Raw genomic sequence first — 288,358 nt, 5'->3', positions numbered from 1 at the left:
AAAAGCATTTTGGTGTAGGAGTGTGGAAGGTAGAAATCTTGCTACTAAAACTGTAACGAAAACTAAGCACGTAAATGTTTATATTACATCTGTTTGAAATTAAATAGTAACTTTCTTATGTGCAGTAGTTGGAGATGGTTCTATTTCAAATACCTAAACTCATATAGCTTTACTTCTGTCATTTGCATTATTAATTACTGAAGCAGTAATCAGTTTTAAAAGTATATGTAACTAAATAAATAACCCCAAACAGAAAAGAAAGTTGCCAGCAAAGGTACAGAAGTGAAAGAAAAATATCATATTCAAGAGTCATCATTTGAAAGGATGAAGTAGAGTGACCATGGTTAGAAGGAGAAGAAATTGAAGCAAATGAAATCCTTTATGTTAATACAAAATTCAAGCTCTAGTTTTTTGGCAAAATCAGTATTGGAAGTGACAGCCTTGTAGTGTACTCAATAATAAGGATTTTATTTTTAAGCAAGTCTTTGAGAAACCATATGTAATAGGAAACTATGAGAGACAGTATTAATTAGTAAAATATAAAGTCACAATCAGGTTCAAAATTATTATTAATCAGTGGATAACACTCTATGGAAATAGTAGCTACCACAAGTCTTGTAAGAAGACTCAATATAGATTCTGTCCAGATATATTCAAAATATGGCTTACAGCACAACACAATAATTTTAAAATGCTGAGGAACTGCTTAATAGAAAGAAGTAGACACTTTGAATGTACTGTATTGTATTCTGAGCAATCAGTTGTAAATTAAAATGATATAGTTTTAATATTATTTCCTTTAGAAAAAACACCAGAATACTATCCCTGTCTTGATCTAAAGTGTCATAAATATCTAAGCACATAGTATTTAAGAATATAAATGTATGTGCAATTCATTTATACTTGTAAGTAAATAATTAAATAGATAAGTCAAGTGACCAATTATATATTTCTTTAACTCAACAACAATTTGGCGAGCACTCTTGTCTATGTGAAGCTGAACTAAATTTTGTAGTGTAAACTAAGATGAATAAATGCATGATTCTAGTTTCAAGGATCCTACAGCACAAATTAAAATACATCCGATCAATATTTTCATAAAACAAACTAGAAAAGGAGAAAATACAGAAAATGAAGTGTTTAATAAATCATAACAGGGGAAATCTTAGCTAATGCTTCCTTATTGCCAGACTGGCTAGTTAAAATAAGGGTAAGCAGTAAAAGGTGATGGTCCTACAGATACCATAGAGCGGTCAGGTCTTCTGTCAGTGATTTGGATCTGCAACGCTGGGAAGAAGGCAACCATAGCTGAGATCCAAATACTGGTGGTGTGCTGCTTGCCAGCTCACACCCATCTTTTATTACTCATCTTCTGGATCACTATTATAGAGAAATAATAGGCACAGCCAAGATTAATCACCAGTTGTCTCTGACTCCAGAGCTGGGTTCTAAAATAATGTGGTGTTCTGCTTCTGCAATGTTCGAATGCTATGAGCATATACATGTTATGCAATGAAAGGAAGAAAAGTAGAAAATAAGTGAAGAAGTTCAGAATTGTAGTAAAAGAAACAGGACAGCGCTATGGTAAGAGAGCTAAAGGGATACTATTTTATTCATATAATGCAATACTATAATATAGTATAAAGTTTAAAGTTTACATTTTGTGGAATTTCTTTTTTTTTTAAGATTTTATTTATATATTTGACAGATGGAGATCACAGAGAGGCAGGCAGAGAGAGAGGAGGAAGCATGCTCCCCGCTGAGCAGAGAGCCCGATGCGGGGCTTGATCCCAGGATGCTGGGATCATGACCTGAGCCACCCAGGCGTCCCAGAATTTGTCTTTTTTTTAAAATCTAAGTATCAAAAAGTAAAAGGCTACCTTCAACAAATTTATGAAATTTAGAATAGCTTCCTTGGGGACATTTTTTTAAAGATTTTATTTATTTATTTGACAGAGAGACATAGTGAGAGAGGGAACACAAGGTAGGGGGAGTGGGAATGGGAGAAGCAGGCTTTCTGCTGAGCAGGAAGCCCAAGGCTGGGCTCGATCCCAGGACACTGGGATCATGACCTGAGCAGAAGGCAGATGCTTAATGACTGAGCCACCCAGGTGCCTCTTCCTTGGGGACATTTTGTCAAGCATTTCTGGCAATATTCTTGGGAAAACACTGACCTAACATTTTGTTTTGTTTTGTTTGGTTGTTTATTAGTTTTAGCTTTTTTTTTTTTTTCTTTTTTGAGAACATGAAACAGAGAACCTATTTTATTCTCCTTTTGATCTCATTTTAAATCTCTCCAGCATCCAAATGTATTAGTGATTTGATAACTGTTATTTTTTTCTAAATACAACATTGTGGTATCTTTTTGTATATATTTTTGAGCAACCCATGTTCATTTATATTCCTGCTTACATAAGTGGTTTTAGCAAGTCCATAGGTATAATTGGATAAGCACTATGTGGATCTCTCTAATTAGAATTTTCAGTAAGTTGAGCAGGAATAGCTTCTACTCTGATATGCATGTGTAATTTCCACTAAAGTGAGCAAGCATAACTAAGGACAACGTTTTCCCCTTTGAGCACTTTGAAGTCTATGTGCTCCAGATGCTATGGAGAGGCCTATGACTCTTTCCTTATTCAAACTGTTGATTTGTTATGGCAATATAATTCCTTCTGAAATCACTTTTGTTTGTTTAAATGAAGTTTTAGACCCCTCCAAAGTAATATAAGTTCTGGTTATAGAAGCGTTAACTTTTCAGTGATGGAAGAAATATTTGCTAAGTGAAATGGAAATATTTGTCAAGGCCATCATGCTTCTAGTTTGATGATTCTGGACAGGATGCTGATACTAGCTGGCAGAAAGATATGAACATCCCTGCAGATTAAAATGCAAATTTTATTGCTGAAAACAGCAATACACAGAAAAGCCATAGAGCCTTTCAGCTTTCTGACAGCAGCTTGCCGAATCAGTGCACTGAATCACTCAATATCTTTAAGTGTCTATCCTATTCTGGAATTCTCATAAACATCTGCTCGCACTGTACCCATGCCAAGTTCCAGTTTTAAGAATATACAGTCTTCAAGATTAAATAACTGTTGGGCTAAGCACTTCCTCTAGAGTAGATTGTGATTGAATATTCTCTTAATTAAAAAAAGAGGGTGGGGAGAAAGTATGAGGTGATAATAGAATATCATAAAGAGATTGAGGCCTCAGAGATATAATTCCAATTTCAAAAAATCACAATTTGAACTTGATTTTTACTGAAGTAAAAATGAGTATTATATTGCATACAAAAATTAAAATACTTTAGGGAAACCTGGGTGGCTTAGCCAATTAAACATCTGCCTTCAGCTCAGATCATCATCCCAGGGTCCTAGAATCAAGCCCTGCACTGGACTCCCTGCTTATGGGGTATCTATTTCTCCCTCTCCCCGAACCCTCCCCCCACTCACTCAATTTCTCTCTTTCAAATAAATCCATGAAATCTTAAAAAAAAATTAAAACACTTTAAAGCAGCAATGGGAAGGAGATACAAAGGGATTTTCAAGTGATTTGCTTCCCAAGTGATTTGTAGATACCAGTACTTCTACTAGGTTGAGTGAATACAAAAAAGATAGTGAAATAGTCTGACCTTCAAACACTTAGCCCCTAAACAACGATGTCCAGAAAAATGTGATAATATCTTGTTTAAATGGCACTTTCTATGCTCAAATTGGTTTTGTTGCAATTTCTCAATATAACAAAGAAATTCTTCTCTAAATGGAAGAAAATTTGATTTTGAGCTGGTCCTTGGTGATACACATTCAGAAAATGTTGAGTTGATAATCACAAAATGTAATGCTGTTAACACCTTATAATAATCAGTTGTTCTTTTGAATGGAGTTACTGATAACACCAAATTGGATCTTGGCTAATGTTGGAAATATAGTGATACATTTGAGGCTCCTTTTTCTCCTGTTCTTACTGACTTGATTTATTAGAGGATATACTATTAACCCATTAATATATAATTTTTGGGAGGTGGGATAAGACTTCTAGAAGTCTCTGATCTTGTTCTTTTCATTTTCCAAATTAAAGTTGGAGAAGAGGATTTTAATTTCAAATATATAAAATGCCTTATCATTGCCCCATGTACTTCAAGTAAAGTCACACTTATGTTTTTGCTTGAATTGTGCGCAGTACAGTCAAGGCTGAATCATATGTAGACATTACTATGCAGCATATTTTACATTCAAGTTTCTCCTATCAACCAATATAATTCTAGGTTGCTATAAGCCATCCACATATTAATTTGGTATGGCTGGGAAAAGTATAATTATGAATGTATACATGCAAAAATCCTTATGTATATTTTTAATTCAAATTAAATTATTAAGAAAGTTTTCATTTTATCATTTACTTTTTAAGTTTACATACCTCTGTTTTTCTTATTACTTTGAATAACCTGAATTGCTTTTGCCTTTTCTTTAATTCCATTTATGTGTACTTTAATTTTGTTCCTTCCTCTTCTACTATCTCTGACTTTGAGTAGGATTTTAAGAGTGTTACCTAGCATGAATAAGTTCATAAAGCACATTTCTGACATTTTCTTATAATGTTCTTTGTTGCTAATATTTTCCTATTATACCGTTACTGATTCTGAAAAGTGTAAAACATGCATTGTTTTTTTACAAACCTGTTCCTGGTTTACACATAGCGTAAATAATCTCATGTGGTAGAAAGCCCAAAGAGAGGCTAGAAAACCAAAGATACATTAGTGTGATTATTGTTTAATACTTAAGAATTTATATCTTCCTGTTATAGGTGGAAGGAGGTCCTACAAAAGAGAAGAAGGCGGAATGCTGACCTGCAGTCTGAGGAGAGAAAACGACATGAAAGAGTCATCACAAACTAGTGTTGACTTAATTTTTTCATTGTGTGAGGGAGTCCAAGTGTTAAAAATTAATGGGTGCCAGACTTAGGCATTAAAGACAATAGTAAAACAAACTATGCATGGTTGTATTAGGTGATTTCAGTACAGTCCGATTCCCTTAATAGTTTTTATAATTACAAAGAGTGACTTTGCCCACCGGTGGCCATGCATGTTAATGAGAGCTATCATGACCATCACCCAGAATTGATGGGAGAAAAATGGTCTCAGAAATGTAGTCTCTCCTTCTGTAGAGGCTTCTATAAAGAAAAACTTTCAGTCAGCAAGGACTAATAAAAAAAAAGTGATTTTGGAGTTTACATATATTTGATATTTAAAAGTGATAAAGTGAGAAAGAAGTGCCTTCTCTCAGCTAATGACCCATCCTTACAAAGCCAAACTTGTATATGCCTATAAATCTATGAGTTGAGGGAGATACACACATACATATTCCATAACACACATACTTAGATTCAGGTAGTCATAGTTTCATTTAATATTTTTCCTCCCCAAAATCTTACTGATGATTTTAAACTTTGATTGAATGTTCTCTTTCATCCAGCTGATCTGCTTAAAGAGAGACTGACGCCAAACCCAGCATCTCTCAAGAATTCATGGTTCCCTGGACATCAGAATAATCCTGGTCACATTCCAGCAACTGTAACTCTAACCACACAGTTGTTACAAGTCACTGATAGGGAATGATCAACACATGACTGGTATATTTTGAATGATAGTTCTTCCATTTTTGTCTTAAGGATCCAGACTGTTCATTTCCTCTGGCAAAACTTACCTCACAAAATTCTGTGACTTCAAAATTCTACTTGAACTCCATGTTACTATATTACTATATTTAAATTCGTTCTGTGTTTTAAAGTGAATTTGGTGAGTACAATTCCCATTATAACATTTTATCATAATATGTCACATATTTGATAAATTTGGAAGGCATTATAACACTTATTTAATTAAAGTAATCTATAATTGAATTGAAAAAACAAGATGAACATGGGTAGGAGAGATACATATTCATATATATATTTAAAGGGCAACATAGAAAAACAGTTTTTGTAGTAAGACAATGAGTGGGAATCAAGTAATGGTGTACATAATTATAAGTAATGATATCATATATTATATTTATAAACAAATATATCTATGTATAGTTTTTGAAAATTTTTGAATAGTTAACATTTACCATGCACTGTACTAAGGTCTTCATATCATTCTATCCTCACAAAAATCTGTAAATTATGTGGTAAGTCCTAGGAGACAAAAAGATACTGACGAGATCAGTTTGGCAGTTGGAAAACAGTGAATGCAATGGCTGAGAATCAGTATACCTTGGGAATGAGGTTTTCAGAGAATTTTGTGCACTCAGCTAAGATTGCTAATCTTGTATGTTGCTTAATGTATACCAAGCATTGCATGAAAGGCTGTACACATAAGAAATAATGCATTTTACACTTATATGAACCATATTGGATAGGTCCTTCTATTATCTCCTTTATAGTCAGTATTGACAATACTGAAGCACAGAGTTTGACTTGGCCAAGGTCACACAAAAAAGTAAGTGGCAAAGCAAATTTTCACATGCAGGAAATGGGGAGCCATGGTGTCTGATAAAGTTGTACAAGAGATGAAGGAAATAAAGATTAAAGTTTCGGAGTTTTTGAAGCTACTGAATGGGAAAAGTATTTCACTACCGTCAAAACAGGAAGTCAAGAGGAAATCCAATAGGTAGGACTTAACTGAAATAACATGCTATTTCTACATTTCCAAGACATGAAGGAACTAGGTTAAAATTCTCAAGGACACTATTATGAAAACTGAATCAAGACCTACTCCTTTTTCTTTCTTTCTTTCTCTTGTCTGTCTTTTTTGTTTTGTTTTGTTTTGCTTTGTTTTGTTTTGTTTGGTTAAACTTTACTTGACTCTCTACAAAGACAGAATCATCATAAGAATGCTAAAAATCCTCAGAGGAATAGTTCTAGATGATGTATTATTAGAAAATAACCTCTAATTTACATGTAAGTGTCAGACTTTGGTATGCTGCCAATTTATGTATTTTTGAGTTAGAGAGTGAAAACCTGGTCTCAGGAGAAGAAAAAAGAGGAAAATCTTGATAGTATATTTACACTAAAAACAATAGTGCCAATGACAGGTCAGTTATGTACTGTTTTTCAGTTGTTGAAAAGATTGCAAGCTAGAGTATTGGCAAAGAATCTGACCATATCCTGTGGAGTGGGGTCAGAGTTATCATCTATGGATACGGAACCTCTAAATTCACGTCAGGTTCTATTACTTACTAATTTGACACCAAGCTCATCTGTATTGTGTCTCAATATGTTCATTTTAAACATGTGAATAATTTTAGAGATCACCAGATTATTGATCAAATGAGAAAGTACATGTAAATGGACTTTGTAATTATGTAAATGTGTAGGGTTTGTATAATAAGCCCAGTTTTCATGGGTATCCTACGTAAGCGGCAGACAGACACTTTTATCCACAGAGGGACAATAGAACACTGAGTTTTCTTTATTGGATGAAGGAAACTGATCTCATTATGAAACAGTTCAATTTTCTGGGTTTTGAGTTGTGTGTTTTAGAATGTTGGCAACATTAGTCAAGTCAACAAGAAGGTTTGATTTTTGTTTTGAGAAAGTTACAAGGATCATCCCATATTTTATTTCATCTTATTTTATTTTTTAAGATTTTATTTATTTATTTGACGGACACAGATCACAAGTAGGCAGAGAAGCAGGCAGAGAGAGAGGAAGAAGCAGGCTCCCTGCTGCGCAGAGAGCCCAATGCGGGGCTCGATCCGGGATCCTGGAATCATGACCCGATCCTTAAGCAGTCCTTAAGCAGTGGCTTAACCCACTGAGCCACCCAGGTGCCCCTCATGTTTTATTTTAGATGAAAACATTTAGAAACAATGTATTTTCTACATTGCCTTAGCTTTAGTGTGTGTTGCAGGGGGACTGAAACCACATTCTGGACTTTGAGTTCTGTGTGTGCTTACTGAATTTGTAGGTTAATCAAAATAAATAGTAAATATTTCTGTAATTTCACTCTTTAAATCCAGTCCCCATTTCCTTAATGTTTAAATCCCTGTTACTTTTATTTTATTGCAGGACACTGACACTGAACGAGACTTCAAAATAGGCATTTGCCTATTTTAGTAATTTCTGTCTGATTTAAAATGTTTCATTATTTATCTGATCTTCCTGGTCATTCAGAACTCTCCAATTTGGAATTTTTACAGTTCAAAATTAACTATAAAAAAGGGTATTATAGTGTTAGAACTTCAGCCTTAAAAGCACAATGCCTAACCATGCTAGAATGCCATTGAAGAAATGTCCTTGACAACTACATTATCAAGCGACATCAATTGAGTTGGCAAAGGTTAAGACCGACAATTACCTCTGGTTGATGCTCAAATGGTCACTGGGCATCCTGGCATTTTATTCATCTTATTTCAATGGAATGAGAGTTTAAGTACACGAAGTAATTACCTGAAGGCTGAACAGATTGGACTGGACGTTGCATCCTCATCAGGATTCAGTAGCAGTGTAAAGGAATGAAAATGAGCATAAAGTGGAAAGGAAATAAAAGATTGGCATACAGAAAGAAAAATCTATGGGATTCCTTAATTGATATGAAGAAGAAACGGTGTTTGTTTGACTTTAAATTGTGCTTTTCTACCACTTTCTAGATTGGTATATGACTATAAACTTAATTGCTTTGAGGATTTCTAGCTATTGTTCATGCAACCTTAAAGAACCAAGTCTGGTCAGAAAAGAAACAGATGGAGGGGGCACTGCCATATACCCTTCTGTGAGCTTTGTCACTACATTGTCATTCAAAGCCTAAGTCCACAGTGGTAAAAAGCATCGCAAAAAAAAAAATGCACCACCCATCATAATTGAGCAATATACAATTGTGTCATAAAATCCAGCTGTTTATATAATAAAGATCATCAATTCTGTCAGGTGATTTTCCTTAAATTAAAAAGATCTCTGAAATAAATGCAGCTTATATTAAAAGAAAACAGATGTTTTATTTTATATTTACTCAGACTTGGATTGACACCTAATTATTTTACATGCGAGTCTGGGAATAAATATGTATTGCAGTTTGTTTCTCAGAATAATAATAAAAAATAAAGTTGACAAGTGAAACAAGTAATAAATTGACAACTACTTCTTATTGGAAATTCTTTGTAGTTGTCATGAATTTCAGTTATGAGATACTGTCACTAATTTAGGAACCTAGAAATAGTTTGTATAGATAACATTAAATGTAGCTGACTGTTGAGAGAGAACTTCATGATTGAGCTAGGCTGAATGTATTTTTAGTCTGAAATTGCTCTTTGAGCATACACATAGCAGTGAGAAAAATCCACTTGAAATGTGGCGAGTGTGTCATAAACACAAGATAAGCAGTGTGAAATAGAAAAAGTTATACTTCCTAAGGATACATGATACAATTGCATAACAAATAATAGAAACATATACAAATTCTTTGTAGGATTCTTGCTAATAGAATGAATGTATGGCTAAAAATGAAATAAATATTCATTAATACAATGCTAAATTATGGGACACCCCTAAGGTGAAGTAACATATAGTCCTAAAAAAGAAAAAAAAGAATGAAGGCAATTCATTTGCAGTTAACATTAAAAAAAAAAAAAAACTTTTTATAAAATATGCATATTTTAGAACAAGGTTTCTAAATAAATGTAAATAAATATAAGTTTTGGAAGAAAAAGACAGAAACAGCAATTACGTCTAGGAACTGATGAATATGAATAAGATATAGGGTTCTTCTAATATTTTCCTTACAATTTTCTATAAAGTTTGAAATGTTTAGCATGATAAAATATTGACTGTATTACAATAAAATAATTTTTCTAAAGATGACTGCTCCATTTCTCTTCACCCCTAATGGTGTTCTTCTTTCATAAACTCTGGCTTCATATATCTTCAGCCCTTCGAAAATACGAAGTGCTCTTTGAGGATTTATTCCAAGGTCTTCCTATGTTTTTTTTTTTTATTAATTTGGTAATAAACATTCTTTTGTTAGAAAATTTCTATATCTAATTTACCTAATTGAAAAACTGATTTCTGGGGAACACAGTGTTTCTGTTTTAAATCAATTAGAACATCGTAATGTTGGACATTCAATTTAAATCTCTCTTAGAAGATATGTATGATGACTTTTTAATGACTACCCTAAAAGCATTTTTAATGTCCTAAATTATTTAGTATTGTTTCAAATTTAATAACCATTTTTATTATCTATATTGTATAATGCTGCATATATAATAGTATAAATAAATCATTTACATCTGAGATTCAATATTTTACCCAGTGAAGATATAATTAAATGACCATCCTTACTACCTGAATGGATTTTCCCTTGTAGATTGATCTCTATCTGTCTAATTTGCTCCTGTGATTATGAGCCTTCAAATAATTAATGATGAAGCAAAACTATTTACTGAAAGCTTTGAAGTTTATATTACCTAGAAAGAAAAATATATCATTTTCAAACATGAAAACTAGCCTTGAAAAAGCACATCAAGCTAATGTTGTCTATCTCCAATAAAGATTGGGAAAACTAAGCAAACGGTCACATACTATATATTCTTTGACAACTTTATGTCAAAGTTTAGGAGATATTAACAATGTAGAATCAAAATACCTATGAACTAATTTGATAGAATTTTACCTGGCTCTTGAGATTTATAATGACACATTCTCCACAAATGGGGGAAGTTTGGGGATGATCAGTTTTGAGGCTAATATTCTTTGGTTTGCAATTCTTGGGATTCGAGGCTGTGGACTAGTGGAGACATTTATTAAATATAAATAAACAATAAGTAAGTAGGTAAATAAATAAGATCAAAGCCAAGGAAAGAAAGCAGGCTTGAGTTGCATCACAGCCCTTGGGGTATTGAACCACCCAGTGTCAAGCATGTAACGGAAAAAGAGTAGAGGAATAAGATACCAAGATTTGAAAAGGAGCCATAAAGGGGACTAAGAAAATAGGTGAGGCTGAGCAAAACAAAACCCAGTGAGAGTTTATCATGGAAAGTCGGAGAATTTTCTAAGATGGAGTGTACAGGCCAAATGCAGCAGTAAATTATGGATGCAGACTAAAAATGTGTGTGTGTTTTTTTTAAAGATTTTATTTATTTATTTGACACAGAGAGAGATCACAAGTAGGCAGAGAGGCAGGCAGAGAGAGAGGAGGAAGCAGGCTCCCTGCTGAGCAGAGAGCCCGATTCGGGCTCCATCCCAGGACCCTGAGATCATGACCTGAGCCGAAGGCAGAGGCTTTAACCCACTGAGCCACCCAGGCGCCCCTAAAAATGTTTGTTAATGACACTTTCCCATAGACCTGATTTCCTGTCAGTGTCCTCTTATGCAATATTTGCAAAGCTATTAGAATAGTGAGTTGCATGTAAGAAAAACCATGGGAGTGTTTGATAAAGTTTCAGAAACTGATTTAGTAAGAGTCAGATTTCAGTGGACTGAGAACCAAAAGCAAAGATAGCAAATGCACACTCTTCTTACAGAAGTATTTTATATTAAAAAAAAAAAAAAAGAAAAGAAAAAGGTATATGAGTGGGATAAGATTTACAGACACAGTAGAATGAATAGTTAATAAAGGTTGGTGAGAAGGTTGAGAGTTCATATGTGATGATCTTAATTTTATCAGTTAAATTGGAAAAAAAATGGTCACCTGTGGTGGGGTCATAGGACTTAAATTGAATGGCAAAGATACAGAAACATCATTTGGTGGGATTAGGGTTTCACAAAAGAAAAGTTAAAAAAAAAGAAGTCCCTATTGTCAATAAAAGACTTAAGATAGTTACTTCTATCCTCTGATTCTATCTTGAAACTTCTGCTACTTCCACATGAAGTCAGTAAAAGGAAGTTTTCCAGGCTCAGTTGTGGGTATGCACGGTCATGTTAGCCTCTTGTCTTCTAAAATGGCAGTGCCTCCATTTTTAGTAAACACTAAAATTCAGAGGAGGCCAAAATATTTTAAATCTTTTTTTTTTTTTTTAACCTCAAACTATTGCAAGTGAAGGGTTTATTTTCATGGTAGAAAAATAAGTTGAAGATCGAGTGCCTAAGATCAAAGTTACTGACAATGTAGGTTCAAGTCACAGGCCTCCAGGGACTCCTAACAGAATACATCTCTTGCTACTACTTCTGTGGACAGGTCATTTGGGATTAAACAAGTAACTGATGCTTTTGCAGGGTTTTTCTAGTTGCTGTTATTTAAATATTATATTGATAAGGGAATACAAGGGAAGGTTTTAAAACACCCATAAGTGATGATTAAAGTTACTTGGGGTAGAAATGAATTGTCCTTCACAAATCCACTTATATTAATTTTTTGATGCCCCCAGAATTAATTATCTACAACTCTTTATGAGGAACATAGGAAATAAAGGGAGAAACCCTTCCAAATCATGACTTATTGAAAGAAGTGGGCATAATATCATGTACAATTGAGATGAAAGTGCTTGAATAGGAATGTCCCCTACATCAGTACTTCCAGACTGGGTTAGAAATGACACAGAGTAACATAAATAAGACTATAAGATTGATTTAGAAATAGTGAGGGTTGCCTCGCACTTCATGAAAGGCTGCAATGAAATCCCCTGTGTGACTCCATGGCAGAAAACCTAAGTGTGCCTCATTTCCACATTGAATACTGGGGAAGTTTCTTAAAAACCCAACCTTCCTTCTGTAGATTATCTCATAGAAAAAAAGACATCAAGCCTCCGTAACCCTGAACAGGAAATGAGAAATCTTAGTAAAAACAGCTGCAGCTGCTTTTTCATGAGAAGAGGAGGTGATGATGTGGTAACAGATGCTCCACTTCTCCCTTAGTGACAAAGCATATTGGTGATTTCAAGTAGGGCTGGCATCTCAGAGAAAGCAATTAGGTTCTTCATGAGTGATGGTGGTAAAGACACCAAAGTAATTAGGACAGATTAAAGCAAAGAAAGATAAATATCTTGCCCAAATAGAGGTCGAAGCTACATGACCACAATTACTTTGGCAGGAAACAGAGCAGTGCATATGGTCATGAGCAGTGATGCCTTAATATCCTAAAAGTATAATTCATGTGAAATGGTTATTAAAAGACTTTGATTTAAGATATCTTATGTTGTCACATCAAAAAAGCATATTTGCTGGAAATATTTGGTGATGGTCTTTTTTTTTTTTAATGAAGAACTTCAGCTCTTCAAGATTTTATGCATTTATTTGACAGAGAGAGAGGGATCACAAGTAGGCAGAGAGGCAAGCAGAGGGAGAGGGAGAAGCGGGCTCCCTGCGATGCGGGGCTTGATCCCAGGACCCTGAGATCATGACCTGAGCTGAAGGCAGAGGCTTAACCCACTGAGCCACCCAGGTGCCCCGGTGATGGTCTTTTAAAAGAGGATACGGGTATATTTAAATACTATTATTTTGGGGAGGAACTTTTATATTTTATTATCTAAAGATACTCACAGCAGACTCAAGGAGATAATAATTATGAGTTTGAAATCTACTCTTTAATTTTATATAGGTATTATCTAGTTGGATTGCAAAAAGCTCTTTTATTTTTTTTAGACATACTTGCCAATTTCTACATTTTTGTTAGGCTGCTATCATGATGTAGTGGGCTAGCATCCTGAATATTATTTGCTGGCAAAATACAGGAGTACTGGAAATAATACATAAAATTATCTAGTTTAGGCATTGCAACCAGTAAATACCATAAGAGTGGCTTAGTTGTAGTCTTTTGTTGTTGTTGTTGTCTTAAAAACCAAAAGTAAAGAAGTAAAGTTCAGAGAGATTCTATGGTTCTTTTTTTCTTTTTTCCCTATAGTTCTAACATCAAAAAATTGAGGCTGTAAATGAGAACTATATGGACTAGTGTCAAAGGCACAGATAAATAAACCAAACTCTTTCAACAGAGATTACATTTTCAACTACTCTCTCTCATGGCCAGCTTTAGGTTGATAGGAATATCCTTATTTGTCAGAGAATACCAGACTCTTCTCTGACAGCTAGTCCCTCTCTCCACCAGCATTCACATGGATGACTCCTTAAGTTTTTATTTAAATTCCAGTTAACACAGTGTTATATTAGTTTCAGGTGTATAATATAGTGATTCAACACTTCCATAAAATGGATGACTCTCTTTTTGATTGAGTTGAAGAGCTGAAAACATACTTAGGTAATCCATGGAATTAGGAGTTTATGTTAAAACTACTTGGGAAAAATGGACCAATAAGAAACTGACAGTTTTCACTACTATTAACTCTTCTTGTTTCCCTCCTCTAACACACACACTTCAGATGTTTGGTCCCTTTGGGAGCCTAAGACAATTTTGCAAGGTTGAGAGGTACACCTACTTTAATCTGAGATCCAGGAAATGTTCATGCCCAAAGTCAATTCTGTGAAACTGTACTGAACTTACATACCTTTTAAAATTTCACTAAATCCTCTGATTCTCATTTCCATCTCTTGCCAACATCATGGCAATCCTCACAATAGAGGCTAAAGGCAAGATTTCTGATGCTATCTTTTGGAAAGCCTCCTTAATTTTTCTCTTGAAGATTCATTATTCACAGCAGTCAAAAATAGTTTAGGCATTATACACTAAATATTCCAAAACACATCTTTCTTCTTTTTTCCTTTTGCAGAGTATGGAATTGAAGCCAAGTAACTAAAATAAGAAAGAACAAAAGAGAACAGCAGTAATTGAAATGGCATGACCATTAAAAGGCATGTTGAGAATGACTATAACAAAGAATAGGGGTACATTTGAAAGATTTTTTCCACTACTATCTGATTCTGTTTAACTAAATTTTAAAAATTCCTCAACAAATGCAATCACTGGCATACTAATTGTTACAGTTTATACTTTTATCATGCTGCAGATGATGGAAAAACTAATTCTCAAATGCTTTAATTTTTAGCTGATAGTTACATTATACATGACATCAAAAAGTAATATAAAATAAACACACCTAAAGCTTAATGTTTAATTTTGCTTCATTTATTAGAGGTACAAAAGTCACTTTCACCAGAAAAATATGAAATTTTTGAAGTAATGTACTCAAACTTGCTCTTGTTTTTTATGTCAAGTTTTCATTTAAATTCCAGTTAGTTAACGAACAGTGTAATATGAGTTTCAGGAGTAGAATTTAGTGATTTGTCACTTACATATAACACCCAGTGCTCATCATGGCAAGTGCCCTCCTTAATCCCTATCACCTATTTACCCCATCCCCCTGCTCACCTCCCCTCTGGTAACCATCAGTTTGTTCTCTAAGGTTAAGAGTCTGTCTCTTGATTTGCCTCTCTTTTCCTCCCCTTCTATGTTCATATATTTTATTTCTTAAATTCCACATACGAGTGAAATCATATGGTATTTTTCTTTCTCTGATTGACTTATTTTACTCTCTAGCTCCACCCACATTGTTGCAAATGGCAAGATTTCATTCATTTTTATGGCTGAGTGAAATTCCATCCCACATATACAACATTTCTTTATCCATTCATCAGTCGAAGGACATTAAGGCTCTTTTCCATACTCTGCTATAAACTTAATCTAGAAATCAACTATAAATACAAAGTTTAGCATGTAACTAAAACAGAAATGTTTTGAGTTTAGAAAAATAAGGAGGAGCGCCTGGGCGGCTCAGTAGGTTAAGCCTCTGCCTTGGCTCAGGTCATGATCGCAGGGTCCAGGGATCAAGCCCTGCATTAGGCTCTCTGCTTAGCAGGGAGCCTGCTTCCCGCCCCCACCTCTGCCTGCCTCTCTGCCTACTTGTGATCTCTCTCTGTCATAAATTAAAAAAATCTTAAAAAAAAAAAAGAAAAATAAGGACACTGAGTGCAAATATGTCTGAAATTTCAAGAGGTATATATATTACTTAATGAGAAAGAGTAATGTAGAGGCTGACTGAAGGGGAAATAGTGATAACTTGAAACACAATAAATTGAAAGCCACTGTGACACCTTCAAGTACGTTGTTGTTGTTGTTGTTGTTGTTGTTGTTTTAGATTTTATTTATTTGACAGACAGAGATCACAAGTAGGCAGGCAGGCAGAGAGAGAGGAGGAAGCAGGCTCCCTGCTGAGCAGAGAGTCCGATGCGGGACTCAATCCCAGGACCCCGACCCCGGGATCATGACCTGAGCCGAAAGCAGAGGCTTTAACCCACTGAACCACCGTGGTTCCCTCAATTTTTTTTTTTTAACATCAGCAATTTCACTCGTGAAATTTTCCATTATGATTAAAATTCTTTAATCCTCAAATTTGGATTCCAGATATGATGACATATAAACATGGTTGTAGTTCCATTGTGAGATTAATGGAATAATCACATCACTCAAAACCATTGAGAAATGTTAAATATACACTTTAATACAAATGCATGGCATTATTTCATACAAATGCATGACATTATTTCATAAATGATATTAAATATAGTTATCTAAATAAATGATACTATATTTAGATCATGAGCAAGCATAGAGCAAATATTTTCTTTTTTTTAATTTTTTAATTTTTATTTTTTTTAAGATTTTATTTATTCATTTGACAGAGAGAGATCACAGTAGACAGAGAGGCAGGCAGAGAGAGGGAGAGAGGGAAGCAGGCTCCCCACCGAGCAGAGAGCCCGACGCAGGACTCGATTCCAGGACCCTGAGATCACAACCCGAGCCGAAGGCAGCGGCTTAACCCACTGAGCCACCCAGGCGCCCCAAGCAAATATTTTCTTGATAAGGATTACTATCAGCCATCCTAAGACATTTGAAACTTAGATAAAAATTTAGAAGACATAAAAATAGAATGAACACCAGTTATTAAACAAAAAGTATAATAATCAAATTGGTTCATTTTATATATATATATATATATATATATATATATATATATATCCCTTTTTTAACTTATTTATTTGAAAGAGAGAGAGAAAGCATGAGCAGGGGAGGGGCATAGAGAGGAGTAGATTCCCCACTGAGCAGGGAGCCTGATGTGATCCCAGGACCCTAAGATTGTGACCTAAGCCAAAGACAGATGCTTAACTGACTGAGCCACCCAAGCACCCCTTAGTTCATCATTTTAAGTTTGATATCGGTGAAAGCACATATGATGGGGAACCGTGGGTAGTTTGGAAGATATTATGAAAAGGATGAAAGCATTAGTTTTGATTTACATTTTGTTCCATATTTATTAGAAAAGAGTTATGAAATTAAGTTAGTATTTAGAAACATGTGTCTTATAGTGAAACAAAGGAAGTGTGAAAGCAAATGACAATCCCTATAATAAATGAGTCCTGAGAGGATTAGAGCCAAGACTAGCATGGCCTGGAATTTGAATAAAGATGAGGTGACATATATGAGAGAATCACTAAAAGAAGAAACAACTTACAAATGAAGAAAACACATCCACAATGCTACAGAATTTTGAAAACAAAAAGTAATTTTGGTCCTCTTAATAGCAAGAGTGTTTCCACGTCAAACCAAGTACTGACAAGCAATATGAAATCTAGCCTATCCCACCCCTTCATGAAAATATCTCTATAGATAAACACAGAGAACTCAAAATTGATGTCAGTTCTCTAATCTTAATTAATAGAAAGCCATGAACCATTTTCTATATGGATTTCCCACTGATTATGTAACTCACATAGGTGGATTACAAAGCATAATTTTGGACTAAAATACCCTTTATACTAAATTCCAAGTAGACTGATAACCCCTGAAAAGGTAGGAATTTTTCATATCAACTTTATTTTATACCTTTTATTTAAGGACACAGTGACTGCAATGAACAGACAATAATCTAAACAAATTGGAGGGCTATTGCCCTGCTCACATTTGCTGAGTTTGCCTGACTGAAATGAATAGTTTGTCCATCATTCCACTGCCATTAGCCTTCTTATTTTTACATTCATAGGATGCCATAACTAAAAATGTACAATCCAGGAGAATATAGAAGGTCAAGGGAAAATGTGAAAAGCATTGTAAATGCCTTAGTCATGGAAGCAAAAATATTGACACTTTTAGCAGAGTTGGGTATAAAAGGGATGCAGCAATACAGATTCATGCAATATAGATTCCAAAGTATAAAGCTTCATTTAAAGCATATATGATGATCAGAAAAATAGGAACTCTGACCTTGGTTCCTAAGGTCAGCAGAGAGATGTGTGCTAAACATCGCCAATTAAGCCAGGTTGCTTTACATCAAATTTTGTAACTTTAAACCCCATCATATGTAAAGCAAATATTTTGTGCTGTCCCTTTATTATCTCAAAATTATATCTACAGGAGATTTAACTTACCTAGATATATAATTTTTTAAATATACCTTAACTATAGTATAGAAAATAGAGAAAGTAAAAGTAATTATGTATAATAAAATGCATTTACTATGCAAACTTAAGGATTTTCTACCACAGCAATAGTCTATAAGCTAGAGAAAACATACTTCTAAAGACACAGAGACTTATTCATGATTTCAGTATTTAGCTTGAGAAAACTTAATTATCACTCCAAATAAAATCAATGGAATTATAACTAAATGTTTAATTATGATCTCTAAAAGGTAGTTCCAAAGACTAGGCACCTGACCAATATATACACTGACAATTACTGAAAAAAAATATTTTATCATGATCATGATTATTATAAAACAACTTATTATTTTAGTTATGCTTCATTATCACAAATTAATTAATGAAAAGTAACATAATTTGGTTATTCTTATATAATAATAAATAACTTATACTAGACCTGTGTCATTTTAAGCTGAACTTTGATATTTTTATTTGTTCATTTTATATAATGTATTCAACAAAGTTGTCTTTTTCACCTTATATATATATATAGTGATGCTTATTATATGCTTAAAAACACATTAATATGTCCATTTCTCTTTTTAAAGATTTTGCTTGAGAGACAGAGAGAGAGAGAGAGCAGGAACAGTGAGGAGGGGCAGAGGGAGAGAGAGAAACAGACTTCCTGCTAAGCAAGGAGCCCAATGTGGGACTCCATCCCGGAACCCTGAGTTTATGACCTGAGCAGAAGGTAGATGCTTAACCAACTGAGCCACCCAGGTGCTCCAATAAGTTCATTTCTGCAGAAAACTGTAGTAAGCCTCCTTTTTCAACAGAAGGTAAGTCTTATTGGTTGAGTGAAAATGCAGACTGCTTTATGTGATAAGTATTTTTTTGTATGTCAGATCTGTAGGTCTAAGTGCAAGTATGATGAATGTATTTATATGTGGAATCTAAAAAAAGAAAGAAAGAAAGAAAGAAAGAAAGAAAGAAAAGAAAAGAAAAGAAAAGAAAAGAAAAGAAAAGAAAAGAAAAAAAAGAAAAGAAAAAGAAAAAGAAAAACAAATTCATAGGAAAAGAGATCAGGTTTGTGCTTATCAGAAGCAGAGGGTCAAGGGAGAGGAACATGGAGGAAGATGGTCAAAAGGTATGAACTTCCAGTTGTCAATAAGTAATAGGGAAGTGATGTACAATATGCTATCTATAGCTAATGTAGCTGCTGTGTGATATATAGTTGTTAAGATAAATCCTATGAATTCTCGTCACACGGAGATTTTTTTTCCTTTCTTTTCTTTGTATACCTATAGAAAATGTGGCTATTAGCTGAAGATATTGTGGTATCCATTTCACAGTATATGTAAATCAAAACATCAAGCTATAAGCCTTCAACTTACATAGGAATATATACTAATTATTTCTCAACTGGGGAAACCGGGAGAAAATCTCTTCACCATTTTTTTTAATTGGCAGAAGTATATTAATTAATTTCCTAAGCTTTTCTGGGTTTCTCTAAATAAAAGAATAACAGTTTAAAATTAGCTATTATTTTAGAAATCTTGATAAAAGCCTTGGTAACATTTCTCAAAAATACAAAAGACTGGGTAAAAAACAAAATCTTTTAGAAGCTTATGGTTTACAATCTTCTTTCAAAAATTGGAGGTAAACATATTCAAAATGTCAGACTAAAGATCATTAAAAATTGTCAATGCTGCTAAGTCACTTTGAAATTTTTGGTTCATACTAAAGAGTTAAAAACATTGAGTGACATTGCCTTAAGAAGGCAAAGTTTCTCAAATAATCATTTATAAGAATGCAAAGTACAAAAAGAATTAATGCCAAATTTTGCTTTTATCACAACAGTAATAATCATCTGAGAAAACAGCTAAGATCATGTAATAAAAATTATTCACTTAGTTTAGTAGTTATAATAATCTACAATATATTTAATTATATACCAATAATACAGGGATTATAACTAATTTATAAAAAATAAAGTAAAAATACTATGGACTAACAAAAAGTTAAGTTTAAATTTATATACATATTTTTCTTTGAGAGTTGCATGACTATATATTTGAGATGTTGATTTACTAACAAGGAAACATACTTACTTAAAAATAATTTTTGCAGAGGTGCCTGGGTGGCTAAGTGGGTTAAGCCTCTGCCTTCGGCTCAGTTCATGATCTCAGGGTCCTGGGATTGAGCCCCACATCGGACTCTCTGCTCAGTGGGGAGCCTGCTTCCCCCCCTCTCTCTGCCTGCCTCTCTGCCTACTTGTGATCTCTCTCTCTCTCTGTCAAATAAATAAATAAATAAATAAAATCTTTAAAAAAAATAAAAATTTTAGCAGGCATAAAAACAAAAATGTTTGAAGACCATTTTACTGGAGGACAAAAATTTTGCTATATTCTCTCCCTCCCCCCAACAATTTCCCATAATATCATAATACCACTAGGACAGTATTATTGGTTGTAGAAATTCCTAATTCCTTTGGCAAAGCTTAGGGGCAAGATTCTGTGTTCTAATGGAAAGTGGAGATGCAAATGTTGAATATATATCTTTACATTGAAGGATGAACATAAGAAAGAGCAAATAAAAATGTACACTACAGAGCTAATAAAATGATAATATATCATAAGAAAAAAGCAACATTGCCTGAGAACTCGGAGGAAAACCATATTTCTAAACAGATTATTTTGAGATAAAAGATATAAAAGCCACATGCTTTGTATATTCAAAGATGCATGACTGAATGTGAATGACTTTAATGGAACAAGAAAAAAATTTCATAATGAGGAAAAAACTTAAGACAGGTGCATTTCCATTTTTATGCAAATACAGAAAATTAACAGAAACCTTACAGCTAAAGGAGAGCAGACTATCAGTAACAAACATCAGGAAACATGGGAAAAGTATGGTATGAAATAAGAATATCTACACTGTTACTTATTTGTATTTATATACTCAGTCATACATTTAATAAATATTTGAAAAGACATGAATTAAACACTAAAGACATACTGAGTAAAACAGAAAGAATTCCTAAGTCTAAAATCTGAAGCAAGAGGTATACTATAATCAATTAATGAGAGAGTAGTGTTAATATTACAACCGTCATTAGCTTTGGACAAGAGCATGTGGTGACCAGATGGAATAAAATATGGGATCTAACCAGATTTAGAAAGTTTTCCCAGGACTGATGATAGAGTTAAGAGCTGTAAGTTTAATGAAGCAAAAACAAAATAGGAAGGGGCACTAAACAGGAAAAATAACACTTGCAAAACCTCATTGTGGTAACTAGATGGCATGTGTATAGGAATAAAATAATTCAACATTAAAAATCTGGTATAAAATTACTAAAAATAAAACAACTGAAAAATCAGAATTATTACAAAGAAATATATATATAATATACATAACATCAATATACATATATTAAATATATTATAGTATATGCATAATATTCGGTATATATATTATATGTGTTATATGCATATACTTTATGTATTATTGTAAATTTTAATCTTTGTGTTTTTTGGACATGCCACATGTTACACTGCAACTATACATTTAACTTGAAACATGTAACTTGCCCCCCAAACACACAAATTTTTTGTTGTAAAACATAGTAATAGTAAATTGTGAAATACCCAGGCCTGGGTAGATCTCCTGGTTCTGAATTTTGTAATTATTTTAACTTGTTTTAAGGATTTTGCTTCTCTTACTATTTTATGTTAGTTTTGATTCATCTTCTTGCCCATTGAAATTTTTAGTGTTCCCAAGTCTCTATCATCTACAAATCCAATTAGAGTTCAGTGTGTTAGAAAAAAGAAAAAAAAAATACATATATCTACCAACCCATAAATAGATGAGACAACATTTCAAGTGTATCACTAGAGTTTTACTTCATTATACCCGTAAAGGTCAGTGCTATGAAAGCTTATCATATTTTTAAAAAGACAGTACTACATGAAAGCTGGATAATCAAAGAAGTGTTCAGAAGAAAGTAGTATTTGGGTTGCATTTCCAAATCTCACAAAAAAGAAAAAAAAAGAATGGATTTATTTCATGTTAAGCATGAAAATTATCTCGAAATATTTCCTGTTTAGTAAATGGTACTGAAGGTGACCATCTCTCTTCTCCTCTTTTTCAGCCATGAATAATTGAAGTTGAAAACAAATGAAACTGAGAATAACTCAGCTGAGGGGCATCTGCGTGGCTCAGTCAGTTAAAGGACTCTTGATTTCAGTTCCAGCCATGATTTTGGGGTTGTGAGTTCAAGCCCCTCCTTGCACTCAGCAGGGAGACTACTTGAGAGTCAATGTCTTCCTTGCCCTCTCTTTCTGCCTCTCCCTCCCCCACTGCTGATTCTCTCTCTCTCTCTTTCTCTTTCTCTAAAAATAAGTAAATAAATAAATATTTTTTAAAAAGGGAGAATAACTCAGTTGAAAGATAGTCAAAACATAGTCTCTGTGTCCATCTGATTCTGAAGGTAAAATTTGAGGTTTTCATTAAATAAAGTCTGATATAGCTTGGTCAACTTTACGTTTTACAGAAAACTTTTGCCTCAGTTACTAAGTAATGAAAAATAAAGGTAGAAGCTCAAATATACATGAAGGTGGAAGTGAAGGCATCTCTTCATTACTTCCTTATTTCTTGAGGGGGTGCTTTTGAAATTCAATGGTCTCAGCCACTAACATGGAGAGTGATGCATCCTGGGAGACATGAACCCAGAAAGAAGACCTGCTATCTTCTTTCCCATTTATGTCCAGTTGAAGGTAGGGTACATGTCAGTGTATCTAACTCAGGCTTAACATCTGAGGTTTACAATTTCCTACTGTTTCAGTTTCATAACCCATTTTGATAATGCTTACAAAGTAGTGTATATTATCCCCCCATTGGTGGGCTATATATTTTATTTTTTGCTGCACCACACACCTCTTTCCTGATTCAGTGTGGAAGGACTTGCTGTCGCTTCTGAAAAACTGGCATTGGGATCTTTCTCCTTCAAATGAGAACTTATAGGATGAGAAAGACTACAGAATTGATCTAGGGCCATAGGCCATAGCAGCTGGTGAAATCTGTTCTAGACCAAAATTCCAAACCAGTGATCTTTCTATACTTTCTTTTGTAGTTCATCCAATTCTAATACTTTATGTAATGCTAATGATTTCACTAGAATTGTTTGAAGTTTTTCAGAAAGTTTTTTTTTTTAAAGCAAGGTGATTGTGTTCTAATAGTACTAATGATTACTTCATAAACTTTTATCTACTATGAGATCTTTTTAAATGTGCATCTGATTTAACAAGTGTGAATAAATATTTATAAAATCTCAAAAAATCTGTTTTCAATTAAGAGAGCTAATAGGTTTGTATTAGTGTTATTATTAACTAATTAGATTCCAGTAAAAAAAAAAAAACATATTGACACAACTGGAGAAAATTTTAAACTGAAGTAATTTGATTTAAGTAATGTAGATTTACTCTGTTTATGTGATATAGCTTGGATTTAGTAAACCTATCATTCTGCTGTACATCAAAGAAAGTCATTTGAAAAGATAAAATTTTAACTTATTTTAAATCAGCTAGTTTAAATTATACATAAAAATAGTCATATGTGGGATGACTGGGTGTCTTAGTCCTTTAAGGGTCTGATTCTTGATTTGGGCTCTGATCATGATCTCAGGGGTCACAGGTTAGGGTCCCACAGTGGCTCTGGCTCTGGGTCGCATGGGAAGTCTGCTTGAAATTCTCTCCCTCTGCCCCTTCCTGGGGTTCTGTGTGTGTATGAGTGTGTGTACTCCCTCATTCTCTCTCTCAAATAAGTAAATCTTAAAAAAAAATAGTTACATGTACAAAGTTAATGTAGGAAGTGTGATGACTGTGTATATATTTACCTGCATTCATTTTATTACATACTGTCTCTTTAGTGCAATAGTACTTATAGGGAGCTCTGTTAACTCATAGAATACAAAAGAGGGAAGGAAAATTGCAATCTAATTAATGATTACTTATTTTCACAATGGGTCCTATTTATAACATTTATTCTCTTTTGTAGTATAGCACAAGTGTGGAAAGTACAAAAATTACTGAGTTGTTATTAATGACATTTTTCTATTCTTCTGAACATTGTTTAAGGTCGCTTTAGCTACCACCATCAGGATGTTAAATATGTATCTGGAGTGCCTTCTTTATGAAGAGGTGAAAAAGTGCTTTTTAGAATTTGCAAGGTTGGGGCGCCTGGGTGGCTCAGTGGGTTAAAGCCTCTGCCTTCGGCTCGGGTTGTGTTCCCAGGGTCCTGGGATCGAGCCCCACATCGAGCCCCGCATCAAGCCCTGCATCAGGCTCTCTGCTCAGCAGGGAGCCTGCTTCCTCCTCTCTCTCTCTCTCTCTCTCAGCCTGCCTCTCTGCCTACTTGTGATCTCTGTCTGTCAAATAAATAAATAAAATCTTTAAAAAACAAAAAGAATTTGCAAGTTTTTTTTTTAATATTCACTTATCCAACATATAATGCATCATTATCTTTTTATGTAGTATTTAATGATTCATTAGTTGCATATTAAAAAAAAATTGCAAGGTGTTTGCTGTGAGATTCCAGTGCAAGATTTACACTCAAGTTCCTGAGTCTATTATCATAAATGGGAACCAAGTAGGTCTCTGTAACTCTGAAAGTTACTGATCCCTTTTTGACAATATTAAAATCAGTGAATATCTTAAAATTAATCTTTCCACAAATGTTTACTAAGACCACCTAAAATGTTTCAAGCTCTATTCCAGAAATTAGGATATAGGGAGGGTCTTTTTAAACATTTGTTTGCAGAGAAGTTACATACCATTGAAGGAGACAGCTTATATAAGTAAGTACATAAATATGTACATGAGAAATTGGAACAGCTGTTCAAGTTGTATACATAAGGTAAATCAGGGTGTTATGATATAATGACAATGTAACTCCATTAGGTTAAGTAGTTAAAAGAATGCCTGTCTAGGGGCGCCTGGGTGCCTCAGTGGGTTAAAGCCTCTGCCTTCGGCTCAGGTCATGATCTCAGGGTCCTGGGATCGAGCCCCGCATTGGGCTCTCTGCTCAGCGGGGAGCCTGCTTCCTCCTCTCTCTCTCTGCCTGCCTCTCTGCCTACTTGTGACCTCTGCCTGTCAAATAAATAAATAAAATCTTAAAAAAAAAAAAAAAGAATGCCTGTCTGAGTAGGTAACACACATACCCCAAGTTAGAACTCTTCCTGGGAAGATCAAGTAGAATGATATTCTAAGCAATTGCTCTAAAATAAGAATGTACTCCATGCATTCAGGAAGCCACAAGAAAGACAATGTGATCAGAACATAGAAGCAAGAGAAAGGAATTACAGGGTAAGATCATCTTTCAGGCCTTGTGAAGAAGACAAATGATGTAGAGCTGTTTTAATTGAAGCAAGCCTAAACTTTATCTCACATGTTAATGGAAGATACTGTGAAGAGTTTTATGCATAGCTTGCAGGGGTGAAATGTGAGAGCAGAGGGAACACATTGAAGGTCAAATAATTAATCCAAGAAGAAGTTATGGTGGTTAGTGCAGTGATAGTACATAGCTAGCACAAAGTGGAGACATTAGGCATTAAGATAGATTTTTTTTTATACTAGGAAAACTAAAGAGTTACTGATGTACTTGTGTGAGGGAAGGTAACACTCAAAGACAATTTCTCAACTTTTGATTGAGCAACTGATTGGAACCAATGATATTTATCAACCTGGGCAAGACTGAAAGAGAATAAGATAGGAGTGTCAAGAACAGGAATGAAGACATTTTGACATGTTAAATTTGAGGTCACTGTAAGAAGTCTACATGAGCCTATTGAATAAGAAGTATGGGGTTCAGAGAATTCAGATATAAAATTAAGAATTACCAACAAACAGTCCATGTTTATGGGCCAGTGAAATGAAGAAACTGGGTGTTGGAGACAGTAGCAATTACTTCTTGAAAAAAAAAAAAAAAAAAAGAGGAGAGAGTCCAGAGTGTAAGTGAAGAGACTCACCTGGTTGATAGGTGCAGGGATTTTATCCATGGTAGTGAGATAAAAGGCAGAGAATGCATGTGCCATGTGCATTTGCTCTTGATGAAATCAGTCCATTCAGACTGGTTCTGTTTTCTCAATGAAGCATGAGCCAAGGCTATTAGATGAGAATGAAGAAAGAATAGAGAAAAGAAAATTAAGAAGGATATAGAAAATGAACAAGATATTTGGAGTGTTAAGACTTTTTTTTTAAATGTAAAGTACAGTCAGATTTCTGAGTTAAGTATAAAGTGACTATTTGAAATTTGTAGTCTTGAATTTAAGGTGAGAGAAATCAGTTCTGTTGTGTGCAGTCATGGAGAAGGCAGAAAATTGAGTTTAATTAGGTATCAGGTAAAACAGATGGAGAAGGGGAAAGGGAATTAAAAGTGTTTGCAAGGGTGTTATTATAATTATGGAGCATTGACTCTAAGTTGAACAGGAAATAAAAATGAAGACATAAGTTGAAGAAAAAGTAGTTCATAGAAAAAAATCAATTGGAGTTTTCAGTAAGGTCAAAATGTTGGTAAAAAAGAAAAAGAAACGGAATAAGGATGACACAAAACATGTTCAGAGAGTAGTTTTTCATTTTGTTTCATTTTTTTTCACTTATATCTGAATCCTAATTTAAGTAGTAAATGAAGAAAAACAAAAAGAAAGCAATACATTCATTTGAGGTAGTGTTGTCAGGACACAACTGAGTTTCTGCTATAAAGAGGCAGATGGACTTGTAGATATAATTTGAAAATTTGAGAAAATTTGCTGATTATATGTCTTATCAGTCAAGATATATCATAGGATGTTGTATAAGTGTAAGGAACTATGCCAGATTAATACATATGCATGATATCAAGTGGACCTGGAGACATGGGTTTCTAGTGGTATATAAAGTGTAGGAGGTATTTATGGTGTGTAGATTTTTAATCAGAAGGAAGGCAACAAATCATTTTGATATGGATAGTGTGGGGCCTCTGAGCAATTTTCATTTCAGTCTTGGGAGTGATATCCAAGGTGGTAAGTGTGACTGAGGGCCTGCTCAAAAGATGTCTTCTTTAGGTGACAAGTTCTACTGAGGTCTTTTTACACAACAACCTTGTTTTGTGGCACTCAGCACCCTTCCAGTAGGAGCTAAGAAATTTCCTCTTTTTTTTTTTTTTGTTTAAACTGTGAAGAGAGCTGAGATGCCCGTCAACAGATGAGTGGATAAAGAAGATGTGGTCCATATACACAGTGGAATATTACTCAGCCATCAGATGGGATGAATACCCAACTTTTGCATCAGCATGGATGGGACTGGAGGAGATTATCCTAAGTGAAATAAGTCAAGCAGAGAAAGTCAATTATTATATGGTTTCACTTATTTGTGGAACATAAGAAATAGCATGGAGGATATTAGGAGAAGGACGAGGAAAATGAAGGGGGTGGGGTTCGGAGCGAGAGATGAACCAAAAGAGACTACGGACTCTGGGAAACAAACTGAGGGTTTTAGAGGGTAGAGGCTTGGAAAGATAGGTGAGTCTGGTGACGGGTATTGAGGATTGCGTGGAGCACTGGGTGTTATATGAATCATGGAACACTACATCAAAAACTGGTGAAATACTGTGTGGTGACTAACATAACATAATAAAAGAATAAAAGAAAAAAAAATAAAGTGGAAGAGTACTGTAGTGGCTGGACTGGGAAGGGCTCACATGATACTTCTCCTCTGAACAACAATGCTGTGAAGAGAAATATATATATATATTTCTCTTCACATATATGTTCTTCATATATCTTCATATATATATGATTTAACACAGTTTGATATTTGTCTATGGGTATTTTCAGCTGTAGTTAGTTCTTAACTTTTAACAGAAGCTCTCAGATCTTTTTCACTGTGCAAAAGGATTAAGATGTAATGTGTATACATACTTACACATAAATAAATACATATATATTTATTATACATAAGTATATTTACATACCCAAATATGCACACTGACCCGACTCTATGCATTTTACTCATATACAAAAATAGATATTATAAAAACAAATTTAAATTATGTTATAGGTAGAAGTTCTAATAATTTCCTATCCACAAAGAGCATACCTGTGTAAGCGTTTGGGAACATGGCAACTCCATTTTGGAAACCACTCAAAATATACACAGTTTAAAAAACACACTATCAAAATTATGTTAAATTGATTCAAAATTATAGTTAAATATTTTAATATATAAATATATAAAGATAATTTCATTTTTGTGAAAAATCATAGGTAGTCTATAATTCAAAAAACTGGTAAGAATGAAACTATATAATCTTTTTTTCAAGAGATTAAGCTTATTTTCAGCTTTGTGAAACCTGATTTCTGGATTTGCTGGTTGGTAGAAGATATTTTTATTTCTTTGTTCTGACTGCTTTCAGAGTCAACATGTATACAATTTAGATGTATTCTAATGCTCTAAATTTATGTGTAAAAATAAATCTGAAATGTATGCTAGCATGGCATGCAGTTTGATTCTTCTGAGTCCTCACAAGCCCTCTTCCTCTTTATCCCCATTGTCCCTCCTTGATTTGAAACCCAATCATTTCATATTTGGTTTGCTTCAGTAACTTTCTTTTCTATCTTTTCACACTCTCTTTCACCTTTGACCCAATCTGTGACCCATTACAACATTTCTATTCTAAATTTAGTTCTTATACTTTGTAACTGTCATGATTGCTAAAGTGCTGCTGCTACTTATTACATTGGATTCTAATTTCTCAGCTAAACATTTATAGTATAAAACACTTTAAAAAAAATCACCCTGTTTTCTATTATCAACTGAAATTTATCCTCCTCTCAATACAAACATAAGAACTTTACTCCAAAAGTTTCAACTTCTTATTGTTCCTTACACAGTTTATTTTCTTACTCTGTTTTGTATTTTTTAATTGAAATTCAATTAATTAACATATAATCTATTATTTGTTTCAGGAGTACTGGTCTGTGACTCATCAGTCATATATAATACCCAGTGCTCATTACAACACATACCCAATGTCCATCACCCAGGTACTCCAACCCTTTCATCACCTTCCCCTCCAGAAACCTTCAGTTTGTTTCCTGTGATTAAGAGTCTCTTATGGTTTGACTCCCTCTTTGGGTTCATCTTGTTTCATTTTTTCCTCTCTTCCCCTATGATCCTGTGTGTTGTTTCTTAAATTCTACATATCACTGAGATCATATGATAATTATCTTTCTCTGATTGGCTTATTTCACTTAGCATAATACCCTCTAGTTCCATCCACATCACTGCAAATGGCGAGATTTCATTTTTTGATGGCTCCATAATATTTCATTATATTTTTACTACACGTTCTTTACCAATTCATCTGTTGATGGACATCTGGGCTCTTTCCATAGTTTGGCTATTGTGGACATTGTTGCTATAAACATTGGGGTGTAGGTGGCCCTTTGGATCACTTTATTTGTATCTTTGGGGTATATATATTGTATTGCGATTGCTGGGTCATAGGGTAACTCTATTTTCAATTGTTTGAGGAACATTCATAGTGTTTTCTAGAGTGGCTGCACCAGCTTACATTCCCACCAACTGTGTACGAGGGTTCCCATTCACATGCTTGCCAACACCTGTCATTTCCTAACTTGTTAATTTTAGTCATTCTGACCGGTGTGAGGTGGTATGTCACTGTAGTTTGGATTTGTATTTCCCTGATGCCAAGTAATGTTGAGCATTTTTCATGTGTCTGTTGACCATTTGTCTGTCTTCTTTGCAGAAATGTCTGTTCATGTCCTATGCCCATTTCTTGATTGTATTACTTGTTCTTTGGGTGTTGAGTTTGATAAGTTCTTTATAGATTTTGGATACTAGCCTTTTATTTGATATGTCATTTATAAACATCTTCTCTCATTTGGTTGGTTGTCTTTTGGTTTTGTCAACTGTTTCCTTTCTGTTCAAAAGCTTTTTATCTTAATGAAATCCCAATAGTTCATTTTTGCCTTTGTTTCTCTTGCCTTTGGAAATGTGTATAGCAAGTAGTTGGTGTGGCTGAGGTCAAAGAGGTTGCTGCCTGTGTTCTCCTCTAGGATTTTAATGGATTCCTGTCTCATATTTAGGTTTTTCATCCATTTTCCTTTTTTTAAAATTTTATTTATTTATTTGACAGAAATCACAAGTAGGCAGAGAGGCAGGCAGAAGGGGGTGGAGGAAGCAGGCTCCCTGCTGAGCAGAGAGCCAGATGCGGGGCTTGATCCCAAGACTCTGGGATCATTATCTAAGCCAAAGGCAGAGGCTTAACCCACTGAGCCACCCAGGCGCCCCTTTCATCCATTTTGAGTCTATTTTTGTGTGTGGTGTAAGGAAATGGTCCAGTTTCATTCTTCTGCATATAGGTATCCAATTTTCCAACACCAATTTGTGAAGAGGCTGTCTTTTTTCCACTAAATATTCTTTCCTGATTTGCGAAGATAAGTTAACCATAGAGTTGAGGGTCCATTTCTGGGCTCTTTATTGTGTTCCATTGTATGTGTCTGTTTTTGTGCCAGTATCATGATGTCTTGATTATAACAGCTTTGTTATAGAGCTTGAAGTCTGGAATTGTGATTCCACTTTTCTTTTCTTTTCCAGTATTGTTGTGGCTATATGGGGTCTTTTCTGGTTCCATACAAATTTTAAAATTATTTGTTCTGGTTCTGTGAAAGAAGTTGATGGTATTTTGATAAGGATTGAATTGAATGTGTAGATCATTCTAGGTCACATAGACATTTTAACAGTATTTGTTCTTCCAATCCATGAGCAAGGAATTTTTTTTTTCCATTTCTTTGTGTCTTCCTCAATTTCTTTCAACACTGTTCTGTACTTTTCTGAGTATAGATTTGTTCTGTGTTTTGTTTGATCTTGTTTATTTAGGCTCCTTCTTTTAAGATTCAGTCTGTATATTATGGATATATATATATATATATATATATATATATATATTCTCTTTTAAGAGGACAGTGTACTTGTTAGAGAAAAATTAGCTCAAGTGAAAGTAGAACCATGAGTATGCTCTAAGACACAAATATGGACTCTAAAACTGCACCCAGTGGAGGATGGATCCCGGAAAATGGGAGCACTTGTATTTGAATTAGAATATGCAGACTTAGAGGGTAGACATGGGTTTGGGCTAAGATGTTCAGCACAATAAAAATAAGAATTCCAACGTCCCTGGAAAATCCAAGAAAGAGACATATTTTTTAGCAAAGTTGTCACTATATAAGAAATGCATAAGAAGAAGTCTACATAGGGATATTAGATATTGGAAAATATATAGATATATCTAAGGAGATTGTATTAGTTTATTTTGTAGAAATGTATAATATAAATTTTTCCTCTGTATACACACTTTAGTGAAATTTACATTATCAATTTTTTTAGTTGCTCTTTTAGGAAGAATCAGAGAGGAGCTGATATTTATTCTTGGGTGATAGAAAGAAAAGTGGCATTCAAAGCTTCAGAAAATAGAAGATGAAAGGTTAGCTGGTATTTTAGACACAAAAGTCCTACAAAGTACCTCTAAGTGCCATCTCTTTAAAATATCTTTCCTTAATGTTTACATCTTACAATGTTCCCCTCTAAGTCTGGCTTTCCTGTATGAATTATTTTTTTAGCAAATATAGTGCTTGTTCAGGTGCCACCATATGTAATACCCAATTATTCTATTTTATAGACATAATTTTCACAAGAAATTTGAAGAATTTCTTGAGAAAATAATAATCTAAATATTATTTAGATCTTTAAAAATCTGGAATTTTGACATAATCAACTATTTATAATTGTTTTATCATTAGTATTAGGTCATTTACAATATGTACTTCTTTGTACATTAGATAGTATAAATATCAAATATTAAGATTATTTATTACTTTATGTTTATTCTAAGTAGAAATAGTAGGAGAGTGTTTAAGGTACAGTCAAGAAGTATTGCTAGAAAACTAGAATCTTGCATTATTTCTCTTCATTTTATATTTTATATTTTTTATTTTAAGCTTGTTCATAAGCCATCAGTAGCACTAAAAATCTCCAAATATGGCTCTCGAGAATAATTTGGTATGCACAAATGGATTAATGCTAACATAACTGTTTGAGGCATCCAATAGGGCTCAGAGGTTTGGTAGTCTTCCCCTATCCCCTAAGTCTCTTACGTCAGAAAATGTCATCACAATTAAACAAAGAAAAATTTCATGGTCCAAATACTTGCCACAAATAGTAATGCTTTGAGTACAACATTCTAATTAACTTTTTGTGTTTTGCTCAAATTGCTTGTCTTTGTTTAGTTCATCTTTCCTCCTCCATCTCTTCTAAAAGTGAAGTAGTGAGTTTTTTATTGATATTAAAAATGTGCTGCATTGGGATAGGGGGATGGTCTAAATGGATGATGTATATTAAGGACAGAGCTTGCTGTGATGGGCACTGGGTGTTACATGTAAGTGATGAATCACTGATTTCTACTCCTGAAACTAATATTACAATTTATGTTAATTAGAATTTAAATAAACACTTGAAACATTAATTTTTAATTACTTTTTTTTTTTTTTTTTTTTAATTTTCAGCGTAACAGTATTCATTGTTTTTTCACCACACCCAGTGCTCCATGCAATCTGTGCCCTCCCTAATACCCACCACCTGGTTCCCCCACCCTCCCACCCCGCCCCTTCAAAACCCTCAGGTTGTTTTTCAGAGTCCATAGTCTCTCATGGTTCACCTCCCCTTCCAATTTCCCTCAACTCTCTTCTCCTCTCCATCTACCCTTGTCCTCTATATTATTTGTTATGCTCCACCAATAAGTGAAACCATATGATACTTGATTTTCTCTGTTTGACTTATTTCACTCAGCATAATCTCTTCCAGTCCTGTCCATGTTGCTACAAAAGTTGGGTATTCGTCCTTTCTGATGGAGGCATAATACTCCATAGTGTATATGGACCACATCTTCCTTATCCATTCATCCGTTGAAGGGCATCTTGGTTCTTTCCACAGTTTGGCGACCGTGGCCATTGCTGCTATAAACATTGGGGTACAGATGGCCCTTCTTTTCACTACATCTGTATCTTTGGGGTAAATACCCAGCAGTGCAATTGCAGGGTCATAGGGAAGATCTATTTTTAATTTCCTGAGTAATCTCCACACTGTTCTCCAAAGTGGCTGCACCAGTTTGCATTCCCACCAACAGTGTAAGAGGGTTCCCCTTTCTCCACATCCTCTCCAACACACGTTGTTTCCTGTCTTGCTAATTTTGGCCATTCTAACTGGTGTAAGGTGGTATCTCAATGTGGTTTTGATTTGAATCTCCCTGATGGCTAGTGATGATGAACATTTTTTCATGTGTCTGGTAGCCATTTGTATGTCTTCATTGGAGAAGTGTCTGTTCATATCTTCTGCCCATTTTTTAATATGATTATCTGTTTTGTGTGTGTTGAGTTTGAGGAGTTCTTTATAGATCCTGGATATCAACCTTTTATCTGTACTGTCATTTGCAAATATCTTCTCCCATTCCGTGGGTTGCCTCTTTGTTTTGATGACTGTTTCTTTTGCTGTGCAGAAGCTTTTTATCTTGATGAAGTCCCAAAAGTTCATCTTTGCCTTTGTTTCCTTCGCCTTTGGAGACATATCTTGAAAGAAGTTGCTGTGGCTGATATCAAAGAGGTTACTCCCTATGTTCTCCTCGAGGATTCTGATGGATTCCTGTCTCACGTTGAGGTCTTTTATCCATTTCGAGTTTATCTTTGTGTACGGTGTAAGAGAATGGTCAAGTTTCATTCTTCTACATATAGCTGTCCAGTTTTCCCAGCACCATTTATTGAAGAGACTGTCTTTTTTCCACTGGATATTTTTTCCTGTTTTGTCAAAGATTATTTGACCATAGAGTTGAGGGTCCATATCTGGGCTCTCTACTCTGTTCCACTGGTCCATGTGTCTGTTTTTATGCCAGTACCATGCTGTCTTGGTGATCACAGCTTTGTAGTAAAGCTTGAAATCAGGTAACGTGATGCCACCAGTTTTATTTTTGTTTTTCAACATTTCCTTAGCAATTCGGGGTCTCTTCTGATTCCATACAAATTTTAGTATTATTTGCTCCAGCTCTTTGAAAAATACTGGTGGAATTTTGATTGGAATGGCATTAAAAGTATAGATTGCTCTGGGCAGTATAGACATTTTAACGATGTTTATTCTTCCCATCCAAGAGCATGGAATGGTCTTCCATCTTTTTGTGTCTTCTTCAATTTCTTTTAGGAGTGTTCTGTAGTTCCTCGAGTACAGATCTTTAACCTCTTTGGTTAGGTTTATTCCGAGGTATCTTATGGTTTTTGGTGCTATAGTAAATGGAATCGATTCTCTAATTTGTCTTTCTGTATTTTCATTGTTAGTGTATAAGAAAGCCACTGATTTCTGGACATTGACTTTGTATCCTGCTACATTACTGAATTGCTGTATGAGTTCTAGTAGTTTGGAGGTGGAGTCTTTCGGGTTTTCCATATAAAGAATCATGTCATCTGCGAAGAGAGAGAGTTTGACTTCTTCCTTGCCAATTTGGATACCTTTTATTTCTCTTTGTTGTCTGATTGCTGTTGCTAGGACTTCTAATACTATGTTGAACAAGAGTGGTGAGAGTGGGCATCCTTGTCGTGTTCCTGATCTCAATGGGAAGGCTGCAAGCTTTTTCCCATTGAGGATGATATTTGCTGTGGGTTTTTCATAGATAGATTTGATGAAGTTCAGGAATGTTCCCTCTATCCCTATACTTTGAAGCGTTTTAATCAGGAACGGATGCTGGATTTTGTCAAAAGCTTTTTCTGCATCAATGGAGAGGATCATGTGGTTCTTCTCTCTTCTCTTATTGATTTGTTCTATCACATTGATTGATTTGCGAATGTTGAACCATCCTTGTAACCCAGGGATGAATCCTACCTGGTCATGGTGGATAATCTTTTTAATGTGCTGTTGGATCCTGTTTGCTAGGATTTTGTTGAGAATCTTAGCATCCATATTCATCAGTGATATCGGTCTGAAATTCTCCTTTTTGGTGGGGTCTTTGCCTGGTTTGGGGATCAGGGTAATGCTGGCTTCATAAAAAGAGTCTGGAAGTTTTCCTTCTGCTTCAATTTTTTGAAACAGCTTCAGGAGAATAGGTGTTATTTCTTCTTTGAAAGTTTGATAGAATTCCCCAGGGAATCCGTCAGGTCCTGGGCTCTTGTTTTTTGGGAGGTTTTTGATCACTGCTTCAATCTCGTTACTAGATATCGGTCTATTCAGGTTGTCAATTTCTTCCTGGTTCAATTTTGGGAGTTTATAGTTTTCCAGGAATGCATCCATTTCATCTAGGTTGCTTAGCTTATTGGCATATAACTGTTGATAATAGCTTCTGATGATTGTTTCTACTTCCTTGGTGTTAGTTGTGATCTCTCCCTTTTCATTCATAATTTTATTAATTTGGGCTTTCTCTCTTTTCTTTTGGATTAGTGTGGCCAATGGTTTATCGATCTTATTGATTCTTTCAAAAAACCAGCTTCTAGTTTCGTTGATACGTTCTACTGTATCTCTGGTTTCTACCTCGTTGATCTCTGCTCTAATCTTGATTATTTCCCTTCTTACGTGTGGAGTTGGTTTGATTTGTTGTTGATTCTCCAGTTCTTTAAGGTGTAGAGACAGCTGGTGTATTCTGGATTTTTCAATATTTTTGAGGGAGGCTTGGATGGCTATGAATTTCCCCCTTAGGACCGCCTTTGCTGTATCCCATAGGTTTTGGAGTGAAGTGTCTTCGTTCTCATTGGTTTCCATAAATTGTTTAAGTTCTTCTTTGATCTCCTGGTTGATCCAAGCATTCTTAAGCAAGGTGGTCTTTAGCTTCCAGGTATTTGAGTTCCTTCTGAACTTTTCCTTGTGATTGAGCTCCAGTTTCAAAGCATTGTGATCTGAGAATATGCAGGGAATCATCTCAGTCTTTTGGTATCGGTTGAGCCCTGATTTGTGACCCAGTATGTGGTCTATTCTGGAGAAGGTTCCATGTGCACTTGAGAAGAATGAGTATTCTGTTGTTTTAGGGTGGAATGTTCTGTATATATCTATGAGGTCCATCTGGTCCAATGTATCATTCAATGCTCTTATTTCTTTATTGATTTTCTGCTTCGATGATCTGTCTATTTCTGAGAGAGGCGTGTTAAGATCTCCTACTATTAATGTATTCATATCAATATGACTCTTTATCTTGATTAATAGTTTTTTTATGTAATTGGCTGCTCCCATATTGGGGGCATAGATATTTACAATTGTTAGATCATCTTGGTGGATAGTCCCTTTAAGAATGATGTAGTGTCCTTCTGTATCCCTGACTACCGTCTTTAGTTTAAAATCTAATTTATCTGATATGAGAATCGCTACCCCGGCCTTCTTTTGAGGCCCATTGGCGTGAAAGATACTTCTCCATCCCTTCACTTTCAGTCTGGGTGTATCTTTAGGTTCAAAATGGGTCTCTTGTAGACAACATATGGATGGGTCCTGTCGTTTTATCCAATCTGCAACCCTGTGTCGTTTTATGGGTGCATTTAGGCCATTCACATTGAGAGAGATTATTGAGAGATACGTTTTTATTGACATTGTGTTATCTTTGAAGTCTTTCTTTCTGTCGATTGTCTCTATATTTCTGTTCAATGCTATTCTTAGGATTTTTCCTCTTTTATAGAACCCCCCTTAATATTTCCTGCAGTGACGGCTTGGTGGTTGCATAGTCTTTCAAGCCTTGCCGGTCTTGGAAACTCTTTATCTCTCCATCCATTTTGAATGTCAGTCTTGCTGGATAAAGTATTCTTGGCTGCATGTTCTTCTCATTTAGTGCCCTGAATATATCTTGCCAGCCCTTTCTGGCTTGCCAGGTCTCTGTGGACAGGTCTGACGTTATTCTGATGGGCTTTCCTCTGTATGTAAGGAGCTTCTTTGTCCTAGCGGCTTTCAAGAGATTGTATCTACAATTATGATTCCTCAATTTTACTATGAGGTGCCTGGATGTTTTTTTTGAATTTATAATCTTGGGGGGGGACCTTTCTACTTCTAGTACATGAACACTTGTTCCATTCGCAAGATTGGGAAAATTTTCATGAAAAACTTGTTCCACTATATCTTCTAGACTTCTTTCTTTCTCCTCCCCTTCAGGGATTCCAATAATTCTGACGTTGGAACGTTTCATGGCATCATTTATTTCCCTGATTCTGTTTTCGTGGCTTCTAAGCTGTTTGTTCCAGGCTTCCTCCTGATCCTTTCTCTCTATTTGTTTGTCCTCCAGATCACTAATTCTATCTTCTGTCTCAGTTACCCTAGCTTTTAGAGAATTTAGATTAGATTGGAACTCATTGAGAGCGTTGTGAACCTCATCCCTGGTGGCCTTCAGCTCTGCCCTAACATTATGAACCTCCTCTCTGGTCGCTTTCAATTCTGCCCTAATCAATTCTGTTTGGTCATCCATGGCTTTCTCCAACCTAGCTATTGCCTGGATAATTGTTAGCCTGAATTCTCTTTCTGACATATTGTCTATGTTGATAGCCGTTAGCTCTGTTGCAGAAGGCCCATCCTCTGTATTTTTCTTCTGTTGGGGATTCCTCCTCCTAGTCATTTTGGTGAGAGATGACTGGACAGATGTAGCTGGATGTATTGACCGTGGTGCAGTCAAGGTGCACCCTGGAACGCTTCTGAGCACTCAGGATTCCCCACCCAAATGAGAGAAAAAAGAAAAGAAAAAGAAAAAAGAGGGAGAGAGAGAGACAGGAAAAAAAGGGAAGATAAAAGTGAAGGTTCAGCCCAAATGGGCCCCAGGGTAAGGTTTATGACGTATATAAACAAAAACAGACTAACAAAAAGACTGATAAAAGTATATGACGAGAGAAAATATATATATATATATAAGCAAAAAAAAGGGAGGAGCCTCGTCAAGAAGAACCCCAAGTATAAGATTTATATACTATCCGGACAAACATAAATACACAGAGACACTGGCAGAAGAAAGAGATGGGAGCATGGTTATAGATTCTCGGTGTGGGCGAGGAAGGTTATTTTGATTCTTCCTGGATGTATCTTGATATCTTTGTTAAAGGACTCAACTTTCCTAAGAAAAAGGGGGATTAAAAATTGGTTCACCTATAGGGGTAGCATTGCTTGGAGAAAGGGGGTTACCTTGAAGTTTAACTCTATATGAATATTAGAAAATAAAAATAAAAAAGGAATAAACTGGACTAAACTAAATTAAAAAATTTTTTTTAAAAATTAAGAAAATAGAAAAGCAAAAGAAAAACACATGTGTATGTATCAAAAAATTCAGGTTAGAAGTTTATCATGGAATTTGATGTACTGGACATCTCACTGTGATGGTAAATAGGTTAAAAAATTATCTATATAAAAAAAGAAAAAAAATGAACCAGAATAGTGGGAAAGAATTAAAAATAAAAGTTGTATCTATGAAGTAGTGGTGGTTGTTCTCTTGTAGTCTTTTTTTTTTTTTTTCCTGATTTGTTTTCTGGGGGAGGGGGCTGCCACGTGGGTTTTCAGTCAATGATGTTCCCTGAGTTAAGTCCTCCCGACCCCCTCAAGGGGGTGGGCTCTGAGAAAAACGTTTTTTTTCAGGTTTTTGTTCTCTGGAGGTTTTTATGTTTGTTCACTTCTTTTCTCTCGCCTTGACAGCTTTTGATGGTTTTTGGAGGTTTAGAGGAAAGAAAACTGCACCCCAACCTCCCTCTCAGAGAGAAGCCTCAGTCTGCTCCCCTGCAGGTGCTGCAGCCGCTGGGCCGCTGGCAGAGCAGGTTCTGAGTCACGGTCCCTGGGGACGCAGGATCTCCTGCTTGTACGCAAAACCAAGGCAGCTGTGGCTGTCTGGGCAGCTCCAGACCGCCAGAGAGGTTCCAAGCAGCAATCGCACACTGAGATTTTCCCGCTGGCTGGGGCTGAGAGCTCAGTGCTTGCGCGCACCTCACCCAGGGGATGGTTTGGGGCGCGGTGCCTCCAGCTCTATCGGCTCTATCGCCGCGTGGGTCTATTGCCGCGTGGGTCCCAGAACACCAGGCTGGGCGTGCACCTCTCTCAGGGGAGGTTGAGGCACGCGCGCACCTCCAGTAAGGTGCGCGTTCTGCTGTCTGGTGTGGCTCCCAGCCCCTCACGGGAGCCGGACTCCACCCGTTCTCGGGCGCACTGGCGGCTCCGGGACAAAGACCAGGTTTCTCCGCCGCACTCTCCGGCTCAGCGCCAGGGGATGCTGCCCTGGGTCTGGGGACTTAAGCCCCTATCCCTATCCGCCCGATTCCCACAATTTCCCCGCTCGAGTCTTTGCTCTTTTCAGTGCTTTCAACAAGACTCCAAGTTAATGCTGGTCCCCAGATGCCGGGCACTCTCGTATTGGGGTATTATTTTCCAGTCGGTCGCCTCTGGTGGCTCCCTCCCCCTTTTGTTTATCTTCCGATATCAGTCCGACGTTCCCACTCCACTTTACCTGCCCACTGGCGTCTTCTGGCCCCCGTAGAGATCCAGACGTGTATAATTCTGATCTCAGGCTGATTTCATGGGTGATCGGAGTTCTTTGGTAGATAATCAGCTCACTTTAGGGTGCAGGTTGAAAAGGCGCCTCCTCCTACTTCCCCGCCATCTTGTCTCCGCCTAATTACTTTTTAATCATTCTATTTTATCTTTATTTTTTGAGAGAGAGAGAGAGAAAGAAAGGGAGGGGGGCAGAGGCAGACTGAGAGAAAATCTTAAGCAGGCTCCACTCAGTGCGGAGCTTGCTCTCAATACCCTAACATCATGACCTGAGTCAGATGTTTAACCGACTGAGCCACCCAGGCACCCCCAAAAATTTTTTGAAGAAAATGTGCTGCATTGGTAAACATGATTATTTCTAGGTTATTATAATTGCATTATAATATAATTGTATTAAGAATTAGAATTCTAGACCTTTCATTGTTACTAATATTAGTGATTTTTATTTTCCAGTACCTAATTGTATGAAAGAATAGGCTAAAATTATTTAATATAAAGGATAATCCATTAAATATTGTTAAATAGCATAAATTGTCATAACACCACAAATGAACCATTGACTAGAATGTGCAGTACCACACGATAGCTCACTGTTCACTAGTGGGTGTATGAAAGTCTGTAATCAACCTAAGCAATGGGCTTAAGGCACAATATACTGAAGTGAAATCATTGAAAGTAGAATTAAAATGCCAAGAAAAATATATATTGACTATAATAAGCACCATTAATTCTAATCAACTTAACCCAACATTTGCTGAATTCTCTCAAGAAATTAAGTGCTTTTGATATTTTACAGATAAACTTCAAACCCATTTTGTTACCAGATTTACTATAAAATTGGTTTTGTTGAACACTTGGATCATATTTGTTGTTGCAAATGTATGGCTTTGATAATCAAAATCTTAAAGATACTTGTTGATACAGTAGCATTATTCCAAACGTATTTCCTCAAATCATCAAAAAAAGTGAGAGAGAGTAAAAGTAGAATACTAGACACTGCCATTATTTTCTTGTTTTTGAATTCATTGAATTATGATAGAGGATTATAGAGGTAGCGGCCGGTGTCTAAGAAAGCCAGAAGGAAATTAAATGTCTGCTACCGAATCTATATCTACTAAATGGATGGTTATATTCCATTATTTGATTTTACTTTCTTCTTTTCCGCCAAGTTGCTACAGAATTACAGTTCCCGGGAATGATCTTAGATTGGATGAACGTTCTTCTTAAGAATATTGCTGATATAAACTGATAGTTGTTTTGTTTTTTTTTTTTTTTGCATTTAGAGACATCTTTTAAAATAAAACATTAATGATTTTATAATTAAACTAAATTATACAGTAATTATTTGAAAATCACAATTTGCTTTTGAAGAGAAATTGATCATATTCCTAAAGACTGGTGACATATCATGTATCTAATAATTGTCCAGTAAATTAATAATGAACAGTATATAGATACAGTGATCAATGAGCTCATTCATCAGTATATATTTACTAACTATAGAAATATTTGAATTATTTTCAAGTCTTCTTTGATAACTAATAAGATGGCATAATCAATACAAAACTCTTGAATTACTGAAACAGTTCCTTTCTGATGGCTTTTTTATGATTTTGATAAGAAGAGTTTTTCATCTCTTCTGACAAACTTCTTTGTAAATTGTATACATATGTGTGTGACTCTGTGCTTATGTCTTTCTATATATCCACCTATTTATCAAATCAGCAATAAATCTTTCAGAAAGCAAGTGAAAGTGAGTTGAATAAGATGTTTTCCTCACTTGTGTAACTGTCCCATCAATATAAAAAACAATGAGAAATTTTGTGAGTTTTTTAAGGAAGACAAACTTAAATATTTTGGAATGTTTACTACTTACCAATCCTGAAATAAATTGCAAAACTATGAAATTGCTCTACATCTCAATATAAAATAAAAGTCTTCCATGCACTGGCTGTACTATTTTTATAAACAGGCTGGAAGCAACCTCTAAATACCGAAAATTGATCTGGATGAATTAGCGTTGACAGCAGATAGTAGCGGTGCCACATATCATATACACTGTCCAACATTTTGCAACGGAAATGCTGCCTGAGGCAGTATATTAAAAACACTGCAGTGCAGCTTAATACTTGGAACTGTTAACAGTTGCCACAGTTGCTTACTTCCTCCTAATCAATGCTTTCAGTATTAGATGATTATGCTGGTTCCGGTACTGCATACTTTCTGGCCATATACTGTTATATTATACACTGAAAGCATTAACATTTGGAAATATTTATGTTGGCTGCATTCTAAGTTTGTGGTGAAAAATTACCTCAAGTTATTTTATTCTCATTGTTTTGTAAACTGGTTAAATATACAGTGGCTCACCTTTTCTTCAATAAACAGCTAGTCTGCTGTGTCCTTATTAGTTTAATCCTACACATCCAGACTCCTTAGCAAAAGGGGCCGCCCATGATCCTTTAATTTTGAGGTAATACACAAAGTATCTTCTATAAGAACTCTACGTTACAATTGTTCTTGCAAAGCATTCTCATTGGCATTTTTGAGTTTATGGCTTCAGTCTTCCTTTCCAAATATCTAGGGCTTCGTTTCTTTTATTATTCATTTTGAAAAACATTGTGGTCTTCTCCAAAGATTTGTACACAAGTCATATTAATCAACTATTTAAATGAAAAGTTTTTTTCTTAAAAATTTACAAAGTATGTAATACAGTTTTAGGTATTAAGGGAGACAATAAATAAAATTAAAATAACACACTAATCTGAATTTACAATACTGGCCCCACAAGGTTTAACACTACAATGTATTTTCTTGATGTTTCTAAATTCCTCTCCTGTCTGTACTTTGAATTATTTACATTAGAACATGTCTTCTTTCTCTACAAATTTTTTGTTCTTTCCTTGATGTCTCAAAATTTCAAACTAAGCTGAAGCATTCCTTATCTTTATTTACTCAGTGGCTAAATGCTAGTCTACCTTTAAGGCTTTTCAAATCCACTTTGTTGTTTAGTGTGACACTGTACAAATTCAAGCCTTCATTATCTCCCATAACTACACAATTGTAGATGTTTCCTAAGGTGTTCCCTTGCCCTTATCCTCTTCTTGGTATAATCAATTCTAAAAATAATCTAGAACGCATTTTGTGGAGTTCAAGTCACTACCCAGACCGCACACTAGCTGGCAACAAAAAGTGTTTTGATTAAATAGGCTTTAATTTCCAATTGAACATGATCAACCTGTGCCAATTTCTTCAATGACAGGCACATTATTGTGTATGTTAACACAACGACTGCCTGCCCACCCCCACTGCCTACACTGTTCTGTCCTAGACTAACTGCTTTGGTTCTTACTAGCTAGCTCATATTTTTCTGCCTTTTTTACCTCTTGCTCTTCTGGGACTCTATTACATGTATGCTAGACCATTTTATAGTATTCAATAGGTCAATGGGGCTATGTTTATTATTTTCACTTTGTTCTCTCTCTACTTCTGTTTGGATACCTTCTATTGTTGTGTTCTCATTTTCACTAATCTCTTCTGCTTTTAATCTGTTGTTGTGAATTATGGGAAAGGAAACAAATCTATATATTTTTATATATTAATAAAAGTTATTAATTAACTTTTCAATTCCAAGTTTTAAAAGTTCTATTTGTTGCTTTTTAAAAATGTCTTCCTTTTTATTCCCCATTATCTTTACTCTTTACTTCAAATTTTTATAATTTTTTTTTAAAGTCCTCATTTACTAACTCTGCCATCTCTGACTCCACACTGACCCACCCCTTCAATATTTATTGTGATGCTCTGACTCTTCCACTCTCCTCTGGTTCCATTGGCTGCCACAGAGCATGCTGGGAGATGTAGTTCCCAATAGTGTAAGAATTGAGACTCTCGATGTTTACTCTGCAACCAGAATTTGCATTCTAGAATACAGTTACTACTTTTTTCCTGAAAATTCTTTATTGAGTTCCTATAACCTTTAAGGAAAACTCCAAAGTGCTCATCACATTTCATGATCTATGGTTGCCTCTCCAACCTCCTCTGTACTATACCAAATGCTTGGTTTAAAAAAAAAAAATGTATTTTCTTACTCTTTTTCTGTTCAAACCCAAATCAAAAAAACTGAGACTCAAAATGAGCTTTTTGGGAAAATACAATGGACGAGATATATATCTTCAATGATTATTTTGCATCCAGAGCTTATTCTTTTTTTTTTTTTTTTTTAGGATTTTATTTATTTATTTGACAAAGATCACAAGTAGGCAGAGAGGCAGGCAGAGAGAGAGGGAGGCATGCCCCCTGCTGAGCAGAAAGCCCTATGCCGGGCATGATCCCAGCACCCCGGGATCATGACCTGAGCTGAAGGCAGAGGCTTTAACCCACTGAGCCACCCAGGCACTTCCAGAGCTTGTTCTTACGATGTTCTTAAAATTACTTTAATTATGACTTCACAGAGTGAGTTAGTCCTACAGAGAAAGCAGGTTTTTCAAAAATGATTCTTCATTTGAATCACAGAATTTTAACAGAATTCACTAGCACCTGCCCCAGATGTTCTGAGTCACAGTCTCTGCAAGAGGGGTTAGGTGTCTTTATTTTAATCACTCCATAAGTAATAATAAAACAGAGCCATGGTTGCAAATCACTGTTCTGAAAGGTTAAAGATTGCATTCCTGTATTTATATACTGTTTAATATAATGCTAAAACTTCAGTTGGCAGTCAAGAAGTCTTGGTTGAATTTATAAAAAATACAGCTTTTCTGCATTTTACATATATAATGTATATAGTTAAAATTTTCTTAAATTATATGTGTGTATAAATGTATTTGTTCTGAGTATCATTTTAAGAGAGGATCTGATTGGAGGTAGAACAATCAAGAATCCCTATGCATTTGTGATGCTTAAATTGGTGCCAATAAATTTATTTTTATCCATAATATACTCACACACAAAATAATTGCATATTCTGTTCTCTCAAATTCTTTCATTCTGTATAAGGGACTGATGTTTCATCAGTCCTGTATCTCTTTATAAACAATCACTTAGACTGATATATTTTTGCAAATATAAGGTATTGTAACAAAACTGTGGGAACTTTATACTATGTTTGGCTTTGTTAAATGCACCTTAGCTGATCTAATGTGACCAAGCTGTCACTAGATAATAAACCAATAATTCTAGAATAAAATAAACATTTTCATATTTAAAAGAAAAATACCACCACCATTATTCAAATCAAAAGGTAGATGTAAACCTCACTGTACTTTTGCAATCTCTCTTTATTTTAATCTAGTGATTAGTGATGTAGACATATAATCCTGTCTGATATTCATTTTTATTTTTATTTTGGCAGACTTGCAAACCCTTCAGCCAAAGATTTAACCACAAAGAAAATAGAACTTAAGAACGAGCCATCCGACATCAAAGTATTAAGCAAGCTGTGCTGTGTCTGCTTTGATAATAATGCATTTCCAGAAATTCAAAAGCTTCACCAATAATATATTTTAGAGATAAGCATGTGGTCTACACTGGGTTTGGGTGACCTTATTTTAGAAATGTGCCCTTACTTTACTTTCAAATAGGAAAACCCAGCTGTATTATTTTGCACTCTTTGCCCTAGCAGAAATAAATTTAATAATTTGAATGAGACTTTTCTTGTCTTTCAGTGTTGGTTGTCTTTATTTTTCAGACTAAATTATTTCCTTCTTATTCATTCACCTTTTCAATGATCACCTATTGAGTACCTATAATGTGTAACACTTTTAGAGGCTTTTGAGATACTTATAATGTGGATCATGATGATCTTTGCCCTCCAGGAGATTTAGGGTAGTAATAGAGAGCAACATCACAAAAATAACCACAGAAAGTTAATAGACAATAAAATCAGCACACATTTATTCTAGTCTCTTCAAAACTAACAATTGCATATTAAGCGTAGGTGAGTGATTTGAACCTGCTGGCTCTCAGCTTTCCCGGACCTTATGTGAAAATAAGTGAGATGAAATTTTACAGCTACAAGGCATGCTCTTAGTTGGCTTCATAATTGTGCTTCCAGATATGAATCACTTGATCACTATTTCCTCAGTCATAAAATAAGAGGAAAATGCAGACCTTTCCTACCCTAATTAGATACAGTCTTAAAGCATGTTGTGACCACAGTGAAATGATTCGCTGTGGAAGGGAAGACACCATGTAAGCCTTTACTCCAAGGACTGCATTTAAGAGATCTAGACATGCCTATTTTTACTTTGGTTAAAATATGAGGAGAGACACTAAATTTAATTCAGTAGCCATCACATAACATCTTTAGTTAGAAAATGATTCTTAAAATTAGTTTTTGCTCTATAATCTTGTCTATTATATTCATAAGTAAAGAAGACAAAAGACAGCTAATGAGAATTACCATGTATGAAGTCCTTGTTATGATAATTTAGGAATATATTTTGGATACACTAATAGATAACATACTCAGCTATCAACCAGCATTTAAAACACTGTATACCCAAGAAGTTCTCAACTTTTATGTTACACTTATGCCAATATTTAATCTAGAATTTCTAAACCTCTATCTTTTTTCAGTAGATACCTTCCTGGGAATCCTCAGCCCAAACAATTATAAAAACCTTAGACTAGTCATATGTATCCAAAGATTATGACTGGTTGGTAATTCTTGCTGATGGAGTGAAATATACAATATCGCCCTTGAGGATATTTTCTGCAATTACTGGCAAAGAAGTTTGCTCTCTGGAGCCATCCATAACTATGGGCCTTAGCATAAAGTTCCTTACATTTATTCAGGTTACAAGGGTTCTGTTAAGAGAGAGAAGTAGAATTTTATATGCCTATCTGATACTAATCTAGGGATGATTTAAGTAAAGAAGCCTGGTCTCCAAAATTTTAAAGATGCTCAGGGAAACTGATATTTCAATACATACATACCAGTGCAGATAAATGTGTATACACACACACACACACACACACACACACACACACTTATTGTCCCAAGTCAATTACATTGTTTGGGCTTTTTCATCTGGATACATTCTATGGTAGCTCATCAAAGCTACTCCCAGAAATGCCAATCTCCTCCTCCTGCTCCACATGCCTATTTCTCAGGAAATTCCTGAAAGGTAGGATATCAGACACATCCTAAGTTGTTCTCCAATGAGTTGTACTTGTGTACAATTCCCTCTCCTTGCATGCAGGGGGAATCTGATTTTGTTATAGCCTGAAAAATGTAAAAAAGGTGAAGGCATTTTTCAAATGTGCATTATAATACTTAGTTGATTTTAACTTGCTCAAAAGGGAGAATATTGGGGTGCCTGGGTGGCTCAGTGGGTTAAAGCCTCTGCCTTCGGCTCAGGTCGTGATCCCAGCATCCTGGGATCAAGCCCCACATCAGGCTCTCTGCTCAGCAGGAAGCCTGCTTCTCCCTCTCTCTCTCTGCCTGCCTCTCTGCCTACTTGTAATCTCTGTCTGTCAAAAAAAAAAAAAAAAAAAAAAAGGGAGAATATTCTGTGTGGGCCTCACTTCATCTGATTAAAGCCTGTAACAGAGGAATTGGTCTCTCCCTAGGTCAGACTGATTCCTCTGCTGGAGTTGAAGAAGCAAACAGCCTTGATTACAATAGCTAGGTAACAAGCCATATGATAGGACAGTGAAAGAGACTAGGACATAAGGGCATATGCTGGCTGAGAGCCAGAAAGAAAATGGGGACCTCAGTAAATTCTGCCAACAACCTGCAGGAGGAGGTTGGAAGAGGATCATTTTACAGCCAAGCCTCTGGTGAGCCCTCAACCTCAACTGACATCCAGATTGCAGCCCAGGGAGACTCTGAAACAGAAAACCCAGCCAAGGCATACTAACTCATGATGCACAGAAACTATGAGGCCATAAATGTGTACTGTGTTAAGGTGCTAAGTTTGTGGTAATTTGTTATATAGCAATAAAAAACAAATAGAGGTAGTATCTTATGCTCACAGAGCAGGAACAGGTTTATCCACAGTCCTCCACATGAGGCTGCTCAACAAAGGGCATTACCAACAGAATACTTAGGGCAAGTTCAGGACCGTTGTGGGGAAATGGAGCATTTCTGGGGGGGTCCTATGTTCTTTCTTCTTGCTTGTGTGGACACAGACCCTTTCTTGTGAACTCTCTGAGCATCTATTTGTGTCTGCACCTAGGTTTTTGTGATAAATGACCCTGTTCCCAAATCTTGTTCATATTTTATCACTGGCATTACATTTTCTCATTCTCACACTGAGCATGACTTTTCCAACCTTGGTTTTTACCATTTCTCCATGAAGACCTTATTCAGACTTACAGATGGGGGCAGAGACAGATGATCTCCATATCCTTACATTCCCTTAGTACTCTGTATTTATTTGGTGCTTCATCAAACAGAAAGTGGCAATTAACCAAAACCAAAACTGTTAAAACTAGTCAATGAATTTAATAAAGTTGCAGGATATATAATCAATATATAGAAGTCAGATGTGTTTCTAAACACTAACAATGATATACATGAAAAAGAAATAAAACAGTTCCATTCACAATAGTACTAAAACAATAAAACTTAGAAATACATTTAAACAAGGAATTGAAAAATCTCTAAAATTAAAACTAAAAGATAGTGATGAAAAAAGTTAAAGGAGGGTGCCTGGGTGGCTCAGTGGGTTAAAGCCTCTGCCTTTGGCTCAGTTCATGATCCCAGGATCTGGCATCGAGCCCCGCATCGCATCGAGCTCTCTGCTCAGCAGGGAGCCTGCTTCCCCCTCTCTCTCTGCCTGCCTCTCTGCCTACTTGTGATCTCTCTGTCAAATAAATAAATAAAATCTTTTAAAAAAAAAGTTAAAGGAAACACAAACTGGAAAGATAGCCTGTGTTCGTGGGTCAGAAGAATTAATGTTAACATGTCCATATTACCCAAAACCATCTATAAATTGAACTCAATCCCTATCAAAATTTTAATGGAATTTTTAATAGAAATAGAAAAAAAAATCCTAAAATTTGTATGGAATCACAAAAGACCACGGGTAGCCAAAGAAATCCTGAGAAAAGACAAAGCTGGAGGCTTTATACTTTCAGATTTCAAACTATACTACCTATGGAAAATAACCTGTGTCCATCAATCAATGAATGGATAAAGATGTAATATAAACAGATTAGATAGAGATACAGATATAGGCGTAGATAATAGAATAAGATTCAGCCATGAGGAGGAAGGAAATCTTACTATTTGTGACAACATAGGTGGACCTTAAAAGCATTATTCCAAGTGACATAAGTCGGACAGAGAAAGATATGTATTGCAAGATATCACTTAGTTTTGAAATCCCGAAGATCGAAGTTGTAAAAATGGAGGGTAGAGTGGAAGGTAGGGGAAATCATGAGGTCTTGGTCAAAAGGTACAAACTTTCGTTAGACTAAGTTCTGGGGATCTAATGCACAGTATTGTGATTACAGTTAAAAATACTGTATTACAAACTTAAAAGTTGCTAAGAAAATAGATCTTAAATATTCTCATCACAAAGAAGAAATGATAATTATGTGAGGGGATGGAGGTGTTAGCTAATGATACAAGGTAATCATATTGTAGTATATAAGTCTATCAAATTAACATGTCATACACTTAAACTTACAAAATATTATGTCAGTTGTGTCTCAATAAAACTAGGGAAAAAAAAAAGACTCTGCCCTTGGTCACACATAAGGAACTCATACGTATGCAGACAAAAAGGGTAGAGAGAATGATCACATTTATATTCTCCTCACTGGAAGCATCTGAACCAAGATTTGTCCCCAGACAAGTAGATAAAAAATCCTTGTTTTTTCTAGAATTATTAGAAGATGAATCGTTATCAAAAGAAGAAAATCTATTTTTATTTGTCATGTTCAGTGGAATATTTTCTATTTACGTAATTAATAACCAGGTACCTAAAAATTCATTTCCATTTACATATGGCATTATTATCATGTTAATACTTGTTTACAAATTATATCATTATAGTCATAATAACTATATTATTATATATTCATATTTTAATATTGAATCCAAGGGTAGATATCCCTCATTTTAGAAATATTAGTTGCTCTTGGAACATGACAGACTAATTGATTCATTAATTCGACATTTTGGTGGTACTATCTCTGAATTAAATGTAGGTCTATGCATATTTTATACATGTGTGATACTGATAACTTTGTCATAGTTAGGCAGATATCATCTGACAAATGCAGATATTACTCAGATTAATTCTCACATTATTTTCATATTATGTCTCTACTTACTTTGATGCAATCATTGTTTAAATATTAATAGATTCATTCAATTTTATCCCTGGAGGTGGGCTTACACGAATGCACCTTTTAACAGGGAAGGAAACAGAGGTATTCAGAAGTTCAATAACTTCAGTGTATTTACACAGCTAGGAAGTAGTTGAGTCAGGGTTCATTTTCTTGGCATAAACAATTATACTTCACACTACACCTGGACTTATATATGTCTTACAATCTATATGGCAGTTTTATTTAAAATAGCAATATATTTTCTGAATGTTACATAAAACTGCAAGTCATCTATTCATTTACTTTTCTCCTCTATGAGACTATTTAACATCAATCTATGATAAATCTATTTCCCACATATAGTAGATTGCTTATGATATGCATATACATTCATAATTATTTATTTTAATTTTTCTTTTCATTTCTCATGTTAAATGTAGAATAATCAAAATATTTCCACCAATCTAACCATTTTTGTTTTGGTTTTACTTTAGGGAAAGGAAGCACACTTGGTTACTTGTGATACATCTCATTATTATTTCAATTGTAAATGTGATGTCTTTTAACCCAGTACCTCAAATAATAAAGAAAATAATGAAATAACCCTGAATATATTTACATCTTGAAAATGCAATTCCTTTCATGTCAACTTTTAAGAAAAGGCATTTTATGTGATGTATGTTTATATGACAAATTTCTCAGGTTAGAAAAGTTAAAGATTAAAAAATAATTAATTGTGGTCAATACCAGTAAAGCTGTAAAAAATGGATGCATGTCCTTTTAAGTTTACCAAAGAACTTTCAATATCAGTGAACTATAATACTGTACCTAAAATTTGGTTTTAGGTTGCTTAAAATCAATGTTATTTTGTCGTATAAAATATTTATTGTAAGAGGGCAGTTTGACAATATATAAAAAATGCACAGATTGGATAATTTTAATTAAAAAGGGATCTCTTTTATTAATCTGTTATTTAATCCTCCATTTAAATTGCCACATTTTCCTTTTAGGTTGTGTTCTGATTTTAAACTTTTTGTCTTCTATCTCACCAGTTGATTTATTATAATCAATATGGTAGAGAAAGCTATTTAGATTGAAATTTTTATCACTTATATTTAAGTGATCTCCTTTTCAATAGCTTTATTTTTTATTTTTCTTTTCAAAATATAAGGCATATGTTGTAACAGAAATATGTGAGAATTTCATTCAATATTTTGCATAATGATTTAATCAGTCTCTCTAATACTTTTTAAAAAATCAGCAAAACTGGTAGTAAAATAACTATAATTTAATTTATAATTGAATGCACTAATCAAATCAGCACCTTCACATGGATTTTACATGGATACGGAGGTTGAATTTCTTGTTAATACTGAGGTATTGTTGATTTCTTCAATTTAATAGAATCATGTTTCTTCTATTATGCGCATTCTCACCACCACTTTGCAGTAAAGAAAATTCTCATCTAAACCTCAGCGGTTATCATAATTAAAGAAAAATGTGCAGTCAAGGGGCACCTGGGTGGCTCAGTGGGTTAAGCCTCTGCCTTCAGCTCAGGTCATGATCTCAGGGTCCTGGGATCAAGCCCCGCATTGGGCTCTCTGCTCAGCAGGGAGCCTGCTTCCCCCTCTCCCTCTGCCTGCCTCTCTGGCTACTTGTGATCTCTCTCTCTCTCTCTGTCAAATAAATAAATAAAATCTTAAAAAAAAAAAAGTTCAGTCAAAATTAGTAGTTGGTAGTTTCAATTTTAAGGATGAAATATTTGAAATAAAGTAACATAAAGCCATAATACTGCCTTGGCAACAGGGACAACTTCTATGTAACTTTAGAGTTACATCGAGATATGTGTTAATTATTCTTTGGAAAAGAAGAAACTATTTAAAAGTAGTGTTTTTAAGGTTACAGCACCTGCCTCTTCCCTTGTCCTAGAAGAAACAAAACCTCCTTGAAAACTGGAATTTCAGTTCTTCTCCTAATCGTGATTTTTAATTTCTTTGAAAATAAGTTTCTTCCTCGCAAAACAAATTCTGATCAGATACAACAAGCCAGTGCTTTTCAAATTTTAATGTGTATACAGATTACCAGGGAGTAATATTAAAATGCAAATTATGATTTCATATGCTTGGGTGGAGTCAGATGCTATATTTCTAGTAAGTACCCATGTGATGCTGCTATTGCTAATAATTTGGGTAGTAACCACATTAAAGGTTGCCCTGAATTACAAAATTCTGATGTTTAATTGCCATTTGATGACTTAGATTTACTCTATTTTGAGGCAACATTAAAACCTTCCATATATAAGATTCTTGTTTTTGTAAGACAGAATTAGACGTATTCTAAAGGATAGAAAATGAAGAGGGCAATTACCGGTTTCTAATAAGGGTAAAGAAAGAAGTTATTTCTGGCTTTTAAAATATTAGTTCAGATACAAATACATTGAAATTCGGTAATAACAATTTCATTTTATTTCACATAGTAGTATCATGTAAGAATGCGACATAAAATATGCATATACAAACATATACATTCAGTTATATATTGCAATGTACTAATTGCCTTAAAAATGTAATGTGGAAACCAGATTTATCATCCAATGATCCCTTTAGCTGTTCAATGAATCCATTAGTCCATCCTCTCCATCTTCATCCCTCACTCACTCTATTAGGTTCCTATTGCTACTGTAACAAAATTATGGGAAGTTAGAAATTTAAAATGCATGCCTTTGTGCTCTTACAGTTCTGATGGTTGAAAAACTAAAATGGGATCATCAGGGCAGAATTCCTTCTGGACACATAAGGGGAGAATCTAGTTCTTGTCTTTTCCATGTATTATAGGTTTCCTTTTTTTTTTTTTTTTTTTTTTTTTTGGCTTGTAGACCCTTCTTCACCTTCAAAGCCAGCAATGAGGAATTTTGAAATTTCTTTCTGACTTGTTCCCCTCTCTTCTGTCACTACATCACCTCCCTATTCCCTTTTAATAACAACTCTGTCGTTGCATTGGACCCACCACAGATTACTTTGAGATAATCTCCTCATCTGAAGGTCCTTAATTTAATCACATTTGTGAAGTCCTGTTGAACTTGAGGGTAATATATTCACTAGTTCTAAGGATTAGGACTATCTCTTGGGGCTGTTACTCACCCCACCAAGTTTGTTACATCTTCAGCATTTTGTAATTCATTCTAAAAACCTTCATCTGCAAAATTTTATCATGTCTCCCAATCTGTTGTCATCTCTAGTAATTACTGAAAGTTTACTCCATTTGGTCACTCATCTATTTATTAATTAATGCATTCAGAATGATGTATTAAGCACCTACTATATGGTGGGTCTATGTGCTAGGAATATAGTGATGAACAAAGCAGACATCACATTTCATTCAACAAATATTTCTCAAGAGCTTCCTTGTGCTAATCACTGCTCTAGTTGCTGGGAATAAAGAAATGATCAAAAGAATTCAGGCTTTTTCTTTTTCTTTTCTTTTTTTTTTATTTCAGTAGTGTGGTGTAAATGGTAAAGAGAAATAAAGAAACTAGGTATCAGAGAGTGATGCCTTCTATGCAAATAGTTAAAATATTATAGATGTGATAGATATTTGCCATATAACCATTTTTGAGTCAAAGGTAAGAAGTCTTCTTGGAGCTGGTGATATTTAAGCTACAAAACAGATGATGTTAATGACCCAGCCATGCAAATATCATGTTTCAAACAATGGAAAGGGCTTTTGAAAAACCTTCAGGGGAAAGAGTTTGGCCTTTTCCTCCTACACACCAAAGGACATAAAATGTAATGTCATTTTAAGTAAATATGGTAAGTGCAACCAGGAGGAGGTATCCAGTTCAGAAGGAGAACTAACCCCACCTGCTTGCCTGGGAGCTCTCCCACCTGGAGTCCCATTGCAGGGCTGCTCTTTTGGACCTCCTTCATTCCACTCAGTCTCCTCACTGTGCCACCTTCACAACCATCTGATTCTTCTCCATCCTGCACACAAGGTCTCCAAGCCTGCACATAAGGTCAGCATGATTTCCCCTCAAAAAATTATAACCCTTTCATGCACATACCTACTCCTCAGTGACAACCTGCTATGTCACCTGAGGCCATTTCTAGACTGTTATGCTCCCCTCTGACTCATGTAGTATGACCTTATCATCCCTCCTTCATCATTCTCAATATCCATCACTAATTTCTGGCTTCCTTTACTAACCTGGCATCTTAAGCTTGTTTTGCATGTTAAACTGCGCCCTTAATTCCTAACTCCCCATACTTCTGAATGTGATTTTATTGGAAACAGTGTCATATTATTTGCAGGTGAGTAAGGTGAAGATGTTACTTTGAACCCTAATCCAGTATGACCGTGTCCTTAGAAAAGTGATAAACCTGGATACAGAAGCATGCACACTGGGAGAATGCCAAGTGAAGAGACGGACCGGCATAGAAGGAAGACAATGTGAAGACACAAGGAGAATATCATCTGCAAGCCAAAAGATGCCAGAGGCTACCAGAAACTAGAAGGCCCGATAGAGATCCATTTCTGGATCTCTAGGGGGAGTGTGGCCCTGCTGACATCTTGATTGAAATTCTATCCTCCAAAACCATGAAATAATAAATTTCGACTGTTTTCAACCACTCATTTTAAGATCTTTGTTTAAAAAGCCCTAGGAAACTAATGTACAATAGTATGTGAGTCCAACACAGGGACCTACTATAGACCCTGGACATCGCCAAACATATAACTGTTGAATCATATGAAATCTTAAGTTTGAATTTTGAATTCTATGGCTACAACTTGCGAAGATTCCAGCATTTTGCTTGTCTACTTCTCTAAACCTTTGCTCTGACCAGACTTGACCGTTATACATTTGCCTATTGATTTCATTCCAATGTTTACTCCCTTCCCTCTACAGTCTTTCCCCTTTTGTTTTAACCATGTCCCTTCTAATAATTTCAACTTCTTTCTCTTATTCTCTTGCTCTCTTTGACAAACTCTAATTCTGAATTAACTTTAGTTCTTGCTTTGATCATTGCCTATCTCAGGGTAACTGGTAAACTCTTAAGTTCCTTTCCTTCCTGTTTCTTTTTTTTTTTTTTTTAATTTCCATTTATTTTTTTTTTAAATTTTTTATTTATTTTCAGCGTAACAGTATTCATTGTTTTTTCACCACACCCAGTGCTCCATGCAATCTGTGCCCTCCATAATACCCACCACCTGGTTCCCCCACCCTCCCACCCCGCCCCTTCAAAACCCTCAGGTTGTTTTTCAGAGTCCATAGTCTCTCATGGTTCACCTCCCCTTCCAATTTCCCTCAACTCCCTTCTCCTCTCCATCTACCCTTGTCCTCTATATTATTTGTTATGCTCCACCAATAAGTGAAACCATATGATACTTGACTTTCTCTGTTTGACTTATTTCACACAGCATAATCTCTTCCAGTCCTGTCCATGTTGCTACAAAAGTTGGGTATTCGTCCTTTCTGATGGAGGCATAATACTCCATAGTGTATATGGACCACATCTTCCTTATCCATTCATCCGTTGAAGGGCATCTTGGTTCTTTCCACAGTTTGGCGACCGTGGCTTTCCTTCCTGTTTCAGTACAATGGTTAAATGAGTGGATTTAGGATCCGTGCTAGTTGCTTGGATATTTCATGTGAGTTTTACCACAGTTTAATGATGTTTTTTGTACTTGTTTATTTGTCTAACATCTATCTATGCATTTATCTAAGTATCTATCCATGTATCTATGTGTCATGTATGTATGTATGTATGTATGTATGTATCTACATATGTATGTATCTGTCTATCATTTATCAATTTATCTACTTTTTTTCACAGCAGACTAGTTGTTTCTAGGGAATAGAATGTCAACAGTTAATAGCAAATTCTCTAAAACTACCAAGGGAAAACAAATAATGTGGATACAGCTTTCTGGGTAGACAGTTTTTTTGTTTGTTTATTTGTTTGTTTTTAATGGATAGCTGGAAATATATAATAGTAAATTATTATAAACCTACTATAGCAGAATTCTATGCCATTGGATAAATTAGGGGATTTTCATACATTTGGGGTCTTGTATTTTGGGGAAGAAAGCTCTAAGAAAGGTATATTTCATCTGTTTTGCTTTTATTCATTCTGACTTTGGGGGAAAAGAAATGCATTTATTTGAGAAGTTACCTCAAGAACATTAATTGGGTGACCTTACTAAGTGATAGATTTATCAAGGAATGTAAAAACAAGTCAGCATGAAGGTAAAAAATACTTACTTATCTTTTTCTTAGAACAGGCTGAGGTATAAACTTCCTTGCATTTTTATCTCTATAATAGACATTAACTGCAACATATATGCCAAGGAAGGGTCTTCAGTTTAAAAAAAAAATGTTTTACTGACATTCAGATGGATGATCAAATACTATTTTTGTTCCATTTCCTCATTATAGTTCCATTTTCTCTCAGCAAATAGTTATAACTAGATTTATCCAATGATACAGTAATTGCCAGAGTAAAAAGAACATCAGAAATACAATCTTTTGCTGTCAACTTCAAAAGGAATCTATGCCTATAATAATTAAAATTAAAAAGTGTCATTATTCAAGGAGTTCTTTTTTTTTTGATATTTTACTTCCTTAAATTGGAAGAGAGTAAAATAGAAAAAAAAAAAAAACAGTTGGTGTCATTTTCCTAACAGATAGTATAACGAAGTATAAAAATCAATTATTAAACCTAGTTAAATCAAACATCAGGCTAAGAACACTAGATTTTCCATTTTGTGTATATGCTAAATAGAGGTGATTAGTTTTAAATGACTAATTCTATGTACTTTAAGCCCTAAATGAAATATGAACCATATATTAAAAATAAAATTTCTCCATGAGAGATACAGATGATTTAAAAAGCAGCTACCAGAACATTATTCAAGTCCAGATGTTTTAAAAATAATTTTCATGAAGATGTTTACAAAATTTCATGAAGATTGTTATAGTATGTCATTGGAGAAATTAAGTGACTATTTCTCAGAAGTTCTGGATATATATCCTCTAATATTATTATTTGTTACTATACCAAATAGAATAAAATTATAGCATAATTATTGAGTTTAGGAGTCACTCTTTCACGTTTTGATATCTATAAAATGAAAACACTGTTACAATTGGGAATATACCATATTTTCATTAGATGCTTTTTATATTTCTTCTACATGTTTCAAAAAGTAATGATGCCTCTTAGAATCAATGGTATTTTTTAGTTTAATTAAATATGGCATGGATGAGAAAAGTAATTGTAAGAGAAAGAAAATGTCTTTTTCAGAGTGTTCAAAATTCTATCTTTGAGGGTTGCTGGAGGGGAAGGTGGTGGGAGGGATTGGGTGCCTGGATGATGGACATTGGGGAGGGTATGTGCTATGGTGAGTGCTGTGAATTGTGTAAGACTTATGATTCACAGACCTGTACCTCTGAGGCAAATGATACATTATATGTTAATAAAAAATTCTTTTTTTTAATAGTTTGATTCTTTTATCTTGGCATTTTTAAAAATATAATTTAAAATAATTGATTTATATGAAATTTGTGTGCTTCCTGTTCTCTAGAGAAGTTTACTTATATTGTAGACAGAAATCATCTCTCATGTATTTGTAAGCAGGAAAATAATTGAATTATGTAAATTGGCATATTGTGGATCATGTTATATAATATTTACACAATAACTTCATGAATCAGGGTGCCTGGGTGGCTCAGTGGGTTAAAGCCTCTGCCTTTGGCTCAGGTCATGATCCCAGGGTCCTGGAATCGAGCCCCAAGTCAGGCTCTCTGCTCAGCAGGGAGCCTGCTTCCCTTTCTCTCTCTCTGCTTGCCTCTCTGCCTACTTGTGATCTCTGTCTGTCAAATAAAGTTAAAAAAAAAAACCCAAAAAACCCAAAAAAACCTAAAAAAAAAACTGCATAAATTACTTACCTGAAAATAGCATCAGATTTATCAATACCAAATATAACAACTGGAATGGGTTTCTAGTACTATCTCAGGCAAGCTCCACGATTCTCCAAATAGTTGGCATAATTTTCATTTATGATAAAAATCATATTACTTAAGGAAGTGTATGACCCAATAAGTGGCATCTTAAACATATACATGAAATTATAAAAATTATTTAAGATAATAATATTTTATCAGTTTCTTTTTGTAGTATCCTGAATCGACTTGTATTTCAATCTATTTAATGCATAGAAAAAATATCTCATAGATGTCTTGAGAGAAGCTTGAGAAATTTACAGATGTAGAGGATATTTTGTTCTTGAAAACTAATTATGACTTTGAAAAGGTGACTTAGGGTGAGTCCACTCCTAAAACAGAAGCATATTTTATAGTACAAATGTCAGTGGAGATTTATCTAGAAAAATAACTACATAAACAACTATTTTACTTTATATGTAATGCATTTTAGGTTATAATAAAATATGTTAATTACTAAAATGAACAAGTGACAAATCAAGTGTTAAATTTTTTTAGAAGTTTCCTAACACCAGTAAGATATCTTTCTTCATTTCAAATTGGATTTTCATAGTCTGATCATAAAATATTTAATGTTACCCCAAATATTTGAAGTTATAATCGATTTTCCAAGGGCCTTTTTTATTCATTCTATTGATACTGAGTCTCTTTTGAAGGATTTATCATACCACCATTCCTATTGATCTTCTCTTTTTCATCTTTTTTTTTTTTCTTTTTCATCATTTTAATGACCAGGTCTTCAATTGTCAATGACTTTGCACGTGACTTGGGCATTTATCTAACATTACTTTCTTTAATTTTTGTAAAACTCAATTATATGACTCGGTGCACCTCTGACTCTTTAAACCCCTTTATTATGCTGTGCCTCAAGAGGCTGCTGGTTTAACTTGTTACAACCCTTTAGTGACAGAAATAATGCAATTTATAAATAACTATAGAAATATTTACTTTAAAACCAATAAATATATGGCTATTAATTTACTAGGGCTGCCATAACAAAATGCCACAGACTCTCTAGCTTAAACAACAGAAATCCGTATTCTCACATTTCTGGAGCCTGGAAATCTAAGATCAAGGTGTTAGAAGATTCTGGTTTCCTTTTTCATTGGCTTGTAAATGGTTGCCTTCTTGCTGCCTCCTCACATGGTCGTTCCTCTGTGTACACACATTTCTAGTGTCTCACCTTCTTTTTATAAGTACACCAGTTGTACTGGATTACAGAAATACTCTAATGGCTTTATTTTAACTTAATGAGCTCTTTAAAGATCTTGTCTATAAATATAGTTACATTCTGAGGTACTAGGGGTTAAAGCTTCTATATATGAATTTTTGATGGGACACAATTCACACCATAACAATATTAAATGCCAATGTTTTATTATTGTTATTATGTATTTTATTATTCATCTAACATATTCATTGTGTCTGTTTTATTGCTACTACTGGGCTAGCAGTGAAAATAATACAGAGAAAAATATAAACATAGCAATTTTTTTCATACTATACCAAAATTTAATGTATAAAACTCAAATTTCTGATAACATTTAAGATAAATAATTAAACTCAATTCCTTGAAGGATTCTTATTTTCTTCATGGCTTCTCTAAAATCATCCTTTTTTTTGCCTTCCAATCTCCTTTTCTTCTTTCATTCTTCTACTTACATTCTAAATAAGATAAGATCTAAGAATCAATGCTATTGTCTTTTCCATTCACTTACTCCTTACATGTCTTATGGCTATACATGACATCTTTGAGATATATGTCCTAAACAGGTCTATTAATTATACTCTTTTCTCCCAAATTGTTCCTTGTCTAATCTTCTCCATTTCACATGATGGCATTGATTTCTCAGACAAAAATCTTTACTATTTTTCAGAAAAAAATCTTTATAAAAATCTTTCTTATTCTCCCTTTTCCTTAACATCCACACAAAATTAATCATTAAGCCCTATCAGTACTAACTCCAAAATAGATTTAAAAATACTCTATATCACTTTTTTTTCATAATATTCCCTAGAGCTCAGGGATCAAGCTACAATTTCCATAAGTTAGATCACTCCAATTTCCTCATCTCCCTAATTCCATAGTGTCCATTACTTAATCAGTCTGCAAAGGGAAGCAGAATAATATTTTATGTTGTTATATAAAAGATGAGTAAGTTATCGACATCGCATTACAAAAGTGTTTATAGCTATAACTCTGTATTGTACACTCACATTTTGTCAAGAAGGTAGAGCTCATGTTAAGAAGGTAGAGTTTCATGTTAACATATAAAAAAGAAAAAAAGGGGGAAAATCACACCAACAGGGCAAAGAAAATTTTTGTATGATTATATCAAAAAATTCAGGAACAAAAAATGACAACATCAAACAAACTCTTATGATGAAAACACTCAGTAAACTAGGGATAGAAGGGAACTTCCTCAGCTTGATAAAGACTATCATTTGTAGTTGCACCAAAACAATAAAATCCTAGGAATGAATAAACCTAACTAAAGAAGTGAAAGACCTATATTCTGAAAACTATAAAACACTGATGAAAGAAATTGAAGACAACAAAAAGAAATGGAAAACATTGCATACTCATGTATTAGAAGAACAAATATTGTTAAAATGCCTATACTGTCCAAAGTAATCTACATATTTAATTCAATCCCTATGAAAATGCCAATAGCATTTTTCACAGGACTAGAACAAACAATCCTAAAATTTGTCTGGAAGCACAAAAGACCCCAAATAGCCAAAAAACAGCCTTAAATGAAAGTAACAAACCTGGAGGCATCACGATTCTAGACTTCAAGCTATATTACAAATCTGTGGTGATCAAGACAGTATGATACCGGCACAGAAAGAGACATATAGGTCAACAGAACAGAATAGAAAACCCAGAAATGAACCTACAACTATAAGGTCAATTAATCTGACAAAGGAGAAAAGAATATCCAAAGGGGGAAAGAGTCTCTTCTATAAATGGTGTTGTGAAAACTGGAAAGCAACATGCAGAAGAATGAAACTGGGGATGCCTGGGTGGTTCAATCATTGAATGCCTGCCTTTGGCTCAGGTCATGATCCTGAGTCCCAGGATCTAGCCCTGCATCCAGGTCCCTGCCCCAGGGAAAGCCTCCTTCTCTGTCTCCCACTCCCCCTGCTTGTGATCCCTCTCTCACTGTCTCTTCACTCTCTTTCTCTCTCTGTCAAATAAAGAAATAAATAAAATATTTTAAAAAAATAACGAAACCAGGGCATTTTCTTACACCATTCACAAAATTAAATTAAAAATGGATGAAAGACCTAAATGTGAGACAAGAAACCATCAAAATCCTAGAGAACACAGGCACTAATGTCTTTGACATTGGCAGTAGCAACTTCTTTCTAGATATGTCTTCTAAGGCAAGGCAAACAAAAGCACAAAAAAACTATTGGGATTTCATCAAGATAAAAAGCTTCTGCACAGCAAAAAGGAGAATCTTCTTACATTGTTGGTGGGAATGCAAACTGATGCCACTGTGGAAAACAGTATGGAGTTTCCTCAAAAATTTGAAAAATAGAACTACCTTACAATATAGAAATTTTACTACTACGTATTTATTCAAAGAATATAGAAATGCTAATTCAAATGGATACATGTGTCCCAATTTTTATAGCAACATTATCCACAATAGCTACATTACGGAAAGAGCCCGAGTATCCATCAACTGATGAAGGAACATTGCATACAGTGGAATACTATTCAGCCATAAAAAAGGATGAAACCTTGCCATTTGCAATGACATGGATGGTGCTAGAGAGTATAATTACGGTAAGTGAAATAAGTCAGTCAGAGAAAGACAAATACCAAATACCATATGATTTCACTCATATGTGGAACTTAAGAAACAAAGCAAATGAACAAAAGGGGAACAAAAAAAAAAAGAGAGAGAGAGAGAGTGAGAGAGACAGAGCAAGAAACAGGCTCTTAAGTATAGATAACATAATTTGAGGGTTACCAGAGGGGAAGTGGGTGGAGGGATGTGGGAATTAATTGATGGGGATTAAGAATGTGCTTGTGAGGGGCACTGGGTGGTATATAGAAATTTTGAATCACTGTATTGTATGCCTGAAACTAATATTATACTGTATGTTAACTAACTGGAATTTAATAAAAACTAAAGATAAAATACAAGGGACGCCTGGGTGGCTCAGTTGGTTAAGCAGCTGCCTTCGGCTCAGGTCATGATCCCAGCATCCTGGGATCGAGTCCCACATCGGGCCCCTTGCTCGGCAGGGAGCCTGCTTCTCCCTCTGCCTCCATCTGCCAGTGCTCTCTCTCTCTCTCTCTGACAAATAAATAAATAAAATCTAAAAAAAAAAAGATAAAATATAAAACAAAGTTTTTTTTTAAAAAAGAATATGTATTAAAAATCTATAGCTCACACCATATTTAAAAGTGAGAATCTAGATTCTCTCCACCTAAGATCAGAAGCAGGAAAGAGTGCCCCTGCTCCTTTCAATTCTCCTGTTCATCATCATACTGGACGTGTTAGTAAAATAAAGCAAGAAGAATATACAAATGCATACTGATTTATGAAATATAATATGTTTTTCTCTTTTAGCAGATGACCCAATTATTAGGGATCACCATTATTAATTAATTCATTAAGATTCAGGGCTCCTGGGTGACTCAGATGGTTAATTGCCTGCCTTCAGCTCAGGTCTTGATCCCGAGGTCCTAGGATCCAGCCCCTTTTCAGCATCCCTGCTTAGCAGGGATTCTGCTTCTCCCTCTCCTTCTGCCCCTCTCCCACACTTATGCTCTCTTGCCTCTCCCTCTTTCTCTTTCTCTCTCTCAAATAAATAAATAAATAAATTCTTAAAAAAATAATTAAGAATTAATATCAATGAAAATAATTTCTGGAACTAATAAGCCATTATAGCAAAGCTGAAAGATAAAAGGTTAATATAGAATAGTCAGTTTCTTTCCTATATACCAGGAATAAACAATTAGAACTAGAAAATGAAAACGTGATACCATTTACATTCACATAAACAACTTGAAACATAGATATAAATCTGACAAAACCATGTATAAGGTCTGTGTCAAGAAAACTATAAAACTCTGATGAAAGACTCAAACATTAAACAAATACAAAGATAATAATTAAAAATATTTATGTTTGTTAGTAAAAAAAAATATTCAAGATTGTCAGTTCTTCCCATTTGATATGCAGATTCAACACAATCTCAATCAAAATCCTAGGGGAGACTGAGTGGCTCAATCTGTTGAGCATCTGACTTCAGCTCAGGTCATGATCCTGGGGTCCTGGGATAGAGCCTCACATTGGCTCTCTGCTCAGCATCGAGTCTCCTTGTCCCTCTTCCCCTCCCCCATTCATGCACTCCCTCTCTCTCTCTTTTTATTTCCTCTCAAATATATAAATAAAGTCTTTAAAAAAATCCTAGAAATTTATTTTCTGGATACCAACAAACTGATTCTAATGTTTATATAAATGGCACAAAACCCAGAACAACTAGCACAATATTAAAGGAGAAGAACAAAGTCAGAGTACTGATACTACCTGACTTCAAGACTTGTTATAAAGTTGTAGTAATCTAGAGTGTAGTATTAGTGAAATAACAGACAAATTTATCCATGGACCAGAAGAGAGAACCAAGAAATTAACCCACAAAAATACACCCAACTGATATTTGACAATGGGGCAAAAATGCTTCAATGGGGGGGGGGGATAATCTTTTCAAGAAATGGTTCCGGAACAACTGAACATCCACATGCAAAACAATGAATCTAGATCTAGACTTTATACTCTTCACAAAAATTAACTCAAAATAGATCATAGACAGAAAAGTAAAACGTAAAGATATAAAACTCTTAGAACATAATATAGAAGAAAATCTAGGTAGACATTCTTGGGTTTGGCAGTGACAAATTAGGATACAACACCAAAAGCATAAACCATGAAACAAAAGAAGGATATATTGGATTTCATTAAATTTAAAATTTTCTGCCTTGCAAAAGTTTCTGTTAGAAGAATGAAAAGATAAGACACATAATTAGAGAAATATTTAAAAAAACACATGTGGCAAAGGATTTATATTTAAAATTTCCAAAACTGTTCAAACTCAGCAATAAGAAATCAAACAGCTTAGATAATAAACAAGCAAAAGATCCAAAAAGATATCTCACAAAACAGATATCCAGATGGCAAATAAGCATTTGAAAAGATATTTAACATCATACACTGTTAAGGAACTGTATATTAACAATTAGATACTGGGGCTTCTGTTAAGCATCTGACTCTTGGTTTTGGCTCAGGTCATGACCTCAGGGTCCTGAGATCGAGCCTTGTGTCAGACCCCATGCTCAGTCTGCTTGAGATTCTCTTTCCCTCTGCCCATCCCCTTGTTCTATAAACAAACAAAAAAACAAACTCTTAAAAATAATTAGATACTGTAGCACATCCATTATAATAGCTAAAGTTCATGGAAGCAACCAAGACATAATTCAGTAGGTGAACAAGTAAATACAGACAATGGCCATATTATTTAACACTGAGAAAGAAATGAGCTATTAAGTCACAAAAACATATGCAGAATCCTTGAATATATAATGTTAAGCAAAATAAGCCAATTTGAAAAAGCTATGTACTCTATAATTCCAACTGTATGATTTTCTGTAAAAGCAAAACTAATATGGCAGTGAAAGGACCAGTAGTTGACCAGGAGTTCCAGAGTGGAGTTTTAGGGCAATAAGTCCCTTCCATAAGATACTGTAATGGTGGATATGCATAACATTTTTACACATTTGTTTAAAAAAAAAAAAGGAATTTATGGGGCGCCTGGGTGGCTCAGTGGGTTAAGGCCGCTGCCTTCGGCTCAGGTCATGATCCCAGCGTCCTGGGATCGAGCCCTGCATCGGGCTCTCTGCTCAGCAGGGAGCCTGCTTCCTCCCTTCTCTCTCTCTGCCTGCCTCTCTGCCTACTTGTGATCTGTCTGTCAAATAAATAAATAAAATCTTAAAAAAAAAAAAAAAGGAATTTATAACACAAAGAGTTAAACAACACAAACTACATACTTCAATTGATAATGCATGAATATTGACTCATTATTTGTGAGAAGTACATCACATTAAAGAAGTACATTATTGGTGAGAAGTACATCACATTAAAGCAAGACATTAATAATAAAAGCAACATCATAGAGAAGGAGTGAGCATATATGGGAAGTCTCTGTATTTTCACTCCTTATTTTCTGCAAAGCTAAAAATTCTGTGAAATATAAAATGTATTAAATTAGATTTTTAAAATTTAAATGCCATTAATTAGCATACAATGTATTATTGATTTCAGGGTAGAGTTCTGTGATTCATCAGTTGCATGTAACACCCAGTGCTCATTATATCACACACCCTCCTTAATGCCCGTTACCCATTTGTCCCATGCCCTACCCCCCTTCTCTCTAACAAACCTCAGTTTGTTTCCAATGATTAAGAGTCTCTTATGGTTTGTTTCCCTCTCTGATTCTATCTTATTCTATTTTGTTCCTTCCATTCCCCAATGATTTTTTGTTTTGTTTCTTAAATTCTACATATGAGTGAAATCATATGATAATTGTCTTTCTCTGATTTATTTATTTCACTTAGCACAATTCCCTCTAATTCTATCCACATCATTGCAAATGGTAAGATTTCATTTTTTGATGTCTGAGTAATATTCCATTGTGTGTATATATACCACATCTTCTTTATTCATTCATCTCTTGATGAACATCTGAGCTCTTTATAGTTTGACTATTGTGGACATTGCCGCTATAAACATTGGAGGGCAAAAATCCTTTCAGATCACTACACTTGCATCTTTGGGGTAACTATCTAGTAGTGCAATCACTCCGTCATAAGGTAGCTCTATTTTTAACCTTTTGAGGAATCTCCATACTGTTTACCAGAGTGGTTGCACCAGCTTGCATTCCCACCAACAGTGTAAAAGGGATTAGATTCTTTTCAAAACATGGAAAAAAGGAATGTAATAAGAAGTTTATAAAATTAGAAATAAAACTGACATTTCATGAGAAAACTGCCAAGAATTCAATAAAGTAGTTTGAGTATCATGACACTTAAATAGAAAAAAAAAAAAAAAGGAAAGAAAGAAGGAAGCAACATGAATAAGCATACATCACACAAGAATGTGTTCTAGTACATAGAATGCGTTCATAAGTCATGTCTCCTTTTCTTCAAAATGTTTACTTTGAAATAAAATAAAATTAGAATTTTCAAAATTATCTTAGATTATTTTGATTCGTCATTCTTAAAAAATGTTCTTTTATGGTTTTCCCATTATGCAGCTGAGCATTCCTCTTTTTAATTAATTCCCTTCATTGTTTCAACTTTCTACATGACATTAAGAATTCCTTTTCTTGTTTTGTGTTTTTTTTAAGGGAGAGAGAAAGAGAGAAAGCATGCACACATGCTTACACACAAGTGATGGGGCGCAGAGAGAGAGGATCTTTAGCAAGCTCTACAACCAGTGCAGATCCTGATACGGGGCTTGATCTCATGACACGGAGGTCATGACCTGAGCCAAAATCAAGAGTCTGTGGCTTAATCGAGTGATCCATCCAGGCACCCCTTCTTGTTTTGGTTTTAGAGATTACTGAATTTGGATTTTTCTATTAGCTTTTATCCAGTATTGTCCCATATTGTTCCCTGCCCTCTGCCATAGCTCCAACCACCAATAAATGGAGTCTCTACATCCTTCTGAATTTTGATTGGCCTTGTTTGACAAATAAAGTGTAGTGAAGTGGTAGTATGCTTCTTCTTGTGCTAAGGCTTTGTATATTTCTACTCCCTCTGTTAAAATTCTAAAACCATGTGAACACACTTAGCCTGGCAGGCTGAAGGGTGAGACCATGTGGCTGTATGTAGCCCAAGCTTTCCAAAGTATCATTTGTGAATGACATTTTTTAATGAGCCAGCCACTGCCAATCCACCAGCTGCTTAAAGATGCATGAAGTGAGCCCAGCTGAGACTAGTGAGAATGGTCCAGTAAGAACCACGTAGATGTTTTGCTAACTTGCAAATTAATATGTGAGCTAAATAACTGCTTAAATTGCTTTAAGTCACTAAGTTTTAGAATAGTTTATTATACAACAAAGTTTAACTAAAACAAAAACTTTAAACACATGAATATACTAATGACAATCAAAACTTTTTTCCTCATGAACTTCTGAAATTTTTGTTACTCACTTATTATCCCTAATTGGATATTCCATTACCAAGTTAAACCTTATCAATACTGAAATCATTGTTCCTTTTCCAAATGCTTATTGTTTATATTATTTTCTTCAGCCATATTACTTAAAAATCATACAAACTTGAAAAAACATGGCAATTATGCCTCCTTATCCTTACTATATCACCAATTGGATAATGATTCACCCCAAATGCCTCATCCAAATGTCTTGCACTTTTTTTTCTATTTATAGTACAAGAGTGTTCACTCAGCAGATGTTTAGCTATAGCATGGATGATATAATCTCTTTTTAACTGCTTTTTTATTTGCAGGGTTTCTTACTTCAAACCTTCTAGATATATATTTCTATATTGCAATCATTATTATGTAAAATACTTCATAAAATTTATTTTTTCTTGATACTATTTAAGGAAAATTGTATTATAGCTGATATATAAAAACAAAATCCATTATTATCAGTTCCTAGACTACTTAGCTTTTATTTCTATATTAATTTCCCAATTCTCTCATCCTATAGTCTAACTACTCCAAAATATACTCATTTATTCCTTACTTCCTTGTCTTTGTAAATGATATTTCCTCTGCCTGGAATTCCCTAAATTCACTGACATCGTATGTTGACTGTCCCACTTTTTCTTCAAGTGATAGCTCATATATTGTCACCAAAACTGTAGATGGAACATATTAGATAGGAATAAAAAATATGCTAGCTTAAAGAGTAAACACAATCACTGAAGCAGTATCTTTCATTATTTTTTTAAAAGCTCCTTTCAATCACTCATCCACAAACATGTCCTGTACTTTTATGAGACTTTTGTTTTTTATGATTTTACAGTTAAAATACTATCAGCACTTTCCTTTCCTCTAAATTCTCCACTGCCTTCAAATAAGCTAATGTAATATTCAGTCTTTTTTGATACTTCATTATATTCAACTCAATTGTAAACCTTTATAGTGCTTTAAAAGACTATGAGTAAAATTTTCTTTCACCAAAAAGATCTGATATCATTGGAGATGCTAAATTTTCTATCTTCTCTGCCCAATTGTGTGGTTAATATATATGTCTTACACAGCTCTATGCTTTAAAGAATTCTCAGTGTATTTTTTTCTAGCTGTACTGACAAAAATTGAAGACTGAAGTGAATTTTTTTCAGTGTAGCCTTCCTTGAAAAGAGACCCTTTCTTTGGTAATATTTAACAGTTGTCATTCCATCACACTTTGCTATCAACCACTTATTCCACATTACTGTTAAGCTCCCTAAAATCAGCAGATGTATCATATCATACTGTCCTTGAGCTTCTAATTAACTGTCAGTTCTCAGTTCCATCTTCCTAAATTCTACATTTGGTGACAATGCTTAGAAAACACTCAATTTTACTGATGCTCCTTAGGGACTGTCTGAGATGTTGGAAATTAGTTGATGTCTTTTTTATTCTCAGTTTGTCATCTCTGTGAGACTACAGTCATCACTGCACTTATCCAAAAAATCATGTGGTGATAAATGGTATGCTGAAGATTTTAGGAATTATAGTTTATTTCTATAGTTGATAATAGTTTGTTAAAAATCATAAATAATTGCAAACAATTCCAGTATTATTAATGCCAGTAGCCACTCTGATCAAATCAATTTAGGTAATTATGTATTTGCCATTTTTAAAACCCTTGAATAAGAAGTTTTACTGAAGGATATTTATCTTTTGTACCTATCATTTTGAGACATTTCTTCTTACAAGAAAATTTGAAGATTGTACTTAGAATTGACATAATTTTGATCTATAATTTACATTTACTACTTTACATCTCTTAAAATATTTTTTTCTCTAACTTAAATTTTTTATCAAAACACTTGCAGTAGTTGAATTTAGCAAATACCCCAATAGTTTTTGTGCTAAGGATTTTTATACTTTCAGCATTTGATTTATTAAATAAAATGATATTCACTGTATAGATTTCCTGGCTCTGAAACCATAATCAAAACTCAGTTGTTTAGTGATAGCCCCTTATTATCTCTCATGTAATTTAAAATAGTATTTTCTTACTCTAATATTATGAAATGATATTTGACTCAAAATCACTGAATTTGACTTGCGCTTCTCTCCCAGGAGAGAAAGAGAGGAGTGGCTGTGTGTTCAGCAGCAGCCTCTCCCTCCAGTAGCAGCAAAGCAAGAAGTAGCCAGACACAAAGAGAGGGGCTGTTTGTGGGGTGGGGTGGGGGGTTCACTATGTGGGATGAGGATTCAAGGGACAGCTCCAGCTCCTCCTCACAGTCATCCTTCAACCAGCAAACCAAGGAAGAAAGGAACACCCCCAAGAAGAGAGTAAAGTCAGTGCACCTGGGTGGCTCAGTCGACTAAATTCTGCCTTCGGCTTAGGTCATGATCCCAGGGTCCTGGAATTGAGTCCCACTGGGGTCCCTGATTGATGGGAAGCCTGCTTCTCCCTCTGCCCTTCACCCTGCTTGTGCTCTTGCTCTTTCTTTCTCTCAAACAAATAAAATCTTTAAAAAAAAAAAAAAGAAGAGAGTAAAGTCAGAATGAATAAAAACTCCGAAACATCATCAGTGGGATTCCAAAGGAACTTACAGACATAACTTTAGACCCTTCACCTCACTGCAGTGCTTGTCCCAAAGATGATAACATATGAATGGAGATCCACCATTCCAGGGCCTCCAGGATCCATGTTTGAGGGTTTATTCTTCCTTAATACCACTTTTACACCAGAATACCTCTTCAAACCTCCAAAGTTACATTTGGACAAGACTCTATCATTGTAATATTAACAGTTAAGGAGTTATTTGCTTGGACATAATAAAAGATAATTGGAGTACAACACTAATAATTTCTAAAGTTCTCCTCTCTATCTGTTCACTTCTTGTAATTCTGATGACACTTTGTGGGGGAAGCCACTGAGTATAGGAAAATGGAACAGAACATGACAGGATGGCCAGAGAGTGGACCAAAAGATACACTACATAAACTGGGTTTTCACAATTCTTATATTATTTGTCTGTCACAGAGGATGTTGCTTGTGATTTTGAAGGGGGGGGAGGGGGTTATTTCTATAACAGATATTATTCAGTCTTAGGAAATTCCTAAGATTTTGTTGTAACTTAAGGTATCTTGCTACACTATACAAGATATACTGCTATAAGATAAATACAACTTTTAAAACTGCCATTAGTTCTGCAATATTAGCTGAAATGTAGTACAGAGAATAGGTATATGGGTTCAGTTGCTTATAGTCTGTATTTTTAAAATAGTTTAATTTTCTACAGGTTACACACATGGCCATTTATGTTGAGTCCTTCCAAGACCACACATTTTTTAGGTCAAAAATATTGGAATCTCTTTTCCCTTCCTGGGAGGGGACATTGATATTTAATAGTATTAAGAGACTGTCATCTCATATATAAAAAAATGGATACATAACTACAAGACATCATCTACAAAATGAGTAGTTATGTATTTTATTTTATATGCCAACCGGCTTTCTTGTGCCAAGATGAGAGTTTTGAATCATGACTTGTGAAAACCTTAAGCTGTTAACTGAAAGGTATGGAATAAGAGTTGCTTAGTGGATTGATTATATGCTGTGCATTACTGAAGTCTGCATTTGTTACTTTGCTGATGAATAAAAAGAATCTCTTAATTTGTTAAACTTTCATATATATTATCATTTAATCCTCAGACAATAATGTTTCTTAATCAGCTGTCCCATGGACATACTCTTTTCCTGCCTTGAGCATTTGTTTTTCTCAGCATCTTCAAACATCCAAAGACTGTCAGCCTAACTACTGCTTAAAAATATTTATGAGATTTAGAGCTAAATATCATTAAGTAATTTAGAGCTAAAATACTTTCTCCATACAAAATCAGTACTGGAGGCTCTTTTAATAATAATTACCAAGGTGTATTTAGCTTGATACCAATTTGTATATATCCCAGGCCTTCCTCCTTGGACTTTCAATTTCAGGAGGACAGTTTTCATATTCTCACTACAGGTAGTACAATGGTTTGCATAAACACTTCAAATGCTTGGCATAAATGATGAATACATATAATGTGGTGAATTACAAATAATGAAAGCATCATTGTAGTACCATTTTTATTGCAAAATTTCTGTTATATAAATGTGATTATAAATCATTTTTATCATTTACTATGTCATTCTTTTTCAATGAAATATTAAAAGAAATGTATCTTCTAAAGCTCTGTTTCAAATGAGCAGAAACAATTTAAAAGACAAAAATACATAAATCTATCTCATGTTTGAACAAGAGATCTAAAGAGGATATTGTAATTCTTAGGAGAGAAATGCTCTTATTTTCACATAGGTGGCTGTTAAACCTTATATAGTTGTGAGCACCTCCTTGCTAACTCATTGAAAGGCAGGTTGCTGGTCCAATAGCTCAATAATTCCAAACAAGTAAGTCTGAGAAAGACCGAGGGTCTTCCATTTATTTATTTTTATTTTTTTAAAGATTTTATTTATTTGACAGAGATCACAAGTAGGCAGAGAGGCAGACAGAGAGAGAGAGAGAGAGAGAGAGAGAGAGGGAAGCAGGCTCCCCGCTGAGCAGAGAGCCGGATGCGGGACTCGATCCCAGCACCCTGAGATCATGACCTGAGCCGAAGGCAGCGGCTTAACCCACTGAGCCACCCAGGCGCCCCGGGTCTTCCATTTTAAACCTTAAGTGATTTTTGTAAGTATGATCCACAATGCCTTTTACTAGCTTGTTTTATTTGCTGTTATTTATTTGGATGGAGAAAGAAGGGGTGTCTGCCTTTGACTCAGATAATGGTCTCAGGGTCCTGGGATGAAGCTCTGAATCTGGCTCCCTGCTCAGCAGGAAGCTTGCTTCTCCTCCCTCTCCCACTCTCCCTGCTGTGTTTCCTCTCTTGCTGCATCCCTTTCCGTCAAATAAATAAATAAAATCTTAAAAAAAAAAACATTTCTTTTTTTTTTTATGGTTTTATAACAAACGGATTCTGCAGAGGGGGTGGAGTGGAATGGGGTAACTGGGTGATGGGACTTATGGAGGGCACGTGATGTAATGTAACTGATGAATCACTAAACTGTACCTCTGAAACTAATAATAAATTATATGTTAATTAACTGAATTTAAATAACTAATTTTTTATTTAAAATAAAATTTTTAAAAAGCTGCAATAGTAAAAACAAGCTTGACAAAAAATAAAAATAAAAGCTTATTGCATGTATTTAAGCATATAAGGAATACTAGTAATCTGAACAGGTATATTTTTCCAAATATTTTTAATTAAAAGATTCTGAGAAATAGTGATTCTGATTAAAGCTGGCAGATAATGATGAAAAGGGAAGAAAGCCTACCTAATAATAGTTTGCAATGACAATCCAGGATACAGCAGCTGATGAAAATGAACATTTCACAACAAAATTCAGAAAAATGGGTGGTAATTGGATAAGATCTAGAGACCAAGTAGAAATTCATGAACAAAATATACAAAAGAATAAAGATTTCAACCAACCTGTTTTTCCCCACTCTATTTTCTTGGTACATTGTACCTGACTTGAAAGGAGAATTGCTTAACTCACTTCCAGAATAATACAAAGATTTCTGTGGTCATTGAATCTGACATTAAAATTGAGGAAATTGTTTGTTCTGTACCCTGTAACATATCATTTTAGGGATGTGTATGTGAGATGTGTAGGTCTGATAAAGCCTCTGCATTACAAATTCAAAAGACTGCAGCATAGTTTATGTCCAACAGACTATTTATCCACAGTCTAAGTACTTTAAAAAAGAAAGATATTGTCTGAAACTTTGATACCTAGTCAGAGAAATCACAAAATCAGCTTTGAACTGTTTCCAGGGATGACATACGAATATGCACTGAGAAGTAATGAGAAACTCTGTTGTTTATTTAGTGAGGAAACAAACTCACTTGATCCAATGCCTGGCAGTTTCTTTTCATTCTTCCTTTTGTCTTGTTTCTCTTTGTTTGATGCAGGTCAGGGAGCAAATGTTGTTAAATCCTATGCATTTGGTAAGCACATTTTTCTCTCATTATCACATCATTCTTTTCTTCAAAGGATATTTCATGTATGTGGCAGCTTTTGAACCTTAAAGATGAATATAAAGAAATATTCAAATAATGCTTTGAATTAACATCAAATACACATCAACATTTCAGAAGATAAACTGATCAGAATTTACTAAATGCCACAGAAAATTCATTCTGGATAAGGGAAAATAATTAGCCTTGGAAAAGTTACCATGTGTGATTAAAAGAATAAACAATTATAGGAGGTCTATTTAATGTGGTTTATTCCAATTAAAAACAGCTATCTCTTTTCAAATACCTGCACAGCCCTCAAGATCATTACCATTTTGTCTTTCTCTGAATTAGTTTGTATTTTTTACAGAAACTATATATTTATTTTTAATTTACTAATGGAAATACTCATATCAAAAGCATCTTCATATTTCTGCCATTGCTGCTTCAATTTGTTGGAAATTTTCTTCCCCAATTAAGCACAAAGATTAGTGTTGTGGGTTTAATGTTAATGAGGAAATAGAAAAGAAACATGAGATATACTTTCCTCCATAATTAAACATAATTTTGTCCTAAAACTGAAATTCAAGGAAAAGAATGTCATAAAAATATATTAAAATTATTTTAAGAATTATTAATTCAAGAAAGTATTCAAAGCCTCAAAACAATAATAGTTACATAGTTAGAATAGTCACACTAATACTCATTGTTAGTTCACGTCTTGAGGGTTTCCTAAAATATGTACTTTGGGGATTCAATTAAATGATGAGTTAATTCATACATATTTAAATAATAAGGTAATATCACTCGTGTGTGTGTGTGTGCATATGTGTGTTTTATTCACAAATTCTTATGCTATTCCTGATAGGTTACTTAGTGAATTAAAGAAAAAACATCCAATAATCCTAATCATTAAAGTAAACTTTTAGGTGCTTCAACATGTAGAAAGTTATTTTGGGTACACAAATGCATTTTTCTCATGTATTAGAGGGAATAAACTATTCTTTTGTTCAATAAGTTTCATTGGGCAACATTCGGTGCTAGGCATTGTCAATAGGAAGAAAATAAATTAGTAAATAAAACAGCATATTAGTAAACTCTGTCCTCATAGTGTTTATAGTCCAATGTAGTAAGACATACATTATTAAAATAAATACTAAAATATATAGCTTATTAAAAGTAAGGGATTCTAAGAATAAAAAGGCTAAGAAGGAAGACATTAAATGTTGGGGGCTAGTTGCAATTTAAAACAGTAATATAAAAATTAAAGTAATCTGGGAACACCTCACTGAGGAATTGACAACTAGAGATGTAATGGGTTGGAGGGTGGGAAGCAAGCAGATGGATATATGAAGAAGATCATTTTTTCCAGGTAAGTGAATCAGCATTGTGCTTGTAGTGAACTAAGAACAGTAAGAGGGCAAAAGGTGCTGGATGAAGTGAACAAGGGGGAAAGAGGAAATGATGCCCAAGGAGTAATAATGTGTGTTGCAGGCTTCTGGTTGTGAGAACCTTGTAGGAAAATTCAGGGTGTTGGATTTTAAGTCTGAGTGAGGTGGGAAGCCATTGTAAGGTTTTGTTTTGTTTTGTTTTGTAATAATTCTGACTTTTGTTTTGTTTTGTTCTGTAATAATTTTGACTTCTGGTGGATTTGGACTTGCTATTCTAGTATCAAAGAAACATACAGGCATGAGCATTGTTCCCTAATCATTTATAGTGAGTACCTACAAGTATGCTGAACAAACCAACTATGCAACCAACTGTGTTTAATGCTGCAGAATGTACAAAAAAGGTATAAAGTTTAGCTAATTTTATATTCACATTGGTCAGGGCTTCATCAAAAACTCTAAACATTACAGGGGCTCCTATATGGTCAGTTGGTTAAGGGTCTGACTTTTATTTTCCACTCAGGTCATGATCTCAGGGTCATGAGATAGAACCCCTGGTCAGATCCTTGCTCAGCACGGAATGTGCTTGGGATTCTCTTTCTCTTCCTCTCCATCCCCCTCTGCTCTTCTTCCTGTTTGTGCACTTTCTCTCTCTCTCAAAATAAATAAATAAACAAATAAATAAATAAATAAAATCTTACCAAAAAAATCTAAGCATTACTGAGAAAATATTTCTGAATTTATAGGAAGAAAAAAAAACTTCAGAAATCTGGCATAAAATATTTTTCTTTGTCTAAACTATAATGAAATTGATGTATAGACACGTGCATAAAGAGATATCACTTTTCCTATTGAACATATCTATAATTTTTTGTACCCCCCAAAATGCCACAGCAATGCGGACCCTCTTATTTGTTAGGTTCAGCGTAGCTTCCCTACTCTTTTATTTTTATTTACTTATTTTTTTAAAGATTTTATTTATTTATTTGACAGAGAGAGAGAGATCACAAGTAGGTGGAGAGGCAGGCAGAGAGAGAGAGGAGGATGTAGACTCCCCACTGAGCAGAGAGCCCGACGCGGGGCTCGATCCCAGAACCCTGGGATCATGACCTGAGCCAAGGGCAGAGGCTTTAACCCACTGAGCCACCCAGGTGCCCCTACTCTTATTTTTAAGTCATTATTGTGTTCATTTCGGCAGCACATATACTAAAATTGAAACGATATTTTTAAGTCATTACAAGTTCTAATTAAAAGGAAGCTCTGAATTGGAATTTGGGATATTATTTGGATCATCTTTCTGCTATATGAAGGAGAATGTATCTAGTATTTCTGAACTGGTTCTGCTCTAAATTTGCAGCAGTGATAGATGCTTTTGTTCTTCATATTTTTATGCCCCAATTATTATTTCAAGGGGTATGTAAGATTGAAGGAGATTTAAAAGTGAAGGAGTTGAATGTATTAGCTCAAAATATATGTTCATAGTGTTATCTCTCTCTAAGGCTTTTTATGACATAACAGTAGGATATTCTGAATCATCTAATATTGTAGAGAGTTGCATTTTTACTTTCTTTTTCCTCTGAAACATGTATTTTCCCCTACACTTAACAATATGTAAGGATTAAATTTCCTTTATTGCATAACAGAAATGTGTACTTCTCCATAAAGTAACAATATTTACAAAAGAATATAATAAATTGACATTTAGAAGATGATGAAACTCCTGAATGCCCAAGAACTGCCAGCAAATTTCAAGAAAACTGCTAATTGAAAAACACTTTTATGAACATGAAAATATTTGAATACTTTACTACGATGTAGTATCTGACACTAAACTGAAGCTCAGTTCACTTAAAAATATTTAGAAATCTCTAAAGAAACTCTATATCTGAGATTAATCAATCTGTTGTGGAATTTTAAAAACATGAAACATGTTATAAAGATATTTTATAAATCCCCAAACACCCTAAATGCATCATTTCCATATAAAATATATATGTATAGAGACACAGACATAAACAATTGTTTTATAATATAAACAGTGATTATTTAATCATATATGTGTTACCATATCATCCCTGACTCCTTAACCTCTATAAACTCACCTCTATAACCTCTATAAACTCTATAAACTCATCCATGTCCTCCATTTCAGATTGGTCAAAAGTATTAAGAAAATGGTAAATAATCACCCAGCATTGTCACTGAACCCTTTTGCAACCTCAAGTAAGTGACAGATATTCTATTCCTCAATTTCCTCAATAAAATGGAGAAAATGATGACAGGTATCTCACTAGGTTTTGGCAGCTTTTAATTATTAATACAGGTAAGACTTGGAAATGTAGCTGGCACACAGTAAGCTTTCATAATGGTTAACTATTATTATATTTACCTCTGTTGAATTGATATAATTAATTAAAAAAAAAAAAGGTAAGAGGGGTGATCTTTTGGCTGGGTAGAGGGCATGGCATTAGGAAATGGAGTCAGCCAATTCAGAAGATGCTGCACAATTGACAAAATCTGTGGGAGACACAAAACAAGCACAAATGCATAATAATGCAATGACAATCTTTATAAAATTTTGCTGAAAATATCTGCATTTAGACCTTCTGTAAGAAACTAAGAGTTAAGAATGAATAAAGCATCACTTGAGTCCCCCATCTATGGTTTAATCCTTTAGGTCTATTGACCAACTATCCAGTTGGTATTTTGGAAAAGGGAGTCATGTCTTTTACTCTGAAATTGTAATTGTTTAGATTCAGAGTTGATAAAGCTTATCTGTTTTTAATAGTTATACTATAATGCAAAAAGCATAAGAAAAGTGAGTTCAAGGAAGAAGATATGGTGCTGAATTAGACAAAGAATGCCACAGGAAAAGTTTAATGAAAATTTAATAGATGTTTTAGAAAAGAGAAGGCCACATTCTAATATTTGATTGTTATCCCATCTGTATGATGAAACTATTATAACCGAAATGCTTAACAATATTCATACAAATGGAAAAGCTAATGAGATAGATTTTTCTGTCAATGGCTTTATATTTTCAGACCTGTCAGGACTAAAAGATGTTGCAGCCACAGGCATATGCTATAAATAGTAAACTGATGTCTTTCATGGTTGAACAAATTCTGCAGAAAATAAACTTGAGAGTATAAAAAGATTTGTGTCCTCAAATGAAAGCCAGGAATGTCACTATTGTTATTCTTTGTTAAATATTTAATAAGTAGAAATAATTTTTTAAATGTATATGCAATTGTTGTAGGGTCTGTAAATAATGTTAAATAATGAGAGCCCCTTTTTCATTCATAGTTAAGTATGATTAGTTTGATTACTTGAATTTATCAAACTTTCATTGAGATCTTTCTAATTCTTTTCCTTATATTATTTTCCCCTAAAATCTAATTTATCCTACCTCCAACAATAAAATTGCAAGGTATATTACTGAGATATATTGCTTTAAAACAATAAGATTTTTCATGGTGCTACTTGAAATAAATTTCATTATTTAAGCACATATATTATCTGTATTTATTTAATTTGATCACTGAAAACTCACCTCCTAATTTCTTTAGAAAGGTAAGTTGGTTTCACATTAATTTTCAGTCAAACTCAGGTAATTATAATTTATGAGTAACTGTGGCCAATAATATTTTTTTTAATCAAAATTTCATTTTCCCTCATGTCTTCTCCCTCTGGTGAAGAGAATACTTCCCTAGCTCATCGATTTGGGGCTACTCCATGTGACTAGCTCTGGCTGACAGGATGAGATAGAAGCGACACTGTGCTGGTTCTATGACTAGACATTTTTTGAAAGTTTATGTTCATCTCTATGGGAGCTTCTTACTACTATCAAGAGAACATTCTCTAGAGTTGTTGTTCCTCCAACCTGGATACCAGGGCAGGACATGCAAAGGAAAATCCCTCTGACTCACTGCAGACCTGTATTTTGAAGTGGATCTTCTGTTTCTAGTCCACATACTTATAAAGTATAAACACTTATGCTTTATGCAAATAAGTGTTGAGGTGATGAAAACAGCACCATGCTGAAAATGGTTGACTGACACAGCAACTACTTACAGATGTAGGAGGAAATATAACTTGTTAGAGAGTATTCTGGAATAGCAATTGAAATACAAATATTCCAGGAAAATTAAAAAAAAAAAAAACTTACCTTACAAGGTATTTTGTTAAGTAACACCTTTATATAACACCTAGTGCTTCATCCATAATGTGCAAATTTTAGAATTTTATATCAGTACTTGTTACAACCATGTACTTAAGATAAATATTGAAAATACTCTGGAATCATTCCAAAGCATACTTCATATTTATAAAACCATTTGTTATTAACCTTATTAACAATGTATATTTTTAATTTGTACAATTTGTTAATAGAAAATTATTGAAATAATAAATCATTCTAGTGATGTGTAGGGAAAAAATTGGCTTTGCCCAAAATCAGTTAGGCATTTGCTCTTATTTTTGGGTAAGTAATCTCTATACCCTTGAAATGGCATTCCTTCTAAATTTGTGGTTATTCTGATTGTTACAATCATACATCATCTTTTATAAAATATTTTTAAAAACTTTTTAGTCAATTGAAAATTCAAAGAGCTATAAATCTTAATTTATGTTCTTATACTGAAATAATCATCTTTGGTTTATAACTGTGACTCCTTATTTTGTGTTTTCTATTTCTTTATTAACCTTTTTCATACTTCTTAAAAACCGTGTGTCATTTGATTTTCTTGTTTAAATGAATTTAAGAAGCATTATATATTCAAACTATGACTTGTTTTTCTTTTGTTAAAAAATACTCAGTCTAAGAGCGTCTTATGGTTTGTCTCCCTCCTGATCCCATCTTGTTTCATTTATGCCTTTCCTACCCTCCAAACCCCCCATGTTTCCTCTCAACTTCCTCGTATCAGGGAGATCATATGATATTTGTCTTTCTCTGACTGACTTATTTCGCTAAGCATAATACCCTCTAGTTCCATCCACATTGTTGTAAATGGCAAGATTTCATTTCTTTTGATGGCTGCATCATATTCCATTGTATAGATATACCATATCTTCTTTATCCATTCATCTGTTGATGGACATCTAGGTTCTTTCCATAGTTTGGCTATTCACAGACCTGTACCCCTGGGGCTAATACATTCTATGTTAATAAAAAAAAAATTCTCCATTACTTTTGCTCTTATTATTCCCTTTATTATTTTCTTTTAAAGGTAAACTCTGAAAAAAACATTTCTGGTATTTCAAAATAACTCTTTTAAGTTTTGATTTGAATTTTATTAAACATATATGTTGAAGTACATTCAAACCTTCCACTTCAAAGTGGTATATTTTACCATTTTTATGATCACAAATAACTGCATTTCTTTTGATGACTCAAATATGTTTCTTATTAATATTATTCCTATGTATTTTGTTGCTTTTCAGTAGACTTTCTGTAAATTTATTCAACATTGAACATTTATCTCTTGCTTATCATGTGGTAGGTACTCCACTAAATATTTGACATACTTTGTTAACCTTTATATAAAAACATTAATTCAAGTAAGATAAAGGTATACATGTTCTATCATGACAAAATATTACCACTTCCAATTTTTGAAATACTTTCATTGACTTGTAAAGTATTAGTTGAATGTTATTACTTTTTATGAATCTAGCTTTCTCTGAAGAAGCATATTTCTCAGAAACCTTCTAAAGCATGGCTCTTCTCCCGAATGTCCATCAATATTTGAATGGATAAAGAAAATGTGAGATATATCTAAAGATAGATAGATACATATAGATAGATAGATGATAGATAGATAGACAGATATAGATATATAGATATAATGTAATATTACTCAGCTTAAAAATAATGAAATCTTGTTATTTGCAACAACCCAGAAGAAGCTAGAGAGTATTATGCTAAGCAAAATAAGTCAGTCAGAGAAAGACAAATACCATATGATCTCACTCATATGTGGAATTTAAGAAACAAAACAAATGAGTAAAGAAAAATAAAAATATAGAGAGAGACAAACCAAGAAACAGGTTCTTAACTATAGAGAATACATTGATGTTTACTAGAAGGAAGGTCGGAGGGATGGGAGAAATAGGGGCTAGGAATTAGAATACAAAAAATAAACCATAAACTGTTGCGAGAAAAGCAAAACAAAAGATCAAGCTATCTGTACAAATTAAGACTATGATCTCATTTCTCTTCTATTAAGAAATAGAAATATTTAACCTATTAATTTTAACCTATTAATTTTAAATAGAAATAGAAATATTTAACCTATTAATTTTAACCTATTAATTTTAAATATTTAACCTATTAACCTAATATTTAACCTGTTAACATACCAGTTAACAGAAACTGTAGCCTTTATCCATGCAGATCTATATACTCTACAGTTCTTGTTGCTCGGCCCTTCGGTGTTATATATGATCAAATAGCTTTAGAAATGGTTTCTGTTTGACACAGAAGTTTCAATTCTCATTTCTGGGAATTTATAACAAACAAATAATTAGGTACAATATTGTAATTATAAGAATGTTTATTTACATATGGAAAATCCTAACTGCTCAAAAATAAAGATTTGGTTAAACAATAAAAAAATAATAAGGCGTGGCTCTTTTCTCTCATACTGGTCTATGACAGGGTCAGCTACGTGCCATCCTTGATTCTTATTGCTGGTTCCAGCCATTAACGCTTTTGCTTTAAATGATATCACTGACCACGGTATGTTTGTTTGTTTGTTTTTTGTTTTTTTATTGTATACATCCTTGGCATCCATTTCATTCCCCATAAATTCTTAGTATTTTTCACTGCTATATTTCTTGGTGGTTCAAAAACTACATAGACTTTTTCTCAACATGCCATCTACACAGTTTCTAAAACTTTTGTCCATGATCTTAACCCTGATTTTTTTTTTATTTGTTCTTAAGACTTTGTCCTTGGCAATAAAAATCTACTCTTTGTATCAGTCAGAAACCTGACAGGCATAAGGCCCATTAAATCTAACATAATCCATGGGAGATTTATTTATTAGATGGCTTTTTGAAAAGATATTGGAAGGGAATAGAAGAATCTTAATCATAATGCAATAACATGAGGTTAGTAGGAACAAAGTTATATTATTTCTATGCCCCTAGGGATTAACTTAAACTGAGAGGATATTATATAGAGAAGACTATCTAAAGAGGAGCAATAGTTTGGATTGAGGAACAGAGCCAGTCTAAAAGATCTCACAGAGAAACACTCTATAGAAGAGATAGCTTGACCTTTTTCTCCCCTCCACTGTGACTTTATGTTTGGGTTACCCATTGGCTAGAGCTAATCTGTCATTGTAGAGTGTGGTGAGTATGGCCCTTAGAGGTGAGTCTCCTGGGAAAGAGTTAAGCATGAGGAATAGAGAGTAGATCAGGAGAGGCAAAGAGAATAAATATGCCCCCAATTCCATTTCAATTTAAATAATTTTACTGTATATTTTTCTATCTCATTTTTATAAGATTCCAATTTGAATGTTTTAAGGCTAGCACCTAAAATCCAATGATTCTATAATCACCATATTTTTCTCAGTCTATGTATGTCTAAATTTACTTTGCCACCATAGAGTCCATTGTCATTTATAATATTCACAACCTTGCTTATTTCAACAATTGATTTGTCTCTCACTTTCTGTTTTGAACTAAACTGTAATCCAACCCTGGTTAAGTCTAAATCTCCATTTACTCTGTCTAGCTATATGTAGTAATAAGAAATCGCACAATTATAATGGCCAAATGTATCATTAGTGCTTCTTAGCAACTACTTTGGTTCCCTAGGGTGACTATAACAAACTACCACAGAATTGGTAGCTTAAAACAACAAAGATTAATTCTTTCACAGTTTTGGAGTCAGGTACCCCAAAATCAAGGTATTTTCATAGTTGATTTCTTCTGGGGGGCTCAGAAAGAGAATGTGTTCCCTACCTATTTCCTAACTTCTGGTAGTTGTTGGCAATTCTTAAATTCCTTGGCTCCATGGTAACATAAATCCAATCTCTGTCTCCATCATCATGTGATGTTTTTCTGTGTCTATCTATTTCTTTGTCCAGGTTTCACTCTTGTTCTTTATTTTCTTAAGATTTTATTTATTTATTTAAGAAAGAGAGCACACAAGTAGGGGGAGAGGCAGGCAAAGGGAAAGGGAAAAGCAGGCTCCCCACTATGCAGGGAACCCAATGTGGGGATCCATCCTAGGACCCTGGGATCACGCCCTGAACAGGAAGAAGATGCTTAACTGACTGAACCACCCTGATGCCCCAAGTTTCCCTCTTTCTTAAGGAGTATAGTATTATTGGATTTAAGACATCTCTAATCCAGTTTGACCTTATTTTAACTTGATTAAATATGTAGGGAAAAAGGTATTTCCAAATAAGTTCACATTCACAGGTTCTGCGGGATGTGGACTACTGCGGGACATTACTGAACCCAGTACAGCACCATACAATTGTTCCTAAGGTCAGTCGTTCTGTCACTCTTCTAAATTATTATTTCATTCTTTCTCTTCTTGTTTATTATTTTTTGCATAATGACCATGCTATATATTTAAATGGGAAAAATAAACATAGCAGAAATTCCTATGTGTTATCATTACCATGTCTATTGATAATTTGCCTCTTAGCCCTTATATTCTGCTTTCCCTGCACAGACTGCCTCAGTTTTCATTTATATTAAGTCTAACCACTTATTAGACATTTTTATATAAAGGTATTTGTAAACAAAGTTTTCCTTTCTTGAAAATGCTTTTATTTTACTGTCATTTTAAAGGATAATCTCATCTTTATATGAGTACGAATTGAGAATTATTTTCTTTCACCTCATTAAAGTGTATGCACTTATATTCTGAAAAGTCTTGACAAGGACAAAAAACTTTGTGAAGTATATATTGCCAGTGAGTAAGTGAATTGCTACAACTTTGCAAATCTATTTGACATCAACTATTAGAATTGAAGATTTGCATTCTCAAGATATGTAGATAGGCAACAAAAGAAGCATAAAATAACTTTTTAAAAAAATATTTACTTATTTATTTTAGAGGTAGTGTGTGTGGAATTGTGTAAGCAGAAGGGGCAGAGGGAGAAAGAGAATCTCAAGCAGACCCCCCACTCAGTGCAGAGTCCTCTGTGGGGCTCAATCCCATGACCCTGAGATTATCACCTGAACTGAAGCCAAGAGCTATTCGCTTAACCAACCGAACCACCCACCCATATAGTAACTTCTAATTTTACATAGAGTCATTATCCATGATCAAAATATGGAAACAATCCAAGTGGCCTTGAACAGTAAATGGATATGTTTTTGTATTATTTCCCCCAAATATCTATCTCCTCTGAGGAGAAAGCACATACATTCCACATCTGACCTCAGGCATGGACATGTGAATTTTTGCAAACGGAAGGGGAAAGAAACGGATATGTGCCACCAAAGTTTCATGAGACATGTGGTTCTTCTATATTTTTCCCTCTTCTATGAGGATAAAATATCTGAGATAGGGCCTGTTCTTTCAGCCTGAAATATAGAGGCCACAGAAAACAGGATTAAAGTAAAGAAATACAAAATTGTAACGCTGGGAAATTGTTACATTAAGTATCTCTCTTATTCCCAGGAAGAATCAGGTAACACCAGGTATTAGATATCCTTTAACACCACATATTAGAAGACTCAAATAAGAAAAAAAATGATATTTTGATAAAGACTATAACAACTTTGTTACTTAGAATCTAGTTACTAGAATTCTAGTTACTAGAATTTTACTCCGGTCACAGTGCAACAGATAACCCTAAACATCAGCCATAATGACTAACAGAGATCAGTGCTTCTAACAAAAGGCTACTATTTCTGAATGCTATAAATATTTGTGGTTTGTGTAACTGCCAACATTAAAGTCAAACATTGCTTTGGATTGAGGAGACATTTGAATGGCAGTAGTGTGTAAGTAAGAGCAAAAACAAATTAATCCACTTGCGAAGCTCTGCCTCTCAGATATTGAAATGCAAAGAAGTAATATTTTCTGTCAGTGGCAAACATCCATTTCCTATCTTTTCCTCATGTCTTATTTGTTGTTCTGAAGCAACTAAAAATTAGCATAATATTGAAAAGTTTTACACAGAGCCTAGGGAACCTTTGCAATATTATGATTAATAGTGTTTTTACATTTATAATTATGTAGTTCTAAATGTAATATACATTACTTTTTTTCTACATACTTACAGATTACATTGAATTAATTGTCACATGTATTTTTGAAAATTTGTTGAAGTTATTTTCTACTTAACCTTTTTCATATCATCTTTCTATCACCTATTTATCTATCTATCATCTGTCTCTCAACTATTGTCTACCTACTTATGATGTATTATTTATCTATGTAACAATACACTTGTCTGGTTATAGTAGTGGTGGTCTATGAGTGAGAGGGGAAAATTTTGGGATCAATATATTCCTGAGGATGACATACTAGTATTTGCCACTAATGTCCATGTTAATCAATTTGTTCAAAAATTTATTTGGCAATTACGGAGTGAATACCAATTATATTCCAGCCACTTCCTTAGGACCCTGAGAAAAATGCTGCAAGCAAGAATCACATAGTACATGTTTGTGGGGGCAGGACAGAAGACATTAACACAAAACCTACTACATAAATTTAGTTGTAATATGTATAAGGAAGGGAAAATCTAATTAATTTTCTTTGGTAGAATCTGGGAAGGTCTCATTGAATGAGAGACACATAAGCTGAGGCAAGAAGGATATTAAGGAGTTAGCAAAGTAATGTAGCAGGAAAAGAGTTCAAAGCAGAAGGACTGGCATTTGCAAAAGACATGAAACCTAGAGGAGGTTATAGGAAGTAAGGGAAAATGCATACCAATAACAGAGGTTTGTCTATATTTATTTCATGTGGCTATAATATTAATACATTTTAGATGTCATTGTCATACTAGCTTTGCAAAATGAACTGGATTCATCTACATCATTTTCTGCATGCAAGTGTCTCAGAGAAATTTAGGTAGCAAGGAGATCATGTGTTATTAATATTTGGAAAGATATTTATAAAACTATTTAGGTTTTTGGCTAATTCTATTATATTATTCTTTTTTTTTTCAAAGTTACATATCCATTTATACTATCTACTGATTTTTGAATGTCATTTTGTGAATTTTGTTTTTTTCTCAACAGAAAAGACATATTTCATTAAAATTTTAAAACAGCATATTTTTCAGATATATACTATCCCGTATTCTATGTTACATGTATTTTCTTTTTAATTTCTTTTTTCTATTTATTTGATTAGATTTCTGAAAGACATTTCATTAACTGTATCTCTCAGCAGTGGTGTAACCAGGTCAAACAATTACAATACTCCAAAAAACTTGTCAAACTCTAGATTCTAAAGGATGTTTCTGTTAGTTTATGGATTTAATTAATACCAACAGCTGTAGCATGTATTCTTATTTTTCTCACTGTTTCGTGTAGATCTATGCAAACATCATACCTTCCTTTGCCCTGTTTTATTTCACTTTTTATAGAGGAAACTCTAGGATACAGTACCTCTCAATCATGTAGGTATTAAGCCAGAAGGAGGGGCACAAATGTCCCTACTGTTTTTGATGCAGCTGATAACATGCTTGCCTAGCAAGTAAGATCCTCTTAACTGTTTTCTGGATTTCCCACAAAGAGTATCAGTCCTTCTGTTGTTGAATTACTATATTTTGTAGTTGAAGGAGAGTTTGGGACTTCTTGTTCCACCATTTCTCTCATATAATCCCCAATTAATAGCTATTATTCACTCAGGCTTTTCATATATATAAATATGTAAAAAAAAAAATATATATATATATGTAAAACCTGGAGGAAAACGTAGACTGCATATGCAGCTATATGCAAAGAGACAGGAAAAGGGAAGTAGAGAGAAAATATGGTAAATCAAGGCAGAATGCTTTTAGTATCCATGCCAGCTGGTTAGAAATCAGGCAGATTTTAGTTCCAGAGAATAACTGCAGACTCACTATGACCCCATAAAATTGGTAGAAAATTACCTTATAATTTATGAACGTAAACACCTCATTGTGTGTCATATCTTAAGCTTAAATGTCATATCTTAAGCTTAAAACAGGAGGAGTTAGAGCAAGTCCTTCACGGGTAGATGGGTAAGCCTACAGATGAACATTTTTGTTGTATCTGTGGTTAAGGATAATTCAGATTTTGCCATTGTTATAAACAAAATAGGTTTAGTCCCTAATTTTCAGGCTGAAACATAAAATTCTAAAGTTTATTTAACCAGAAATATATGAAGAAATGCAGATTTATTAAGAAGTTTAAAACCATAAAGTAAAATAATAATAGTAATTTTTTAAATTTATTTTCAGCATAACAGTATTCATTGTTTTTTCACCAATTTTTGAGAAATAAAACAACCTTTCATGTTCTAATATCTTCCCAGAAAATGACTCTAAAAGTCATGATGCTGTTGCTTGAAAATAAAATACGGGATTAATTTATCTTCTAGAAGAAATTGACTTATAAAGAACACAAATTTTATTTGAATTTTGAGCTCCTTAGTCACATCATTTACTTATTGTGATCTGGGAGGCAAGATGGACACCAGGAATTGAACATTATATACTACTTTAATCTCATCTCACTGTTTGCTGCAAAACTTTATTAAGATCTCTAAATGTAATGTGTCTTCAAAGTTTAGGCAGACTTTTAATGGTATAACAGAATGTGGTTATTCTCTGAGGAGAACCACAGGGATTATTAATTTTAATGTAATATTTTCATCTCTCTTTGAGCCAGCTATCTAAATTGTGGGTTGTATTTGGGGAGGGGCAAGTCAGGCTCAACATTTGATATTAAAAATTTCCCTAGATGAGAACCTCAATTTGGTGCATAGTGAATGCAACTTGGTCTCTGAAGTGAGTTGCATTTGGGTCTCAGATCCTCCTGGTTGACATACTCTTACCCAAAGCTGCATTCCTAGGCCAAGTGTCTTCCTTTGGAGGCCTTGTCATTTGGGGCCTTTGGCTGAGGCCTAACTCAGGTGCCTCTGCTGAGATCTTTTCATTGGAGAGGGTGTGGTCTTGAAGATACTTCTCCACTCCAACTCAGTTACTCAGGACTTTTTTTTTTTTTTTTTCCCCCTTAGACTTTCCTCCTTCCCCCAGTCCACAGGTCCATAAAACTGCAGAAGCCTTTTGTTCAGGGCTTCCTCTGCAGTAAGATGGCTTCTCCTTTTGTCATTCAGTGTGGAGAGGAGAGGAAATCAGGGCTTTCTATGGTCTCTTTCTTATATATATACTATCAAAGTGAGTGATTAAAGTCTTGATGGTTACTTTCATATTGGCTTGTTGTCTTTTTTTTTTTTTTTTTGCTTGTTGCCTTAATGGGACACTCTAATACTCTAATACCTGGTAGCTCAGATCTGTTGAATTAAGTTAAGCTTCTAACACTATACATTAAAAAGAGGGTATCCTAGAGATAATGAAGGACTGCCATAATGGTAAAATAACCAATTTTCTGTGAAGAAATCACTATTCTAGATCTTTAAGCATATAATCTATGAAAAACAAAAACAGAACTAAAAGACTGTGGGTATCAGCCACATACCTTTCTTAATAGCTAATAGAACAGACAAAACATCATAAGGATACAGTACATTTGAAGAACATAATTAGCCAACTTTACCTAACTTACATAAATGGAACACGCTACAAATCAATTGTGAAGTTTATTCGGCACTAATAACTATAGCTCAATGTATGTATTTCCTATGACCTCTCCTTTCTACTCTTAAGAAAATACTCTATAGAATATGTATATTTTTTCACCAAAGACATGCACTAGAATGTTCCTGAATTTATAATAGCAAGAAACCGGAAAGTACCCAATGCTGATCCAAAGAATTATGGATAAATGATTGCAATATCTATTTACCCAACCAACTATGCAATTTGTATTTACCCAATCAACAGAGAAAATAAATTAACTATAGCCACTCAACAATTTGGATAGCTTATAAATATGATGTTGAGCAAAAGAGGGCAGATTCTGAAGCTCATATACTGTATGATTTCATTGACATAAAGATTAAAAAAGAAAAAACGGAAAAGAAGTCTGGATAGCAGTTGTCCTTCAGTGGAAGACACTAAAGGGGGCACTGTGTGGGCCTCTGTTCTTTTTGATCTATGTGCAGGTTGCAGATAAGAAAAATAGTTGAGCTCTTATAGATACTTTTTTTGGGGATCTTGTTATACTTTAATGAAAATTTCAAAAAGGGCAGTGTTGGAGTTTAGGATTTAGAGGAATTTAAAAATAAATTAGAAATCATCACAGAAGAAAAGATATTATATAGCTCTTATTGTCTATATGAAGTCCATAGAATGGGACTTTAATGTTTCAGTGAAAGCAGAGTATGCACTGGATACAGATACCACAAATTGTATTTCTACTGCCATCAATAAGGTACTTTCGACATAAAAATTGCTGATATAATCACTGCTATTGCTGCATCCAGAAAGCTAATGCAGTTGTCACTGTTATACTCTACCCCCTCCTCCCTACCAATTTCAACTAGAAATAGATTACTCAAACAACCCTTAGTTCTTCATGTTCCTGGATTCTGATTCAAACGGCTGGTGGATGATTCATAGCTCCACATTGCATCTTTAAAGGAATCTTGAGCATTAAGTTCAGAACTTCTGGATAGAAAAATTAGCTTGGCCTTATGGAGAGAGAGCTTGTCCAGAAATAGGAACTGGGGGGCAAAGGGAGTATTAAATGGTGGGTTTCATATCTTAATGCATTTGTTCCAGATTGTTCTACCTTGGTTTAGTTACACTGACACCATTTTTCTCAGAACTCCCTACTGCATATATTTCTAAGTTAGAGTTCACTAAAAATGAAGTTGAGGAAGATTTAGGGGGTGGAGGGAAGCAGCAACAACTATGCTTTATTGGTTAGAGGTGGTGAGAGACATATCTTCCAATCATAAAGAAGTACTAACTATGAAGAGCCAAAAACTTTCAATTGGCTTTTACCCTGGCCTCTGTAGCAATCAACTATTGTATTTGAACATTCCTAGCTTCCAGATTTACCAGCAAACTCAGGGAAAACTGGTTCAAAGTTGTATCAGAGTGGAAGAAAATTATAATATCAAAATGAGCTAATGTTATGATGTTCATTGATTAAGACCTTGCTAATTTTTTTCTTACACAAAATATTCTATATTTAGCAAGTAATAATCTTTAAAATATTTTAAAGGATTTATAAAGGATTTTTAGAGCAGTGAAAATACTCTATATGATACTATAATGGTGGATACATATCATTATAAATTTGTCCAAACCAATAGATTATATAGCACCAAAGTGAACCAACCTCAAGATCAACTATGGACTTGGGGTAATAATAGTATGTTAATGTAGGTACACCAATTATAACAAATGTACTCCTCTGAGAGTGGGTGTTGATAATGGGGGAACTATATATGTATGGGGCAGGGCGGTATGGGAAATCTTTGTACCTTCCTCAATTTTGCTATGAACCTAAAACTGCTGTAGAAAACAAAGTCAAAAAATAACTTTTGATGGTTTTAGAAATCAACCTTCTTTCTAAACATAAGTATTCCACAACAAACTAGGTTAGTAGTTAGATTAATATCTGTTAAATGTAATGAGTACTTTACTTTCTAACCATAAAAAATTCAAATACTTGCTAATCTCAGAAAATGAATAAATATGAATTAAAATTAACATTTTGCAAAACAATTTCTAAATGAATTTCATGTGGGCAACGTTTATAGAATAACTGTTTTCCCTCTCTAAAGATGGTGATCAACATTTAAGATATTTACAAATTTACAATACATAAAATATGCAAGGAGTATGTTTATCTTCAGTTGTTATATCCATTACAAAATATATTATATTAAACTATTACTTAAGCTGATTCTATAAATAAATGTATCCCTTAACTTATTGCAATGTTCCCCTGCAGCATCTTTATAACTTCCTGAAAATGTGGTCACAGACTATGACATTTACCTGAGGGCAATAGTTCTATTCCATTTTACAGCTACAGCTTAGGTGTCAAAAGGTGAATATGAGAATCATAAAGCATTTCTCATCCAAAAGAGAAAGGTCAAATTTATGATCCAATGTAAATCCTCAATCAATTGGAAATATCAAGAAATATACTCCTTTTGTATGGGCTGTTTTTTTAACCTGGCTAGAAAAACAAGACTATGGTAAAATATCAAAAGTATTTGGTGAGGTTATGTGCACCTTAAGATATGACTTCTGATTTTGATAAAGGATACATAGGATCAATAACATTTTTATATTTTTGGAATCAGTTTATTACTCAATTTTATTTATTATTTTTTGTGCAGTTTGGTGCAATTAATCACTTTCAGGTTTTCAAATGATTGAAATACTAAACCACTTAGTTTTATTACCTCCTTAAGTTCTACTTAGACGTGTAATATATCAGAATAGTATTGTGTTATCTCTCTAAATACTGTGGAATTGACATAAACATGTCTTCCGGATCAAAATAGTTTTGCTTTGATAATGTAAGCAATCACTATCTAACAGAGACAATGCATTATGAGGTATTGTGAGCATTATGAACTTGAGTAACATATTGGCCTGACCTTATTTTTCATCTTAATTGATGAACAAAATATCTATAATTGCTATCTAGTGTGTTTTACACATGCATTTTTAAAAAAACACATCTCTGGCTATTTATGACAATGTATTGTCATATACGTTGGCTTATCACGGCCTCATCATTCTTTATTTTCTTTTGATTTAGAATCATGTACATACCCTTGAAGGGGAGGGAGGATTGACAAAGGGGTGCTTTTTTTTGGGGGGGGGAATAAACTCACAAGGTTTCATAAGGGCAGCACTTATGTTAGAAGAAGATTGTATGTTGTTTTCTAAATTCATTGAGTATTTAAGAATATCCCACTTCTGAAACACTGGAAAGAAAACAAAACAAAATTTGATAGCAGGTATTTCCTAGATGAGTTTGTAATGATGTACAGATTGTATGGGATAGGGGAGACTTACAATTTGACAAGTTCTTGGGACTGAGGTACAAACAGCAAACAAAATAAAGTCCCTATGGCTTCAAAACCTTGCATGGTCTCTGAAATGCCAGAAGCACTATTTATTTCTTCCCTTTTTGCCTTATTGCACACTGTCCCCAGATGATGTTGTGTGTGGTATAAATTAGACAGACAGTTTATTGAATCTGCTTTTAGTCCATCTTCTATAACACACAAGGCATCACTTTCAAGGTGTCACTTCAGAGAAATAAAGGCAGACTAGAGCAATATTTTAAGTCTGACTGGGTAAAATACGTTTTGGAAAACTGCAAGTGCAATATTATTGGAATAGCTCAGCAAGATACATAGCACATTGAATGCAATTTTAACTGTGATTATTGAGTCAGTTTCTTGTATTTGCATAAAATCAAGTGGAATAGATACATATCACTCATGAGAAAATTGGAGGTTCAGCATAAATGTATTCCATTCAGTTTACCTTTTCCCTCACTACTATCACTATTTCCAAATCATGACATATGTGGATCTCTGAATTTTTGCTGCCTCATGGAGTCAGAAGAAATGCAAATAATGGTGAGTTTGGAATAACTTGCTCAACGTGTGTACTTGATGATTATTATGAGACAGGCTACATATACTCTACATTTATAAGTAGATAGTTTTTAAATTACCATTAGGAGAATGGAACTGAGAACTCACAAATCCAGTCATAGCAGGTAACATTTCCCTAAAGGCAAATATTGTAGGAAGAATAAATAAGTGATTGTTTAAATTTTTTAAAAAGTGTTGGGAGTTATATAGCAATGGATCTAGTGTTTAAGCTACTCAGAACAATGAAAGGAGAGAAAAGTTGTTTTCAATAAATTATACTGCATTTTGAGAAGAAACATTTCCTTGTAGCTTAGCTAATATTTCCTTCCAGAGAACCTGAGATAAAGAAAAATAATATGAAGTGGAGAGGAGAGAAATCAGTGTGATTGCATTGTTAAGATAACCCTTTTTTTCATCAGCCTTTCTTAACTAATTAGGCACTTAACCATGGACAAAAGTTCTTTTTTGGGAGTTGTGGGACCCAGCACCATATACCAAGCAACCGAGGAGGAGTCTTACACACCTGTGCATCTGGTAATAGGCAGATAGACCTTGGACAGCCAAAGCTGCCTGATCCCATCTCAGCCATGGTCAGAGAAGACCTGGGAATGCTAACTTGGGCAGAAACCCATCGATAAGAAAGAGTTCATAGAACTCCAACCTTCTGAAGGAGAGATTAAAGCACAGCATTGGAGAAAATAAATACACACTTGTGTGCACGCACCCCCCCCAACACACAGGATGCATTAGAGATGGTAAGAGGAATTTTGCCAGTGGACACCATCTACAAGGTGACATTGTGTGGAGCAGCATTAGCTGATGGTAACCTTGTTTTTTATTTTTCTTCCTCTCTGAATTACTAAAGGAAAAGGAGATCCAAAGGTAGGGATGATGGCTGAGTTTGCTCTCAGAAGAAAGTGCCCAAAATCTGGAACTCTGTGTGTGTCTGTGTAGGTGATATGAACCAAACTTAGCAGCCCTGCTGCTGCTGTATTGCAAACAGACCTATCTTCTCTTTTGTGTAGATAAATATAGGGTAGGGGGATGTGATTCTTTCTCAGAGACAGACAAATGCAGCACCAAATTGGGTTCGTTTCCTAGAGCCAACAATTTCCCACACCTCGCCATCAACAAGTAAGCTAGAAAGGCTGTTACTATCAGACCCCATTTGGGCCTCCTATCTTTATGGGACTTGGATTCTGTCTGACAATCATGATTTCCAGTCCTCTTTCATCTTTTGTAGCTCTGGTCAGGCCATGAATGGCATCTGACACCCCACAAACTCTTCCTTCAGGGAAATTGACAACTCTATTTTGGAGCAACGGGATAGATCTTGGCAACTCAGTGTGTCCCTGGAATCCCCACTTGTGGCACATTGTATGTCTACAAGGCCCAGATATAGGCCAATTCCAGGGAACCTGGCTGCCAAGGCTCACTTGCACCTACCCTCAGCCTTTAACACCTCCCAGCTTCTGTGAATAACACCTCCTGCCTAACCCCACCATCAGTCCCTCTTTCAACATTCCTGATGTGAATTAAGGAAGGTTATTGGAGCCAGGTCCTTTTCGGCCCTTTGTTGGGAAGATACACAGGGCCTCTCTGGGTCAGGTCTCCTGGGTATATTTCTTCAGAGGACTCCCTGGCCTCGCCAGGATGGTAAGGCAAATGAGTTCTGGAGAGATGTGGCTTCAGGAGAATAGGTTCTTATCTTCATTTTTTTTTTCCTTATTCCCAAGCTATTACTACATGTCTAGTATCTAAATCAATGATTCCTCCAAGAATCTTCTTAGAAGGGTGGATTTTTAAATGACTCATCATCTTTTCAATTTCAAACAGCAATTCATGGATTTGATAAATTTAATTTGGAGCTATTTTGACTAAATCCTTAATTTTTGATTCTCTCATCCATCAAAACCTGAAGTGAGAATATGATCAGTAAATTTTTTACTTGTGTCTCCATCTATCTCAGGGACTATAATTTCTGGTTGCCTCACTGATCCTTGTCTTTTATATTCCAATGTATGGTATTGGTTAACTTCTACTGATTTGAGAAAGTTCAAATAGAATTCAATATTTTCCCAAGGGCATTTCTTTTAATTCATTAATCTAATTAGACCATGTTTTCTTTTCAAAGGTGATATCATTAAAATTTGGCAGTATCTAAAAGTGGAGTCCCCATTCTCCTATTTTCTACAATATATCTGGACCAAGAAGGAAAAACATTCTCTCTTCTTCTCACTCTGTCACTTTTCTGATCATTATTTTCCACTCCCAGTCAACAATTATTCCTTGAGTGTTATTGTGGCCACCGTATTTGATTCCATATTGCTAAAATAGATACCAAATATAATTCTTAGGAAATTTTGCATGTAGTTTAGTCCTTTTTGAAACCACCATTTCCAAAGTGAATTTCTCTATCAGACTTCAATGTATGTTATTGTTCGTTTTTTGTTTGTTTGTTTTTCCCCTATGAGATCTCTCTATATTTTTCATAATGAGTAACTATTAGGAATACTGATTCTCAAGTTCAAGTACCATTGGTTCCCCATTCAGACTTGTGCAAACTTAATGGATGTTCACCATGTCTTCTAGTAGGTAAGAAAGCTAGAGGGTCAGGGTTTAAATGGCAGGTGACCTTCTTAAGGCTTTTTCTTTCTTTTTCCCCCTAACCAACCACAACACCACTTTACTGTTCTCTCTTGTTGGTGTGGTACCACTATGGGGCTTTTTTTTATCCATCCTGGAGTTCAGAGTTCCAAAATAGGAGACAAAGACAGAGATCAGGAATATACTGTATTGTCTAAACTCTATTGCTCTCCTCTTTCTGTTCTCTTTGAAAGGCTCCTTATCACTTTATTAAAGGACAAATATATATAATGCACTTAACTGACAATTCTCCTTTTGAACTGTGGTTGTATTTCAAAACATGGCAAAGATTTTAATTTTACTATCAAGAGTCCATTTCAAACATCAACAATTAAATAAATAACCAGGGATCCCAGATTCTATAGGAACAGATCTAGGGTCTGTGATTTTTGGCAACACAACCAGAAGTTATAATTTTTTTCCCTCATGCACAGCATTTTGCTTTTCTATAAAAATATCACTTTATAAGTTTCTTGGAATTTATCTCATATAACTTGAGGTTACCTTTTTACATTGTTTTCTCTGCACTGCTTCAGTTCCTTTTTGCCTTTCTTCCAGGTGCCAAGAATATAATAGGGCCCTTAATACTATTAACTGAATGAATAAAGGAATAAACTGACCATGCCTTCAATAGGCAAATGCACTCTAGTTGTTCCATCATACAATTAGATTTTATAAGTCAAGTCTGTTACTTCTGAATGTCTCTTGTTCAAAATGTTCTAATGATATTACTTCAAGTATATTGTCTATCAATTATATTTGAATTTACTCTTGCCAAACTAGATAAAATTTACTACTTTGATGAGAAAATACTAATCCTCATTGTGAAGCATAAAGAAGGAGAGGAATGACACTTTATCATCTATTCAAAATTAAAAGTTTAATATTGGTATGCATGATGATTTCAAAATACAAAATACACTGAAATTGAGTGGTTACATGGACAATTCAAAAGAGCTGCTAATAAAAATGAAAAATAAATATAGAGTCACTTTCAATCTAAAATCTCTGTTACTCAGAGTCCAATGTAACTGCTTTAAGGAACCAGTAGAAGATACATTTTAGGAGAATTATTGCAATAAAATGACTTATAAATAAATAAAATGATTATGGAGTTATCCAAAATCCATAGGGTGGACCAACAAGAAGATCAGGCTGGATCTCTTGGTAATGGCTGAAGCTGCTGTATATTAGCAAAATTTTCACTTATTCAGGAAATTCTTAGCTCTTCCTTTGAAGTTTTTCAACTGACTGAATCAGAGTCATTCATATTATTCAGGTTCATGTTCCTTCCTTAAAATCAACTGACATGTATTTTAATTTCATCTACAAAGTACATTCAGACCAATGCATAGATTTGGGTTTGATTGAATCAGTGGGGACTGCAGCTTAGTCAAGCTGATACATCAAAAGACCATCACATGTATTTAAAAAAAAAGGGGGGGTATATTCATTAGAGTTCTAGTCAACAGTCTTTGATTTAAATATGATATGAACTGGCAATATTTGACCTGTTTTTTTCTTTCACTTATGTGTGCCTATTTTGGAGATGGAGTTACATTCACCAATTTAGATTTGCTTTAAAATACCTTTTGATGATTTAAATAAATATTCCAGATGATATTGTGATAAAAAGGCCTTATTTATTTTAAATTGCCAAGCAGTGGGGTTTTCAAATATAAAAGAATCTTCTCTTGGGAAAGGTAGGAGACAAAAACAAAGTAAAGTAACTGTAAGATTAAGTAAATATTACAGCCCAAACTATACACCTGATAACATATCAGTGCATTTTTACTTCCTGAAAAATGCCATGATATTTTAAAAAATATTTCTGTCTTGGGGGGAGGAGTCAAGATGGCGGAGAAGTAGCAGGCTGAGACGACATCGGGTAGCAGGAGATCAGCTAGATAGCTTATCTAACCATTGTGAACACCTATAAATCCAACGGGAAATCGAAGAGAAGAAGAGCAACAATCCCAGAAACAGAAAATCGATCACTTTCTGAAAGGTAGGACCTGCGGAGAAGTGAATCCAAAGCGACGGGAAGATAGACCCCGGGGGGAGGGGCCGGCACCCGGCAAGCGGCGGAGCGACGGAGCACAAAATCGGGACTTTTAAAAGTCGGCTCCACTGGGAGACACCGCTCCAGAGGCTAAACTGGGGGGAAACCCAGGCGGGGTCAGCATAATCCCAGGACCCGCAGGGTCACAGAAGGACTGGGGATGTCTGAGTGCCGCAGAGCTCGCAGGTATTAGAGCGGGGAAGCCGGCTATAGCGACAAAGCCGAGGAGTGAGCCCTAAGCCCGGGGTTACCTTGTGCCGGTCGCAGGCTGGGTGGGCTCGGAGCGCGGCCGGAGGCCACGGAGACAAAAGTGACCCGGCGCTTTTCTCCAGCTCCAACAATTGACTGCTTTCCTCGAGGCGCGACCGCAAGCCAGGGAGGCGGGGCTATTGGGCGCTTTGCTCTGAGAGTGCACTGAGGAGCGGAACCCCAAGCTCTCGGCTCCTCCGGGCCGAGAGATTGGGAGGCCGCCATCTTCATTCCCGTCCTCCGGAACTCTACGGAAAGCGCTCAGGGAACAAAAGCTCCCGAAAGCGAACCCGAGCGGATTACTTAGCCTGGCCCCTGGCAAGGGCGGTGCAATTCCGCCTGCGGCAAAGACACTTGAGAATCACTACAACAGGCCCCTCCCCCAGAAGATCAACAAGAAACCATCCAAAACCAACTTCAGTCACCAAGAACAGCGGAATTCCACAGCAGGAGAAAGCAAATACTACCTGGACAAAATGACAAGGCGGAAAAACTCACCTCAAAAAAAAGAACAAGAGGCCGTACCGAAGGCTGGAGACCTAATCAATACAGACATAGATAGCATGACAGATCTAGAGTTCAGAATGACAATTCTCAAGGTTCTAGCCGGGCTCGAAAAAGGCATAGAAGATATTAGAGAAACCCTCTCCGGAGAGATAAAAGCCCTTTCTGGAGAAATAAAAGAACTAAAATCTAACCAAGTTGAAATCAAAAAAGCTATTCATGAGGTGCAATCAAAAATGGAAGCTCTCACTGCCAGGATAAATGAGGCAGAAGAAAGAATTAGTGACATAGAAGACCAAATGACAGAGAATAAAGAAGCTGAGCAAAAGAGAGACAAACAACTACTGGAACACGAGGAGAGGATTCGAGAGATAAGTGACACCATAAGACGACACAACATTAGAATAATTGGGATTCCAGAAGAAGAAGAAAGAGAGAGGGGAGCAGAAGGTATATTGGAGACAATTATTGGAGAGAATTTCCCTAATATGGCAAAGGGAACAAACATCAAAATCCAGGAGATGCTAAGAACGCCCCTCAAAATCAATAAAAATAGGTCCACACCTCGTCACCTGATAGTAAAATTAACAAGTCTTAGCGACAAAGAGAAAATCCTGAAAGCAGCCAGGGAAAAGAAGTCTGTAACATACAAGGGTAAAAACATTAGATTGGCAGCGGACCTATCCACAGAGACCTGGCAGGCCAGAAAGAACTGGCATGATATATTCAGAGCACTAAACGAGAAAAACATGCAGCCAAGAATACTATATCCGGCTAGGCTATCATTGAAAATAGAAGGAGAGATAAAGAGCTTCCAGGACAAACAAAAACTGAAAGAATTTGCAAACACCAAACCAGCTCTACAGGAAATATTGAAAGGGGTCCTCTAAGCAAAGAGAGACCCTAAAAGTAGTAGATCAGAAAGAAACAGAAACAATATACAGTAACAATCATCTTACAGGCAATACAATGGCACTAAATTCATATCTCTCAATAGTTACCCTGAATGTTAATGGGCTCAATGCCCCAATCAAAAGACACAGGGTATCAGAATGGATAAAAAAACAAAACCCATCCATATGCTGCCTACAAGAAACTCATTTTAGACCCGAAGACACCTCCAGATTTAAAGTGAGGGGGTGGAAAACAATGTACCATGCTAATGGACATCAGAAGAAAGCTGGGGTGGCAATCCTTATATCAGATCAATTAGATTTTAAGCCAAAGACTATAATAAGAGATGAGGAAGGACACTATATCATACTCAAAGGGTCTGTCCAACAAGAAGATCTAACAATCTTAAATATCTATGCCCCTAACATGGGAGCAGCCAACTATATAAACCAATTAATAACAAAATCAAAGAAATACATCGACAGTAATACAATAATAGCAGGGGACTTTAACACTCCCCTCACTGAAATGGACAGATCATCTAAGCAAAAGATCAACAAGGAAATAAAGGCCTTAAATGACACACTGGACCAGATGGACATCACAGATATATTCAGAACATTCCATCCCAAAGCAACAGAATATACATTCTTCTCTAGTGCACATGGAACATTCTCCAGAATAGACCACATCCTGGGTCATAAATCAGGTCTCAATCGGTACCAAAAGATCGAGATCATTCCCTGCATATTTTCAGACCACAATGCTCTGAAGCTCGAACTCAATCACAAGAGGAAATTTGGAAAGAACGCAAATACATGGAGACTAAACAGCATCCTTCTAAAAAATGAATGGGTCAACCAGGAAATTAAAGAAGAATTGAAAAAATTCATGGAAACAAATGATAATGAAAACACAACAGTTCAAAATCTGTGGGACACAACAAAGGCAGTCCTGAGAGGAAAATATATAGCAGTGCAAGCCTTTCTCAAGAAACAAGAAAGGTCTCAAATACACAACCTAACCTTACACCTAAAGGAGCTGGAGAGAGAACAACAAAGAAAGCCTAAACCCAGCAGGAGAAGAGAAATCATAAAGATCAGAGCAGAAATCAATGAAATAGAAACTAAAAAAACAATAGAACAAATCAACAAAACTAGGAGCTGGTTCTTTGAAAGAATTAATAAGATTGATAAGCCCCTGGCCAGACTTATCAAAAAGAAAAGAGAAAAGATGCAAATAAATAAAATCATGAATGAAAGAGGAGAGATCACAACCAACACCAAAGAAATACAAACAATTATAAGAACATACTACGAGCAACTCTATGGCAACAAATTTGACAACCTGGAAGAAATGGATACATTTCTAGAGATGTATAAACTACCACAACTGAACCAGGAAGAAATAGATAACCTGAACAGACCCATAACCAGTAAGGAGATTGAAACAGTCATCAAAAATCTCCAAACAAACAAAAGTCCAGGACCAGACGGCTTCCCAGGGGAATTCTACCAAACATTTAAAGAAGAATTAATTCCTATTCTCCTGAAACTGTTCCAAAAAATAGAAATGGAAGGAAAACTTCCAAACTCATTCTATGAGGCCAGCATCACCTTGATCCCAAAACCAGACAAGGATCCCACCAAAAAAGAGAATTACAGACCAATATCCTTGATGAACACAGATGCGAAAATTCTCACCAAAATACTGGCCAATAGGATCCAACAGTACATTAAAAGGATTATTCACCACGACCAAGTGGGATTTATTCCAGGGCTGCAAGGTTGGTTCAACATCCGCAAATCCATCAATGTGATACAATACATTAATAAAAGAAAGAGTAAGAACCATATGATACTCTCAATAGATGCTGAAAAAGCATTTGACAAAGTGCAGCATCCCTTCCTGATTAAAACTCTTCAAAGTGTAGGGATAGAAGGCACATACCTCAATATTATCAAAGCCATCTATGAAAAACCCACCGCAAATATCATTCTCAATGGAGAAAAACTGAAAGCTTTTCCGCTAAGGTCAGGAACACGGCAGGGATGTCCGTTATCACCACTGCTGTTCAACATAGTACTAGAAGTCCTAGCCTCAGCAATCAGACAACAAAAAGAAATTAAAGGCATCCAAATCGGCAAAGAAGAAGTCAAACTATCACTCTTTGCAGATGATATGATACTATATGTGGAAAACCCAAAAGACTCCACTCCAAAACTGCTAGAACTTATACAGGAATTCAGTAAAGTGTCAGGATATAAAGTCAATGCACAGAAATCAGTCGCATTTCTTTACACTAACAACAAGACAGAAGAAAGAGAAATTGAGGAGTCAGTCCCATTTACAATCGTACCCAAAACCATAAGATACCTAGGAATAAATCTAACCAAAGAGGCAAAGAATCTATACTCAGAAAACTATAAAGTACTCATGAAAGAAATTGAGGAAGACACAAAGAAATGGAAAAATATTCCATGCTCATGGATTGGAAGAACAAATATTGTGAAAATGTCTATTTTACCTAAAGCAATCTACACATTTAATGCAATCCCTATCAAAATCCCATCCATTTTTTTTAAAGAAATAGAACAAATAATCCTAAAATTTATATGGAACCAGAAAAGACCTCGAATAGCCAAAGGAATATTGAAAAAGAAAGCCAAAGTCGGTGGTATCACAATTCCAGACTTCAAGCTCTATTACAAAGCTGTCATCATCAAGACAGTATGGTACTGGCACAAAAACAGACATATAGACCAATGGAACAGAATAGAGAGCCCAGAAATAGACCCTCAACTCTATGGTCAACTAATCTTCGACAAAGCAGGAAAGAATATCCAATGGAAAAAAGACAGCCTCTTCAACAAATGGTGCTGGGAAAATTGGACAGCCACATGCAGAAAAATGAAATTGGACTATTTCCTTACACCACACACGAAAATAGACTCAAAGTGGATGAAGGACCTCAATGTGCGAAAGGAATCTATCAAAATCCTTGAGGAGAATGCAGGCAGCAACCTCTTTGACCTCCACCGCAGTAACTTCTTCCTAGGAACATCGCCAAAGGCAACAGAAGCAAGGGCAAAAATGAACTATTGGGATTTCATCAAGATCAAAAGCTTTTGCACAGCAAAGGAAACAGTTAACAAAACCAAAAGACAACTGACAGAATGGGAGAAGATATTTGCAAACGACATATCAGATAAAGGGCTCGTATCCAAAATCTATAAAGAGCTTATCAAACTCAATACCCAAAGAACAAATAATCCAGTCAAGAAATGGGCAGAGGACATGAACAGACATTTCTGCAAGGAAGACATCCAGATGGCCAACAGACACATGAAAAAATGCTCCACATCACTCGGCATCAGGGAAATACAAATCAAAACCACAATGAGATACCACCTCACACCAGTCAGAATGGCTAAAATTAACAAGTCAAGAAATGACAGATGCTGGCGAGGATGCGGAGAGAGGGGAACCCTCCTACACTGTTGGTGGGAATGCAAGCTGGTGCAACCACTCTGGAAAACAGTGTGGAGGTTCCTCAAAAAACTGAAAATAGAGCTACCCTACGACCCAGCAATTGCACTCCTGGGTATATATCCTAAAGATACAAACGTGGTGCTCCGAAGGGGCACGTGCACCCGAATGTTTATAGCAGCAATGTCCACAATAGCCAAACTGTGGAAAGCGCCTAGATGTCCATCAACAGATGAATGGATAAAGAAGATGTGGTATATATACACAATGGAATACTATGCAACCATCAAAAGACATGAAATCTTGCCATTTGCGACGACGTGGATGGAACTAGAGGGTATCATGCTTAGCGAAATAAGTCAATCGGAGAAATATAACTATCATATGATCTCTTTGATATGAGGAAGTGGAGATGCAAGGTGGGGGGGTTTGGGGGGAGGTAGGAAAAGAAAAATGAAAAGATGGGATTGGGAGGGAGACAAACCATAAAAGACTCAATCTCAAGAAACAGACTGAGGGTTGCGGGGGGGAAGGGGGATGGGAGAGGGTGGTGGGGAAATGGACATTGGGGAGGGTATGTGCTATGATGAGTGCTGTGAAATGTGTAAACCAGACGATTCACAGACCTGTACCCCTGGGGATAAAAATACATTATATGTTTATTAAAATAAAAAAATTAAAAAAAAAATATTTCTGTCTTGTAACATGCTACTTTACCAAGTCAATACAGATCTTTAAGACTAAAGTAACAGAAGGAATATATGGGGTGTATTTTGACATGAATGTGCAAGTCATCCATTTTACACAATTCTATCATTCAGAAAATAAAGAAAATCTTTATTTTTTCCAATAGGCAATTTGAGGCTTTGAGAGAGAATATTGGTATTTCACTGTCACAATGAATTAAGAATATGATACCTCAGAAATATGTTAGTTGCAAAACAAAAGACAAATAACATTTTGAAAATGTTCATAATGTTTGCAGTTTGTATCTCTTATAATCAATAATACTTTACTTTTAACGATAGGATTCAAAGGAAAAACATAGCCACATACTTAAATGTCATAAATACCTTCAAAAGTAAAATATTTAGCTCAAAATAGAGCTAAGCATAAAGTAACACACATAGATTTGTATTGTATATAAATATATACATAAAAATGTACATATATATGTACATATATAATATGTATATTACATATGTGTATATACACAGAAACATGTTATTAAGGAGAGTAATATTCAATATGAGGATGGAACTTACATTTCTTGAAAGTCATTATTTTTACATTTCAAATTCAAATGTATATTGGAATTTCATATAATTAGAGAAAAAAGTCAGCCAATTAGTTAATCAGTCAATAAAACAGAAGAAAAGAAAAACTGAAATACATAATGCAGACCAATAAAGAAAAAGTAAATATCAAGTAGATAATCATAGAAAAATAAATGGAGAGGTTTAAGAAAAATGTCAAAATATTCAAGAATAATGATAATTCAGTTCTCAAAAGAACATTTGGTTTACTTAAAATGTATTAATAACACACTACATAATAATTTCATTATAGACAAGTGAACATTTAATGATTAAAAAAGACCAAAATGTGTCCCTCAAAAGCAAATGCTGAACTTAAATACAGACAAATGTTATCTTAACTTTATACCCTTCGGCTCAGGTCTTGATCCCAGAATCCCAGGATCCAGCCTGCATCAAGCTCTCTGCTCAGCAGGGAGTCTGCTTCTCCCTCTGGCCCTCCTCCCTCTCATGTTCTGTCTATTGCTCACTCTCTCTATCTCAAATAAATAATTACAATTAAAAAAATCAATCCATCAATCTATATTTATATTCAATAAAATAAGAAGGGGGGGAGGGAAAGGAAAGTTCTTTATTGAAGAGTTCCAATTAACCAATATATAAGGAATAATAAAACAAGAGAGCCCAATGTAATAAGTTGTTTAAACAAAGATCACCAACAGATGTTAAAACCATGAGGGGAGAACATGAGGAGAAATGATAGATCAATCTTAAACTTTTCTCTCTGTCTCTAAGGGTAGTTGTGTAGCTCTTATGCTAGAGCTATAATTCCTGCAGTTCTCTATTCTACCAAATTGCTAAGCAGTATAGAGATGGTCAGAGATGGCAGTCTTATAACAAGCAGTAGTTAGAGATACAGTCCAACACATTTCAACTAGTAGGTCCATTTATGATACTTACTCTTGATTTAATTAGATATTTTTTGAGTGTCTGCTTACATTCCAAGTATAGCACCTAAATTTGGGAACATGTAAACAAACCAAATTCACTTCTATATTTTAAATTGCTCAGGTCTAGTTAAGGAAAAGTCCACTCTCCACATATAAATGGCTAAGTATGTTATGGAAACACAGATTTGGATATCTTTTGTGAGCACTGGAAGAATCAGAGAAGCTTCTTTAAAAACAAAAACAAAAACAAAACAAAAAACACAGAAGCTGGTCTGCTTCTCCCTCTTTGTCTGTGATCTCTCTCACTTTTGCTCTTTCAAATAAATAAATAAATAAATAAAGACTTAAAAAAAAAGGAGGTCCACCTGGGTGGCTCAGTCAATCAAGCATCTGTTTTTGGCTCAGGTCATGATCTCAGGGTCCTGGGATCGAGCTCCACATCAAACTCGCTGCTCAGCAGTGAGTCTGCTTCTCCCTTTCCCTCTGTGATCTCTCTTGCTTTTGCGCTCTCAAATAAATAAATAAATAAAATCTTAAAACAAAACAATAGCTGAACTGAACTATGAAGAATAAATAAAACGGGTTAGTTTAGGAAAAGAAAATGACATGTAAAGGTGCTGAAGACATGACATGGGAACAGGGCTCTATACAGCTGAAGGATGGAAGTGTCTTGGTGCTGTATAATATTACCCACTAACTGGAAAAAAATGAGGCTGCATAAGACAGCTATACCTATATAAAGAAAGTCTTCAAAGTTATCCTAAAGAACTTTCTGTGTGTGTGTTGGTTTTTAATCTCTATGTTTCAGCTGCATAGAACTGAATTATTCTTTATCTAATTCATGACATTATTTAATCATTGGTCAATGCATGGTTCATTTGCATGTATGAGTGTGTGCGTATGTGTGTGTATGCTTGTGTTTAAGAATAGAAACATCTATAAAATGCTCACCCAACATGAAAAATAAAATAATGACAATAACTAATTTCCTCCTATGTGATACAATCTTACTCAATTCTCCTATCTCCTACCATCCAAGATGACCATTCCTTTTATCTTATCTTTATCATTATCTTTTTAAAATATTTGGTTTGGTCACATACAAGGAATTTCTATTAAGCATATAGTCTAAGATGTATTGTCCTAATGAAAATAGTATTGTACTTTGTGCAGTCCTTGGGGGTTTTTAAACCAAATCCTGCATTAATAGGGTTCATCTATATTATCAAGATTAGCTGGAGATCATTTACTGTGAACACTGCATAACTTACATTCCATTGTTTGAATATCCCAGACTTTATTTATCCATTCACCCATTAATGGGCGTATTTTTGCTCTTCTGAACAGTGCTACTATTAACATTCTTGTATCCTCGAATATATATGTATTGTTTTTCTTTCATATGTACTAGAAGTGAAATTCATAAACAATAAAGGCAGGTGGTAAATGTTAAAATTCACAAGATTATGTCAAATTATATTTTAAAAAGTACAAAATGGCCATATAAAATATCAGCAAAGTTCCAGCAACAATTTATAAGAGATTGTGATGAATCATCCTCTTTCAAGTACATGGTATTGACATACTTGATTTTTGGTATTTGAAAATATGTACCATTGAATCTCATTCTGTTTCAATTTACATTTATCTGATCATAAATATGATTGAATACCCTTTCATATCTTCACTAACTATATATATTACCTATTCCATAAAGTACTTTCTCATGTATTTGTTTTTTATTTTTTATATTAGGTTATTTGTCATTTTCATACTGATTTGTAGGAGTTCTTTATATTTCTTTATTGGATGTATGTATTGCAAATATTCTCCTCTGGTTTGTAACTTGTATTTTCAATTTCTATAAAGTGGCTTTTGATTTAGAGACTTTTTCGTTTTAATGGAATCCCATTTGTCAGTCTTTTGCTTCATAAATGGCAATTTTTGCCTTATTTAAGACATACTTCACTATCTGAAGCTCAGAAATAGAATGAATTGACTTTATATCAAATTTTTAAATGATACTTTTGATATTCTACTTCTTATTTCATATGATTTTACTTTGATAATGGCATTGAAAAGGAATCCAACTTAATTTATTTCATATCAATAATTATTTTTCTGCTTTATTTAATTTTTTTAAATTTTCCCTTTTCAAAAAAATAAATTCTCATTTTTCCTACAGATCTTCCATGTTAATTCATCACATTTCAAAGAGATACAAAAATTGTCTCTGTCTGGCTCTCTGTTCTCTTTGGTAAGTAGAATTATTCAATTATATTATGATTATATTCTATTCTAATTACAAGCTATACTAATTACTGTAGTTTCACAAACTAGATTTCCTATGATGCAATTCCTTATCCCTTACTATTCAGATGTGTCCAGTTATTCTTATCTTATTCCTCTTTCATATAAATGTTTGAAATATTATATCAAGTGTTATAAAAACTTGCAATGTTTAGTTTCTTATTCATGAATGAGGAATTTTTCCTCATTATTTTTATTAATTTTTCCCAAAGTTTAAATAATTCTTTACATAGAATCATTGGAAATCTCTTGTTATATATATTTTGAAATAATTTATATTCTTTGGTGTTATTTTAATGTATGTTTATTAGTTTATTTCAGAGGTATAGATTTGCAATTGACATTTCTCTATACATCATATATTCAGGCATATTTCAAAATTTTCTATTTATAATAATTTTGTTTAGAATAAAATGTATACTATCAGTCTTTTTGCAAATAATATTTTAATATTCTCCTAGACAATATTTTTGATTTTTCAAAAATTCTTTTACTGTATAGGTCCCTCAATAGGAAGTGAAAAAGAAGTGATAATATACTCATTCTTACTCTTTACTCATGTTGGTGGGAATAAATATGATCATGTTATATTTCGGATGATATCACACTAAAAAGTGCCTTTTTTTTCCAACTTTACTGAAATAAGGGTGTTTAATGAACTGATACTGCATTTTGTCAAATATATTTATGTTTGTTAAAATTATCATTTTTCTTCACAATCTCTTTAGTTTATGCTGAGTGGAGAAGGAAAATGGCTCCCTAGTCCCTGGAGAGGGGAGTTTGGGCCTGCCACTATCCAGGAAGCCCTCCCGTAAGAGCAAAAAATCTTCCATTGTGTGTCCCAGGCCTCCTGTGTCTAGGTCATCTGCCCACCTGACAGCATAGTGCACCTTAGGCACTATGGCTGAGTTTTAAAACTCCAAGCTTTAGGGACTTCGAGTGGTGGGAACCTACACTGGTCCTCTGGGAGAAGGTTTTATAGTGCTGGGACTGATGTGGATTTGTCCCAGAAGGGCAGTCACACCAAAGTGCAGGGGTGTTGAGTTGGAGTAAAGCAGAGCAAAAAGCCAGTGTCCAGGTCCCCTGCCTTCAGCAGGTGTCTCTGTGCCTATGCTTGGAGTGGGGGAGGGAAATTGTGCCCTCTGACTCTTTTGTCCCCAGTGAGGTAATGCCACCTTTCCAGATGCATTCCAAGATGGGGAAACCTTTTCTCCTGGTGTGTCCTCAGATCGCTCCATCTGCTCCTGGCCTATCTGTCCTCCTTCTCCACAGAAACAGTACAGTGAACCCAGGGGTCCGCAGGAGCCATGCAGTAGACCTCTAAAACTCCTGTCTTTGAGCCCCACTGGTTGTAAAATTTCACAAAAGTCAGCTGCTCTCATTTTCCCAGTCAATGGACTTGGGAAATTGTTTTCTTTGTGCAATACCCTGTGTGCTCTTCCCCACCCCACCTTATGTGCTACTTTCTCTCTCTCTCTCCCTCTTTTTTTTTTTTTTTTTTTCTCTCTCTGTCCTCTTTCTGTGACCAGGGTTGCCTCCCTTCTGCCACACCCAGGATACAGTTTCTCCCCCAAACCACATCTCTGCACTTCTCACCTTCCTTCCCCTTCTTGCTCTCTAGTTGTGCAGTTTGTTTGTTTGTTTCCTGTCAGTTCTCAGATCAATTTTGTGTATATTCAGAATGATTTGATATTTATCTAGCTGTTTTTGAGGGACAAGGCAAACTTAGGGTCTTCCTACTACTCTACCATCTTAGTTCCTCAACCACCCTGGTTTTTTTGTTTGTTTGTTTGTTTGTTTTAATCTAATTTTGACCATGAGGGGAGCAGATATTCTCCTCTTATTTTTGATCTCAGAAGGAAATTATTTTGTGTTTCACCAATATGTGTATTGCTAACTACAAGAATTTTACCTGTTTGAAGAAGTTTCCTTCTATTCTTGCTGTGTTTAGAAGTTTATTTTTTAAACCTAGTTTATGAAAAAATGGTGTTAGTTTTTTTTAAGTACTACTTCTGAATGTACTGAGATGGTGATATGACTTTATTCTCTTTTATCCTGTAATTATTATGGATTGTATTGATGGATTTTCAAATATTAAATCTTAACTTATTTTCCTATTTACATTTTCTTAGAGATATCTGCATCTATGTACATCTTTTTCATTCCTTGGAATAACTTCATTTAGTATAATAATAATTTGAGTGTTATAAAATAAGTTAAAGTATACTTCCTTTTTCTCTATTATTCTAAAAGAGTTTGTATGGGAATGGTATTTTTTTTTCAAATATTTTATAGAATTTACTACCATAGCAATCTTGACCCAGAATTTTCTTTGTGGGGAGATTTTATTACAAATATAAGTTTCTCAAGACAGTTATTCTTTTCATTTCTTTTTTTTTTTTTAAGATTTTATTTATTTATTTGACAGACAGAGATCACAAGTAGGCAGAGAGGAAGGCAGAGAGAGAGGAAGGGAAGCAGGCTCCCAGCTAAACAGAGAGCCTGATGCGGGGCTCGATCCCAGGATGCTGCGACCATGACCTGAGCTGAAGGCAGAGGCTTTAACCCACTGAGCCACCCAGGCTCCCCCACAGTTTTAATTTCTTTTTAAGTCAGTTTTGTTTTCTGTTTGTTTCTTTCAAGGAGTCCATCTATGTGAACTGTCAAATTTATTGGAATAAAGTTTTCATAATATTTTCTTATGATCTTATTAAAATATATGAATCCACTGTGATATTTTCACTCTCATTGTTGGTATTGCTTATTTGTGTCTTGTTTGTTTTTATCTTGACCAGACTAGCTAATAATTTATCAGTTTTATTAGTTTAAAAAAGTAACTTTTCTGGGGCGCCTGAGTGGCTCAGTTGGTTAAGTGTCTGCCTTTTGCTCAGGACATGATCCCAATGTCCTGGGATGGAATTGAGCTCCCTGCTCAGCAGGGAGCCTGCTTCTCCCTCTTCCCTTCCCCCTCCTTGTGCTTTCCCTCTCTCTCACTCTCTCTCAAATAAATAAACACAAATCGTAAAAAGCAAACAAACAAACCTTTTCAGATCATTGATGTTTTTCTTCTTTAACTGTCCATTTTCTACATCATTTATTGATATTATTATCTTAGTTATTTTTTCAAAGAACTTTAGAGATGATTTGCTCTTCTTTTTCTACTTCCTAAGGTAGATGTTACAATTATTGATCGTCATCTTTCTCTTCTAGCATAAGAATTTAAAAGTGTAAATTTCTCTCTGAAAACAAATAGTTGTATCCCAGAAATTTTGATATATTATGATCTTATTTTAATTCAATTCAAAATATTTTTTTTTAATTTTTCACTATAGATTTCCTTTGTTCCATGAGAAGTGTATTGTTTGATGTCCAAATGTATGAGAATTTGTCAGGTAAATTTATGTGGCTGATTTCTAATTAGTTCCCTTGTGATTAGAAATCATATCCTGTATTCTTTTAATTTATTGAGACTATTATTGAATAATGGCTCAACATATGTTCTATGAGAGTGAGAATATCATAGACAATTAAAATATGTATATATATATACTCTTGCTTTTATAAAATGTTTATTAAATATCTAATAATTCAAGTTGATAAAATTATATAAATCTTCTATATACGTAGATTTTCTACCTACTTGTCCTACCAATTAATGAGAGAGGAGTATTGAAATACTCAACTGTGGGTGCCTAGGTGGCTCAGTCGTTGACTGGCTGCCTTCAGCTCTGGTCATGATTCCAGGGTCCTGGGATGGAGCCCACATCTGGCTTCCTGCTCCAAGGGAAGCCTGCTTCTCCCTCTCCCGCTCCCCCTGCTTGTGTTCCCTCTCTGTCTGTGTCTCTCTCTGTCAAATAAATAAATAAAATCTTAAAAAAAAAAATACTCAACTGCAATTGCCAATTTCTCTGTTATGTTTTTCAAATATGTTGGTTTTGTTTCATGTACTTTAAACTCTGTTATTTAGTGCAATACTTTTGGGATGGCTATTTCTTCCTAATAAATGAACACCTTTATTGTTATATTGCTTTATCTCTGGTAATACTTTTTTTTTTTTTCCTGAATACACATTACCTGATATCACTATAGCCTTTTCATCCTTGTTTTTACTTCTTCTGTGATAAACAGTATTCTTTGCTTTATTAAGCAATTTATATCTTGTATTTTTTTTGGAAAATTTACTTTTAATGAAATATTGAATACAGCTTTATTTAAATCTAACATTTTGTCTTTTGTTTTTTGTATGTCCAGAACATTTTTTAAATTTTCTTCTCATTTTTTATTAATTATTAATTCTTATGGCTGTTTCATATCTACTGTTAACCATTAATTATACTTCATTTTAATTTTTACTTCTTATTCTGTGGCATATAATATTCATCTTTAACTTATCACAGTCTACCACAAATTATATCACCTTACCTTTGATATAAAATTCTTACAGCAGTATACTTCCACATACCTTCCCTTCTTTGTGCTATTGTTGGCATCCAATTTAAGTCTACAAATGTTATAAACTTCATAATACTTTATGGTTGGTTTCTAATTTGTGCTCTGAGCAATTGTATTTTATGTTTCTAAAGCTCTTTATATTTAGTTCTCTGCTTTCCTGTACTGTGATCCAAAACTTTCTCTCTGAAACTTTGATCTCCATATCCTAAACTCAGTGAGGCCCCCATGCCTTATTTGGGTTTCCTCTCCTCCCTGCATCTTTGGTTTAGAAAATGCCTTCTAGCAAAGATTGACAGTTAGTGTGGGGATCTCCTAGGTATTTATCCTTTATAGGGATCACGATCTTGCACTAAATATTTTCCAGTTTCAAAAAACAGACTTTTTATATATTTAGTCCAGTTTCATCTTTTATTTATTTAATTGTTTATGGTGAATGGTTAAATCCATTCCTTATATCATTATGAACAAAAGTTAAACTTCAAGGGCTCCTGAGTGGCTCAGTTGGTTAAGCGACTGCCGTCAGCTCAGGTCATGATCCTATAGGCCCAGGATCATCGTGCTCCCTGCTCAGCAGGGTGTCCGCTTCTCCCTCTGACCCTCACCCTTCTCATGCTCTCATTTGCTCTTTCTCTCTCAAATACATAAATAGTCTTTTTAAAAAAAAGTTAAACTTCATGATGGCTGTTGTTAACTACAGTGATAGATTTCACAAAAGATTGAAAGGTAAGTTAGAAATACATGTTAATAAATACTAAATATATGGAGGTAATGTGATTCTTAAATTCCAAAAGAAAAATGTATTATTGTTTAGCATTCTGTGTCTTGTATAGGTACAATGTCTACATTAAGAACAGCTTTTAAGGGACGCCTGGGTGGCTCAGTTGGTTAAGCCGCTGCCTTCGGCTCAGGTCATGATCCCAGAGCCCTGGGATCGAGTCCCGCATCGGGTTCCTTGCTCAGCAGGGAGCCTGCTTCTCTCGATGCCTCCGCCTGCCTCTCTGCCTGCTTGTGTGTACTCTCTCTCTCTCTGGCAAATAAATAAAATCTTAAAACAAAAACAAAAAAAAACAGCTTTTAATGATGTTCATGGAAAAGTAGGATGATACCCCGTCCAAAAAAACAATAACGATGCTCTTGGTAAACACTAGACACACTCATGTAGGTCTTAGGTCAACCAATGAGGAAGGCTCTGATTTCAGCTTATTGAATAACAAGGACAATCTTGGTTATCTCCATTACCTGTAGAATAGTAGAATGTGTCTTAAGATACTCCAAAACAAAATATATTTCATTTCCCTAAAAACGCAAATGTCATATTAAACTTCAATGGTATATTAGTTTGCTTGACCATTATGCATCTGTGTGCTAAAATAGATGATCTATTTAGAACTTTTTATAATTTTTTTAAGATTTCCTGCCATAAATAATCATTACATACATAAATGTCTAACACATAGTAAGTACTTAGTGTATATGTTAAACATAGGAAAGTGAAACATCAGGAATAATTCAACATGGCTAAATCTGGCCTTGACCATAAAATTGCCTAGTTGAAAGCAACCCCCGCTTCATGAACTATGTACCTAAAATATAGGTACACATAGAAAATACATTGATAATATATATGAAAATTTTAAATAATCATAACATTATGATGGGATCAGTCACAGATTTTTGAGCATATATTTTGAGCATATATATTAAAACCATTCACTTTATATTTGGTCTAGTCATTGCTTTTGAACCCTCAACATAACCATATGAAATTCTCTATTACAAGAAAATTATTGTCATCAGATTACAGCATTAAGTTTGATGGAATATGAAAGGCAATTTTCATGCAGTACTTTTCTCCTGTACCTCTTCCGGGGGGTGGGGTCGGGTGGGGGAGACAGACAGAGAGACAGACAGAAAGAAAGAAAGAAAGAGAAGGAAAGAAACAACCTGGGACAATTAGCAAATCAAACTCAAGGATGAATCCAATTCAATCACTCTTTTTAATAGTGTGGAGTGATTTCATGCTACATCTTTTTCATGAAAGAGATAACAGAAAAGAAAATTGAACATGACAATTCCACTTTTACGGCAATTACTAAGTGAGAAAAATATTGCATATAAAAATCTTATTCTTCTTATTGGAAATGTAAGTCTGAGGCTGTAATGTTGGTTCTTTTTCTGAAATTACACTCTGGGTCATCTCCAAGATAAGATCAAACAATCTTATAAGTTAATTCCTATTGCCAATGCTTGTGACCTGAAATTCTGTGTAAAAATGATTCCTTTAATATAATATATTAAGAAAATAAGAGTCTACAGTAATTGTACAAATATAATTATTGGTAATGAGAGGAAAAAAAGCAAATCAAATCAACAATGTAAACTTCTCCTCTATAAGGAATTAAGTAAAAACTATGCCCATATTTATCTTAACCTGTTTTTTTCAGTCATGTTATTTGTATAAAAGTAAAAGGTTAAAAATATTTAAAATGGTAATAAATTAAAATAATAAAATAGTAAGTGTGTACCAATAAATGTACTGCATTTTAACAGGATTCTTTATAGATTCAGCTTTTAAAATAATATTTGAAACATTACATAATGAGACACAAAGAAGAATGTCAGATTTATATCTGTTTCAGTAACTTTATGTTTAAAGGCTTAATTTCCTCAAAAGTGAAATTGGGATAAAATATCTATTTACTGAATATATTTATAGATACTTGAGATTACAAAATTAGATTACATTCATAAGAGTGCCTAGTGGTTTTGAAAAAAATATATATATGTGACATTTAACATAAGGTATTTTTAGTAAAGTCAATAACACAAGTACAAATCTGAAAAATTTTTGTTCAAATTAGAAGAAAAATATTTTAACATTTGAAATCAGTCTCATATTTTACTTTTAAAACTTTAACTACTATTCATGATAATTCTTTATATTTTGTTATTTTCCTCTAAGTGTTCTCCACCTGTTAGCAATGAAAAATGAGTATTATTCTCTGTACACTTGGGGAAGCCTGGTATTCTCTAATGTACATCTTTCTAGAAATATATGAAAAAGTACTAATCCGTACGTTTCCATAAAATTGTCATTACTAAACTTGCACATAAAATTAATCACAGTTTGAAGACTCTATGCATTTTATCAAATCTCATGATATATTACCATTTATCTAACAAGAAGATCTAAAAGTGTTACCAGAATAAGTTAATTTTGATATTGGCATACTTCCTAGTGTTTCTCCCTATTTTGAAGAATGTTTTTTGGTATAATATATATATGTATATTTGATGTGCATGTTATATATTTGATATATTTGATAAGTGTATGTGGGTGTGTGTGTATATATATTATATATGCAATATGTAGTATGTATAACATATATCTATTATATATGTCATATATATTATATATGCCAACTCTGTGATTTATCATAATGATTTGTTGTTTTATTTTTTCATTTTATATCAAACATTTTATGTGCCAGGTGCTTGAGTCAGGAGGCTCCCTCTGAGATTCTGACCTGTCATACTCCTAGATTTGGAAATCAAGGGTTTCTATGGGATTGGCTTATAACAAAGTGGCAATGGCTTCTTCTTTGGAAATGAATCCCTGAACACTCTGTTAAGGTCTCATTACTTCATCACCCTCCCTATCTGATAATATTATTTTATTTTTTTTTTTTGTCACACTTATTTACTTGTCTGTTTGTTTCTTTGTCAAATGTTTTTTGCTATTACAAAGTGAACCCAATTGTGGAAGTAATTTTATATGTTATTTTTTCCCCATCGCCAGGACTTATTTTATTATTTTATTGTATGGCACATAAAAATAATTTTTTGAAAGGGTAAATAAACAAATAAAGTCATCACCTAAGATAGGAAATTTAAAAATATAGTCCATATTTGAAAAAAAAGAAAAGAAAAATAGTTTGCTACAGAATGTGGTCACTTTGTGCTGGGGCTACCATGTTGTATAGGTTATAGCTTATACGTCTTTTCTTCTGCTTATATATAAGGAATAAGAGATATAAACAATTCATAAAAAAAGCTGAAGATGAAATTTTAAAACAGAAAACAAATTTAAAAATTAATTTTTCCATGGATACCTAAAAAAAAATGTTAGTGTGCCTACTAAATTATAAGCCTGACAAAACGATAAGCTGGTATAATATTCAGTCTTTATGTTCTGGAAAAAATAAGGGCAATGCAGTGTAATCACATCTGAAAGTACTGTAATTTGTTCTTAAATAATTTTAAAGGATAATAAGAATCACCTTATAAACTGCAAAAATCCTGTAAAAGGTCTTGCCTTAAAGCTTTATTACTAAAGATTGATCATTTATCACCTAATCAGAAGTGGATAGCAATAATCCAGGAGGGATAAAATCAGTGATAATATTTTACAAATATCTTATGAGCAAAGAACTTGATCACCAAAATTAAACCTATTTGTAAAATAAAATTGATAAGCCAGGTTAACAATATTATGTCATTTTGTTCAGTTACATAAATTCTTCCCTGATTAACAAATAAGATTCTCATGCCAAAAGGTACAGTACATTATTACTATTTTATTTTATATTTTGCTTACCTATAGAATTGTAACACAGCCCTTGGCAAAGCAATGAAAAAGGTGAAACTTCTCATCAGCCTATTCTCACCTTCCATTTGAATGACTTTCTTATTTTCTGCTCACTATGTAAACAAATAGGCACGACTATTTTCCAAAAAAAAAAAAAAGCACTATTCACACAAAAAAAAGTGACTGGACTCCTTGCCCAAGTTTGACTATTCTCTCTTTATCATCTATATACAATTTATAAGAATTAAAAATATAATCTGACCTGGTTGTTTTCTATGTTTATTTAAACTTTTGTAAACCTTGTTATCATAAACATCCTTCTGGATGAACCTTTGCTTTCATGTAATTATCAAGTGCAAGTATGGATCTAGAATTAAGATAGCTGGAGAATTAAGATAGCTGGATCAAATTATACATGGTTTTGAAAAATATATAAAACTGCTCTCCTTAAAGATAGAAATAATTTATATTTACTATATAGATATATTATTATATGGATACAAATAATATATAATATATATTACTATATGTAGTATATATGTAACGTGCTACAAGTATTCTTCATTCTATTATATACATGATAGAATGGAGAACACTGGTGTGTGTGTGTGTGTGTATACACATATATAATGGAGTGGAGAACATTGGTGGCACTTTATAACTTTATGATATGTTATTTGGGTAGACATTTTCTTGTTATAAAGAAACAGAGAAGTTTGTTTTGTTTTGTTTTGTTTTTCTTTATATTTTACCTGGATGGCAAAGATTTTTTTGAAGGTTTCAAATGTACTTTATTTCTTCAATAATGCCATGTTTTAATGAGTGCACAGTGATTTTACTTGGAATCAATTATGAGTCGGTTTTAAAACAATTCAGCATAGCTCAGCTGAGATGATTGATTGCTGATCTCTCCATTCCTTTGGGGTGACTCTGCCAAGTGAGAACAGATTCTATTGTATTCCAACTTGTGTTGCCATCTGTGTCCATTCAGCAACACAGAAAGTGGCTTACAAGCTAATACGGTGTTACCATATTTGTCAGGGAAATCAGGTGTCCCTTTCTGGTGGATCAGTCTTGTCATTGTTTGCTGAATGCTTTGAACTCATTTTTAGCCATGGGAAACATGGTGAACCTGAAGTTGTCTTGTTTTTGCACTAATGAATAGATAAGCCAGAAAAGTGAGAAAAAAGTAACCTGGTATGTTTCTACATCTAAAAAGAAGCTGGAATTCCTAGTATCTGTGTACTTATCTGACTTAACATATGGATTACTTTATGTATGCACTATCCCATAAGACCTTCTAAGTGTTTAGGGAATTGTTATAGGTAAGGTTTCATTTTATGTACTACTATACTCTCAGTGGGGGTTCCATATGCCACACCATAATATTGTTAGTTCCTGGATTAAATTAATCGAACCATTCAGTCTTGTCATTACCTGGTGATTTCTGCTCTTCCGTAACACTAGCCTGAATGTCCTGCCCTGAATTAGAAGCTACACACCAGATATTCTAGAAGAAAAATCGAGAGATATCATTTTATTTTATTTTATTTTTTTAAAAATTTTATTTTATTTTACTTTATTGATAGAGATCACAAATAGGCAGAAAGGCAGGCAGAGAGAGAGAGAGAGAGGGAAGCAGGCTCCCCACTGAGCAGAGAGCCTGATGCAGGGCTCCATCCCAGGACCCTGAGATCATGGCCTGAGCTGAAGGCAGAGGCTTAACCCACTGAGCCACCCAGGCGCCCCTAGAAATATCATTTTAAATACTTTATTTTTGATAAGTATATAATGAAGGTTTTTTTTCTTTTCTTCTTAATCTGTAACCCTTAATTTTGCATGTTTTGCTTGTACTTTTAAAATTACCTCAATTTAGAAAAAAACATTGATGTCATTTGATAAAGGGTATTGGGTTAAATTTTCTTAGCTCCAACTACAGCACATTTGTTTGCAAACAGTGCCACTGCCAGAGTTTATAAGGATTCTGTTGAAATATTATATATAGATGATCTTGTTTGCAAAACTACTCCAATGGTTGCTGAATAGTTACTTTGTTTTATAGTTACTTTGTTTCCATGTGGATATAGCTCCCTGCATAGGTCAATATGGATCATCTGTCCTTTAAACCAGGGTATAATTACATAAACTGGGTGTATAAAACTGAAAATGATAGCAGCACTATATTTAAAGATAAATTTTAAAGATAAATTGCATTTAATTATTTTAAAGCACCTATTAAGGAAGACAGAAACTTTTCATTTTATATATGGAAATACTGTCTTTAAAGTTCTCCCCCAAATTTAAACCTATACTTGTTCCATACCTTAGAGATTAGCTGTCCTGGAGATATATATAACATAGAATTGGTATAAATTAAAGAAAATTGATAAATAGAATATGCATACTAGAAAAGCTCAAGTTTAAATAAATATTCTCCAACTGAAACTGAATCATTCTTATAATAATGATAATGATGAGAATTTGCCTGGAAAATATGCACTAATAAAGCAAACAGCTTAAAGAATAATGTCAATTTATGAACAAATATTCTTGATAGTCCTGGTTGCCCTCGTGTTATATAAATATATAAGTTTAAATCTACAAATAGGGAAAATGTAAAAGAAAATTGACTCTAATATAAATTCAATTAACGACATTAGCACAAAACACACCCACACCTTTCTTTAAAAAGATAAATCTTTAAAATTTACCTGTTTTAAAAAGGGGGCTTTGATGGGCACCAGAGTGGCTCAGACAGTTAAGCTTCCATCGAGGGTCCTGGGATCAATCCCCACATGGTTGTCCCTGCTCAGCGGGGAGCATGCTTCTCCCTCTCCCTCTCCCAGCTCCCCCCACTCTCTCTCTCTCTCTTTCTCTCTCAAAGATAAATCTTTAAATAAAATCTTTAAAAAAATGAAAAACTGTTCCAATCCTAGAACATGGTTTAACTTTGTGTTCTAATGTGATTAGTTGACCTGATGGTAACTAAATTAGCATTCTTAAAAGAGTGCTTGAGCAATTCTCTGATGTACTTTAATGAGCTTAATAGGTGATCTTGGAAAAAAATTCAACAACATGTCCTCTTGGGAAAAACCTTTAAAGATCTCTAACCTGACTTGCAAGGATTCTAATGATCTTTAGCAAGGCATTTTTTTTTTTTTTAATGCAGCCTAACAACTGATTATATAAAATCTTCTTACTTACTCTATAAATACCTCTGCCAAAAAGGGATCTTTAAATTAGCTTTTTACAGGAAGCTTCTTCACTTGCAGCAAATTTGAAAGAAAACTTTGACTCATGATCAAAATTAATTGACTTGGTTATCATTTATTATTATGTATTTCACTTTTATTGAAAATTAAGTATCTAAATCTTTTGCCTGTATATGCTTTATAATATTACTTCCAAATTGTCATTTGTTTCTAAACTTTATTTTATGGAATTTCCCTTTATAACATTTTTATTTCTTTGAATTACATCAGTTAAAATTACTAAAGTCATGCAGTCCCTCTTGCGATTCCAAAAATAAAAATAACAACAACATACTCTGACATCTAATTTGAATTGATATAGACTATTTCTTAAAAAGTGGAGAGAACAAATTAACAAAACAAATAAAATACAACAAACTTTCTCCTCACCTATAGCTCATTAGCAGGTTAACATTTCTCAGATAATAAAGATGACTACAAAGATTACATAATTAAACAGGGTAACAATTTCTTCTTTTTTTTTTTTTTAATTTATTTATTTGTTAGAGAGAGAGCGAGCGAGCACAGGCAGACAGAGTGGTAGGCAGAGGCAGAGGGAGAAGCAGGCTCCCTGCGGAGCAAGGAGCCCGATGTGGGACTGGATCCCAGGACGCTGGGATCATGACCTGAGCCGAAGGCAGCTGCTTAACCAACTGAGCCACCCAGGCATCCCAAACAGGGTAACAATTTCTTCTTACAAGATGATATAAACCACACCAAGTCATTCACCATCAATATGACTAAAATAGTTTTTTGTTTTTTTTTTTTTAATTTAAGAAAGTGATGTTCAAAATCAGAATCTTCAGACTCTCATTTGGTCTTTGGGAATAGAACATTAATTTCAAACCAACTTTAAAGAAAGAAAAAAAGTGAAGAGAAAAAGAGGAAGAAAAAAGAACTATTTTGAAGTGTTCATGTACCATGCAAGATTCAAAGAAAAAAAAAACTGCACTGGTACAGAATGATAAAAGTATCATAAAATATTAAAAATAAAGGTCTTCCAAATATAAATATTTTACTTGTTAAAAATGTATATCACTGTGAAGTGTGTAAACCTGGCGATTCACAGAACTGTATCCCTGGGACTAATAATACATTATATGTTTATAAAAAAATTTTAAAAAATTTAAAAAATGCATATCAGATGTAATTTATCATGCTTTAATGCTTCTTAGAAATAAGCCTTTATGATTATGTGGTATTATTCAAGAAACTTGATTTCCAGTTATAGAAATATTATAGGTAAGTTTATATACTTCTATAAAAAAATAAATATTTCAGGACACCTGGGTGGCTCAGTCTGTTGTGTCTACCTGTGGCTCAGGTCATGATTTCAGGGTCCTGACCCCTTGTGGGGCTCCCTGTTTTCCTGAGAGTCTGCTTCTCCCTCTCCCTGTGCTCCTCCCCGCTCATGGGTGCTCTCTCAAATAAATAATATCTTAAAAATAAATAAATAAATATTCTACCATGTTGCTTAAAGATTGAGAACTGTCCCCCTTCTCATATGTCTAATTGTGCTTTCACCTATCATACCCTTTGTTCTCTTCTCTCTCCTTCCATACATTTTCAACGTCTCCCTACATTTACCTGTTCTTGTCTTTGCCAAAGACAAACCTCATTTTAGAAGCATTTAAAGACCTTTACCAGATTTGCAAAGAATCTGATTATTTGTACTTTTATTATTTATTTATTTATTTACTTTTGGTGGTGGTGACAGGAGGTGGGGGCCCAGTTCAACAGTTGAATGAAATGCCTCTTTTTTTTTCTTTTTAATTTTAAGAGTTTATTTATTTATTTGGGAGAAAGAGAGCAAGCATGAGTGGGAGAGAGGAGGCAGAGGGAGATGGAGAAGCAGACTTCTCACTGAGCAGGAAACCTGATGCAGGGCTCAATCCCAGGACCCTGGGATCATGACCTGAGCAGAAGGCAGATGCTTAACAGAGTGCCCAGGTGCCCTGAAATGTGTCTTTTTTATCAATTTTTTTCCTCTCTTTTCCATCATGCCTCTTCTTTTTCTTTTTCTTTCTCTTACTTTCAAATCCTTTATGAAACTGTGTTCTTTTTTTCTTATAGCAACTATAATTTTGTTCTATTCTCTGAGCTCAAGGATGTGAAGTTTGGAATTTGAAATTTCTGATATTAATTTATCCCTTACGTGATCATTTCATTTATTTTGTGTGTGTAGAAAAGCTATTGATTTTCATAGTGTATTATGTTTCCATCCATTATATAAATCTCTTTCATTAACTATGTTGTACTTCAATATACTGTCTTGGAATTTTTAGTAATGATAAAATCTACAAATAAAATAATGACTGCTTCTTAAAAGTTATTTGTGGAAGTTCCCTCTTTGCTTTCATCATCTAGACCGTCTGTATGAATACTAAATAACAATATAGTAGCAGACATTCTTGAATTTTTTGAGAAATTAATGACTAAAACATCTCTTTACTTGCCCTAGCATTTCAAAAAAAAAATATGCTTTTCCCAGAAGTTTGTCCTTCAGAAGAGTATGGTTTCCATTTAAAGGAGGAAGGGATGAAGTGAGAGCTTTACAACAGGATTGCTACATCTATAGTCTCTGTCTCATATTTAGCTGTTAAGAAAAGACCAGAAAGTCCATCCAATGCCCCACCCCCAAACTCAGTCTTCTATCACCATCTGCCTTAAAGACCAACAGTAGGAATCTGATGCTTCATACCTGCTTCTTCGTTCACCCAAAAATCAGCTTTCCTCATTCACTCCATTCTAATCACCACACACCCAGCATAGTCCCTTTTCCAACCCTTCTCCTTTCCCCACTTCTGAAAACTTTCCTTTCTGTAGTGGTAACCCATAATTAATCACCAGAAAAATAATCGAATGAGGCAACCTCTTTCTTAACCTTTATACTCTGAATAAAATCTCTCTTTGGCTAGGGTCATTTTATACTGTGTAGGTCTTACGGGATGGATATATTCCCTGTTCCTAATATTTACTGGAACTAAAGCTATATAAGTACTCTAAGTTTCACAAAATGGTTATCTGGGGGACTTTAAAAATAATGATGCTTAGGATATGCGCAGACTAAATTCATCAGGATTGTTAGGGATGAGATGCAAACACCAGCATTTATTAAGCTCTCTGAGTGATTCCACTGTGTAGGTATATTTGAAAACTGTTGTCTAGCTTCTTACTACCATTTGAAATTTATTATCACTCCCCTATCTCTAAAAGCCCCCACACTTATTTAGTTTCATAAATTTAGACAGCTTCGTGTCCTTTCTATTCAAATCAACTCTTACCAGGACATTTTCCTTTATTTCTCATAAGATTTCATCTCCCGGATCATTCTCACTGTCTTTAGCTCTATTGTTTCTTTATACTCACTAATTTCAATATCTATGTTGATGACTGTAATAAGGCTTTGTCTTCTTCTTTACTTGAATTTCCCTTCTCTAAATTTCTTGTCTTTCATTCCGTTTCAGCCACCCATTTGCATGGTCATTTTTCAACCACATGCTTTGGTCTTCCCAGTGCTCTTTTTGTGGGATCCCAAACTGAACCGTTTAGTTTTTCCTAAATGATCTCTACTGATCCTAACATTTTATTGTAAACCTCAACTACTTCATCAACAGGGGATACATGAAGATAGAGAAAATAAAGGAATCCAAGACATGAGTCTTGGTCACTTTAACATTTACAATAAAGGAGTTGGAGGGATATTAACTAAGAGAGAAAGAGACAAAGGTGGAGATGGGAGTTGGGGAGATTGAGAGAATGAACATCCAGTGAAAAACCCAAGCTAAGTCAAGTAAAGAAAATATATGATGGACAAGACAGTGATTACTCCATCACTAGCTGCTGATAGGTAAGTAAGGTGAAGACTTAGAACTAAACATTGGGTTTGGCAATGAAAAAAATAAATGTCTCTGAAAAATGCTTATGTAAACCTGTGATTGGAATGAGTCTATTGATGAATATAGGGAAAGAATTTGGAGACGGTGAGTGTAGATAACTCACTTGAGACTGTCTGAAGATCTTTTTATGTTGATGAAAATGACATGTCAGGGAGCAAGAATTCTTATTCCCTTAAATGTCCTTCTGGATGGACCAAGAATCAAATTGACATGAGACATATTAATAGGAACAAATAAAATTTAATGGACCTATGCATGGGGAATCCATACAGACATGAAAATTTTAATGACAGTCAAGCAAAATGAGGGATGTATGTCATTCTGAACGAAGGAGAAGGTGGATTTCAGAGGAAAGGAAAGCACTTCACTGGGAAAGGAGAAGAGCAGGTATTTGGTAATTAAATGTTTTTCCTGCCATACAGATGGGTCACTAAGATAAAATTTATCTCTCTTAATAACTCTGTTACTAACTGTTATTCTGTGAAAGACCACCAATTTAGATTCCCCTGTGTGGTATAGGGAAGAACAAAAGTTCCTCTTGAACAGGCAGGGTCTCGAGTGCCTTCAGCTCAAAATATTCCACATGTCAAAATGGCACATTTGAAGGGGGGTCGCTGCCTTGAACCCCTTCACTTGGTAGGAGGGGAAATTCCTGGAATGATATTCTTACTAAGTGAGAGATGAAGAGATTTGCTGATAATCTTAGAGGACACTAGATAATTAGTGACAGTCTCTAACTTAATACATTCTATACCAAATTCATTATCTTCCTTTCTAACTAATTCCTCTTAAATCTCTCCAGTAGCTCATAGGGATATACTTGGAGACATCTCTGAGTCCTCTTTTCCTCACCTTCCAAATATAATTCTGCTACAAGTCATATTATCCCCAATTAAAAGTATATTGAGAATAAAACTTTCTCTCCACCTGCACTTCTATTATCTTGATCCAAGATATCCCCTACTCTAGCCTGGGTTATGAAGGTATTTTAACTACCTTTTCTGCTTCCTCACATAAATCCTAGTCTCAGCAGAGCAGCCAATGATTCAGTTTAACTATAGGTTACATAATCTTCCTTCTCTGCTCAAAACACTTTAATATTTTTTGGCAGCAGAGAATTTGGATGCCCTTACACTGAACTCTTAATGTCTTTTATAATTTGTCCACAATCCATTTTCTATGTGGGTTCACTCACCTCCAGTCACACTGACTTTCGTGATTTTTTTTTTTTTTTTTTGAATTCACTAGGTAGATTTATACCTACTTCAGGGTCTTTCTCATATTTTTCTCCTTTTCTAGAAAATCCTTGGTGAAACATTCAATCTATCATTTTCTTCAAGTCTTTGCCAAAATGTCCCATCCTAAGAAGCCTTTTTGGACTGCTCAATTTAAAACGGTAGGCTATACCAGACATGCCCTTCTGTCCTCTACATTTCTTAATGGCAACTATCTCCACCTAACATAATATTTATTTTAAAACTTTATTTTCTGTTTTCTATCTGCCTCATACCCATGAAGATATAAACCCTATTAGGACATAAATTCTATCAGATTACTCTTTCTTTTTTTTTTTCCCACTGCTATAACTTAAGCCTTTAGGTGCAATGTCTGTGTCATATCTTTATAAAGCTAGTTGTAATAAAAATCATGTCACATGAAAATCAACATGAAACAGGAAATAACAGTGTCAGTATCTAATTGGATTCCCACATTTGTCAAGCAGTTGCTAAGTATTTAGGGCATAAATATTTACTAAGATGCATGGGCATAACAGCATATTACAAGGAACTATTAGATATTTATTTTTGGTGTAGGTATTCCACAAAGAAAAAAAAAATACCATGACACTAAGATATCTCTGCACTATAAGAGTTCTGAAACTCTTATGCTCTATTCTCTTATACCAGATAATTAATTGTTAATCAACTTGGTCAGCCATTGGTCTAGAAGAATTTCTAATTACCTGATCCTGATAGAAATTCCATAATCTTGCTTCTAGCATGCTGATTTATTTATTTATTTAGATTTTATTTATTTATTTAACAGACAGTGAGAGAGGGAACCCAAGCAAGGGGAGTGGAAAAGGGAAAAGCAGGCTTCCCACTGAGTAGGGAGCCAGATGCCAGGCTCAATCCCAGGACCCTGGGTTCATGACCTAAGCTGAAGGCAGATGCTTAACCTACTGAGCCACCTAGGCACCCCTAGCATGTTGTTTTATTTCTCTAAGGAACCTTACACTCTAGGTGAGATCAGTGCATGAAAAAGATCAGAGAGCTGGGACTTCATCAATTCAGAGAAAAGGTTGTACAAACACATTTATTCTCTGCTAATAACTATTTGTATAATAAATACCAATGCTTCCTGAAGGTGACACATGTTCAAATTAGTTTAAATAAGTGTACAACATCTGATTGAAATCTAATCATCCTTAGGAAAACAACTAAAATATTCTTTCCATAAGTAGCAAGCTATCTCTGTTAATATTTCATAGAATATTACACTTCCTACATCTAGCAATTACAGGAATTGAAGCTTTATGAACTAAGTAGCTGGCATCAGAATTCCTGTTAGAAATAGAAATTCTCTATTGAAATACTTTGATAGCATAGATTGTTGTGAGCTGTTCAACTCATAAATAAATGCTTTTGCATATAGAAATACAAGAATACATTTTTTTTTCTGTGACAGAAGGAGAGAAAAAGACAAAAGGGAAATTGGTGAGTTTATGAAATGGGGCAAAGGACAAAAATTGCATGTGCATTTGAGGAAAAAGACATAGGTGGAGTAGTCAACAGGTGTTCACAGGGTGGAGCATCTAAAGTATATCTTAAGAATCATAATACCTAAGGTATTTGTGTGGATATGATCTACAGCACTTCCATATGTTTACAAATATTGAATCAATTCTGCTTTATTCACAAATGTTCTAAAAATTTTGGATTCATTTTCTTCTCTTTATTTCTCTATATTTAATGTAGATACTAAGTAAAAGAAAGCTTTTTCTTTAGTGTACATCAGATGCCGAAGCATTAGTCCAGATATAGAAGGGATGATAATATCATTGGTAGATTTAAATTCAAGAAAATCTTAACTAGTTGAATTGTCTATATTGGAAATGGTTGAAAAGATATAAATGAAATCAGGATTACACAATTTTCACAGTTTGTGATTATAAATATTTCATATGATATTTGATCAATCTTTTTTCCTTTATAAACACTAATTCCCAAGAAAAAAATTCCACATGTCTGTTTGTCTCACCATTTTAACATTAGCAACTCTCACTCTGTCTGGAACATCGAAAGAATTAAATTAAATAAGTGAATATCAAATGGTGTCAATAATTTTTTTTAAAGATTTTATTTATTTGACAGAGAGATCACAAGTAGGCAGAGAGACAGACAGAGAGAGAGGGGGAAAGCAGGATCCCTGCTAAGCAGAGAGCCCGATGCGGGGCTCGATCCCAGGACCCTGAGATCATGACCTGAGCCGAAGGCAGAGGCTTTAACCCATTGAGCCACCCAGGCGCCCCATAAATGGTGTCAATAATTTTTGTGGAGTTGTCAAGCCTTCAGGTTTGATACTTGATACTATTTGACACTTGATACTATTCATAGACTTGTTATAGTATAACAGATGAATATAATGTAAGCCAACTTCTCATATTTAAAATACAGTAAGAGCTCTTGATAGCCATGGACTATGATTTATTAATCACTATATCTCTAATACTTAATTCAGTACCTGACATTAGTGGGTTCTTTATCAACATTAGTTTAGTGAACGGAACAGAAAGAAAAAGTCTGATCATTCCCACCCACTGGCCTTTGACTTCTGTCCTATTTCTCATAGTTTATGAGATATCCATTCTTCTCTAATTATAATGGTCCCATATGCTTTAATCCATAAGAGAACATTCCCTAAATTTTAAATGGACTATTTGTTATGCAATATAGTTTAAACATTAATCCATGCATCAGAGTAGTAATTTTAAATCATTTTGTTAAAAACACTAATTTTTGAACATGAGTAAATTTTACTATTAATAGTTAACTGATTTTTTTTTTTTTCCTAACTCAGGATTGATTATAAGAAATGGAGGAAGATATTCTGTGTTGCAAATTTATAGCATTAAGTAACAACCATTATTATGAATAGGATAATGCTAAACTCTAAAAAGTCTTCTTTATTGTTAATAATGTTTCCCTCTAGATCTGCCCATGACCATTTTAAACCCCTAAATGAATTATTTCCTAAAAAAGAAAACAAAACAAACACATATTTTCAATCAAAACAGTGTGTGTTAAATTAGTTATTATAAGATCTTCCTTTCTGACCTTAATGTTTAATTTTTCTCATATATAAAATTCCAATGAAAATCAATAAGAAGACTTCTATATATTTTTCTAAGATAAAAGCTTATGCATTGTTATATATAAAAATCTTTTAGTGGGTCACTTTTCAAGTATGGACACTTTATAATTTCAGCAAAAATAATAAAGCATTACCATAAATTTAGATACCAAATGTGAAAAGCAGAAACCAACCTTTTGTATTCCCTCAGCTTTAAAATAACAAAATATTTTTTAAAGATTTAATTTATTTATTTGACAGAGAGAGACACAGTGAGAAAGGGAACACAAGCAGGGGGATTGGGAACGGGAGAAACAGGCTTCCAGCAGAGCAGGGAACCCCAATGCAGGGCTTGATCGCAGGACCCTGAGATCATGACCTGAGCCAAAGGCAGACACTCAATGACTGAGGCACCCAGGTGCCCCTAAAATCACAAAATATTTTAAAATAAATTAATATACCAGTTGAAAGATTTTTTTTTTTTATTTTTGTAGAATTATGAAGTGTTGAAAGATTAGATTTTTGTTTTTAGTTATGGATACACTTTCTAATTTCAACACTATGTTTATAACAGCTTAAAATGCTTGAGGAAGCTTTCTATATAAAGGGCCAGGTAATGAGTATTTTAGGCTTTACAGACCTTATGGTCTCTGTTGCAACCATTCAACTGTGTCATTATAGTGCTGAAGCAGCCCTATACAATGTTAAGCAAGTGGGTGTGCCCTTGTGACAATAAAACTACTTACAGAAAGAGATGATAGGTGGAGTTTTGCCCACAGACTGTAGTTTGCCAACCCCTCACTAGGGGGATACCAAAGAACAGTGTTCATTGTAAATATTTAACATGAGCCTGCTGTGCCACTTTTATGGCAAGAAAAATACTTACAAAATCAAAATGGAAATTTAATGTAGTGATGTGGACAACTACTGTTTTTCAATTGACCTCCCATACTATTAGGATGAATTAAATTTGTTGGGAAGCATGTTTCTCAAAGATGTTTAATGTTAACTCAGCACCACTGAAGGTCTTTGAAGGGATGTTGCACCATCATGATCATTCTTTTGGTCTTCATATGCATAAGGTTTGCCCTTAATCTTACAAAGGTTAGATTTTCAAATGCTGTGCAATAGGAATTATGATCTTCAGAAAAGATTTTTTAAATCTCTTACAATAAAATTTCACTGAAGAAAATCCATTCCATCAGATAAGCAACTTGAACATAAAAGAAAAAAAAACGAAAAGGGAAATGAAGCAATTATCTGTGACCTTAGTCTGTATTGTTCTAGTTCAGAAAAATAGTTTCTGAAATTCTTGGACACTTGCTTAATAATAAAATATTCTTTATGAATGTTATTAAATCCTATTACATTTTCATTTGAGAAAATGCCATCTAATTGCAATAAATATTTATTTTTGGTAAAATCAATTCTATCTCCACGCATATAAAGGGTATACAGTCTCCATAAACCTGCACATTTCTATTGGAACATGGTTATTCTAATTTACATGTTAGATGTTAACTAGGAGAGAAGAGTTTAATGTTGATTCTGCTATTCACATGCATTTATAGTATAATATATATAATTATAGTTATAATATTAATACATGGGTTTTGAAATTTTGAAGACAAAAATAATTTATTTTCTATGAGACAGGTCAAATAAATGTTAATTCTATTTCTCATTGATTTCTTATTACTAATCTTATTTTCTTTTATACACACTGACTCGTTTGTAATCCTAATGATTAGGAAAACAAAACAGACAAAAGAAAATGCTCTTAATTTTTCATTTTTTAATAATCATCACATAACTACATGACAAAAGCTTCTAGTTCGTCAACATAATGAACTGAGGGATGATCCTGTGTGGAAAGAGTCACTTATCCTGTGAAGCTTTAAATAAAAAAAAGAACAGTCTTTGGCATTTAATCAAAATAATGAGTAACAAAGAATAATCCTTCTATAAAAAACAGTTCAGCCAATCCATAAACAGCTATCTCATGACATCGTTTCCATTTCAAGAGACAAATAGTATTTTCATAATCATTTTATTAAAACATGTTATTTCTAAGACCATGGAACCAACAAAACAGTGTGAAAAGTTAATGATGTTGAACAAGTATTATAATTTAACTGGATATATTCACAAATCTCCATCCATTAAGCAGTCAACTCTTTTATTGAAGCCATCACCATTTTATTTGCATTTTGATATATTAATAAAATTTCAATATAAATTCTGGGGCACCTGGGTGGCTCAGTGGGTTAAAGCCTCTGCCTTCGGCTCAGATCATGATCCCAGGGTCCTGGGATTGAGCCCCGCATCGGGCCCTCTGCTCAGCAGGGAGCCTGCTTCTCTTCCTCTCTCTCTGCCTGCCTCTCTGCCTACTTGTGATCTCTGCCAGTCAAATAAATAAATAAAATCTTTAAAAAAATATTAATTCAATGCTAGCATGTCTACTCCTTAAGATTCTTCTTCTTTTTTTTTTTTAATCACCCCTTTCAGGGCAGGCTGTAATAGCAGTTCTGGCCTCTGGGTAAGTGGGCCCTTTCCTTTGTTAAGCTTCCAAGTACCCATCTCACTGAGTCCTTGTTAAGAAATTAAATCTTTGGGATCTTGGGCTTGACTTCCTTGGGCTTGAGAGAGGAAAATAAATAAATAAATAAATCTTATGGTACAAGACAGAGCCCCAAATCAGAACTGCAAGTTTGGAGGATCTATGACAATCTGGGGATTCAATTTTCTTACAAAACAAAACAAAACAAACAAACAAACAAAAAAACACCTCTTCTCTCTATATGCCCCCTCCCCAAATTTTAGTATCTGGTTATTTCCCTACAGTGACCCTGATTTTGATATCAGAACATTCTCTACCCTGGCAATTCAGACATTTTTGACACTCTTTCTCTCTTAACAATTAGGCTGTGTGTCTGGCTTTCAGCTGGGTTGGCCCTCCAGCTACAGAGGAGTGTTGCTTCAATCCTGTCTGAGAAGTTCTATCGAGTAAGGGACAGGCAGGTCTAGGTGGGGAGAGAGGTAGGGAGCTATGTGACCAGACTCATGTAGGGGCTTACGTGATCAGGTTCACCAATATCCTAGAAATGCTGAGGCATACGGAAATCAGAGGTAAGGGAACGTTAACCAGACCACCTCTTTTGTTTTAAATATCAGAGATGAGATATTCAAAGGAGAAGCAATCATGGTGCTATTAGTGGTGACATCAAGAAGATTTAAGTTCCCTGGTGGGTTTTCTATAAAAGATGGACCATAAAAGCCCTCAGTGGCGGCTCATTCCTGACCCCTCTCACTCTGAAGACCTTTCTTTCTGTTCTCACCTTTACTTAATAAACTATGATTTCACCCTTTTGTGTCTGCAAGATTCATCCTTCCATTCCACAAGACAAGAACCCTGCAACCCTGGAACACTATGGAATCTTACACCTTGTTTTGATTTGCTGCTTAAATGATCTAAGGCTGTGATTTTCTCTTAAGTGCATCAATCACCTGTTACAAGCCACCTAATTCCACATCCCTTGTGTTTGCTATTTTCTCCATACCTCTCAAAGACAGGTGATAATGCACAAGTTAGAATATCCCTTTACACGTATATTCCATCACAAGTCTTCCCAGGTGAAAACTGCACTGCTACAAATAACAATACTGTCAATCCTATCCTACATACTACCTGCAATGTGGTCACTTGACAACCCAGATGGAGAATGACCACTTCTAAAAAAATACCATCCTTAGAGTTTGATTCTGAAGGACTGTGTCAGGTATCAAGTGTCTCAGATTGGACTCCTTAGCAGTAGAGTTTTTGGGGTTTATACGAAAGTTATTTATTGAATAAGGTGCTCTGAGGAAAGGGAAATGATGGACCCAGAATAGAAAGGCAAAACCAAGATTGTCTTGCCTGGAGAGTAGCAACCTTCTGGTCCCACAGGATGTCTCAACGCAGGTTTTATACATTTTGAGAAAAAAGAGGGATACCTCTATCAATCAGTTATTGGAAACTGACTGGCTAGAAAGAGGTAGGGTGCTTAACTTCTTAGCATAGGTTATCCCAGACTAAGAGTGATTTTTCTAGAGAGGAAGCATCTGTAAACCCTATCAGTGAACACTGACAACATCTGGAAATGGGGGCACAAACCCAGTGAAGCTGGCCACCTAACATTCCCCCAAAGCCTTTATCTCTGAAAACTTCTGGCCTTTGGATAGAGGACCAGAAAGTCACCTCAGTTTTTTCCAAAAAACAGCTGGAAGAAAGAATATCTCCAGTAAAATTTTCCAGAATTCAGAATGTATTTCAAAGATGTCAGTCCACAAAGGACAGAAAAATAGTAACATAGAGTTGAAGATGAAAATAATTATAAAACTACTTTAAAATATATTATAAACTCTTATTAAGTATGCAGAACTTTTCACCATAACATTGTTTCTAATATGTCCCTTTATTCATTTACATATTGTGAACATTACCATAGACATATAACAACTGCCAATTGTGTACCATTTGCTATATAAATCACCAGGACAAAAGCAATAAACAACATGCCTATGCTTCTACAGCTTATAGCACAGAAGGCTTATATTTAAATACATAGATTTCAAACATCAATGGAATATAGTATTAACTTTAATTATATTCCATTGGAGAAAACTTGGAGGGATAGAAAGAAGCCCAAAGGAGGGAGGAGTTAGTTTTACTAGGAGAATAAAGAAATTCATTAAAAATGACATGCAATTTTAAACGTATGTTGAAAAATAAGACCTTGATATTCAAAAAAGTCAAATTATTTTGGGAAAAATAAAGGAAACATTTCTAGGAAAAGATATCTTTTTTTTTTTTAAAGATTTTATTTATTTATTTGACAGAGAGAGAGAGATCACAAGTAGGCAGAGAGGCAGGCAGAGAGAGTGAGTGAGGGAAGCAGGCTCCCTGCCAAGCAGAGAGCCCGATGTGGGACTCGATCCCAGGACCCTGAGATCATGACCCGAGCCGAAGGCAGCGGCTTAAACCACTGAGCCACCCAGGCGCCCGGAAAAGATATCTTTAAACAAGGACATGCAGCCAAAGAAATAATAATTGCCTTTATCTTTTAGTTAACTTGAAAAACTTTTCTCATGTTGTGTCTATTCCTACTCTACATATTTCTTCATTCACTCATTTGTTTGTCAATACTGATAAACAAAATTCATTTTAGTATGCTTATATTCTAATGAGGCTGATTTGACAGAGAACTTATTTTATTTTTATTTTCTCAAGATTTTATTTACGTATTTGAAAGAGAGAGAGCACAAGCAGGGGGAGCAGTGGGCAGAGGGAGAGTGAGGAAGAGAAACAGACTCCCTGACAAGCAGAGAGCTGGATGTGGGGCTCAATCCTAGGACCCTGAGATCATGATCTGAGCCAAAGGCAGACACTTAACCAACTGAGCCACCCAGGGTCTCCTACAGAGAAGTTATTTTAAATTAATCAGTATTTTAAACAAACTTTTGTATGTTATACTCATTTTTATATGTTAATAGTGGTGCTATAACTGTCTGAGTGTTAATTCTTAGCATGGTAAGCAAATCCAATTGGACTTTCTCAACATTCAGTACAGAGTAGTAGTTTGGAAAATTATTTCCAAGCCTGCTGTGTATTGAAAGGTTAACAAGTTTACAGGGGGAGCACATTTTCTTGTTGGCCACAGAAAAGCCATATAAATCTCATGGATTTGGGGCTCTGATATTATTCATTCTTATAAGTGAATTCCCGAAAATGGTCTCAGTTTAAGATAAAATGTGATATTCTTTCTCATTTTTGTCTTTCATGATTTGTATGGAAGTTATCTGTGTCTTAAGAAAATTTGTTTGCAATAGACACAGTTTCAGAGTTTTCATAAGAGGAAAATTGATGTTTATGTGTGAACAGTCATTAAACAACTAAAAATGAGTCTAATTTATTAAATTACTATGATTTGCAACATGGTTTGATAGGTACTTGTAATACATGATCTCCAAAATCTGTATAAACCTGCTAGGAAGTAAACAAACTGGCCCTGGTCTGTCACCGTATTCTTTTCCAGTTTATGACTCCTATATAGTTTATTTAAATTGTTTTTGACAAATTTATTCACAGTTGGTAAATCACATTGATAATTCAAAACTAAAAATCATTTAAATAACAATACAATAAAATTGACTAGACAAAAATTTCTACTCTGGTTATTTTTGTCAGAGAACTTACTCTTAAATTTTTCTTCAAATTTTCTAAAACTACTTTAGTTTAAATGTTTTATGTTTTTAAGGTTTTATTTATTTATTTGACAGACACAGATCACAAGTAGGCAGAGAGGCAGGCAGAGGGGGTGGGGTAGCTCCCCGCTGAGCAGAGAGCCAGATGCGGGGCTCGATCCCAGGACCCTGAGATCATGACCGAGCCAAAGGAAGAGGCTTAACCCACTGAGCCACCCAGGCACCCCTAAATGTTTTATTTTAAATTACCATTTCTTGTCTTCTGAAGACAAAAACAAAATGCCATGTATTGTATGAATCCTTTTATATCATGTACCCAGAATAGGCAAAGCCATAAAGACCAAAAGGAGATTAGTGGTTACCAGAGGATGGGGGAGGTGGAAATGGGATTAATTATTTATTGCACAGAATGTTTTTCTGGAATGATGAAAAAGTTTGAAACTAGAGAGAGACAGTAGTTGCACACTACTGTGAATGGACTAAATGTCACTGAATTGTCCACTTTATAATATTTAATCTTATGAAAATTTCACTTCAATAAAAAAAAGAAAAAAAACAGAGATTTTCACCTATATTTTTAAAATTACCCAATTCAATTAAAACTAGATATTTTAAAGGCTATTTTTCTTAACCTTTATATTTTTTATTTTCAATATTAATATTCTTTAAATAAGAGTTTATTCTCACATACAGCAATATCATTTTTAGATTATTTTTACCAGTGTTTACCTATCTATTTATGTTTTTACCAAGCCATTCCTTATCAAATACAGTTTTACTCCTTTTCCAAAAAGAATATTCTTGTTTATTTTTTGACTTGCTTATTCTCTGTCACTTGGAAAAATCCTGTCACTCAATTTCCAAAATTCTAATCATTTCTTTGACTTTTCTGTCTTCCCAAAATTATACTGTAAAAATACTCATCCTCTCCTGTCATTCATATCTTATCAACTCTCTCTCTAAATTTATCTAGGGACTCCTCTTTGCCATATATATTATTTTAAAGTCAAATTGCTACATTTTGTGTAAATATGATATATTTTGACAGAAGCATTCATTCAAAAGTTCAAAAAAGCTTGAATGCATAAGTGGAGCTATATGTAATAATACATCAGTTTATTTTAGAAAAACATCTAAATTCATCAGTCAATGTATCAGTAAGATATTATTAAGGGACTCCTTTGTACCTAATCTGTGTAAGTAAGATCTTGGACTAACAGAGTATTTATAGAACTAACACTAAAATTGCCAAACAATTACAGAAAAGGGTAAGTGCCTTTCAGAACAGTTTGACTTCTGAACTTTTACAATGGTAAGTGTGATATTTTTTAAAAAGGCAAATATGTCTCCCTATTTGAAATAGAAAACGACTTGCAAGATGTCATTTATATGCAAGAAACATAGATTAGGGTGAAGGATTGGAGACCAGTTAACCAGTTAATTGCCAGGTGAAATAGAAGAGAAAGGAAATGAAATGACATTGCTTAAGGATCCCCAACGTACTGATCTCTGTAATAGGAATCTTAACATACGTAATAAGTTTAATTCGGGTAAGCTTGGACTCTAGAACTATTTTGTTTCACTTTTTATTTTTGTCTTTAACAGGAACATAAAAAATAAAACATAATCTGGGGTGGCTGTTTGGCTCAGTCCGTGGAGCATGGGACTCTTGATCTCAGGGTTGTGATTTTGAGCTCTACATTAGATGTAGAGTTTACTTTAAAATATAATACATTTCAAGTTTCATATTATTTTTTCCTTCAAGTTGATGAAGGACTTGTTTTACTTTGAGAAATACCATTTATTCCTGGGGAAAAAAGCATATTGTCAATGCATACTTAGGCAAAAATACACTAAAGACATTCTCTAAAATACAGACATTTGAGGGAAACACATGGCAAAAGAAGCTAACCACCTCTGCCTACTATTGTAAAAGATCATTTTGGATCCTCTAGAAAATGTCTTCACTTATCGTACATGTATATGGCTGCATATATACTTGAAAAGTTGGATATGTATTTCTCTGATTTGGGTTTTTAATTGCTCAGGTGTTCATTTGTTATTTTCTGGTAATTTATGCAGAGTTAAGGTAGAGAGTCCTTTAAAATGTACATGCATGCCTTTAAAAAATCTCATTTTGTAAAAGATGTAGAAGGGAGATTGTTCCAGCCTCAATCTAGGCTATTTTATCCTATTATTGATGTTTAAGCTACATAATTCAAGAAGTATTCATTTTATATGACTGCATTTTCTTGTATGTAGGCGAAGGTCCACGATAAGCCATTCACTGAGGAAGAGTGGTTCTTGACTGAAATAAATATTTTTCATTTGTCATTCCAGAAGTCAATCCAGGACACTTGCTACAAACTGACATGCTATGCATTTACATGTTTTGTTAATTGGCAATCTCTCTGCTCTACTAAGCAGGGGACTTATATATTCTACTTATATTAGTTTTCCTGAATCTACAACAATACCTACTACTTCATGGACACTCTATATTGTAAATAAATGACAGAGGTGAATTAAATTGCACATTACACTAAATATGTTTTTTCTTCATTATTTTTCATTTTATTTTGTGGCAGAAACAATGGTTGATGATTTCACAATTTTTTACTTGCATATGGTATTACCAGAACTAGAACAATTTAGAAAGTGTGTTGATTATTAAATGGAAACATAGTTGAGTTTTGTGTGCATTGAAGTTGAGGACTCAGCAGGGTATTAAAATAGAAATCAGAAAAGAGTTACTAATTTGGTTAAGCACTGGCGAGCCTATAGAGGTAATAAGTAGTTGCAATTTATAAGTCTTTAAGTCTTATTATTTCATAATATAGTTAGCTTCTCCTTCTTAACCAATTATATGTAAGTTTAAAAGAATTTCCTACCTTGGAATATTAAAATTATAAATATGGTTCTAAGCATAACAAATATGAACACAGGTTTATTTTTAAAACTCCCCATTGGATTTGTCACACCCAAGGACCAAAACATAGTTAAATATTATTTTTTTATTATTTTTTATTTTTTTTAAGATTTATCTATTTATTTGACAGACAGAGATCACAAGTAGGCAGAGAGGCAGGCAGAGAGAGAAGGAAGCAGGCTCCCTGCTGAGCAGAGAACCGGATGCGGGGCTCGATCCCAGGACCCTGAGATCATGACCTGAGCCGAAGGCAGAGGCTTTAACCCACTGAGCCACCCAGGCGTCCCAACATATTTAAATTTTAGATGCAGATATACTTGAATAGTGATTAAAAAATGAGTCACTTAACTCTTAAAGAAATAAAACATAAATAAGGAAGCAGGTTCAGGATAATGATAAGAGTTATAGAACACACTATTCATGAGGGTCTCTAACAGTTAAATATAGCCTAAAGTTACCATTTGTTACCACCGCATTATTTCAAATTCTCAGAATTCTGTTCATATCATTAATTTTAAATATTGTACTTCAAAGTCCTAATTTAAAAGAGTTTGGTTAATTGCAGTGAAATGTACAGATCTCGGGGCCACAAGGTGAGCTCTAGACTCCATATACTACATTTGAAGTTCCTGAATCAATATACCTAGGATGATCTGGACAAGGGAGTTCAATATGCAGTAACAGAGAGCACATTTTGCATAAGCCCTATGATTATGAGTTCATGGTAACATTTCCAGAGAGTCAACCTGAATTGGAGTCCAACAATTTGACATAGCAAGTGACGTCTGTAGTGTAGGGGAAAGTGCCAGTCGGTATCCTGAAAAGAGGTGAAGATTCGTAAGAGCAAAGCTGAGCCCAATCTTAGAAATCACATGGAATGTGGTTTGTAGCAAGGATGAACAGAAGCTCAGGGCTTAGTTAACAGTCTTTGACTCTTATCTGAACTTGAAGTGATCCTGAGTTGAAGGAGTTGAATTTTGTCCTTAAGACACATATTTGGGGAGAAAGAGAAAGTAGAGACTATGAAATCAAGTTAGACATAATTTGAATTTAGGACTCACTGGAAATAAAATCATTGTTGGTAAAAAATCATCTGGTAGGAAGCTTAAAAGAGAAGATTATGATTTTTATGAAATGTCAAACATGGTTATTAGAAAAATAACAAACCATATTCAAAATTATAGACAAACAAATCACAAAAAATGTAATTCATAAGATATAAATAACATTGGATTTTCCTTTTTCTATAACCAATGATAAACTTCTGGGAATCAATTTTTATAAGAAAACTTACTTAAGATTTTAAGTGTTTTCTGGTTTTATGCCATGAGATTATAATTATTTCTTAAATGGTAGTTCTTGATGGTGATGTTCTTTTGCTTTGTGAAATATATCATTCAGTGTGATGTTCAGTCTTCATTTTAGCAATGTGAAGTAACATTTTTTTTGAAGGAAAATCTTGTGTGGATACCTGTGGTTGGAAAATAGTCATCTATTTGGTCAGATGAAAAAAGAAAGATTGTTGACTCCTTCTCTTTGTCTGTGGGTGATAGTTTATTGTATTACATTAAGTTTCATGTAAAGAAAAATGCTAACTTTGATGCTGTCTTTCTAATTATCAAGGGCTTTCATTCATAGCAGTTTTTACTCCAACAAAATATAACTGCTATAAGCCCTGATTCTGGAGACTTATACACAAAATATAATAAACATCTTGAACAACAACAACAAAAAGGCCTAAAAATTCCCATTAACTATACACTTCTGGGGAGCTAAGCCCTCAACACATGTTAAATGCACTACAATAAATTATTTTCTGCCTCATTTACAACAATAACCCACATTTCAGCTCTCAACCCTGAACAAGATTCATGTAATTACAAAACAAATTTTCTACAGCTTTATCAGGGACATAGTCTTAGATGTATTTTTTAGAGCTCTTCATATCAATTTACATATTAATTACTATCACAGGAAATAACATATTTACCAGATACACATGCAAACATAACTTTTGGTATCAGAAATGTGGTTTGTAACAGTGAGCCAGAAGTCATTCTTTTATTTTGGTCACTGAAAAAGGTGACACATAAGTTATGCAAGAGATTCACACATTATATTTCATATGGCTAGTTTTATTATTAGTTTATAAATCTACATTATTTCAACTGGTCCACAGGTTTTGTAGTTTTAATCTACTAAATCTAAATTCCAAGTGAGTACTTTCTTGCACAACTCTGAATCATGACATTTGCATGATATTGTGGGCACTGGAGGATCTGATGAGAAAATAAGGAGAAAGAACAAATTGCCCAAGAGGGATTGCAGAAAAAAAAGGCAACAAAGGAGAACTCAGCTTTCCTGTCCCCCAACAAAGATCAACTGGATAACTATCTATGTACAAAAATAGCTATAGAAGACTGTAAAATCTACTTAGGAAGTTTTATCAATGCAGTCAAACAAACAAACAGAAAAAAAACAACCAGAATAATTGCACAGGGAGAGAAGGAAGACAATTTCTTTTTGCCTTCATCATCCTATCCCCGATCTGGCATCCTTCAGTGTCAAGAAGGAATTGTCTAGTTATACTTCCTCTCACCAGGGAAAGAAAAGCAGCATGAGCAACCAGATCTCCAGCCTCTCAGGGCACCACAGAAAGATCCTGCCTTGGTTTTTTCTCTAACCAGATTGGCAAAACTGAGATGTTTTGAGCTAGCTAGAATCATGGAAGAAAAACAGAAAATTACTAGCATGCATGCAGGAGGAGAGATATCAGTTCCCAGAAGTCTGCTCTGTAGATAAGACCTCAGAATTTGTCACTGACAAGTCAATGGACAGCACATCCTCTACAGAAACCCTTTGGAGCTTGCCAAATTTCACCCCACAGGTATCTGGATTTGCTGATGGCAGCTACTTGTCAGCCACCTTGGTCTCTCCCTGCTCCTTCCACCACCTCTGCCCCAACCCTACTGGAACCTAGGATTGGCACTCATAACTATCTAACATCTCTGGGCTTGCACTTATAAGATGTCAGCTCCCTGAGTTCTTTCCTGCTCCGTCAGAGCCTGGGAGGCATGGTGGTAGCCAGCCTGAGCTTCTGCAGCTGCATGAGTATAAACAAAACAAAAACAGCCTAGCCCTCCCAGTTGACACCCACCATGGTGCCCACACTTAGGCCTAGGCCCTCCAGCTGGGTACCTGCATTCCACAGATCTAATGCCCTTCATCAGCCTCCACTGAAGTATGCATACCCAGAGGGAAGGTGTGTAGTTAAGGGTGAGCACACTCAGAGCTAAGTCCCTCACAGCTGCTTGTGGATCAGGTCTTGCTTTTTGTCACTGTCATATATCACTACACAATCCTATGCTCTGCCCTTTTAGCTGTGCATTGGCATGCTCCAGCCTTACTATATCAGTTTCCACCACACTGCATGTGCCTAAGGAGAGAGAGTGAGCAACCATAGTAGAGCAGGATGACAACCAGAGCCCCAATAGCAGCCAGTGAGCCCACAGTTGTCCCCAGCCCTTATCTAACTATCCTGAGGCCCATCATTACATGTGTATCTCCAACTAGTTATTGCTACCACATAGGCACCTACAGCTGGCCCTTATAATACCACCCCCTCCCACCCCTACCACTGCCTACCTTAGTCCTTGCCAGGCTTGTGGGAACTACTGAGGACCACAACAGCCCTTAGAGCCACTAAAGACCCCCACAACCACAGTGTTTGCTAAGGACCACACAGTTGTTGATACTGTGGAATTCAGTGGCCTGAGTCAAAGAGACATCATATTCCCATGGACCTGTTGCTGCCATGCACCCTCACACTCAGTGGCATGCACCACTAGACCCAGAGCCATGACATGATTTCACATGCCCCCATCTGAAAGTGAAAGCCTTCCCTTAATGCAATCCATGAAGTCTGGAAGATGTTACTGCTTCATTCAAATGCACAGACCCCTATGTGAGGCTATAAGGATTAAGAAGAATAAGGGATACGTGAGTCCACCAAAGGAATACAGTAAGTCTCCAGTAACTTGCCCCATAAAATGGAGATCTAGGAATTGCCTGACAAAGAATTTAAAATAATTTTTCTACTGATGTTCAGAAAGCTACAAGAAGACAGAGATAAACAATTTAATGATATCAGAAAAATAACACAAGAAAAAAATGTGAAGTTCAACAAAGAGAAAATACAAAAAGAACCAAACAGAAATTTTGCTGCTGAAGAAAACAATAACTGACCTCAATAACTTTTAGCAGCAGAATTAAATAAGCTAAGAGAGAATCCATGAGCTAGAGGACAGATCAACTGAAATTATCCAGTTAGAGAGGCAAAAAGAAAGATTGAAAAAGAATGAAGAAAGTCTATGGGAATCCTTGGATGTCATACAAATAAATAATGTACCTATCATTGGGGTCCCAGATGGAGAAGAAATAAAGAAATTTTATTTAAAGAAATAATGGCTGAGAACTCCCAAATCCAGGGAGAGATTTGGAAATCCAAGTTCATTAAATCAATAGGTTACCTCGGAATATCACAACAAAGCAATCTTCTCCAAGACAAAGAATAACAAAACCATCTAAAACCAATGGCAAAGAGAATTTTAAAGGCAGTGAGAGAAAAAAAATATATACATATCAAACAAGGGAAATCCCACAAGGTGATCAGTGGATTTCTCAGCAGAGACCTTGTAGCCTGGGAGAGAAAGGAATGATATGTTCAAAGTACAGAAAGAAAGAAACTGCCAACAAAAATATTTCACTCAGCACAGCTGTCCTTCAGAATTAAAGGTGAAAGGTGAAATAAAGACTTTCCGTAGTAAACAAAAGCTGAGGAAATCCATTACTATTACACCTGCCTTATGAGAAATGTTGAAGGAATTCTTCAAGCTGCAACAAAAGAATACAAATTAATAACGTGAAAACATATGAAAATATACAACAAAATGATGAAGGTAATCATAGAGTCAGAGTCAGAATACTCTAATACTGTAATATGGTGATATATAATACTAACTACTTAGCTCTCACATAAAGGTTAAACTTAAAAATATCTATGCCTTCAACAATTTATTAATATATACACAAGATAAAAATATGTAAATGGCGACATTATAAGCATAAGAATGGGGAAGGGTAAAATGATAGAGGTTTTGAATGTTATTGAAGTTACAGTATTATCAGTGATGTATATGTATATATAGTGTATATATATAGTATATATATAGTATATATAGTATATATATAGTGTATATGGTATATATACATATACATCACTGATAATACTGTAACTTCAATATGTATATATAGTATATATACATATACATCACTGATAATACTGTAACATATTTTATATATATATATATATATATATATATATAATGTATATGATGTTTTAGGTAAGCCTCATGGTAACCATAAGAAAAAATCAACCATAGATACACAAAAGTTAAAGAGAAGAGAATTAGAAAAGATAAAAAGAAGAGAATCAAAGTATATAACTATAGAAAATAATCAATTTACAAAGGAAGGCAACAAGGGGGGGAAAAAAAAGAAAAGAAAAAAGAAAAAAAGAAAAATTGAACTAAAAAACAGCCAGAAAGCAAATGTTAAGATGGCACTAGGAAGTCTTTACCTATCAATAGCTACCCTAAATATTAATGGATTGAATTCTCTAATTAGAAGACACAGAATGGCTAGATGGATTAAAAAAAAATCCAACTATATACTCCATATAAGAGATTCACTTAAGCTTTAAGGGCACACATGGGCACAGAGTAAAGAAGGCAAAGATATCCCATGCAAGTGGAAATCAAAAGAAAGCAGCTGTATCTGCACTTACATCAGACAAAATAAACATTGAAATATGGTAAAAAGAGACAAAGGCAATCATTATGCAATGGTAAAGAAGCCAATTCATCAAAAACATAACAATCATAAATATATATTCATCTAACATTGGTATAACTAAATATATTAAGCAAATACTAATAGAACTGAAGGGAGAAATAGATAACAGTTCAATAATAATAGCGGAATTTAATACCCAACTTTCAGCAATAGATAGATCATCCAGACAAAAAGAAATCAATAAGGAAATACTGGATTTGAACCATATTTTAGATAAAAGAGAACAGGATTATACAGAACATTCCACTTTATAGAAGGAGAATATAAATTCATCTCAAGCACTCATGGAGCATTCTCCGGGATAGAGCACATGAAAAATCACAAAACAAGTCTTACCAAATGTAGTAGGATTATAATCATATTAAATATCTTTCTGACCAATATGATATAAAACTAGAAATCAATAACAAGAAAAGGTGGGAATTTTACAATTATTTAAAGATTATACAACTTGCTCTTGAACAAGCACTGGGTTAAAGAATAAATCAGGATTGAAATAAAAAAAAAACATATTGAAACAAATGAAAAGGGAAACATAACTTATCAAAACCTATGAGATGCTGCAAAAGCAGTTCTAGGAGGGAAATGTATAGTAATAAGTGACTACCTAAAGACACAAGAAAGATCTCAAACAAGCAATGTCACTTTACACCTCAGGGACTGGAAAAAGAGGAAAAAAAAAACCCAAAAAACAAAAAACAAAAAAAAAACTTGAGCCCAAAGTTAGTAGAAGGTAGGAAATAAAGACCAGAGTGAAAATAAACAAAGTAGAGACCGAAAGACAATTAAAAAAAAATCAACAAAATCAAAAGCTGTCTTTTGAAAATATAAACAAAACTGGCAAATCTTTAACTAGACTAACTCAGAAAAAAAGAGGGGGGTCGGAAATGAAATCAGAAATGAAAGATAAAACATTACAACTGATACCATAGAAATACAAAAACGTAAATGATTATTATAGACAATTATGCAGCAGCACACTGGATAACTTAGAAAAAATGAATATAATGTACCAAAGAAATAGAAAATTTAAGTAAATTAATAACAAGTAAGGAGACTGAATAACTAATTAAAAAAAAAAAAGAAAAGAAAAGAAAAAAAGAAAAGAAAACCTTCCAACACAACAAAGCCTAGAAACAGATGGTTTCCCTGGTGAATTCTACTAAACATTTAAAGAAGAACTAACCAATAGTTCTAAAACACTTTCAATTGAAGGGGAGGGACTCAAACTAATTTTATGAAGCCAGCATAAACCTGATCTCAAAGCCAGATAAGGGCACTACAAGATAAGAAAAATATACACCAATAACTTTAATGAATATATATGGAAAAATTCCCAGCAAAATATTAGCAAGCCTAATTCAATAGCATATTAAAACATCATTCACCATTATCAAGTGGGATTTAATCCCTGGAATGCAGGAATGGTTCAACATATGCAATTCAATAATGCAAAACACTATATTAATAGAATGAAAGAAAAAGCCATATGTTGATCTCAATAGATGAAGAAAACGCATTTATCAAAATACAACATTCTTTCATGATAAGAACCTTCAACAAATTGGATATAGAAAGACATACTTCAACATATTAAAGGTCATATATAACCAACTCACAGCCAACATCATACTTAATGGTTAAAGTCTGAAAGCTTTTCCTTTGTGATCAGGAAAAAGACAAAGGTGACCACTCCCAGGACTCCTATTCAATATAGTACTGGGAGTTCTAGCCTAAGAAATCAGGCAAGAAAATGAAATGAAAGGCATCAGAATAGGACAGGAAGAAGCAAAGTTGTCTTTGTAGATGATGTCATATTTTAGAGAGAAAAGCTATATCTATCAATTGTGAATGAATCAATATAATAAAATACTTAGGAATTAATTTAACCAAAGAGGTAAAAAAAAAATCTGTATACTAAAAGCCACAACTTTGATTAAAGAAAATGAAGAAGATACAAATAAATGGAAAGATAGTCCATGCTTATGAATTTGAAGAAAAATAATTATTAAAATGTTCATGCCATCCAAACCAATCTACAATTTCAATGCAATCCCTGTAAATATTCAATGACATTTTCCCCAGAAATAGAAAAACAACAACAACAACAACAACAAAACTATCCTCTAATTTATATGGCACCCCAAATAGTCAAAGAAATCTTGACAAAAGTTAACAAAGCTGGAAGCATTATACCACCAGATTTTAAACAATACTACAAAGATATAGTAATCAAAACAGTAGGGTTAATTTTAATTTAATTTAATTTTAATTTAAAAATGGACACATAGATCAATGGGATAAAACTAAGATCAATAACAAACCTTTGCATATATGGTCCACTAATATTTGACAAGGTATCCAAGAATACTCAATGGGGAAAGGATAGTTTCTTTCAATAAGTGATGTTCGGGGGGGGGGGGAAGCCACATGCATAAAAATGAAATTAGATCCCTACCCTACACCACTCAATAATTAACTCAAAATGGAATAAAGATTTAATGATATTATATGAAACCATAAAAATCCAATAAAAAAAATTGGAAAATCCTCGATCTAGGTCTTGGCAGCAGTTTCCTAAATATGATACAAAAGGAAAAATCTACAAGTCCAAATACATCAAACTAAAAATCTACTGCACAGCAAACAACAATAACAACAACACAAACACACATATAATGAAATGATGACTTATAGAATGGGAGAAAACATTTGCAAATCATATATCTGACAAGGGGTTAATATCCAAAATATGTGAAAAACTCATTCAACTCAAAAGAAAAAAAAAAAAGATTTAATTAAAAACTGTACAGAGGACCTGAATAGGCATTTTTTTCCCAAAAAAAGACATGAAAAAGGTACATTAAAAGTTGTTTGACATCACTAAACATCAGAGAAATGCAAACCAAAACCACAATAAAATGTCACCTCACAGCTGTTAGGGTCTTATCACCAGAAAGACAAGAAATGAGTGTTGGTGAGGACGTGGAAAGAAGGGAACCTTAGTGTGCTGTTTGTAAGAATGCAGATTGATACATCCGCAGTGGAAACAAGTCTTCAGATTCCTCAAGAAAATTTAAATAGAAGTACCATATGATCTAGCAGTCCTACTTCTAGGTATATATCTGAAGAAAATTAAATCAGGATCATGAAAAGGTATCTGAGCTTCCATGTTCATTATTGTCTTATTCATAATAGAGAAGATATGGAAACAATCTAAGTGCCAGTAAATGGAAAAATGGGTAAAGAAATGTGATATGGGGACACCTGGGTGGCTCAGATGGTTAAGCGTCTGCCTTCAGCTCAGGTCATGATCCTGAGGTGCTGGGATCAACTCCCGCATCGGGCTCCCTGCTCAGTGGGGAGCCTGCTTCTCTCTCTCTCTCGTGTCTCTCATGAATAAATAAATAAAATCTTTTAAAAAAAGGAAAATTTGATGTGTATACACTGGAATATTATTCAGCTGTGAGAAAGAAAGAAATCCTGCCATTTATGGCAACTTTGATGAATCTTGAGGGCATTATGTTAAGTGAAATAGGTGGGGCAGAGAAAGGCAAACACTCCATGATATCACATATGTGCAATCCAAAAAAAGCAAAACACAAAGAAAGAGAATAACATGGTGGTTACCAAAGGCTGGGGAGTGGGATAAAGGGGAAACTATTGTTCAAAGGTACAAATTTTCAGCTATAAGGTTAACAGATTTTGAGGATCTAATGTACAAGAAAGTTGATTATAGCTAATAATACTGCATTATATACTTGTAAGTTGCTAAGACAGTAAATCATAAATGTCACCATTACAGAAATAAATGAATATTATGTGATGGGATAAAGGTCTTAGCTAATGCTCTGCGGATAACCATTTTGCAGTATATAAATATATCAAGTCAACAGTTGTATACTTTAAACTTATACATTGTTATATGTGTATAATATTTCAATAAAGCTGGAGAAAAAAAAGAAAAAAATGACAAAGAGGAATAACTGGGCTAACAAAACAGGTAGATTTCCCATTATAATCTATGAGAGGAACTACTTTATTTTCTAAGCCTTATAAAATAATTGTTAAATGAAATAGAAACTTTAATAACCAAATATAGTTCTTCCATAAGGCCCATGTTTAAGATTTTGTCTCATATGAAAGACTATATAATTTCATCCTTAAGATATAGCATGAAAAAATGAAAAGAGACAAATATAATAAAGATAAAATATATTTTCAAATATTACAATATTTGAAATTTATTTATATGCATGGAACTCTAAAGAAATTCAGACATTTAAAAATTAAAAGAAATGACAAAAAGAGTCATAGCTATATAAAGTGTTTAATATTTGATAGTGTTTTTTATGATTTATCATATTTAACTACTAAAATGAAGACAAATGTTTTTATTCCTATTATAAAGTTCACAAAACTGAAAGTTAAGGTAACAATCACACATTGTTAACAAATTATAGAATAAGAAAAAAACATACATGTTCTGAATGCCATATACTTGTTCTTTTTCCATTTCTGTGAGAAGACTTTTATTTTATATATCCATATTTCACAAAGGTCAATTATTATCAAACATAAAAATTATATATTCTAAAATGTTCTGTGTGATTACTTATTCATTTATTCAACAAGCATATTTTAATGATATCCTAGGTTCCCTAGTTTTATGCAAGCTGGTGGCTCTTTAACATATGGGTCTCAAACAAGGTGAAAGGATTTATAAGGCTATATAGCACATGTCTGTAACTTTTGAGATAAAAGATGTGAAAGATCAATTTGGAGCAGTATTAAACAGATAAATCTTCAAGGAAAAATGAGTTAGCATCTGTGACTTATAAGAATTGATATTAGATTTGTAAAAAGATTTGTTAAAGCTGAATGAAATGTGGTAGTTGTTAAAGCTGAATGAAATGTGGTATTTGTTATGTGGGGCTCAGGTAGAATTTGATTTGACTATCAGATAGGGCTGTTTTCCAGTCATGGAATATATTGGTTGACTGATTGTGTTGTGTGTGTGTGTGTGTGTGTGTGTGTGTGTGTGTGTGTGTGTCTATGTGTGTTTACAAAAGGAAATAATTTAGTTTCTGAAAGCATGGACTGAAAAAAAAAGAGATTAATGAATCATGGACATAAACATCATTAGAGCTTCTTGGTGTAAAGTAAATAAAATGGCTTGTGGAAATTTAAAGATAGAGAAGCAAAGAAGTACGGAAGATCCTTCAGGTTCTCCTTGATTTACACAGGTGCATTTAGGTCAAGCTGAGCTGAATGCTCTGTGTAGTGTTCAGGAAGTGGGAACTCTTTTCCTACTTATTTTTCAAGATTTATAGATTGAATTCAGAGGCGGTAAGTACCATCTAGTTGAATATGTAAAAGCAAGGGCACCTAGGTCCGGAAAGTTAGGTCATAAATATGGTTTAAGGTGCCTGCAACTGTGCTTATGTTAGGAGACATTTTGCTACTTGTCCACTGAGAGGGATCAGTGCATCTGAAGCCCCCCGCTGCCAAGTGCAAGGCAAGGGATGGATTTGCTGAGGACATTCTAAACCGATAGGTCAATTCTTCTCCTCAGTTTCTATCAGTAGAACATAATCTCTAAAAGGCAAAGGGTTTGTCATTTTTCTGTTGTTTTGTTTTCAATCCTTGGAACCTAAAATATGCTCGAGTGTTTGTTGGGTGACTGATAGATTAAAACTCAGTTAAGACACACATTTTGTTTTTGTTTTACTGGCTCTCAGTTTTTATGTTAAAATGAACCTCTTCAAATACTCTCATGTTAGAGTACCTCTGATGTCCTATCCAGGCCTGAGAATCTATGACTTTATAAATTAAGGTTAAGTATGATATTTGAAAGTAAATGAATGCTATATACTCATTAAGAATGTTAAACACTATATTTTCTGTTCTTTCCAATTTTCTAGCATATACAAAGAAAAAGGAACTATAGTTTCTTCCCTCTATATGTGATAAATCAAATACTAAAATCTAAAATCTTTATACTGTAATTTACTTTAAAATACAAAGTATCTTTAAATATCTGTATATAAATCTACCTTAAATTAATTTTCTTGACATTAGTTGCAGGAATACATTTTTTCTAAAATATATATATGAATAGCATATATATTTGAATATATATACATATATACAAATACATATACATACTATATATGTGAATATATGCACAAATAATATATATTTGAATATATATACATATATATGAATATATACATTCAATATACATATATGAATATATATATATACACATATATATGAAACTGCCTAAAAATGTGAATCTTCCAGATAACTATATTGAGAAAATAGAACCAATTATATTCAAACTAATTGATCAACTTCAGGGATATAATCTCTAGAGGAAATATTTTATTATGAAGTAATATTTTCATCAAATATTAATTATATTTGTGTAATACTTAGAAATTAAGTAGACATGCCTATGACTTCAACTATGCCATGTAACTACTTAAACAATTAGATGATAAATTGTATAAACTAAAAATTGACATAATGTTACTTAACTTGTTAAGTTATATTGAATATTACAGATAATTGATTTCAATAGCTCAGTATAGTAGTTGGCAAATAGTTTTGACAAAATAATTATACTTGTTGCTTTTATTATTGTCAATATACATTTAGTCATTAAAAATGATAATGACTCTTATATAACAAAATACAAAGTGAGTATAAAATTAGCCTAAGAGTCATGTTTGTGCCCATTATTAAAAATAGAAAAACGTACAGGAAAAACCGGAGATTTGTAAGCCAAATAGTAAAATGTCATTTATCTTGACTATGCTTTCTTTGTCTTTTGCAAATGTTTTATTTTTTATTAATAAAGAAGGTTATTATAAAGAAGTAAAGGTAATAACATAGTAAACCACAAACAGAAAGAAAAAGTTAAAAATTGGAACTATATTCTAGTTTCTGAATACAGATGAAATTTCTATAGGAAGAGTCACAATATATAGTTATTGAAATAAGGTACAATTTCATTTTTTAAATGTCAAGTCTAAAGCTGCAGGGTTTTTTCATGTCAAAACATTGTCTGCCTTGGTAAAAGAATAATACTGCCTACAGAAAGTAAGTCGGCAAGTGCCCCTTTCTTCTATCTTTTCTCAAAATGCTTGAGTAATATTGTATTATTTCTTTCACAAATAACAAATGGTCTTGACCCCAAGGTATCTGAGCCTGGACTGCTCTTTGTGGAAAGAATTTTTTAAAGCTAGAGACTATTAAGGTTTTCAATTCCTATTTGTCTCTGTTTCTTAAAGTTTATGTTTCTTAAATTTATGTTTCTTAAAGTTATCTGTACATTTCATTTATTTTTTCAAATTATTGGCGTAAAGTTGTTCATTATCTTTCCATCTTATTGATATTTGTCTTCTCTTAGTCTTTATGAGTTTATTTAGAAACTGATGAATTTTATTTACCTTCTCAAGAAATCAGCTTTTAATTTCATTCGTTTTTCTCCATGGTCATTTTCTTTTTCTCATATTAATGCTTTATCTGTATCATTTCCTTCATTCTATTTTGGTTTTAATTTTATTTTTTCTTTCCTAATTTCTCAAGTTAGGAATTGATTTTTAACTTCTAAGTTTGGGAATTTTAGTTTTTCTTGTTTCCTAAAATAAGAGTTTAAGGCTATTAGTTTCCCCAAACATATTGTATTAGCTGTCTCCCATAATTCTGATATATTGTGTTATTACTTAATTTAGTTCAAATTATTTTCTAATTATGTGTGACTTCTCTGCCCATGGATAGATTATTTATTTATTTATTTGTTACCCATGGATTATTTAAAAGTGTGCTGTTTAATTTACAAATATTTGAGGGCATTTTTTCCTATTTATCTTATACTGTTGATTTCTAATTCAGTTCCATATGGTCAGAGAATATACTCTGTATTTTTTCAATATTTTATTAAAATTTAACTACCGATATTAATTAATGGTTGGTAATTTACTCAAATTAACACAGCCTAATAAATGTATAGTGTATGTTGAAAATAACTAACAGTATGTTAATTTGGGGTGTAGTATTCCATAGATAAATATTAAGAAAATGTAGTTGATGGTGTTATTTAGATATTTTCTAATATTTTCTTTAGTTATTTTATCTGTTCCTGAGAGATTTTTTTTTTAATTTTTATTTTATTTTATTTTTTAATTTTTATTGTGTTTGTTAGTCATCATAAAATACATCTGTGTGTATGTTATTTATTTCATCCTTTAATTGTGTCCCCTTTTGCTTCATGTATTTTAAATTTCTCTCATCAGGATGCCTGTGTGACTCAGTAGGTTAAGCATGAACTCGGTTTCAGCTCAGGTGGTGATCTCAGGTTTGGGAGATCAGCCCTGCCTCAGGCTCCAGGCTTGTGGACTCTGTTTGAAGATTCTCTTCTTCTGCCCCTCCCCCCCAGTCTCTCTCTGTCTCTCTCTCTCTCTCTCTCAAAAAAATAAATAAATCTTAAAAACAATGTTGTGTCATTATTGCAAACACATTTGTGATTGTTGTTACTACCGTTAAAGGGTTCTTTCTGTCATTATGGAGATCTTTCTTTCTATATCCAACAATACTGTTTATCGTGGTACATGTTTTACCTGATATTAATATGGTTTCAAGATTGCTTATTCTTACTTGACTGTTTTTTTAACCATTTATTTTTTGACTTCTCTGAGCCATGTATATTTAAAGTGTGTCTTTTGACAATCACATTATTGTGCCTAGATTTTCTTACTCATTTCTAGCTTTAAATTGGAATCTTTTACCAATTGACTTTTCATGTAATTATTAAGATGGTCAGCTTAGCTTGCCATTTTATTTATTTATTTTATTTTCCATTTTATTTTTGTTTTCTACTTGTATCTTCAGATTTTGTCTGTCTTCTTTTGCAGGATTCTTTTTGATTATTTATTTTTTTACAATTTCATTTCAATTTTTCATTTTGACATAAATCCTATACTTATTTTCATTATTTGTAGTGATCTTACTAGGAATTCAAATATACATCTTTAAATTTCCACAACTTGCACATTATTGAATTATTCCATGTAAAGTGTAAAAATCTTTTTATGTTCATATTCTTTCTTTCTGTTATGATTTGTACTTGTATTACATACATAATGTTTGTAAAGTATCTGTAAGGATTTTTAAAATTCTTTTTCCCCCCTTTAAATGGTGTTATATAAAAATTTAAAACACACATCCCCACAGACATAATACTTATATATATATATATTTTAAGATTTTATTTATTTGACAAAGAGAAACACAGTGAGAGAGGGAACACAAGCAGAGGGAATGGGAGAAGGATAAGCAGGTTTCCCCCTGAGCAGAGAGCCTGATGTGGGGCTTGAACCCAGGACCCTGGGATCATGATCTGAGCTGAAAGCAGACACTTAATGACTGAGCCACCCAGGCACCCTGGAATACTTTATATACTTACTTAGATGGTTATCATATCATATCATGTCTGATTTTAAACAGTCCTTTCTGAAAGTCTAAGTTTCTAAGTGGAATAATTTTTCTTCAGCCTGAAAAACTTTCTTCAGCATGTTTTTTATTGCACATTTTCTGGCAATAAAGTCTTCTACATTTCTTTTTTCTGAAGATGTCTTATTTCATCTTTTCCTTGTAGTATAATTTTGCTACACATAGAACCATGTATTATTTTTCTTTCTTTCAGCATTTTAAAAATGCTGCCCTACTCTATACCTATGTCCCAAGTTTTTTTTTTTTTTTTTTAAGATACTTAATTTGTCTCAGGTATTATAATGCCTTATTTGTCTCACACTGCATTTAAGATTTACTCTTAATTTTTGGCTTTCAATCATTTCATTATTACTTTCTGTCTTTTTCAGTGTTGACTTCTTCATATCTATTTTGTGATAAAGTCTATTTAGTGTTTTTGAAATATTTCAAATATTGAATTTTTCAGTTCTAGACTTTTGATTTGGTTGCTTTTGTTTCAATTTCTTTGCTAAAATTTTCTTGCTTTCATTCATTTGCAGAATATTTTGGTTTCTTTCATCAAGGATAGTTTCAATGATTTCTTGAAAATTATAACTTGCATATCCCAGTATACATGGCTCATCCCAACATTTTTGTCATTTGATTTTCTTTTCTGTTGAGAACATATTTATTTTCCTGGTTCTTTGCATGTTTAGGAACTTTGCATAGTATCATGAAAATTGTGAATGTTAAACTGTTGGGAGTTCTAGATTAAGCTGTAAACATGATGGATTCTTTGTTTTGTTTGTTTTGTTTTGTTTGTTTTTTTCCTCTCTCCAATAAGTGTCCTGTCTTTTGTTTTAGCAAGAAAGTAGGTTGTTCAGACAACATATTTTATTTTTTGGGTGGCAACTCCTCAGTTTTTCATTTTTTTTATATTCAAGCCACATGGTTCAAGGATTAGTGTGAGATCTTGCTAACCCAGTTTAGGAATCCCACTTGTAACATTTCCTTCCTGAGTTTCTTACAACTCTTCAGTGGCTGGGGTTTCCCTGGCATATTACAGGCTGAATCTAGTCTAAGGTTAAAAACTTTGAAATTCATCTTATAAAATTTCCAACTTCTTGCAGTGTGCTCCTAACCACAGAATGTCTCTCCTCTCCAGTGACTTCATGTAACTGTTTTTGTGTGTGTGTGTGTGTGTGTTGTTGTTGTTGCTGTTGTTTGTATTTTGCCTGTTTATAGCTTTATTACCACCCCCTCACAGGGTTTTTACTCCTACAAGATCTTATTCTGCCCTTACCAGAAACAGAAATTCAGCATTCTTAGTGGATACATTGTCTTCCAAGACATGGTAGGGATTGTTCCATTTTCTTCTGTTACACGGTTAATAATGAGAACTCTCATGCTTAAGCCATGGGATACACTAATTTTATTTATTGCCTTCTATTTTGTTTTGGCTAAGATTATTATTTGTTCTTTTTTGATTGATTTTTAAATTTCTCCTTTAAAATATTTAGTTTTATTTAGATAGTCTCATTAATCTGAGATGTTGCTACCCTGTATTCACATGGGTTTCTTTGGCAGTTTTCTCTATTCCCCTCTTGATTATTGGGAAATTATCTTATATAATCACATATTTTTAATTGGTCACTCCCTTTTATTTTTTAAAATATTTTATTTATTTTATTTTTTTAGAGACATGTATGGGGAGAGGCAGAGGGTGAAAGAGAGAGGCAAGCAGACTCCAATAGCACTGAGCCTATTGTTGGGCTTGATCTCAAGATTCTGAGATCATGATCCGAGTTGAAATCAAGAGTTGGACACTTAGATGACTGAGCTATGTGTCCCCAGTCATGACCTTTCTTTTAATGTTTACTTGAAACTACTTTCTTTCTTATAGACATTTTTGAGAGTTGTAAGAAGTAATCAACCAATTCCAAATTACGGTGTTATTTTTTTCTATAATGGTTTCCAGTAATAAATTTCCTACAGTTAAATGGAACATGCTCCATGGCAAAACTGACTAATTTAATCATCTCATTTACAGTCTTAGATTTTTGTTTTCTATTTTTGGAAAAATCGCTGCAGGCACTAGGGCCAGGGTAAGAAAACCTAAACTTTAATGATGAATTGCTGGACATTTAGTATGGAAAAGTCTGAGGGTTAAGAACTGCAGAGGGACCCAGTTGTAAGAAGGTGTCCCCACAATATTGTGAGACTACCAGGACCTCAACCAGGTTCTCAAAATAAATGTCAGAAAGAAATTCACTGGTACTTCCAGCAGAGAAAGGGAGGGAAAGAACCTTATCTGTTTGTATGTTTGGCTTAAGTTTTTGTTGTAAGTTTATATATTTAATTTTTCCCTTTTATTGAAGAATAATTGACAGATAATATTGTACTATATATATATATATAATATGTATGTGTGTGTGTATATCTATGTGTGTGTATATATATATACACATATATATATATACTGAAATGGTCACCACAGTAAGTCTAGTTATTATCTGTCACCAAAGAAATTATTAAAATACGATGACTATAGAAATTATTTTGAAATAAGACAGAGGATTCTGCTCTTAGTTAACCAAAGACTAACTGAATAAGGTATTATCAAAGACTAAGTAATCTAGGAAAAGGGAAATACCTATCTCTAACCTACTCTAATCATTCTGTTCCACCTATGGGGGCTTGGAGGGGGCTGGCTGGGGGTCATAATCTGAGAAATATTTGTGAAAATCACAGTCCAGAGGCATAGGCTCACTAAAAGACTGACACCTAATCACAGGGCTATAGAACACTTTCCCTACATTTCCCCAGTATAGGTTCATCAATTGTAACAAATGTACCACTCTGGTGGGGAGTTTTTAAATTGGTGGATACTATGCAAGTATAGGGGAAGGGGTATGTGGGAAATCCATCTACTTCCTCTCAATGTTGCTGTAAACTTACAACTGCTGTAAAAAAAAAAAATCAAGTCTTGGGAACCTGGGTGGCTCAGTGGGTTAAAGCTTCTGCTTTCAGCTCAGGTCATGATCCCAGGGTCCTGGGATGGAGTCCTGCATCAGGCTCTCTGCTCAGCAGGGAGCCTGCTTCCCTCCCCCTCTCTCTGCCTGCCTCTCTGCCTACTTGTGATCTCTGTCTGTCAAATAAATAAATAAAATCTTTAAAAAAAAATCAAGGCTAAAAAGAGATCAAGAAAGTAGACTTGCTGATGCCTCATGTGTTAAGTCAGGAAAATGTGCACGTGTAAAAACAAATTTAATGTAGAATAAAAATCAATAATACAAGCTAACATGAACATTATGAAAAAATTGGTTGTAAACCAATTATAAATTCTTTAGATATAAAATTTAATTTACCTTAAGAATTCTTTTTAACTTTACCAAACTCTATATTCACATGGAGATGCGCCACCTCTTACAACTACATTTAAGACCCATTGTTTTTTACATAATGTTTCATCAAGCTTCCAACTTTAAATAAAATAACAGAAGAGAAGTTATTGTGTCATCAAATGGTTTACCTTGAACATAGAATGCAAAATAATAATGTAAAGAAATGATTGGAAGAGATGCTTTCATGATTTATCCTTGATATCATTTTCCCAATCTGTGGTCATTATTGAGCAGTCGGCCAAGAGATTGAGGGTTTTTTTAAAAATGAAACCCCAGAGAGTATATACTTGAAATGGCAGATTACAGATAAGATGGATAGAGTATAGATAGATAGATGATGATGATAGATAGATAGATAGATAGATAATAGATAGATAAAAAAATAGAATAAATAAATAATATATCTTGTGTAATATACACACACAGTTGACACTTGAACAACATGGATTTAAACTGTGTGGGTCCCACTTACACATGTATGTTTTCAACAAATAGAATACAGTACTATATATGTATTTTCTTTTTTCTTTTTTTTTTTTTAAGATTTTACTTACTTATTAAAGAGGGAGAGAGAGAGAGAGAGCGCATGAGCCAGGCTGAAGGGCAGAGAGAGAGGGAGAAGCAGATTCCCAATGCGGGGCTCAATCCCAGGACCCCAAGATCATGACCTGAGCTGAAGGCAGACACTTAACCACCTGAGTCACCCAGACACCCCTGTATATGTATTTTCTCTTCCTTATGATTTTCTTAATAACATTTTCTTTTCTCTAGCTTACTATATCATACAAATACAATATAAAACACATATAAAATACAGTATGTGTTAATTGACTATGTTATCGGTAGGGCTTCCAGTCAAATGTACGTTATTGGTTAAGTTTTGGGGAAGTCAAAAGTTACATGCCTCTAACTCCTTCATTTTTCAAGAGTCAACTGTATGATGTTTATTAAAGAAAATAAAATATTTTTTAAAAATCAGCATAAAACAATACTATAAGATTAATGTTTACTATGCACAACAGACAAGACTCAGTTTTATTGAAGATTTTTTTACTTTTTATTAACATATAATGTATTATTTGTTTCAGGGGTACAGGTCTGTGATTCATCAGTCTTACACAATTCATGGCACTCACTATAGCACATACTCTCCCCAATGTCCATAGCCCAGCCACCCCATCCTTCCCACACCCCTCCACTCCAGAAACCCTCAGTTTGTTTCCTGAGATTGAGTCTCTTTTTGTTAGGGATTGCAGTTCAAAATTACATGAAGAAGAACTGAAGGAAAATTATTTGTATTCAATGTATACCAACTTAACATTTTTTTTCTAACCTTTACTTTCCTTACTTTAAATAGCAAGAGAAAAATATTCCTCCCTTAATTCCACACTGTTTCTGTATATATTTTGGGGCATCTAATTTGTGTTTATCTGGGTTGGAAATGATTAATGTATGTTTCTATAAATGTGTATAATATAGTCTCATGGATACACACATATATTATGAAATGTAATCATACTGCAGCCTAATAAACAATACTCCTCCAATACATTACTATGAATGACTGCTTAAGTCCATTATAAAATATGCTTCACCTTGTTTTGAAAGTGCTGTTTTTGATATTTAGTTTGCCTTTTACTAGTGTTGAGTTTTTTCCAAACATTTTATGGCCAATAATTTAAGCCTATTTAATATTTTGTTTAAATTCCTAGAAGAATGTCAGTGAGTATACTTGTCTTTAATATATATTGTCAACTCCTTCTCACATTTAAGCAACTCCTTGTAACATTTTTATATGTGATCATCCATTTCTCCATGTCCTGGATAACATAGCTTTTATTATTTAAAAAATATTAAGATAAAAAAATAAAAATCCAATAATCTAAGGGAGAGAATTTGTAGTTTCAAATAAGTATACATGGCATTTTGAACTATAGTTAATAAATTTGAACATCATATGTTCATTAGCTCTTTGGTTTTTTTTTTCTGTCTCATAAATTATAGTTTAGTCTCTTTTGCCTATTTTCCTTATAACTTGCTCCTGTTTTTGTTCTCTATAACATCTCTTAGTATTATTAAGGATATATGTTAACAAATTATTTACCATAGTAGTTATCTTATCAGTTTTTAAAATTTTCCTGAATCTTTAAGATAAGAAAATATTTGTTCCAATGATTCAAATTTTAATAATACAATGTGCTAAATAGAACCTTGAAAGGTTAAATAATTAATAACAGTATACTTTATGCTATTAAAGTCTTTATTTTACATAAAATAAACTTCATGTTTCAGTGAACATTTAAGAAACTGTCAATAATTTATACACAGATATAATAGCCACCATATATTCTTTCCCAAGAATTTCTCTCATACCTGTTTCTAGCCAACCATTACATCAGTCTCAGGACCTAGGCATTCATTGATCTAGTTTTTCTTACTACAGATTGGTGCGAGTTTTATGTACATGGGCTTATATAGCATCTACCTTTTCGTGCAAGACTTCTTTCACTTAGCATACTGTTTTTAATACCTAGAAATACTAACTGCTTGTAATTTTTTTAAAAAATATTTTATTTTATTAAATTAATTATTAAATTAATTTTATTAAAAAATATTGCTGAATAGTATTCCATTTTGGAGCTATAGCAACTTCATGTTCCCTATTAGCATGCTGATGGGTTTCAGGTTGTTCCTTATATTGAGCTATTAGAATTTTATGAGTATTTTTTGTTGTTGTTAAAATAATTGTAAACAAATAGAAAAAAAACACTTAAAGGAGTAGAGTGATTTCCAATAATTGTTTTATTTTATATTAACTACAAGATAATAGTACTTAATTGTAATCCCTTAATAAAATATGATCTTTAATAATATTAACAATTCTGCCTGTAGAAGCTAACCATATTCACCAGAAGGACTTTGTCCTACCCTGTGCCTCTACATATTTGCCAACTTAAGGTAAGTGAACAAGACCTAAAGCCAAAGCACTGTATTGTCTTTGTGTAAATACCAGGAACCCGGAAAACTTGGGGGAGAAAAAAATTACCAGAATTGTATTTTTTGTTACCAATAAAAGTATTCAGCTGTATTAATGTATTTATTACATATATTATTATTAAAAATTGCATCTTATTTAAATTCCAGGGAAGAAATCAAAGAAAGTTTATAAATTAGAATCATATTACACTGAAAATGTAATCATTTGCATTTTTAATGCTCCTTAAATCATTTATATTACTAATATTTACTTATAATATTTATGTCACTATAAAATCAGTCAAAATGCTTTTGAGTTTGTATTACAAACATTTTACTACCTTACCCCAATGGTCCCATATTTGTGTAGAATTAGTAGCTTCTTATTTTCATAAAACTTAGTACTGCATATCATTATCTTCCCAAATAAAACTATAATCTGTACTCTAAATTGCTCATAATTGTTTTAATGATATTGGCCTAAGATTATAGATAAGTATAATATATATAAGATATTAAATGTGGATATATATAAAATTACATATATAGTTAAAACTAAATACATGTTCAAGATTTTACATACACATATGCATATAAAAATAGGAAATGAACTTACATTTATTTGTCATATTTTTTCAAATGAATTTATATGTTATAAAAATGCATGCATCTTTATGTGCATATACTGTATGAAATACATAAAAAATGCTAACTAACATCTTTTCTGTCATTTTTTATTAAAGAACTAAACATTTGTTATTTATTTTATTTTTTTAAAAGAGGGCATGCATATGTGTAAGTATCATTTTGTGTGGATATTTTCAATGTAAAAATTAGAATAATACAAGTGCATGGAGCTTTTATTGTTTTTTTTTTAAAAAGGCAAAAGATTTATGTGATCTGAAGAGAAACAAGAGTATGTTTTATTGTTCTTTTATAAAACCAGGTTATCCTTGACATTTCTCTCCTCTTGACCAAGTTTTCTACAGGTCTCTTCCTGCCTCTAGGTTCCTGACCTCCCAGTCACCACAGGTGGCCTAACTACAGAGACCTCTTTCTTCTCTTTTCTTAGTGCATTTACTTACAAAACTTGTAATTGCAAATTCTTGTTCTACCTCTTTGAGAAAAAGTCTTTCTAAAGGACTCTTGCCAGTTTTATATCCCAAGATCATCTTTCTCAAGGACCTGGGATTCCCAGTTTTCAAAAAGATCTTTGAAATGTAATCACCAAGAAAAACAATGCCTCCACCTCCCAGTCTCTGTGGGAACATAGAGACATAGCTTCAACTTTGATGGGTGCCTTACTCCGAGTTGTACAATTACCTCCTGTCATGAGGATACAAGAAAATTTATTCTTTCTTTGAGGAAGGCCATTTTACAAGCCCAAAAGGTCTGGATTCCCCCACCGCAGCTCTTAAAATCTCTTCCACTCTTTGCTTTGATGAAGTTCAGTTCTCTGCTTCCTTTTCCAACAGTTTTGAATAAAGGCTTTCCTTATCCAGGGGTGCCTGGGTGGCTCAGTAGGTTAAACCTCTGCCTTCAGCTCAGGTCATAATCTCAGGGTCCTGAGATCGAGCCCCATATTGGGCTCTCTGCTCAGCAGAGAGCCTGCTTCCCCCTCTCTCTGCCTGCCTCTCATCTACTTGTGATCTCTCTCTCTCTCTGTCAAATAAATTAAAAAAAAAAAAAAAGTCTTTAAAGTCTTCCTTATCTGTTTAATTTTGTACAGTGCAATTTTTGCTTTTCACTAGTAACATTGGCTTTCATGTATATTACATCCAAATCTTCAGGATTTTGTAATTTTCCCCATATTCTTTCTATTTGAAACTCATTTTACTTTTCCACTTTCCCTTAGATTCTTCATGAAGGGTTTTCTCTGGAATTCATTTCAACCATGTAAATGATGCTGTATCTGCAGTTGTGGCAGCATGGAAACCAAATACAACAGATTAAACAATCCAGTCATAGAACTATTTATGTATTTATTTATATATTTATTTATGTATTTATGTATGTATGTATGTATTTATTTATTTATTTTTGAATGTAAAATATTTATTTATTTTTTGGGTGCCAGGGTGGCTCAGTGGGTTAAGGCTCTGCCTTCAGCTCAGGTCATGATCTCAGGGTCCTGGGATCGAGCCCCGCATCAGGCTCTCTGCTTGGCAGGGAGCCTGCTTCCTCCTCTCTCTCTCTCTGCCTGCCTCTCTGTCTACTTGTGATCTCTCTCTGTCAAATAAAAAAATAAATTCTTTAAAAAATTATTTACCTTCGGGGCGCCTGGGTGGCTCAGTGGGTTAAAGTCGCTGGCTTCGGCTCAGGTCATGATCCCAGGGTCCTGGGATCGAGCCCCACATCGGGCTCTCTGCTCAGCAGGGATTTATTTTGCTTAGCATAATACCCTCTAGTTCTATCCACATTGTTGTAAGTGGCAAGATTTTGTGGGGATTTTTGATGGCTGCATAGCACTCCATTATACACACACACACACACACACACACACACACACATATATATATAAACATATATATATATACACACACACACACATATATATATATATATGTGTATATATATACTACCACATCTGCTTTATCTATTCATCTGTTGATGGACATTGTGGACATTGCTGCTATAAACATTTGGGTGCACGTGTCCCTTTGGATCACTACATTTTTATCTTTAGGATAAATACACAGTAGTGCAATTGCTGGGTTGTAGGGTAGCTCTCTTTTCAACTTTTTGGGGAACCTCCATGCTGTTTTCCAGAATGGCTGCACCGGCTTACATTCCCACCAACAGTGTAGGAGTGTTCCCCTTTCTCCACATCCTTGAGCAAAACCAAGCAGATTACTTAGGAAACGACAGAATTTTAAGATAATGAAGACATTTCCCAATGTTATGGGTCATATTTAGTTCCATGTTTCATTATGACTGACTATAATAATAATTTACATTTAAAGAAATAATTTTAAAAACAATGTTTAAAACACATATCATTTTCATTTGAAAGTGGAAAACTTTTTATTTAACTATAGCATCTCTCAAAATCCCCTACATTTCTTTCTTCTCACTATGGAAGCCCTGTGATTGATTCTGGGAGAATGAAGAGATATTTGAGAAGAATTGAACTGTGAAATATCTCATTTCTTACCATTCTTTCTCATGTCACATTCTATAATCTCTTTTTTTGGCAACTTCAGACATTGTAGGAAGGCTGGATTGAATCACCATAGAATTAAGAATCACAGAAATAATATTATGTTTGTTTTTTTAATATAATTACTGTGTTCTCATCTTTTTTTTATCTTTATCAACACTATAAAATTATAAGATACTGTTTTCAGAAGTTTTAGTAAACATATATGTGATTCTTTCATATAAACAATTTGCTAAAAAATAATCATACATTTTTTGGAAATACATTGGAGGACTGTGTGTGGAATATAATATCTCTTAAAGAAAAAAATATCAGTTTTTAGAAAAAAATAAAGTTATGATTATGGAAAACCTATAAGTAATATAAATAATCATAAAAGTATGTCTACTTTGTAAAAAATTTTATGAGGATTTTAGAGAAATGATAGAAATAAATAGAACCTAAAAAGTTATATTTTCTAAAGACCTAAGGGTATTTAATAATTGCCTTAATTCAAAATATGTTTACATGCCAGGAAGAAAGGTGGATGTCAAGGCTTGTGACTAAAAACCAATTGATATATGTTATCATGAAGAAACTGGAAGGTGATTTAGGAGCACAAAATTAAAATATATTTGTATATGTCTGTTTATTGATATCTATATATTTTCTTTTGGTAAAATTATCTTTTAAAAAAGTCTTTAAAGTATTTGAAATTTAGTGTGGAGAGTTCTGTTTCTTGCTCTGACATATAAAAATCTTGGAGGTCATCACTCTTATCATTTCAACAAGGCAAAAAGCTAACAAACTGGAAATCAATGACTTTTCTTTGATCCTTCAGGTAATTGATGTCACAGAGCAAAACATCAATTCAATATGTAGAGAGACAGGCAAAACACAGACTCCCAATTGAAGCTAGTTTATTTAAAGCAATAGTACTTATGAGCCATAAACAGATAAGAATACTTAGACAAAAATTGTTATGGATAGCTGGAGGTTGAGTGTGGACTAGATTGAGAGTGAAAAATTCATGGGCACCTAGTCTTTCTTTTACCTCCGGGAAACCCACCAGTTTCTCTAGGTTGAGATTCAGGAGTCTCAGGTTTCTGGCAGGGTGAAGGGTAAAGTAGCCATTTTGAAACATGTCCAGAACAGAAATAAAGTTTTATAAATGCCACTAAATAAGGAGCTCTTAGTTAAGCAAGCACAATGAAAATACAATTTAGCCCTTATGTTAATTGATAACGTAAATGTACATGTGAGCATTGTTTAACTCTAAACAATAACAAGCCTATTCCAAAAAATAATTTGCTTACAATGTTGGGTAGTGGTAGATCAATTCACATGAAAAACAATAAAGCCATTAAAAAAAAAAAAAAAAAAAAGCAAAAATGCCAGTACTGCTTTTAAGTCAGAAGAGCTACCAGGTAGCTCAGAATATGTTTAAAAATAACCAAACATGATCACTTCTTTAACTTCCCCAGGCTACTTCCATAGCCAGAATTTTGGCTTGATTTCTCGTTTCTTCTGTTTGGCAACTGTAGAGCCACTGACTTTTCCAGTTCTGAATTCTCCACATCTGACTGAGTTTTGCTTGTATTTTTAAACAATTATTATAAGGTTAAAAAACAAAACCCCAGTGATTTATCTGATACATATTTTCCATTATACTGAATAATCTTTTTTATTGAAATAAGCAAAATTCAGATAGGATATTCTTCTCTTTTTATTATTATTGACTTTTTAGCATATAGCTAAATATCCACTGATAACACAAGTTTGGGAGAGATTCTAAATATAATGTAATTACCTCAGTGACTGAAGAAGTGAATTAATGAGAGCATCCATTGGGTCACAGAACACATTTTTTTCCCTCCCACATTCTTCACATATTATGTTTCTTGAGTACCTATTATTGCTCTTTAAAGCTCACTTTGATTTGTCTTCACTTTTTAATTATGGTGTGACCCAGAAAGGCAGGGAAACAGGTTTGTATTGTACATTAACAGTGGTTGGTGGCTATCAACACCCTTTTCAGATTATTTATTTAATTATTTAATTTGTTGCATGATAAATGCATTCATATAATAAATGCATAAAATAGTAGAAAGTGAAAAATATCCTTCCCACTTGTGTACTAACCCTGCTATCTCCTCACAAAAAAAGCAGATAAATATCTAAATTAATGCAAAGTAAAATCTCTCTGAACATTTTAGAGACTATGCATTTAAGGATTTTCTTCACTAAATGATTATCTTTCTCTTTAGATAACCTGAGTTTTATATATAAAAAATATATAATAGCATGATAGCTTATAATCATGTCAATTTTTTAACATCAGTGATTTCTTTGTTATTTGTATGTAATGATAATGGAATCTCCTAGTTCTTAGATCCTCAATCAGTGTTTTATTTGTTTGGCTTAAGAACTTAAGGTGATAATTTTTAGCAAAAAATTGGTAAGTTAGGTGTACAAATAACTGCAAGTTTTCTAATGATGTTATAAAGACTAAGGAAGTTTGCCACTCTTAGAAATCAGGAAATACATATTGCAGGGTTAGTGACTTTAGAGAAGGAAACAAATATTTGACTACCAAATTACACTGTGTAATACAGATGTGAACTGTTAATATTAAGGTACAAAATATTTCTGTTCTAAACCAAGTCAGTCTGTTTTGAGAGGAAAGCAACTGATCACGACTTGGAAAACACAGTTTTCATGGCTTTTAATAACATGAAAAAATATTGCAAAATTAAATAATTTTGGATCAATGACAATATTATACAAGCATTTTTTTATGTTTATGGCACTATATGGTGTGATGCAGTAGGCATGCTCTATAAAAGTTACTGTTTAATTAATTATACTTACTATTGAGGGTTTTGTCTTTTGTTTCTTTTTTTACTTCAGATCTTCTACTTGAGATTTCAATTGATATGTGTCATGAGAGACTTCAAAACCAAAAGTTTGATGCCTCAAGACTATTCGATCATACTTATAATGTGAGAGTAATCATAATTGTAAAAATAATAATACTTGTAAGGACGAGCAGCTTTCTTATTCTTTTATAATCCTCACCAATTGTTTGAATTTAATGCATGTCAAAGTTTTGTTCTTCACTGGATTCCTAATAGTCAATTATTTTATGAAATGTACAAGTTGTCAGTCTCATTTCTAATTAGAAAATTTATTTACTGGATATTTTTTCCTGTTTGTCGAGGATTATTTGACCTACCCAACTTTTGTAGCAACATGGACAGGACTGGAAGAGATTATGCTGAGTGAAATAAGTCAAGCAGAGAGAGTCAAGTATCATATGGTTTCACTTATTTGTGGAGCATAACAAATAATATGGAGGACAAGGGTAGATGGAGGGGAGAAGGGAGTTGAGGGAAATTGGAAGGGGAGGTGAACCATGAGAGACTATGGACTCTGAAAAACAACCTGAGGGTTTTGAAGGGGCGGGGTGTGGGAGGTTGGGGGAACCAGGTGGTGGGTATTAGGGAGGGCACAGATTGCATGGAGCACTGGGTGTGGTGAAAAAACAATGAATACTGTTACGCTGAAAACAAATAAAAAATTTTAAAAAAAGAAAATTTATTTACTTTCATTGATTTATTATATATCTCTCAATTTGTAACTGAGCATCCAGTTCACTAATATAATGAAAATATACAGTGTTTTAAGTAAAATAAAACCCTGTGAAATTTCAGAGTTTGAGGCAAAGGCTATTTCTTATTTAAATAAAGTATTTTATCATCTGAAATTTGCTCCAGAGATCTATTTTAAGTGCATTTTAATAACTTTTGATAAATATTAAAATAGCTGGCAGATATTCTCACTTACTTACTGAATATTAATTTAATTAATAGATTAATAAATTCAATAAATTAATAAATTAATTCAATTACATTTTAAAAACTTATTTTGTTGTTTTACTATACCACTATAAATTAATTTTGCTTTTGAATTTGTTAATTATTTAAATTTATCTTCCTTTCATACTATAGTACACAGGAAAATGCTTCTCTTCCTTTTTCTTTTATATATTTTTTATACTCTCTAAAATTCCTTCTATATGTAATATAATAGAAATAGACATTTCTTTAGATATTTCTCTATACAATTAACTATTAACTAAAGGAGATCAGAATAAAAGGACACATTTCAAAGTTATAAGTTTAATTTAAAAATGGTTTTTAAGACCTTTGGAGAGTATGTTGAAACTATTCTATATGACTTTATTTAAATATCTAAAGACTGATATTTCAATCCTGATATTTCCTCTCAACTCAGTTTTTCACATTTTTCTATATGGTTTTCTTCTCTATTTTTCAGTGTTTAAATGAAACTACTTCGATTTCAAAACACCCACTGTATTGGCCTTACTAATATCTGAGTAATAGATTCAGCTTTTGAATAGACACATCTTCCTTTTTAGTGTTGATGCTTTGATGTTTTTCCAGATTGTTAACCCCACTGCCTTTGTCTCTTTATTTCCTATCTTTTATCTTTCACCCTTCACTAATAACTCCATCTGCTGCTCAGTGAACTTGTTCAGTCATAATCGTATCTTCTTCTCTTTCTTTATCTTTCTTCTCAGAATTCTTTTTTTAAATTTCATGTTCTCCTATAGTTATTTTCCCAAGTCCAACAGCCATAAACATTTAAACAAAATCCCTATATAGTACTTTTCAGTAATGTCTTTTAGCTAACCTGTCATCCAAACACATAATCTAAATGTTTTATAAAAGATGGATGGTCAGTGTTCTACTTCCCCTTATTCATGAGCATTGAGGGTTTTGGCTTTATCTTGCATGAAACTGTTTAATAGAACATATATAATGCTGTTGTTCTGAGTAAATAATGCTGCATAATATAATCACATTTCATTTGTTTAAAACAACAACAGCCACTTATTTCACTTGTGTATCTCCAGTGTAGGCAGGGATTACAGGGAAAGGCTCATCTTTGTTTCAAGCAGCCACAGGGGTGACAACTCCACAAGGGCTGGAGAATCTATTTCCAAACAGCTCATTCATGTGGCTCACAGACTGGAGCTGGTTGTTAGGTAGGAGCTCAGCTGGAATTGTGAGTCCCAGCACCATCCATGACTTCTTTGAATGGCTAGGGCTCTCTGAAAACATGGTGGTAGCTGGGTTTCAAGGATGAATGCCCCAAGGAAACAGGCAGTTGTACTACTTTTGTTGACATTACCTCACATTACTTTACTTTAAGAGTAGTCACATTTCCCCCCCCAGATACTAGATCAGGAAACAGATTCCATCTCTCAGTAGGAGAAGTATAAACATCAAATTGTTAACAAGAGGATGGGTGGGGGGAGAGGATGGGGGATGGGAGAATGCATTGATACCATCATAACAAATAGGACTTACCACAGATGTCTGAGTGTGGGAAAAATTGACCTTCTCTTTTTTTCTAATTTTGGGTGAATCCCCAAATATCTGTGTATACTTAGTTTTATGCTGAGATTTAATATGAATTCAAAACCAGAATATGTGAAATCAAATCCTGGCCCATAAGATAATGGGGATTATCTGGTATGATGTCTTCTTACTCCTCCTGCCCAAATCTCTTCCCTAAGGATCGGTAAATAGTCTTTTTCATCCACACTCTTGTTTACCTCCTTTATTTTCTTTTCTAAAGACATTTCCTCTCAACAGGGAATTGGCCTCATTAGTTACTCCTTTCTTTCTTTCTTGCATCTTCAATCTCTCTTTCTCTTTGCTTACACTACCTCTTAACCTAAAAACATGTGCAAATTTCCTACATACAAAATTGCAAACAAAATACATCATTTGATCCCGGCCTTTCTATAACCAACCTATAATTTCTGTACTTTTTCTCCCATGTTCTTAAAAGAGTACACCACAATCTCTGTCTTAATTTTCTCTTCCATTTGCTCTCTATTGCAATCCACTGGATTCTGATGTTACCTTTCTCACTCTACGGAAATAATTCTAGCTACTATCTGCAAATATCCTGTTGTCAAAGCCAATTGATTTTAGGCTCTTACTTACTGAGGCTTTTCTGTTCCATTTGAGCTGCAGAGTTTATTACTTACCTCTTTAAATTCTCTCTTCCATTACATTCCTTGATACCACACTTGTGTGATTCTTTTCATTTTCTCATCCATTCTTTCATGGTCATTTTTATGTATCCCCTTCTCTTCCTATATCCTTTAAATTTGTGCTTACCTCAAGATTATATTGTCATCCATTTCTCTATTCATTGATTTATTTAAAATATTAAGCTATTAAAGCAAGCTAGGGCTATGTGAGGCACTGTAATTAGAATGGTAAACATGATATTAAACTCTCTCCTGTCAAATGCCAACAGGATTTTATACACCAGGCACCTAAATAACCACTTAAAAATCTAGAGCTGTGTGGTAAGTGCTATTTTGGAGGAAGGAAATAATTCTATATAAACATATGCAGGGACATCTACTGTCATTTTCCACTTTACCTACTCTCATTAACTCTGTAATGTTGCCAGCTTTCTCCTACAAACTCCTAGCCTCTTCTCTTACATCTTTCTTTAATTTAAGATTGCATAAAAATATTTATTTTTCTACCACTCTCAAGGGAAAGGTAAACTCGATATATTCAACATGAAACAACATCATTTGTTACTCCATTTTCTTGCACTCCCCAACTGTGTCAGTGATTTGTCCTTCCATCCATAATTCCTCCCTGTCCCTCTCCACTCTGAATCACAAAGTCCTTTTGTCTTTACTTCCTAACTGATGCTTGATTTCTGCTTCTTACTCTCATCTTTATTACCTTCCACAGTCATTTTTCAGGCACTTATCACACAAGGATCTTTAAACTAACTTAAAACATGCTTTCTTTGTTTGTGTATTGACCCAGTGAAATCCATCCTCCAATGTCCTGTAGGAAATTTTTTTATAGGATATTCATATTAAGTCACTATTCCCTTTAAACGTTTTAATATCTTTCCGTCATGTTGAGATCAAATCGTAAGCTCCTTAACCGGATAATCTATGCCTATTGCCCACTTGTCCATCAATTTCTGTAGCCTCTATGTTTAAACACATTTCACTGATTTTATGTTCCTGCAAACAATTGTATTTAACAATCTGAATGTCTTTGCTCATGCCTCCTGATCCTACTAGAAAATATCCTTTCTTTTTCTCTCTTTAACTAGATTCCACACTTTATTTTGTTTTGTTTTACTGTTTAAGCAAAGCTTTGCCTTTTCCCTCTATCCACACGTATAAATCTAGTTTAGAATTTTTCCTCAGAAATGCTTCTATAATCCTAAAATAATCTATACAATTTGATTATATATTTTTGAGTAGAGAGAACTATATGGAGATGGATAGAAGATAGTGTCTCTCTGTGTGTATATCTAGATAGTTAGATAGACAGATAATAGATAAAAAGAGAAAGAAGCTGAGATTAAATAATATATATCCTATATGATATATGAGAGGTTGAGTATACTAAAAGACAATTTCCAGAGCACATAGACAATAGAACTCTGACTCACAGTGTCTTGAGGAACATCCTAAGAAGTCAACCAGGAACTCTGTAACTGAAGAAATCAGTCCAGGAACCAAACACAAGGTCTACATTAATCATCTCAAGATAGTTGGGACTCGACTTAATAACTGCAAGCTTTCCTGGTTTTGCCCATATTTCAAACTCAGGAAAAAATAGAGAAGCAAATATGCTCCACAAACCAGTCACACAGGATGCCCAATTTCTACTTACCCTATTTCCATCCTTCCCATGCCAACAACCTCCAACTGTGACATGCCTGGAACCTTTCTTTTTCACTCACTATAAAACTTTCCCATTCTCTTCCCTGCTTTCAGATCTTTGTAAAATGCTAGGGATAATAGCTGACTCTTGTTACAGAAACCCTGGATAAAAAGACTATGTTCATTTCAGTGGTCTTCATTTATTTCCACAGGTTTCCTAGAGGCTGACATCAAGATATCAAGTTACCCTGGACATAGTTTCAGCCAGGGTAGGCACCTTTGATTTGTTTCTCACACCTTATTGAGTCTTCATTTACATAGGTCAGCACTGGTTCTGAACACTCTGTGCCAAATTCTTTTATTTTCTTAGTCTGTTTGCTGGATTTTGTTGTTAGTTCCTATTAGTTTGGGAATCCATGGTGGAAGCAGGGCATTTCTTCTCTTTCCTTCTTGTTCTTTTTGTGTTCCTATTTTGTGTTGTGCTGTCTAAAAGTGTCCAACAAAGAATATTAATGAGTTAGACCACAGAAATAGACCTTAGAGGCACTTTGAATGGATCCTAGGCCATCGTTTGCTGTTTTCACCAAGTCAGCTTCCATTCAGACAAATTTGCTGTTGGTCACTAATAAAACCAGAAGTGATTCTCCTCCTGTTTCATTTCTTTTTACCTTGGGATTTTAACCTTGACCCAAAGATCTCTGGTTTTCTGCCTTCCAGAGGTTGCTAATTGTTAGAGCTGCATGAAGACGTGGGCAGCAATTAAATGTGGGTGGGCTGAGACACATCTTTAAATGTTCAGTACACAAGAAAAATTTTCAGTTCACCACTTTTATCTCTCAATGAACTTTCTAAATCTAAATCCTCTCCTACTCCAGAAAAACCCAGCCTCTTACATGTACTCTTTACCATCTTAATTCTTATAAGTACCTCCAATAATGCATGATTTCATCAACCTGATTTGAGTCTAGGTGTTATAGCTGAATTGTGTCTCTCCAAAATTCATATGTTGAAGTCCTAACCACCAGTACTTCAGAATGCAGCTGTATTTGGGTATAGGGCCTTTAAAGAAGTAATTAAAGGTTAAATGGGATCACTAGTGTTGCCACTAATCAAAAATGACTGGTGTCCTTATTTAAAAAAAAAATAAAGATTAGGATATAGATGTACAAACAACAACAACCACAACAACAACAAAAACAAGGATATAGATGTACACAAAGGGAAGACCATGTTAAGATATAGGGAAGATATGGCTGTCTACAAGTTGAGAGAGTACTAAAAATGAAACCAATTTGGCTGGCATCTTGATCTTGGAGTTCTGGCCTCCAAAACTGTAAAAAAAAAAAAACACAAATTTCTATTCAAACTAACTAGACTTTAGTATTTTATTATGGTACCCCTAGCAAACTAATACAGGTGGCAACTCTGGGGAACATTTGACTTGAACAAAGTTGTTCTTTTGAGAAATGACTTAAAAAAAGAAACATTTCTCATTTCCAATGTACAACTTTTTCCTTCCTTCCATCTTTACTTTCTTTCTCTTTTCTTTTCCTTTTTTTTTTTTCCTATATGCAGAGACCACTAAATGAAATCCTTATCCAGAATTTGATTCATTAAAACATTCTTTGGTTAAAGCTAATGAACATTTTAACAAACATAGGAATAAGAGACTGTATCACTTTTTTAGTATATTTTTCCCATCCTTGTCCTCTTGTTGCCTTCCTCTATCCACGTTTTCTTCTTCTCCCGTATCTTTTGTTCTCTTTCCTTCTGAACAAGTCTCAATTGGTTCTCTTCTTCCCCTTATCCAAACTCCATTTTTTTGTCAAAATGTCGCTTATGAAACTCCAAATGCCATTTCTAAAAACCCATCCTGTCTATGCATCAGATATGCTGACAATTATAGAATTTCAATCTTGAACCCAAACTGATAAGATCTATAATTAAAGATGTTTCCAAGCCCAAGAAAGACCACTAACTACTCATGGAAGAATCTAGAATTATTTTAGGTTACCTGACCTATTTCATCTGATATACATTTGGTTGTATGCTAATTCTTTAATGATAAAAGGTGACTGCAGTAGCCTGGAAAGGTACAATAAACCTGAGGGTAGGAAGAAACTTGGAAATATGGCACAGTATCCTACAAACCATACACTAGTATTTCAAATAAAAACCATTTGGAACATGTCTCTCTCAAAGAAACCCTCACTAGCTCTTGTAATTGTATATGGTGCACTCTCTTCAAGTCATATCTTCCTAGTAATTGAAAATCAGGGAGGCCTATATATATTTAAGAATAATGAACTCTGTCTCACTATAAGCAGACATGACAAAATTATTTCAACGAACTCTTGTTTTTAACCTATCATCAAAAGATTAAGGCCACATTTCCACAACATTTTCCTAAATAGTCTTTTCACACTCTCCAACCAATAGTTTTTTTTTTTTTTTTTTTTTTTGTTTTGTTTTGTTTTGAAGAGACAAGAGACATCAGAGAAAATATTCTCTTGAACCTGGTGCTGTTAAGAAGAAATACAGGAGTGAAACTCCAGGTAATTGATCTTTGGATACACATTTCACAACCAAATAAGCAGTTCAGAATTCCATAAAATTTGAAGGTTACTCTAATAAAACACTAAAACTGAATATTTTCAGAAATTCTTTTTAAAAGATATTTATTTATTTGTTTGTTTATCTATTTAAGAGAAATAGAGCTCAGAGTAAGGGCAGAGGGTGAGGGAGAGAATCTCAAGCAGCCTCCACACTGAGTGCAGAGCCAGATACAGGGCTCAGTCTCAGGGCCCTGAGATCATGAATTGAGCAAAAACGAAGAGTCAGATACTTATCTGAATGAGCCGCCCAGGCAACCCTCAGAAATTTTTAGAAGAAATTTATCTTCAGAAATAAATAGCTAAAGTAAGAATTTCTGAATGAGCAGTTGTCCTCAGATATGAATAGCTTCCACCCAAGATTTAAGACCAAGACCTCTGTGTAATCCATGTCTTGTTTTGCATCTGTTTATAGTGAGTCTTCTTCTCATTGTCTATACATCTCTACTTGTGATCCATCTGAATTGCCCTTTTTATCTTTTCTTTAGTGAAAATATTAGTACAGTGATGTAGACCATCTTTTCAGCCTTGTGGCCATCTGTATACCTTCTTGGAAAAATGACTATTCAGGTCCTCTGCCCATTTTTTACCTGGACTGTTTGTATTTTTTACTGTTGAGTTGTAAAATTTCTTTATATATTTTGAATATTAACTCCTTGTCAGATATATCATTTACAAATTGAAAATATCCGTACATATGTATGGATATACATACGGATATATATATGTGCATGGATATACACACACACACTCACATATTCATATAAAATCATACATAATATATAATATTTCTGTTTTATTTATGTATATATGTATGACCATATATATACATATAATTATATAAAAATATGTAATCCTAAAAGACTGCAATAGTCAAAGAATTCCTAAGAAAGAAGAACCAAGCAGGAGACATTACACTTCCTGATTTCAAGATATAGTAAAAAGCTATCATCATCAAAACAATATGGTACTGTGATAAAAACAGACAAGTAGACCAGTGGGACAGAACTGGAACCCAGAAATATACCGAAGTCTATACAGTCAGCTAATACTTGACAAGAACACTCAGTGGGGAAAAGGCAGTCTCTTTCATAAATGATGCTGGGATAATTAGATCTTCATATGTGAAAGAATGAAGCTGGACCTCTTACACCACTCACAAAAATTAACTTGAAATGGATTAAAGACAAACTGTAAGAGCTGAAACAATAAAACTCCCAGAAGAAAATATAAGAATACAACTCCATAACATGGATTTTTGCCATAATTTTTTTAATATGACACTTTATGTACAAGGTACAAAATAAAAAATAAACAAGTAAGACTACATCAAACTAAAAAAAACTTTTGCATAGCAAAAGAAACAATAAACAAAGGGAAAAGACAGCCTATGAAATGGGAAAATGTTTGAAAGACATATATATGATAAAGTATTAAGATCCAAATTATATAAAATAAACTTATAGCATTAACAAGAATACCCCCAAATAACCCAGTTTAAAAATGGGCCAAAGATCTGAATAGACATTTCTCCAAAAAAGACATACAAGAGGTCAAAAGGTAAATGCAAAGATGCTCAATGTCACTAGTCATTAGGGAAATGCAAATTAAAATCACAGTGAGCTAACATCACATGGATGTTAGAATGGCAATCATCAAAAAGAGAAGAGATAACAAATGCTGGCATGGATGTGGACAAAAGGGAACCCTTGTTCATTGTTGGTGGGAACTGGTGCAGCCACTACAGGAAGTAGCATAGACAGGGCACCTGGGTGGCTCAGTTCATTAAGCATCTGCTCTTGACTCAAGCGGTGATTCTGGAGCCCTTAAGCCACACATTAAGCCCTCATCCAGCCCCACATGGGGGCTCCTTGTCTAGTGAGGAGTCTGCTTTTCCCTCTTCCTTTGCTCTTTCCCCACCCCACTCATGCTCTTTCTCTTGCTCACTCTCGCTCTTTCTCAAATAAATGAGTTGAATCTTTTAAAAAAAAGAAAGAAGAAAGAAAGAAAGAAAGAAAGAAAGAAAGGAAAAGAAAGAAGGAAAGAAAAGGAAAGAAGACAAGACAAGACAAGACCATAGAGGGTCCTCAAAAAATTAAAAATAGAACTACCATAAGATCCAGCAAATTCACTTCTGGGAATACATCCAAAAGAAATGAAAATAGCACTAACTCAAAAAGATATCTGCACCCCCTGTTCATAGCAGTATTATATGAAAGAGCTAAGATATAGAAACAACTTATGTGCCTGTCAATGGATGAGTGGATAAAGAAATTTTGGCATATATACATATAGCTAACACTACTGTGTGGTATATAAGAAAGTTCTTAAGAGAGTATATGCTAAGAGTTCTCATCACAAGGAAAACTGTTTTTCCTTTTTTTTTTCCCCCTGTATCCATGTGAGAAAATGGATGCTAACAGAATCCATTTTGGTGATCATTTCACAGTATGTATAAATCAAACTATCATGCTGTATGCCTTAGATAGTGATAAGCAATCATTTCTCACAAAACTAGAAAAAAAAATCTATCTACATTTACTTAACTGTTTATCTCCCTAAATTCAAACTTTAGTCTCAGGCATTTATTTGGGACATACATATTTTTGAAAGAATAAATCAATAAATGCATAAATGAGTGAATAAATGAATGGCTTTGGTAATGAGTCTCTATAGCTTCAGTTTTCCTATTATTTACTAGATATTTTGGCTACACTATATTTATTTTAAAATTTTGTTTTTTACAAAGGGTATGTGCTTGAAATTATACTATTTACTATTATGTTTTAAGTGTATTGCATCTCCTACATTTTTTTTCCCATTATTAATGCCAGTGTGTACCTCTGGGCTTTCATTACTTTCTTGACTGTATTCACTTTTCCTATAACTATCTCCAACTTACTCAGCATTTTATTATTAGACTTGTTTCTAAAAAGTAGGGTTTAATAAAATAATTCTAAAAAGGAAAAAATATCAAACCACATGGACTAAAATAACAAAATACAGGCATCTTAGACTTTTTGAGGTCATATTTTGGCATGAAACTGCATTCTAGGTAGAAAGTGTAGGTGACCCATTAATGAATAAGATGCATCCTGTGCAAAAATAATGTTAAATGAAAGTGAACAAACAACAATGAGAGCAGAAAGGGAGATGGACACAGGTGAAGAAAACAATGTGGGACAGGAATATTTAAGGTAAGATATGTTACAGTAGAATATTGAAAAATAAGTAAAATTAGCAGGTAGAGATTGATGATGACATTTTCCTAAGCAAGTCAATAGAATAAAAAGATATAGGCCAGTGAAAGTAAATTCAGATATTTGTCAAGTATAAACGTGATAGGTGCCAGATATGTTGTTTGAATGCTATCTGCCTAAAAAATAGAAATCTTTCCTTACTCTCAAATGGCAAAGTCATTCTTTCTCTCTCTTGCTCTCTTCTAAAACCATTAATTCCATACCCTTTATGTTTTAGGTTTTTAAACACATCTTTACCTAATTTAGGGAATGGTGTAAGATAAATATCAAGGTTCATTTTTTTCCTCTGGATATTTGACATTCTATCACTATTTGTTGAAAAGATTTTCCTTTACCTATTAAATGCTTTAGCTTCATAGTCAAAACTCAATGGCCCTTATCTGTGAAGAACTATATTTGAGGCTTCTGCGTTTTTCATTTTTTTCCACTGACCTATATGTCTATTTCTATGCCAATACACAATGCTTTGATTAATGTAGCTCTGTAGAATATCTTGAAATAAGCTAGTTGAAGTTTTCCATTCTTGTACATCATATAAAATATTATTTTTATCTTAGGCTATTTGTATATATATTTTAAGTTGAGCATTTCAGTTTTCCCAAGGAGTTTATAAAGATTTTAATCAGACTTGCATTAAATTTACAGAAAATTTTGGGAACAACAGGGATGTTAATATTTCTTGTCATCAGTTAACATTATGTATCTATTCTCTTATTTGTTTTTATACTCCTTTTTTTTGGCTATTTCTCTCAAGTGTTGTATTCTGTGTAGAAGTCTTGCTTGTTTTTATTAAATCAACCACTAAGTACCTTATAGTTTTTGATAGCATTGTAAACAATATTTTTAAATTACAGTTTTAGTTGCTCAATGCCAGCAGATATAAACAATTTAATTTTATATGATGAATTTGTGTTCTGTAATTGCTAAGTTAGCATATTCATTCTAATAAAAAATGATTCAGGATTTAGGAAATTCTACATGTAATCATATTGAAAGCAAATAAATAACATATTTGTTTCTTTCTTTCCAAACTGCGTACTCTGTATTAATTTTTCTTGATTTTTTGTACCATATATGACCTCCAATTGCACATTGAATACCAGTATTAGGTATAGCCATCATTACCCTTTCCCCAATCATGAAAGAAAATACTCTCATCCCTCGCTATTAAGTACGATGCTGCTTTTTTGATAAATGCTTATGTTAATTTGAAACTCCTGAGAAGCAAAAGACAAGCAGAATTAAATGGGTAAGAGATTAAGTGGGAAAGATTCTGTAAATGGCATATCCCTGAATCTTCATAGGGTTTGCTTTCTACTCTCTAAAGTGCATGTTTTATACCAATGCTTCTCATATAGTAGCCATCATTTGTCTGTCTTGCCTGACCAGAATGATAACATCAATGTAATTAACTAATCTAATGTTCTGTGAAGTGCACAGACAAAAATATCTTTTGACTGTATTGTGACAAAGGGTTGGAAAATAAACATGGTCAAAGGGTAAAACTCTGAGTATTCTTATCTGTTCCATGTGAGTATGAACTGGTTCCTATACCTTTTCCTGATCGTTATAGAAAATAATGCTGTGGCACCTGGGTGGCTCAGTGGGTTAAAGCTTCTGCCTTTGGCTCAGGTCATGATCCCAGGGTCCTGGGATCGAGCCCCACATCGGGCTCTCTGCTCCATGGGGAGCCTGCCTCCTCCTCTCTCACTGCCTGCCTCTCTGCCTACTTGTGATCTCTGTCTGTCAAATAAATAAATAAAATTAAATAAATAAATAAAATCTTTAAAAAAAAAAAAAAGAAAATAATGCTTTTGCTAAACCAGTGCCTGTATATCATACACTTAAAACCTTGCTAATCATCTCTAGCAATGATACCATATTCAGTACAGAAATTGTAATTGAGGCTACCACTCGTTGAGCTGGCAGTGCCTTTCAGAATTCCCTAGATCCATCCATTACTGCAGAACCAAACTGAAGAATTAAACAAAGATATAAGACCATCATGTCTGTATCCTTTAGTTTTATAAAGATGATACTAATCACATTTCTATCCCAGGAGGCATTATTTTTTATTTAATACTTTGGCCAGGACAGAAAGCAATTTCATAGTTTTCCACTTAGCCTTTTGACTATGTACCCTGTAACTCTAGCACCGAGGACCCAGGGTTGGAATTAATCCAACTTCCAAAGACGTCAACCCCAATTATGGTTTCAAAGTGTGTAGTAAGACTGTTGAGTGGATCCATGGACCCAATGAAAGCAATGTAAAACCAGGACTCCATTTATTCTGGGCTCCTGTAATTCCCCATTCTAACAAAAGTTTAGTGCTTTGGGTCAATGTCAACTCAAAATTTTGTTCAACCATCTTCAAATGTCTGCATATATATTTTCTTCAGTATATAGTGTCCTGCATAAATGATCATAGATCTCACTAGAGATAGATTTAGGGAATCATCATATTCTATACTTGCTATGAAAGTGCTGATCTTTTTCCTAGGACCCAGCCATTTATTCAGTTAATAAATTCTGGTTTTTAAAAATGTCTTAGGTCCAGGACCAGAGAAGGGAGTTTGTCTGTCTTAGGTATAGCCTATTGTAGCCCCCTGCTCCTTCATTAATTTCTTTTGAATGTAGATATTAAGCAGATTTATAGTTTGACCCTATAGACACAATGCTCTGTTAATCATTTCCATAATTCTCTGTGTGTCATGGACCTCAGCCCCAACCTTGACAGCCATCATGTTGATTACAGGACCTGAACTTACGGCATTTCAGCACTGACTCTCATTACTTTGTGGTTCCATTATTCCCATTACTATAATGGGTGAAGCTCAGTCCTGACCTGCATGAACAGTCATCAACAGTCATCACTATCTTCATGATGATATTCCTCTTGTAGATGTTCCTAATTGTCTTGATGATTGGTGTTAACTCTGGGCCCTTCTGAAGGGCATAATTTATGCCCTCTGGAAGGGAGTCTTCGGGGCCTATATATATAATAATAATAATAATATATATATCCATATATATGGATATGTCCATATATATCAATTATATATATAATTATATAATATAATATATAATACATATATTATATATAATGATATGTCCATTTCTTACTTATTTCAATACCATCTGCCAGGCATTTTCACTTTATTTACCATGGACCCTTATTTCCTCTAGAATTCTAAGGGTCATGCCAGCAGCACATCCATTTTCCACATCCATTGTGGATCATGCCAGAGTGTTGAAGCCCATGTCCCAAGAAAGCATCCCTCCAGTCAATAAATCCTTGATTATCTAGTCTTATGTTCCGGATCACTTAATCATTTACTTTCAAAATCCAGCACCAAGAGTATTCTCCTGGATCCTGACATACATGTTTGCTCTTTCTTAAAGTTCTTGGGGGATGTAAACACTTTCATACTCATCAAGTTAAGAATATTGAAAGCTGGGTTATACTGAAATTTACTCCTTGTTTTGACCTGGCAACTAGAAAAGAGGTGAGAGCCCCTCTCCTTGTGAATACTTTTTACTTTCATGGAGCAGAGGGGAAGGGTAGCTTTTCTAGTTTCCTCTTGTGCTGGAGAAGTGCTAGCTCATACTTCAAGATCTTAGGCCTCCTATGAAAGCCCTGAGGGTTCATACATTCCAAATATGTCAAAGTACATATTCCTAAGGAATATGTACTCAAGTGTCTCCATCCACAATTCAGGGGCCCAACTTTTTCCAACTAGGAGTAATAAAATAGTATCACAGACCTGCCTTGACCGAACAACTACATGTCTTTGAAATTCAAAGATCCTGTTAGATCTTTAGTTTGCCCTTTAGCTGCATCCTCTTTACCATTGAAGGGGAGGTCTTTCTTATAAGCTATAAAAGAAATTCTCTAGCTTTTGTACTTAGATTTTAACTGTTTATTAACTATCCTCAGTTTCACTTTCTGCAAGCCATTGATCAACAAAGGAACAGCAAGCCAACTTTACTATCATTGTAGGGACTCCCCATATATCTCAAATATCTGAACCTCTATATTAGTAAACATGTTCCCTTCTACCAGAACATTTCCTCAAGTCAGTGCTGGGGAGCCCTTCATTAAGTGGTCTTCATTTTTTTCCAGCATCTATTGATGTCCCACATAGCATTCAGATTCTCTGCTAGTTAATGAGTAACAAGCCCTTAAACCCTTTCAAAGGTTTGGTTTTTTAAACCCTCCTGGTACCCCAGTATACCTTTGGGTTCTCAGGGAAGAAATGCTAATATGGGATTAGTTGTGCAAGAGATTTTCTGCAGAAAATGCTTATGAATGACAAAGAAGGATAATATAGGAGTGAGCAGGGAGGAATTCCAGACTGTAATGATGTGGATCTAATATCTATGAAAAAAAGGGAAAGAATGAAGGAAAGAAAAGAAAGAACATTAAACTGAAGTGAGTTCTGAGAAAGTTTTGGCCAGGTCAATGGAGAGTCCTTATCCATTAGTGGAATACAACACTACTCAGGAGAGATCAAGTTCCCATTTCCCTATCATTAGCTGGAACATCCTAAAGAAATCATCTTCACTACTCTCCTTTTGCATTTTGTCTCTTCATGCTTACGTTTGGATACTGCCCTTATGTACAAGTTCAGCGCAATGGTGGAGCTTATTACTTTGCTTTCTTTCTTTTAAGGATCATGGCCTTGTGGTTGCTCTTTTCCAATGCCAGAAAACAATTGTTTCAAGTACTGTTCCCTGTTCCCTAATTGCTTACCGTGTCAGAGTGAGTCCAACACACATTCTTCCATCACAGATGAACCAGAATTTTATTCAAAAAAATGGCACCGCTATTTTAATGGGTGCTTCAACATACGTAGTGATAAACACATCTAATTGTAAGGGGGAAATCACATCTATAAAACCTAACTAAATGAGTTTCCAAAGAGCAAATGAGGTTTCTATGCGCTTAAAGTTTATGTCCTTCCAAAATCCATGTGTTAAAAGCTTAAGGTGATGTTATTTGAAGGTGGGGCCCTTGGAAGGTGATTAAGTTATGAGGGTGGAGCCTTCATGAATGGGATTCATGTCCTTATAGAAGAGATCCCAGAGAGCTCTCTCATGCCATTCTGTAGAGACACAGCAAGATGGTTGTCTATGACTCAGAAAGAAGACCCATACCAGACACTAAATCTACCAGCTCCTTGAGGTTGGACTTCCCAAACTCCAGAAATGTGAAAAATGAATGTTTCTTGTTTAGCCACTCAGTCTATTGTATTTCTGTTATACGGCCCTAGTTGCCTGATAAAGGTAATTTTCATATGTGATTTATGTAACCATTCAGTTGGAACTGCTAAGAAGAGAAATCTCCTCTAATTTATTGTTAGTTGCATAGATTATACTTTTAAATATCTTTCCCATATCTATCTGCTTGTCTGTTTTATATAACTCAGGCTCTCATGACCTCTTTCTAGCAACTTTACAATGAATTATGATTTGTTCTGACTTTTTGAACATTTTAGTCTGCCTCCACAATGTTAAAAACAAAAAAAAAAATATTAAAAACTGATGATGCCAATCCCTCCCTTCCAACTTTCTGTAGTTCTCTGTATCTTTCAGACTTAAACTCCAAACTATTGCATACAAGTTGGTTTATGACTAGTTCCTGCCCAATTGTGTCTCATTAAAGATCTTACTACACCACTTGCAAATTTTTATTTGTTCTAGAGAACAGCTTGCCTTCATGCCTTTCCATAGGCTTTGTTCTCTGCCAGGAATGCACCTTTTCCACCCCTAGCCTCAATTCATCACCTGAATAACTCCCACTGACTTTTAACCATATAAGGCTCAGACATCTCTGAACCTCCTTAAATTATGAAAGTATTCCCACACAATTCTACTTATTCCTGTTAAGTTAAGTGCTATTGCACTTATGGCAGTAAATGTAGTTATTAACCTTAGACTGCAGAAGCTTTGAAAAAATGATCATCCCCCACAGTTCTGTATTTTAGAGCTTATTGGTATCTGAGACACAGTTGTTTGACAATATTGGTACAATAAATAAATAGATGAAAATAAATTTATATATATATATGTATACACACACACATATATATGTATATGTATATGTAAATGTATATGTATATGTATTCAAAGGAATCACTCAAACTGTTGGGGTTGTCACGTCTCTTAAAATTTAAAATTTTATTTTAAAAATAAAACTCACATTTCATATATTTTGCAATCACTAAGCCTTAAGGATGTTGTGAAAACACATCATTATACAATATTATAAGTAGAGAGGTGGAGATGCTATCTCAATCTTAACTCTTCCAGATCTGATTTTTATAAGGAAGCAGGCAATACTGAAGCTTCAAGAAAGACTTTTTGTGAGTCATTATAGTTAGTAAAGAAAATAAAAATATATATATTAGAATTTTTTACATTACATTGCTTCACATCTGTCTAAAATCAGTTTGTTTACTCTTCTATCTAGAAAAAAATTAATATTTTCACAAATATCTTCTCGCATTCTATAGGTTGTCTCTCAGTTTTGTTGACAGTTTCTTTTGCTATGCAGAAACTTTTTATCTTGTTGAAGATAAAGTTCATTTTTGCTTTTGTTTCCCTTGCCTTTAGAGATGTGCCCCCCCTTTTTTTAAGATTTTATATATTTATTAGACAGAGAAAGAGAGAGAGAACCAGAAAGTACAAGCATGGGGAGCAGAGGAGAAGGAGAAGCAGGAGCCTGATGTGGGGCTCAATCCCAGGACCCTGATTCATGACCTGAGCTGAAGGCAGACACTTAATGGATTGAGCCACCCCATCCCTAGAGATGTGTCTTAAAAGAAGTTGTGTCTTGAAAGAAGTTGCTGTGGGCAATGTTGAAGAGGTTATTGCCTATGTTCTCCTCTAGGATTTTGATGGACTCCTGTCTCACACTGAGTCTTTCCTCAATTTTGAGTTTATCTTTGTGTATGGTGTAAGGGAATTGTCCAGTTTCATTCTTCTGCATGTGACTGTCCATTTTTCCCAGCACCATTTATTGAAAAGACTGTCGTTTTTCCACTGAATGTTCTTTCATGCTCTGTCGAAGACTAATTGACCTAGATTTTAAGGTCCATTTCTGGGGTCTCAATTCTGTTCCATTGATCTATGGGTTTCTTTTTTGCCAATATCATGCTGTCTTGATGGTCACAGCTTTATAATATGGCTTGAAGCCAGACATTGTGATGCCCCCGGCTTTGGTTTTCTTTTTCAACATTCCTCTGGCAATTCGGTGTCTTCTCTTGTTCCATACAAATTTTAGGATTGTTTGTTCCAGGTCTGTGAAAAATGTCAATGGTATTTTGATAGGGATTTCATTGAAAGTGTTGATAGTTCTGGGTAACATAGACATTTTAACAATGTTTATTTTTCCAATCCATGATCATGGAATGTTTTCCATCTCTTTGTGTCTTCCTCAATTTCTTTCTTAAATGTTCTGTAGTTTCTAGAGTATAGATCATGTACCCCTTTGATTAGGCTTATTTCTAGGTATCTTGTGGTTTTTGGTGCTATTTTAAATGTAATTGATTCCTTAATTTCATTGTAGGTAAAGGGCTGGTATCTAAGATCTATAAAGAACTTCTCAAACTCAATGTTCAAAAAATAAATAATCCAGTCAAGAAATGAGCAGAAGACAAGACACATCTCCAAAGAAAACATACAAGTGGCTAAAAGACACATGAAAAGATGTTCAGCATCACTAGCCACCAGGGAAATATAAACCAAAACTACAATGAGATACCAGCTTACAGCAGTTAGAATGGCAAAAATTAACAAGACAGAAAACAATAAATGTTGGCAAGGATGTGGAGACAGGGGAACCTTCTGTCATCGTTGGTGGGAATGCAAGCTGGTACAGATACTCTGGAAAACAATACGGAGGTTCCTCCAGACAGTAAAATAGAACTACCCTATGACCCAGCAGTTGCTCTACTAGGTATTTATTCTAAAGATATAGGTCTAATGAAAAGAAGGGACACATGCACCCCAATGTTCATAGCAGCAATGTCCACAATAGCCAAACTGTGGAAGGAGCTGAGATGTCCTTCAACAGATGAATGGATAAAGAAGATGTGATTCATATATACACATATATACAATGAAAGATGTGGAAACTGCTTAAGATTATCTCTCTCCCTCTCCTTCTGCCCCTTTTCACCCCACACATCCCCTGCTAAAAAAAAAAAAAAAAAAAAAAAAAAAAATAATTAGCTCTGAGTGATAAGACTAGGAATTTTTTTTTCCTTTATAGCTTTTAAGATGGGTTAAATGTTTTCTAATCATTATGTACTATTTTTTTAAATCATAAAGAAAACATTAAAAATAAAATCTTCCAGCACTCCATATATAATCTTTACGAATAACAATTGCAATCAATATTTGTGAAGTTAAAAATTACAGAAACAGTAATGATATTACTGGGGAGTTACCTGGGAGTTGAATTATATCTATGGGTCATCTATTAGAAGGGATTTCTTAAAATGAGAAGCACAGGCCTCCTAAGCTTTAATTAGTGAGTTCTGATGGTAACTCATAAAATTTCTGAAATTAAATGCTAACTCTGTATCTGTATGTCTATGCATATTTTTTTCCTGGCTTATGAATGATCATAAATGTAATCATGTTTTTAAACTGTGCTGACATAAATAAAATTTAAAAAAAAAGGAATCTAGAAAAGGCAGAATAAAAGAGGAAAATCTTTGGACAGATATGTACTCTAAATAAACTATATTTGAAAACAATACTAGGGAAAAATCAGTTACTTTAATTCCTAATTACCTAAAATTATCTTTGATTATATTAATCCTTAGAGTCAGTACTTTGGATTATTTTCAAGGTAATCATATCATCCTTTTTGTTTCTCTTAGCAAGATTTTCAAGGATTACTTTAGTGTTTTTGCATTTCTTTTTTTTTTTTTGTAAAAAAACAAAACCCAAAACTATCCCATTATTTATTTTTTGTGTGTGTGAGATAGTATATTCCAGTGCCTGTCATTCCCTGCAGATTTATGTTTCCTGAAAGCATTTTGGCACTATCCATTTAATGGTTATGCCAAAAGAACCACTGAGTAGGGACATATTTTAAACTGTAGCAGTCAGATGACCTAGCCTCAGACTTGGAATCTTAAACAATGGTTCAAGACTAGAAGGAGAAGTTATTCATTCATCCCGACAGAAGTGCCCCACTGATGTTGCTATCAAGACTATTCTAGAGTTGAAATTGAATAGAACCCCAGAACTCCCTCTATTCTGCTCCCACTCCAATCTTGCCATCACTTCATTTGTATAATCTCCTAATACTCTTATAATAAATTTTATTTTTGCCAACAATATTCAGGTTTATTTTTGCTGGTTTTGAACCAAAAATACTGAAAAAATTGCTACTTAGAATGATTTGAAGACTATGAATGCAGGAAAAATAGTATTTGGAATTAGTTACCTAGTTAAGAGGAGAAGGAAACATTTGAATTCCAGGATAGGAGATAGAGAGAGCTGTGGTGAAATAGAAAAATTAGTTAGCATTTCTGAACACATGGAAGCAGGGGATGTGTCTTCTGGCAAAACAGGTAACATTAAAATAAAATACTGTAATTAAGATCATATGAAGTGGCTCCATCTGACAATCTGTCATAGTTTAACACAAGAGACTGGCAAACTCAAATTCTTCATTTGTCATCTCAAATTTGATCTTATAATTATTACCATGGGCTATAAATAACTGGGTCAAATTAGTTGGTCCACTCGGCTCAAGATTAGATAATTAATCATGAGTCAGATTCTCCTGAGTTTGGAATGAATGATGAGGAATACAGCCCGATCTTGTCTTACTGGAGCTAAGAATTCAAGTAGATGGTGCCCTGTTTTGTTTTGTTTTGTTTTGTTTTTAATATTTTATTTATTTATTTGACAGAGAGATAGAAAATGAGAGAGAGCGAGCATGAAAGGAAGAAGGTCAGAAGAAGAAGCAGATGCCCACCAGCCACCCTGCGAAGCAGGTAGCCCAATGTGGGACTCGATCCTGGGACTCCAGGATCATGACCTGAGCTGAAGGCAGTTGCTCAACCAATTGAGACACACACACTTCACAATGGTGCCCTGTTGACCATGTTAAGCTGTGATGGTGCTGAGGAGCCAGTCTCAATGAGAAGGTAATAAAGTAAGAGGGAAAAGAACTCTAAGTCCCTGGACAATAAAGGGTCCAAGACCAGTGTCCATGAAATCTAACTCCATAGTCTATGTCTTTCATAGGCCAATGACATCTTTAGAACAATTTTTTTTATCTGAATATTACATTTATATGTTTGTTTTGGGGTGCATAATCAGAAACTCTCAAATATTCTATGATGGTCCTGATTACATCTTATTTATGCAGATTCATGTTCAAGTACTGAAAACAAAATTGCAAGTTTGATTCTACAGATTGTGAACGTCAGTAGAATTCAAAATCTCTCTTGCTCACACATGTGAATATTAGGTTATTATTTGGAGGAAGACTAAGTCCTTGATCAACTTTGCTCACATTTATTACAAGAGAAAGAACTAAACTTGGACCCTAGTATGTACCAAGGGAGCAAGTACAAAATCAAACTCTTAATTATCTATCAGCACTTTTCTGGGAAACGGTTCTGGTAATGAAGTCTCAGAGCACTTGACTAAGAGAGGAAGCATGGTTGTAGTTTAGTAGATACCCAAAATAGATATACTTCATGGGACTCTGCATTTACATAATAGGTCTTGTGCTTGATATGGTTGACTTATGGATTTTTTTCTTATTGGTGATGCCACCCAGAGCATGACACTTGATTCTGCTAATTACTATTCTCTACCTCATGTACATCTGTAGTTATCAAAGCTGGCTGAAAATTAGCATCAACTACAGGAGATTTTTTTAACTTTATTTTATTTTATATTTTTAGTAATCTCTACACCCCACTCACAACCCCAAGATAAAGTACATCCTATTCCCACTGAACCAACCAAGCATCCTATCTAGAGATTTTTAAGTATACAATTTCTGGCTACCATTTAAGGAATTTACTATTTATTTGTTTATTTCAGTATGACTTCAACCTTACAGAAACATTGCAAAACCAGTTGTAGAATGTTTATCAGTTCGGATTTGTCTGATGTTTTCTCATGAATAAATCCAGGTTATTAATTTTTTGGCAGAAATATCACAGCAATGATCCTAGTTTATTTATTGTTTTCTAATTGCATTTAACAGGTGCTTTGCAAGTTCTATGTGTCCAATTAATGATTATGTAATCTTTGTTAACCAGACTAAGGTAGTGGTTGCCAATTTTTTGTACTATAAAATTACCCATTTTTCTTTTGTAATTAATAATTATTTTATAGGAGATATGTTGAGATTATGTAAATGACCCATTTCTCATTAAACTGTGACTCACTCATTTTAGCATTTATTATTTCTTCTTGACTGAATTAATTGTACTGAGCAAAATAAATCTATTACACTCAACTTTCCCTTATTTGGCCAGTGGGATACCCTTTTACCTGACTTCCAGATATGTTAGTTACATAGATAATTTGTGGGCTGCACAGTTTAAAATATTTACTCTCTGGTTCTTTATTAAAAGTTTGGGTATGGGGCGCCTGGGTGGTTCAGTGGGTTAAGCCTCTGCCTTCAGCTCAGGGCATGATCCCAGGTCCTGGGATCGAGCCCCACATCAGGCTCTCTGCTCAGCAGGGAGCCTGCTTCCCCCTCTTTCTCTCTGCCTGCCTCTCTGCCTACTTGTGATCTCTGTCTGTCAAATAAATAAAATCTTAAAAAAAAAAAAAAGTTTGGCTAACTTTGCTATTTAATCAAATACATGTTTTTTCAGGTGTTTTAGATGCCACAGTGGAAAACTTCATGCTTGGTCTAGTAGGACCCTAAATTCATCTGGTGTTTATGCCAAGTTCCTGGTTACATATAGCTAGAATTAGTAGCCTTAGCAACCTGGTAGATTACCAGTATTTGCATTATCTCACCCATAAAGAAAAGGCAAGCATGAAATAAGTCAGTTAGAAATAGTATACCACTTCTGAGAGCTTAATTGAATATTAAGTATCTATACATGTAAGCATATGTTCATCTAAAAGGGTAGCTGACATATAAAGGCACTTAATAAATGATAGCTATTATTTTCATCCTTAGCTTTCCAATGCTTTCTTGTTCCCACTAACTTCTTTGACATTTGTTCTTGCACTTAAACTTTAAAATTAGAGAATTCTGAGAAGCCATGATGCTCAATAAACTAACATTACAGTGCTACAGAATTAAATTTAAAGTTTTTTTGTTTGTCTGTTTTAGTGTCTAGTGGAAAGCAGATAATAGCTTATGTTGAGTATTTTCTCCAGTAAAATCATTTACATGGAAATGTTTATATTTTCTATTGAAGAGGAATGAAAGAGATGGTATGAACTAGAGTAGAATTAAATAAATCAGTAATTTATAGTAAATTTTAACAAATAAAAAAGATGTTTATATGAAGGAAAAGGAAGGTGTTTTCACACTTTTATTTCTGTATTTCATAAAAGACATAAACCCTAAAACTGAATCATCTGAGCTGGAGCTACACAGTGGTCTAAATTGAGAAGTTTCTTTCTTAGCCATTAGTAGTACACACCATAAATTCTCTGTAAGCACATACTTCTTCCACATCACTGTGATCACTCTCTTTTATCTTTAGACTGTCATTTTTAAAACTTGAAGTGAAGGACCATTTCTTACATTTTAGTCTTCATAAAGTTAGAACTTGGGCATAAGACATTTCAGCTTTGAAGTTCCAAGTGGTCTTGGAGTCAATACACAATAAACCATATAACTGAAAGTGCTGTTTTATGAGTTTAAAGGCATTTACTTGCCTTTCATATAAATTATGAATTCTTCTCCCTTGGGACATACATTGCAAAATAAAATATGTAGCTCTTTTTTGAGTGGACACATAAGTCAAATTATATAAGCCTGGATTTGGGGATCAAGAAATTGTGAAACTATTTAACCCACACCATTAATTTTATTGCACATACTGAATCATTGTATTATCTGCATTAGAATATTAGTGTTGGAACATTGTCCAAAAAGTCATAAAATAATTCCATTTTGAAAAACTTTAATAGTAATTATTTGCAATGTAAAGTTTTACTTAATACTTGATATCACTGTAATTTTTTAAATTTACTATTATTTTCACCTAAAAGTAACTATTATAAAAATAGTTTTAGGGCGCCTGCGTGGCTCAGTGGGTTAAGCCACTGCCTTCAGCTCAGGTCATGATCTCAGGGTCCTGGGATCGAGTCCCACATCAGGCTCTCTGCTCAGGAGGGAGCCTGCTTCCCTCTCTCTCTCTCTCTCTGCCTGCCTCTCTGACTACTTGTGATCTCTCTCTGTCAAATAAATAAATAAATAAAATCTTTAAAAAATAATAATTTCATAATGAATTATATTAAAGAATAATTTTCAAATAAATAAAATAATAATAAAATAATTATTATTCAAGACATAAAGACCATTATTGTAGTTTGTAACATCATAGTGAAATAAAAGAATATCTGAAATAGAAAACCAAATACCATCCATATTTCTCATTTAAAAATTAATTAAACATTGTCTTTGACCATGAATAACTGAAATATTACACCATTTGAAATCATGTTCATAGTCATAAGATAACTTTGGAGATACTTTGTTATTTTCATTCCTAAGAATAAGATTTTGATGTTCTAGTCTCAGCTTTGCCATCTCTTACATAAGAGATTTTGGTTAAGTTATGTAATTTCACCAAGTATTGGTAAAAATGTCCTTTTCTATTGGTAAAAATGTCCTATATCTGGAGTTCAATTTGGGATCATGTTGATGGAAGTAAAAACTATTGTGAAATGGAGCAAGTCAATTTTTGGACCCACTTTTTTTTTTTTTTTTTAAAGATTTTATTTATTTTTTTTGACAGAGATCACAAGCAGGCAGAGAAGCAGGTAGAGAGAAAGAGGTGGAGGCAGGCTCCCTACTGAGCAGAGAGCCCAATGCGGGGCTCAATCCCAGGACCCTGAGATCATGACCTCAGCCGAAGGCAGAGGCTTTAACCCAGTGAGCCACCCAGGTGTCCCTGGACCCACTTTTAATACATGCTATGAAGGGTAGAAAGATCAGTAAAATACTGGTGAGAACCTTGAGCTTGATCTCATATGAGCCAAAACATTTTTTTTATCATTTAAGCAATGAGAACACAGGAATATAAAATTAGCAATTATAGCTGTCATATAGCTTCTTATATTATATGTTCTCTTATTCTTAAGTGATCAGAGCATTTAAAATTTTATTTTTAATTTTGTTATTTAATAGAAATTTAAATTTGTGTTTCAAATTCAATAAAATATATTTTATTTAACACAAATTGAAATTCAATGAGAGAATGTAAAAGCCTATGAAGTGTTTAAAAAACCACAGTGAGTAAATTAGTAGTAAAGTGACTCCAGAATGTCAATCTCTTTCTTCTGAAATTCAACTCAGGGTACATTTTAATAAAATATCTGGACTCTTGGTGTTATGAAAGGTTCTTCGAAAAACATCTTTAAGAGTCTTACATGTACTTCATCCATTGTTTTAATAGGCTTCATTACACCTTCAACTGGAGGCACAGGTATCCTTTTGTTTATTCAGGACATATGTGTGAATTACATAGTTATGCATGCATAATACTGTTCATCTAATCAGTACATTATTGGTTTCTTTTTATCTTCTTTTGAAAAACACAGTGGAAAAATAGCGATACAAAACTTTAACTGAATTTATACTGGTATATAAAAACAATAGAACCTAGAACTTTTTTTTTTTTTTTTTGACTAGATATTTTTTCATTTTTACTTTAAACATCATATAGAACTTATTTTTACATAAAATTTACATGAACTTTTACAGAAATATTGTTGATTGATTATTTAATACTATGAAGCAACATATTCTATAAACCACTGTGAAATCTTCTAGGAAACAAAGACAACACAACCATCTTTCAGGCCAAAGGACAATGTCATCAATATCTTAATAACAGGATCTTTCAGTAGTGATTGCCATATTGCAATGGAATCATCGTAAGATTCCTAGTTTTCTCAGGACTACATTCACTCACATGACAAGTTTTATTTTTGTATTCCTCATCTTTCTAAGATACAAGTTTTGAATTAAGATCATAACTAGAAATTTTCAGGGGTATATGGGGGCTCAGTCAGTTAAGTGTCTGCCTTGGGCTCAGGTCATGATCCCAGGACCTGGGATCTAGTCCCACATCAGGCTCCCTGCTCAGCAGAGGTCTGCTTCTCCCTCTTCCTCTGTCCCTCCTCCTCACTTGTGTTCTTTCCCTTCCCTCTCAAAGAAATAAATAAAAAATATTCTTAAAAAACAAACAAACAGATTTTTCTTCTAAAATGAAGTCTTCTAATAGTTTTCTTGAAATTTTCTTGTAAATACACACACATTGATAACTTTTTGTCATATGATTATGTGTGTCAAGGGGCGCTTGGGTGGCTCAGTGGGTTAAAGCCTCTGCCTTTGGCTCTGGTCATGATCCCAGGGTCCTGGGATTGTGCCCTGCATTGGGCTCTCTGCTCAGCAGGGAGCCCGTTTCCCCCTCTCTCTGTCTCTGCCTGCCTCTCTGCCTACTTGTGATTTCTGCCTGTCAAATAAATAAATAAAGTCTTTAAAAAAAAAAAAAAGAGTATGTGTGTCAAGCATATTGACATATTATGTTATTATATATATAATATATTATAATTATATTATAATTACTATAATTATATTATATAAATATAAAATCCAAATTATATATAAAATATGATTTATAATTATATATGTATATATAATTAATATAAAAACAATAATTCTTTTTTCCTAAGGAAAACATGACTTTAGTAAAAGTACCATATAGGTCAAAGTATATGTATCCCTTTCACTTGTTTGGAACAACCAGTTAAGATTTGTACCACCAGGGGTACCTGGGTGGTTCAGTGGGTTAAAGCCTCTGCCTTCGGCTCAGGTCATGATCCCAGGGTCCTGGGATCAAGCCCCACATTGGGGGGGGTCCCTGCTCAGCGGGGAGCCTGCTTCCTCCTTGCTCTCTGCCTACCTCTCTGCCTACTTGTGATCTCTGCCTGTCAAATAAATAAATAAAATCTTAAAAAAAAAAAAAAAAGATTTGTACCACCAAGGAAGGGATGAGATCAGTGAACTAAAATCAGGAAACATTGATGTGATAAGTAATGACTTAAAATCTTATTATATATAATAATATAATTAATATATTACACATATATATTATATTGTATAAAATATAAAATCCAAAGATGGACAGCAATGGCAGAGAATACTCTAGCAGTGGGGCCAATTAAAATAATTCAGCAATATATACATATATAACATATATGTATATATATACATGTATATAATATATATGTGTATATATACACACACATATAATATAATATATATTATATAATATCTATCTACCTATCTATATATACTATTACATATTCAGCATTTAGCTGATACACACTTCTATTCCCCATTTATTTTTTAAACTTCTCTAAGAGTTTAAGTATTATCTCTCAATTGATTTTTGAGATTTTATTCACTGCAGATTCTCTCTACTACATTTCAGTTGGGAACAAAATATTTCAATTTGCACAAAACAAAAACCTGAAAGGAAAAACTTAAGTCATTACTTATCACATCAATGTTTCCCGATTTTAGTTCACTGATCTCATCCCTCCCTTGGTGGTACAAATCTTAACTGGTTGCTCCAAACAAGTGAAAGGGATACATATACTTTACCTATATGGTACTTTTACTAAAGCCATATTTTCCTTAGGAAAAAAGAATTATTGTTTTTATACTAAAAGGTAAACAGAAATAGATGTTTTAAAGGACTTTTTCTTAGAGAAGCATGTTAAATTTTTCAGAATACAGTATATATTGAAGTGCTATATATGTTTTCTTGAAATGCCATCAAAATAGGTTAATCAGTTAAGATTAGTCAAAGCCAGGTAAACAATCAGTATAATTTAGAAGATGCCTATTTTACTGTGATGTGTAGTTACCTCTAGCTTCCAATAAATAAAATAAGTGAAACAATACATTAAATCTACTGATGCTGGAATTGAAAGCTTTGCTCATTCAAACCTTGAATAAAGTACTAGAACTAGTTCTGAAATTGACATAGCATTATCTATTTGCTGAACTTTGTTCTGGATAAATCATTTAAAATGTTTAAGTGTATTTGAATACTTACACTAGCCATCTTTAGTTATTTAAAAAATGAAAAATCTTCATAAGACATTATCTGTTGCTTCTCTTCTCTCTTGCTGAATTATCCCTGACTCTCCAACCATCATTTGAATTTCAGATCTCATATTTTTCTCCCTCTTTAAACTCATCCTTTCCCCACAGATATTTGACTTGTTATTTAAGTTCCACAAACATGCCAAAATTTCCTAATGCCTTTGTTTTAATTGGCCCCACTACTAGATTGTTCTCTGCCATTTCTGTCCATCTTTGCATGGGTGGCTCTTGTCACTCTGCTTTCCACTTATTTATTAAAACATTTTCCTGTCCATGTCTGCAAAATACCTCCCCAGTCACTACTATCATCACCATTATCTTGATTGTTTCTACTTAGTTCAGACATCATACTGATTAATATTTCTTAACCTTGTGCACTACAAAGATTTGCAAGGATGAAGGCATCATTTGGCAGGCTGAATATTATTCTCTAGTATGTGTAACACAACTTGGCACACAGTATCATGTCCATCAAAGTTGAAAGAATAAATGAAAGTTTAAAAAAATAAATGAATAGATAGAATTGTTTTGCCTATCATATTGCAGATATAAAAATATAATGATCACTGTCAATGAGAAAATTGAAGAAAAGACATGTTAGAAAAAATATAAAGTGGTACAAACTGTTTGAAGGGAAATTTTTCAACACTTACCCAAATAAAAATATAGATGTTTTTGTGTCTTGTAGTGCAACTATAGAAAATTATTTTAAAGTGCATTATTTTTTATTAATTTTACTAATAGTTATGTTACTAATTAAAACATATGAAAAATAATATAGACATTAATGAAAGTCATTCATTTAACCATTTTTTAGCACTTCTTTGGCCAACACATCAGTCTGGCATTTGGGTTATATCAGAGAAAGAAATGATATCTGCCTTATGACACATTAATGCAGAAGAAACAAAATAAACATTACATATAATAAATTAACTATATTATAAATCAATGTTATTTAAAAGAAAATAAGAGCTGGATAAATACATCTGCAATCCCAGAGAGAACAGATAGTTGTATTCATGTAGAAAGATCTTGAAATCTTAGTTCAGAGAAAAGGGATTGATTCAAATGGTTACATGATCATCTCAGGCAGGAGCAACAACCAGTATAAAATCCCGAGGCAAAGTATGCCTGATGAATTCATAAAATTCTTAAAGATATCTGAGGATGCATATACTATTCCATTGATCAAGTTACATGATAGGACTTATAGAGAATATATATATATATGTGTGTGTGTGTGTGTGTGTATACACACACACACACATATATATGAATGAATAAAATGAAAAAAAAAAGAAATTTACCCAAAAATTCTGAAATAAAATATTTTGTCTGAAATTTCAGATTTTTGTAGTATTTTATTGGAAAACTTTGAGAATAGAAACCCACTATTAGATATATTCTGGTACCAAATTCAAACTGTAAAATGTTAAAGAAAGTATTTAAATGGGGGGGTTGTGTGCATGGTTCAGTCAGTTAAGTATCCAACTCTTGGTTTTGGGTCAGATCACAGGGTCATGAGATCAACCCCGACATTGAGCCCCCCATTAATGCTCTCTCTCTCTCTCTTAAAAAAAAAAAAGTATATATGATATAATAAAGGTATAAATAAAATTGAAAGATCATCAATGAAGGTTATATTTAATAAAAAATGATATGTCTCAAGAGTTCTACGAATAGTCAATTATAACAAGAATGTGAATGCAATATAAAATTATTCTTGAATTGATGTGCAAGAATTTTAGGACTAAAGTCCTCCTAATATCCTTTATAAGTAAACAACTCAAATGCCTGCTTTGTATATAGTGAAAAATAAATAGAAAAGAAGAACTAAATTTTGAGGAAAAAAAAGCCTACTCCCTGAAATGTTCCTAAATAGATTTCAGATATTCCTCATCCCTTTCCTCATTCCTCTCTGAGGGATGTTAAACAATCGGTGAATTTGGGAAGGAAAGGAAGAGATCAGCTCCATATTTCCACTTTTGTTGGTAAGTAATAAACAAGCTTCTGTTAGTAATAAATAAACCTATATTTTAATAAAATAAATAAGGTAAAATAAAATTTGGCCTTCATCTTCCTCTTTGTTTCATTTCTCAAATTTTTCAAAACCAAAGTTAAAAAACAAGGGAGGGGTAACCATTTATTGGTGACTTGCTCAGTGACTATTACTTAATTGTGTTTATTTGAAATATTGAGATATAAAATTGAGAATGGAATTTGAGGAGCTAAATACGCATAAAGAGAAGAAATTTTAGTGGAGTCAGAATTCATGACTTGGACCTTGGATTTATATACCTGTAGCCTGCTATTTTGCATTTTATGAGTCTACAGGCCAGATGAGTTTTTCAGTTCTGCAGTAGTTTTTTTTTAGGTCTGTGGCCTGGGTATGATTCTTTAGATTTGTAGTAACTGCAGCATATGGTGGCTATGTATAAAAGAGGATAAAAGCTTCAGGGACATACTCTGAGCCTCGCCCAACTCTGCTTTAGAAAAGAGGAGGAGTTACACTGACAAAGCAAATGAATTGCTTTAGGGAGAGAAAAGGTGTCTAATGTAAGCAAGGAGAGACCAATTCAAGTAATAGCCCTCAGGTTTATTTTTTTTTAAGCCTAACAATTGAGTGGCTCCATGTACTATGGTACCTAGCAAGGAGACCCCAAGCAACAGCATGGGACATTTACAGGGTATGGGACTGCCCAGATGCAGGCAGAGTCAGGGTATTGGGTACACTTATCCTCAGTACAGTGATCTGGGGGGAAAAAAAAAAAAATTAACTGTGTAGAATATAAAGTCTTGGTCATTTTTTTTAGCCCTTGATAGGCTTAAGAGTATTTTAAGGCTAAGGCACTGATTTCAAAGTGCAGCTTTAAATACCCCGTTACCTAGAGACAAAACCAACAGCCCAGAGGTAAGAGTTGATATTCAAGAACCGGAAAAATATTGAGAGACAATATATTGTAACTAAAAGTAGAGAATCCCTAGTAACAGTAACTGGGGAAATGTCCCTTACATTTTATGACAGTTTTCCTAAATAAATATGTAATATGTGGAGACATTGGAAAGGTATTGCATTTCTCTATGCCTTTCAAGATTGCATAGCTATTGTAAGTGGGAATAAAATTATTGCCTTTGACTAGAAAGAAACGTACCCAGAAATGTACAGAATCAGGACCCCACAGAAAGGTAGGTGAGATGCATTGAAATGAAATCAGCAAAATAGGCGGGTTGTATTCAAAACAGTTTCAATAGGGTGCCTACTGGGAGCATATATCCTTTGTAGGGTTGTTCAACTCAGGCTGGTTAAAGTGAATAGTTTGTTAAGGAGATCTAACTAGTTAAAAAGAAAAAGAGAGAGAGAGAGAACAAATTAAAAATCATCGAAAATATATTATACATGTAAATGTATTATCTCCCTGCAAAAAAACAATGAAAAGCAAAATGAAGGGTGTATTCAAATATAGCAAACTATATCAGTCCTAAATCCTGACAGAAGGAAATAAATGGACTTACACAGCAGGATAAACCAATTTAGCTGAGTTGTTCAAAAAGACACTAGGTGTAATAGACAGAAATAAAATCAATCCCACAAGGTTTGTCCCATTAGTTTAGAAAATGACATATGAGAAAGTAATGCTAAATGCTAAAGATGAGGATTAGAGAGAAATCTCTATTGGAGATGGGTTTCAAAGGTCTAAATAATTGTATAGCAAGTAGCAGAGGAAACATCCATGTGTCTCAGGATTAAGGGAAAAAAAAAAAAAAAGCTTATTCACAAGAGTGTGGAGACTAAGATGCTAGATTGGTACCATCTTTTTTTTTTTTACTTTTGAGCATGTACTTTTTTTTTTATTCTTTTTTTTTAATTTTTTTTATTTTAATAAACATATAATGTATTGATTGGTACCATCTTCAGTGGAATACATGTAAAGTTCCTAGAAACATGGGACCCAGACAAAATGGAAATTAAGATGTTCTGAATGGGGCACCTGGGTGGCTCAGTGGGTTAAAGCTTCTGCTGTCCGCTCAGGTCATAATCTCAACGTCCTGGGATCGAGCCCCACATCAGGCTCTCTGCCCAGCAGGGAGTCTGCTTCCTCCTCTCTCTCTGCCTGTCTCTCTGCCTACTTGTGATCTCTCTCTGTCAAATAAATTAATAAAATCTTAAAAAAAAAAAAGATGTTCTGAATATATTGGATATAAAATAAAGGCACCTTGAATTATTTCTGTTAACTGAGGCTTTGTCAACATGACAAATTTCTAAGCTTTGCCAAAAAGGCAGCTATGATTCATTCACATAATGGGAATCACCCACAGACACTGCACATGCCTACTACAAAGTTAGCATGATGTTGAGAGATTTATCCAAATAAGTTTCAATTTAGAGATTTATATTCCTGACACTTCTATCCACTGATTATCCAGCTCATGATCCGATAAAATTTATCCTCTCTTTACCACTAAGTTTCTGGTGGAGTCTATTGAAACTATTTAACAGTTTTGGGAACATAATTTCATCTGGGTTAACTACAATAGGCCTGATGATTGCGTGGTAGGTTACTTTTCTAAATCTTAAAGGTATTAGGAGAGGATAATGGTGATCTTTCATTTCCTTATTTCTGGTCTCTATAAAATGAGACACTTGACACTTGACCATTTCAAATGCTGTATGATTAAGAATTCACAATGTCCTCCTCTGTCACCTCCCTATTGACCAGAAAATGAAAGTGGGGAGGATGACTTCTTAAATTTTGATATAACTTAAGAATTCTAGAATTTGAGACTTATCTCAAAAGGGCAAGATAATTTAATTTTGGACTTTAATTTCTTTTAAGATGTGGTACAGTGTAATTCCTTTTGAGAGACAATGTTTCTTATTGAGGAAGAACTAAACCCTTGATCCATTTTCTGGATTTAAATACAAGATCCACCACTATTAGCTAGGCAATCTTGGATAAGATGTTTAGCTTTTCTGCAATCTTGGGATATCAGTAGGACCAAACTTAAAACATTTCTGTAAGAATTAAATGAGATGTTATTTACAAACTACTTTGAACTGTGTCTTGTACGTGTCAAATACTTTGCATGTGTTTATTTCTAACACTCTTGCATATGAAATTCTCAGTGAATTTAACATTTTATCTTTATTCTTTCCTAGGTTTGATAATAAAAAGTGTTTTTTTTTGTTCAATCAGGATTATTTTTAAATTTTCAGTCAGTATATATTTGAATATGTATATTAGGTGAAAGTTTGAAAGTGTATAAGATGCATTAACAAATATAGATTAAGGACAATTTAATAACCTCTCAACTTACCTATTACAAAGAATGTACTGTTTAGTATATACAATTAAAATTATTTGATTATTTACATAGTTCACAGCCCTAAATACATCTGAAGAATCCAAAGAAATGTATCTAAATAAATCTTTATTTCTCTGAAATTCAAAACAATCTGCTTGCTAACCCCACTAATCCCAATGTGCATGTTTTTTTTTTCTTTAAATGGTACAGACTTTATCCTTTGTTCCTAAAGAGTACTTTCATTTCCCACACACAATGCAACAGTCCCTTTGATAAACTCATTTAATATATATTTTTTAAGATTTTATTTATTTATTTGACAGAGACAGAGAGAGGGCACAAGCAGGCAGAGGGAGAGAGAGAAGCAGGCTCCCCACCAAGCAAGGAGCCCGATGTGGGACTCGATCCCAGGACCCCAGGATCATGACCCGAGCTGAAGGCAGCCGCTTAACCAACTGAGCCACCCAGGCGTCCCCTCATTTAATATTTTTACTATCATCATAACCTAATTGTGGCAGTTATCTTCATGATATGCATAAAGAATTCCTTTTTATGCCAGAATTTTAAGTCAAGTGTATGCTTTTATAATTAAAGGACTATAATACATAAGGCATGGACCACTAAAACCAAAACTCTGTGAAGAATGAGTTTTTATGTGTTTATAATCAGTTGAATCTGGAAAATGAACACTTTGAATTACTATTAAATTATGTGTCTTCCCTATTACATATAATTTAGAATCATTCTTACTAATGAAAACCAAATGACAATTAATCATATGAATATTTGTTGAGTAAGGACTGAAGAAAATATAATAGCTACAGGTTTCTTCAATTTTTGAAAATACCTATTTACTTATTTATAATTTGTGTTTTAGTTTGGTAGGCTGAAGACTTGAATTTCTCTGGTTAAAAAAAAAAAAAAAGCAACATACACAAAAGTTCTCTGTTTCCAAAATTATATGAGAATCACTTGAGGATATTTATCTTACAATTTTTGGTTAAGATTCATCTCTATTATCTCTACTGATAATTACCTGAAATATTTTATTTTCATTAATATTAAAAACATTGTGGGTTTTGCATATCCTCTAACAAAGTTCGCCTTCAGAAAGTATTAAACTGGGTTTTACATTTTTGCTGAGTTTTCTCTATTTACAGATTCATATAGTAATGCATTTAAGTGTATTTTATATTTGAGTTTAATAAAATAAGATAATCTATAAATTGAAGAATTAATAAAATGTTAAGACAAGTTGAGGTCAATGGTCAATGGTCTTGTTCTATTAAAGAACTATTTAGGCTGTGGGAAAAATTACAAACATAGTTAAACTAGCCTTTTATTGATGAAACTAGAACTAGAATGTTAAAAGCAGCTATCTATAGACAGAACAAAAAAAGAATAGGAAAAGAAGGAGAGACACTTCTATCAAACAATTGTTTAATGCTATCACGAGGATGCCTGCAAGTTTGTGCACTGAGGCTACTGGTGAGGTCCTTGCTGAGATCCAACTGTGGAAATGTGTTTTCTAATCCAGACAGGCCTGAGAGATACTAACTGAATATATGCAACTGTAATTTCTTTCAGTGCTCTAGAGATTGTTCCAGGAGACTCTTTGAGCCAGTCAACAAGAATGAAGCTCTTTAAATTTGTGTCCTGGTATATAAGTATCTCTTCATCAATAAAAATAAGATACATAAGATATTCAACACTTATGTGTTCATAATTCTTGTCCAGACTCTACAACCTCTTCACATCTGATTGTGTACTAACTGTATATTCTAAACAAAAAGGATGTGAACCCCTTATTTCTGATTTATCTTTCATGTATAAATGGAAATACATTTCACGAATTTTAAGAGTCCTCATTTTTCTCTCGATGTAAGTAGAGGAGGACTCACTTTGTGAAATGTCCAAATGCAAACATATCAATTGTGTACTTTTATGTAGGCTACATTTATGTATAAATATCTATGGTCCACTTAAAATTTCACTTTATAAAATAAAAGGGTCTTAATAATTCTTTAAAAAATAGATTACACAAAAACAATTTAAATAAATTTTATTAAATCATTTGGGCCCTTTTGGCATGTTAGAGATCAAAGACGAGAGTTTTCTTAACCTCCAGATGATTTTTATGATATTATGTTTTTCATATTTTTTTTCATATAGTCCTTATCTTTTAAGATCATGACATTTAGTGTTGCTTGGGTAGCTTAGTTGGTAAAGTGGCTGCCTTTAGCTCAGGTTATGATCTCAGGGACCTGGGATCCAGTCACACATCGGGCTCTCTGCTCAGCAGAGAGCCTGCTTCTCTCCCTGCTTGTGCTCTTTCTTTCTCTCTCTCTCTGACAAATAAATAAATAAAATATTTTTTAAAAATAAAAAGATCATGACATTTATTAAAATAATACTTTGCAGTATTAACAGTGGCTTTTCTAAGTCTCCAGATATTTGACACCACAGGCCATAAAGAGTAAAAAATAAATAAATAAATAAAATGATCCTTTACCTCTTCAGTTAGGTTTATTCCCAGGTGTCTTATGGTTCTCGGTGCCATAGTAAATGGCATTGATTCTCTAATTTCCCTTTTCATATTTTCATTGTTAGTGTATAAGAAAGCAACTGATTTGAGTTGATATGAATTCTAGTAGACTGGGGGGTGCAGTCTTTTGGGTTTTCCATTTAAAGTATCATATCATCTGCAAAGAGAGAGAGTTTGACTTCTTTGCTGATTTGAATACATTTTATTTCTTTTTGTTGTCTGATTGCTGCTGCTAGGACTTCTAGTACTATGTTGAACAACACTGACAAGAATGGGCATCCTTGTCATGTTCCTGATCTCAGATGGAAGGCTGCCAGCTTTTCCCCATTGAGAATGATGTTTGTTGTGGGTTTTTTCATAGATAGATTTTATGAAGTTCAGGATTGTTCCCTCTATCCCTATACTTTGAAGTGTTTTAATCAGGAACGGATGTTGTATCTTGTCAAATGTTTTTTTTCTGTATCAATTGAGAGGACCACATGGTTCTTCTTCTTCTCTTATTGATTTGTTCTAACACATTGATTGATTTGCAAATGTTGAACCACTCTTGCACTCCAGGGATAAATCCCACCTGGTCATGGTGGATAATCTTTTTAATGTACTGTTGTATCCTACTAGCTAGATCTTGTTGAGAATCATCAGGGATATTGGTCTGAAATTCTCCTTTTTGATGGGGTCTTTGCCTGGTTTGGGGATTAGGGTAATGCTGGCTTCACAGAAAGAGTATGGAAGTTTTCCTTCTGTTTCTACATTTTGAAACAGCTTCATGGGAGTAGGTATTATTTCTTCTTTGAAAGTTTGGTAGAATTCCCCAGGGAATCCGTCAAGTACTGGGGTCTTATTTTTTTGGGAGGTTTTTGATCACTGCTTCAACCTCGTTACTAGATATTGGTCTCCTCAGGTTGTCAATTTCTTCCTGTTTCAGTCTTGGAAGTTTGTAGGTTTCCAGGAATGCATCCATTTCATCTATGTTGCTTAACTTATTGACATAAAATTGTTGATAATAATTTCTGATGATTGTTTCTATTTCCTTGGTGTTTGTAGTGATCTCTCTCCTTTCATTCATAATTTTATTAATTAGGGTCCTCTCTCTTTTCTTTTGGATTAGTTTGACCATGGTTTATTGATCTTATTGAATCTTTCAAAGAACCAGCTTCTAGCTTCATTGACATGTTCTACTGTATCTCTAGTTTCTATCTTATTGATCTCTGCTCTGATCTTGATTGTTTCCCTTCTTGTTCATGGGTTTGGCTTAATTTGTTATTGATTTTCCAGTTCTTTAAGGTGTAAAGAGAGGTAGTGTATTCTGGACTTTTCAATATTTTGAGGGAGGCTTGGATGGCTATGTATTTCCCCCCTTAGGACTGCCTTTGGCATATCCCATAGGTTTTGTTCCAAAGTGTCTTCATTCACATTGGTTTTCATAAATTGTTTAAGTTATTCTTTGATTTCCTGGTTGATCCAGACATTTTTAAGCAGGATGGTCTTCAGCTTTTAAGTGTTTGAATTCCTTCCAAACTTTATTCTTGTGGTTGAATTCCAGTTTCAAAGCAATGTGGTCTGAGAATATGCAGGGAATAATCTCAGTCTTTTGGTATCGGTTGAACCCTGATTTGTGACCCAGTATGTGGTCTATTCTGGAGAAAGTTTCATGTGTGCTCAAGAAGAATGAGTATTCTGTTGTTTTAGGGTGGAATGTTCTGTATATATCTATAAGGTCCATCTGGTCCAATGTGTCATTCAATGCTCTTGTTTCTTTATTGATTTTCTGCTTGGATGACCTGTCTATTACTTAGAGTGGCATGTTAAGATCCCCTACTATTTATGTATTCATATCAAAATGACTTTTTATCTTGATGAACAGTTGTCTTATGTAGTTGACTGCTCTTATATTGGGGGCATAAATATTTACAATTATTAGATCTTCTTGGTGGATAGACCCTTTAAGAATGATGTAGTGTCCTTCTTTATCTCTGACTACAGTCTTTAGTTTAAAATCTAATGTATCTAATATAAGAATCACTACCCCAGCTTTCTTTTGAAGTTCATTGGCATGAAAGATTCTTCTCTATCCCTTAAAGTTCCAAATGGGTCTCTTGTAGACACCACACAGATGGGTCCTGTCATTTTTTTAAAAAGATTTTATTTATTTATTTGACAGACAGAGATTACAAGTAGGTAGAGAGGTAGGCAGAGATAGAGGAGGAAGCAGGCTCCAGGCTGAGCAGAGAGCCCGATGTGGGGCTTGATCCCAAGACCCTGCGACCGTGACTTGAGCCAAAGGCAGAGACCTTAACCCACTGAGCCACCCAGGCACCCATGGGTCCTGTCATTTTATCCAATCTGCAACCTTGTGCCATTTTATGGGAGCATTTAAGTCATTCATGTTGATAGTGATTATTGAAAGATATGTTTTTATTGACATATGTTGCCTATGAAGTCCTTATTTTTATAGATTATCCTATAAATTTCTGATCTATGTAACTCTTGGGTTCTTTCTTCTTTTATAGATCTCCCTTAATATTTCTTGTAGTGCTGGCTTAGTGGTCACATACTCTTTTATACCTTGCCAGTCTTGGAAGCTCTTTATCTCTCCATCTATTTTGAACATCAATCTTGCTGGATAAAGTATTCTTGACTCCATGTTCTTCTCATTTAGTGCCCTGAAGGTCTTGCCAGCCCCTTCTGGCTTGCCAGTTTTCTGTGGACAGATCTGATGTTATTCTGATGGACCTTCCTCTGATGTAAAGCATCTCTTCCCCCAGCTGCCTTCAGAAGCTCTTGTCTAAAATTATGAATCTTGAGTTTCACAATTAAATGCCTTGACATCTTTCTAGATTCATTGTTCTCGGTGGGTGCTCTTTCTTCCTCTAGGACATGAATGCTTGATTGCTTGATCTGTTCCCCACATTGTGAAATTTTCCATCAAGTATTTGTTCAACTATATCTTCTAGTCATCTGTCATTTTACACCCCCTCAGGGATCTCAATAATTCTGACATTGGAATGTTTCATAGTGTCATTTATATCTCTAATTCTGTATTCATGACTTCTAAGCTGTTTGTTCCATGCCTCCTCCTGATTCTTTTTCTCTATCATTTTGTCCTCTAGATCATTAATTCTATCTTCTACCTTGGTTAACCTAGCTGTTAGAATATTTAGATCAGATTGGATCTCATTTATAGCATTTTTAACTTCTTCCCAAGCAGCTCTCACTTCTGCCCATAGAGATTCCATGTTGTCACTAATGGTTTTCTCCAACCTAGCTATTGCCCGGGTAATTGTTACCCTGAATTCCCTTTCCAACATACTATTTATGTACATTCCAATAGTTCTGAAGGAGAGGGCACAGTCTCTGAATTTTTTGTCTGTTGGGTGCACCTTCTACCTAGTCATTTTGGTGAGAGGTGGTTGAGAGTATGTATAGCTGATTATATCAACCATAATCCAGGTGAGGTGCATCCTGGAATGTTTTTGGAGCAATCGGAAGTCACCACCATAAAGAAAGAAAAAAGAAAAAAAGAAAAAAAAAAAGAAAAGAAAGAGAGAAAGAAAGAGAGAGAGAGAAAGCCCAGCCAGAATGAGCCCCAAAAGTAAGATTTATAATATGTATAAACAAAAAAGGACAAACAAAAAGGCTGAGAAAAGTAAATGACAAGGAAAACAACAACAACAATAACAACAAAACACAGCCCAAATGATAAGCCCAAGGATAAGCCCAAGGATAAGATTTGTATAATACCAGAACAAAAACACAGATACATTGACAGAAGAAAAAGATGGGAGGGGCATTACAAATCCTCAATGTGGGTGAGGGAGGTTATTTTGATTCTTCCTGGGTATATCTTGATATCTTTGTTAAAGGATTCAACTTTCCAGAGATAAAGGGAGATTAAAACTGGTTTATATATAGGAGTAGTATTGATTAGGGAGAGAGGATTACCTTGAAGCTTATATATAGATGTATATTAAAAAAAAAAAAAAACAGAAAAGAAAAACACAGGTATATGTATGAAAAAAGTTCAAGTTATAAAGTTATTACGAGGGCGCCTGGGTGGGTCAGTGGTTTAAAGCCTCTGCCTTCAGCTCAGATCATGATCCCAGGGTCCTGGGATCAAGACCCACATTGGGCTCTCTGATCCATGGGAAGCCTGCTTCCTCCTCTCTCTCTGCCTGCCTCTCTGCCTACTTGTAATCTCTGTCAAATAAATTAATAAAATCTTTTAAAAAAGTTATTATGGAATATGCTATATTAAACCACTAGTTGTAAAGGTAAGTAAGGTTAAAAAAAAAAAAAAAGAACAAGAATCGTGAGAACAAATTAAAAAAAAAAAAGTTGTATCTGAAATATACAGGTTTTAGGGCAATACCGGGAGCTTCATATATTGTTTCCCCCTGATACTGGGGTTTTACAGTTTTATGGGGACCCTGTGGTGGTTGTCCTCTTGTTTTGTACTCGAGGAACTACAGAACACTCATGAAAGAAATTGAAGAAGACACAAAAATATGGAAAAGCATTCCGTGTTCATGGATCAGAAGAATAAACATTGTTAAAATGCCTGTACTGCCTAGACCAATCTATACTTTCAATGCCATCCCGATCAAAATTCCACTGGCATTTTTCAAAGTGCTGGAACAAACAATCCTATAATTTGTATGGAACCAGAAGAGACCCCAAATTGCTAAGGAAATGAAAAAGAAAAACAAAACTGGGGGTATCATTTTGTCTGATTTCAAGCTTTATTACAAAGCTGTTATCACCAAGACAGCATGGTACTGGCACAAAAACAGGCACATAGACCAGAGGAACAGAATAGAGAGCCCAGATATGGGCCCACAGCTTTATGGTCAAATAATCTTCAACAAAGCAGGAAAAAATATACAGTAGAAAAAGGCAGTCTTCAATAAATGGTGCTGGGGAAATTGGACAACTATAGGTAGAAGAATGAAACTAGACCATTCTCTTACACCATACACAAAGATAAACTTGAAATGGATAAAAGACCTCAATATGAGGCAGGAATCTATCAAAATCCTAGAGGAGAATATGCAGTAACCTTTTTGACATTGGCCATATTAACTTCTTCCAAGACATGTCTCCAAAGGCAAAGGAAAAAAAAGTGAAAATGAACTTTTTGAGACTTCCTCAAGATAAAAGCTTCTGCACAACAAAGGAATCAGTCAACAAAACAAACAGGCAACCCACGGAATGGGAGAAGATATTCACAAATGACACTACAGACAAGGGCCGATATCCAAGATCTGTTATGAACTCCTCAAACTCAACACACACAAAACAGAAAATCACATCAAAAAATGGGCAGAAGATATGAACAGACACTTCTCCAAAAAAGATATACAAGTGGCTAATAGACACATGAAAAAAAAAAATGTTCATCATCATTAGCAGGGAAATTCAAATCTAAACCACATTGAGATACCACCTTACACCAGTTAGAATGGACAAGATTAACAAGACAGTAAACAACATGTGTTGAAGAGGATGTGGAGAAAGGGGAACTCTCTTACACTATTGGTGGAAATGCAAGTGGGTGCATCCACTTCGGAAAATGGTGTGGAGATTCCTTAAGAAATTAAAAATACAGCTACAGTATGACCCTGCAATTGCAGTACTGGGTATTTATCCCAAAGATACAGATGTAGTGAAAAGCAGGGCCATCTGTACCCCAATGTCCACAGCAGCAATGGCCACAGAGGCCAAACTGTGGAAAGAGCCAAGATGCCCTTCAACAGTCGAATGGATAAAGAGGATATTGTCCATATATACAATGGAGTATTATGCCTCCATCAGAAATGATGAATACCCAACTTTTGGATCAACATGGACAGGACTGGAGGAGATTATGCTGAGTGAAATAAGTCAAGCAGAGAGAGTTAATTATCATTTGGTTTCACTTACTTGTGGAGCATAAGGAATTACATAGCAGACATTGGGTGCAGGAGAGGAGAAGTGAATTGGGGGAAATCAGAGAGGGAGGAAAACCATGAGAGACTGTGGACTCTGAGAAACAAATTGAGGGTTTTAGAGGAGAGTGGGGTGAGGGGTTGGGAGGGCCTCATGGTGGGTATTAAAGAGGGCACATATTGCATGGAGCACTGGGTGTGGTGCATAAACATGAATCTTGGAACACTGAAAAAATAAAATGAATTTAAAAAAATAAAATGAAACAAAAACAAAACAAAAATACATACCATTATTGAATAAGGAAAAACTGCTTTTGGTAATATTAAATTTTTATTCCCTCATATTAAATGTATTATCTATTTTCAACCTAAAAGAAAAGTATAACAACAGTGCAAAATTATCAATTACACATATCATTAGGGTTAAAAATATATCGTCATATAGGAGATGAATAATTTTTTATTAAGAGCTGTATGCTTAAACAGATATGATCTTAAATATTTACACAGAGTAAATCTTTAATACAATGATGTATCATGCTGTATGTTCTTATATATTATTTCAGGTTAAATTTACAGGATGGAAAATGCTAACAAATTAATTTTTTTCAATTTAATTGATATTTTCAAAGAACCAGCTTTTCATTACATTGATTTTCTCTATTGTTTTCTTATTTGCTATTTAATTGACCTTTTTTCTCAAATTTTTCTTATTTCTCCTATTCTATTTACCTTACTATTAATATTGCTCTTTTCTCTAGTTTCCTCAGTTAAGAAATTCAATTATTTTAAATACTGTTTAATATAAACATTCATGCCATACATATCTTTCTAAGCAATTTCCTTTTTTGTATCCCACAGATTTTTTAAATTTTTATTTTAATTAATTAATTTATTTAGTTTATTTTTTTAAATTTAAAAAAAAAATTTATAAACATACAATGTATTATTACCCCCAGGGGTACAGGTCTGTAAATCTCCAGGTTTACACACTTCACAGTACTCACCATAGCACATAACTTTCCCAATGTCCATAACCCAACCACCCTCTCCCTACTCACCTCCCCCCGGCAACCCTCAGTTAGTTTTGTGAGATTAAGAGTCTCATGGTTTGTCTCCCTCCCAATCCCATCTTGTTTTACGTATTCTTTTCTACTCCCCAAACCCCCGATGTTGCCTCTCAACTTCATCATATCAGGGAGATCATATGGTAATTGTCTTTCTCTGATTGACTTAATTCACTAAGCATAGTACCCTCTAGTTCCAACCACATCATCCCAAATGGCAAGGTTTCATTTCTTTTGATGGCTGCATAGTATTCCATTATATGTATGTGTGTGTATGTATGTATGTGTGTGTATATATATATTTACCACTTCTTCTTTATCCACTCATCTGTTGATGGACATCTAGGTTCTTTCCATAGTTTGGCTATTGTGGACATTGCTGCTATAAGTATTTGGGTGCACTTGCCCCTTCAGATCACTACATTTATATCTTTAAATTAAATACCCAGTAGTGCAATTGCTGGGTTGTAGGGTAGCTCTATTTTCAACTTTTTGAGGAACCTCCATGCTGTTTTCCAGAGTGGCTGCACCAGCTTGCATTCCCATCAACAGTGTAGGAGTGTTCCCCTTTCTCTGCATCCTTGCCAGCATCTGTCATTTCCTGACTTGTTAATTTTAGCCATTCTGACTGGCATGAGGTGGTATCTCATTGTGGTTTTGATTTTCTGTAGAGCTGGTTTGGTGTTTACAAACTCTTTTGTTTTTGTTTGTCCTGGAAGTTTGTTTATTTTTTTATTTTTTTTTTTTTTTAATCTCTCCTTCTATTTTCAGTGATAACCTAGCTGGATATAGTATTCTTGGCTGCATGTTTTTCTCATTTAGTGCTCTGAATATATCATGCCAGTTCTTTTTGCCCTGCCAGGTCTCTGTGGCTAATTCTGCTGCCAGTCTAACATTTTTACCATTGTATGTTACAAACTTCTTGTCCCAGGTGACAAAATAATACTGCTTTCAGTATTTTATTTTTGTCACTAAGACTTCTAAGTTTTACTATTAGATGACAGAGTGTGCACCTATTCTTCTTGATTTTGAGGGGGGTTCTCTGCACCTCCTGGATTTTGATGCTATTCTCTTTGCCATATTAGGGAAATTCTCTACAATAATTCTCTCCAATATACCTTGTGCTCCCTTCTCTCTTTCTTCTTCTTCTGGAATCCAAATTATTCTAACATTGTTTTGTGTTATGGTATCACTCATCTCTTGAATTCTCCCCTCATGGTCCAGTAGTTGTTTTTCTCTCTTTTTCTCAGCTTCTTTATTCTCTGTCATTTGGTCTTCTATATCACTAATTCTCTTTTCTGCCACTTTTATCCTAGCAGTAAGAGCCTCCATTTTTTATTACATCTCCTTTGTAGCTTTTTTGATTTCAGCTTGGTTAGATTTTAGTTCTTTTATTTCTCCAGAAAGGGCTTTTATTTCTCCAGACATGGTTTCTCTAATACCTTCCATGCCTTTTTTGAGCCCAGCTAGCACATTGAGAATCATCATTCTGAACTCTAGATCTGACATATTACAAATGTCCATATTGATTAGGTCTCTGGCCTTTGGTACTGCCTCTTGTGTGTGTGGTTTTTTTTTTTTGTTTGTTTGTTTGTTTTTGTTTTTGTTTTTGTTTTTGTTTTTGGTGAGTTTTTCTGCCTTGTCATTTTATCCAGATAAGAATATATGAATGGCATCTTGACTCCTCCCCTATCCCACAGATTTTGATAAATTCTATTTTCACATTCATTTAGATCAGACTATTGTCTTAATTTCTCTTAATATTCCTTCTTTGACCTGGGAGTTATTTCTGAGTATACTGTTTACTCTCTAAATGTTTTGGAATTTTTCTAGTATCTTTCTGCTATTGAGTTCTAATAATTTCATTACAGTCTGAGAATATACTTTGCACGATTTCTATTTCTCTTGAATTCATTCAGGTATGGACCCTCTCAGTTAATGTTCCACATGAGTATAAAAAAAAATGTAATTTGGTGTTGGCTACAGTATTCTATAACTGTTAATTAGATCAACTTGATTAATAGTTCTTTTAGGTCTCCTACATTCTCACTTATTTTTGGCCTGCTTGATGGACTATTTATTGACAAAGGATACTGAATTCTCTAAGTGTAATAGTTGCTTTGTCTGTTTCTCCTTTCAGTAATGTAAATTTTTGTCTCAGGTTTTTTGACTGTTATTAGGTATATAAGCATGTAGGATTGTTGTGTTTTCTTGAAGAATTGGCATTTTTATCATAATGTAATGCTTTTTTTATTCTTGATAAATTTCCTTTGTTTAAAGATTGATTTATCTATGATTAACATAGTTTTATCAATTTTCCTTTTATTATCATTAGGTTGGTATATCTTTCACCACTATTTTAGTTTTAGCTCATATAAATCTTTATATTTAAAATGAAGTTTCTTGTAGTCAATATATATTTGGGTTTCGTCTATTCTACACTCTCTCACAATCATTCTTTTTTAATATGTGCATTTAAACATTTTAAATGATTATTTATACAAGTGGATTAATACCTATCATGTATGTAACTTTCTATTTATTACATCTGCTATTTTTTCCGTTCTATCATTTCACCATCTCTGGTTTTAATTGAGCCTTTTTAAATTTTATGTTTCCATTTTTATCAATTCTCTTAGGCTAGGGATTATATTTCTTTTAAAAATATTTAAGTAATTATTCTAGATTTACAATACATGGATTTAAGTAATCTAAGTGCACCTTCAAATACCACTATGCCCTGTCATGTGTAGGGCAGATAACTTAAAACACCATATTCCCAATTCCTGCATCTGATCCCTTGTGACATTGTTGTCATTCATTTATACTTCTCCATTTGCTTGAATCACCCTAAAATAATTGTCATTCTTCTTTTTCTAAGTAAATAATTTCTTTTAAAACCATAAAAATAAGAAATAAAGTATTTTATTTTCTTTTCATTTATGTCTCCTCTGATGCTTTTCCTTTTTATATGTACATCCAAGTTTTTGTCTTAAAATTTTTTTTTTCCTGCCTGAAGAATTTTAAATGTTGCTTGTAGGAAAAGACTGAATTTTGTCAATTTTTGTTTGTCTAAGGAAGTCTATTTCTCCTTCCTGATACATAATTTCAGTGGATATATAATTATAGGTTGATGATTTTGTCCTTTCCATATGTTCCCTAATTTTTGCACTATTTCTGATGAAAAGTCAGCTGTAACTCTTGTGCTTATTCCTTGATATCTGAGGTGACTGCTTCCTCTCTGGCTTTTATCAAACTTTCCTCACTGTCTTTAATTTTCTACAGCTTGATTATGTTTTATCTGGGTGTTTTGGTTTTTTTTTTTTCCTTCTGTTTTATTTTATTGTGGTGTTTATCTTGTCTAACCTTTCCTGGATTCCCTAAATCTGTGGTTTGATGTTTTGTCACTAAGTTGGAAGGTTTTGGATCATTAATTTTAAAATTTTACTTTTATTTTTAACAGCTTTATTGACATACAAGTTATATAGTATAAAATTCATTCATTTAAAGTGTGCTATTCAATGGTTTTTAGTCAATATACAGGTATTTTCTACCATCACAAACTTAATTTTAGAACATCTCCCATTTCATAAAGAAGCCCTATGCTCTTTAGTCATTGCCTGCTAGCTTCCATCCTCCCCCCTCTGCCTTAGGTAACATTAACTGTAATTCTGCCCCTATTTCAGACTTCTCTTTTCTGACATTCATATCATTGGCATTGTATAGTATGTGTTCTTTTGTAACTGGCTTCTTTCTCTTACCATAATATTTTCAATGTTTGTGGTCATTATTACTAAAAGTATTTATTATATACCTTATCTCCCTTTTCTCCTTCTTTTATTTCAATTATACATGTGCTAAACTTTTATGCATTTTTCTCACTCTTCATGGAAGTTTTATTCCTTTTGTTTGTTTTCCATTTTTTTTTCCCGTCTTTGAATATCAGTTTAGGAAGTTTATATTGACATATCTTCCACCTCCTTGATTCTTTCCTCAGCTGTGTCAAAAATACCAATAAGAACATCAAAACATTCTTAATTGCTAGTAAAGTGAGTTTTAAAAATTATTATTTCTAGCATTATCTTCTGATTCTGCCTTCGAATTGCCATCCCTCTGCTTATATTCGTCATCTGTTCTTGCCTATTCCCTACTTTCTCCACTGGGGCATTTAATATATTATCCATGGTTATTTTAAATTCTCAGCCTCAAATTCTGAGACCCAACATTTTTGTCCTATCTAAGTCTGGCTGTGATGACTGCTTTTCCTCTTCACAATGCTTTGTCTTGTCTTTTAGCATGCATTGATTTATTGCTTAAAAGTGAGGCATGTTTTATTGGGTAAATAGGAAATGAGGTAATAGACCTTTAGTGTGGGGTTTTATGTTAACCTGGCTAGAAGTTGAACTGTGTTTAAAGTTTTCAATAGCCATAGGTACCAGAGGTTTCAAAGTCCTTCACTGTCTGTTTTTGTCTCCCCTCTTGACTGGGCTACTTTACTCCTCCTTAAAGACTGTATCTTACAGCTCTTTCAGCTGTAATCTTGAAAAGCTGTAATCTTGAGAACTTTTTGCACATAAGAATTTTACCCAAACCTCTGAACTAACAGATGACCAAAATTTAACCTACCTTCTCACTGACATGAAGCTGTGTCCCTAAGATAGCTTCAGCTCTCCCATCTAAAATGCTCCCTGGAAAAGGTCAACGCTGACATGAGAATTTACTGTTTATTTTAGCCAACATCTTTTAGGTCCCTGTCCTCCTTTATTTTATTGCATTTACTAAAAATGGCTTACAATTGTGAATATGTGTGTTTTACAATTCAGAAGTGTCTTTCTTTAGGGACTAAGAACCATTCTTTTGAAATGTGGTCACCAGGAAGTACAGACCTCTTTTTCCTAGTCTCTGTGGGAGGATAAGGTCCAAACTTAGATAAGTGTTAGCTAGCAAACACAGCTGGCCTAATCACATTTATATTTACCAACCCGTAATTTTCACTTTTCTGACTCTTTTGAGCCTCCAATTCTTCTCTTCCCACATTCTCCCTTAAAGACACCAAGCCACCTCTGCATGAATTGGAATTGTCCTCAGATTTTTCCTCTTCTCTCAGTAGTTACTGAATAAAATCTGTGTTCACCACTTTAACTAATGTGTGGCTCTGTTTAACAATCCATTGTTATTACACTGAAGCCCTGTTTGTGATAAAGTACAGGGAAGTGACTTTCTATAACCCTCCAGGTGAATATGTCTTCCACTGGGGCTATATTTAATGGACAAGTTTTTCTCCAATGGTATAACTTTTTTCCTCGCTGCTCCTCACTCTCTGCCCAGCCTTCAGTATTCCCAATCATTTTCCTTAAATCTCTGACTCCTGTTGACAATGTTTTTTGTTTGTTTGTTTGTTTGTTTGCTCATTTGTTTTTGTTTTTGTTGTTTTTGTTTTTGTTTTTGTTTTTTCCTTTTCCTTAGGAGGAACTGGAACAGTAGAAAGTATTGGAGTGGAAGGAAATCCCTTCTTCCAGGGTGAGAAAGATTAACCTTTTTTTTTTTTCCTCGTAAACCTGTGTTATAGAGAAGGCTGTAGGTATATTTCATGAAGATCTACGTTTCCTCTCCATCTGCCAGGCCCATGAAGGTATCTTTCTCAACTTTTCACCATGATGAAAGCCTGGTGGGATTCCTGGAAGGAAAACCCATGGCCATTTGGACACCTTTCCCATAGGACTTCCCCACTGAATTGTCTCATTTTTATGCTATTCTATACTCAACTTCCCATAATTCATCAAAAATACCATTAATGTGTTTCTATAAGATATGACTTCATCCAGCTCTGCTTCTGATAAGCAGATTTTGGCTGTGATTATATTCACAAAGGATGTTGATTTTCAGTTTGCTTAATTTTCCTTCTTATAAAGACAGTAGTGGTGACTTCTAGCTCTTTACACATGGCAGAGTTGAAATTTGAAGTCCCTCAGTGACTTTTTTTTTTTTTTTTCCTCTGCCTATCTTTCCCCTTGCTTACCACTGGCAACTACTAATCTTATTATTGTCCCCATAGTTTGGCCTTTTCCAGAATGTCTACAGTTAGAACACTACAGTTTTACCATGTTTTTCTTAAGGAAATATTCTTTCTCACATTTTCCATGGAAAGAATAGAAAATTGTTATTACATAATGTGAAGACTGCTAGATTATTACATTATTAATATTATTACATTATTAATATTACACATTATTACATAATGTGAAGACTGCAAAATTAAATGTTAGCTCATATTCAGATATTTTCACTGATTTGTAATCATTTTAATATTAACAAATGAATAATGCTAAAATGTAGAACAAATTTATAATTTTATAACCTTTTCACTAATTTACATATTCTACTTTACCTCAGTACTCTGCCCGCTACTATTTAAACACCCCAAAACAATTTAGTAAGCCAATCTCGGTACTTTCTCCAGTCTTTTCCAATCTACCTATAACATGCATTTATCTAGATTTGTTTAGATGTGTTTATTTCTCCAACATTCTTAACAGTTAACATACAACATATTTATTTGATACATGATACATTAATACATTTGCATTAATATTCCTAATTTGTGACATTTGACAAAACATAGAGCTTTTGGGGGGCATCATTAATGGTAGGAAAGTACTACTGGCATCTAGTGGGTAGACGCCAGTGATGCTCCTACAAATTTAGCAATTCAAATAGCAGCTCCTCCTCACCCTTACCTTAGAGAAAAACATGCAGCTCAAAATACCTATAGTGCTGAGGTTGAGAAACCCTGTTATAATCTGTGCAAACTAATGATTGTTTGACACAAATTTCAAGGTAAAGGGAGAACACTCATTTAAAGTTTGTCTCAACTAGCCTATTGGGAAAAGGATAAGATTGACTGAAACAAATTTTTTTTTTTTTAACAAAACAATGCTAAACTTTTTTCTGATGTGCCAATTTGGATGCAAAACACTGTTTTGATAATATCATTTTTATAGGATAATATCTTTTTTATCATTTTATAGGAAGAAGCCAGTGTTTCAATTCCTTGGACTAATTGTATTCATTATTTAAATTTTTGTAACATCTTGGAAATGGCATCTCTGAAGTATTACATAAATGTTACTTCCTTAAAGGAATTTTCCCTGTTATGCTATAGTTGTCACTGCACTCTCATGTAATGTGGTTCATTGATCTTTTCAGTGTTTCATTTTCAGCTGTTTGAAATCTACCACAAAGAGCAATTTATGTTTCTGTTTTCCATGATATGACTTTCTACTTTCCATCCTCCAATTTTTTTTTTTCCTAGACATTTGTTTGTTTCATGTCTCCAAGTCTTGACATGTATTAGGGAAAACTAATAGTATCACCATCCAAATAACCTGCAATAGTTACATCACAATTTACTATGGTCACAAACCTTTTCACAGAGTCTACATAGCGATACAATGAAACAATTTGTGTACATTTTGAATGGACCCATTCTTCTGATGATGGTGTTACAGGATTTTTGTTCATTAGTGCCTGTTGTTCTTGGTAATGCCACTTCAAAGAATGAAGACATAGACGAGATGAAGAGTGGTAGACAGCAAAGCCAAGTTTATTGAGCAATAGTACAAAGCTCCCAGAGAGGAAGGGGACCTGAGAAGGTTGCTATTTGGCTTTCAGATCTAGGGGTTTTTATAAGCTCTTTCAAGAAACTATCTTAAGCATTCTGAGTATGGGTCCCTGAAGACTGGCTGCTGAGGTGTGGCAATCAGGGTTTTGATCATGTACCTGTCTTCCTATCAGGTTATTGCTCATGTGTTGCTGGTTTTTTGGGCTGACATCTGGAGACTAACTGCCTCAACTTCTGATAGTGACCCATGTTTTATGGTTAATTGTTTTGTTTCAGGATGTTTTGCAAAAGTCATTCCTGCAGAAGCTGCTAGACAGGATGCTATTGTGGTCTTGCCTAAGCTGTCAAACAGGATGTTAGTGCAGTTCTATTGTAGCTGTCCCAGCTACCTCTTTTCTTGGTGGGGACCCTGACCCTGACTACATAAGTGTTCAATTAACCTCTAACAAAAGCTGACCCTTCTTGAGTCTATATAATCTTCATTTCACAGCTCTTCTTTCCTCCAAGGCAAGGTGGTAAGCACTGAATAGACTACCAACCTTGTTTTCTTTTTTCATTCACATGCAGTAGATGGATTAGAAAAATTATTCTCCATCTCCTATGAATTATATTAATTTTACAAACTTAAATCTAAAATATACTTTCCACTTATGACATGAGAAAGGAATCAGGGATTAATTCTCGCACTTATGACTTAAATAAGAAAACACACAAATATCTTACAGAACTTTGGTTATGTGATGCATATTTAAAAAAGACAAAACCATGTATAATATATATTTTACGAGTATTATTCCTACATATTCTTTTATTTATTTACACATATCTACTGTGCACTTACTATGTTTGAATACTAACAGGATCACTATCTTAAATATTTTAGAATTCATTACTTCTGATATATTTTGGTCATAATTACAGATGCTCAAATCAGAATGACACTCTTCTTCCTTAAATGAAAAGATATTTTAATTTTTGCTTATTTTTTCTAGAAACTAATGACTTAGAGATGAAATACAAATCTCTACTTAGAATGGTGTTTAAAATATGTTTCTTATTGTAGTTTTCATTCCAAATTTCCAAGAAACACTATTAGTCCAGAATGGCACTTTTATATGTATTAGTTGGTGTACCAATCCTTGATAGTTAATCAACAGAGAGGAAACACTATAAAACTTAAAAGAACATAAAAACAATAGTGTATATACCATTTTCTTCATCCTACTGAATCACCAACATTGTAGTTAAAATGTAGCATTGAACTTAATATGCAATACGTCCTCAATAAAAATTTTTAAATGTGTAGTTACTCTCAAATGATGAATATTTACTTATCATTTTGAATAAATTGAATAAGGTTTTGCAGTCCCAGCATTATTGACATTTAGAAGCATATAATTCCTAGTGTTGGGGGTTATCTTATAGTTTGTAGGATGATTAGTAGTATGGCTAGCCTTCACCCACTAGATATCAGCAGCAACCCCTCCTCTTTCCCAGCTGTAGCAATCAAAAAAGTTTCCAGACAATGCCAGAAACCAGTTGAAAATGACGAATCTCGGGTGATTTCTCATTAATTCTTGTAATAACTAAACAGAATGTGGAATTAAGGAGGGAAAACCTCTGATTCCTTTTGTTTGTTTTCAAAGTCTAATAGAATTGATTTCTAATCAAAAGCTATTGTTATATTTGTTTATAATTAGAAACCAATTAGGTAGTTATTTGTGTTTATTTCTAATACTTTGATCTATAAACAAAAGTTTGAAATGAGATGATTATGATCAGCTTATTCATAACCATCTAATATGTAAATAGTAATTATTAAATAAACCTCTGTGTCTATGCAAAAGGAATATTCCATAATTATTCTTTGTTTAGCATACTTAGAAAAATCATCCCTTCAACTTGCTATTGATTTATTTTTCTCTTGTTTTTCTAGTTTCTTGAGGTAGGAGCAAAGATTATTGATTTAAAACTTCTTTTTTTTTTAATTGAGATAAAATTGACATATTATATTTTATTAGTTTCAGGTATAGAACATAATGACTTGATATATGTATATATTGTAAATGATCACCACAATATATCTAGTTAACATTCATCATCTCACATAGTTATTTTTTTTTATAATAAGAAATTTTAAGACCCATTCTCTCTTAAGAACTTTTAAATATATAATACAATATTATTATCTGTATTTGCCATGCTGTACAAGAAGTACAAATATGTTGGGCATTATTTTAACTTTCCATTTTTTATCTACTTTAGTTTTAGTAATCTTACAGAATAACCTACATCAGTTTCATTATTTAATATATTTCAATGAGTTATTGTAATTAGTAAGCTCATAGGCTGCTTTTGTTGTGAAATATTTTGTTATTTCTACCTCATTTGGGCAGCAACTATGCCTTTCCACTTCTAATGTTTGTATAATAAGAATAATCCATAGAACAGTAACATCTTTAAATTTTGTTGCTTTAGTAGCTTTTTGTATAAAGAGAGCATAAGCAATGGTCTTCAAAGTCACATTTTTCCAACAACTTTCAGGTGCTTGATAGAAAAACATTAAACCTATAGGTTTCTTTATATATCATAGTTGTAGTACAGCTAGCCATATGGCTAACCTAAGAGTCTGTTATCATGGCTTTTAGAGCATTTAGTTAATATACTTGTTCTAGTTCTACAGTTCTAAGACCAGAACTGTGGTAACCTGAGGAAGATTCACTGATCTGGTGAGACCAAGGGTTCTTGATGAAGCTTAAGCTTATACCTATTTGTTTTATTATGTTTTTCATTATAGTCTTACTATAAACTGTAAAATTTTGAGTTAATCATGTGTATCTCCCCAGAGGAAATAGCAAAAACTTCCTGCCACTTATCCATTTTTTTCTCCATTTTCCTCTCTCTCACTGTCCCTCTTCTTATACCCTCCCTCTTCTCCCCCTCCTCTTCCCCTCCCACACACAAAGACTATAAAGAACTACCCAGTCCTTCTGTCCAATACAGAATGACTTATTTTAAGAATGATGGCTGCTAACAACTCACAGTTAACGTACTTGCAAGACTTGTCTTTGGCTGAGACATCATTTAAATGTTAGTATCAAATAAGTAATAAATATTTTGTGTGTGTGTCCCATGCAATATTTATATACTTAGACTAAAGTAAATACATGTATACTTACATAGAAATTTATTTATTGTTTATCAGAAATTCAAATTTAACTGGGCATCCTGTTCTTATATTTACTAAATCTGGCTACCTTATCTAAAAGACCATGCTAGAGCTCACTACCCAATCTTACCTCTCTCTCACTCTCGGATAGGTGTTATTTCATTGAATTGATCTCAGTAAACCACTTTCATTTGAATAACTGTCTCAGAGTCTGTTCTCCAGGGAAACTTATCTATGCCAGTTGATACAAATTATGGCCCAAAAAATGTAGATGCTAAAATGAAATTTTTGGAATAAAAGCATCTGCTAGCCAGTTGGCAGTAAGAACTCCATCACTGGTAATAGATGGGGTACTGAAAGTCCCTAACATGTAATAATGGTTTAGTTATTTAAACTTCCATGATGATAAACCAGCATGGGATTCTATAGGGTGGTGGGGGAAGCACTGGTTGGTGAAATATCCCAGATCTCTGGTATTAGAGAAATTTAAGAGAAACAGTAATTATGAGGACTACAGAATGGGATACTTACTGCTGAGGCCATTAATACACTGGAGGAAAAGAACAATAAAAGACTTAGAGTGATTAATTACTAACTTAAAGCAACACAGAGCATAAATACAAAATATAATCATCTCCAACATCCAGAGGGTAGAAAATATTAACATTCAGACCTGGGACTTAATTAGAAGCATAACAGAAATACAGAAAAATTAAATCATCAATCCAGAGTGCTATGCCAAGGGTAAGAAGCTGACTAAAAAGAAAAGTTATGGGGTACCTGGGTGGCTCAGTGGGTTAAGCCTCTGCCTTTGACTCAGGGAATGATCTCAGGGTCCTGGGATCGAGCCCCACATTGGGCTCTCTGTTCAGCAGGGATCCTGCTTCCCCCTCTATCTCTGCCTGCTACTCTGCATACTTGTGATCTGTCTTTCTGTCAAATAAGTAAATAAAATATTAAAGAAAAAAAGAAAAAGAAAAGTTATTATGAAATATAGGATGGAAAATCTGGGTTAGAAATCCTGAATCCTCAGATTTATTTTTTAACACTCTAAACCTACAAATATGGCCCTTCTTGTTAAAGGCTAGTGCTTGTCCCTTGTTTGAAGATAATCCAGACTTCCATCTTATAAAATGACTTGCAACTCCTCTAGATGAACCCTAACCTCCCTTATGCCCACTAAGCAAATAATTGAAGCTTTAATATATATTATTCAGAAAGGTGCTACTAATAAGTGTTCCTGCTAAGAGAAGAATGGGACTGTACTCCAATGAAAATGTAGGGCCTAGCCAATATACACTGTCATGAGCCATAAGTATATTCATGGGACAAAGTCCAAAAGAGAGTTAACAAAAGCGGTTAAATATAAAGTTGCATTAAAAAAAAAATGTCTATTTTTCTGGGAACACTCTTTACAATTAAGGATTTCATACCCTGACAAAGACCCTGAAGCACAGGGTTAAGATCCTGTTGGATGGCTTTTGGAAGACTGGGAAAAGTGATGGCCCACACAAAGTCCAGTAAAAATTCCAGAATTTCTGTGTGGGATTGGGGGAAAAAGAAATAAGTCCCTCAGTAAAGACAACAGATTAAAGCAGATATTCTATGTAAGACTGGAAAATCTTCCAGCTGACAATTTTCCCCTCAAAGTCCACATTTACCAACATGGTAAAGAAAGCACTGTGAGAGGGTCACCAGCATCATAGGATCAATGGCCACTCCCTATATATGCCATGTCTGATAGCAGTTGCTTGTTAGAAATGGGGATACTAGGATCTCAGAATAATAGTGTCCAGGTTGCAGTATGTATCTGTTAGAAAAAATAATAAATGCAATTATTGAAATGAGCAGAAAAAAAATAGAATGGAAAGTAGGAGCTGGATAGTCAGAGAATTATGGAGATTGTTAATAGAATACAGTGTCCCTAAGGACAAGATAGAAGACAACCTTTAAGAGTATTTTTCAATTCATGCAATCAAAAGAAATGAAGTATGGATAATTAGGATATGAAGGGCAACCAACCATATAAAATATCATAATTCCCTATACAGTTTGCAGACATGAACCATTTTTAAAACCCAGAACCCATTTACTGAAGAAAAGGACAGTTTCCCTGAGGAAAGAACCTTCAACACTGGGGAAAGTAGAATGAGTATGTCCATGGACCACTCAATAGTGATTTTCCTGATCTCTCAAATGATAATTACAACAAAGTATGAGGTAGTTTTCAGAGTCCTGTAAGGTAAGAACTATCATAGTTGTGAAGGCAAAATAGAGGTTGTTGAAAGTGGTCCTAACCTTATCAAAATAGTAAGGCAAAAGCAATGTTGCAACATAAGGGAAATGGGAGAAATCATTGCCATTCTTAAAAATTTAGAGTGTGTTGATACTTATCATACTCCCCTTAAATTACAAATCTGGTCTTTACAATAAACTGTATGGGCCCTGGACAATGGCAGTGGCTGAAATAGTAATCAAATATATCTTTGCTACAGCATGTTAACATCTACCAACACATGTCGTATATAACCATTGATCTAGAGACTGTTGTTTTGTTTTGTTTTGCTTTGCTTTGTTTGCTTTTCATTGAGGGAAGGGACCATAAGCAGTTCTCGACGATGTGGAATAAACAACAGAATATATTTCATTCTCATCCAAGAATTATACCAACTCTCCAGCTCACTGCCATAATAAAGCTCAAAAAGACCTATAATATCTGTACACTCTACATAATAGCACATTATTTCTTTCTATTGATTCAATTGTGTTAATTGGACCATATGAGTACAAAGTGAGAAGAATATTAATGGCCTTGATGATGATACAAGCACTGAGAGGGGCATGATAAATTCTACAAAAATTCAAGACCCACTAGATTAATGAATTTTCAAATAGGTCTTATAGTCTGGGTCATGTTTGGACAATACAATCCTCACCAAAGCATATGATAAATTATCAAATTAATAGATCTCATATGTCTCACTACATATTTTTTTATTAAAAAAATAGTATAATAAAAACACCTTTTCCCCCTAGCTCACACTTATGCTAACCTGGTAGGCAGGAAAAGGAAAGTTAATACCAATGGATGGAAACAAATAATGACATGGCTTAGTTCAGAAATTAATTGTCTATGTATTTGGGTACAAGTTGAAAATGGCTTATTATTATGTTACTGTCCCACTCAGAGATGGCCTTGAAAGATAGCAAGAAGCAAAAACCATCCCAATGATTAGAGGTTTGAGCCAGGCACACTCACTTTGAGTGTGTGTAAAGAAAAATGGTACACAGAATATACAGTTTTATGGGCAGTGTCAAGGTGCTGAGTCCTGTGATTAGACTTCTGAAGGAACAAGGGTTAGAAGATAAAGGACAAGAAATTCTGTAGAAGTATGTGCAAAGACATTTGGAAGTGAATATGAATTGTAAAGATCTTTGTATTGCATACTAAAGCCCATCAGATAAGCCATAAAAGGAAAAGACATTAAACTAACCAACAGGTTGGTTGGGTGGCTCAGTTGGTTAAGTGTCTGCCTCCAGTTCAGGTCATGATCTCGGGGTCCTGGGAGAGAGCTCTATGTCTGGCTTTCCACTCAGCAGGGAGTCTACTTCTCCCTCACTCTCTCCATCTCTGATCTTTCTACTCTCTTTTAAATAAGTAAGTAAAATCTAAAAAAAAAAAAAAAAAAAAAAAACCGAAATAATAGCAACAACAACAACAACAAAAGAAGCCAACAAATAACAACAAATCCCAAGTAGATGGAATGACTTGGTAAATTTACATCAGTCAGTTTCTTTCATTGGCCATCCCCGTGAAAATAAACTGGGCTCACAACCATGTTAACAAGGATGGAATCTGTAAATAAACTCAATAACATGAACCCCCTACTTATCAGTGAAAACCAAATTAGTGTTGCTGTTAAATATCAAAGCAAAAGACCCCAACACTGAGCTGTTAAGACAATACCAGTACTCAAAGAGAGCAATCAGCCCCTTGTTGAAAAATTAAATACATAAACACATTGAAACCATTAATCTCTAAAAGGTCAGGGATTTTTTTTTTTTTAAGATTTTATTTATTTGACAGACAGAGATCACAAGTAGACAGAGAGGCAGGCAGAGAGAGGAGGAAGCAGGCTCCCTGCTGAGCAGAGACCCCGATGCAGGGCTTGATCCCAGGACCCTAGGATCATGACCTGAGCCAAAGGCAGAGGCTTTAACCCACTGAGCCTCCCAGGCACCCCAAGGACACAGCATATATTAAGGGTATGGATTTTTCTTCCTTGACCACTGAGCCTCAGAGACTGCTATTATCTAATGGTCTATGGAGCATATGACCAACTAACACATGACTCTGCAAAAGAGCACATAAAATAAAGGAACACATAGGGTGCCTGGGTGGCTCAGTGGGGTAAAGCCTCTGCCTTTGGCTCAGGTCATGATCTCAGGGTCCTGGGATTGAGCCCCACATCAGGCACTCTGCTCAGCGGGGAGCCTCCTTACCCTTCTCTCTCTTTCTGACTGCCACTCTGCCTACTTGTGATCTCTGTCTGTCAAATAAATAAATAAAATCTTTAAAAAATTAAAAAAAAATAAAGGAGCACACATTGATTCAATTGAATTTTACTGATATACATAAGATCATAAGATCACTTGTCTTGTTATGTATCACACTGCCCAGAAGCTTCCAAATATAATGATGGGAAAACTTTTGAAGGGTAAACAGAGGCTTTAGCCTAGAAATGATATCCTCTAGATTAGATTTTACCCTCAAGGATATGCAGTTTACAACAAAATCAATGATATTTATTTGGCACTATATCTCTAAGAGGTAAGATCACATGTTTCCAGGAACCAAGATATGTAAATAATAGTAACTTTATTTACTTTCAATCTCAATAATCCATTTGGCAATTTATGTTTTCTATTTCTGTAACACCAGGATTTATATATGTAAATATCCTATTCCCAGAGAGAGAACACTAAATGCCAAAAGACACAACAAGAATCCCATTACATTTTAAGTTTATGTGTTTCCTGGTCCCTTAGGGCTTCTCAATGATTCCAAGAGATGAAAAGGTATGGGGAAAAAGAAAAAATCAATATCTAGGCAGGAGTAATTTTCTCTGATCATCTTTAAAAGGTAATCATCTGTTATACAATAGGAGCAAGGGAGAATACATTTGGCATCCAGGTGATCCATGGAGGTTTCTTGTTATTCCCCAGTCCCAATTAAATAGTAACTAGATGTGTGCAAGACCTTTAAGAAGGATATGACAGTTAAAGGCTCAGATCCCTTAGAGATGGGTATCTGAGTCACTCCAGACCAGATAAGATATGTGCTAATTTGAATTTTCTAAGAAGCAAACAATAAGAAGAGATGCAATATCCAAAGGCATGAGGAGTGGAGAGTGAAGGTGGGGGATATGCCTATAAAGGATAAAGTAGAGAGGTAGCAGGAGAAGCCTTAATACTACAATGCAGATTTGATACATGTGAGAGAGGGAGGGAAAGGCAATTTGTGTAGGTAGAGTCTCGAATAGCAGTAGAGCTCCAAAAAGTCTCAGGTGTGTTGCTTAGGACACTTTAGTGAGCCTCCCCTCAGCTCAACTACCACAGCTATGCTCAATTTGAGGAAGGTGTATAAGAGGAAGGCCTTGGTAGGAACCCTGAAATGGAACCAAAGAGATGTCAGCTAAAATTTGTCAGGCAATAATATTACTTGTAGCGAGTGATCTTAAAGAGAGGTCTGAGTAGAAAATCTGTGGCAGACATAATCTGTGGTAGCCCCAGCCACCTGAACAAGCAGAAAAGGGAAACTAGAATAGGTATTAAAAGGGGGAAATAATGAATATTACCTGCATACTGAGATTAGATGCAGTGCAAGATTAGATGCATGCAAGATTCTGTAGCACATTTCATCATAAGTTACATAAGTTTCCTCAGAAAATGAGCACATTCAGAATCTTTGAGCTGTTCAGAGATGGGTGATTTTATTATGTGAATCAATGCATCCCACTGACGTAAGTGGTAGATGTAGTGTTTGCTTCAGATTCCAAATTTCCCATTCCAGTATGTAGGCACTCATTTTCTGGATTCAAGAAGTGATGGCTAGCAGCTGACAGCTGAGTCCTTTACTGGGAATAGTTCTTGCCCCAAAAGACATGCAACTCTACATTTCATAGTATGTTTCCTGCAGAATTTATATATGTATGTGTGTATATCATACATGCATGAAAACACACACAGACAATATGAAAATAATCATGAATAAGGGAGTGTGAACTTCCAGAAGTTCTGATATTATCCTCACACATGCTTACATTTATGATCTGAATTCCTGCTAAATGGATCTGTGTCTTTGATTACTCACTGTAAGATTTATTGCTTTTTTGATATTGTAATATCATCATATGATGATAGATGGTTGGCTACACTTCTGATGACTATTGCTAAATGTATAGAAAAGTTGTGACCATGTATACACCTGAAACGAATATAACAACCTATGTCAACTATACTAAAAACAAAAACAAAAACAAACAAAAAACTAAAGTTTTATTGGTTTTTATAATCCTATGAATTGATATATTTTTATTAGCTCTGACTATGTCTACTATGTCAAGAAGCTAGTTTTTTCATATTGAATTATTCAGAGCAGTTGTAGTTAAAATTGTATATGCAGATGTATCATTTTTTCTTACTTATCCATGGGGCTATTTCTAAATTCTCTGTTCTTCATGATATTATTCCCTTTTACTCCCTTTGCAGTATCTTTTTTAATAGCTTTATTACTGTATAATTGACATATAGTAAGTTGCACATATTTAAAGTACACAATAATAAGTTGTAACATATGAATATACCTGATATAATCACCATAATTAAGATAATGAAAACATTGCCAACCCTAAAAATTTCTTCATGCCTCCTTATAATCTCTCCAAACCTCCCCTCATTATAGTTGCCAGGCAACAACTGATGAGAGTTCTGTCACCATAGATTAGTTTATATTTTATTTCATTTAAATATTTTAAGTAATAATGAATTTTATTTCAAATATAATCATGTAGTATATAGTCTCTTTGGTCTGTCATCTTTCATTCAGCATAAATATTTCAAGATTCTTCAGTTTGTAACATGTATCAAATGTTTATTCCTTTAATTTTTTTCATTCTTTTTTTCCTTTTTTTTTCCATTTTATTTCATTTCTTTTCAGTGTTCCGGAATTCATTGTTTATGCACCACACCCAGTGCTCTATGCAATATGTGTCCTCCATAATACTCACCATCAGGCTCAACCAACGCCCCAACTCCCTCCCCTCCAAAACCCTCAGCTTGTTTCTCAGAGTCCACAGTCTCTCATGGTTTGTCTCCCCCTCCAATTTCCCCCATCTCACTTCTCCTCTCCATCTCCCAATATCCTCCATGTTATTCCTTATGCTCCACAAGTAAGTGAAACCATATGATACTTGACTTTCTCTGCTTGACTTATTTCACTCAGCATAATCTCTTCCAGTCCCGTCCATGTTGATACAAAAGTTGGTTGATACAAAAGTTTCTGATGGAGGCATGATACTCCATTGTATATATGGACCATATCTTCTTTATCCATTCGACTGTTGAAGGGCATCTTGGCTCTTTCCACAGTTTGGCTATTGTGGACATTGCTGCTATGAATATTGGAGTGCATATGGCCCTTCTTTTCACTACATCTGTATCTTTGGGGTAAATACCCAGGGAGAATATTTAGGAGTTGTTATCATGACAACTGTGCATCAAATTGCCCATATTAAATAGAACTCCTTAAAATAATTCTCCCATTGTGTGAATCAACTAAGTCATTCAAAGGTAATAAACATTGAGGTCTTGGCCAGAAAGCAATAGAGTCAAGGGCTTCCCAGAACTAAAACTAATGCTCAATAAAGATGATCTTGCTATCTAATAAAGGGCATATACTAAAAACATTGGCATTTCATTTGGGTGAGCCTTAAGCAATTCTCACAATGTACCTTGTTTGTTTGAAGATTCTCTCTTCCTCCATGCCCACTAATCCTTTCTTTTCTTTCTAGCTCTAACTCCACTTATTTAAGTAGCAAAATGACTGTATGAGACTGAGACCTCTCTGTCCCCCAAAGTCTATATGCACTTGTGAAGTAATTCAGGAAGAGAAGGGACTCAAACTTTTAAGGCTCTTTCAAATAAAGGCATCAGAGTCACCATACTACATTGTCCCTTAGGTCAGGGACCAGCTGGATTTAGTTAATTAAGTTAGGGCAATGTTTTCAGTAGAGTGAAGAAGCTAACACAACTGTGTGAGTGAGGCCATTTGGGTCATGTCATTATCCTACTATTATAGCTTCATGTACTGAATGTATAATTGCTATTGATTTTTCATATGCCTATACTATGCAAAGTATTCTCCCTATCAGATAGAACTGCTTTTAGAAAAGTGCTATATCTTTGAGGCCCCACAAACATAATAACACATTTGAGCTATACGTCTCCATGACTAATGATTTTGCCAATTGGAACCTCTAGCAAAGGAAGACAACCTCCCTCCAGAGGAGTCCCTTGATATTGACTCATCACCTGTCTGATGTAGATTGCATGAACACCTTTAGAAAAGCAGCTTGCTACTGAGCTCTTCTAAAACAACTCCTTACCTCTGGATGCCTTGTGACACTCTGGCCTGATACTTCCATTTTGAGGCTAGAGTGGTGAGCTCAAACCTAAAAACAATGCAGGAAAGGTCAACAAGCCTTACTTGTGAAATGGAAATTATATATTCAAGAATGTAGTTGGTCAGATTGCAGGGACATGTCAGTTTTATGAAAAAGTTTTCCTTTGGAGAAAACTTTCTTACTCCATTGATGCAAGCAAAGCCCCTGGTTTAATAGGGTCTCAAATTCACAGAGGTTCCCTTAAATGTCCAGGCATGATTCACTGATGGCTTGGTTAAACTGATAGCCAGTGCTGTCCATAGGGTTGTGTTTGCCTGATCTTTGCAGTTGATTAAATTGTCATTTCATTGCTTCTTTGGGGGTAATTTTAGCTCCTCAAAGTTGTTGGCATTATTTAGGTTAAATATTGATGCTTCAGTTCAATCAGCTGACTCCAAGAAATGCAATTGTGATTTTAAAACTAATCTGTGTCATTCCTATACTATGTGTAATCTAACAATGGTGTGCCTTTCATCAGAAAAGCCACTTAACAATGGGTTGATACTAAAGGTAAGCCATCCATACCATCTGCAGTCATTTATTAAACACTGGAACATTTCCTCAGAAATCTGACTCTACCTTCCCTCATCCCCTAGAACACACACCTCATTAAGGTGCTTTGGTCAATAAACGTGCTTACCTTTAAGAAGGGATCATCTATGTTTGACCAATTATTGGTAATGATAAGAGTAAAAGAGTTTGGGCATTATAAAGAGTTATCTGAAAACACACAAAACATCTGCTAATATCTCCAGATATTCTCTCCATATTCATTCCATTAGCTGTCACTCACCCATTTCATGGGATGAATAAGTGTGATTCAATTAGTTACATGGATAAACAGGACAGATAGGACTAACTGCGCTTAGATTGTCACTCCAAAATCAAGGGCTAACCTCAATTTTTTAAAGTGAATTGGTAAGTACAAGTTTTACCAGCTGTCCAAGAGGCCAGAAAGAAGTACTGACAATGAGTGTCTCCTCACTGAGACATGCTTTACTTGAAAGAAGGCAATGCTTTTCAACACATGCATTTTTCAACATGTGCCCCCTTTTTTTCCAGGAGCAACATATGCACCCTCAAGATTTACTGTTTTGTGTCAAACATTAGTTTACCTCTCTCCTGAAAACACAGAGTGTACCTAAGTGGTGGTTAGAAGATACCACCAAGGATTTAAGAAAACACTACACTGATAAATCTTGTGGATAGTTCTCCAAAATGAGAGTTAATTAGGCAAACTTCTTCTTAGAAATTACTGACTTGTTATTTAAACAAGCAGTTATCTCTAGAATGGTAATTATCCAATTAGAAAAGGTGTTGAAAATTTGTCTCTGACTTTAGCTAAAGTGACCAATAACAGCAACTCAACCCTAGAAGATGTCTAGATCAGCCCCACCTTGCTGGCCAGGGTTGTGTAAGTGTTCTCTCTGAGCATATGAGCAATTTTTACTATATATTTTTGTACCCAGATTAATGCCTTGGCCCTGCTAGGAAGGTCAGTAAGGAAACTTAAGGAGAAATCTACCAGGTTTTGCAATAGAATCTCTGAAAGTTTATGATATTTGCTCAGCTGATTGGTTTTGTAACCCTCTGGGACATGATTGAAGTCAATACTGCAGGGTGGCCTCATCCTTCTTTTTTAGATTCCTATTGATAATAGCCTTAACTTAAGGCTGAAAGAGAGAAATTAAACAGATTTGGTTCCAGGCTGTTTGTTAGATGAATAAGAATGGTTCATGGAGTACACATACTGGGAAATGTGCCAGAAGCCAAGACAATGTAGAAATGCATGGTGATATTTTTGAAAGGAAATTGTCTATGAATGTTTCCCATTTCTGTATGTCTCCTGAGCAGAGGCATAGTCTACCTTTCTTCTGACTTGTTTTTTAAAATATATTTGTATATTAGAGAGTCCTGGAAAATAGAGTTGGGCTCTATATAGAGCAAAATACATGTTTACTTTCATCCTTTAAAGATAAATATAGTGGGGTACCTGGGTGGCTCAGTTAGTTAAGTGACTGACTTGATTTCAGCTCAGGTCATGATCTCAGAGATGTGAAATGGAGCCAGCATTGGGCACTGTGCTGGGTATGGAGCCTGCTTAAGATTTTCCCTCTTCCTTTTCCTCTGTCCATTTCCCCCCACCTAAAAAATTATGAAAGATAAACTGAGTGTGAATCCTTTAGAAGAAAGGACAGGTGGGCTTACTGTTTACTATAATATAATGTCCTATAAAGAAGAGTGGACATACTTACTATCCATTATAAAAGATGCAAATTCCCTATGTTCAGAGTTCCTTTCCTGAAACACAACCCCAATGCATAAGCACATGTCATCTGATCCTCTTCATTTTGTCCTATGTGCTTTGGAGCTTGAGATACCAGTATAAGATAATGTGGATACTCTGGCTACTGCTGTTGGTATGAGCAGTAAACAGATAGGACTAACTGCCCTTAGATTGTCACTCCAAAATCAAGGACTATCCTCAATTTTTTAAATTCAGGATTTTCATATCTTCTCTAAAGATGAATTACACCATGATACACTAGTGTGCAAACTTTTTTTTTTTTTTTTTAAAGATTTTATTTATTTATTTGACAGGCAGAGATCACAAGTAGGCAGAGAGGCAGGCAGAGAGAGAGAGGAGGAAGCAGGCTCCCCGCTGAGCAGAGAGCCCGATGTGGGGCTCGATCCCAGGACCCTGAGATCATGACCTGAGCCGAAGGCAGAGGCTTTAACCCACTGAGCCACCCAGGCGCCCCACTAGTGTGCAAACTTATTAGCTTCCAAAATAGATAAAATTTAAGACACTTGACAGTCCATGGCACCATGTCTTGTCCTTTACTTGAATTGTACTACTATTGGTATATATCAATAAACTAGAGAAATGGTGCCTAAGTCTGGAAGTATTGATTTGTAAGTCATAAATCGTAAAAAGAGTACAAAGGATAAAGAGATTTTTGCCTATTAAAAAAAGAAACAGGGAGATGGGCAGGGTTATGACTAAATACTGCTTAGATCCTTAAACTAGAATGCAGTAGCTTGTGTTCTAAGATCTCGGAAGAAGGATGGGGTATATAAACACTAATATTTATAGGAAGAATCCTGTAAAAGGTTTTTATAACACAAGTCACACAATTAAGTTTTATATGCAATGTGCTATCAAGAGTCTGCCAAAATTAACTGATTTAGTTGCCTATGTGTATGGCTATAACTTTGAATAATTCATAACACATTGTTTAGGAGAAGAGCATCATTTAAGTTCTAATACCTCTATTTCTCATACCTTAAAGATCCAGTTGGTTTAGCCAAAAAGGACTGGAATGAACACGAGGAGGATATGGAGTATATGGACTCAGAAACAAAGACCATAATGATGTTAGCAACAGATGCATATCTGACAAGACAAAATGGATGGGGCATGATTATAAACCAGGAGTACAATATCCCCCTCATAACAGAATGTCTTCAGTTGTAGGCCTTTGAGTATAAATATTACAATATGAAGATATAGTGGTTATTTCTTTCTTCTTGTTTTTTTTTTTTTTTTTTTTTTTTTTACTATGGGCATCTGATTTAGATATATAAGCCTTGGGATAATCTCCTCACCCCATTCCAGCTTAAATAAAGCCTATCCAAACTTATATTACATCAGGTGTAACTGTGTATTTATTGACTCCCTCTTGAAAATTTATGAAGCCATATCTATTCTCTGTTTATTTGTTAGTTTTATTTAACACAAAGACTCAGCATAAGGAATTATTCAGCTGTTACATTTATACACATTTATTATAAAGGTATCTTAAATTTAGAGATTTATCATCAACATTTCATCAAAGTAAGCTTAGGAATCTATTTGTTTCAAGTGAGTTCTTGGTCCTAGCTAGGTATTTGAAAACTGGAAATGGAAATATTAGCATTTAAGCTCATATTTTGAAAAAAATGAAATTTTTGAAATCTGTATAAAAATAAGTAATATTAATGAATTTGACTTTACAAGTACAAGTACAAAGAAGGAAATGTTTCTCAATTAAGCATAGTCTATTAATAAAGATACTTGTTCTGGGGAAATGACAGTGATAGAAAGACTCGTTAACTTATCAATAAGAGGAATTTTATTTTTTAATTGCTGTCAGCAAATATCCCATAGAGGCTAGAAGGTCATAGTGAGAAAAGGAGCAGAAGCCAGGTTGTTCAGGAGAGTCAAATAACAAGATCCATAGAATTTTCACATGGGGCAGTCTCATCAGGCTTCCTCTATAAAATGGGTATAATATTCTAATATACTTTGTTTACAATACTTTTGAAAATATTTAAATTTCTGTCTGACATGTAATTATCATTCAATAAAATGTTAACTGTTTTTATTTATACTTTCAATAGACATTTTTATAACTGATTCTGCTGTGGAAATTGTCTTGGTTTAACTAAAGTTCTTAAAAGTGAAAATTAAAATTAAATAAGTTATAATAAAATAAAACAAATATTGAACTGTCAAAATATATGTTTTCAACCAGGTATACTTACAATAACAGTAATAACTAAATAAAATATATTATCACTTTGGAAAGGGCTAGGTTCATTTAAGATGACCCATTTGGGGGGCTCCTGGTTGACTCAGTTGGTTAAGTGACTGATGTTTTTGGCTCAGATCATGGTCTCATGGATCACAGGACAAGCTGGCACCAGGATCCATGTTCAGTGGGGAATCTGCTTGATGATTCTCTCCCTCTGCCCAATCCCTCAAATAAATAAGTAAGTAAACAAATGAATGAATGAATGAATGAATAAAAGATGACCCATTTGGCAGGTGCCTTGGTGGGTTCAGTTGGTAAAGTGTCTGGCTTTTGACCTCAGTTCAGATCTTGATCTCAGGGTCATGAGTTTAAGCCCCATGTTGGAGCCCAGCATGGAGCCTACTTAAAAAAAAAAAAAAAAAAAAAAAAAAAAAATTGCATACCTTGTTCAAAAGTAGTGGAGCTACACATCAGTCCCTGCGAGCCTGTGGAGTTTTAGGCAATGCAGCATTTCCTCACTGGGTCATTCCAGGTCTATTATTGTATTTTAGGTTCTCCAGAAGCAGATCCTAAGGCAAGGATTCAAGTGCAAGTAATTTATACAGAATAGTAAGGGAATGAAGAAGGTTAGAAAAGTAGAGTAAGCCATTGATCCCAGTCCAAGTTCTATAGAGTGTAACCTCAGCCTAATTCATCAGAGGAATTTTGGAGTGTAAGTTAGCTCTCAGTAAGGTTGATGTGGTTTTCATACTTTCAAATACATTCCTCTTTTCATAACTGCTTCCTTCAGGAGGTGATATAAATTCCCAGGCACTCCAGGCCATCCCTTCATCTGAATAGAGATGTAATTAGCTCAAGAGCATTCCTCAGAAAAAGACTTCTAAATGCTTGTTGTGATTGAAAGAAAAACAAAATAGGTCAGGAGGTACATTCAAATAGTAAAACTGAATTAGACAATGTTCTAGTTATCTATTTCTGTGGAGTCTCACATAAAAGCTTAATGGATTAAAACAGTTTTGTTGTATCTCATCATTTTGTTGGGCATGTATTCTGGCCAGCCTCAGCTGGTTGATTCTCCTGTTCCATGGGACATTGAAATACACTACATGGTGGTATTCAGTTGGCAGATGGGCTGGTATGGACAACCCATTAATAAGCTTTATTCACATATTTGCATCCTTTGCTAAGATGTTTGGAAGGCTGGCTTAGATAGGACTGTGGATTAGAACACCTACACAATAACATTAAGGGGACATGGGTGGAGCATCATCACTGCTCTCTATGTCACCCATCCAGCAGTCATTCTTTACCTTTTTCCTTATTAAGGAAATGTGATTTTATTCAGCAAATGAGTAGTAATATGTTTAGGAAAATTGGCCCTTCCTCAACCCTTGTAGAAAGTGTGGATCATTCAATGTTAATCACAGTAATCCCATTTTCCTTCCTTGTGGTTATTTTAGGTCTTGGGCATATGAAAGAGGAGATATTTGTTGTGAACACTTGGGGAAAATATGTCCTTAAATGTATAAAGTTATACACTTAAGGAAAAATAAACATTTTCTCTTTCTCCAAATTGCTGCAAGAGACTGGAATGTCTCGAACTGTAACAATTGTTTTACAACTATTAGGGTGTAAAGCTGTGGACAAAAGCCGGGATGCTGAAGATGGCAAAACAATCACATAAAATGCTTGTGCAGTTTTGCTGACATTAATTTACCTACTGAATTAATGTGCTCTGGAATTGTTTGTTGTATGAAATAATAAATCTGGATACATTTCCTTTAGGATAATATGAGTTCCCAGTATTTAACAACTTCTAATATTCTGTTACTTATGGCCAAAAGCATCTTAAATGATATCTCTGTCATAATGTGTTATTATAAAGTCAATTTAGTGGATTGCAATAAGCAATATAAAGACTATCATAGCCTAAGTTAGATGAGGCTAGGGTGGAGTAGAACAGGATAGGACAGTGTAGGATAGGGTAGACTAGAAATCAGAGTGCAAGAGGTGTAGTAAGTATCAGATCTATTTAAAGATAGAGTTGTTTCTATTATGTATACTAACACATACAGTGTATTATATATTCTAGTGAAAATTACGTTTCTTCGAATCTTTTAAATTTCTGATCTTTCATAAACTAAGTCTTCAAATTTGAATACAGAACAAGAACTTGAACATCTGAACATGGATAGTATTAATGTATTAAGAACTTCCTAAAAATGGGAGTTTGAATTTTGATAATTCATAAATATAAACCAAACCATTCTAAAAAATTGTTGTTTGAATGTGATGGATAACAAAACTATATTTAAAAAAAATATATCAGTATCTAAATTTCTTTTTTTTTTTAAGATTTTGTTTATTTATTTGATGGAAAGAGACAATGAAAAGGGAACACAAACAGGGGAAGTGGGAGAGAGAGGAGCCAGTTTCCTGCTGAGCAGGGAGCCAGATATGAGGCTCCATTTCAGGACCCTAGGATCATGACCTGAGCTAAAGGCAGACACTTAATGACTGAGCCACCCAGGCACCACCAGTTTCTGAATTCCTATCCATACATGTTTTTACGTTAGTCAACAGGCTTAAAAGTTTGCAAAACTATAATCAGAGCCTGGTGGTGGGTATTATGGAGAACACTTATTGCATGGAGCACTGGGAGTGGTGCATAAACAGTGAATGCTGGAACACTGAAAATAAATAAAATAAAATAAAATGGAAAAAAAAAGAAAACAATCATAATAGGGATTATTCAAACAGAGGGTACCAGAGCTATAATTAGAGTCTTCTGAACCACAGATGTGGAGAAGATCTGCAACTGATTAGAAGGGGATATTTCCAGAAGGCCAGAAGAGACAAAAGTGACTAAAGAGGGAGGCACAGGCATGAAAGTCATAGCTAATGCAAGGTAACCACTCCAAAGACCTCAGTTAACAAGAGATTTCAAATAATACTGGGATTCCAACTCTCAGGCTTTAGAGGTGATGTCCACATTTGGAGTCTTGAGGAAAGTTTGAGACTGGGATTTTCATCTCAGTGCCCAACATTTGATGGTAGAGTGAAAATATAAACCTAAGACTTGATACCCACTTGAGTTACCAAGTGTGAAATAAGCTTTTAAGAATGACATCTAGAACATTTTAGGTTTCATATTGCCATTTTCTTACTAAAGATCTATTTTTTTTATATTAAGGTAAATTTGCCAATTTTATGAAAATATCCTATAAAATAATCAATAGGGAAATTGTGTAGTCTATACCTTTTTTTACATTTTTAAATTTTTTATTATTTATTTTAGAGAGAGACAGAGAGAGTAAGAGCAGGGGGAGGGGCAAAAAGAGAGGTAGAGAGAGAATCCTCAAGCAGACTTCCTGCTGAGCAGGGAGCCCAGTGTGGGACTTGATCCCAGGATATTGAGATCATGACTTGAGCTGAAATCAAGAGTCAACTGCTCAACTGACCAAGCTACCCAGGCTCCCCACTTCCTCACATTTTAATTTATCAAGAGTGCTTGAATAATATGTTAATTAACAAAGGTAATTTTCCATAGAACACATGTATGTGTAATTGTGGAAGTTCAACAAAGAATACTTCTATATGAAAACAAAAGAAAGTTTTAGATAAACTGTTAAAAATTATAAAGAAAGGCATAAGGAAATAAATTTTCAATATAATCAAAGTTAAAAGTAGTTGGCAATCAGAGAAATTTTGTGACATTCATAACAAGAATTAAAATGTATATTTTATGAGCTTATACAAACAAATAAATACATATTTAATAAAAACCACCTAATGAGGGTTGTCTGGATGGCTCAGTTAAGTATCTGATGTTTATTTTGGCTCAGGTCATGATCTCAGGATACTGAGATTCAGCCCCATATCAGCTCCACACTAGGAAGAGAGCCTGCTTAAAATTCTCTCTCTTTCCCTCTGCCCTTCCTCCCACTCTCAAATAATTATATAAATAAATAAAATCTTTAAAAGAAGAACCTAATTAAATAAGATGAGGGAAACAAGAAAGGGAGACAAACCATAAGAGACTTTGAAGCTCAGGAAATAAACTGAGAGTTGCTGGAGGTGAGGGGATGGGAGGGATGGGGTGGCTGGGTGATGGGCATTGGAGAGGGTATGTGCTATGGTGAGTGCTGTGAATTGTATACGACTAATGATTCACAGACCTGTATCCCTGAAACAAATAATACATTAATGTTAATAAAAAAATAAAAAAATAAAAAAAACAATTAAAATGATCTGAAGATTTAAAGAATTTATTTCAAAAGTCAATATATTTTATATTCACAGATAATTGAATGATAGCCACATAAAACTTAGAATTAGATTGTCTATCAGTCATAAATATTGATTGTACTGAGAATAATGAAAATGTAGGAAAATAGATACTTTCTGACAATGCAGGACTATAAATTAGTGTAAGGTCATTGAAGTGCAAAAAATCAGCACCTATTACCATTTTAAAAGTGAATACCTGTAGAACACAGCAATTCTAAGAATATTTTTTTCAAATTTAAAAATAAAGTTTATTCAAATAACTTCTGAATATTTAATATAATATGATATTAAATACTTATTTCTATTTTAGGATCATTATAGAATCAAATATCAGACTATTTCTACAGAATATATATGATGGAGTTTAAGAGAGACTACATTATTAATTGAGAAATATTACTTCTTATTTAATTATTTTAATATATTTTATACTATCCATATTTAATTTCAATCATTGTCATTCTAACTTTTGCTTTAAAGAGAATGCATTGATATATACACATATAAGTATTTGGAGCAGGGATTTTGAAGTTTTTGAAGTTTTTGAAGGGTGTCCTTTACTTAAACCCAACACATGGTATACAGAGCTCTCACCAAGCTGTGGCCCTGGGCTGCCTCCTTCTACATCCTAGTAATTACACCTACAAAGAATTTGGTGGATTTTCCTAAAAAAACAGAACCTCTAGCATTCAGTGTTAAGATAGCAAATACATGTAGTCAAATATTACACATTTTTTTTTCTTTTTAAGATGGAGCTACAGTAAAATTATAAAGATTATGACCATACACACATGTATGTATAACTCCTCCATCTAGGGTGCCTGGGTGGCTCAGTCAGTTAAGTGTCTGCCTTCAGCTCAGGTCCTAATCCCAGGGTCCTAAGTTTGAGCCCCACATTGGTCTCCCTGCTAAATGGGAAGCCTGCTTCTCCCTCAACCCTTCTCCCCTCCTTGTACTCTCTCTCTCTCAAATAAATAAATAAAATCTTTAAAATAAGACAACTTCTCCATCTCTTTGTTACTCAGATGACACTGAAATATCTCTGGAGTAACAGTGAATTATCATCTACTTATGAATATAAGTGCTTCTTCACTATAGATAAGCATGAACTATCTATAAAAAATGCTAATTCAAACCAGAAAATTTCCCAAACTAATCATTCACTTTATGTCTTGGAATATTAAAAAAATATGAAAGTTGAATTATTTTATACTGAAACTGCTGCCACATTGCAGACTTAATCAGAAACATAAGCCAATTTCAGTGATAAGAACTCTTTCCAAGAAATGTGTAAAATATTTAATACAAAAAATTTTAAATATTTACTTGTAGTTTCTTGAAACATTTATTTATTTAAGCATGCATTGGTAAACCTCCTCAATATGTTTTTACTGAAGAAATATTCTCTTTGTAGAATAATTTGTAAAGGCAGAAAATTAATGTGTTTTTATTGGGCTGTAGAGAAATGGCACCTTAACAGCTTTACCATTTTAATGTACGTCTATAGTTCAAATGAGTGTATTTTATACTTCAGTGCTTAGAATGTGAATCATTAAAGAGCTTATTTGTTTAATTTTTGTGACATATGTTATATTTTTTCTTCTGTTAAGAATACAAAATTACATATCTTTTAAATTGTTTTGTTACTTCCATACTTTTTCATTTAAATGAACCCTGTTGTAATAATGTTTTAGATATGTTACTTCATGTTGTATTTATATCATTTGATATTAATTTAAAGGTTCTTTAAAGAAACTTAAAAAGACTTATTTTTTGAAGCTTTACTATGAGTTCGATTATTCAGTGACTAATAGGGTATTTATTTATTTAAAAAGTAAGGTTTACTGGTTTGCAATATTAAATACAGTTCTGCAAATCTTCTGATAGTCCATGGACAATTATTTCAGAGGAGTTTAAACCAACAGGTAAGTATCATAAAAATTGCTTATAAACTACTTTATAAGAAATTACTTTAATTGATTTTCTTGATTTCCCTCTTAACAAAAACTTATTTCAATTTATTAAATACAACTTAAAATGAACAAAATTTCAAGAAAAGGAAAAAAAATGTGCTCTTCAAGAAGATTTGAGAAACTTTCTGTAAAGGGAGAGAGAGTATTTCAGGTTTTCTGGGCCAGATGGTCTCAATCACAACTACTCATTTCTGCCATGTTAGTACTACTGTAGCCACAAATAATACTTTTAGGAATGGATGGCTATATTCCAATAAAATGGTATTTATAAAAATAGGCTACTGGCCAAATTTGGTCTGCCGTAGTCTGCCAACTCCTGCTCCAGAGCAGTACCTTCTTAAGTGTGGTCCACAAATGAGCACTATCAACATCCCTTGAGCGTCTTAAAAATGCCAGTTATTAAACCTTACCTTACTCAGACCTACAAAATCAGCATTTTGGAGTGTGGGTTCCAACAACCTGTAATGTGACATGGCCTCTATCATTTCTATAGCTTTTTAAAACACAGATTCTGAGGCAAACCTAGAGATTCTGATTTATCAGGTTTCAGTTGGACATTTCTAATAAGCCCCAGGTAACTTCAGTGGGGCTGGTCTTCTAACCACACTTTAAATAGTACTGTTCCAAAAAGCACTTAGGTTTTACTACATATCTTCCTGCCCTAAATAACTCATGTTATGTTTTATTTTTGAGTGAAAATAGCTTCATTCATTCACTGATTCTTTTATAAATATAAATACATATAAATATAAAAACCACATATTTGCTAAGAAACTACCATGTGCATGTATGAAAAATTTAAAGTTGGATAACAAAGGCCTCGATTTATGTTATTATAAAATATTAGAGTATAACAATTCAGTTTAAATGACCAAAACTTTTTAAAAAATTTATTTGAGGGGCACCTGGGTAGCTCAGTGGGTTAAAGCCTCTGCCTTTGGCTCAGTTCATGATCCCAGGGCCCTGGGATCAAGCCCCACATTGGACTCTCTGCTCTGTGGGGAGCCTGCTTCCTCCTCTCTCTCTGCCTGCCTCTCTGCCTACTTGTGATCTCTGTCAAATAAATAAATAAAAATATTTTTTAAAAACTTATTTGATTTATCAAGTCAATCATTATTGTGCGTTACTTGCAATATTGTCAGTTTCTGTGCTAAGCAGTAGTTACACAAAAGCCAGCAAACAAAATTCCCAGCACTCAAGGAACTTAGAAAATAATAGAAGTGTAAAAAAAAAAAAAAAAAAAAAAAAAAAAAAAAAACCACTACCACCAACAACAGATATGTTCTCTACAATGCATAAGCTATCAGACTTCAGTTGACATCTAAGTGATGTGACCTATAGTTTACTAGCTAGAATGAGCATTCCAAACAGATAAAAAGACCATCCAAAAATCCAAAAATCCAAGGAAGCAAAATTGCACAGTGAATGGTAAGGAACTGAAGTAATTTAATAAAGTCTGGGCATAGATGATGGACATATTGGAAATGCAAAACATAGGTTTAATATGTAACCAGGACATCTCTGGAGACCTTGAACATTTTGAATTTTGGGACAGTGGTTATCCCCAACTTAGAGCCCAATTAAGAATGCTATTAGGGGAGTCATTTGATAAGATTTGGATTATAGGAAGATCTCTCTTGCAAAATGTGAAGAATTAATGGTAGAAGACAAGACAAGCAGATTAAAAAAGAGAGAGGGAGAAAGAGAGAGAGAGAGGTTTCTAATTTTGAATGCTACTAAGTAAACAGAATTGCCAGGTTGGGTACATGGCACTTCATGAGGCCACAGTTAAGGCTGACATTCAGATTTTTGGCTTCTTGCCATGGCCACATTTTTAAAATTATTTAGAATCCAACTCACATGCCACCTCCTGGGTATGGCTTCTACTAACCACCTTGTTTACTTGTACCCTATCATAGTTATTCTCCAACAGAGTAGTTTATTTTATCTTCATAATGCTTAGTTAAACTGAAAAATTATTAATATATATTTTTTTCCACTTGATTTTTGTTCTGTTCTTCCATCTAGCATTTAAGTTCAGGAAAATTGAGAGTTATTCTGTTACTCATCACTACAGCATAGTGCCTAGAGAACTGAATCTTAGGTCAAAATATGTGTGACAAATAATGCATGTATAAACAATGTCACCTAGACAACTATATGGTGATACAAATGATCAAAATGATCATTACAGAAGAAAATCATATTTTGTGCAATGGGAGCATCCAGGGAGATTTCTGGTAGACATTTAAATATATTGATATTATAGATCTTACAGTCATCAGTGATGACTGAAGCTATAAAAAGGTGATCTTTAAGGGGAAAATGTACAAAGGGAGAAAAAGACTATAAATGGCACCCAAGGAGAAGATATTTGCAAATGACTAACCTGATAAATTAATACTATTCAAAAATATACAAAGGAACTTATAATACTCAACACCTAAAATATTAATCATCCAATTCAAAAATTGACAGAAGACATGAATAGACATTTCTTCAAAAACCTCCAGATGGCTAACAGACACATGAAAAGATGCTCATCATTACTTATCATCAGGGAAATTCAAATCACAACTGCAATAATATATCACTCCATACCTCTCAGAATGGCTAAAATCAAAAACATGAGAAACAACAAGTGCTAGAGAGAAGATGTGGAGAAAAAAGAACACTCATGCACTATTGGTGAGAAGGCAAATGCGTGCAGCCACATGAAAAAGAGTATTGAGGCTCCTCAAAAAATTAAAAATAGGCTGGGAGGAGTCAAGATGGTGGAGGAGTAGCAGACTGAGATGGCATCAGGTCACAGGAGTTCAACTAGATAGTTATCAAAACATTCCAAACACCTAAAAACCCAACAGGAGATTGAAGAGAAGAAGAACAGCAGTTCTAGAAACAGAAAGTCAACCACTTTCTGAAAGGAAGGACGTGCAGAGAAGTGAATCCAAAGTGATGGGATGATATACCATGGGGGAAGGGCTGGTTTCCAGCAAGCAGTGGGGCAATGGAGCACAAAATTTGAACTTTTAAAACTCTGCTCCATTGAGGACACCATTCCAGAGGCTAAACTGGGGGAAGGGGGGGAGGATGAAGCTATTGTGGGGACAGTGTGGTCTCTGGTCCCAGGGGGTCACAGAAGGATCAGGGTGTTCAAGTGTAGCAGAGCTCACAGTTACCAGAGTGGGTAAGCTGGCTACAGAGATGGAGCCGAGGAGTGAGCGTTCAGCTTGGGGTTACCTTAAACTGTGACCCGTGGCACAGTCAGGCCACTGCTCTTTGAATACGGACCCCACAATTGGCAGATCTGGAGTGACTCACCTTCATCCATGAGAAGATCAGAGCAGAAGAAATCTTCTGGGTTTGGAGACTCCAAACGGGGCTGTGTGCCAGAGACAGAAATGCTCCATCACAGGCTGGGTGATCTTGGAGTGTGGCTGGAGACCAGAGAGATGAGAGTGATTAACCACTTTTCTCTGAGGGCACAATGAGGAGTAGGGCCCCTACCTCTTGGCTCCTCTGGGGCAGAGATTGGGAGGCTGCCATTTTCATTCCCATCCTCCAGAGCTCTACAGAAAGTGTTGAGGGAACAAAAGATCCTAAGAGCAAACCTGAACAAATTACTTAGCCCAGCTCCTGGCAAGGGCAGCAAAATTCTGCCTCAGACAAAGACATTTGAGAATCACTATAACAGGTCCATCCCCTAGGAGATCAGCAAGAACATCCAGCCAAGACCAAGCTTACTGATCAAGGAGAAGAGCCAAATTCCAGAGAAGGGGAAAGCAAAGCATGGAATTCAAGGCTTTCTCCCCATGATTCTTTATTAAGTTTTTTTTTTTTTCTTATTAGTATTTTTTAAGCTATCCCTCTTTCTTCTTTTAACATTTTTAAACTAGTTTATCTTAACAATACCTTTCTAAAAAAAAATCTTTTTAAACCTTCGTTGTTATACAAAAAGGGATTTTCATCTAAAAAATTTTGGGATACAATTACTTCTAATAGACCAAAATATACCCTAAGTCTAGCAAAAGGCTTTGTTCTAGTCTCCAGCCTGAGCAAATTCTCTCCACTTTCTTTTTCCAACCAACTCATCTTATCAATTCCTTCTTTTAGAATTTTTTAAAAATTTTCATCTTTACAGTCATACCCCATCCCTTCATCATGTTTACCCTTATTTTTGAATATATATATATATATATATATATATATATATATGTGTGTGTGTGTGTGTGTGTGTGTGTGTGTGTGTTTCTTTCTTTAAAATTTTGGGAGGTAGTTTCTTCTAAGAGACCAAAATACACCCAAAATCAAGTAGGTGGCACTGTTCTATTCTGTCTAATGTGCGTGTGTGTGTGTGTGTGTATATATGCATATATATATACATATATATATATATATAAAGATTTTATTTCTTTATTTTAGACAGAGAGAGAGATCACAAGTAGACAGAGAAGCAGGCAGAGAGAGGGGGAAGCAAGCACCCTGCCAAGCAGAGAGCCCAATGTGGGGCTTGATCCCAGGACCCTGAGACCATGACCTGAGCTGAAGGCAGAGGTTTAACTCTCTGAGCCACCCAGGGGCCCCTATATTTCCCTTAAATTTATTTTTTACCCCTTTTCTTTTCCCCCAATGTGGGGTCTCTTCTGATTTGGTTAACACATACTTTTTTCTGGGGTCTTTGCCACCCTTTCTATGTTTTATTCTCTCATTTATATATTCTTATCTGGATAAAAGGACAAGGTGGAAAAACTCACCACAAAAATAAAATAAAATAAAATAAAAAGAACAAGAGGCAGTACCAAAGGCTAGGGACATAATCAATATGGACATTGGTAATATGTCAGATCTAGAGTTCAGAATGACAATTCTCAAGGTGATTGCTGGGCTCAAAAAAGGCATGGAAGATATTAGAGAAACCCTGTCTGGAGAAATAAAAGTGCTTTCTGGAGAAATAAAAGAACTAAAATCTAAAAAATTTGAAATAAAAAAAGCCATTAATAAGTTGCAATAAAAAAAAAGGAGGCTCTTACTGCTAGGATAAAAGACGAAGAAGAGAGAATTAGTGATATAGAAGACCAATGATGGGGAATAAAGAAGCTGAGCAAAAGAGAGACAAACAACTACTGGACCACGAGGGGAGATTCAAGAGATAAGTGATAAATTAAAGAGATAAGTGATACCATAAGACAAAACAATATTAGAATAAATGGGTTCCAGAAGAAGAAGAAAGAGAGAGAGGGGCAGAAGTTATATTAGAGTGAATTATTGTAGAGAATTTCCCTAATATGGCAAAGGGAAAGCACATCAAATTCCAGGAGGCACAGAAAATTCCCCTAAAAATCAGTAAAAATAGGTCCACATCCCATCATTTAATAGTAAAACTTGTAAGTCTTAGTGACAAAGAGAAAATCCTGAAAGCAGCCTGGGACAATAAGCCTGTAACATACAATGGTAAAAATATCAGACTGGCAGCACACTTATCCACAGAGACCTGTCAGGCCAAAAAGAACTGGCATGATATATTCAGAGCACTAAACGAGAAAAACATGGAGCCAAGAATACTATATCCAGCTAGGCTATCATTGAAAATAGAATGAGAGATAGAAAGCTTCCAGGGCAAACAAAAACTAAAAGAATTTGTAAACACCAAACCAGCTCTACAGAAAATATTGAAAGGGGTCCTCTAAGCAAAGAGAGAGCCTAAAAGTAGTAGACCAGAAAGGAACAAAGGCAATATACAGTAATAGTCACCTTATAGGCAAAACATTGGTACTAAATTCCTATCTCTCAATAATTACCCTTAATGTAAATGAGTTAAATGCTCCAATCAAAAGACACAGGGTATCAGAATGGATTAAAAAACAAAACAAAACAAAACAAACATCAATATTATGTCTACAAGAATCTTATTTTAGACCCAAACTCACCTGCAGATTTAAAGTGAGGGGGTGGAAAACAATTTACCATGCTAAAGGACATCAAAAGGATGCTGGGGTGGCAATCCGTGTATCAAATCAATTAGATTTTAATCCAAAGATGATAATAAGAGATGAGGAAGAACACTATATCATAATCAAAGAGTCTGTCCAACAAGAAGATCTAACAATTTTAAATATCTATGCCCATAACATGAGAGTGGACAACTACATAAGCCAATTAATAACAAAATCAAAGAAACACATTGACAATAATACAATAATAATAGGGGACTTTAACACTCCCCTCACTGAAATGGACAGATCATCCAAGCAAAAGATCAACAAGGAAATAAAGACCTTAAATGACACACTGGACCAGATGGACATCACAGATATATTCAGAACATTTCATCCCAAAGCAACAGAATACACATTCTCCAGTGCACATGGAACATTCTCCAGAATAAATCACATCCGGGGTCACAAATCAGGTCTCAACTGGTACCAAAAGATTAGGATCATTCCCTGCATATTGTTAGACCACAATGCTCTGAAGCTAGAATGCAATCACAAGAGGAAAGTTGGAAAGAACTCAAACAATTGGAGGCTAAAGAGCATACTACTAAAGAATGAATGGGTCAAGCAAGAAAATAAAGAAAAATTGAAAAAAAAATCATGGAAACAAATGATAATGAAAACAGAACGGTTCATTATCTGTGGGACAAGCAAAGGCAGTCCTGAGAGGAAAATATATAGCGATACAAGCCTTTCTCAAGAAACAAGAAAGGTCTCAAAAACAGAACCTAACTGTACACCTAAAGGAACTGGAGAAAGAACAACAAAGAAAGCCTAAACCCAGCAGGAGAAGAGAAATCATAAAGATCAGAACAGAAATCAATGAAATATAGGAAGGACCCAAATAAATAAAATCATGAATGAAAGAGGAGAGGTCACAACCAACACCAAAGAAATACAAACAAATATAAGAACATATTATAAGCAACTATACGCCAGCAAATCTGACAGTCTGGAAGAAATGGATGCATTCCTGGAGACATATAAACTACCACAACGGAACCAGGAAGATATACAAAACCAGAACAGACCCCTAACCAGTAAGAGGATTGAAACAGTCATCAAAAATCTCCCAACAAGCAAGACCCAGGGCCAGATGGCTTCCCAGGGGAATTCTACCAAGCATTTAAAGAATAATTAATTCCTATTCTCCTGAAATCATTACAAAAAATATAAATAGGTGGAAAACTTCCAAACTGATTTTATGAGGTCAGCATGACCTTGATCACCAAACCAGACAAAGACACCATCAAAAAAGAGAATTACAGGCTAATATATTTGATGAACACAGATGTGAAAATTCTCACCAAAATACTAGCCAATAGGATCCAACAGTACATGGAAAGGATTATTCACCACGACAAAGTGTAATTTATTCCAGGGCTGCAAGTTTGGTTCAACATCTGCAAATCAATGTGATGCAATACACTAATAAAAGAAGAAAAACAAGAATCATATCATGCTCTCCACAGATGCTGAAAAAGCATTTGACAAAGTACAGCATCCTTTCTTGATCAAAACTCTTCAAAGTGTAGGGATAGAGGATACATACCTCAATATCATCATCACATCATCACAGATACTCACTGTGAAAAACCCACAGTGAGTATCATTCTCAATGGAGGCAAACTGAGAACTTTTATGCTAAGGTCAGGAACATGGCAAGGATGTCCACTATCACCACTGTTATTCAACATAGTACTAGAAGTCCTAGCCTCAGCAAACACACAACAAAAAGAAATTAAAGGCATTCAAACCAGCAAAGAAGGCAAACTATCACTCTTTGCAGATGATATGATAGTTTCTGTGGAAAACCCAAAAGACTCCTCCCCAAATCTGCTAGAACTTGTACAGGAATTCAGTAAAGTGTCAGGATATAAATAAATCCACAAAAGACAGTTGTGTTTCTATACACCAACAACAAGACAGAAGAAAGAGAAATTAAGAAGTCAATCCCATTTACAATTGCACCCAAAACCATAAAATACCTAGAAATAAACCTAACCAAATAGGCAAAAAATCTGTACTCAGAACACTATGAAGTACTCATGAAAGAAATTGAGGAAGACACAAAGAACTGGAAAAATGTTCCATGCTCATGGATTGGAAGAACAAATATTGTGAAAATGTCTATGCTACCTAAAGCAATATACACATTTAATGCAATCCCTATCAAAATCCCATCTTTTTTTTTTTTTTTCAAAGAGATGGAACAAATAATCCTAAAATTTATATGGAACCAGGAAAGACCTCTAATAGCCAGAGGAATATTGAAAAAGAAAGCCAAAGTTGGTGGTATCACAATTCCAGACTTCAAGTTCTATTACAAAGCTGTCATCATCAAGATAGTATGGTACTGGCACAAAAACAGACATAATAGATCAATGGAACAGAATAGAGATCCCAGAAATAGACCCTCAACTCTATGGTCAACTGATCTTTGACAAAACAGGAACGAATGTCCAGTGGAAAAAAGACAGTCTCTTCAACAAATGGTGTTGGCAAAATTGGACAGCCACATGCAGAAGAATGAAACTGGACCATTTCTTTACACCACCACAAAAATACACTCAAAATGGATGAAAGGCATCAATGTGAGACATGAATCTATCAAAATCCTTGAGGAGAACACAGGTGCCAACCTCCTCAACCTCAGCCGCAGCAACTCTTTCCTAGAAACATCACTAAAGACAAGGGAAGCAAGGGCAAAAATGAACTATTGGGACTTCATTAAGATGAAAAGCTTTTGCACAGCAAAGGAAACAGTCAACAAAACCAAAAGATAACTGACAGAATGGGAGAAGATATTTGCAAATTAAATATCAGAAAAAGGGCTAGTATCCAAAATCTATAAAGAAATTATCAAACCCAACACCCAAAGAACAAATAATCCAATCAAGAAATGGGCAGAGGACATGAACAGACATTTCTGCAAAGAAGACATCCAGATGGCCAAAAGACACATAAAAAAGTGTTCCACATCACTCGGCATCAGGGAAATACAAATCAAAACCACGATGAGATACCACCTCACACCAGTCAGAATGGCTACAATTAACAAGTCAGGAAATGACAGATGCTGGCGAGGATGCAGAGAAAGGGGAACCCTCCTACACTGTTGGTGGGAATGCAAGCTGGTGCAGCCATTCTGGAAAACAACATGGAGGTTCCTCAAAAAGTTGAAAATAGAGCTATCCTACAACCCAGTAATTGCACTACTGGGTATTTACCCTAAAGATGCAAATATAGTGATCCGAAGGGCCACTGCACCCGAATATTTATACCAGCAATGTCCACAATAGCCAAACTATGGAAAGAACCTAGATGTCCATCAACAGATGAGTGGATAAAGAAGCAGTGTATATATATACACAATGGAATAATATGCAGTCATCAAAAGAAATGAAATCTTACTATTTGCAATGACGTGGATGGAGTTAGAGGGTATTATGCTGAGAAAAATAAGTCAATCAGAAAAAGACAATTATCATATGATCTCTCTGATATGAGGAATTTGAGAGGCAACATGGGGGTTTTGGGGGGTAGGGAAGGAAAAAATGAAATAAGATGTGATAGGGAGGGAGACAAACCATAAGAGACTCTTAATCTCATAAAACAAACTGAGGGTTGCCAGGGGAAAGGGGTAGGGAGAGGGTGGTTGGGTTATGGACATTGGGGAGGGTATGTGCTGTGGTGAGTGCTATGAAGTGTATAAGCCTGACAATTTATAGATCTATACTCCTGGGGTTAATAATACATTATATGTTAACAAAAGAATTAAAGAAAATTAAAATAGAACTACCTTACAATTCAGCAATCTTTATGCAAAGATTACAAGAACATTAATTCAAAGGGATATGTACACTCCATGTTTATAGCAGCATTATTTACAATAGCTAAGATGTGGAAGCAGCCCAAGTCTTTCAATTGATGAATGGGTAAAGAAGATGTGAGTTATATATAAAAAATTGAGGATTATCAGAGGGGTTGGGGGTGCGAAGATGGGTGAAAAGGTAATGGGGATTAAGGAGTGTATTCTGTGATGAGCTCTGTTGATGTATGGAAGTCTTGAATCACTATATTGTACACCTGAAACTAATATCCTATTGTATGTTAACCATACTGGAATTAAAATAAAAACTTAAGAGAAGAGAGAAAAAAATGGTATCCAAGGAAAAATTGACATAAAATAAATAAATAAAGGAAAAAGAAATACCTGAAAGGGTTTGAGAAGGAATCACTTAAGAAATAAAAAGGAATCGGATTATGGAATTTTAAATTAATTTACAAACATTTTCCATTAAAAGAAATGGCTATGTAATGTGAATTTTCAAGAGGACACAAATGAGATTTGAGAGTATTCAGTGCATTTGGTAATTAACCACATGATTTAAAATAGGCAAAATTAATCTTATCACTTTACGAATAAGAAAAGTTAGCATCAGTGTGGTTGAAACTTTTATTTAATGTTCACATCTAGCAAGATATACAGTCAGAATTGTATCCTTGTTTTAGGATTTTTTTTGTTTCACAATTTATGAATAGATTTTAAACTTGTTAAAAAATATTTATATCTATTGAGATAATATAAGCTGCTTCATGATTTTAAGGATTAACATCATGAAATATATTAATAGATTAAGTAATGCTGTGTTGTTCTTGCATTCCTGAATTTTATCTTACTTGATACCTGTGCCAGAAATTAATAAATGAACCCCAATACTTCTTTTTCTTTATTGAATAGAGCTTGCAAACTACTGCCAGAGAGACAAATCCACTCCCACCACCAATTTCTGTGTGGCTTTTGCATTTTAAATGGTTGAACAATATTGAAAACTGATTATTTCATAATGTGATAATGATAACTTCACTGAAGTTAAAACTTCATTGTCCATGAATTAAATCATACTGAAGCACAGCAACTCTTGTTCTTGTTGTGCTTTTGTGCTACAACAGTATAATTGAATAGTTGCAACAGAGATCATATGGTCCCTCAAACTGAAAATACTTAGCTTCTGTCCCTTTACAGATAATGTTAGCTGATCCCTGATCTAGAGTAATAGAAGAGTTAGTTGCATGTCTGTTCAGCTAAAGAATAAATTTTCAGGGATCCTTTAGGTTAGATATGGCCTTGTGTCAAGACCCTGGTTGGAGAAGCAGACATTATATGTGCAACTTACGGCTTATGCCCTGGGAGCAAAGAACTATGCTCTCCTTCCCTTCACTTCCTACTGGCTGCTATGACTTTTTACATAATAATGAAATAAATTTTTAGGGGCTTCTGGGTGGCTCAGCTGGTAAAGCATCTACCTTCAGCTCAGGTCATGAACCCAGGATCCTGGGATCATGCCCCGCATTGCAGCCCTTGCCCAGTGGGGAGCCTGCTTCTCCCTCTCCCACTCCCCTACTTGTTTTCCCTCTCTTGCTGTGTCTTCTCTGCCAAATAAATAAATAAAATCTTAAAAATAAATAAGTAAATAAAATAAATGTTGATTTTGTTTAAGCCATTATCATTTTGGCCTGTATTGTAATAGCCAGAACTATGTCATAACCAATAGTGCTTATATATCCATATTTTTATTTACTATGTGTGGTTTAACCTGTGAGATTTTTAGAATAGGTTTTATCAACAATTTATTTCTAAGACATTTGCAACAAAGTGCTAATTTATTCTATACAAATGAAGAAAAATGTGTGTAAGGAACATGGAAAAATAATTCACAATAAAGAAGTATGATTATAGTTTTAAATTGAAAAAATGATCAACTTACCTAGAAACCTATAAATTAAAATTTAAAGTAAAATTATTATTTCAATGATAAAAACTCTTCTGATTATTTTTCTATGTGGAAAGTATCAATTTACATAATGCTCTTGTCTTTTTTTTTTTTTTTTAACCTCTTTCCTCACTCATCTGCTTTAGAGGTTGATCTATGTATCTGATTGGTAAGAAACTTGGCTTGCATTCATTGGCCCACTATCCTTATTTTTTCTTGGGAGGAAGCTACTTGCAAAAAGCACACATTCTCACATTTTCTAATAAGACATGCACCTTAAGGAATTGGGCCAGCTTGGTGTATATACGTGTGTGCACAAGAATGGGAGGAAAGGATTGGGAGACCGTGGCTTTGGGAGGCAAATTCAATTTATAGGAGAAGGGCCTTTGACTTTGAGAAATAAGCAAGGAGTAAAATTTCAGGGGAAAAGATACATATGGATCAATTGGGTTTTTTAATATATTCAAGTCAGATGGCTTCAGCTTTGAAATTTTGTGAGTGGACCTGGCACTGTGAGTTTAGCAGTTCACAGAAGCTGGAATTTATAGTTGTACTTCAGCTTGAACAAGAAGCTTTATGCTAGAGGTCATACAGTGTTATGACCTTAGTGGGTGACTGCAACTTATGTTGTATTTTTTTTTTTTTTTCCAAAATGAGTAGGCCTTTCTATATTAGAAAACATTACCCAAACAGGTCTCAGTGAGGCCTGATTCAAATATAAGAAAACAGGCAGTTCAAATATTGTTTTTCTAGACTTAAGGAGTCATAAAAATAGGTTATTTTTAACTGAGTTTAGTTTGTGCTTTGCACCACTGATGAGGTTCCAGATTTAAAATTTAGACTCAGGTCTACATAGGCCACTCTGGATTAGTTGTTCTAATTTCTATTTTCCATTCAGAGTCTAGGCAACGTATGGTTGGAGAAGAGAGGGAAGTGTGAAGTCATACAATCTCTGTGTAAGTAGATGAATCATTGCCTATCAGAGTTTTAAGTTGGTTCTATTTTGGCTATTAATATATAAAGGATGAATCATTTATTTTGTATGAGACAGATTTATTGGATCTAAGGATTTCTATACCAATCGGCAACAGACACAGACACTGTGACTCAGTTCAAATGCATTTTCCAAAATAGTTTAGACTCCATGTAATCAAATCAAACAACACATGTTTAGTTTACTAATCCAAGGGTGCCAGAAACACACAGTTTTAGGGAAATGAATATTATGTGTTTTGAATATGTTGGAGAGAAAAGAAATATACATCAAATAAGATATGTTGAATAGAACTATCACAATTGAAGATGTCTAAATTTTTCATGCAGTCAACACTGTTTTAATATCTTTCTCCAAGAGAGGACATATGGATAGTTGGATATTCTCCCATGTATGGTAAATAAATCATGACACAATTAACCTTTTGCAGGAAGATATTTCACAAATGACTATAAGTTTATAAGTTTAAGTTTATAAGTTCTCAGCTTGTATTGATTGAGATTCTGGTGAAGCAAAAATCAGGATTTTTCTTGCCTACAGATATTGCTGTTTTTAATATGGTGCTATGGCAACATTAGAAACTGTTCTATGATCATGATTTTGTCTCAAGTCACAGCTCTGGCAGTCGGGGATGGATTGATTCCAAATTGGGTACAGATCCATAAATATGATAGTATCTTGTGTCTTATTAACTCTGTGCACTCTATGAAAGTGAGGTTCACAAGCACTTTGGAACTATATTTATGTAATACATCAGGCCATGGTGGGAGTTTTATTAACATTGTGACTGAGGTAATACAAAGACTATACCTGCTGAGAGAAATTCTAGCCAGTCTTAGTATCTGACTGAGACTGAGTAGAAATAAAAAGTAATAACAATAATAATATGTTATTTTTTTTACTTTTTTTTTTTTTTTTTTTTACGATTTTACCCATTCATTTGACAGAGATTACAAGTAGGCAGAGAGGCAGATAGAGAGAGAGAGGTGGAAGAGCCCGATGTGGGGCTCCATCCCAGGACCCTGAGATCATGACCTGAGCTGAAGGCAGAGGCTTAACCCATTGAGCCACCCAGGCGCCCCATTTTTTTTTCACTTTTAAACACAAGGAAATCAATTTTAATGTTTAAATTTTGACATTATGTACTTTAATTTTCAAAAAGATTTAATGTTTGTGTTTTAATGTATCCTTCAACATTTTATGATAGGAGGGATTCTTTTTAATTGGGGACACTTTGATATTTTTAGCATTACTATTGGAAAATCATTATATGTCTTATAACTGGAAAGTTATAGTATAATACATCTTTCAAGTGATGGTGGACTTCAAAGCTGGACCCAGTTTGGAAATGGAAATAGAATATAGAGTAAATTTAGGGACCTGATACAGGGTACATTTGATATAGATTTAATTAATTCACTCTCTGTCATAATTCATTGTCTTGTGGGCCCAAAAGAAGCAGTAGTAACTAAAGAATTAGTCTTGTGAGGGTACAAAGCAAATTGTGTAAGTGACTAATCTAGTGCCTTGAAATAGCCACATCTTTAGTTGGCTGTAGCCTTAAAACTTAAGACCAGTAAGATTAAGAGGGTAGAAACAGGAGAATACTAAGAGGTAAATGTTCTCCCACTCTTCATTTTGCTTTCCATGTGAAATGACATCTAATAGTGCAATCGTCCTGGAGTCTATCTGCTATTTCACTTCCTCTGGGAAAATAGAACAGCTAATCTAATTCCTGAGTTTGAAAAGCAAACCATGGTATGCACTTTTAAAAAAGATTTTATATATTTATTTTGGAGGGGGGTGGGGCAGAGGAAGAGGGAGAGAAAAATACTCAAAAGACTCCTCGCTGAAGGTGGGTGGCATGACACCCAACAGGGGGCTCCATCTCAGGACCCTGAGATCATGACCTCCACCAAACCAAGAGTCAAATGCTTAACCAAGTCACCAGGTGCCCCAAACATGGTATGCATTTCAGGCTCTTTCTGTTTTCTTTCACCTCAGTTAGCTGCATGGAGGGAATACAAGTTCTCTTCTGGTTCTTATTTTTGTTTCTGCAGTATATGCCCTTCCATTGGAAAAAATAAATAAATAAATGAGATGTCACAAATCATGGAAAAGAAAACCAAGTGTGAGGACAAAGTGATCTAGAAAACCTCAGATTTGAAATATTAGTGCCTTTTGGGGCTTTAATTTGTAACATTAGTTCAAAGGAAAACCAAGGACAATCATCAAACGGGAGAATATTTGGAAGTGAGCTGACTCCAATGATGAGGTCAAGTCATGATTTTTATGTAGGTACAACTGTAGCAATCTTGCCCTGAATCTTTCTTAATAGGTATAATACTTCTTTCTTTTACCAACGTTATTGAAGTATAGTTGATATACAACATTGTGTAAGTTTAAGGTACACAGCATAATGATTTGATATATGTATGTATTAAGAAAGATTGCCACTGTAATGTTTAGTTATTACATCAATTATCTGTCTGATATTTCTTCAAATTATTTGTTGATTAGAATATGTTTTTTTTAATACTTTATTTATTTATTCGACAAAAGGAGAGAGAGAAAGAACAAAGTAGGGTGGGCAGCAGAGGGAGAAGGAGTAGCTAGCTCCCTAATGAGTGGGGAGCCCAATGCAGGGCTCGATCCCATGATCCTGGGATCATGACCTGAGCTGAAGGCAGACAATTAAATGACTAAGCCCTCCAGTCACTCCTCCTCATTAGAATATTTTTGATCAAAATTTTATATCACCAGCATTGATTGTCAGCATGGAAATAGTTTGAATTTTTCAAGAATAAGATTCACTATGAAACTATTTTTCCATTTCAGAATAAGATAGGCAACCTAGTACATTATTTAGCAGTTTATAGGAAGAAAGGGAGATCGAATGATATTTTTATCCAGAAGGGAACTAGACAAACAGAGATATTTTCAAGTATTTGAAATTCTTAGCAGAAGTATTTACTAATATATTGGGAATTTGGATGTGTGTTTTTGGAGCACATGCTTAAGTGAAAAAATTGACATCAATGGTAACTGTGTGGTAAACTCATAGGCATGTTTATATATGAGATACTAATATACTCATTTATATATGAAAGTGCTTATCCAACATCTAATTAATTATTTTCTTTCAATTTAATTTACATTTTTCTCCAATAGGAAAAAAAAAATAAAGTCCAGGAAAAAAAAAAAATATACATACATACACACACACAGCACTGCCAGGGGGTGGGATGCATAAAGATCTTACAAAAAATTGAGAGGTCCGGGTTTGTATTACATGATTAAGGAGACAAGGTATATACAGATATATGTGAAATCTCATTAATAAATATCCAAATTTCAAAAATGTGGGTTTTAAATGGGAGATATCTCTTCTGGCTTGAGACTACAATGATACCGGGAGTTAAGAAATAGTCAATGAACAAGATAGAGCTTTAACATCAGTATTTTTTAGGATATTCATTGTCCATGTACATATCATTTCATGTAAAAAGAAGCAAGGGAGAGATTACCTGCAAAAGTAATCTATTTGAATGTGTCATATATAGGCAAAAATTTCATAGAAAGAAAAACATTTAGAAGGCAAATCTGAAAACACATAATGAAGAGTCTTGGGTTCCAGCTTAACAATTTTTATTTAATTATGAAGCAAAAAAAATGGTGGTTTTATCATATTTTTATTTTTATTTTTGTCTCTATTTTATATAAAGCAGAGTATTGTTTTACTGCATTATTTATATTTTGATGTATTTTTTTAAGATTACAAATATTGCAGTTGGTTGCATGATTAAATAGAAAAGAAAGTAAAGACAAAAACAAATTGGAGTTTCTGAAATCATTACTTTAATATACAAAATGTCTGAAAAGGAATGTTGACAATAAGAAAACTGAGAGAAAATGAGAGAGAAATTAAAATGTCAATAGAGATTCTTTTTATTTCACATTTTTCTTCACCTAATTTACTTCAGTCTATTGAAAATTTTTGTACAGATTTTGAATCAGTTTGACACATATTTTAAATTTTTTAATTTTAATTTTATTTCTTTTCAATGTTCCAAAATTCATTGTTTATGCACCGCACCAAGTGCTCCATGCAATATGCGACCTCCATAATATCCACCATCAGGCTCACCTAATCCCCACCCCCTTCCCTTCCAAAACCCTTAGTTTGTTTCTCAGAGTCCACAGTCTCTCATGGTTTGTCTCCCCTTCCAGTTTCCCCCAACTCACTTCTCTCCATCTCCCAGTATCCTCCATGTTATTCCTTATGATCCACAAGAAAGTGAAACCATATGATACTTGACTCTCTCTGCTTGACTTATTTCATTCAGCATAATCTCTTCCAGTCCCATCCATGTTGACACAAAAGTTGGGTATTCATCATTTCTGATGGAGGCATGATACTCCATTGTATATATGGATCATATCTTCTTTATCCATTCGACTGTTGGAGGGCATCTTGGCTCTTTCCACAGTTTGGCTATTGTGGACATTGTTGTTATGAATATTGGAGTGCATATGGCCCTTCTTTTCACTACATCTATATCTTTGGGGTAAATACCGAGTAGTGCAATTGCAGGGTCATAGAGTAGCTCTCTTTTTAATTTCTTAAGGAATCTGCACACTGTTTCCAAAGTGGCTGCACCCACTTGCATTCCCACCAACAGTGTAAGAGGGTTCCCCTTTTCTCCACATCCTCTCCAACACATGTTGTTTACTGTCTTGTTAATTTTGGCCATTCTAACTGGTGTAAGGTGATATCTCAATATGGTTTTGATTTGAATCTCCCTGATGGCTAATGATGATGAACATGTTTTCATGTGTCTGTTAGCCATTTGTATGTCTTCTTTGGCTCAAACTACTAGAACTCATACAGAAATTCAGTAATGCAGCAGGATACAAAATCAATGTACAGAAATCAGTTGCTTTCTTATACACTAAAAATGAAAATATAGAAAGGGAAATGAGAGAATTGATTCCATTTACTATAGCACCAAGAACCATAAGATACCTGGGAATAAACCTAACCAAAAAGGTAAAGGATCTGTACTCGAGGAACTACAGAAAACTTATGAAAGAAATTAAAGAAGATACAAAAAGATGGAAAAACATTCCATGCTCATGGATCAGAAGAATAAACATTGTTAAAATGCTATACTGCCTAGAACAATCTATACTTTCAATGCCATCCTGATCAAAATTCCACCAGCAGTTTTCAAAGAGCTGAAACAAACAATCCTAAAATTTGTATGGAACCAGAAGAGACCCAGAATTGCTAAGGAAATGCTGAAAAAGGAGAACAAAACTGGGACACCACATTGCCTGATTTCAAGCTTTACTACAAAGCTGTGATCACCAAGATAGCATGGTACTGGTACAAAAACAGACACATAGACCAGTGGAACAGAATAGAGAGCCCAGATAAGGACCTGCAACTCTATGGTCAACTAATCTTTGACAAGGCAGGAAAAAATATACAGTGGAAAAAAGACAGCCTCTTCAATAAATGGTGTTGGGGAAATTGGACAGCTATGTGTAGAAGAATGAAATTCAACCAATCTCTTACACCGTACACAAAGATAAACTTGAAATGGACAAAAGTCCTCAATGTGAGGCAGGAATCTATCAAAATCCTAGAGGACAATATAGGCAGTAGACTTTTTGACATTGGCCACAGCAAGTTCTTTCAGGGAATGTATCCAAAGGTGAAGGAAACAAAAGCAAAAATGAACTTTTAGGACTTCATCAAGTTGACTCATATATTTTTAAAACTACAGATGAAAACACTAAGAAATTTGATATATAACTTCTCCTATTTAAAAATCTGACATTAATTTGCTATCTCAACTAAAAAAAATATGTTTGAGAAGAGAGAATTTAATGGTACATATTAAATGAAAAGAGGAAAATCTACTATTTATTTTTATATACTATGTAGAAAGAAAAGTAAAGCTAATGAGTCCTTTGTGGACTTGGCTTAAAATAACATGTTTTTAAAAATATTTTGAATAAAAAATATATTTTGTAAGATTTATATTATTAGATCAGCCAAAGAACTATTTAATAGTTTAAAAACTTAAGGACTCAAATGCACTCTCATCAACCATATATGTATATATTCAATGCTATTATAATGAATAGAAGTCACACAAAAAAATCTGCTTAAGAACCACACATCTATAGTGATATCACTAATAAAGTAACATGAAAATAAACTTCTTAAAATTATATTGTTGAATTTTCAAATATGTTTATTTTCAGCATTTATTATTTCTGTCACTATAAGCTTGAACAGGAAGAAATGATTTATTCCACCAAAATATGTCACACCATGTTTAATATTTCCTACAGTATCTATATTCCCTGTGAAAAAGTCCATATCAGAAGTCTGTACAGTTTGTCTGCAGATACATATTTATCTAAAGATTAATTTATTTTTTATATACTTTAAGTATAATGCATTCTTATATTGCCTAAGCTCTTCATGATACCTGTAGTGTTTTTTTTTTTCAAATATAGGAAAGGAAACTGTATTAATTTCAAATTCTTGACATAACCTGATATTGAAATTTACCTACATTAGTATGTGAACCAGACTAATGCCATCTTGGAAAAAACTGCCATGATGACTATTCTGTGACCTGAAGCCTTCTCTAGAATAACAGCTACCACCCTCATTCTTTCTATTTAACTATACCCTTAAGTACGTCCTAGGGGACACACTTGTTTTTGATGGCTATAATGCTAAAATATTTGCTCCAGGTGGTCTCCCAACATGTTCCCCAGCTCCTAGGTCTATAAAACCAAATTTTGGGGAAAGTGGGATTGCAGAGGTCTACTCAGTTTGCTACCACCCAAGATAGGCTTTTGTCTCTAAGTCCCTTAAAAAACCTCTTCTAGTCAAGCTGGGCTTGTTGGCCTATTTTGTTTGGTCTTAGGCTCCTTCAGTCTTTGGAGGTCATTTTGAATATAAATCCCTTTTATGGAACAATTAATCTTCTGTGAACATAATATTGTTCCACTGTAATAGAATTTGAAAACAAAATTGCCATGACTTTAATTTCATTTTAACACGCACATTTATTTATTATTTGTCTGATTTTGGTTTGTTTGTTTATATTCTTTCTGGTGGCCATCTGGAGACAACCACTAAAAATGGTACCTTTAAAGGGGGAATATATCTATATGAAACAATTGGCCTTGAGCCTTAGGTAGCCAGAGAAGAGGCCCTACGTGGTGTCTGCCCCATTTCTGCATCCTTCAATGATACTTTTGTCCATGTTGATGTGGGAAACAAAGGCAGGAGGAAACATAGATAAAATTAAATGTCCTGGGGCGCCTGGGTGGCTCAATGGGTTAAGCCTCTGCCTTCGGCTCAGGTCATGATCTCAGGGTCCTGGGATCGAGTCCCGCATCGGGCTCTCTGCTCAGCAGGGAGCCTGCTTCTCTCTCTCTCTCTCTCTCTGCCTGCCTCTCTGTCTACTGTGATCTCTCTCTGTCAAATGAATAAATAAAAAAATCTTAAAAAAATAAAAATAAATTAAAAAAATTAAATGTCCTTATAACCTGCAGCCCATTGACAAGTACTTGAGGCTGGCAGAGTATAATGTTCCAGGAAGCTCCTGTCGTAATGTTAAAGCCTTGCTAGAGGGAAAACAACCTTAGTTTTATCTTTACTTCCCCCAACCCCAAAGTATGTAATCAGTTGCTCCTCCTAATTCCAAGACAGCAGGGAGCAGCAGGCAACAGCTGCTTTTTGCCCATGGGTCCTGTCCCTGAACCATAATAAAAATACCACTTTTAACCAAGATATTTTAAGAATTCTTTCATCACCATTGTCTCCAGACCTTACTCCACCAACCTCACCTATATTAAAGATGTCACTATCTTTCTGGAAGGAGACCATTTGCTGTACCTAGTGGTACAGTACCTTAACTGTTTGTACCTAGTGGGATGAAGGTGAAGGCTGACCGAGATGAATCTTCACCATATCCACCATATTGGCCACCTATGATAGGCTGAAAGGTGCAAAGAGCTGGGCATCACTGCTCTGTACACCAACTCCAAGTCACAGGAAGAAGTAGGACCAAAGTAGGTCCAAAGTAGGACCCAAAGCCTTGACCCTGAGGCCCATTCAGCCCTCAAAGCTTTTGCTGGTACAGAAAAGATTGGGTGAAGTAGATGTCACTGATTTTCTTGATAGTGTCTGTGATAAGGGGGTTAGTATGGTTGCTGACCATGAACCAGACTACTCAAATTACTGTTTTCTGTTAATAAATTTTCTTTGTACATGCCAAAAAATTAATGTATTAACTCTAAATGTTAAATATATCTGAATCAAGGAAATGTTTTTAGTAAATAAACATACCATAGGAAACACTATTATTTATATATATATATATATATATATACACACACACATATGGGTTCTTTTCTTCTATCTTTCTTTTGGATTACACAGTTCCAGCCAACCTGAAAAATCCAGTGGCCACAAAGTTTTGTGGAGGATGTGATTAAGATATTTATATAAAAAGTAATAAAGACAGAAGTATTTGCTATTCCGTTTCTGATGTTCCAGGTAGGATTGCCTCCCAACACAACAGAATTTAAAGATAGTTTTACAATGAGGTGATTTCTTATAAAATATCATATAGAAACCAAGTTAGAGGATTATAAGATTTCTCCATCGTGGGTGGGATATATCTTCTCAATTTTTGATATCTAGAGAATGCATTTTTCTGCCTAGGGAAGAAGAGCTGTATCATTTAAAAGGACATAAAAATCTCCAGAGTAGGCCCTTATTGACCCATAAAGTAAGAAAATCCAGGAAGGACAAGTCATCATTTTCTATAGTCTTGGTTTTTCTCCAGCTCATTTTCCACGATTGTGGAGAGAAGAGATATTCAGAATCTATAGTAAATAATTCTAAGGGTCAGATGACATTGAAGCTAATGTCATAAACTCCTAACTAGATCAGGGGAGGTTTGTGGCTGTCCCTTCCAATGTGACAAGGTGATGAAAATGATTTTGTCATTTCTTTCAGGTTTCAATGTCAATAAATACTGTCCTTCTTCCTTGCTATGCATGAAAACACTTTTCTCAGAATTTAGAAAAAAAAAATAATTTCCTTTCAGATTTCTTTGGAGCATGTTGTTCACTAAGCATTACTTCTTTCTCTTGTGGCATGCATTGATGTATTATCAACATTGGTCAGATAGCAACATAAACTCATGATTGTGCTGAGTCTTTAATTCTGTGGCTACACTTGTGTTACATCTTTTGGAACTCAAGCAATGTTCCACCATCAACCAGAAATGTGTGAAAATCTCAGGCTACAGGTAAGTAAGGCATCACTAATAAATCAACAGCTTTCTACAAGGAGCAATTATTCATGTCTGGAATGAACAAACTTTAACGATAAGCCAGTATTCAAACTATACCTAAAAGACAACTGCATTCATGCAAAATAGATATTTACAGTATGAGAAGAGACATACTATATCTGAGTCTATTTATAAGGTGTTGGGTTGATTTTGTAAGATATTTGGTTAAAAAAACACTGCAACGTGAAACACCATGCTGAAATTTTGGCTCATTATACTCTGCCATACTTTAAAAAATTCAACTTTTTAAGAGTAGTAAAAAACACACACCATATTTTATCATTTATTATTATGCATTGTTTTTTATCTTAGTCACATGTATACAAAATTGAGGGAAACCTGTTAGCTCAGACCACAATTGGCATTTAAGTCTATTCTATTTTTTTATTAAGAGTAGTGTAGAGTAGTTTAGACTGGGATATCATCTCATTCTTCAAAAAAAAATGGATTTTTATAGAATTTTTATAGAAAAATTTATAGAAAATGAACAGAAAATGGATTTTTATAGATATTAAATTCTAAACAAAAATAAAATCACATAAATATTCTTAAAATATTAGTGAAAAATCTCACTTAAAAACATATACAAAAAAATAAAGTAAAAACATATACAGTGGGATGCCTGGGTGGCTCAGTTGGTTGGGCCTCCTATTCTTGGTTTCAGCTCAGGTCATGATCTTGTGGGTCTTGGGGTAGAGCCCAGATTTGGGGTCTGAGCTCAGGGAGGAGTCTCCTTGAAGATTTCCTCCCCCTGCCCCCTCCCCCACACCGTCTTTCAAATAAATAAACAATTCTTTTTTGAAAACGGTATAGCAACTTCTATTCATGTTCCTTAATTCTATTTCTTGCTCTCCCATTTAAAATAAAAGCTGACATCACAGGATTTATTTTGATAGCCTTCTGATTAGAAGTTTAAGCTTTAAGCCATAATCTAATATTATTTTCCGCAGGGTTTTTGTTGTTCTTGCTGTTGTTGTTTTTTTACTCTGTCTCTACTATACTGTCATGAACACATTATGAAGGTTACACACATGAGTTGTGTCTCTCCATAGTTAGTTTTATTCAGTCATAAAGCAAAGTTAAATCTCATAAATCAAAGTCATGTCACAATTATAAAGCAGGTTCAGGACTCCAAACTCAATGACAATTCACCATGTGATTAAGCTTGGCTTCTCACACAACATACAGAGCAAGACAGAAGACAAGCCACACAACAAAGATAACAGGATGGTGCAGGAAGTTAATGAGCCAAAGGGGAAGCAGTCTGTGGGCGTGCAGTTGAGATAAGGCCTCTGTCTGGTCTGGGTCACCTCTCAGCATTTGCTGCTTCTGATGTTCAAGCAATGAAGGATCTTGATGCTTCTTTTCAGAGATCAGTGGGTCAGAGCCTTTAGTGGGATTTGCCTTTTTTAAATGGCCAGATATAGAGGGGTCATGTGTGAAGAGTCTGACAGTTTGTTGCCAAATTCTTTCCCTTTTTAAAGGGATTTAATCCGGTTCGGTCCCTGCGGACCTCCTCTGTTCCTGCTTGTTATCTGTTCTGAGGTGTCAGCTGATGCTGGTCTGGGAAATATCTCAGCTTCAGTACCCTAACTGTTTGCATCATGGCTTGACATGAGAGATTCCATTTTGCTCTCTACATATATCATTCTTTTACAAAAGGGAACAGTTAGACTATGAGTAAAGAATAGTTTCAAGTTAAGAAATGCATCTATTTCCAGTTTTATTGAGATATAGACACATGGCACTATACAAATTTAATAGAAACATTTATATTTTAACTTGCATGTCATCAATGAAGGGTTTGGGTCAGCCTGCGAAAGCAGAAGCAAAATATAATTCATTCCAATGTATGTGTTTAAGTGATAGGAACTTTTCATTTCCCAATAAGGACAATTTTATTAGGCTTAAATAATAGAATAAAAACAGTGAGTTTAAATGATAAGACACCTCATTCATTTGTAAAGATTTTTTTTTTTTACTTTTATTTATCTTTTCCAATTTATTTTATGTATTTATTTATTTATTTATTTTCTTCTTGAGAGGACACTTTTAGCAGACAATGAAAAAACAGCAGGGAGTAAAATTTTGATACTATCATTACAATGAATAATTTTTCTCATTAGAGAAATCTCTAACTATTATCTGTGTTAAAATGCCTTTCATTATGTGTGTCTTTGAAAATTATATTAATAATTTGTAGAGGATCTCAAACTTCATTGGGAACCGGACACAAAGGAGTGAATAATTAGTTGGTGACCCAGAGGAGGTTTTTGTCTTAATGGAAATGGAGCGATTAGCCCAAAGAAGTGTATCAACATTACAATCCATTATATAACATTTTAGGAATTACAAAAAAAAAAAAAAAAAAAAGGAGAGTAGATACTGTTAAACCACAGCAGGAAATAAAAAGTGCCTTCTTCAAATTAGAAGGTGTCATTTGTCGTCACTTGGCATTATGATAAATATATCAAGTTAAGTTTAAACTAAGTGTGATGTCTTGACAGAAATAAAATTCACAATTATCTTAATTGATAGAATACATAATAAAGATTATAAAGGATGCAAGTAGAACTAAGTATAAACATATTTTTGTATTCTGTCATTTACACTTAAATGAATTACTGGGAAAAGCCTTTGGAAACCCAGAATCTCTGAAAAATATTTTTTTCCAAACAAATATACCTTATTTACGTGACAAAAACATAGTTTAAACGTGTAATGTGTTAAAACAACTGCATGCTCATTTCTTTTCTTTTCTTTTCTTCTTTTTTTTTTTTTTCCTGTACTTGTCACTCGAAACACAAAGAATATGGAATGTCTTTTTTTTTTTTTTTAAGATTTTATTTCTTCAGAGAGAGGGTAGTGGGTGTGTTTAAGAGCAGAGGGAGAGGGACAAGCAGACTCCACGCTGAGCTCAGAGGCTGACATGGGGTTTAATCTCAGGACCCTGAAATCATAACCTGAGTTGAAATTGAGAGTTAGACAGTTGACAAGTGGAGCCATCCAAGTGCCCTGGAATGTCTTTTTGTGAGAGAATAGCATTTGTTTTATTTTTTTTAAAGATATTATTTATTTATTTGACACAGAGATAGAGAGAGATCACAAGTAGGCAGAAAGGCAGGCAGAGAGAGGAGGATGCAAGCTCCCTGCCGATCAGAGAGACCACCGCGGGGCTCTATCCCAGGACCCTGAGATCATTACCTGAGTTGAAGGCAGAGGCTTAGCCCACTGAGCCAACCAGGCACCCCAAGAGAATAGCTTTTAAATACAAGTCCTATTCTTTAGATAAATAGCTAGGCAATATGTTTTTGTGGCAATACATATAATTCCATGCTTCACCATTGTCACCACTCAAGAATCCTCCTGCATCAGAGTTAATGATGATGCTATTCTTCAAATTTTTGAGGTCAGAAAATTGAAAGCTATTTTGATTCCTTTCTTTACCTCATTCCCTCCTCCTCCCTACCACCCAAAATCCATTAAGGTATCTCTTCTTGTTTCTACTCTAAAAATATTTATAGAACTCGATTACTTCTCTTACTTTTGTGAGTCATTTTCATCTCTCACTAAGATCAAAACAATGTATTTTTAAATGATCCCCTGATTCTCTGCATCTTCTATTACAGTTTATTTCCCACATGAAGATCAGAGTGATCAGTCACTTTATGTCACTCTTCTGGTCAAAACCCTTCAATAGCACCCATTCACCCCTAGTAAAGTGACAGTTCTTCCAATTACCCACAAGGTCTTCATCTTCCATAATTTGCCAACTTCATCCCACAAGTATTTGTACTGTTTTGCTATTCTCCTTCACTCATAAAAAAGTTCAGTGTGAATTTGTACATATAAGATCATATGAGTTCTAAAATATATAAAACAAAAATTAATAGAACTAAAAGGGAAAAAAAAACACAATCATGATTGGGCATATTAACGCATCTTTCTAAGTACCTGGCAACAGAAGAAGTAGTAAAAAAAAAAAATTGGTAACAATATAAATAATTCAATCAACACATTTAATCAATTTAACCTAATTGACATATATAGAACACTACACCAAACAGCTGCAAAAGACATTCTTTTCAAGAACACAGGAGACATTTAACCAAATAAAACAGATATTCATACATAAAACAAACCACGACGTATTTGAACACAACAAATATAAAGACTTATGCCCCTTACTATAGTGAAATTAACAAGAGAACAAGTACCAGAGAGGTAACTGGCAAATTCTTAAATATTTGGGAATTAAACAGGACTTTTAAAAGTATCTAAGAGGTGAGAAAATAATACAATAGAAACAATATTTTGTGTTGAACAATAATAAAAATATGCAAAATTTTATATCTTGTAATATAGCTACAGCAGTACCTGTAGCTCTGAATGCACGATTTAAAAAAGAAATGGTAAAAACCAATGATGAAAACCTAGATCTCAAGAAGCAGAAAAAAAGTCAAGAACAAAGAAAATAGCTGAAAGAAAATAATATATTTAAGGGCAGAAATAAATGAAATGTAAAAAACATGTTCAATAGGAAAAAAATTAATAAAGCCAAAATTTTAACATTGATAAAAAGGATAAATAAAATGGATTTCTTAGAAAAATGAAAGAATAAAATAAAAAAGGAAAAATAGGGGTGCCTGGGTGGCTCAGTGGGTTAAAGCCTCTGCCTTCGGCTCAGGTCATGATCCCAGGATCCTGGGATTGAGCCCTACATTGGGCTCTCTGCTCAGCAGGAAGCCTGCTTCTCTTCCTCTCTCTCTCTCTGTCTGCCTCTCTGCCTATTTGTGATCTCTGCCTGTCAAATAAATAAATAAAATTTTTAGGAAAAAAAAAGGAAAAGTAAAGAAAAAAATCACCAGATAGGAAGAAAAATGGGATTTCAAAAGAATTTGTAGATATTAAAAGATAAGACTACATATGTATTAATAAATCTGAGAACTCATTAATGTAAATTAGAAAATTCTTCAAAAATCACGATTTCCCAAAACTGACCAAGGAAAAATCTGAATCATTCTATATCCTTTAAGAAAATACATTATTTTTAAATTTCCCATATAAAAAAGCTTAGCCACAGAAACCTTCTTTTATAATTTTTTCCAAAATATAAAGAGGAAAGGTTATAAATTTTAAACAAACTCTTTCAATAAAGGGAAATGAAAAACACTTTCCAATATTTTTAGTAAGACCAGCTGAACCCTGATGGCACAACTTGACAAGGGCATTGCATGGGAAATTACTGGGCAATGATTCTCATGAAAATATTGACAAACCAAAGACAACATTGTATAAAAAAAATCCTATATGACTTAGATGGGTCTGGTCAGGGAATGCAAAGTTGTTTAACATTTAAAAATTAATCAATGTTGTTTAATACACTTATAAAATAAGGGGCGCCTGGGTGGCTCAGTGGGTTAAGCCTCTGCCTTCGGCTCAGGTCATGATCTCAGGGTCCTGGATTGAGCCCCGAATCGGGCTCTCTGCTCAGCAGGGAGCCTGCTTCCCCCCCCGCCCGCCTGCCTCTCTGCCTACTTGTGATTTCTTTCTCTCTGTCAAATAAATAAATAAAACCTTTAAAAAATAAAATAAGTGTATTATACTGTTATCTAACAAAAGCTGATAAATATTTCATAAAACCACTACTGATTCATGAAAAAAAAAATAAAACCTCTCATCAAACTAGGAATAAAAAGAAACTTCCTTAATATGATAAAACATATCTACTAATAAAGAAAGGAAGGAAAGAAGGAAGGAAGGAAAGATAGGAACTATGCACCTTCACATTAAGTGGTGAAATGTTAAATGCTCTCTCCTGAGTTTGAAAATAAAAATGTTCACTTTGCCAAGTTTAATCATTATAGTTTGAGAATATAAAGATGGGAGATGTTGAAGAATATTATTTTTGTGGGTGATATGATTGTATTTCTTAATAGGATTTGTAAATGGATTTAAGTAAGTACATTGAATACAAGGTCAATATATAAAAATCAATTGTATTACAATATATAATAACAATTTAAGAGTAGATATTTAAAACTATGCTCTTTACTAAAAGCAAAATCAAAATACTTAGGAATACACATAAGAAAAAATGCTATTGTTCTAGATGTCTTTATGGTTAAATTTCATGCATCCTTAAATTCACCGTCTCAACAGACCTACGTTAACTGAACTATTTAAAATTAAAAACCATTCTCTCGGGTTCCTCAGGAGCCTCCTCCCTCTCCCGCTCCCTCTTCCTTGTGTTTTCTTTCTCTCTGTCAAATAAATAAAATCTTAAAACTAAATAAATAAATAAATAAATAAAATGCGGGGGGCACTGGATGCCTCAGTCAGTTAAGTGTCTGCCTTTGACTCAGCTCATGATCCTGGAGTCTTGGGATCATGATCCCGGGGTCCTGGAATCAAGTCCCACATCTCTCTTCCTGTTCAGCATGGAGTGTGCTTCTCCCTCTCCTGCTCCCCCTGCTTGTGTTCCCTCTCTCTGTCAAATAAATAAGTGTAGGAATAATAATTCTAATTCTCATAGCTCACTTCTTGTTAACCTTTTATACTTCTGGTTAATGGACTATGTTTTGACTAATAAAACCTATTGAACTATATGCTTCATGCACTCTTATGTTCCTGTCTACCGGCCAAATGGAGGATAATCAATCAGAAGATTCTAAGACTTCAGGAGATGACAATATAGAGGGACGTTGGCTTCCAAATGTCTGTGGCACAGATGGGACTGTCAATTTAACATTAGCTTGTGTTGACTTATTCAGGAAGGAACTGAAGGTGGTTGAAATCAGGAGTGTCATACACGCATGGGACTGGTGGGTCATGATAGTTTTCCAAATTTTGGCCTGGATGGCAGACAGGTGGTTTAACATTTAATAATTATTTTCTACAATTTGGTTATTTCCTCTTTTTCCTCTTATTTTATTTTATCTTTTCAGTGTTCCAGAATTCATTGTTTATGCACCACATCCAGTGCTCCATGCAATATGTGCCCTCCATAATATCCACCACCACTAGGCTCACCCAATCCCCATCCCCTTCCCCTCCAAAACCCTCAGTTTGTTTCTGAGTCCACAGTCTTTCATAGTTTGTCTCCCCTTCCAATTTCTCCCAACTCATTTCTTCTCTCCATCTCCCAATGTCCACCATGCAATTCCTCATGTTCCACAAGTAAGTGAAACCATATGATAATCGACTCCCTCTGCTTGACTTATTTCATTCAGCATAATCTCTTCCAGTCCCATCCATGTTGATACAAAATTCATCCTTTCTGATGGAGACATAATACTCCATTGTATATATGGACCATATCTTCTTTATCCATTTGTCCATTGAAGGGCATCTTGGTTCTTTCCATAGTTTTTATATACTTAGTCACATGCATTCTATAATTTTCAATAAAAATTAAAATAATTTTATAGGATTTGTTTATACATTTATAGAATATCACATAACATTATATGTAGGATATCACATAACATTTTCTTAATTTTATAGTGTTGACTTTTATAAATTATAAAATAAATTAAAAATTTCTTAATGAAATTTTATTAATAAAATTTATTTATAAAATAAATTATAAAAATACAATTTAAAAATTACAATGCTATTCATAAAGCATTTTGTAGGAGATAGGCTCACTGAGTTACATTTCAAAACCTTACATGAATCAACATATTTCTATCTTTCCACTATTATCAGCTGTATCTCCAATTTGCTTATTTGACAATGAAAATACTATGTAAGAGAAATGATATTTTACAATGAGATCATTGCAGGTAGCAATAGTTTCAGGTTTTTTTTTTTTTTTTAATTTTTTTATTTTAATAAACATATAATGTATTTTTATCCCCAGGGGTACAGGTCTGTGAATCGTCTGGTTTACACATTTCACAGCACTCATCATAGCACATACCCTCCCCAATGTCCATTTCCCCACCACCCTCTCCCATCCCCCTTCCCCCCCGCAACCCTCAGTCTGTTTCTTGAGATTGAGTCTTTTATGGTTTGTCTCCCTCCCAATCCCATCTTTTCATTTTTTCTTTTCCTACCTCCCCCCAACCCCCCCCACCTTGCATCTCCACTTCCTCATATCAAAGAGATCATATGATAGTTATATTTCTCCGATTGACTTATTTCGCTAAGCATGATACCCTCTAGTTCCATCCACGTCGTCGCAAATGGCAAGATTTCATGTCTTTTGATGGCTGCATAGTATTCCATTGTGTATATATACCACATCTTCTTTATCCATTCATCTGTTGATGGACATCTAGGCGCTTTCCACAGTTTGGCTATTGTGGACATTGCTGCTATAAACATTCGGGTGCACGTGCCCCTTCGGAGCACCACGTTTGTATCTTTAGGATATATACCCAGGAGTGCAATTGCTGGGTCGTAGGGTAGCTCTATTAGTTTCAGTTTTTGTAAAAAGACAAAATGTTAAAGAAAAAAGTACACTGAAGTATTTAGTATAAAATAGGTTCATTCATTTTTAATAGTCTGCTCCTGTAGTCTTTTTGAAAATTACTGTAAAAGTATTAAATGTTCGTAAAATATTTAAAGAAAACCACAGTTTTTGAGAATTAACACTGTGATTTCTGCTTTTTTCCTTAGAGAAGTCAACTGTTTTTATTGTTTTTCTTCTATTATTTTCTTTCTATTGTACAATTTAATATGAGTTATATCACTTGGTTTTCACTTGATATGAAAACAATGTCTATATATTTTCTGCTTTTGTACTTTCTTTGCTGTCCAGGAAAAGCATAGTGTATTTGTCACTGAAAAAATAATGAATATAAGTGAAAATATTTGAGTTGAAATCACATCCAAGTCCTAGTTCTGCTGTGTTTTTACCTCCAGATAGATTTTTATCATCTGCCTCAGATTTCTAATGTACTTTATATAATCACCAAAATGAAAATGTTAAATCAAATTTTTTTTCTTACTCTCTGAAAGAAGAGATGTCTGGAGATAGGGCTCAATATCTAAGATCCATAGTGTTGCATCAGTCAGAAACATAAAGTGAATGTAGGGAATCGGTTGTACCAGCGATGGAAGTGAACAGTGAGGGAACCAGACTTTAGTAGCATAAGAAAGTTTCTATATCTCCCATCCCAGTTTTTCTGCAAGCAATCTCTGTTTGTCAAATACACCCAAAAGCACATATACATGGGTATCTGGAATAAGATCTGCTGGGTTCAACCACCTTGTATAGAGAACACAGCAGAGAAAGAGTGGTAGGCAGAAACTTCAAAATGAGAAAAACCATTAAGGCTGTCTACATCCATGGCTTTGTTTTCCTTCCTTCCTTTTCCCCCTCATCTTTTTTTTTTTTTTTCCCCTAGTAAAACAATTTTAATATTATCATTTTTATTTTCGTGATTTTAACATATTAGTTTTTGGGTTTTTAAAAAATGTATTTTACTCTATTATCAGGCATCATCTTCGTATGTTACAATTTATTTTTTGCCCTTTTAAAAATTAGTGAGATCTCTATCTGTAAAAAAAAAAAATTAGTGAGATTCTTTTTAATTGAGCTGTTATTTTTTTTACACTAGACCCTTAAAAAAATAAAAGTGGAAGAAGAACCCCACACTCAAACTTATGGTCATTTTCTGCTTTTTATATTTATCTATTTACTTAAATTTTTTGTAGTTTCAAGTTTTTATTTAAATTCCAGTTAGTAAACATACATATTGCACTATTTTGTTTCAAGAGTAGAATTTCATAATTCATCACTTACATATAACATCCAGTGCTCACCACAAGTGCCCTCCTTAATACTTACCCATTTAACACAACCCCCTACCCACTTAACCCTCCACAACCCTTAGTTTGTTCTCTATAGATAAGAGTTTATTTTATGGTTTGCCTCTCTCTTTTTATTCCCCCTATGTTCATCTGCTTCATTACTTAAATTCCACATATGAGTGAAATCATATGGTATTTTTCTTTCTCTGACTGACTTATTTCCTTTAATATAATAGACTCTCACTCCATCCACATCATTGCAGATGGCAGGATTTCATTCTTCCTAAGGCTGAGTAATATTCCTTTATATATATACATCACATCTTCATTAACCATTCACTAGTCAATTGACTTCGGGTTCTTTCCATAATTTGATTATTGTTGATAATGCAGTTATAAACATCAGGGTGCATGTATCACTTCAGTAGTATTTTTGTATTCTCTGGACAAATACCTAGTTGTGCAACTGCTGGATTGTAGGGTAGTTCTATTTTAACTTTCTGAGAACCCTCCATACTGTTTTCCAGAGTGGTTGCACCAGTTTGACTTTCCACCAACAGTGTAAGAGGATCTCCCTTTCTCCCCATTCTCTCCAAAATCTGTTGTTTCCTGTGTTGTTAATTTTAGCCATACTGACAGGTGTGAGGTGACATCTCATTGTAGTTTTGATTTGTATTTCCCTGATGATGAGTGATGTTGAGAATTTTTTCGTGTGTCTGTTAGCCATCTGTATGTCTTATTTTGGAAATGTCTATTCACGTCTTCTGCCCATTTCTTAACTGGATTATTTGGTTTGGGGGTATTGGGTTTGAAAAGTTTTTTTGTACATTTTTGGATACTAACCATTTATCAGATATGTCATTTGAAAATATCTTCTCTCCATTATGAAAGTTGCCTTTTAATTTTTCTGATTGTTTCCTTTGCTGTGCCAAGTTTTTATCTTGAAGAAGTCCCAATAGTTCTTATTTTGCTTTTGTTTCCCTTACCTCAGGAGGCATGTCTAGTAAGAATTTGCTACAACCAATGTTGGAGAGGTTGCTGCCTATTCTCTAGGATTTTGATGGTTTCTTGTCTCACATTTAGGTCATTCATCCATTTTTAATTTATTTTTGTGTAGGGTGTAAGAATGAAGTTCAATTTCATTATTTGCATGTTGTTGTCCAGGTTTTCCAACATCATCAAATATCCAATGGAAAAAAGAGTCTCTCTTTTTTCCATTGGATATTTTTTCCTACTTTATCAAAGATTAATTAACCATATGGCTATGGGTCCATTTCTGGGTTTTCCATTCTGTCCTATTGACCTATGTGTTTTTGTTCCAGTGCCATAATGTTTTAATCACCACAGCTTTGTAATATAACTTGAAGTCAAGAATTGTGAAGGCTCCAGATTTGTCTTTCTTTTCAAGATTCCCTTGGTTAATTAATTAATTAATTAATTATTTTTTTGTTTTTCCATACAAATATTAGGATTGTTTGTTCTAGCTCTGTGGAAAATGCTGTGGTATTTCGATAAGATTGTATTAGAAGTGTAGATTACTTTGGATAGTGTAGACATTTTAACAACATATGTTCTTCCAATCCATGAACATGGATTTTTTTTTCCATTTCTTTGTCTCTTTCTCAATTTCTTTCATCAGTGTTCTATAGTTACCAGAGTACTGATCTTTTACCTCTTTGCTTAGGTTTGTTCCTATGTATCCTAGGTATGGTTTTTGATGCAGTTGTGAATTGGATAGATTCCTTGATTTCTCTTTCTATTGCTTTATTATTGGTGTATAAAAATCCAACGGATTTCTATACTTTGATTTTTTATTCTGCTACCTTTTGGAATTGGTGCATCAGTTCTAGCAATATGTTGGTACAGTCTTTTGGGTTTTCTATATAATGTATCATATTGTCTTCAAATAGTGAAAGTTTGACTTCTTCCTTGCTGATTTGAATGACTTTGATTTCTTTGTGATGTTGCTGAGGCTAGAATGCCCAGTACTATGTTAAATAAAAGTGGTGAGAGTGGACATCCTGTCTTGTTCCTGACCACAGAGGAAAAGCTCTCAATTTTGCCCCATTGAGGATGATATTAGCTGTGGGTCTTTCATATATGGGCTTTATGATGTTAAGGTATGTTCCCACTATCCTTATATATTTTTATTAAGGAGAGTTTTTATTAAGAATGGATGATGTATTTTGTCAAATGATTTTTCTGCATCTATTGAGAGGATCATATGGTTCTTTTTTAAAATATATTCTATGTGTTTATTTGTGTGTGAGAGAGAGAGTGTGTGCATGAGCACAAGTGGATGGAGGGGCAGAGGGAGAAAGAGACTCCCTGATGAGCAGAGAGCCTGATGTGGGGTTTTTCCCAGGATCCTGCCAACAGGACCTAAGCTGAAGGCAAATGCTCAACTGACTGAGCCACCCAGGCACCTCAAGAGGATCATATAGTTCTTATCCTTTCTTTTATTTATGTCGTGTTTTATGTTGATTTAATCGTAAATATTGAACCATCCCTGAACCCTAGGAATAAGTTCTACTTGATTGTGGTGAATAATTATTTTAATGTACTCTTGGATTCATTTCTTGGCATTTTGTTGAGAATATTTGCATCCTTGTTCATCAGGGATATTGACTTGTGTTTCTCTTTTTTAGTGGGGTCTTTGGTTTTGGAATCGGGGTTATGCTGGCCTCATAGAAAGAAGTCGAAAATTTTCTTTCCATTTCTATTGTTTGGAACAGCTTGAGAAAAATAGGTATTAACTCTTTAAATGCTTGGTAGAATTCCCTTGGGAAGCCATGTGGCCCTGGATTTTTGTTTGTTGAGTAATTTTTGATTACTGATTCAAATTCTTTGCTGGTTATGGGTCTCTTCATGGTTTTTATTTCTTCATGTTTCAGTGCTTGTAGTATATGTTTCTAGGAATTTATCCATTTCTTCCAGATTGCCCAATTTGTTGACGTATAATTTTTCATTATATAGCTTTATAGCTGTTTATATTTTTGTGATGGTTGTTCTTCTTTCCCCTCTTGCATTTGTGATTTTGGGTCCTTTCTCTTCTTTTTGATAAGACTTCTAGGGATTTATTAATTTTATTAATTCTTTCAAAGAACCAGTTACTGGTTTCATTCATCTGTTCTAATGTGTTTTTGTTGTTGCAGTTGTTTCTATAACATTTATTTCTGCTCTAATCTTTGTTATTCCCCTTCTTCTGCTGGCTTTAGGTTTCCTTCCTTCCTCCCTCCCTTCTTTCCTCCCTCCTTCCCTCTCTTTCTCTCTCTCTTTCTTTCTTTCTTTCCTTTTTTTTTCCAAGCCTCTTTTATGTATAAAGTTAGCTTGTGTATTTGAGATTTTTCTTGCTTCTTGAGATAAGCCTATATTGCAATATATTTCCCTCTTCTGTACTCTTTCACTCTACCTCAGAGGTTTTGGACAACCATGTTTTCATTTTCAATTCTTTCCATGTATTTTTTAATTTCTTCTTTAATTTCCTGGTTGACCCATTCATTCATTAGTAGGATATTCTTTAATCTCCATGTATTTGTGGTACTTTCTTTTTTTGTGTGTGGTTGTATTCAAGTTTCATAGTTTTGGGGTCAGAAAATAAGCATGGTGCGATCTCAATCTTTTTGTACTTCTTCAGACCTCATTTGTGACTTAGTATGTAATCTATTCTAGAGAATATCACATGTCCACTTGCAAAGAATGTTTATTATGTCACTTCAGGATGAAATGTTCTGCATATACCTATTAAATAGTCCATCTGGTCAGTGTGTCATTTAAAGCAATTGTTTCTTTGTTCATTTTTGCTTAGATGACCTGTCCATTGATCTAAGTAGGGTATTAAAATACCCAATTATTATGTTATTATCAATAAGTTCCTTCAGGTTTCTTATTAATAGTTTTATACATTTGGGTGTCCCCAAGTTGGGGACTTAAGTATTTACAATTGCTAGGTCTTCTTATTGGGTAGACACCCTTAATATAGTGTAGTAACCTTCTTCATTTCTTTAGCCTGAGTAGTTTTTATGTCTTTTATCTCTGTGGTAAGGAATTCTCTGGCGTCTTCTATGCTTTTCTCAAGTCTAGCCAGTATCCTTATGATTGGTGCTTTAAGTTCTGGATTAGGCATATTATGCATATCCCTTTTGATTAGATCCCTGGTCACGACTTTTTTTTTTAAGATTTATTTATTTATTTGACTGACAGAGATCACAAGTAGGCAGAGAGGCAGGCAGAGAGAGGGGAAGCAGGTTTCCTGCTGAGCAGAAATCCTGATGTGGGGTTCAGTCCCAGGACCCTGAGATCATGACCTGAGCCAAAGGCAGAGGCTTAACCCACTGAGCCACCCAGGTGCCCTGGTCATGATCTTTTCTTATTTTTTCTCTTGGGATGAATTCCTCCATCTTGGCATTTTGCCTTTGTCTTTTCTTCTCCTCTGTGTTAGGAAAGCTTGTTAGGTTTTCTGCTCTTGAGAGCACTGGCTTTATGAAGAAAGGCCATTTACTGTTTAGGACCTGACACTTAAGGAAGTGTCTCTGGAGTATGCTGTATGCACTCTGCTGCTATGTTTTGGCTACTCTTTTCTTCAGGTCAGTCCTCTGCAGAGTTTCTTCTTGCCTGCAATGGGAAATGTTTGGACCTTGGCTACAGTGTGGTGAGTTTTAACAAGGTGTTCTCCAGTCTGCTTGTTAAAAAGACTTGATGTTATTTCCACCTGAGCTGATTTTTTCCGGTAGATGTAGTGCATGCAGGGGGTTTCTGTTGGTCTTCTGAAGGAGGGGCCCAGTGCACTTGTTCTCAGGCATACCTGCTATAGAAATGCAGTCCCAACAGATCATAGGGGGTGGGGTTTGGTGTAAGCAGTTTGGGCCACCAGTGTTGGTGCTGTGCTATTTACCAAAGTTAATGTTAAGTTGTGGGGAATGGAAATTACATCTACTGAATTTTTTGTCCCCAGAGAAGCAATGCCAACTCTTCCAGAAATGACTCCAAGAAGGGGGAATCATTCCTGCCTCCCAGGGGATCCTCAGATTAGCCATCTGTCCCTGGACTATCTGCCCTCCTTCTCCACAGAAGAACTTCAGTACCCTCCTGGCTACACACCAGCCACACGTTAGACCTCCAAAACTCCAGTCTTTGAGCCCCATTGGTTGTAAAAACTCATGAAAATCAGCCCCCTTTCCTTTCCCAATCAATGGCATTGGGAAAGTGTTTCCCTTGTGGGATCCCTTGTGTGCTGCTCTCTCTATCTCTTTCTACCTCTCTCCCTCCTCCCCAACATTGGGCTCTCTCCCTTCCCCAGGACCCCTTATCTGTTTCTCCCCCAAACCATGTATCTGCACTGCCTACCTTCCACCATGTGACCCCTTCTCTTTCTCTTGTGCAGTTTGTTCTGTCAGTCTTCAGATCAATTTCTTGGGTATTCAGAATGATTTTATATTTATTTAGCTGTGTTTAAATGTTGAGGCAAACATAGGAACCTCCTATTACTGCACTATCTTAGCTCCTCTCTCCATTTTCTGCTTTTTAAAATGTGGTCATATAAGCATTAATGTTACTATACAGCCACTTTCCTCATTCCAGCCGTAGTTCATCCACTTACATAAATAAGGCTTTCATTGTTAAGACTACATACTTCAGTGACAGTCATATATAACTAACACAATAGAAAATTGACCTCAGAAGCTACTTTGTCTCCTGTATTCTAATAATAATTTCCCATTTATCAATACAGTTCCCTCCTTTTTTTTCTGAGATCCACCTTTTAAAAGGTTTTGAAATCAGGCTTGGTTGAAAGATATTACAAGGAAAATGACCTTGGCTTTGGTAGAATAACAGTAAACTTTTAGAAGTATTATGGCTTGTTTGCAGATGCAAGCATGCTGTGTGGCCTTAGCCACACAGAATTCTCAGAAGACCTTTTAGAAGTGCTAGAAGAAAAGTGTAAAAGCCTGACAGAAGTGGCAAACTCAAATTGTAGAATCTCTCTTTCCTAACTGATATATGGGATCTTTGTAGACAAGGGAGACCACACTTCTGTTTAGGAGCCAACCCTGTTATTTCCTATTTGGTGTAACCATTCTTCTCACTTTACATGACTTGATGAATGTATTTTTATTTTATTTATGCATTTTGACATCTTTCTGTACATCATACACCAATCCTTCTGTGATAACCATGTATTCATTTTTAAGGGAGCAGATAATCCCCTTCAAAATGTGTCCAACCTTATTTTCACAGTTCCATTCTCTCTCTCTCTCTCTCTCTTTTTTTTTTGCTATGCATATAAATTCAAAAGCATATAAGTTCTCTGAATATCCCATTTGCTTTACTGATTTGTTATGTCTTCCTTTAATATATTCAAATATATTTCTCTAAGCTCTACTGTTTTCAATTATTGAGTTGTTTAATCTATCTAATATCTAGACTTACAATACTTTGTATCTCATATTTTTGACAGCTTAAATTTTATAAATGGTTTATCTTTAAAGTTTTAGAAACTGCATGTATATAGAAAGGATAAAAAGTCTTCCTTTTCTTATTAATTTTAATTGGTTCCTATATTTCCTTATGGATAATGAGGAGTACTTTACTGATCAACTCTGTCACAGAATTAAGCAATTTATGCTGGCACAACATTCCCTTACAGATTGTTAAAGCAGAGTTTTATTCCTATTTAAATGTATTCTTGATTTTAAAAACTACTTCCACTCTGACATCTTTCAATATTCTGTGTTTTCCTTGTGGTTCGCTTCTATTCTTTGTACTATTATGGTACACTAGTGAATCTTCTCTCACACACTCTTTTATTCATCTTGTGTTTGCTGAGAAGACAAATCTAAGAGAAAAAATTCTAATCTGAAAAAAGAACTTCTATTCATTAGTGTTAATGATCTTAGTAGTTTTCTATTCCAGTATTCTTCATCTCTCCTTTAAAGGAAAGAAAAACTACTCTTCATTGATTAAGTTGGTCACTTTATCCTTCCCACAAAGAAAAGATCTTACAATAATTTATTCAGATAAATCTAAAAAGTCTAATAGATCAAATGTCAGCCAAGATTTATAAGTATTTCACTCCCATTTGAGTTGCATATTGAGTGATTCAACACAAAAGGGAGTCATGTAAAATCATTTTTTGATGTCCAAAATAATGTGGGGTTTTCCAAAGGAAACTTTCTCCTACTTTAATCAGTGTCATCCAAGAATGGCTCCTATATTATATGAGTTTTCTTCTAATACCATTTTTTATATCTTTTTTATCTTTACTTATATTATGGAGGAAAACATATGTGTACACACACACACACACACACACACTCTCTCTCTCTTTATCACTAGATATCACTATTATCATCTGTTATTATTTCTACTATAGACAAATCATGGTTCTTTTCTTCTCATTCTACTGCTCTTCCTTTAAAACTTTTCTCTTTTAAACTCTTTTTTTTTTTCAATTGTTGCTATTTTTAATACAGCCTATATAGCCTATGCTCATTATTACATTACACTTCACAATGGCCTATTTCCTCTATAAAACCTTTGGCTAAGGAGACTTTTTTTTTGGTAACAATTATTAACACTGAATGGCAGTCCTGAATGAATGAAGATATTTTTTTTTTTTTAAAGATTTTATTTAATTTGACAGACAGAGATCACAGGTAGGCAGAGACGCAGGCAGAGAGAGAGGAAGGGAAGCAGGCTCGTTGCTGAGCAGAAAGCCCGATGTGGGACTCGATCCCAGGACCCTGGGATCACGACCTGAGCTGAAGGCAGAGGCTTTAACCCACTGAGCCACCCAGGCGCCCCTGAATGAAGATATTTTAAAAGCATTTCTCTATATATCATTTTTCATTACAAATATAGTTTTTTTTTTTCTATTTACACTAAATTTACTTGCTAGACATTTCCCACTCCCATACTTCCAGATATGTGGTAATTATTTTAATCTTCACTGCAGCAAAAATTCTGTTGATATATTTATTTTTGTATTTCTGAATAGGTGACATCATTTTTTTTAGTATTTCTGTTTGTATTTTGAATATGAATGTATATATTCAAATATGTACATATATATGTATTTATACACTCATAGTTATTCAAAATGTGAAAAGAATAAATACTGAAAATATCTACCTATTGATTCCCTCTTAGAAACTCACATTCCTTCTTCTTAGTTTTCCTCTTTTTTAAAGTAAGTTCTTAGTTTTCAAGTAGTATTTTTTTCTTATATATATGTATACACATTTGTGTATATATATATAAACACATATACACACACACATATACAAAATATACATATACAAATATGTATATATATATGTTTGTTTTATAGCTTCTATTATTTAAGTTGTTTTAATCCATATCCATACTGAAGGGTTGATTGAAATTTCCAATGATTTGTTTTAATTTTCATTCTTTGTTTTTGATTGCTATTGCCCTATCTCTTCTTATTTTGTCTGTTTTTTTATATTGTTCCTCCAAACCATATTAATTTTCTTATTGAAATTTACATTTCACTAGTAATTTTTTCTTTTATTTTCTCATAGATTTCTTTGAAAATATTACTTCCCCATCTTTCTTTTATGTTTTTGCAGTCAAGTAGTCTCTGTTGAATTACTTTCTATACCCTCTTTGTTGCTGTCTCATTATGTTTCTTGTCTATCTTTAACCAGGTTATATGATTTCTTCCTTTTTTTTTTTTTATTTTCTGCTAAAATCACATATCACGTTTTACTCCAAATGTTTTTCATAGAGGAAATTATATTGTTCTTTGTTTTTGTTTGTTTGTTCCTGTGCTTAATTTTAATTTATACAGGGCACATCAACTTCCTGACTATGTTGTTACCAAAAGCAATCACACATAAATTCTGTTTCTATGGAAGAAGCACACTAATTTTACTGTATAGATGGTCATCATCATACTAGTTTGTCCCCACATTTAAAGATACATGGACCCTGGGTGGCTCAAATGATTAAGCCTCTGCCTTCAGCTGGGTCATGATCTCCAGGTTCTGAGATGGAGCCCCATGTGGGTCTCCCAGCTCAGCGGGGAGTCTCCTTATCACTCTCCCTCTGCCTCTCCTCCTGCTTATGCTCTCTCTGTCTCTCTCTCCCAAAAGGATAAATAAAATATTTAAAAATACATAAATAAACAAGAATGAAGATACATTGCACTCAAAAATTTTCTCTAGTCACAGTCATGTTCTGCTTTCCATGTATGGTTATTCCCCTCCATATGAAAAGCACAAGTCAGGGGGAGACAAGATGATGGGGAAGTAGAAGAAGGTGCCATTTCAACCTGTACCCTAAAGTGAGCTGATTACCTACCAAAAAACTCCAATCACCCATGAAATCAGCCTGAGATCAGAATTAAACACGTCTGGATCTCTGTGGGGGCAGAAGATGCCAGTGGGTGGGTAAAGTGGAGTGGGAAGTCAGATTGATATCGGAAGATAAACAAAAGGGGGAGGGAGCCACCAAAGGTGACCCATTGGAAAGTCATACCCCAATACGAGAGTGCCCTGCATCTGGGGACCAGCATTAACTTGGAGTCTGGTTGAAAGTACTCAAAAAGAGCAAAGGATCATGGGGGGAAATTTTGGGAGTCTAGGCAGTTAGGGACAGGGGCTTAAGTCCCTGGACCCAGGACAGCCACCCCTGGTGCTGAGCCAGAGAGAGTGTGGTGGAGAAACAAGGTCTTGGTCCCTGAGCCGCCAGCGTGCCTGAGAACTCATGGGGTCCAGTTCCTGTGAGGGGCGGGGAACCTCACCAGCTGGCAGAAGCACAGCCTTTTTGCACTCTCCATGTGAGCGCCATGCTGTGCTATCAGAGCCCGAGACACGCACACACCACACACTCTCCTGAGAGAGGTTCATGAAGGCTCCAGCCCTGTGCTCTCGGATCCAGAAAGACCAGGCACTCCCAGCCTGGGCCAGCAGGAAAATCTCAGTGTGCGATCACTGCTTGGAACCTTTCTGGTGGTCTGGAGCTGCCCAGACAGCCGCCGCTGTCCTGATTTTGGGTACAAGCAGGAGTTCCTTTGTCCCCAGGGACCTCAACTGGGAACGTGCTCTGCCAGCGGCCAAAGGGGAACTTATGTGCTCTGCAGCACCCAGGGGGGAACAGACTGAGGCTTCTCTCTGAGAGGGAGGTTGGAGTGCAGTTTGCTTTCCTCTAAACCTCCAAAAACCATCAAAAGCTGTCAAGGCGAGAGAAAACAAATGAACAAACATAAAAACTTCCAGAGAACAAAAGCCTGAAAAACCGGTTTCCTCAGAGCCCAACCCCATGAGGGGGATGAGAGGACTTAACTCAGAGAACACTGCCTAAAAACCCACGTGGCAGGCCCCTCCCCCAGAAAACTAACCAGGAAAAAAAAGAAAAGAAAAAAAAAAAAAAAGACCACAAGAGAACAACCACCACTACTTCATAGATACAATTTTTATTTTTAATTTGTTCCCACTATTCTGGTTCTTTTTTTTTTAATTTTATATAGATAATTTTTTAATCTATTTACCATCACAGTGAGATGTCCAATACATCAAATTCCATACTAACCATTTAACCTGAACTTTTTGATACATATACCCATGTTTTTCTTTTGCTTTTCTATTTCTTAATTTTTTAAAATTTTAGTTTAGTTTATTCTTTTTTAATTTTGATTTTTTAATATTCATATAGAGTTAAACTTCAAGGTAATCCCCTTTCCCCAATCAATGCTACCCCTATAGGTAAACCAGTTTTTTTTAATATATATTTTATTTATTAGACAGACAGAAATCACAACTAGGCAGAGAGAGAGGAGGAAGCAGGCTCCCAGCAGAGCAGAGAGCCTGATGCGGGGCTCGATTCCAGGACACTGGGATCATGACCTGAGCCGAAGGCAGAAGCTTTAACCCACTGAGCCACCCAAGCACACCAGTAAACCAATTTTTAATCCCCCTTTATCTTAGGAAAGTTGAGTCCTTTAACAAAGATATCAAGATACATCCAGGAATTCAGGCTAACAATAACCCAGGCAATAGTTAGGTTGGAGAAAGCCCTGGATGACCAAACAGAATTGATTAGGGCAGAACTGAAAGCCACCAGGGATTATGTTCACAATGCTCTCAATGAATTCCAGTCTAATCTAAATTCTCTAAAAGCTAGGGTAACTGAGACAGAAGATAGACTTAGTGATCTGGAGGACAAACAGATACAGAGAAAGGATCAGGAGGAAGCCTGGAACAAACAGCTTAGACGCCACGAAAACAGAATCAGGGAAATAAATGATGCCATGAAAAGTTCCAACATCAGAATTATTGGAATCCCTGAAGGGGAGGAGAAAGAAAGAAGTCTAGAAGATATAGTGGAACAAGTACTCCCTGAAAATTTTCCCAATCTTGCAAATGGAACCAACGTTCATTTACTAGAGGCAGAACGGTTTCCCCCCAAGGTTATAGATTCTTGAAAGTCCTTGAGACACCTAATAGTAAGAATGAAGAATTATAATTCTAGGCAGGCCCTCTTGAAGGCAGTTAGGACAAAGAAGCTCCTTACGTACAGAAGAAAGCCCATCAGAATAACATCAGACCTGTCCACAGAAACCTGGCAAGCCAGAAAGGGCTGGCAAGATATATTCAGGGCACTAAATGAAAAAATGGATGGAGAGATAAAGAGTTTCCAAGACCAGCAAGGCTTAAAAGAGTATGTGACCACCAAGCCGACACTGCAGGAAATATTAAGGGGAGTTCTATAAAAGAGGAAAAATCCTAAGAATATCATTGAACAGAAATATAGAGACAATCTACAGAAAGAAAGACTTCAAAGGTAACACGATGTCAATAAAAACGTATCTATCAATAATCACTCCCAATGTGAATGGCCTAAATGTGCACATAAAATGACACAGGGTTGCAGATTGGATAAAACAACAGGACCCATCCATATGTTGTCTACAAGAGACTCATTTTGAAATTAAGGATACACCCAGACTGAAAGTGAAGGGATAGAGAAGAATCGTTCATGCCAATGAGCCTCAAAAGAAGGCCAGGGTAGAGATTCTCATATAAGATAAATTAGATTTTAAACTAAAGACTGTAGTCAGAGATACAGAAAGATACTACATCATTCTTAAAGGGACTATCCACCAAGATGATATAATAATTGTAAATATCTATGCCCCCAATATGGGAGCAGCCAATTACATAAGAAAACTATTAATCAAGAGAAAGAGTCATATTGATATGAATACATTAATAGTAGGAGATCTTAACATGCCTCTCTCAGTAATAGACAGATCATCCAAGCAGAAAATCAATAAAGAAACAAGAGCATTGAATGACACATTGTACCAGATGGACCTCATAGATATATAAAGAACATTCCACCCTAAAACAACAGAATACTCATTCTTCTCAAGTGCACATGGAACCTTCTCCAGAATAGACCACATACTGGGTCACAAATCAGGACTCAACTGATACCAAAAGACTGAGATTATTCCCTGCATATTCTCAGATCACAATGCTTTGAAACTTGAGCTCAATCACAAGGAAAAGTTCGGAAGGAACTCAAACACCTGGAAGTTAAAGACCACCTTGCTTAAGAATTCTTGGATCAACCAGGAGATCAAAGAAGAACTTAAACAATTCATGGAAACCAATGAAATGAAGACACTTTGGTCCAAAACCTATGGGATACAGCAACGGCGACCTAAGGGGGAAATACAGAACCATCCAAGCCTCCCTCAAAAAAATTGAAAAATCCAGAATACACCGGCTGTCTCTACACCTTAAAGAACTGGAGAATCAACAACAAATCAAACCAACTCCACACATAAGAAGGGAAATAATCAAGATTAGAGCAGAGATCAATGAGATAGAAACTAGAGGTACAGTAGAACGTATCAATGAAACTAGAAGCTGGTTTTTTGAAAAAATCAATAAGATCAATAAACCATTGGCCACACTAATCCAAAAGAAAAGAGAGAAAGCCCAAATTAATAAAATTATGAATGAAAAGGGAGAGATCACAACTAACACCAAGGAAATAGAAACAATCATCAGAAGTTATTCTCAACAGTTATATGCCAATAAGTTAAGCAACCTAGATGAAATGGATGCATTCCTGGAAAACTATAAACTCCCAATATTGAACCAGGAAGAAGTTGACTACCTGGATAGACTGATATCTAGTAATGAGATTGAAGAAGTGATCAAAAACCTCCCCAAAAAATAAGACCTCAGTACCTGATGGATTCCCTGGGGAATTCTACCAAACTTTCAAAGAAGAAATAACACTTATTCTCCTGAAGCTGTTTCAAAAAATGGAAGCAGAAGGAAAACTTCCAGACTCTTTTTATGAAGCCAGCATTACCCTGATCCCCAAACCAGGCAAAGACCACACCAAAAAGGAGAATTTCAGACCAATGTCCCTGATGAATATGGATGCTAAGATTCTCAACAAGATCCTAGCAAACAGGATCCAACAGCACATTAAAAAGATTATCCACCATGACCAGGTGGATTCTCCCTGGGTTACAAGGATGGTTCAACATTCTCAAATCAATCAATGTGATAGAACAAATCAATAAGAGAAGAGAGAAGAACCACATGGTCCTCTCAATTGATGCAGAAAAAGCATTTGACAAAATCCAGCATCCATTCCTGATTAAAATGCTTCAAAGTATAGGGATAGAGGGAACATTCCTGAACTTCATAAAATCTATCTATGAAAGACTCACAGCAAATGTCATCCTCAATGGGAAAAAGCTCACAGTCTTCCCGTTGAGATCAGGAACACGACAAGGATGCCCACTCTCACCACTCTTGTTCAACATAGTATTAGAAGTTCTAGCAACAGCAATCAAACAACAAAGAGAAATAAAAGGTATCTAAATTGGCAATGAAGAAGTCAAACTCTCTCTCTACATAGATGACATGATTCTTTATATGGAAAACCCAAAAGACTCCACCCCCAAACTACTAGAACTCATAGTGCAATTCAGTAACGTGACAGGATACAAAGTCAATGTACAGAAATCAGTGGCTTTCTTATACACTAACAATGAAAATACAGAAAGGGAAATTAGAAAATTGATTCCATTTACTATAGCACCAAGAACCATAAGATACCTGGGAATAAACCTAACCAAAGAGGTAAAGGATCTGTACTCGAGGAACTACAGAACACTCATGAAAGAAATTGAAGAAGACACAAAAAGATTGAAGACCATTCCATGCTCTTGGATTAGAAGAATAAACATTGTTAAAATGTCTCTACTGCCTAGAGCAATCTATACTTTTAATGTCATTCTGATCAAAATTCCACCGGTATTTTTCAAAGAGCTGGAGCAAATAATCCTAAAATTTGTATGGAATCAGAAGAGATCCCAAATTGCTAAGGAAATGTTGAAAAACAAAAATAAAACTGGCAGTCTCTTCAATAAATGGTGCTGGGAAAATAGGACAGCTATATGTAGAAGAATGAAACTCGACCATTCTCTTACACCATACACAAAGATAAACTTGAAATGGATAAAAGACCTCAACATGAGACAGGAATCCATCAGAATCCTAGAGGAGAACATAGGCAGTAACCTCTTCAATATCAGCCACAGCAACTTCTTTCAAGATATGTCTCCAAAGTCAAAGGAAACAAAAGTGAAAATGAACTTTTGGGACTTCATCAAGATCAAAAGCTCCTGCACAGCAAAGGTAATAGTCAACAAAACAAAGAGGCAACCCATGGAATGGGAGAAGATATTTGCAAATGACAGTACAGACAAAAGGTTGATATCCAGGATCTATAAAGAACTCCTCAAACTCAACATTCACTAAACAGATAATCATATCAAAAAATGGGCAGAAGATATGAACAGACACTTCTCCAATGAAGACATACAAATGGCTATCAGACACACAACAAAATGTTCATCATCACTAGCCATTAGGGAGATTTAAATTAAAACCACATTGAGATACCACCTTACACCAGTTAGAATGGACAAAATTAGCAAGACAGGAAACAACGTGTGTTGGAGAGGATGTGGAGAAAGGGGAGCCTTCTTACACTGTTGGTGGGAATGCAAGTTGGTGCAGCCACTTTGGAGAACAGTGTGGAGATTCCTCAAGAAATTAAAAATAGGGGGGCACCTGGGTGGCTCAGTGGGTTAAAGCCTCTGCCTTTGGCTCAGGTCATGATCCCAGGGTCCTGGGATCGAGCCCCGCATTGGGCTCTCTGCTCGGCGGGGAGCCTGCTTCCTCCCCTCTCTCTCTCTGCCTGCCTCTCTGCCTACTTGTGATCTATGTCTGTCAAATAAAGAAGTAAAATCTTTAAAAAAAAAAAAAGAAATTAAAAATAGAGCTTCCCTATGACCCTGCAATTGCACTACTGGGTATTTACCCCAAAGATACAGATGTAGTGAAAAGAAGGGCCATCTGTACCCCAATGTTTATAGCAGCAATGGCCACGGTCGCCAAACTGTGGAAAGAACCAAGATGCCCTTCAACGGATGAATGGATAAGGAAGATGTGGTCCATATACACTATGGAGTATTATGCCTCCATCAGAAAAGAGGAATTCTCAACTTTTCTATCAACACGGACGGGACTGGAGGAGATTATGCTGAGTGAAATAAGTCAAGCAGAGAGAGTCAAGTATCATATGGTTTCACTTATTTGTGGAGCATAACAAATAACATAGAGGACATGGGGAGATGGAGAGGAGAAGGGAGTTGAGGGAAATTGGAAGGGGAGGTGAACCATGAGAGACTATGGACTCTGAAAAACAACCTGAGGGTTTTCAAGGGGCAGGGGGTGGGAGGTTGGGGGAGCCAGGTGGTGGGTATTATGGAGGGCATGTATTGCATGGAGCACTGGGTGTGGTGCAAAAACAATGAATATTGTTATATTGAAAATAAATAATAATAAAAAAATGTTTACATAAAATAAAAAGTGTTCCAATCAAAAAAAAAAAAAAAAAGAAGAAGAAGAAAAGCACAAGTCATTTGTTCACTCCATTCTCCTCAGTACAAAGTCTTAAGGTTCATATATTTTTTAACCCATATCACAAACCTATCAAATCCATCTTATAGGAGTATTAAAATGTTTAATGATATCTTTAATTAATCCTATAGAGAATAACATATAATCATATAAATTTGATTATAAGAAAATGATATACACAATATATTTTGTATATTAAATAAGTTATAATTTTCTATAAACTTTAAGTTTATTATTTAAAATGAATTTACTAAATAAAAATTAGGAAGTGTATTTGTCTGTATTCATATATTAAGTTTTGGAGAAAAAGAGAGAAAGAGAATGTACGTGGGTTTGCTTAGTTAAGTTGTCAGAATATCATCTCTCCATACCTATGTTTTTATTCTGGTTCAGTTTTCTCATATTATGATTTCAAACATAAATCCAATTTTTTCTGCTGATTTTTTAAAAGATTTTATTTATTTATTTGTCAGAGAGAGAGTGAGCACAGGCAGACAGAGTGGCAGGCAGAGACAGAGAGAGAAGCAGGCTCCCCGCCGAGCAAGGAGCCCTATGTGGGACTCAACCCAAGGGCGCTGGGACCATGACCCCAGCCGAAGGCAGCTGCTTAACCAACTGAGCTATCCAGGCATCCCTTTTCTGCTGATTTTAAGCTAGATACAACCTCATTTGTCTGTTCATCCAATAGTGGTTTGTTGAGCTGAAGACCTTTTTACTAGGTGTGGTGATAAATGAATGAGCAAAACAGGAGAAACCTTTGATCTCATGGAACTTATAACCTCAGGTTATTCAAAACATAAATACATATTAAATGTGTTCGAGATAAAACCAGAGAGTAAAGAGGACAGTAAAAGATGGATTGAGTGTGTTATCTTACGTGACTAGTTTGGTGACTTTGGAATTGTATGTCTGAAGGAAGTGAAAACTGAACCAACTTAACCAATAGCATTCACACAATAAATTTCTCATCATTCCATACCTTCAGCTACTATGCTTTTATTTCAGTAAGTGTAAACAAATAAAAACAAAATTAAGCAAACATATTTATTCACCGCATATGTAACTTCATCATAAAATGAATATTTTATAATGTTTCTGAGATGAAAAAAATTCTAATAGCAATACCATCTCAAAAATATTTTGATAAACATATATTTTACTTACTATGATTCCTGACACATAGTTTACTGTCCTACTACAGTTCAATAAAAATAGTTAATACTTTTTCTTGGCAGGAATTTGCAAGAAAAATATTACTATGCTTAAGCTTGCTCCAGATATATTAAACTTACTCAAGAAAAATTATATGAAAAGATAGTTATAACTTGGCTTTTGCTTGCAGGAAATCCTGATTACTAGGCAGAACTTAAATAAACATCTTAAAGGTGTTCTGTAAGTTGATGTGGATTTATCAAAAGAGAAAATAGATATGCATGAATATTCTTTAGGAGCATGTTCTTTCAAAGGTCATTATAATATTAAAAACACAAATATGTCATCAGTTTTCTGCATCAGAATGACAGCACCTTTTTATGATAACTTTACAGAAATGAAATGAAACTGAGAGAGAGAGAGAGAGACAAAGGTTTTTATCAATAGCTTCTCTCTTCATTATATTTAAAAAGAAAATAAGTGATCATGTCAATTACACTGTTTTTAATGTTCTCTAGTTTCAAAATTAAAGTCCAGTTGTATAAACTCTATAAATTGCAGGTTTTTACTCTTATTGAGTTTTTTGGGTCATGAATCTATAATAAAATATGGAGATTCCTATGGCTCAGTCTCTGTGTAAATTTGCACATAATGAAACAAAGTCTAATAACAAAAAGTAAAAATGATAAATTATAAGTTATTTCAAAGCTTTACTGCCTTTCTTATGAGCACTCAGAACAGTCCCATTCTTAATATTCAGTAATACTGTTTAATCTTCATATTCACAGTTCTCTTGGCCTTACTGCTGCTTCTGAATTTCTTCCTCTTTAAGTAACCAAACTTCCTCATCAGTTCTGTCTTTAGGGTTCGTTGTGGATTTTTTCCCTCCCTCCTCTACTCTCTCTCTCTTCAAGATCTTTGTGTTGTTAATTTGAATTCTTTTTGGAAGCCTATTTTAGTCTCTCTCTCTTTTTTTTAAATAATATCACCCTTCATATCCCTTTAATTCATCATCACAAAAATTCGAACTTTGGCAACTATCTCATTCAGCTAATTGGCTGAAAAAATGGGAAAAAAAGAAATGCTAAAGAAAATATATCTACCTTCAGCTACAATCCTTTGAAAGACACTCCTCCACTAAAAAAGAGACAGAACAAAAGTCCATGTACAATAAAATTGTACAGACTCTAAAGAATTCAGTTACATGTTTTTGATGGCAAAAACACATGCTTTGACAATCACATTTGTTTCTCTATAGCAGCATCATCCTGTTGAGGACAAAATTTATATTGTTAGAGCATAGGAAGCATTGCTTTCAGTAAAACCCTAACAAGATTGGTCCTCTGATTGATGATTTCCTTATGAATCAAACAACCCATTTTCACAGAGCCTTAACAGAATGTTTCTAGGACCTATCATAAGTCCCTTTTATAAAAATATGCAAAATAATGAAGAGAGATTTCAATATGTTTCTACAAATATCTTCTTCATGGGGAGATAAAAACCACCATGTACAACTCAGTTTTGTGTGAGATGATGATGCACAAAATGGTGGAATTATGTGTATGATTTACAGACTCTTTGCAATTAAGCAATAGTATATGGATTACTATGATCATGACTTTGTGAAAATAGTATTTTATCTTATTATTACACATGATGTATGTTCATAAGGTGTTTGAGAT

Source organism: Martes martes (assembly GCF_963455335.1).
Source record: "Martes martes genome assembly, chromosome: 2".
NCBI classification, from domain to species: Eukaryota; Metazoa; Chordata; class Mammalia; order Carnivora; family Mustelidae; genus Martes; species Martes martes.
The sequence above is the reverse complement of the archived record's forward strand: the minus strand, read 5'-3'. Positions refer to the sequence as shown.